The sequence below is a fragment of the Neoarius graeffei genome, chromosome 10 (assembly GCF_027579695.1).
Source record: "Neoarius graeffei isolate fNeoGra1 chromosome 10, fNeoGra1.pri, whole genome shotgun sequence".
Taxonomy (NCBI): domain Eukaryota; kingdom Metazoa; phylum Chordata; class Actinopteri; order Siluriformes; family Ariidae; genus Neoarius; species Neoarius graeffei.
The window spans coordinates 16,840,175-17,100,256 of NC_083578.1; the positions used below are offsets into that span (position 1 = coordinate 16,840,175).

Here is a 260,082-nt window from a genome sequence, read left to right on the forward strand (position 1 = left end):
ATCCAGAGCACAAAGACAAGCCAGTTGAGTTTTTCAGACAAAAACGCATAAACTGCCGTGCTCAACAGTCCCTATTTACTAAAGCTGCATCCGTGCCGGCAAATGCTCAACTCGCCTCATATAAAGTTGCCTAACGAGTGGCACAGTGTAAAAAGCCGCACACAATAGCGGAGGAATTAGTACTTCCCTGTGCTATGGACATGGTATCAACTATGCTTGATGACACTGCAGCCAGCAAACTAAGGGCTATTCGTCTGTCCAACACCACCATCGGCAGGCGCATTTATGACATGTCAAAGGACGTAGAGGAGCAGCTTAATGACAAAGTGCGTGACAGCCACTTTTCTCTTCAGATGGATGAAGCCACTGACAGTAACAAAGACTGTTTATTAATTACTTACGTCAGATTCATAGATGGAGATGACATGAGGGAGAAATTGCTTTTCTGCAAAAAAGTTACTGGCAGGGCCACAGCAGAACTGTTTAAAATAATTGACTCTTACTTGAAAGAGGCCAACCTGAAATGGGAGGACTGTGTGGGGATCTGCACTGACGGAGTGCAGGCTATGGCTGGGAAGCGGGCAGGGCTGCAAGCGCTCATCAAGCGCGTCTCCCCCAATGTGCAGTGGATGCACTGCATGATACCCCGCGAAGCACTGGCATCTAAACAGCTGAGTCTCGAGCTGAATGATGTAATGACCGACGTTATTGCCACTGTCAACTACATCAAAACACGACCTGTCAAAGCCTGGATTTTTTCGGTACTGTGCGAGGAAATGGGCTCCGACCACACAGCTGTTCTGTTTCACAGCGAGTGGCTGTCACGTGGGAAGGTGCTGTCCAGGGTCTTTGAACTGCGAGATGAAATCCGCATCTTTTTGAAGGAAGCGGGCAATAATCTTGCCCACAAATTTTACTGTAACAAGCATATTTAATAGTTATTCCATGAAATTGAGTCGTATATGATATGAGCTGATATCCGACGAGTAGGGTGACCAGATTTCCCTAGTCTGAAACCGGGACACTTTTGCGCGCGACCATGCTCGTGCACACACACCTTTTTTTTACGTAAACGTGACACTCAGAGAGGTGCTCTTATCATTTTGTTGAAGCTCACATTTATCAACATCTCACATGAAATAAAACAAACAGGCATGTTGTTATCTAGTAGCATAGTGGTATACAGATCAGTTAAATTATGGTCAGACAACAGATTTTGTAATGGCTGAGAATAGGCCAGGCTATGTCCATAGGCCAAATTTAAACTGATTTATTTCACCTGTTTGTGAGAACACCAAGAAGAATGCATATGCACATGTAGGCTATATCTCTAAAATTGTATGCACTATAGCATGAACTTAAAAAGTAGATATGTGACCTCAACATAGCCTAGGTCAGAATCAACCTTACTAACCATTCCCCACAACTGAATGAACAAAGCAAGAAGATGTGTACAAAAGTGAACACTTTAATGGAAGGTGCAACAAGCTGTTCAATATGGCCAAACTGTCAGAATGGTATGTTAAACAGAAACAAAAAAGAGACAAGTGATTTGAGAATATATACTACGGAAGCCGAGAGAGGCCCGTCATATAATCCTTTTTTTTATTCACCTTGTTATCCCGAGATAACGACATAATTAATTCAGGATCTCGAGAAAACAACACAACTAATTCGAGATCTCGAGAAAACAAAACCGTTATTCCGAGATCTCGAGAAAACAAAACAATTATTCCGAGATCTCGAGAAAACAAAACAATTATTTCGTGATCTCGAGAAAACAAAACAATTATTTCATGATCTCGAGTAAACAGCTGAGAAATGGTTCATTCAGGTGCGCCAAGAGACTTGTGATATGCTAACTTTGGGGCTATTTCTCATTCTGTATAGACGCAACTTTGGTCATTAGAATGTCTGGAATAATCGATCACCTAATAAGGCAATATTTTGGTCAGGGGTTGACACAGGGAGAGATTGCATTAAGTCTTTTAATAAGGGATAATTTCAAAATTAGTCCGCGGCACCTCCGCAGAAGACTGGCCCGGCTTCGTCTCTACCGACGGAGATACAGTGATCCAGCTGAGATCATGAAATAATTGTTTTGTTTTCTCGAAATCACGGAATAATTGTTTTGTTTTCTCGAGATCTCAAATTAGTTGTGTTGTTTTCTCGAGATCCTGAATTAATTATGTCGTTATCTCGGGATAACAAGGTGAATAAAAAAAGATTATATGAAGGGCCTCTCGCGGCTTCCGTAAATATACACTCAAACAAAACAGCAACACTTACAGTGTGTGCAGTAGGCTTTGTGCGCATTGTTCTGCACCTCTCGGAGGAAGGGGTGGGTGCCCTGTAAATCTTTGGAAAAGGTACATTTTCTTTGCGGCATAATTGCTGCGGCATTACTGCTGCTAGCTGCTAGACAAAGAACATTCACGCCAGTTAATGTTTATTTTATTGTTGCATGGCAACACGTTCTGTTGTCTGGAATAATGTGGCTAAATAAACACCCATGCCACAGGGCCAGGGGGCAGTAACCAGGAAAGTTTGCAATTCCTGTCAATTCATCAAAATAGTAAATGCAGACATTTATCCGCTAATGATTCCCACGCTGCTCAGTCGCAAACATCGCGAGTGGCGAAAACCAGGACATATCCGTGTCCCGACAGACTTTTGTCGGGACTCGGGACACACAACCCCAAATCGGGACTGTCCCAGTAAAACCGGGATGTCTGGTCACCCTACCGACGAGGTGTGTAGAGCCGAGTTGGCTGTAAGCCATGTACAATGAGATTGAGTGGAATAACTGTTTTATTCTATCCACATTCACTGGATTTTGAGAAACAGAGCATTTTTATTTTTATTTTTTGCAAATTCGATAAATTAAAAACTTCATACAAAATGTCTGACAAAATCATTTCTGCTTAGAATGTAAACAAACCAGTGAAATGTCAGTAGCAATTTGTGAAAAATGCTATAAGAATAACAATACTTGAAAAAAATAAAATATATACGTTCTTACCATCAAATACTTTAATTCCATATTTTGTTGCTTTTTTTTGTATTTTTTGGGGTTTTGTTTTCGAGTAGAGTTTTTATTTCATCCTTGGTTGGTTCAGCAACATGCTCTGCCATTTTTCTTTTTCTTCTTCTTTAGGTTTTTTTTTTGGTGGTTGGCAAACCAACTTAAAGGTGCATTACTGCCACCGACTGGGCTGGAGTGTGGAACAGGAGCTATTGGGGGGAATAAATACTATATTCTTTTAACTATTTCTGTTTTAGCCATTTTTAGTTTCAATACCCTGGAAATGAAAGTGTTTTCCCTTTCAGTACAGTCTTGTGATTTTACCAAATCCTGTCATGCCTCACGTTGCTCTTAGCAGCAGCAATAAACATGTTCACTTTGTCTTGTCACAACAACAGAAAATTCTCTCGAGAGTCACTCCAACTGCTGTTGTTGCCACAAAAAAAAAAAAGATTTCTTTTGGTAAATACAGTCTTATGATTGTCCAAATCCAGTCGAGTCTCTCACTGCTCTCAGCAGCATCTTGTTGAGCTCTGCATGACTCCTGACCCCTCGTGGCAAGAACAGTCCCATCATGCAAGTGGACGTGAATGGTAAACGAAAGCCTTTCCTCTCAGGCTGGTAAAAGTGGATGCTGAGCTTTTTGGGGAATCCCAACTCTGGAACCTCATCTGTCGCCATGATAAAAACAAGCAGGTCTTTGAAACGCAGCTCGGTTTCTTTGTCTGTGGAAATTTAAAAAAAGCACGGCTTATTGTTTTGAATCCGGTTTACACAATTACTCACAAGATTGGCTGTGAACAATGCACATGTGACAGGATGGAGCCAAAATGACCTCATGTCATATCCTTTCCTGCTTCCCGAAAACCTCTGGTTCTGGTACGAGTGCTGACATGGAAAAACATGAAGGAAATGAAAGATATGAAGAGAAGCCGTGGCTTAAAGGTTAGAGACGCAGCTTTGGGATCAAAAGGTCACCAGTTTGATTCCCTGGACCAGCAGGAATGGTTGAAGTGCCCTTGAGCAAAGCACTTAACCCCCTACTGGTCTCCAGGCTCCTCTGGGTATGTTGTACATTGCTCTGGATAAGAGTGTCTGCTAAATGTCATATGTTGAGAAGATGGTACTCACCCTCAATCATCTTTAGCACCAGCTCCCAATAGTAGATGGTTTCCTTTTCCTGCTCTCTCCTCTCAGTACCGTTCTCACTCCAGTTGATTTCAAACAGGGCCCTGAATGATGATCGCGATATCCGTTTGTTAGTTTTGGTAAAAATAGGCAGGAAATCAATCCAGTTGGATTTCACGGTGTCCCACAGCTTTCCACATGAGTTCAAGCCTTCGGTGAACTGGTTGATCATATTCAACACCCTAAAGATTGTAAATATGAAATAAAAAATATTAATAAGCATGACACTGATGTACAGTATCACTTTTTTTTTTTAAGTGTGTGGCAGTCTTGTGAAACCAGAGCTAGCATGATAAGAAATGCCTTTCTCTGGCATGGGTACATGCCAATCTGCATGCTCCTGAACACCGATTAGCTGACCTGCTCATCATGTAATCATCAAAGAATTTCATTTGCAAGAACATGAAATGGTTCGAGCTGGAGCTAAGCTGAGTGGAAATCCTTCAGGAAGTAGTCTGGAATTGGCTATGTGACATGAAGCAGAACATTTTCAGTGCTTCACCTGAGATAAATGTAGTGCCTCACGACGTAGGAGTAGATCTTTGGAATGTCTTGGATGCAAATGTTTGGTCCATAAATGCCTGGAAATCCACAATCACAGATCCAGTCTCCTAATTCTCTTTGCAGAGCGGACAGGTGTTCAGCTTTCGTGCAAGATAAGATCTGAGAAGATTGGACATATGAGTTTGGGAGGTTTTTAGATAAACATGGATAAAGGGACATATACATAGGTGAGGTTCTTGTTGATAAAAGCATACTTTTTGTGCTTTCTTTTGAACATCAGCATCTGGTATGAGGCACCAGTCAAAGTCTGTCAGCTCCATCTCTAAACCACACATGAGCTGGTAAAGATGAATGTCTAGAGCTTTGAGTCCTGGTCCTCCGTGAACTATAGACCAAGCGACCAGCTTCCCAGCTTGCTCGTATTTACGTTGCTGCAAAGCAGTCTGGTCATAAGTAAAGAACAAGTGTTTTGGGTTTCCCTCAAAAATACCCAGACTGCCTTGCACCTCAATCATCAGGAGCCTGAAAGGAATGCATGAGGACAAACAATTTAGTTCTCCGAAAATGAAAGGCAAAATCAAAGAACTTTGCAGCTTGTCAGTTTTTCTGCAAGTAGACAAAATTCACTTTCGTAATTTGGTCATTTTGGTCAATTCCCACCCACTACCTAACACTTTCCTTTCACACAACAGATACCAACTAAGGAGGATGAAGGTTGACATGTGCTTCCTCCGAAATGTGAAGATCTTTTTGAGCTGCTGCTCATGCTACATCACAGGGCACCATAACACACTTGGAGGAAGGCACTATCTGCCCTCTTCTACATACATGAGCTTACAGATGCCCACGAATAGCTAGTGCACTCTAGTTGTCAGGGGAGAGTAATGCCATCCTTACCACCAAGAGATTTCATTATGACCTACCTAAAAAACTCCCTTCTCGGGCCACCATTATCGAAAGCCTCCTCGCCAGCAAACTCAATATAAGGTATTTTAGTCCAGGAGAAGTTCCTGTTAGACAAAGCATCAAGCGCACTCTTCAGAAGCCTTTTCCTCCAGATGATCACATGTATCTCATGAGAGCTGAGATACTGCTGTTGAAATGCTCGCAGCAAAGAGGTCACATCCGTCTCATCCTAGTGGTAATGGAGTAAACACAAGACATGTGTTTTGTAAACTACCAATCAAAATCACGTCTGTGTTGGCTGCCATTAAGGTACTGTACAACACTGTAGGTCTATTGCTTATATATACACCATGTAGTGGTTTGGAAAAACCACTTATATGGTTACATTTTCATCTCATCTCATTATCTGTAGCCGCTTTATCCTGTTCTACAGGGTCGCAGGCAAGCTGGAGCCTATCCCAGCTGACTATGGGCGAAAGGCGTTTTGACATTTGCTATTATTCTATCCACATTCACTGGATATGAGCAATAGCACGCTTTGATTGGCTACTCTACTACTCAGATATCAGCTCATATACTGTACTGTGAGTAGAGAAAAACAAAATGGTGGCGCGTGTTGCTGAAGCAACCGAGGACGAAATAAAAACTCGACTTGAAAACAAAACCTCAAAAAATACAAAAAAAAAGCAACAAAATATGGATTGAAAGTATTTAACAGGAAGAATGTATCTTTTTTATTATCGCATTTTTCACAAATTGCTCCTGTCATTTCGGCGGTTTGTTTACATTCTAAGCAGAAATGATTTTGTCGGACGTTTTGTATCAAGTTTTTATTTATCGAATTTGCAAAAAAGAAAAAGAAAAATGCCCTGTTTCCCAAAATCCAGTGAATGTGGATAGAATAAAACAGTTATTCCACTCAATCTCGTCGTACATTGCTCATAGTCGACTTGGTGCTACGTGCTTCGTCTGCTATCAGCTCATGTACGACTCGATTTCATGGAATAACTGTTAATTATATATATAGTAGATTCTGCAAAGTACAGACTGTCCTCAGCTGAAATATGTTTGCATGTGTCTCAAACGAAAGTGAATATTTAACATTTTAAATCTTGTTTACCTGCAAAAGTTAAACAGGACAGCCAGGGTCTGAGTTCGAAATGCTCTGTTAAACTGGCTCCTGAGTAAACATGATCTTTGCAGAAAGATAACATGGACAAGATTTTAAAAATTGATTACCGTTGAGGACTGAAGCCGTGTCTTTAAACCTCTGCTGACTGCAGTTTTGTTGCGTGTAATCGGACCTGATCTTTGAGTAGATACTGGTGCATGTGTATGCGTTGGGGAGTGACTTGTTTCCCATGGTGGTGCTTCTCTGAAAACTGGTTTGAAAACCAAAATGATAAAAGATACAATCAATTAATCAATCAAATACTGCAGAAGTTTATAGCAAAAGTTCCTACAGCCTTATCAGAACAGATCCAACAGAAGAAGATTGCTGAAAATGGTATTAAACTTTGACATTAAGTGGATTTATTTACAAAAAGTATAACATTGCCTAAGTTTATGGGTAAGTAATCAACCCATGTGTCTAATTGGACATTTTGTCACATTTGAGTATAAATTTCACTGAGGTTTGAAAGCAAAGTTGAAGGATGAATGTGATTGTTTGTGGATGCCTTCTTCTACCTGATTTCAACTTTTTGAGTTGATGTATTTAGTTAATGTATTAAGTCATTTTATGATGACAGTATTAGTATTTTTATTTCCGCATATGAGGTGTATTGAATACTGCTGATCTTGTATGGAGATATACAGTGGTGCTTGAAAGTTTGTGAACCCTTTAGAATTTTCTATATTTCTGCATAAATATGACCTAAAACATCATCAGATTTTCACACAAGTCCTAAAACTAGATAAAGAGAACCCAGTTAAACAAACGAGACAACATATTATACTTGGTCATTTATTTATTCAGGAAAATGATCCAATATTACATATCTGTGAGTGGCAAAAGTATGTGAACCTCTAGGATTAGCAGTTAATTTGAAGGTGAAATTAGAGTCAGGTGTTTTCAGTCAATGGGATGACAATCAGGTGCGAGTGGTCACCCTGTTTTATTTAAAGAACAGGGATCTATCAAAGTCTGAGCTTCACAACACATGTTTGTGGAAGTGTATCATGGCACGAACAAAGGAGATTTCTGAGGACCTCAGAAAAAGCGTTGCTGATGCTCATCAGGCTGGAAAAAGTTATAAAACCATCTCTAAAGAGTTTGGACTCCACCAATCCACAGTCAGACAGATTGTGTACAAATGGAGGAAATTCAAGACCATTGTTACCCTCCCCAGGAGTGGTCGACCAACAAAGATCACTCCAAGAGCAAGGCGTGTAATAGTCGGTGAGGTCACAAAGGACCCCAGGGTAACTCCTAAGCAACTGAAGGCCTCTCTCACATTGGCTAATGTTAATGTTCATGAGTCCACCATCAGGAAAACACTGAACAACAAGGGTGTGCATGGCAGGGTTGCAAGGAGAAAGCCACTGCTCTCCAAAAAGAACATTGCTGCTCGTTTGCAGTTTGCTAAAGATCACGTGGACAAGCCAGAAGGCTATTGGAAAAATGTTTGGTGGATGGATGAGACCAAAATAGAACTTTTTGGTTTAAATGAGAAGCATTATGTTTGGAGAAAGGAAAACACTGCATTCCAGCATAAGAACCTTATCCCATCTGTGAAACATGATGGTGGTAGTATCATGGTTTGGGCCTGTTTTGCTGCATCTGGGCCAGGACGGCTTGCCATCATTGATGGAACAATGAATTCTGAATTATACCAGTGAATTCTAAAGGAAACTGTCAGGACATCTGTCCATGAACTGAATCTCAAGAGAAGGTGGGTCATGCAGCAAGACAATGACCCTAAGCACACAAGTCGTTCTACCAAAGAATGGTTAAAGAATAATAAAGTTAATATTTTGGAATGGCCAAGTCAAAGTCCTGACCTTAATCCAATCGAAATGTTGTGGAAGGACCTGAAGCGAGCAGTTCATGTGAGGAAACCCACCAACATCCCAGAGTTGAAGCTGTTCTGTACGGAGGAACGGGCTAAAATTCCTCCAAGCCGGTGTGCAGGACTGATCAACAGTTACCGCAAACGTTTAGTTGCAGTTATTGCTGCACAAGGGGGTCACACCAGATACTGAAAGCAAAGATTCACATACTTTTGCCACTCACAATATGTAATATTGGATCATTTTCCTGCATAAATAAATGACCAAATCTAATATTTTTGTCTCATTTGTTTAACTGGGTTCTCTTTATCTACTTTTAGGACGTGTGTGAAAATCTGATGATGTTTTAGGTCATATTTATGCAGAAATATAGAAAATTCAAAAGGGTTCACAAACTTTCAAGCACCACTGTAAATTGCAAAAGTATAACAGTGTGAGATTGGATCCTACAAGTATCCATCAAGTATAGATGGTTCCATTGCATGATAAATATGACCTCATTAGTTGAATCAAACATGTTGGAATTTCATGCAGAAATTTCTGGAAAATGTGTAATTGCATGAACGAAGCTTTACCTAACTTTGACCACAAGCTTTCATCCAAATCTTCACCTTAAAGCTAGACGGCCTTTCGATTTCATAAAATCGGTGAAACTTAGTTCTCTCTGAAATTTGGTCATTGTGATATATTTTTATTTCTGTAATATCTCACAAAATTTCAGGCCATTCTGTGGCTGGGAAGTTATTTAATTTGAGGGTATTGAGCAAATAATGTGCATGAAATCACTCGCTTCACGCAGTCAAGCAGACAGAGGAAGTCCGTATACGCATGCGCAGGTTTACGTACCTTCTTCTTCTTTTGGGTTTTACGGCAGCTGGCATCCACAGTGTTGCATTACTGCCATCTACAGGTTTACCTTTGACCATGCGCCAACAGTTACATCATTTTGTTGCTAAATAAACAGCTGATTACACAGAGGTGCTCGCTGACCGCTGATATTTATTAGTTTGGTCCTGCGTTTCCTTTCCTTCACAACATAACATCTTTTCTTCTCGCTTTCCATTACTGTAGTCGGTCTTTCATGTTTCATTCTCACACTCATGTCCTCCATTTTTCTTTCCTGTTTCAAATTTGTATCTCACAATGCCTTGCACGAATGGGGAAAGCCCACCACGTGATGCGTGACGTAGTATCTTGAATTGGGTCATGGTGAAGCAGGAAAAAATAGCTGAGAATTTAGGGCCATGTGGCCCTAAATTCGTTAATTTTTCTATTTAAAAAAAATAATAATAATAAAATTTGAAGTCTGTGATTCGAATTCAGTAGCTTTCAGTCCACTAAGGAAAAATAATTGAGTGTCTGGGAAAATTCTTTTTACGACCTACACTTGAAAAATCTGAAAGGCAGTCTAGCTTTAACCATTCGTACATTTTCATACAAATTTATATTTAGTGAAGATGGATATGACAACTGATAACCCTGAGACGGTTATGGTTTGACGGCAGCCTGTTGAGAACCTGCATAGGACACATCATCGCTGGAGTTGTCAGAACTGAAACTGACGTTTGTCTATCAGCAACTGCACACCCACCTGAGTCTGTGTTATCATCAGAGATGAGACTGAGGTTAAGAAGGTTGTCTTCAAGTGCTTGCTCTTTTATTTGTTTTGTGTCAGAGCAGGAAGTGCGACTCCCCTTCCTCGAACCTGTATCGTCATTCATAAACAAACAAACAGACAACAACTTATTAGTATTGTTGTTATTATTGCTATCATTACAAGTTTCATAAATATGGGATGAGACGAGAAACAGGCTTATTCTGAGTATTTGCACTACTTGCCCAAAAGATGCACTGTGCTCATGCTTCCACCAAAATCCAAGAAAACAAACAGTGGCTCATGGAGATTTATTCCTTCAGCTTTCATGTAATATTTTGTCTGATCGCTTGTCCGGATAATCACAGAAACCACATAGTTTATCCAGAACTCGATTTCTGCACCAGGCAGGCATAAGTCCTCAGGCAGAGGTACCACGCAGGCTCGTGGGCTGTTCCTCAGGTCCTGTCCAGCATTTTGCGGCGAGTCGTTTGTAAAGCCGATCCCAATAGCTCTGTTACTGTTACTTGACAAGAGCCCACTTTTGATTTGTATCCTGACCTTCTCGTTAACTTTTACTGGACGGCAAAGGAAAACGAGTTGGTCTGTTCGGGATGAGGTGTCCCTCGAGGCGAGAAACACTGTGTTTCCTTCCACGCTTGAAAGGAATTTCATCGGACCCAGGCAGCGACTGCCACAAATGCGACCATGTTTCTCTGGAAGGGAATTAATACAGAGCGTCAGAAACATACACAGAATTTGGGGTTATTATACTGAAGTATTGGGCGGCACGGTGGTGTAGTGGTTAGCGCTGTCGCCTCACAGCAAGAAGGTCCGGGTTCGAGCCCCGTGGCCGGCGAGGGCCTTTCTGTGCGGAGTTTGCATGTTCTCCCCGTGTCCGCGTGGGTTTCCTCCGGGTGCTCCGGTTTCCCCCACAGTCCAAAGACATGCAGGTTAGGTTAACTGGTGACTCTAAATTGACCGTAGGTGTGAATGTGAGTGTGAATGGTTGTCTGTGTCTATGTGTCAGCCCTGTGATGATCTGGTGACTTGTCCAGGGTGTACTCCGCCTTTCGCCCGTAGTCAGCTGGGATAGGCTCCAGCTTGCCTGCGACCCTGTAGAACAGGATAAAGCGGCTAGAGATAATGAGATGAGATACTGAAGTGTTAACACCTCAAATGTTTGATTAATAGTTTCATAGTTTCTTGACTTAACTCTTTGAGTGTTTAAGGAAAGTTTTGGTTAAATAATCATGCTAACAGTGACTACACGTCTTTACTAATGTTATTAGTCATATCAGTAGTTTGCTCTCTGTTGAGCAAGATTATTTCCTCTAAAGTGTTTTCAGGTAATCGTGCTCACTCACACTCATGATCTGGCATGTCACTGCAGTGATGTGATTGCTCTGATTTTCATTAGTCAGATTTCTAAGCAGTATTGATTTTGCCTTCTACTGGATTATTATAGAGGTTTTCTCCTCTCAACCATTCACACACACATTCACACCTATGGGCAATTTATGCCGCTTTTCCACTACAAACGCGGCTGAGCCGTGCCGTGCCGAGTCGAGCTGAGTCGGGCTGAGTGGGGCTGTTGGAGTTGCATTTCGACTACAACCGCGCTGAACCGTGCTGGCTGGAAGTGGGTGGACACATTGGGTGGAGTTAGCGAAAGTGGGTGGACGTCATGTGATGTCGTTAAGCAGCGCAAACAGTGACATCAGTGACAGTGGCGGAACAAGTCAGAGCCGGGCCGGGGGCGGGGCAAATGACCGGGCCCTTTATTAAAGCTTATCATAACATCATTTTAGGCTACAAAATGTCCGCAACTGCGGTGTTTACCAATTTCAACACTACCAGGTGCAACTATGTTATTTAGTACATCAAGTCCTTCAAACGAACATGTAACTCAGAAACAAAAAACATTAGGATACTGTACATGGCTCATAATAAAACATCAATAGCCTATACTGCGCACATTATTTGAAGGGCATACGAATGAGCGCTCAGAGGTTGCAACGGTGACAGGAAGAGTCAGAAATAAAAGGAGGGCGGTGCAAACCTCACTGAATGCACTGTGTTTACCAATTTCAACACTACGGGGTGCAACTATGTTATTTTGTACATTAAGTCCTTCAAACGAACATGTAACTCAGAAATAAAAAAACATTAGGCAACATACTGTACATGGCTCATAATAAAACATCAATAGCCTACTGCGCGCATTATTTGAAGGGCATACGACGAGCCTTGCGCTCCGCGAACTCGTCCACGATGCTCTGTATGTCACTGATTCAGTGATCTTTTAAGCGGTAGTCTCACGACCCGAATAGTAAACAATAAACATGGAGGACATGGAGTCGTTAGTGTTGCTGGTCTTGGTGCTGTGGCTTGTTGTCACCGACAACGCCAACAGATACTGGCAAGAGCGTATAGATGAGGCGAGGCGCATAAGGCTTCAGAAATTCTCGTAATTCGTAATTCTCCTTCTTCCGGGTTTACGGTGTTTACAGATCCCAGCGCGCTCGCGGGGCGTGTGTGGGCATGTGAGGACACTCCTCCTCACCAATCAGTGCACAGGGGAGTGTCTGCTCACGCCCCTAGCCTCACTCAGCACGGTTTGGCTCGCTTCAGCCCCACTCCAAAACGGTGCGAGTTTTAGGGGCTAAGCAGGGCTGAAACGAGCTGAGTCGTGCTGGTTTTTGGTAGTCGAAACGCGAGCCGTGTCGGGCTGAAGTGAGCTGAAGCGAGCTGAAGTGAGCTGAAAAAGGGTAGTGGAAAAGGGCCATTAGAATAAGCAGTTAACATGTCTTTAGGGGAAACCAGAGCACCCGGGGAAAACCCACACAGACACAGGGAGAACATGTAAACTCCATACAGAAAGGCCACCAAATAAAGTCAATATTTGATGTGAGACGACACTTTGCTTTAAAAAAAAAAAAGTCTTCTCAGGTCCAATGAGTGTAGTTTTATAAGGAAATGAGCTGTAGGTATTACTGAGTGTCTTACAGAACCAGCCACAGTTCTTCTGGACACTTTGACTGTCACACTCTCTTATTAATTTTGCACCAAAACCCAGTCGCCTTCATTATGTTTTCTTTTTTCATCTGAAAAGTGCTTTGTTGTAATGTAATATGCTGCTCAGATACTATATATATCTCATCTCATTATCTCTAGCCGCTTTATCCTGTTCTACAGGGTCGCAGGCAAGCTGGAGCCTATCCCAGCTGACTACGGGCGAAAGGCGGGGTACACCCTGGACAAGTCGCCAGGTCATCACAGGGCTGACACATAGACACAGACAACCATTCACACTCACATTCACACCTACGGTCAATTTAGAGTCACCAGTTAACCTAACCTGCATGTCTTTGGACTGTGGGGGAAACCGGAGCACCCGGAGGAAACCCACGCGGACACGGGGAGAACATGCAAACTCCACACAGAAAGGCCCTCACCGGCCACGGGACTCGAACCCGGACCTTCTTGCTGTGAGGCGACAGCGCTAACTGCTACACCACCGTGCCGCCATATATATATATAAAATATGTATGTATTTAGAGTATACTCACTCATTTCTTTTGTCCCCGTAAAATATTGGCAGTGTCACTCAAAGCTGATCATGCAGGACCATTTCACGAAAGAAAAGCTTAAGTTCTAGAAGTCTGTGTTCTCCATAAAAAAGTGGAGCGGCAAATAACCAGGTTCACATGTCTCTGACATTCATTCTTGACAAGAAAAAAAAAACGCGAAACAAAAGAGGCTGGGCCAAACCAATTAGCAAAACAGAATCCCTCAAAAATGAAGTCATCTACTTTCCTCAGATACTCCAAGATGTTCAGTTTACTAAGACGAAGTCGGGTAAATAGGTTTCTCTTTTATTGTTCAAGTTCCTCACCTGAGCAACTGGAGGAGGAAAATGAGCCTCAAATGGCATACGGTTTAAGACAAGTCCAAACAAGTAGCTGAACTTCTATTCAATCCTTTAATCACTGGCCCCAAAACTAGTCCAGCCTGCAGTGGTTTTGCAACACCAGGTTGCATAATGCAGCTCAAGCGACGATTAAGTTAAGAAAGAAGTTGATAGTGATGCCAAAAATATAAAAGATTATTTTTCTCGATCAAATACCAGCCAACTTGGGGTGATGGTATAACATCGAATAGTGAATATTCAACATATTGAACACATTAAACTTTGTTTTAAATATTTCAGAATTTGAAAACTTGTTTCCAATTAAATGGAACCAAAAAAAAAAAAATCCAGATTTTCAATGTGGTCTCAGACTTTTGGGTGCCAGTGTTACATATTCAGGGTCACAGTGAGCTCTTTTGTGGGGAATATGCAAGGAAGGTTCAATCTCAGCCTCTATGTTGTGAGTTTCATTTCTGGCAGTTGTCTTCTCATAATACTATGCATTTAGCTGAAACTGCCAACAAAGCCAATTAATCCTGGAGAAGCAGGTGCTTTCCACTGAGAGAAGAGTGGTGATTTAGCTCAGGAGGCATGCACGCCGAGGTTTTTACTGTTATTACTGTCTAACTAAACATTATGAACTTATGAACATGTTGGTATAACTACTAGAATGATGAGTATTGGGGAAAAATCAGAAAGCCTAAATTTGAAATAAAAAAGACTTTTTTTTCCTTACTTTTTTGTTGTTTCCTTAGAATTATTTTTGGGAGTCCCCTACTGGACTCTTGTTCATGGTCCTGGGGGCCTCACCCCACCAGGACAAGGAACTGTGTAACCTTGTTGAGGTGTGGCAGCTTGTTCCCACCTACGTAGTGTCTGCTTGGGCGGGGGCATGGGAGACCTGTAACCTTCGGGGGGGGGGGACAACATGAGGAAGGTACTAATTAGCAGTTCCGACACTTTTGGCATGTACATCATATGCAACATGTGGGTTCCCAAGCCCAGATAAACAAAGAGGGTTGCCATGACAGACCCTGCAAGCCGGTGGCGTAAAAAGCTTGCTGCACATGCAACACATGATCAGCCTCAAGAAGAAAGTGGAGGAGGAGGAACTGTTCCTTGACCGGCAGAAATGGAGATGTTTGAGTAAAAGGCCAATCAACTGACAAGCACTTAAGTGCTTACCTTGCGCAGGGTGAAAAAGGTGAGAAAGTCCCCTATTGAGGTATTTCACCTGACGTCACAGGGTCACGTCCGCCATTTTGAACGTCAAGCTACATACTAACGCTGCAGACAGAGAGGGAGAACCAGCTTGAAAAAAAACATGTTACAGACACCTAGAATAGATTAATTTGTCAGTAAGCACTCTATAAATAACCATGGTGTTTGCTTGTTGTGCTGTGGGCTGCCACAACAGACAGGGACAGCGTGCAGGACGCTCCTTTTACCGGTTTTTAGTGATGGGAATTTCGGCTCTTTTTCGGGAGCCGGCTCTTTTGGCTCTTCTTACTATAAGGAGCCGGCTCTTTCGGCTCCCAAACGGCTCCTGAGATTTTATTTTTGATTTAATTGTTGCAATTAACTAGTTAATTAATTACATTATTATTTATATTTTATCAATAGGATGTTTTCCTTTTTAGTTTTTGTAGCCATTGTAAAGCTTTGTAAAGTATAGCAGTGTAACAATGTTCTAGCTATAGAAATAAAACTTACTTACCAATTAATACATTATTTTCTCACAAACATAATGCAAAACTGTGTTATATTACCAATATAAAATACACAGCTGATTTTCCCCTCCTCAGGTGCCTCGCAGACTCCTCTCCCCTGCGCTCCACAGCTTTAAGCATTACACCAATTTTCGTATTTTCGCAGCTGTGAATGACATCAACCCCCCCAACCAAAAAAAGTAGGCGTACACCATGCTACTTTTTTTCCTTTGAATGGTAATAGACAACACAAAGACGCAATCGGACAGCAACTTTTTTTGTGAAAGTCTCTCTCTCTGAGGCACCTAAGGACAAAAAACTAATTCGGCTCCCACCGAAGAGCCGGCTCCCGTCGTTCACTTCAAAGAGCCGGCTCTTTGAACCGGATCGTTCGCGACCGACACATCACTACCGGTTTCCTACTGACCCAGACAAGAGGGCCAAATGGATTGCAGCTGTGAAGAGACAGGATTGGGAGCCAACAGAGTACTCCAGACTTTGCAGTGACCATTTCATTTCAGGTTAGTTTATCAGTTAACGCAATTTTGATAAAATATATAGCAAAAAGTAAATGGGTCAGTGTTTGTTAACCCATCTGAGCAGTGAAACAAGGCAGTGTTAATTTGTCTAGGGTTGCATGTAGCAGACATCAGACATAAAACGCAATAACAGAGGCTAGAAAGAAACGGGACACAGAAATAAATAAACAGGGCTCCATACCAAGGCTTGGTACAGTGTTTGTGATAAAAGACAGATCCAATTTAACACGAATCACAGCTTACTTTCTTGTTAAAATGTACAAAGGTCTCCACCATCTCATACCGCCTTGCACTGAAGGACTTAAGCGTGCCGTCCAAAATGGCTGCGTCACGTGACTTGGCCACGTGGGTGAAATACCTCAATAGACCCCTTGCACTGACATCACCCGAAACCGGAAGTAAACAAGCCCTGCGCCATATTGGAAGACCAACAAACTCGTGATTAGGGGGAAATAATGGCAGTGGTATGTGAACCCACGAGAATAAAGTGGAGTGGCAAACGACTTAAACAAATCTGAGCTGTTGTATTTATGATTTATTGCCCCAACAGTAGACTTGAAAGAAACCTGTGTGAGACTTGGCAAAAAACTGTGGACATAATGGATAAGTCTGTGCATGATCTGTGGACATGGCAGATTATTTCAAAATCCTGAAGCCTGCTGAAAGGAAGCAATATGTTGAGAAACTGACTCTGATTGATGGTTTTGTCCCTTGGCTGCGTTTATTACAGCTAGCCACTGACACATTTAGTGTATCTAATGACTAGGGTGTTTTCGTTAGAATTTCATGCACTTGGTTCATCAAACAACCTACAATGGTAAACTTTTGTGCTGTGTTAGGGTGTTCTAACAAAGCTGATGGGAAAGGTGAAAAGAAGTCTTTCTACAGAATACCAGCTGTGATTGAGACACAAGGGGAGCAAACCAAGGAGCTTTCTGCCAGGAGACAGCGAGAGTATTTAGCTGCTTTATGCAGAGCGGATCTGAATACTTCAAGTCTACAACAGTACAGAATATGTTCAGACCATTTTGTTACTGGTAAGTCACTAGGCTAGAGTGTTGTAGAACATTTTTTTAAATGTTTACTGAATAAAAACATCCTTAAATTTTATCACATTTATGTTATATATTTCATTTCTTTCTTTTGTTTTAATTTTCCTCCCTCCAACCCTCTTTGGATTTTAAATATAGTTTTTCCCCATGTCCAAATAATTCAAAGATATATAAATAAAAACAGGTAAGTAGTAAATTAAAAATAAATTCCATTTAATCTGCACTGAGTACGTATGTATGTATGTACTTGAGGTCTTCCAATATGGCACCCTAACAAAATCTCGCGGTACGGTGACATCACGCGGTAGCCCTCTATTGGACAAATGTCCCAGGGATGGACTTAGGGGAAGCATTTCTGGTGAGCACACGCAAACACAAACGCAGCATTTTTCTATCACTGTTCTTTATGGTTTTGCTTTTTTTTATCCACCATTATATATTGGACCTAATATAGCCGTACCAGTAGTCCATTTATAATTTTGGACACTATAAAGCTTGATAGCTTGATTTTGGTTTGTACTCTATTCCTGATCAATCCACCCAACACTCAATATTATAGCTGCTAGAAAGAAATAACGTTACCAAAAAGTTCGTAGATTATAAAATCAAAACAGTAGTTGGACTCAAGACTGCGAGTTGGCCTAGTGGTTAGTGTGTCTGCCTCTCGACTGGGAGATCGCAAGTTCTACTTGCAGTCGGGTCATACCAAAGACCATCATAAAAATGGTACCTACTGTTATCTGGCAAGGCATGCTGCAATACAGATGTGAGTAGGGAGTCAAACTCTTGTGGTTACCAGAGGACCAGCCTCCCACTGTAACCCTAGCGATATAATAAGTGAAAGGCCAAGGGCTACAGAAACAGAGACTGACGCCTCAAAGAGCTGGGTAGTACTGGGACAGGAGACTGCTTGGGAAGACCAGGTCCTGGTGTGGGAGGGACTTTGACTCAGACTCAAAGTTCATATAACATAACAGACAGAATTAACAGAAAGTGTAATAATTATAATTTCCAGTGAATTAATTCATTTCCATGGAACTGGAGATCCATTCATTTCCAGTGAAAGAATGAATGCAATTATCATACCAAAATTTGGTAGCAGCCATTATTCACCTTTTATTTGTGACTGTTATCTATTTTGCAAGGCATTTGATTTTCCTGTTTGCTGTCTGAAAGATCTGGTAGTGATCCTACATCCAACCTGAAATGACAGACCAAAGATTTGTTGGGTGCTTTCCAAAAACTGTAAGACATGTGAAAGGAAATATGAGGAATAAAAGACTGATTAGTTTTATGTATTATAAATCAGATAATTTCTATCACCCAGCACTGTGTGTAAAACAAGTCCAACTGCTTCTGTTTGTTAGATAAATACTTTTGGACCAGCTTCATGTGCCAGGTGTGTCAAGTCATGTCAACTCAAGTCAAGTAACAATCAGTCAAGTCAAAGTCAAGTACTTATCTCAACCACATATTATAAAGCACAGAGATAAAATAACATTCTCCTTGGACCAGATGGACAGCAGGACATTCAGACACATCAGCAGTACAGATAAATAAACAGGAGGTCACACCTTGTTAATATAAAAAGACTATGCTAAAATATATATTTAAAAAAAACCCTAACACTGTAGTAAAAAATAAATCCTGCAGAAAAAGACGATTATGTGTAGGACGACACATTGGGGGGGACACACGCTACATTGGAAATAAATAGCGTTACAGTGTTGTAAGCAATGTGGATCTGTGCAAATAAACAAAAAGTGCAGCATAGATATAAACTTTGAGTCAGAGCACAGCGTGGAGAATAGAGTCGAGGGTGAATGGGGCATCATGGTGTTCATTTACCAGACTGCTTGAGGAAAGAAACTATTGCAAAGTCTGGCAGATTCTGATTCTGAAGATTCTGATGCTGCAGAACCTTCTTTTGGATGGGAGGGTGGTGAACAGTGCATGGGAGAGATGGGACGAATCAGCCCCAGTGCTGGTGGCCTTGTGGATGTACCAGGAGGTGGATATTACATTACATTAATGGCATTGAGCAGACGCTTTTATCCAGAGCGATTTACATACCTAGAGCAGCCTGGGGAACAGTTGGGGGTTAGGTGCCTTGCTCAAGGGCACTTCAGGCCTTTCCTGCTGGTCCAGGGAAATTAACCAGTAACTGTTTGGTCCTAAAGCTGCTTAGGCCATTGCTTCCCCATGATAAGAGAGATAGGCACTGATGATCCTCTCCACTGTCCAGACAAATTTTTGGAGGGTTCTGCATTTGGAGGCAAGGCAGTTCCCATACCAGATGGTGATGCAGTTGGTCAGAATGCTCTCAATATTGCCTCTGTGGAAGGTTGAGAGGATGGTGCACCTTCTTCAGCCATCAGAGTAAGTGTAGGCACTGCTGGGCTCTCCTGGCCAGTGAGCTGTATTGGATAGGACCTTGGTGCTCTTCATGCACTCCAACATACCATCAATGATGCTGAGTGACCAGCACTGTGCCTTCCTTTGTCAACAATCAGCTCTTTGATCTTCCCAAGGTTAAGAGACAGACTCTTGTTTTTGCACTAGTCTGACAGATATTGCATCATTGCTGATGAGCCCCACCTACAGTGGTGTCGTCAGTGACCTTGATGATGTGGTTCGTACTGGAGCTGAAGGTGCAGTTGTGGGTCAGGAGTAAACAGCAGTGGACTCAGCACACACCCCAGTGCTCATCATGAGGGTGGTGGAGCTGGTGCTGCCGATCTGTACTGCCTGGGGCCTCTCAGTGAGGAAGTCCAGAATCCAGTTGCAGAGGAAGGTGCTGACCCCAAGCAGGGCAAGTTTTCCAATCACCTGCTGAGAGCTCTCATCTCATCTCATTGTCTCTAGCCACTTTATCCTGTTCTACAGGGTCGCAGGCAAGCTGGAGCCTATCCCAGCTGACTACGGGCGAAAGGCAGGGTACACCCTGGACAAGTCACCAGGTCATCACAGGGCTGACACATAGACACAGACAACCATTCACACTCACGGTCAATTTAGAACCACCAATTAGCCTAACCTGCATGTCTTTGGATTGTGGGGGAAACCGGAGCATCCGGAGGAAACCTACGCAGATACGGGGAGGACATGCAAACTCCACATGAAACAGAAAGGCCCTCGTTGGCCACGGTGCTCGAACCCAGACCTTCTTGCTGTGAGGTGACAGCGCTAACCACTACACCACCGTGCTGCCCCTGCTGAGCTTAAATTGATGAACAGCATTCATGCATAGGCATTGCATTGATCCAGGTTAGGTCAGGGCCAGGAGGAGTGGATGTGAGATTGCTTCATCTGTAGATCTGTTAGTGCAGCACTCAAACTGCATTGGGTCCAGTGTAGGGGGAGTTGGCGCTTGATGTGGCTCAGGACTAATCACTCAAACACTTCATGATGATTGATGTGAGTGATACTGGGGAGTAGTTATCGAGCTCTGGCACTGCAACCCTCTTCAGCACCAGTGTGATGGTGGTGGCCTTGAAGCACTGCCAGATGAAACCCTGGTGTTGATGTCCAGTCAGCTGGTCCACACAGGCTTTGAGATTTCACCCTGGTATGTTGTGGTATATGACCACTCTTCTTGGCAGAATTATCCATCCATCTATTATCCATAACCGCAGGGTCGCAGGCAAGCTGGAGCCTATCCCAGCTGACTATGTGCGAGAGGCGGGGTACACCCTGGACAAGTCACCAGATCATTGCAGGGCTGATACAGAGACAAACAACCATTCACACTCACATTCACACCTACGGTCAATTTAGAGCCACCAATTAACCTAACCTGCATGTCTTTGGACTGTGGGGGAAACCGGAGCACCTGGAGGAAACCCACGCAGACACAGGGAGAACATGCAAACTCCACACAGAAAGGGTGCCATTGGCCACTGGGCTCGAACCCAGAACCTTCTTTCTGTAAGGCGACAGTGCTAACCACTACACCACCGTGCCGCCCTTGGCAGAATTAATAGAGTTCAATTAATTTTTTGGGTTTTCTGGCACAGACCTGACTTTTAAGCCCGGCCCACATATTTTCAATCAGGTTGAATTCAGAACTTATATATCCACATATCAAAACCAACCTAATCTCAGCATTTCTATCAATCATATTTCAGTAGAAAAAAAATGCAGAAAAATACAGATTAATCTTTGAAATGAATCTTTGTCAAAATCTTCAGTGTATACTAGCAAATCAACAAATCTTTGTTCAGTTTGTTTATCCAGATGCATATTAGAAAATATGTTGTGCATATATATAATGCGAAACATGAAGAAATGATAAATGAATGAATCAAAGAAAGAATTGTGAAGTGGAAGGTGTTTACAGTCAGCTTACATCAGCCATCTAAGTGATTGGAAAAAAAGTGTCCTAGCATGCATATTTCAAAATGCATCTTATTAACCTCAAGGGAATGTATTTGGGTTAAATTATATGTAAATTGTCATAAGTTATTCATTAACCTTGATAACAAAAATCGATAAATGTATAAAAATTGTAATCTTCTCGGTAGAGTGGATGGAATATAAAACGGAGCTGTGAACGAAGGGTGAGGAATCTTGTACTATGATTCTTTATGAGGAATTTGGATGAAGGGTTTGATACAGAGAGTTAGTTTTTTATGCCTGACATTTGCTGTTAATTACAGTTGTAAATCTCTATACCTTTATACCTGAGACAAATTTAGTTATTTGGTTAATTTTGTGTCGACATGCGTCTTTATTTCTGGTAAATGATGATCAGGGATGAAGTACTGAAGTACATTTACTTTAACAACAACAATAACAGCAGCATACTGTGGTTCCAAACAACCTAATGATAGGAAAAATGAAAACTAGAATAAATATTCGTAACCCTTTTCCAAGATGAAGAAACCTATTCTTGACAAAGGGCATGATGAATAATTAGCAATGTTGCTTTCGGACAGGTGTGTAAATGCAGTCTGTATAAAGCATGCAACTGTATGAAGTTTACATAATGAATCAAGTACATGGGCGGCATGGTGGTGTAGTGGTTAGCGCTGTTGCCTCACAGCAAGACGGTCTGGGTTCGAGCCCCGTGGCCGGCGAGGGCCTTTCTGTGCGGAGTTTGCATGTTGTCCACGTGGGTTTCCTCCGGGTGCTCCGGTTTCCCCCACAGTCCAAAGACATGCAGGTTAGGTTACGGTAACTGGTGACTCTAAATTGACCGTAGGTGTGAATGTGAGTGTGAATGGTTGTCTGTGTCTATGTGTCAGCCCTGTGATGACCTGGCGACTTGTCCAGGGTGTACCCCGCCTTTCGCCCGTAGTCAGCTGGGATAGGCTCCAGCTTGCCTGCGACCCTGTAGAACAGGATAAAGCGGCTAGAGATAATGAGATGAATCAAGTACACACATTTTTATTATTTAGAGAGCCAGGCAAGGTGAACCACCTTCATAAAAATTTATATAGTGCTGGAGAACTGCATCAAACTTATCAAAGTTAGCACACAATGATGCTAAATACTGAATACCAGTAGTGGCGAGCAGCTGGAAAACTCATGCGAGCTCATTAAAGAAAAACAGCATAGCGAAGGTGTTCTTGAGTCGAATTTCATGTTTGGATAGTGTTATAACTGCTCTGTTAAACATTTGATTGGCCTAGTGGTACACAAGTGAGGCTAAAATGCTAACAGCATCATTCACGTAAACAAACTTTACTTCTCCTTATAAATGTCATTATAAATGGGGAACAAGTAAAAGAGGTTTAAAAAAACCCTTCTGTTGCTGCTGTTGTTGTTGTTGTACTTCAGCTACTTAAAGGTTCTGTCTACAAAGTTGAATTCTGGGTAAAATGTTCTATTTCTGTTGCTGTTGAAGTTTCGAGATGTTTCGCTGCTGCACACACACACCGTCTATCCTGTGTGTAAATGTTTTGCAGAGATAAAAAGCATCCCACATTTTACGATTTTGGAGATTGCCGAAGCAAATGAGCGACAATATCATGTGTGTTTGTTTGTTTGACCTACTTTTAACCAAAACAAGTTGGCATGGGTAAACATGGCAGACTCGGCTCTCCCGCCAGCGGAAAAGAAAACGAAAGCCTGCCTAGTGAGTGCAACTGCAAGATAGAGCAAGGTTAGATGATGACCTGTCATTTTTCCGGACAGATAACTAAATCATTCTAGCTAGTGCTTAGTTATCTTAGCCTTAGAATGCATGGGCTCGACTCCACAGTAGTGAGTATGGAGTTCAACACCTAATGTTTTGATCTTACAGAGAAAGAAACGAAAACACAAAAGCAGTAACAAAGAAAAGATATATTTGTCTTTTGTTTCATGGATCTATTCGTGAACGTCAACCACAAATTACATCCCTGCGACTCAAAACTCTCCAAGGTCGATGCAGAGTCACGATGTTTTCCGCACGTCGCCATCTTGGTGTGACAGAATTCCATAGTTATGCTGATTAGTTAAAGCTCCTCGCATTCGGTTGTTTCCGTAGGGCCGTACTGTTTACCTCAAGAGGTCGGAAAACAGTCCCAAAATGGAGAAAAGCGACCCTCAGGACATCAAAATAATCACATCTCGTCCTCATGATATCGTTCTTGTGAGACATGGGAAACTGCCATGCATCTTATAACCTTTTTTATTTCCTCATTTGCAAAATGCCATCAGCAGAATGTGGATATGAATGGAAGACTGTTCCTATCTCAGTCTGTCTTCACTGGGTCTCTGAAACATACACTCAGATTGTTGTACTTATTAATGATACTGGTGTCCCCTGCTGGCTGAAAACACTGTTGTGTGTATCGTCAGCGAGTTTGGGATACACACTTAGCAAAGTGCAAGGTGCTCTGCTTTTGTAATGTGAGTCATTTGAAGTCACTGTCTTAGTTTGGTAACTTTTAAAACTGGTAAGTAATTAAGTAAGTAAGTAAATAAATAAATAAATAAATAAGGTTCCAATACCCGGATAATGGATGGATGGATGGATGGATGGATGGATGGATGGATGGATGGATGGAGATTCCAGTACCTTATCTTAAAATACACATTTGTGAGAAAATCATGAAGTGGCTTTGCGTAAATATTAAATCACAAGATCTGGGTTTATGTTGTACTGAATTATTAAATCATAAATTATTACCCACATACAAAATACCACTTAATTTGTGTTTAAATGTGCATAAAATATGTTAAGTATTACATGAAACCTCACACAAGATAAATGGGGATGTTCTTGTCTGTCTGTCTGTCTGTCTGTCTGTCTGTCTGTCTGTCTATCTATCTATCTATCTATCTATCTATCTATCTATCTATCTATCTATCTATCGTTTTCATGGCAAACCCCAAGGAAAAAATGAAGCCGAAATGTCTGTGTTGTCCAACATGGCATATAGCAAAATAACAAGCTCAGTGTAAAAGCTGTTCCACCAATTCTCCATTAAGTCACTATTTGTAGCTCACAATTCTGCAATCAGAATAAAGCCGCCAACCATGACAGGTTCCTAAAGTGCCATCTCTTTCACTCTGATGTGTAACTGCTGCTCCACACACAGGGCAGGGAGGCCATCAAAAACTCACTTATTCCCACCCTGCCACTTCAAAAAGCCATTAATCTGCCACCAACCAATCCAGAGCTGCCGTCCGGCACGGCGACCAATCAGGCCGTCTGCACGCTGCGTCCTTGTCCAGTCGAGGCCCAGCAGACTAACGGTGGTCATCATTATCAAGAGAGTGCCACATCTGTGCAAGGTAGCTCGTCTTTATGACCCGAGAGCGAGGAGCTGACTTTGAGGGCATTTATCTACAGGGAGTAGGACTGGGTTAAAGGTGGCGAGACGCTTGGTGTTGACTTTGGAGTTGCAGCACAAAGTATGGAACAAAACAGGTGAAAGTTGAGGAGAAGATATTTTAAGACTTCAGCCAACTCAAATAATAACTTCAGAAAGCTCTTGGTCTCATTCAGATCCAAAGTGGATCAGGCCAAAGCTGGCCTTTCATGTGAGATCCCTCTGGGCATTAAATATTAAATATTCACTTTGGATCCATCATTATTGGACAAAGACAGAGGACACGCACTGGTTCCCATGGAGCCCAACCTGTCCGGGTCTTTCCTCTTCAACAATGGCTTGAACCAGTTCCCGACGGACATCAAGGCGCCCATGTGCCAATACTCTGTGCCCAACAGCTTCTACAAGCTCGGCCCTGGCAACCTGAATGCCCAGCTGCAGGCAGGCACGCCACACGGCATCAGTGACATCCTGAGTCGCTCTGTTGTAGGATCCCCGGCTAACACCGCACTCCTCTCGGGATATTCCAGTATGGGGGGTTTCAGTGGCACTGTGCCCACTCCAGGGGTGTATTATAACCGGGATTACACCCCAACGACTTTGGGTGCTTTCCCCAAACCTAGTGAGTGTCCAAGCATGAAGGGACGCACCAGCTGCTGGGTGGAGGGAGGCTACGACTGGAGAGGAGGAAGACAACAGTGCAGCAACAGTAAGAAAATTCAGTCATTCATTTTCTTCAGAAATCCAATAAGCAAAATTTATTCCTGTCTATTATTATTATTATTATTATTATTATTATAGATTGATATAAAACCTGATATAATATTAACTGTAATCATTACAAACAAATTCTCATCATCAGCTTTTCTTGATATGTGTAAGAAAGATTTAAAATGTACCAAACATAATAAATTATTTTTCAGAAAAGTACAATATATGTAATAAAATCTTCTTTATATTCTAATAAAGCTGTAAGAATTGCTGATATGAATATTCGTAACTTATACTAATATTTGAATGAAACAGTACATCTATATCTACAGTAATGTGTAACTGATTTGATCAAATAATTGTGGATAATATTAAATATTGCGATTAATTATAATTAATAAAGGTTTACATTTTGGACTTTGTATGAATTATGGTTTTTAGCAGTTAACTAAAATACACAATAAGAACAGAATATGTAAATTATTAGATGTCTTTATTTAGTGACGTACAAATACACTCCTTGGAAATAATTGAATTGAATTGAATTGAATTGAATTGAATTGAGTTTAAAGAATAAACCTGTATATAACAATAACAAAAGGTCCTAAAAGATAATTTAAGTTCTTTAAACTTGTTTTTTTTAACCTCATCGTAGACATGAACCCCTGGTTGACTCAGTGCAATACCTATTTCTAATTTATTCTTGATAACATCTAAATCTGTTAATTTAATAGCCATCCCGATAAAACATGACTTTTAATGTCAATGTATTTTTATTTTTATTTTATTTACAGTGCAGCATAATTTGTGTAGCTACACATTAGGAAATCTTTACAAAGAAGCCAAGTAAATCAAAAAAGCATATTTAAAAGAGTTAATCTGATCTGCTGTTTGTTTTTCAGTAGACAGTGGGCATCCTGGTGAGACGGCGGGAAGAAAGAAACACACGCGGCCAACGTTCAGCGGGCATCAGATCTTTGCCCTCGAGAAAACCTTCGAGCAGACCAAATACCTCGCAGGACCAGAGAGAGCAAGACTGGCGTACTCACTGGGCATGACCGAATCACAGGTCAAAGTAAGACGATACACTCTGATATGTGACCCCACAAGCACACACACACACACACACACACACACAGTTACACAAATTATATATATAACTAAATGTATGTTTAGGATAGAATAAAATAGAACAAAACATATTAGAAACAAAACAATAGAATAGAATACAGTAGAGTAGAATTTTAAAAGTATATTAAATAGAACAGGATTAAAAGGAGCAGTTTATAATGGACGAAAATTTAAAAGAGTCATTTACAACAAAACAGAACAAACAGATTAATGTGAGATTACAAAAGAATAGAATTTATTTGATTCTTTCTCAGAATAGAATACTTGTATTGATCAATTATATAATTAAAAATAATTAATAACATATATTAATAAATACTTCTATTCTAAGTAAGCATTTATAAGTAAATTATGAAACAGTCTATTGGCATAGAGTCGAATAGAAACTAAGAGAATAAAATAGATTATTTTACTGCAGGTTATTTTTAACTGTGATGACCTGGCGACTTGTCCAGGGTGTACCCCGCCTCTCGCCCATAGTCAGCTGGGATAGGCTCCAACTTGCCTGCGACCCTGTAGAATAGGATAAGCAGCTACTGATAATGGATGGATGGATTATTTTTTAAAAAATAATTTAAAAGTGTAGATTACAATAGAATAACAATAGAACAGAACAAAATATCATGGATTGCAATAGAATATATTTGAAATGTATATTAAGAGACACAGCTAAGGTATATTAAAACAGAATAGAAATTATCAGACTAGATTTACAGTAGATTATAATCAGAAAACAGCAACTTTGCAATAAAATGGAACTGAAAAAGATGGCAAAATGGAATGAAACAGAATAAAATAAAATTTAAAAGAGTAGCTAAAAGAATAGAATTTAAAAGAGTAGATTACAGACAGAACAAAATAGAACAGAACAGAATATCATCCAGTAGAATAGAATTTGAAATGTGTTTTAATTAATTAAAATAGAATAGAATAAATTATTAATTTATAATTGACTGAAATTAAAATGGCAAAATGCAATAGAAAAAATATATATAAATAGAATTGAATTGAATTAAGAGTGGTTTGCATTCAATTATAAAAAGAGCAAGTTGCTATAGAATGAACACAGAATAAAATTGAATTAAAGGGAATTATAATAGAAGAGAGGGGAATGGATTACAGTAGAATATAAATTATGAGTTATGTTAAAATAGAATTAAAAAGGAATGGAACAGAATAGACTGCAAAATAATTTTTAAAAACTTCTTAAGTAAATTAATAAAAAGTAGAATTGAATAGAATCAATAAATTAAAGTTTTAAAAAAGAGCAAATTGTTATAGAGTAGGATAGAACAGAATAGAATTGAATGAAAAGAGATTGCAATAGGACAGAGCAAAAATAGATTAGAGTAGAATAGTATTTTTAAATGTATCTACTAAAATAGAATTAAATGGAATTTTAAAAAGAGCTAGAAACAAAAGAAATAGAATTGAACAGAACAGACTACAGAATAATTAAAACATATGTTAGAATAGAATATGTATTTAAAGAGTATGCTCAAAGTCTCATCTCATTATCTCTAGCCGCTTTATCCTGTTCTACAGGGTCGCAGGCAAGCTGGAGCCTATCCCAGCTGACTATGGGCGAAAGGCGGGGTACACCCTGGACAAGTCGCCAGGTCATCACAGGGCTGACACATAGACACAGACAACCATTCACACTCACATTCACACCTACGGTCAATTTAGAGTCACCAGTTAACCTAACCTGCATGTCTTTGGACTGTGGGGGAAACCGGAGCACCCGGAGGAAACCCACGCGGACACGGGGAGAACATGCAAACTCCGCACAGAAAGGCCCTCGCCGGCCATGGGGCTCGAACCCGGACCTTCTTGCTGTGAGGCGACAGCGCTAACCACTACACCACCATGCTGCCCCCTGTATTAGAATTTAATTTTTAAAATGCATAAATTAAAATAGAATTATATAGAATGGAAAAGACTCAATAACAAAAGGAATAGGACTGAAAAGAACAGACTACAGAAGAATTAAAAAGTGTACTAGACTAGAATTTTTAGAATGTATCTATTAAAATAGAATGTAATAGAATTAAATAGTAAATAACAAAAGGAATAGGATTGGAAAAAACCCAAATAGATGATAGAAGAATTAAAAAAGTTTAATAGAATAGAATTTTTAAAATTTATCTATTAAAATAGAATTAAACACAAATAAAAAAGAGTAAATAACAAAGGTAATAGGATTTAACAGAACAAAATAGATTACAGAAGAATTAAAAAGTGTATTAGAATGGAATTTTTAAAATACATAAATTAAAATTGAATTAAATAGAATTAAAAAGAGTAAATAACAAAAGGAATAGGACTGAACAGAACAGACTACAGAAGAATTAAAAATGTACTAGAATAGAATAGAATTTTAAAAATGTATCTGTTAAAATAGAATTTAATAGAATTAAAGCACAAATAACAAAATGAATAGGATTAAAAACGGAATAGATGATAGAATTAAAAAGTGTAATAGAATAGAATTTTTTACAATCTATCTATTAAAATAGAATTAAATAGAATTTTAAAAAGAGTAAATAACAAAGGGAATAGGATTTAACAGAACAGAATAGACGACAGAAGAATTAAAAAGTGTACTCGAATAGAATAGAATCAGTTTTATTGTCAGTGGACAGATACAGGCTTCATTTTCAAGTTTCTGACACTTTTATACAGCATGAACTCAGAAATGTGTAGTCTATGAATGTAGAAAAGAAAGTACCTTGCACACACACACACACACACACACACACACACACACACACACACACACACACACACACACACACACAGAGCTATATGTGCGATCCTGGAGATCTGTGTGTCCCACTGTGTACTTACTGTATCCATTCTTTATGTGGTGGGAGTTGACCCTGTGCTGTGATGTCCATGCGTGTCCCCCTCAGGTGTGGTTCCAGAACCGACGCACTAAGTGGCGTAAGAAGAGCGCATCCGAGCCGAGCTCCACTCAGGCACCCCGGGTCGACAGGCAGGGTGCCTCAGACACCGAGCTCGAGGATGAGGAGTACAACAAGCCTCTCGACCCCGACTCGGACGACGAGAAGATCCGCCTGCTGCTGCGCAAACACCGCAGATCATTCTCAGTGCTACGCCTGGGGCCACATCATGTCTGACACCCACACACACACACACGTGTACATGACATAATGTTTACATGCTGAAAACTAAAACACACATGCACACATATATATATATATATATATATACAGTCTACACTAGACAAACCTTTTCACTTTGTCCAACTTGCAGCATCTCCAGATTATAGTTTCTACCCCACGTTTCTGTAAATAATTTCCAAAACTATCTTTATTTATTGAACTTGACACGTGAGAGAAATCCTTCCACACGACTTGGGTATGCTACCGTCAGCATTGTCGATGTTTAATAAATATATAATAGTGCAATAAAGTCTTGTTGTTGCAAGTGTTTATTGTGTCACAGAGATAAATACAGTCAGAGAGAAAAACTTTCACACTCTGCTTCATGCAATTACAGGAAATTAATCAATGATGGGTTGATGCGATTTGGCCTGGCGTGTAGGTTTCCTATAATAATAACAACAACAGCATGCTTATATTCTTTTTATATCAAAGCAATTAATGCATGATTACAAATGATGTATTTATACTTACGTTTAAGAACGTTCTGGAATGTTTAATGAAGTTTGATATGATGTAAGGACTTGTTTATTTAGCATTTATGGGAGTCTGCGCTGTAAAATGACAAGCTGTAGGTGGGGCTGGCTTAGCTTAGTCCTCTTCGTCCCTTGAGGGACATAAGGCATCGACGGCATGCTTCCATCTGGACCTGTCCTGGGCAACGTGTACCCCATATCAGAGCCACGTCTTTCAGCTTGGTTATCACGGTTCGCCGCCATGTCGTTTTGGGCCGACTTGGTTTACGGTTTCCAGGTGGTGTCCATCTTAGAGCAGTATATGGTTCTGGTCCAATCTGAGGACATGCCCAAGCCATTGTATACACCAGCACATAATCTCTAGCTGTTAGTCTTCTTATCAAGTTCTTTATTTGAGATCTTTCTAAGCCAGAAGATGCAACATATCCATTGTGGAAGACGTTGATCTTATTCATGTCATCTTTTATGACATGCCAGCATTCCGAGCCATAAAGGAGAACAGGTTTGACCTTGTTGCTGTTGTAGAGTCTGACCTTTGTTCTCAGGCTGTACTGCTTTGACTTCCAAATGGAAATGCTCCACGTGTTTTCCCAAGCCTTGCTCCGATGTCCTTTTGGGCTACATTGTCTTTGCTGGCAAGCTCGGTGAAGTCCTTTAGTCAAGTGGGTCACCATGGGGATTGGAATGACAGTTTATAGCTGCGATAACAGGAACGAACTTGCTATGCGGATGCTCCACAACAATAAACGTAACTATAAATGGAAATATGAAGTGTCGTTTATCAATCTATTCCATCCATCCATTATCCATAACTGCTTATCCTGTGCAGGGTCGTGGGCAAGCTGGAGCCTCTCCCAGCTGACTATGGGCAAGAGGCGGGGTATACCTTGGACAAGTCACCAAATCATCGCAGGGCTGACACATAGAGACAAACAACCATTCACATTCACACCTACAGTCAATTTTGAGCCACCAATCAGCCTAACCTGCATGTCTTTTGATTGTGGGGGAAACCGGAGCACCTGGAGGAAACCCATGCAGACATGGGGAGAACATGCAAACTCCACACAGAAAGGCCACCGTTGGCCACTGGGCTTGAGCCCAGAACCTTCTTGCTGTGAGGCGATAGCGCTAACCACTACACCACCATGCTGCCTGTTCATTAATCGATAAAATAAAATTGTAATCTTTGCACATTGCCATGGTAGAACTGAAACCACCTGATCTCATGCTCGGTCATATTTATTTATTCCTTATATATATACAGTACCGTGCAAAAGTCTTTGAAAATTTGCTGTGATTAATGTGATTGTTTTTATTTTTCATCTCGAAATGCTTGCTTGTTTTTAGGTTTCACTGGACAGCAAAGCCAAAACAAAACAAACAAAAACACACAATTTCCTTCTTCGGTCCTTATTTTCTATCCCTGATTTTAATTATTTTCGCCTTAAAGAAAAGTGCTCATGTTTAAAAGAGGTGGTCTAGTTGCGCTGAAAAAGCCCATCGCAGATACTCTGAATGAGAAGAACTTTCCCTGCGTAAACATTGACGTAACGAATTTGAATATGGGCCTCTGATTAAGATTTTACTTTACAGTACTGTGCAAAAGTCATATGCACATGCATGTAAAGAAATGCTGTAGACTCAAAATGGCTTAAAAATAATGAAATGAAATGGTTTATTAAAAATAATACTATAAACAGTAAGCAGTAAGCCATAATAAATGAAACAAAGTCAATGTTTGGTGTGAGACGAGTTGACCCTTTGCTTTAAAACAAACCAAAACCAAAAAAAAAATAGTAGTCTCATGTCCAATGAGTGCAGTTTTATGCGGAAATGATCTGTAGGTTTTACTGAGCGTCTTACAGAACCAGCCCCAGTTCTTCTGGACACTTTGACTGTCACACTCGCTTCTTCATTTTGCACCAAAACCCAGTAGCCTTCGTCGTGCTTTCTTTTTTCATCTGAAAAGTGCTTTCTTGGAGTGTAATGTAATATGCTACTCAGATACGAAAATATTTTTCTGTAGCATTTAATTTTGTGCTGGAAAATGGATGAACGTTTGGAACTTGAAAATGTTTTTGCAATGTTTTGACTTGATAATGTAGAAGTCTCATCTCATCTCATTATCTCTAGCCGCTTTATCCTGTTCTACAGGGTCGCAGGCAAGCTGGAGCCTATCCCAGCTGACTACGGGCGAAAGGCGGGGTACACCCTGGACAAGTCGCCGGGTCATCACAGGGCTGACACATAGACAGACAATCATTCACACTCACATTCACACCTACGGTCAATTTAGAGTCACCAGTTAACCTAACCTGCATGTCTTTGGACTGTGGGGGAAACCGGAGCACCCGGAGGAAACCCACGCGGACACGGGGAGAACATGCAAACTCCACACAGAAAGGCCCTCGCCGCCCATGGGGCTCGAACCCGGACCTTCTTGCTGTGAGGCGACAGCACTAACCACTACACCACCGTGCCGCCAATGAAGAAGTCATAAAATCAAAATCTATAACAAAGTTTGTATGGAAGGCGGCACGGTGGTGTAGTGGTTAGCGCTGTCGCCTCACAGCAAGAAGGTCCTGGGTTCGAGCCCCGGGGCCGGCGAGGGCCTTTCTGTGTGGAGTTTGCATGTTCTCCCCGTGTCCGCGTGGGTTTCCTCCGGGTGCTCCGGTTTCCCCCACAGTCCAAAGACATGCAGGTTAGGTTGACTGGTGACTCTAAATTGACCGTAGGTGTGAATGTGAGTGTGAATGGTTGTCTGTGTCTATGTGTCAGCCCTGTGATGACCTGGCGACTTGTCCAGGGTATACCCCGCCTTTCGCCCGTAGTCAGCTGGGATAGGCTCCAGCTTGCCTGTGACCCTGTAGAACAGGATAAAGCGGCTAGAGATAATGAGATGAGATGAGTTTGTATGGAAAAAAACAACAACAATAAGGCACTTCAGACTTTTGCACAGTATCGTATATTAGGTAGCAGCTGTAATTCCTCATCAGCTCAAGATGTTCTCGAGACTGACCTCCTATACTGACTGACTCCGATAATTCCTATCCTGTAGGTGTTTTGCTCAAATACACCATTTTCGTAATCATTCTTAACACTGAACTTTTTTTGTAAATTGACTGTAAATGTTTGAGTCTCCTTGAAATCTTTTCACAACACTTTTGGAGCAACGCTCAGAGTTGCTGAAGGGAACAAAGGAAGTTTTTTGTTACACGGTTAATATTGCACCATTGTCGGAAAGGATGTCAACGTGACGTGAAATAAAAAGCTGTATCTCTAAGTTGTGCAGTAACACCCTCTTACTGATAAGGCAACATAAAGCTATCTGTGTGCGTCGCACTAACACCTGCTGCAGTAATGCGGCGAGTAAACACATTATTCACAGCCGAGCGTTGGAAAACACGAGTGTGTATTAACATACCATTACAGGGGCTAAATATTAGCAACGTTGTTAATGTTATCGATGCTGTTGTTTATCTATTGACTGTTTTCAGCGTCTGAATTTGTCACTCAAATCCCATGACGACTCAAAGACAAACACAAAAAGGTTTTGTAAGGAAGCAACTGACTCTTGACATAGTTTACGGTCTTTTCTTGATAATTTTTGTTGATAACAAAAATTAGAAACTGCAGTGTGATATGTTGTAATATAAGCCAGCTGATAGGAAGCAACGTCAGAAACGATTAGGCCTGAAATATTATTATTTAATCACTTAAAAGTAGGACAGGAAGTAAATTCATTTTCAAACAGGGCTGTGAAATAGAAATGACAAAATCTGAGGAAACAATTTTAGCAGGGGGTCTGGGGGGAGCAGTCCCCCAGGAGCCGGGGGCCCACAGGGCCCCAGAAGCTGAACAGATTTTGTGTATATTGATAGATTTGAAGCATCTCCTGAAAGCAAATATTTTCTCAACCATGCTATTTAATTTGAACTGTTTATTATTATTATTATAAATTGAATATATAAATATGAACAAGATGGTCTACCTGGTAATCTATAGTTCAACAGCTTCAATTTCACCAATTCCACATGTTTTTTTCCTTTAACATGGTCAACCAAACGCGTTCTTCCACCAGAACCGTACTTCACATCCTGATGGCACAAGATGCAGTAAGCTTTCCCCGGTTCTTTTATCTTCTGTATGTGCTCATTGACTACCGACTTTAAACTCCAGCCATCGCCAATTCCATGGATTTTTGATGCCGTTTTCCTTGGCAAATGTTTTTGACATCGTCGGTCTCACCGTCCTCCCTCTGAACGATGTCCCTCCGTGACACGGACATACCGCGAAATTCTCCTTTTCAAAACCATTGATATCGAAAGTGTGTTTAAAGAGCACAAGATTCGTGCCGTGGTTTGTAAGCATGGCGCAAATGCCGTAAACTGGTCTGTCATTGTCGCAAAAGAAACCTACCCCCCCCCAATTTTTATTGCAAAATTAGATGATTTACTAAAATGATATTTTTGGCGGCCAAATTCGCGGAATTCCGCTGATCCGCGGATTTTTCACAGCCCTGTTCAAATCAGAAAAACATTGGTTTTCCCAATAGTCAACTGTCCGGGTTTTAAAAAGCCTCAGATACAGAAGTGAAGCCGGATGTGAATTTCTGTTGTTGGAGACCATCCACGACAAGGAGATGCTTTTCAACTCACCATGTTTGTACAGAGCTGTGATTCGAGTTACTGAGTTATTTGCCTTCGTGTTAGGTTGAACCAATCTCAATTTCAACAGGGCTTTTCTGATGGTTTTTGTTTTGCTCACCACTCAAGAGTGTTGTACTGAAAATCCCAGTATTTTCTTCAGTCATTTGTGAAATTGGGCGGCACGGTGGTGTAGTGGTTAGCACTGTCGCCTCACAGCGAGAAGGTCCAGGTTCGAGCCCCGTGGCCAGCAAGGGTCTTTCTGTGCGGAGTTTGCATGTTCTCCCCGTGTCCGCGTGGGTTTCCTCCGGGTGCTCCGGTTTCCCCCACAGTCCAAAGACATGCAGGTTAGGTTAACTGGTGACTCTAAATTGACCGTAGGTGTGAATGTGAGTGTGAATGGTTGTCTGTGTCTATGTGTCAGCCCTGTGATGACCTGGCGACTTGTCCAGGGTGTACCCCACCTTTCGCCTGTAGTCAGCTGGGATAGGCTCCAGCTTGCCTGCGACCCTGTAGAACAGGATAAAGCGGCTAGAGATGATGAGATTTGTGAAATCCTCAAACCAGGCAACATTCATGGAAGCATTAACTGAAGTTTGCAACCTTTTATAGGGCCTGAGCACCAGAGGTGCACGGCTTCCAGTGTCCACCAGAGGGCGCTGCACTGAGGTGCAAGGCCCTATTGTTTTCCTAAGGATTCTTCTTCATTTTCTTCAAGACTTGGCCATTTTTGAGGTGCTTCCCATGGGTGAAAACTCATGAAATTTGGTACACACATCAGTCCTGGCCACCACTACTCAGGGATAGAGCCTTGGCCCTGGGTGTGTCCAGGGGACTCCATAGCGCCCCCACAGCCATTGAGACTTTTACCCGGTATATAGTTTCACCTATCCATGTCAAATTTGGTAGGTGGGGGGGGCAAGATGAACAAAATTGTACTGTATATTGTATTAGCCATACTCAACAAGGAGTTATTTTTGGTTTTGTACGTTTTGACACGTGTTACCTTTTGACGTTCTCCTCCTTGATAGTTTATTGGATCCATGCCAAATTTGGTATACCAGAGGTGTTCAGGCCCTTCATCGCCTCTTGCGGCTATATTTTAAAACTTATCATTTTATGCATTGCACTCCTGCCACATTGTGGCCACGGCTGATTTTATGATTTTCAGATTAAAAAAGAAACCATAATGAAGGCTGCTGGGTTTTGGTGCAAAATTAAGAAGCGAGTGTGACAGTCAAAGTGTCCAGAAGAACTGTGGCTGGTTCTGTAAGATGCTCAGTAAAACCTACAGCTCATTTCCTTATCAAACTACACTCATTGGACCGGAGACTACTATATTTTTTTTTTAAAGCAAAGAGTCGTCTCACACCAAATACTGAATTTGCTTTATTTATTACAGCTTACTGATGACTGTTTATAGTATTATTTTTAATGTTGAAACATTTTAGTTCATTATTTTTAAGCCACTTTTGGTCCACAGCGTTTCTTTCCATATGCCTAAGACTTGTGCACAGTACTGCATATCACTTACGTATTTTTAAAATCCATTTAAAGGTTTATTACCTTGGTTTTTTTTTTTTAATTATCAAAAAATGGATTTTAATGACATTTTGAGGAAAGGTGGGCCATGGACCAAGGAACAATTGATTAGCTCCAGATATGTTTTCAATCAGGAGGAATGAAAGCGATCTCATGTCTGTATGTTCCATCTCATGGTCACTGAAGCAGAGGAAGACAGAAATCAAACTACTTGCAACATGTCGTCAAACTTCTAAGCAACAATGTCATGTTGGATGAGAGGGAAGTGCGGATTACTGCCAAGGATCGGGTTTTGTGGAAATCAAAAGTTAAAGCCGCCTCACGTTTCTCTACCACAAGATGAGACAGAGCCAACCAAGAAGGAGAAGAATGTATGTACACTACCATTCAAAAGTTTGGGGTCACTTTGAAATGTCCTTATTTTTGAAAGAAAAGCACTGTTCTTTTCAATGAAGATCACTTTAAACTAATCAGAAATCCACTCTATACATTGCTAATGTGGTAAATGACTATTCTAGCTGCAAATGTGTGGTTTTTGGTGCAATATCTCCATAGGTGTATAGAGGCCCATTTCCAGCAACTCTCACTCCAGTGTTCTAATGGTACAATGTGTTTGCTCATTGCCTCAGAAGGCTAATGGATGATTAGAAAACCCTTGTACAATCATGTTAGCACAGCTGAAAACAGTTGAGCTCTTTAGAGAAGCTATAAAACTGACCTTCCTTTGAGCAGATTGAGTTTCTGGAGCATCACATTTGTGGGGTCGATTAAATGCTCAAAATGGCCAGAAAAATGTCTTGACTATATTGTCTATTCATTTTACAACTTATGGTGGTAAATAAAAGTGTGACTTTTCATGGAAAACACAAAATTGTCTGGGTGACCCCAAACTTTTGAACGGTAGTGTAGATCCAGAAGTTTTTTGTCTTTTCCCAACATAACTCAAAAATTAGTGAACAGATTTGGATGAAATTTGGTGTGCAGCTTTGGTATGATCTTAGGTTCAAGTGATTTGATTTTAATGTTATGTGGCTTGGCAGAGGTGTACACTCTACCGAGTGCTCTTCTAGTTCCAACTGTATTTGGAATAAACAACAATGGACACATTTCATGATTTATAGATACACTTTATAGAGAATCAGATAACATACCATTTGAAAATTAAACATTCATTTTAGGTTTAATGCCAACAGCAACTTGACATTCAGCTGCTTAAGAGGTACAAATGCAGTCTATTAACCGCTTCTTGGTTTGTTTGTTTTTATCAGATAAATATGATAAACAGGAAATTCAAAGAGGAAAACAAAACCAAACAAACATGAGATATATTTATATATTTCTATGACACATTTGGCACAAGCTATCTGAGTCGTGAACAGAACCTCAATTTGGAACAACATTCTGTGATAATGCATGAGGCAAATTTAGCTGATTATCTGAAGGAATGAATAGAATCGTGAAGGTGAGATTTTTCCCAGCGCCGTCCCTCTATCGACAACGTTCCTCTCGGCAATCAGCGGAAAGCCGAAAGCTGCCAGAATCACAGTGCCATTAATCTCCTCGAGTGTGTTAATGACTACGACGAGCCAGGATTTAACTGGCTTTCCTCTTTTACATGCCGATGAACCGGACAAACTGCTCTCATCTGTCTGTCTGAACAAATACAATAAAATAAACCGAGAGAAAAAAAATCACTCGGATCCATTTCACCTCGAGCGTGATCAGTGTTCGTTTGAGAGCACATCCAGAGGAGTGTGGTTATAGCTTTAGACATCTTACGCAGAGTTAACAGGTTAACAGTTTTACGGTGTGAATAGTAGAGGTTATGAAATTCACATTAGAAGTGGAACACTTTAATTTTAAAGATAAAACAACGACAGCCATTATTAAATAGTTTGACTTGATAAAAGAGCTGTGCGAGGAGTTGTTTTTTTCTTTCTCTTTTTCATTTTCAGTTGGTATGTTTCGTCTTTAAGGAAAAGGTTTTAAAATATTATATTTCAAAGGATGTATCACACACACACACACACCAATAAGGCATAACATGACATTTCTTCTATCACTATCACCGTGTATAAATCATCAAAACCTGTGTATAACCGTAATCTCTAATTAAAATTAAAAAAAAAAAAAGACATTTTGAACAAATTTTCGAAAAACGCTACTGAAAAAGCAACAATATTTTTAGTGAACACCAAAATCAACTCTGTGTAAAATAATCCCTATCACACCCACAAATAAGTGCAAACATTAGCGGCTACATGAGCCCAAAGACTCCCAGCGACTATCGATGCCCCTTCCAACGTACAAAAGATATAAATTACGCTTTGCAAAGAAAAGAAAATAAAAATAAAATAAAAAGTAGTGTTTCAATCTCATCAGAAAATCACAAATGCTAAAAGAACATCAGTGCTTCTCGCTGAGCAACATCACAGCCTCGTATTGAACTTCAGCTTAGGGCAAAGCTCTCGAGAGCAATGCATTATGTCCAGCACCATCATGGATCAACTCCAACAAGTCCATTATTGACAAATGGGCCGGGCAATTTAACCCTCGCACGTAAATTATCGAAAAAAAAAAATCCTCAGGTTGAGGAGGGGGAGGGGGATGAGGAGGGGACGGGGGGTATTTAGATTACACGGATAGATCGATGAATCCTAGTCGAATTGGAATAATGGCCTGCTTGTCATATCTGTATCATTAGTTTTGTCCGCATGTTTGAATGGCGGTTAATGAATATTGATAATTAGTGGAGGGAATCGGTTTGGAAATCTTAAAACGTGATGCGACTCGTTGTGTGATTAGGCCACTGAAGAAACTTAAAATGCAGCTTTAATTAATTCAAATTCATTTCAAAACCAACAACAACAACAACCGCCACCCATTGTCCTGTTCATAATATAAACCGAGGATAAAGAAGCAAAACAACGTCAAATATAAAGGAATAAATGCAAAACTATTCACAGATCAATCTAATACAACTTAAGGCCCGGTCCCTCAATACCGATAACTATAACTATAACGATAAATAAATCAGTCCCCTGCAGTTTACGTGGTTGGTGCTCCCACCAGACCGATAACGATACCTAGAGCCCAGGCCTGGGTTTATCCGTATCGGTGAGATTTGCTTCTGGAGCCATTTTTCCAGGCCTGGACCTGATCCGATAAAACATCTGATCTGACCAATCAAGTAATTGTGACGTTGCTGAGCACATGCTGTTTTTCCCCAGGTATCTTTGTACATCCTTGTTGCATCATGAAGTAACAGAATGAGGAGGGGACGGGGGGTATTTAGATTACACGGATAGATCGATGAATCCTAGAATTTTTTTCTTCACGGAAAAAAAAAAAAATACAAAGCACGGATCTTTTATTCACGGACGTGATTATTTTCCGTGAAATATCAATAGTAATAATAAAGTAAACATATAAATGCAGGTAAGAGATTTTAATTCTGAACTTTGTCAGTCCAAACATCTAATTGTTTTAGACTTCTTAATGGTATGAAATCGGTAACCGATCTGTAATATAAGCCTTGGTCACAACCGGCCGTACGTGCTCCTACAGCCGGTCTACGTGCAAAAAACGCAAGAAACGCACAGAGGGCGTGCGTGTGACGTGCTGATTTTCGAGCCGTAGACTGGCCGCAGAGGTTCTTTGTCATGTCAAACAAACTCTACGGGCGCTTACGTTTTTTTCAGGTTGCAAGACAAACTTACGGCCAACGCGCGTCTTTCTCCACGAACAAAAAAAACGCAGCGATTTGGGAAACGCCAAAAATCGCACGGCCAAAAAATCGTATGTCCGGTTGTGACCTGGGCTATACTGAAACATCGGTGACCAATCTGTAAATTATTAGCATCCGTATTAAAATCCGTAACTGCTCCGTATTTTGTACACGTTTTTATTATATTTCCGTGATCTGTGACCTATCCGTATTATATCAACCGCTGGAGCGTGTACATGGGTCGTTTTGGAGTCCGAGCTGTACAGTATGACCCGGAATAATGTGCTGCTACTTGGGAAAAACTTCCATGACTATTCCGAAGTTGCATGCGTTTATTTAGCTGAGTGTCAGGACCAAGCGATATTATAGTCAGGGTTATAGTTATGGTGTTTCTGCTCCAGACTGGAACTAAATTCAGGAATAGGTATAGTCAGAGATGTAGGTGTTGTGGAACCGGGCCCTAAAGCTATGTTGCATGGTTGTGTTTCTTTAAAAGAATCCAGAAGGACACTGTTGGACACACAGCTTGCCTTGCTACCTGATTAAGAAATACAGACGTATAGAAAGGAAAAGGAAATCAGTCCATGCATGCTGGGAGCCGTTATAGCAGCATGACCATGAAGAAGCAATACAAGACTTGGTTATGAACTTGGCTTGGCTTATTATACTTAGCAGAAAACGATAACTAAGATCTCCTCACAGTAATAAAAGCGTCTGGTTTAGTTTTCGGATTGACTACATCCCTCACACACCCCACAACCGAAACAAACGTTACGGAATGTCCCTTCAGCTTTACAGCGTGTTGTATGTTCGCTGAAACCGAAGCTGTAATTAAAAGTCTGAGGGCTTGTCAGGCTTCGCTGCTTTGGGACAGATTTCCATATTTCACACAGCGCTGATAGCTTTCGAATTCGCCCCCGGAGGTCGCCGCGTACATATTCTATTGATCTCAGGATGTCTGACTTACAGCACCGCTGAGATATGGAGAAACTCGAGGGCCACAGCGGAAGCGGAAGCAACACCGAACACATACTACATAAAGGTTCAAAGGCTTAAAAAAAAAAAAACCCACACGCAAACAAGCGTAGATTTAAAATCAGAATGTGAGTGGGTGAATGCCAACTGAGCAGCCTGTGCAATCCAGCAGTGTATGATGTATAGTTGGATTTAGCTTTTACCGAGCATGCTAGTGATATAAAGTTTAAAAAATTTAGCTATTTCCTTATCATGCATTCCCAGACTATAGGTTTCAGTCAGAAGACTGCTGATAATATCTAAAACTACGGAAAAAAAAAAACCTTGAGAACTGTAAAACCAGAGAAATTGTACTAGGGTTTGTTTGCTTTTTTTTTTAAGAAATACGCCGTCCTTTTTGTGTGCGGTTTGAGGTCTACGAAGGTTGTGAGTTATTGTAGCAGAAGAACAGCCGTCTATAAACCCTCTTCGTCTTCACGGATGCATATCAGCAAACCTAGAGGACAAAGACAACGAAGAGATCAGAGGACGTACAGAGAAAGTTTTTGTTTTTCCACAGAACATCTTGAAGTTCAAAACGGTTCCCTTTTGAACCAGGAACCTTCTTTTATTTTCTAAGCTCGAACAATAAAACCTGACAGGGTGTGTTGTTATTACAGGAAACTAATCAATGACATGGTGGTGGGATGCGACCCAACACAAAGCGGAGTTATGTTTACCATCCCAAAGTTGATTGAATGTTGGTATTATTCCTCTTATACCACCTGATGATGTACTTCTGTACTGAAGACTCTCCCATGGTGGAAAACTGACTGATTCTTACAAAATACTGACACTGGAAACTCCTTCCATAAATGGGAAATAAACATCTCCTTACACATAACTTCAAATAAACAATTATTACCTCCGCCTACATCATTTTTGGTGTGGTTTGCTCATTTGTCCCTAAACAGGATTATAGAAAAACTGCAAGTCCAATTTTCATGAAACTTGGTGGAAAGGTGTAACATTGGTCAAGGAAGAACCAAGTACATTTTGGAGTGGTACTGACTTATGTTGCTAAGATTTTAAGACAAGGCATCTGGCCTTGTATGTACTTTCTGAGTGCCCTTCCAGTTACCTCCACCAAATGTGTTGGAGGAGGTGATGTTTTCACCTCCGTTTGTTTGTTTGTCTGTTCCCAATGTAACTCAAAAAGTAGTGAACGCATTTTGGTACTCAGTAAAGTGCCTACCTCTGCCAAGCCACATATTCAGATTTGCATCAAAATCTAGTCAATGGTTCCTTGACCCATGGCCCACCTTTCCTCCAAATTTCATCCAAATTCGTTCACTACTTTTTGAGTTACGTTGAGAACAAACAAACAGAGGTGAAAACATAACCTCAAAATCCATTTATTTCAACTCAGTTTGTTTGTTTGTTCCCAACATAACTCAAAAAGTAGTGAACGTATTTTGATGAAATTTAGTTATTAACAAAATGTTATTTCGACCGAAAGGCTGACCTTGCTGTTGACCTTGACCCGATTACCCCCAAAATTTGCCTTTGCAAGATGGCAGTAGGTACCATTTTTATGATGGTCTTTCATATGACCTGACTGCAAGTAGAACTCATGACTTCCCAGTCGAGAAGTGAACACGCTAACCACTAGGCCAACTCGCAGTTATCCTAAGGATATGGTGGCCAGAGAAGATTACCAATCAAGAGTTGCTGACAAGAACAAAAGAAACACCCATGGTAACCCAAATACAGTGAAGAAAATGGGGGTGGATTGGCCATACTCTATGGAAACCTAGGAACAACATCACAAGAAACGTTGACCTTTCAGATGGCCTGAACCCTTACCTTGACCCGATTACCCCCAAAATTTAATCAGGTAATACACGGACCATTGCCCAACTACCCTGAAAATTTGCAGTCAATCGGTGCAACCATTTAGATGCTAGATTGTTAACAGACAGACACACACAAACAAACCACACTGATTACAAAACCTCGCCCCGTTTACTCCGTCGCAGGCGAGGTAAACATAACCTCAAAATCCATTTATCATTCGGCTTAGATCATGAATCGCACTTGCCATAGAAGCCCCAAGTAAATGAGTTGTTACTATAGAAACGATAACATATTACAGCAAGCAAGTTGATATAAAACAGCAACTTGAATTACAACTGGAACTATTGTCAGAGCTGCTGTTCTAGAAAAATAATCATCTTCTGACCAATCAGAATCGAGGTGGGATAAAACCAAATAACAAGCTGTCTTTTCTTCACAACAAAGGTTTCCTTTGAAAAACAAAACAAAACAGACACACACGACTACTACAGCCAACAAACTCCAACAATGGCATTAGCCACCACAATGCGAGACCCGTTTAACCCTCTGACAGCCACAGTCTATAGAACACACATAAACCTGGCGGCAAAACAAAATCATGGCCATAAAAATGCCAATACAGGACAACAGGCCAGGATATATCCTCCCGCTAACCCTGCTAGCTGTAATTAATAAATGCTGGCGTTTTTATAGTGCCCTGCTCAGTGTTGGTAACACAGCAAACAGCGTAGAGGATTCAATAGCCATGGATCAGGGGAGGTAAAGAGACGGCTCTGTTTTTACTGTTTGACACAGAAGGAATCTCCGGGGGCCGACGCTCACTGGAAATGAATGTGAATGAGAGCACTGGAGTGGAAAATGGCTTCATGAGAAAGCAGGGAGCTGAACTCCAACGAACATCTGTCCAACGCTGTGAAAAAACACGGTGTGCAGAAAACTGCTCGTACATACGATGATGAAGAAAAGAAATTAATATTTCATTTTGGATTCAGGTATTGTAACCCTGCTTCAACAACACTGCAGAAATTGCAATACGACTACTACTACAAATAATAATAATAATAATAATAATAATAATAATAATAAAGCACCTTTTATGCAGAAACTCCTTTTATGCACAGTATTTTCACTGGGACTGTTTTAAAAAAAAAAAAGTGAAAGTCCAAGTGAAAATACTGTGCATAAAAGGAGTTTCTAAACACTTTAAGCAAAGTTATTTTCATTCCTTTACTTTCTTTTTATATTTTAAGCACTTTAAACCTGCTTATACAATATTGCATAAATAATGCTGATAATAATAATAATAATAATAATAATAATAATAAAACATTACAAGTGAAAATACTGTGTCTTAAAAAAAAGTCTGTAAACACTAATAAAAAAGCAAGGTTATTAATTTTTATTAATTTATTTTCTTTTTATATTTATTTTGTTGTATTTAAGTGTTTTAAACCTGCTTCTACAATATTGCACAAGTTATACTTTCATAATAATAATGATATTATTATTGTTATTATTATTATTGTTATTATTATTAATAATAATAATAATAATAATAATAATAATAATAATAATAATAATCTTGCTTTCTTATTAGTGTTTACAGACTTTTTTCCACAGTACTTTCAGTTGTAGTGTTTTAAAAATTATTATTATCATCATTATTATTATTATTATTATTATTATTATTATCCTTAGTAAATAAGAATTACAATAATTAGTAAATTAACAATTTACAATATATATTATTGATTTAATATATTAGTAATATATAAATTAATAATCATTAAAAAATAATAATATAATTGTGAAAAGATCAGAAAAAAATTATTATTAGTAGTATTAGTAGTATTGTGTATTTATTATAGTTATTATAATTTACTCATCATTGTAATTAGTTAATAATAATAATAATAATAATAATAATAATAATACAGTTGTTAATTTAATAACTATAATCAATTTAATTATTACTTACTAAGGCTAATAATAATTATTATTATCATCATTATTTACTTTTTTCTGATCTGTTCACAAGTCCGTTGTTCTCTTTAATTTTCACATACTACATTTGTAAAAAGCGAATGCGTTTTTAAGCAAACTACATTTAATTCGCATTTATTCCCAATATAAACAAATCAGCACACGGATGCTGATTTGTGTTCAGGTTGTGTGTCTGGGCTTAAACATCTTTCTCTTTCATATTTATAAACACCATTCACATTGAAACACGTTCACTTCAGCCTGTTACTGAAAAACTGAGAATGACTTGTGCATCACGTCTGCCATTTTTCACAGAAATATAATTTTAAATTAAAATGTCAGGGTCATTCAAGAACCTGAAAACACTTTTTTTTTTTTTTCCCCCTCAGCACTTTAGAGTATCACTACGTCTACTCTAAAGTGTACTCGGATCATTTATGAATTATTGTCTTAATGAATTTTGACATTTCACAAACTCGGAGTCGTAGCAGATGGTTCTGACAGATTAGTGCTGTCAAGATGATTAAAAATAGCATACCGCTGTTTGATTTATCTAGCAGAAACGGAGTGATTTACTTTCTAGAACTAAAATTAAATGAGATTGATTGATTGATTGATTGATTAATAAATAAATAAATAAATAAATAAATAAATAAATACAGAAGATTCCAGAAAAACAGAACTTTGTTTTAATTATAGGAAAAGGAAATGTAGCAGAGATTATAGGAACATGCAGAATTTTCCACCTATAACCATCGTAAACAACGAACACACAAAACTGTCTTGTAAGTGTTACAGGTCAAAACCCTATGTGATTTTTTTTTACCTGGGTTATAATTTTTAACCTAGTTCATAATTTCCAACGTAGGTAAAATTTTGGATTATCCAAGATTCTTAAAGGGGATTTTCCATTACTTATTACTTTCTTAACCCAACACCTTAACCACTAGACCAGCAACAATTATGATGGAAAGCATGATGTGTTTTGAATTTATTAATGAATTTAGTCTTATTACATCACCAAGTAGCTTAAAATACAAACTCTTCCCAAATCCTAACCCTAGATACAGTAAGTCTCCCGAATACAAGTAGCAAATTATGAACTGGGTTAAAAATTCTAACCTAGGTCGAAAAATTCCACCTGATAACATACAGCATAAACATACAATGTGTGTGATAAACCACTTACCCTTTAATGGGTCTGTATTCTGCATCACTGGATATTGGATTTCAGTGCAAAGAACAAGAAGACAGGCTAGAAAATAAACCGAAGAAAATTCTCGGAATGAAATAACAAAAAAAGTCACAAATTTTCAACTGATTGTATTGTATGTTCATGTTAAACATTCATGTCAAATATCAGCGATGTTGACGCTGATTCATGTCACTTCAAGCTAGACTGCCTTTCAGATTTTTCAAGTGCAAGTTATAAAAAGAATTTTCCCCAACACCCAGTTATTTTTGTTTAGTGGACCGAAAGCTACTGAATTCGAATCACCAACTTTCAATTTTATTCTTTTTTTTTTTTTTTAAATAGAACAATTAACAACTTTAGGGCCATGTGGCCCTAAATTCTCCACTATTTTTTCCTGCTTCACCATGACGCAATACAAGATACTACGTCATGCATCACGTGGTGGACTTTCCCTGTTTGCACAAGGCATTGTGGGATACAAATTTGAAACAGGAGAGGAAAATGGAGGACGTGAGTGTGAGAATGAAACATGAAAGACTGACGACAGTAACGGAAAGCGAGAAGAAAAGACATTGTTATATACGAAGGAAAGGAAACGCAAGACCAAACTAATAAATATCGGCGGTCAGCGAGCACCTCGGTGTGATCAGCTGTTCGTTTAATGACAGAATGATGGAACCGTCGGTGCACGCTCAAAGGTAAACCTGTAAATGGCAGTAATGCAACACTGTGGATGCCAGCTGCTGTAAAACCCAAAAGATGATAGAGGTAACCCTGCGCATGCGCACACAGACTTCCTCTGTCTGCTTGACTGCGTGAAGCGAGTGATTCCATGCACATTATTTGCTCGTGAATCCCCTCAAATTAAATAACTTCCCAGCCACAGAATGGTCTGATATTTTGTGAGAGATTACAGAAATAAACACTTCACAATGACCATATGTCAGAGAGAACTAAATTTCACCGATTTTATGAAATCGGAAGGCCGTCTAGCTTTAAGGCTTTCACAGTCCGTTCATTTCCTCTTGCATTACCTTGTGGTCTCCCATGCAAACCTTCTGGCCCAGCATGTTGTACACAACTTTACTGTCTCCGTTGTTTGTCTGTAAATAGATATAAAGAAAGAAAAATCAATCAAGCACACTAAAGTCCAAACTGTTGAGTCCACTACCAAGACCTGCTGGTTTTATTGAATCAGTAAACACAACCTACTGTCAGTTTTTTTTTTTCTTTTTTATCAGACATCTAATTTATTGGGCTTGTTTACCTGACATGTTTCGACGTACAACTTCCGTCTTCCTCAGAGTGTCACCGGATGTTAATTGGTGACGCATCTTTTATCAGCTGCTGTTTCTGAAGGCGTGGCCTTCCTGTCTGGTTTGACAGGTCGGTCACGCCTTCTACTGTCTGTTTGTCCCCTGCAAGATGGCACTCCAGGTGTGGGAGAGCATGTATGCTCCCTCATCCCGGTTGATGGTCCTCGGGCTTCGCTTACGGATCTCCATGGCCTCCCTGATCCAGCGCTGATGTTTGTTATCTTCTGTGCGGATGACTCTGGCATTCCCCCAGTCCATAATGTGATTTTCCCATTATCACATTATGGGAAAATCACATTATGGACTGGGGGAATGCCAGAGTCATCCGCACAGAAGATAACAAACATCAGCGCTGGATCAGGGAGGCCATGGAGATCCGTAAGCGAAGCCCGAGGACCATCAACCGGGATGAGGGAGCATACATGCTCTCCCACACCTGGAGTGCCATCTTGCAGGGGACAAACAGACAGTAGAAGGCGTGACCGACCTGTCAAACCAGACAGGAAGGCCACGCCTTCAGAAACAGCAGCTGATAAAAGATGCGTCACCAATTAACATCCGGTGACACTCTGAGGAAGACGGAAGTTGTACGTCGAAACATGTCAGGTAAACAAACCCAATAAATTAGATGTCTGATAAAAAAGAAAAAAAAAAAAAAAAAAAAACTAACTATATTTAATATAAGACATAATGAACGTAATCGAAAGACAACCTACTGTCAAGTCATTAGTTTTCTTTTGTTACAGACATGTTTCGACGGTGTAACTTCCGTCTTCATCAGAGGGTCACCCGGATGTTGGTGTGTGACGTGTTTTTGTAATCAGCTGATGTTACGGAGGTGTGCCCTCCCTGTCAACATTGACAGGTCGGTCGCACCTCCTACTGTCAGTGTTGCCCCCTCAGGACGGCGCTCCAGGTGTGGGAGAGCATGTATGCCCCCTCATCCCTGTTTATTGTTCTTGGGCTACGCTTTCTGATTTCTATTGACTCCTTAATCCAGCGGTGGTATCTGTTGTTCTCTTGTTGTATGATTTGAGCATTGTCCCAGTCCATTATATGATTTTCCCTTCTGCAGTGGTCTGTTATTGCTGATTTGAGGTTCTCTTGCGTGGCTTTATCTTTTTTTGCTCTTGTTTGTCTCTGTTCTGTTTCTTTTTCACATTCCTTTTTTCGTATGCTAAAACTCCTTCCTGTCCACATACCAAACTACGACAGCTACTAGTTCCCCCTAAGGACAAACTCGACCAACACAATAAATGCAATGTCATACCGGTATATGAAATACCATGCCAGTCATGCAATAAAACCTACATTGGGGAGACAGGAAGGAGTTTTAGCATACGAAAAACATACAACAAGAGAACAACAGATACCACCGTTGGATTAAGGAGTCAATGGAGCACTTGCATGTGACGTCACATCCGATCCAGACTGTAAACAGACGCCACCTTGTCGGTCAAACGCCATATTTCCGCCTTCTACTTCTACCTTTTCTTCTGGAAAACCCTACTATATACAATTCTACTACAACGTCAACTCCACTGAAAATCAATAAAACATAAGACGAGTGGAATCCTGTGTCCGAGCCCTTCCCTTTCAAGTGTGGGAAACCCATGATGCTCACATACACTTGACAGTAGGCTGCCACGGGACCCTGACAGGCGTGCAAAATGGATTGCTGCTATCAGGTATACCATATATACAGTAATAGTGATAGACTACTGATACTTGATCTAACTGATAATATAAAATATTCTACCATAATAGTGGATATAGTGGCGCATGATGGCGATGCTGCGGCTACAAGCTCTCCCTACCTGTGCACGTTTTTTATGTTTTTTGTGTGTATTTTTGCGTGTTGTTCGTCTGTACCAGACTTCAATATCTACTACAACCGTATGGACTTACTGGACATTGGTTTCCAGCAAAAAATGACGGTTTGTAGCGATTTCCGTCGCATGTAAAACATTCCGGATGAGATAGCGAGACCAGCGGGGTCTCAATACTTAAGTGACTTACCCGTCCAATGAGGATTGTTATTTTCTTGTTTACAAGATGCCACATCTGAGGGGGGCTGACAAATCCTGAATTTCTGTAAAGATAACTGTCCAGAGATTTATAAGCACGCAGTGCTTCACCACTGAACAGCGAGGGAAAGTTAATGAGGTAATTATACACGTCTGGGTATTCCACCTCTGGCAGTTCAATATCCACTGACACAGTCGTGAAAACTACATCCGGTAAGCCATAAGGGTCACTAATCTGTAGGTCGTTTATTTTAGACATGTATCTAGTTATCTGTTCATTACAAAAATGAGCCGTGTAGTCCGTCGGTTGAAATTGATCCATTTTGTACACGAGTGCAGCAGTATTCAGCTGTTTTTTTTTTACCGACAAGATGGCGGCTGATTACATTCCGGTCACGTGACTGCAAGAGGTCTATAGAAATCAGAAAGTGTAGCCCAAGAACAATAAACAGGGATGAGGGGGCATACATGCTCTCCCACACCTGGAGCGCCGTCCTGAGGGGGCAACACTGACAGTAGGAGGTGCGACCGACCTGTCAATGTTGACAGGGAGGGCACACCTCCGTAACATCAGCTGATTACAAAAACACATCACACACCAACATCCGGGTGACCCTCTGATGAAGACGGAAGTTACACCGTCGAAACATGTCGGGTAAAGGAAAAAAAAACTTTTACATGTCTGTAACAAAAGAAAACTAATGACTTGATTTAATAAGAAGACATAATGGACGTGACACATCTACAACATACTGTCGTTACAATACAAAAACTAATACTTTTGACAAATTGTACTTCCCAAACATATTCACTAATTTTAATAATTAATAGATGATTAGCAACTAATCTTAAAAAAAACACCAATGTTTTAGGTTTACCTACAGAGTCTGGTATGTTTAATCAATAAACCTGGCCAAGAAGCGCCCACTTCCACAAAAAAGAGGCAGTTTGACCGACATTGCAATTGGGCTCCCCCCCCCAATCCATAACCTGCATTTCATTTACTTTCTACAAACTGTTTCAAATAAAATTCTTGATTACCAGCATTTCCTCTCCTATTTTGATAAAATATCTACAGCTCCCATCAGGCTTGTAGTACTCAAGTCCAGGACTCATGACTCGACTCGGACTTGTGCATTAACTGCATTCAGACTCGTAAATTAGATACGAGGACTTGGATTTTTTCTTTATTTTTTGTAACATGCCATAATAATTTGGCACAAAATATTTATATCTGGGGCGGCACGGTGGTGTAGTGGTTAGCGCTGTCGCCTCACAGCAAGAAGGTCCTGGGTTCGAGCCCCGGGGCCGGCGAGGGCCTTTCTGTGTGGAGTTTGCATGTTCTCCCCGTGTCCGCGTGGGTTTCCTCCGGGTGCTCCGGTTTCCCCCACAGTCCAAAGACATGCAGGTTAGGTTAACTGGTGACTCTAAATTGACCGTAGGTGTGAATGTGAGTGTGAATGGTTGTCTGTGTCTATGTGTCAGCCCTGTGATGACCTGGCGACTTGTCCAGGGTGTACCCCGCCTTTCGCCCGTAGTCAGCTGGGATAGGCTCCAGCTTGCCTGCGACCCTGTAGAAGGATAAAGCGGCTAGAGATAATGAGATGAGATGAGATATTTATATCTACATTCATTTTTGTACTAATTTTGTGCAAGAGTGTCACACCTGTGCACCTTGGCGAGTGCATGAGCGGATTCTCACACACGCCGTAAACGACTCGTACCTGCACAGGATTAAGGCGCAATCAGTGTGCCGATATAAAAGCTGTCAAAACACACTTACTTTGCAAAGTATTGATGAGATGAGGACTTGAATCTTTTCTTTATTTTTTCATAACATGCCACCAAAATTTGGCAAAGATATTTATACTGCACCTACATTCACTTTTATACTAATTTCGTAGAAGAGTGTCACACCTGCATGCCTTGGCAAGTGCATCAGAGCCTCGGGCACATTCCAGACACCACATGCACCAAGCGGACTCTTGCGCCGGCTGTAAACAACTCGCACCTGCACAGGATTAAGGCGCAATCGGCGCACCTGTATAAAAACTGTGAAACCGCACTTACTTTGCAAAGTATTGAGTTGCGTTGCTGACACATTACCGAGCCTTATTTCCTTGTTTGGTTTCCTGATCCTTGATTTCCTGTCTCTCGTCTTTGGTTCTGCCGAGCCTACGATAGCCTGTTTGCTCGACCTATTGCCTGTTTCACAGTTTTACGATCTTGCCTGCCGTTCTGGATTGTTTGTTGACCCGTCTTCACTTGTATTAATAAACACACCTTCTGCACTTACATCCGTCTCCCAACCATCTCTGACAGAATACTTCACACTCCCTGACAAAGAGAAGCACATTCACCTGTTCATGTGTCATGTTCAGGAACAAACTAATGTTAATGGTGCTAAAACATAGTCTGGCTAACGCGACTTCAAAGCTCTGCGAGCATTTGGTCTGGCAAAGATATTAAGCCCAACCGTTTCCCAAAGTGCGTGGTTGACCCGCCTCCCTGAAATGCCTCAGTTTGCTACTGGTCGAAGCCAGAAAAGGCTGTGATGAAGCTTAAACCAATCACATCACTCTTTCCTCTGACGTATGTGACGCGACGGGGCTAACTGGTAGATTAAACTCTTACCGAAGCCGGTAGGGAGCAAGGCGAAAACGTCCTTCCTTTCAATAAATTCCTCCAGGGCTGCTCTTTGCTCCGTTTTCAATGAGAACTTGCTCCATGTTCGTAATGTTTCTAGTGAATGAAGCGCTTCCGGCATAGATTCTGTAAACAATTTATGGCTTCCGGTCGCAGTTCTACTACGTCACTGCCTTGAACACACCTCTACCCAGGGCCGTTGGAGATGCTCAAAGTTGATTGGCTCCCGATTTTTTCGGGAGCTTGGAAGAGCTGTAGATAGATTGCCTTGCCAGACTAAGCTCGCAACAGGCCCTCGTGTTGCGTCACACTTAGGATGGGCGGGCCCAGGCTAGCTAAAACAGCCGCCGTCAAATGGTGTGGTTGGAGTCTTGTTCTCAGACTCGACACTTTTTTAATGACTCGGACTTGAACACTGGGGACTCGAGACTAGACTTGGACTCGAGGTTTAGTGACTCAAATACAAAACTGGCTCCCATCTCTTAAGTAGGAACATTTCCATGATTTTTTTTTGTATCCAGCCAAACATTCACACTGGCAGAATTAGTTAAGAAACCAGAAAGGTTTAATTATATATGCTGACTACAGTATACGCTTTGCATGCTTTGACACATTAATTCATCAAAGTGGACCAACTTGGGTTAGGAGGGGGGTGGGTTTTCATTTTTGGTGTTTCTTTTTTAATTTATTTTTACAATTTTTTTGTCTGTTCTACACAAATGTAAAACTGGACATGATTATACTTGCTTTGAGTAATATATCTTGATTATGAGCTACATTTTTACCTCCGCCCACTTTGTTGGAGGAGGTTATGTTTTCGCCTCCATTTGTTTGCTTGTTTGACTGTTCCCAACATAACTCAAAAAGTAGTGAACAGTTTTTGATGAAACTCTGACGAAAGGTGAACCCTGGCCCAAGGAACTACTGCTTAGAGTTTGATGTGAATCCAGATATGTGTGCGGATCCAGGATTTTTTTTTTCCTTTTCCCAACATAACTCAAAAAGTAGTCTACGGATTTGGAGGAAATTTGGTGGACAGCTTTAGTATTATCTGAGGTTCAAGTGATTTGATTTTCATGTTGATAATATGTGGCTTGGCGGAGATATACACTCTACCGAGTTCCCTTCCAGTTTATCATATTATTTACAAGAGAAAGTGACAGAACCATAGTTTATAGTTGCTAAAACAAGTGAAGTAACTAATTTAATATATTTCCGGATGCTCCATAACATTCACTTTAAATGGGTAAAAAGTACGAAGTGTGGTTTGATAAATACAAAATTGCAATTGTTGGAAAGCTTTTGTAGGTTAAGTGGAATAAAACGCTTCCGTCCATGCCGTGATTGGAAAATAATCAATTTTGGAGTGATAACAGTAACTCTGATTTGCATCGGCTTGCTTATTTTCCTAGAACAGCACCCCAGCCAATCAGACTGCACCCTTCATGATTCTGAAGCTTGTGGCCAGAAAAGTGTGCAACAAGTATCAGACGCTCTTTGGATGGAGATCCTGAGACTATTTTTCAAACTGGCAGGTTAGATAAGATAAGCTTGCCCTCATTGAATCAACGGAAATTTCCTGTCACATGACCTGCCGCTAAGATGACCCTCGGCATGTGAATGTGGGGTTTTGTGCCGTTCCTAGAAATGTTGTTCATCGGTTCTGTCGATAAGGCGACGCCTACCCTGTATATGATGTTCCGTGCGCTGTGGGACATGAGGATGCGATCGCACCAGGATGGACACCGCGTGTTCATGTACTGCGTGGGTTTAGTGTAGTCTTCACTGTAGGGGTAACTGCAAAAGAACAATAAAACGACGTTTATATCAGCACGCACAATGTAAACGCAACACTCCTGACTTACATTCAACACAATTTCCTAAAAGACGTGAGTCACCTGGGAGGAAACAGAATCTTCTCTTCTGTGATGATGTCCTGGAAGGCTGCGCTCTCCCGGTCGTACTCCAGGAGCTGGAGGGGGTTCAGAAGAAGATGTGTTTACATCGAGAGAATAACCTTCAGGAAAATGACAGTTCATTCATCGGAGGCTACATGAAAGCCTCTTAAACCCTGGTGCGTTTTCCATCTTGGTGTGGTTCTTTAGTCACATGAAAATACAGCAAGTCAAACTTCCAAGTGAACTCGAGCGTGATTCAGTGATCTGACTCTGAATCAAACATGTCGTGTATGGATTCTGGGATACAGCCATGCAGAAATGCCACGTGTTCTGGAAATCTGTTCTAATGAATAAAATTTGATAAAATAAACCCTGTATGAAAATATTTAAAACTACTTATTTATATTTACATCAGAGGGGAACCGTCAGGACTTTCTCAAACATATCAGCATTTCAAATGTTATATTTAATTTTTCGTCTTATATTAAATTTAACGCCTCCCTGGGGAGGTGTTCCAGGCATGCCCCCCGGGAGGAGGCCCCGGGGAAGACCCAAGACACGCTGGAGGGACTATGTCTCTCGGCTGGCCTGGGAACGCCTCGGTGTTTTTCCCGAGGAGCTGGCCAAGGTGTCTGGGGAAAGGGAAGTTTGGGCTTCCATGCTCAGACTGCTGCCTCCGCGACCCGGCCCCGGATAAAGCGGATGAAGACGAGACAAGATATTTAATTTTTCATTCTTTCATAATTTCATGATTATTATTCCCTTCTGATTCTAATTTGGCCTCATTTTCTATCAAATGAAAGGGTTACTGTCCTGAAAACAGAGTTATCCAATGAGATTTTTTTTGTTTGTTGTCTCTACGCTGAGAAGAGTTTAGAGCTGCTCACTCATTGGTCAGGACTTCACTGCTGAGACAGAAGGCCATGCCAGTGTATGTTTATGTAGGAAGTGACAGATGAATTAACCAAATCAGATTTTGATTTATAGTGGGAGGGACCAAAAATTTTATCACCCTAGACCTTCTCGAACCCCAACACGAGCTTAACCGCGAGTCGGCACCATCAGCGCAGCAGTGAAGTCACCTTCCAGCCGGTGTACCGTTCATCAGTAGTGTTAGCAAATGCTAATAAAGCGGTCAAACCAGTGCTATCTATCGAGAGCAAGTAGCACAGGCAAGCGACCGAGAAATTAAGATTTCTGTCTCCAGACTCTTCTTCCATGCACACTCGGGACACTATTTTTCACTCATACTTAAGTATTCATTTCCTTATATAATTTACCGAGTTACTTTTAAAATTAACATCGACAGCTACACACAACGGAGCGACCTGGCAGCTTGCCGCTAATCCCTTACAAAATCCTTTACCGTGTTGCTTTTTTGGCTGAGCTCAAGTCTCTCCCAGCTCTAGTAGTAACAGTTTGCCACTGATTTATTATATCATTACCTAATTAAATTTTAGCCCCGACTCCATGTTGTCCATACTTGGGACACTTTTTTTTAAATTTCTACTTAGCAAAATCATAGCAAAAGGTCCATGTTTCTAGCCAATAAATGAGTTTTCCGAGACCAGTTTACATATCCATGTTTTGTTTTTGTTTTTTTGCTTTTTGATTCATTTTACTGGACACCAAACAGCAAACGAATCAAAAGAATCGATCCGAATCGTTCTGATTTAGATTCAGCAAAACGACTACAGGATTCTCCAGAAAATCTGAAATAGCCGGCTAAGAAAAGTAGTACGCGGCTAATGCTAATGCACTAGCATTAATGGGGGGTCTGGGGGCATGCCCCATCAGAAAATTTTGAAATTTACATGCCTTTTGGTGCACTCTCAGCTAATAAAATTACTAACATTTCCCTGTAAAATACTTGCAAAATATGTATGACATTTCCCTCCAGATGTGTGTGTGTGCTTGGCTTTCTCAGCTACCCTCTGTAGTATGCTTCTTGGCTCTGTAACATAACTACATCCGCTACGGTGTGGTCACGTGGTCCGGCTCAGCCAATCAGAGCTTGAGAATCAATCAACAAATATGCCATCGCTTCCGGTCATGACCCGAATCGAAGACAATTTCATGGTGGAATAATTGGATTTACAGCAAATTATGGGCGGCGGTGATGATATAAATTGCTTGAACATTGAAAGGCAAGAGTTTTTTTTTTTCCCGGGATCGAGTAGCCGGCACAGAGTCTGTGTAGGTGGAGAAAACCGCCGATCCCTGGACTCATAGGTGTGAAAGTGTCCATAACGTAATGTACGTGATTAAAAGTGGTTGCACAAAGATCATTTTTGTATATGAACGAGTGTCGGCTTGAGAAGCTCACCTCTCGTCCAGTGTCCTCTCGGAAGAGTTTGTGGTGCAGGTATAAAAACCGTTTAGTCTCGATTTGAAATAGGACCTGCTGTTGGGAGAGAGAGAGAGAGAGAGAGAGAGAGAGAGAGAGAGAGAGAGAGAGAGAGGGAGGGAGGGAGGGAGGGAGGGAGGGAGGGAGGGGAAGAAAAATGTGGTAAACAAGTGCAAGAAAGGGCAGTGGAAAAAAAAGAGGAAGGGGGGAAAAAAAAAAGGCAGGTTAACACCAGACACTTGAATTGAAGAACAAGACACTAAGTCCAACTGGTTTGACACGTAAAATTAATCACACCTCAACCCAAGCGATCTTAATGCAGACACGCATTTTCTCCGCTGGCGAAAAAGTCAATATTGTCTCCCGAGTCATAAATCTAACTGGACAGTGTTTAGCTGAACACAACAAGAGTCAATAAATCATCCGAGTCCAGCACAGGTAGTGTACAGAGCAGCAGGATGCCATCTTCTCTATGGTGCCCGTCTCATATCATAATAGCGCCAGGGTGACACTATGAATCACAAACCTTGTGCTCGTTGTCCTTCTCCTCGTAGATGATTCTCTCCACTTCGTTAGTGCTGTCCTTCATCTCCATCTGGACTTCTGCAGACGTGGAGAGGTCCTGAACACACAAAATATGCTTAACATGCCTTCATACCCCAATGCTGAAGTGACTACGAACAGTACGTGCTACGTCTTTGTCCAGATCAGATGCGAATCGTACCTGTACTAGACGTAGTGTATCAAGGCGGAAGTTAAAATCTCCGAACAGGAAGAACGGCAGTGGGCTGAAGTCATCAGATACCCTGCTTATCAAAAGACATCCAGCAGCTCAGTGTTACTGTATGTCGAAAATACATAAAAAATACTACAATTCCAGAATCCTGATCGTCTCAATGGGGTCCTGTATTACAGATGCTGCAGATGTTGTAATGTTCATAGTGATGGGCTGACCTGCTGATGACGTAACGGAGAGCCTGCTGTCGATATGTGGAGTACACCGAGGGACTGGAGTTGCAGGCTACGACGTTTGAAGCGTCGTGAAAAAGGTGCACGTTCACCAAGTCCACGCCCCTACACACACACACACAGAAATAATAAATGCAGGCATGAGTGCATTAACTTTAACATTAATATGCAATGCATTTACAGCATTCAATCACTCATCCTTAGTAACTGCCTGGGTCCGGTTGTTCAAAACACGGTTATTTTAACGCCGGCTTAACCTGTAACCATCCGTTAAAATTTTAACCTGCCGTTAGTTAACCAGCCGTTAAAAAAATCGTTTCTTGAAGCCAATTTAACCATACCGTAAGCAAACCAATTGCTTTAGCCCTAACCGGTTGGTTATGACGTCACACTGTATAAAACCCTTCCTTAAAGGAGAACTCAAGGCAAATTTTTTATTATCAAAATTCTATTTCTCTCAATTTATTAAATATCGGAATGCATTTTTGATGGCTATTTTGTCACTGCTAAAGCAAGTTATGAGTGTTTGAAATATGCTCTGTAATATATCAGTCCGTATGTCAAAGCAACGGCCGTAAACGAGATTCGTTGAGACCTGTGCGAGACGTCGTAGGACGGAAGTAAAACGTACAGCGGAAATCAAAGTGACCGACATCTGCCAACGTTGTCAAAAGACGCGCGCGCCCTCTTTCGAATGCTGACGTAATCAAGCTGGAAGTTTTGTTTGTTTTGATAGCAATCAAGAAAGTTTGAAAAAAGTAGGCAGTAATCGTCATTTAAACTCGTTTTCCTGCAATATTTCATTTGGAAAACGGTTTTCAAAATGGCGGCGCTGACACTTCACGTTTCGAAGTTTTGCACAAGTCTTGTGAAGATCGCGCGGATAAGCGACGCCTGCCATGGACCAAACGAACTAAATTCAACATGGCTAAAAACCGAATGGGCCGATAAGTATAATATTTAATTGCAATTAGTTGCCAATACGAGTCATGATATAAGATTACTAAAACCAAAAACGTAATTGAATAACACGTTAATTAAGAAATAAAGCAAGTTTAAAAATGACTTCAGTTCCCCTTCAATTCGCTGTCGTCACAAGGCCTGATTGGACTTGGACACAAGGGCATTTCGTTAACTTCATTAACCACTCGACTAACAGTTCCTTTCTCGATGCTCACTGTGTCGGCGATGACTTGAAAAAAACTGCCGCTTGCGTAAAATCTAATCTAATCTTTTTTTCCGTTTCCATTTCAGAGTACACCGTGTGCATTCTGGCTGCTGCTTCTCACCAGAGCTTTTTATTTTTTTTTCTCTTTTTTGTGTTTGTGCAGTTTGATGTTTGTTTTTTGAGTGTTTTGTCCGCCGGTTACGGTGCAGCTCCGGACCCAGTTTTGGGCGTCGGTTCCCTCCAGGCCTTGGTTCGCCATTGGTGATGATGCCTGTGCTCCTCGCTATGGACTGCAGTGAGCTCATTGCTCTCTTGAACATCGTCGTTGTCCAGCGCTCTCTGCGGAGGTGCTTTTGTGCATGGCGCGGTGTTCTGAGTGAAGGTTCTGGGTTCAAGCCAAGTATCCAATGGGGGCCTTTCTGTGTGGAGTTTGCATGTTCTCCCCATGTCTGTGTGGGTTTCCTCCGGGTGCTCTGGTTTCCCCCACAGTCCAAAGACATGCGGTTAGGTTAACTGGCTACCTTATAAATGGCCCATAGGTGTAAATGTGTGTGTGTGTGTGTGTGTGTGTAAATGGTTGTTTGTCTGGGGAAACTGCGACAGCAAGCTTGCAAGCGGGCGGTGGATGAAGTGTGCTCAAGATAGACGCAGCCAACTGACCTACACGGTGTTGACAACATCTAGATAGATATTGACAACCTGGAACTGAAATGAACTTAATTGCGAGTACACAAAACAAGCCATAATATCCAAATGGAGGGAGAAAAAACAAAACAAAAAACCACAATATATAGTTTGCAAATTTCTTTTTACAAATAAATAAAGTCCACGATGCAACACTCCAAAATGTCGAAAGGTTCAAGGGGGGTGAATACTTTTGCAAACCACTGTACATCTTTCCAAGTAGTAGATACATATAGTATTAAATGAAGGAAAAGTACAGCTTAGTCCCTTTTTTCCCTAGAAAAGTGTACTCTGAATGCGCTTACTCAACAGACAGGAAGAATAACGCATGTTCTGCGTCATTCGAGTTTCTCAGTTCCTATTTATTCATCCTCGTAATAATTTTGAAATCTTTTCAAATGTTTATCACGTACTCCCTTTTTTCCCCTTCACGGCATCATGTCTGCACCCGTCACATTGCTTGGCGTGTCATGACTCACCTACATAGGTGTGTTTCAACTTTTGTGTGTGTGTGTGTGTTGTCCAATATGCCAGTTATAAGTCATTAGCTATCAAGAGGGCGTGTCTAGTTGTGTGTGTGCACATGAGTGTGTACACATGAGTGTGTACTCAGTCTCTCCATCAGTCCTGTCACTCTCACTGGCTGCTATATCTCAGGAGGGAGAATCTGCATGTGCACGTGTGTGTGTGTGTGTGTGTGTGTGTGTGTGTGTGTGTGTGTGTGTGTGTGTGTGTGTGTGAGTGCAGCCAGGGTAACTCAGCTCATTTATCATTTCACCCTCATACACACTTCCTACACACCTGCTGCCATGACGGCTCTATTAACGCCAGTCTGATATGAATGCCAGTCTGATATGAACGCCAATCATACTTGCTGACAAGCTGCACACACGGCTTTTGTTTCCAGGGTGGATGTAAGTGAGGGGACACGGAAATACACACACACTCTTGACACAACAGCACAAAGAAAACAGAGAGCCCTTCGAGGACAAGACGCAGGAGACTGTACAGGAAAGACAGCATTTGTGTATGCGCGCGCGCGTGTGTGTGTGTGTGTGTGTGTGTGTGCGTTCATGTTGACATACTGGTTGTGAATCATCCACCGTGTCCTCATGTATCCTTTTCTTGACCACTTTCTCTGAAAAAAAAAAAAAAATCAACATTGTTATTCCGAGCTTGGAACGAAGTGCTGCTCTGGTAACAATGCGCATTTCAGCAAAAACATGGGCGTGCCGCGTTGTATTTGTGTGTGAGAGTGTGAGATTAAGGCAAATTTTCTTGCGCAATATCGTCTGGATTAGAAAACTGACTCACTGACTGAGCGTGTGAGGAGGCCTGGGAAAACGTGACAAGTCTACTACTGCGCTGCAAACGGACTCGAACGGAATTGAAACGTTTCGATTTTGCATGCTAGCATTTGAAAATCTGGCTGCCATCAAAAGTGAAAAATCGCCTCAATGAGGCTGGAGCTCATACCAACCACTGTTGCTGTGTGCGAGTTTGAAATCTGATCACTCCTGTCGGAGGAGTAGCGATTTTCGTGAAATTGCACGTGACCCCTTTGTAGCCTCATCCATGGCAGGTGGCGCCACCTGGTGAACAAGTCTTGTTGGAATATGCCTTTAGAGTCTTCTGGGTGAGTTTCAGTGAAATCATCCAAGCAGTTTACGAAGAGTAGCGTTTAATGTGACGAGTCACCCAAAAATTTCAGATGCCCATAAAATGTTAAATATGACAGGGGGCGCCACCATCTTGACAACTTTTAAACATACCAACCTGAGGAACATTCCATATGAGGTTGATCGAAATCTGATCACTCCTGTAGGAGGAGTAGCGATTTTCGTAAAATTGTATATGACCTCTGTGTAGCCTCATCCATGGCAGGTGGCGCCACCTGGTGAACAGCTCTTGTCGGAATATGTCTTTCGAGTCTTCTGGGTGAGTTTCACTGAAACATCCTAGCAGTTTACGAAGAGCAGTGCTTAATGTGACGAATCACCCAAAAATTTCAGACGCCCATAAAATCATAAATATGACAGGTGGCGCCACCATCTTGACAAGTTTTATGCACAGCCACCCGGGGAACACTGGATGTGTGTTTCATCAAAATCCAATCAATCCTGTAGGAGTAGCAGAGATTTTCGTGAAATTGCATAAGACCCCTGTGTAGCCGCATCCATGATAGATGGCGCCACCTGGTGAACAACTCTCGTTGGAATATGACTTTAGAGTCTTCTGGGTGAGTTTCAGTGAAAACATCCTAGCAGTTTACGAAGAGTAGCATCATTCTTGGCGGACATTTTGACAGTCGGTATCTGTTGATACGGTATTCTTGCAGAGAAGAACGATCAGTGCCGAGTTTCCCAAAAGCATCGTAGCACAAAGATCATCGTTAAACGGTAGCGCGAGCAGCACAATGAACACTCTGTCTCCTAGTTAAGATGCTCTTGCGTTAAGAGGCTTTTGGGAAACCCACCCCCAAAACTGGTTGGAAGTGATGAGAGGGCTGTCTCAGGTATCTCAAATAATCACTCTTTACAACCGTGATGAGCAGAAAAGCATCTCAGAACATATAATGTGTCAGTGATGATGATGATGGTGACTCCTTGCAATCTAAAGCCAAAGAATCATCTCGGTCACAGTGCAGGTTTTCCCAGACCACCACACACACACACACTCAATAAAATTTATTTGCCTGCTTCTCACTCACTCTCCTATTAGTCCATTTTTGGTCTCATGCCTTCATGTTCATTTTATCTGCCTTTATGTTCCCCATGAGTCCATTCCAAACTCACATCTGGCCAAAAGTTCCTCTGGAATTTCTCCTTCTGCACTGTCGTGACCCCGTACAGTGAACCCGCATACTTGTTGCGTCCCGACACCACTCTGAACTCCTTTGCTAGGAGAAAAAAAAAAAAAAGAGGCAGGGTGAGTAAACGAGCAACACAGAAAGAGCAAGACAAGCAAACACAAAATCAATGCTCTAATCTTAACCTCGCTTCCCTACGGCATGCGCGGAGATTCATAAGGCACGAATTTGATGGGGAACTGAATTGAGCAGCACCCAGAGCTTTATGGCTCTTCTATGAGGCTATTAGGCTTCTTCTTTAAGGCTTATTCACAGGACGGCGTGACGGGAATGTGCACGCAGGAAAACGAGACTCGAGAGCGGCAAAAGCAAATGAGAATCTGAATTTCACAGCGTTTTGTCGCGCGCTTCCAGACTGAGTGATTAGAAAAGGATCATGGCCTAATGGAAATAAGCGGTTGGTGTTTACGACGGTTGGACGTTTGAACATAGAAAAATCATCGCGCCGTGCTTGAACGAATTACACGCAGGTTTAAGGTGGAAGATAATTCAACTTTTAATCAGGACTTTATACTTGCGTTGATACGGTTTTCTAAAATTCAAAAGGAAAATGGCCGGGGAAAAAAAAAAAAAAAATGTTAGAAGGGAATCGAATACATGTTTATATTCCATGGAAAAAGTGTCCTGTGTGGATAATAATTTCCAAAAACAGCATGCCCTGGCGGCATGGTGGTGTAGTGGTTAGCGCTGTTGCCTCACAGCAAGAAGGTCCTGGGTTCGAGCCCCGGGGCCGGCGAGGGCCTTTCTGTGCGGAGTTTGCATGTTCTCCCCGTGTCCGCGTGGGTTTCCTCCGGGTGCTCCGGTTTCCCCCACAGTCCAAAGACATGCAGGTTAGGTTAACTGGTGACTCTAAATTGACCGTAGGTGTGAATGTGAGTGTGAATGGTTGTCTGTGTCTATGTATCAGCCCTGTGATGACCTGGCGACTTGTCCAGGGTGTATCCCGCCTTTCGCCCGTAGTCAGCTGGGATAGGCTCCAGCTTGCCTGCGACCCTGTAGAAGGATAAAGCGGCTAGAGATAATGAGATGAATGAGATGAGCATGCCCTGGCTTTTTTATTCCTTAAAGCTAGGATAAGTAATTTTTTTGAAGCACTTTTTGTTATATTTCTTTAAATTCATTTGAAAGAAATGATTGGATGGTCGATCACTCGATGCACTCATTGGACTTCACGGGAGTATTCCACAGGGCTAGGCAGACATATTGCTAAAGCTAGCTAGCAAGTCGATAGCTGCGAGTACGAACAATAGCCATGTCTGTGGTTTACGTTCATTACGATAATGTTAGGTGATTTCTTACAGGTGTATTCAACATAATTGTGTTGGATAGGACAACAATGCTCTATATTCCACTCCCCACCCCACCCAGTTCCCTCTCTTTCTCTCTCTCTCTATCATGGACCCATCCTCCAGCAGTAGTCAGGCAGTGCGCGTTCATGTGTTTTGAAGGAGTGGATTTTGCAGCGAGGGCTGAAGGGAAGGGATGGGCTTTATCATTGGATAATTTCAAAAACTAGCTTACTCTAACTGGTTTCTCCAAAATAACCTCCCCTAGCTTTAAATACAACCCCGATTCCAAAAAAGTTGGGACAAAGTACAAGTTGTAAATAAAAACGGAATGCAATGATGTGGAAGTTTCAAAATTCCATATTTTATTCAGAATAGAACATAGATGACATATTAAATGTTTAAACTGAGAAAATGCATCATTTAAAGAGAAAAATTAGGTGATTTTAAATTTCATGACAACAACACATCTCAAAAAAGTTGGGGCAAGGCCATGTTTACCACTGTGAGACATCCCCTTTTCTCTTTACAACAGTCTGTAAACGTCTGGGGACTGAGGAGACAAGTTGCTCAAGTTTAGGGATAGGAATGTTAACCCATTCTTGTCTAATGTAGGATTCTACTTGCTCAACTGTCTTAGGTCTTTTTTGTCGTATCTTCCATTTTATGATGCGCCAAATGTTTTCTATGGGTGAAAGATCTGGACTGCAGGCTGGCCAGTTCAGTACCCGGACCCTTCTTCTACGCAGCCATGATGCTGTAATTGATGCAGTATGTGGTTCGGCATTGTCATGTTGGAAAATGCAAGGTCTCCCCTGAAAGAGACGTCGTCTGGATGGGAGCATATGTTGCTCTAGAACCTGGATATACCTTTCAGCATTGATGGGGTCTTTCCAGATGTGTAAGCTGCCCATGCCACACGCACTAATACAACCCCATACCATCAGAGATGCAGGCTTCTGAACTGAGTGCTGATAACAACTCGGGTCGTCCTTCTCCTCTTTAGTCCGAATGACACGGCGTCCCTGATTTCCATAAAGAACTTCAAATTTTGATTCGTCTGACCACAGAACAGTTTTCCACTTTGCCACAGTCCATTTTAAATGAGCCTTGGCCCAGAGAAGACGTCTGCGCTTCTGGATCATGTTTAGATACGGCTTCTTCTTTGAACTATAGAGTTTTAGCTGGCAACGGCGGATGGCACAGTGAATTGTGTTCACAGATAATGTTCTCTGGAAACATTCCTGAGCCCATTTTGTGATTTCCAATACAGAAGCATGCCTGTATGTGATGCAGTGCCGTCTAAGGGCCCGAAGATCACGGGCACCCAGTATGGTTTTCCGGCCTTGACCCTTACGCACAGAGATTCTTCCAGATTCTCTGAGTCTTTTGATGATATTATGCACTGTAGATGATATGTTCAAACTCTTTGCAATTTTACACTGTCAAACTCACTCCTTTCTGATATTGCGCCACTATTTGTCGGTGCAGAATTAGGGGGATTGGTGATCCTCTTCCCATCTTTACTTCTGAGAGCCGCTGCCACTCCAAGATGCTCTTTTTATACCCAGTCATGTTAATGACCTATTGCCAATTGACTTAATGAGTTGCAATTTGGTCCTCCAGCTGTTCCTTTTTTGCACCTTTAACTTTTCCAGCCTCTTATTGCCCCTGTCCCAACTTTTTTGAGATGTGTTGCTGTCATGAAATTTCAAATGAGCCAATATTTGGCATGAAATTTCAACATGTCTCACTTTCGACATTTGATATGTTGTCTGTGTTCTATTGTGAATACAATGTCAGTTTTTGAGATTTGTAAATTATTGCATTCCGTTTTTATTTACAATTTGTACTTTGTCCCAACTTTTTTGGAATCGGGGTTGTAACATCGAAAATTACTTCCTTTAGATAAAGTGAAAGTGCAAATACAATTTATCGCAATCACGTAATTGACACAATGAAGCTCAAATAAGCACCAACATATGAAAATGATAAAACGGGAGGATTGCCGAACCCTCCAATCTAAAAGCTTTTGTATTTGGCTGTATTAGCTCAAAGATAAAGAGCTGCAGGATACAGAAGGGCTTTGTCTGAAGTGTTACAGGTTCTGCTGAATGTTTGCACTCATGAATAGCATGAATGGAAGAAGCATGTTAAATTGCTTAACGCCAGGTTTGGTTTCATACGCTTTATCTGCACTTTATGGCGCGATAGCAATACAAGGCAATATGTTAGGTTTCGGGTGGATCAGGACCTCCCTGAAGGTGTTTGGAAAACAATGTGAATGGAAAACAAACGGAGGAATTCTTTTGTTCATCTGTGCTATGTTTGTGCCGTAAATATAATACTTTTATTAGAGAAACTGGGAAAGGTTTGAGAAGCTCAGCAGCACATAAATGTCCATGCTGCTCAAATAGTCTCATTTGTTTGCGTGCTGTAGTCTCATTTGTTTGCGTGCTGTTTATCCTGTCAAGTTTTTCTGAAGATATCGAACAGTTATTCCACAAAATCTGGTCGTACATGGCTTATAGCCGACAAGCCATGTACGACCAAATTTAGTGGAATAACTGTTTTATTCTATCCACATTCACTGGATTTTGAGAAACAGAGCATTTTTATTTTTTGCAAATTCGATAAATAAAAACTTTATACAAAACATCCGACAAAATCATTTCCACTTATAATGTAAACAAACCGGCGAAATGGCAGTAGCAATTTGTGAAAAATGCGATAATAATAATTTTTGAAAAATAAAAAAAGATACGGGGCAGCACGGTGGTGTAGTGGTTAGTGCTGTCGCCTCACAGCAAGAAGGTCCGGATTCGAGCCCCGTGGCCGGTGATGGCCTTTCTGTGCGGAGTTTGCATGTTCTCCCCGTGTCCGCGTGGGTTTCCTCCGGGTGCTCCGGTTTCCCCCACAGTCCAAAGACATGCAGGTTAGGTTAACTGGTGACTCTAAATTGACCGTAGGTGTGAATGTGAGTGTGAATGGTTGTCTGTGTCTATGTGTCAGCCCTGTGATGACCTGGCGACTTGTCCAGGGTGTATCCCGCCTTTCGCCCGTAGTCAGCTGGGATTGGCTCCAGCTTGCCTGCGACCCTGTAGAACAGGATAAAGCGGCTAGAGATAATGAGATGAGATGAGATGAAAAAAAGATACGTTCTTGCCAGCAAATACATTAATTCTATATTTTGTTGCTTTTTTCTTTCGTATTTTTTTGGGTTTTCTTCTTCTTCAGGGTTTTTTTTTTGGCAGTTGGCAAACCAACTTAAAGGTGAATTACTGCCATTAACTGGGCTGGAGTGTGGAACAGACGACATTGGAATAAAAACAAACAAACAAAAAAAAATGTTATTTTAGTTATTTCTGTTTCTTTTAAATACCTGATAATTTTTTGGGGTTTTGTTTTCGAGTAGTTTTTATTTCGTCCTCGGTTGGTTCAGAAACATGCTCCGCCATTTTGTTTTTCTCTACTCACAATACAGTACACGAGCTGATAGCCTAGAAGGAGAGTAGCCAATCAGAGCGCACGATTGCTCATATCCAGTGAATGTGGATAGAATAATATTAGATTATTGTACTGAGCAGTTGAAATGCCCTATAGTTCATATTTAATGTCAGTTTCAGTGATTCAGAGCTGTTTGGTGGAGGAACTGGTTCAACAAACAAACAACAAAAACATTCACTGGATATGAGCAATCGTGCGCTCTGATTGGCAACTCTACTACTAGGCTATCAGCTCATATACTGTGAATAGAGAAAAAAAAATGTTGGCGCGTGTTGCTGAACCAGCTGAAGATGAAATAAAAACTCTACTTGAAAACAAAACCCCAAAAAATACAAAAAAAAAAAGCAACAAAATATGGAATGAAAGTATTTGATGGTAAGAACGTATCTTTTTTTTCAAGAATTATCGCATTTTTCACAAATTGCTCCTGTCATTTCGCTGGTTTGTTTACATTCTAAGTGGAAATTATTTCGTTGGACGTTTTGTATAAAGTTTTTATTTATCGAATTTGCAAAAAAAATTAAAATAAAAATGCTCCGTTTCTCAAAATCCAGTGAATGTGGATCGAATAAAACAGTTATTCCACTCAATCTGGTCGTACATGGTTTATATTTCGTGGAATAACTGTTAATTAACAGGGCTGACCGTGAGCTGATGAATTCAAACCCAGTTTTGTAAGAAGTCAGCTGTGTGATGTTGATGTCTTACCACTGAAATCGTATTGCTGGATGTTCTCCAGAGATTTGTGGATGAAGTACATGCTCCCGAGGGCCTGTGGACACACACCGAGAGAGCAAGATGGCTTCATTAGCATGTAGTATGCTGTTTAATACGGACAACTGCAGCTAGAATGCAATATATTTGGAAGGATTTATACGTTTTGCCATCGTTTTATTCTGTGAAAAACCCAAAACATTAAAAAAAAAAAAAAACTCATACACAAGGACACAGCTGTATGTAGGTGCATATAAATATGTGCCCCCTTGCACCCAATCATATTCTCAGAAGTGCCGGAGTCGTGAGCAGGTTTAATGTACTCGCTCATCAATCGCGTCCCGCTGAGATCAATACAGACAGAAAATTAAAACAATCACACAGTGATTAAACACGCAAGCCACAGTGCAGGCTGAAGAAAAATCACCTGCCGTTCTGGGCCACTTCGCGCTCCAACAACACCGACACCAACACCTGACAAGCCCTTAAACACCCACACCCACACCGAGCTCCACTGAGGCTGACAAGACATCCCCAGGAGGAGGGAATAAATCTTGTGAGTAAAGCGATGCTTGTTTAATATGACGGTGCTGCTGAGGCAGGGCCGCACTGGGAGAGTTGATCCAGAGACAGGAAGCTGGGAGAATCACAGAAATAAATGCTTTTTTAACTTGGCTCCAATTTTTTTCCATTTTTCAGATTGCATACTGTATGCATGCAGATGAGAGTGGTTTTGCTTTGGTTTTCCATCCAGACCCAAACTAATTCAACACCTTAAGCGTGATATTTATCTCGATCATAAAGGATATTTGGTCACATAATCAGAACAACGAAAGCTAGCTTATTGGATGTTTTAAGCAAGGCAATTTCAAACACAATATACGCTCACTAGCCACTTTAATAGGAACTTGTTCTTGATTCTATGATTCCTATTTTTGGCTGGCAGGAGTGGAATCCAATGTGCTCTTCTGCTGTTGCATCTTCTGTTGAGATGCTTTTCTGCTCACCACGGTTGTAAAGAGTTGCTATGAGTTACTCTATCTTTCCTGGCAAAAAAAAACTCGAACCAATCTGGCCATTTTCCTCTGACCTCTCTTATCAACAAGGCATTTGTTTCCACCCACAGAACTGTGTTGTTTTTTTTGCACCATTCTGTGCAAAGACTGCTGTGTGTGCAAACCCCAGGAGATCTAGTCTGACTAACGCGACTTCAAAGCTCTGCGAGCATTTGGTCTGGCAAAGATATTAAGCCCAACCATTTCCCAAAGGCGTGGTTGACCCGCCTTCCTGAAATGCCTCAGTTTGCTACTGGTCGAAGCCAGAAAAGGCTGTGACGAAGCTTAAACCAATCACATCACTCTTTCCTCTGACGTATGTGACGCGACGGAAACTGCTTGAGTAACAGGAAGAAGATAAATACCTCCAGGGCTGCTCTTTGCTCCGTTTTCAATGAGAACTTCCCGTTGAATGCTTTCAATACAGCATCTACCGCTGTGTCAAAGGCTTGCCGCTGCTCCATGTTCGTAATGTTTCTAGTGAATGAAGCGCTTCCGGCACAGATTCTGTAAACAATCTATGGCTTCCGGTCGCAGTTCTACTACGTCACTGCCTTGAACACGCCTCTACCCAGGGCCGTTGGAGATGCTCAAAGTTGATTGGCTCCCGATTTTTCGGGAGCTTGGAAGAGCTGGAGATAGCTTGCCTTGCCAGACTAAGCTCGCAACAGGCCCTCGTGTTGCGTCACACTTAGGATGGGCGGGCCCAGGCTACAGGAGATCAGCAGTTTCTGAAATACTCAAACCAGTCCATCTGGCTCAAACCAACACCCATGCCACAGTGATAGAAAGTCACACTTTTCCCATTCTGATGTTTGAACACTGTGAACATTAACTGAAGCTCTTGATTTGTATCTACATGATTTTATGCATCGTGCTGCTGTCAAGGGATCGGCTGATTAGAGAACTGCATCAAACAGCAGCAGGTGGATGTACGTATGGGTGTTCCTAAGAAAGCATACTTGCCAACTTTTCAAAATTCTCATGGGGGAGAAAAGTGCGTGAACGACATTTTCAATTGGACGAGGGTATGATGCGCGGTTGAAACGATAAAAACAGTGGATCCCAATTAATTGCAAACCATTTGAAATTTATACAGTGAAAGAGTTTTTGAATTGTTGATATTGTTCTATCAATTACTATAGGTTATGGGATTCATGTATCAGGCATGAGAGAGCTCAGAGTGAAAAATCTGAAATAATACTCGTCTTGAATTTTAATATAATAACAATGAAAGGGAAATCTTAAATCAGATTTTTAGCTGAAAAATCTCATGCCTGAATATTGTCTACATACAGAGACCCACAGAAAATAACAAGCGATGCTTTAGAAGAATGTTTATCATTTCTTAAAATAGTCACAGTGAATGAAAGTATTATTGGATTGCATCAAATGTGTTTTCCTTCTGTAAGCTCATGTAAAAATACAGAGAACTATTATATCATATATAAATTAAATAAAATTTTAATAAGATTTAACCAGGGCAGCACGGTGGTGTAGTGGTTAGCGCTGTCGCCTCACAGCAAGAAGGTCCGGGTTCGAGCCCCGTGGCCGGCGAGGGCCTTTCTGTGTGGAGTTTGCATGTTCTCCCCGTGTCCGCGTGGGTTTCCTCCGGGTGCTCCGGTTTCCCCCACAGTCCAAAGACGTGCAGGTTAGGTTAACTGGTGACTCTAAATTGACCGTAGGTGTGAATGTGAGTGTGAATGGTTGTCTGTGTCTATGTGTCAGCCCTGTGATGACCTGGCGACTTGTCCAGGGTGTACCCCGCCTTTCGCCCGTAGTCAGCTGGGATAGGCTCCAGCTTGCCTGCGACCCTGTAGAACAAGATAAAGCGGCTAGAGATAATGAGATGAGATTTAACCAAAATAGTAACAACTCAATTAAATAAATACTTCACTGTCTTAGTCCTACTAAAATGCATCTCTCTCACTAAACACTTTCCAACAGAATTTTTAAAAAGCACTAGAAATCCTATCAAAATCCTGTCGGAATGCATCAAAGGAATTTGCTCATTTGCAAACTTTGACTGAAAGTTTTCAAACAAAATTTAAAAAACGGCACTATAAATACAACCATACTATCAAAATATACTCCGCAAAGAAATTCACTCGAATGCAAAATTTTAGTCCGACCAAAATACACTCACTAGTAATCTTTCACTTAAAACCTCAAAACTCGATCAAAATCAATCACTTTCCAGATAATTCACTTGTAAACTTTCACTTAAAACTTTCAAACATAAATTCAAAATAGCACTAAGACACGACCACACTATTCAAATACACTCACCAAACAATTTCTCTGTCATGCAAAATTTCACTAAACACTTTAGAAGTTGTACAGTTTGTTTCTGAAATGGTACGGAAGACTAGTTAAATTTCACACTCGAATGTCCATTATATTCTGATTTAAGGTATATCTTTACCTTAAGATGTGTAACTGGCTGGTCGAACATTTGCTTATCCATGGAAATTCATTCTCCCATGCAACCTGGTATTTGCATTCATATTTTTGCCGTGTGGTATTGGGTTTAGTGGCCATGATGAATGACTGCTTGTAAAAAATGTCGGACAGCCTGGGTGAATCCGACATTACGGAAGTGACTGTCGTTCTGTTTGTTGATTGGTTAAAAATCAGTTGACGTCAGCAGTGTTTCTCATATGATTCTGATTGGACATAATCGGGAGTATTTTTAACTTGGCGGTAAGGATTTCCCAAAACCGGGAGATTATCCAGTTTTTAACAAATACAATCGGGAGGCGGAGGCTAAAATCGGAAGCCTCCCGCCAAAATCAGGAGGGTTGGCAAGTATGAATAAAGTGGCCACTGAGAGAGTGTATATATAAATAAATGTTCAAATGTAACTAGAACTGAAGCACATTCTGTTAGTGGTTGTGTCCATGGTGTGGTTTTTATTCTTCAACAAAAAGTTTGCGCTTTCCATGCTTCTCACACGTCACATGACAAACTGAGGTCTCATTCACTTCGAGAAACAGAATGCAGGAAATCCGAGTCAGGAAATGACTGTTTATAATGTAAAGGAGAACAGGAAATGAAAAATAAATAAATAAAAATAAAAAAAATGTTCAGGACAGAGACATGAGTACTTGCTGGTTGATTATGCTGTATGTCAGAGCTCCGGTGTGCAGGTGTTTTGGACTCCTGGCTTGAGACAGGAGCTGGATTTGTCTGAATTTTGAATTTCAAAAGAGTGAGTTTCAGGCAAAGCTTTACTTCAGTGGAACTGTAGCACCAAACCAAGCCTTTATTCGACCTTTAAAGCCTTCAAGTAGTTGTAGGATACATCAGCGACAGAGTTTAATGTGTCTCATCTCATCCCATTATCTGTAGCTGCTTTATCCTGTTCTACAGGGTCGCAGGCAAGCTGGAGCCTATCCCAGCTGACTACGGGCGAAAGGCGGGGTACACCCTGGACAAGTCGCCAGGTCATCACAGGGCTGACACATAGACACAGACAACCATTCACACTCACATTCACACCTACAGTCAATTTAGAGTCACCAGTTAACCTAACCTGCATGTCTTTGGACTGTGGGGGAAACCGGAGCACCCGGAGGAAACCCACGCGGACATGGGGAGAACATGCAAACTCCGCACAGAAAGGCCCTCGCCGGCCACGGGGCTCGAACCCGGACCTTCTTGCTGTGAGGCGACAGCGCTAACCACTACACCACCGTGCCGCCCCAGTTTAATGTGTATTATGCATAAATATCGTTAGGCTACACATACACACACGGTTGTCTCACTATCCTTATGAGGACCTTCCATTGACATAATTATTATTGTAGTTAATTAATGCTGTGCCTGCACCTAAACCTAACCTCAGTAATGAAAAGGAAACTTTTTGGCTTTTTTTTATAACTTTTTTTTTGTTTAAAAAAAACAACAACACAACAGCAACTTATTTGTGGGGACCATCCAAATGCCCCCACAAAGTCTAAATTGTCAGATTTTACTATCCTTGTGGGGACATTTGGTCCTCAGTAGTATATAAAAAACACACACGTTTGTCTAACTAACGTTATGAGGACCTTGTATTGACATAATTATTATTGCAGGTAATTAATGCTGTGTCTGCACCTAAACGTAACCCTAACCTCAGTAATGAAAAGGAAACTTTTTGGCTGGCTGTCTATCTATCTATCATTTAAAAAACACAACAGCAATTTCCTTGTGAGGACCACCCAAATGTCCCCACAAAGTCAAAATTGTCAGATTTTACCATCCTTGTGGGAACATTTGGTCTTCAGTAGTATATAAAAAACAAACACACACGTTTGTCTCACTAACGTTATGAAGAGCTTCCACTGACAATTATTATTGCAGGTAATTAATGCTGTGTCTGCACTAGAGATGGGACTTGATAAGAATTTAGCAATTCCGATTCTCATCTCATCATCTCTAGCCGCTTTATCCTTCTACAGGGTCGCAGGCAAGCTGGAGCCTATCCCAGCTGACTACGGGCGAGAGGCGGGGTACACCCTGGACAAGTCGCCAGGTCATCACAGGGCTGATACATAGACACAGACAACCATTCATACCTACGGTCAATTTAGAGTCACCAGTTAACCTAACCTGCATGTCTTTGGACTGTGGGGGAAACCGGAGCACCCGGAGGAAACCCACACGGACACGGGGAGAACATGCAAACTCCACACAGAAAGGCCCTCGCCGGCCCCAGGGCTCGAACCCAGGACCTTCTTGCTGTGAGGCGACAGCGCTAACCACTACACCACCGTGCCGCCCCAATTCCGATTCCATTATCGATATCACTTATCGATTCCTTATCGATTCTCTTATCAATTCTCATTGGGTTAGGAAATAAAATATAGTAGAAATGGGTTTGTTTACATTAAGTCTTTAATGTAAAGTATATCAAAATTAGAATAAAATTAAAACTGGCATGAAAAAATAAGAATTTACAATAACAATTTTTGTGCAGAAAAATTAGCATGACAGAGTGTGTCTGTGATTCATACACTGCTTTGGTTTTGAGGACTTTTTCCTTATTCTGACCTTCCCTGATATAGTGCAATGTTACAGTGAGGTAATGGTCTTGAGTAAAACTTGTCCAACCATCAGCTGCGATGGCTGCCTTTGTGACTTGTTTCAGGTCTGAGATCAGATTGCCCTTTTCAACCCCATACCAAGCAGGGATTTGTTAAACTGTCTCTGCTTGGGGGATGGTATTTTGAGTTCAGAGTCTTTGTCATCTCCCTACAGAGAATATGTAATGGGAATGAATGAAACAGAACTGTACTGGTTAAAATAACAACATGCAATTAACAATTCTAATTTCAAAAAGTTGCCTATCTATTCATTTGAGCCATGCCAGATGATATGCAGGAAATTATCCTACCGAAATTCAGGGGCTTCCACCGTGGCAAAGGGGTGCAAACCTTTCACCACAAATCTAGTCACTGCTCGGTGACATTCATTTATTTTCACCTCGGTCATTTTTACTCTTCTGTGCCTCGATGAAAGGGGTAGCTAATGGTGTGCGAGAGCTAGACTCTGAGCCAGTCAGACTCTGGCAGTCCTCGTCAACTAAGGCCAAGTTTACATTAGACTGTATCTGTCTCGTTTTCTTCGCGGATGCACTGTCCGTTCACATTAAAACGCCGGGAAACAGGAATCCGCCAGAACCTATGTATTCAATCCAGATCGTGTCTGGTCCGGTGCTGTGTAAACATTGAGAATACGCGGATACACTGTGCTGAGCTCTAGCTGACGTCGTCATTGGACAACGTCACTGTGACATCCACCTTCCTAATTCGCTGGCGTTGGGATCACACACACAGCGGCTCAGTCCCGAATCACTGCTCGTGCGCTTCACTCGCGCGCTCTGTGAGCTACGCAGGGCCGGAGTGCGCACCCTCCAGACGGCACTCGCTGTTCAGGGCGGAGTGATTTGGAGCGCAGGAGGAAGCGCTGAGCTGCACTGAGGTTTATTTACACATTTCAACCTCCTTCAGGCGCTTAAACTCAGTGAGAACATGAACATCACAGCCAGGTGTGTTTATTTGCTGGAGAAGGTGTTCACTTGCCATCCTTCCACTTGCAAGTGGTGAGTGACTTGTGCATGCCCGATATGCACTGGGATCATGTGACGTGCCGTCTAATTAGTCATGTGATTAGCGTATCCGTGTATTGGTGTTGCTGTATGCACGCGAATCGTGTATGGCGTTGCTGTGTGTACGCGAATCGTTTTAAAAACGTTAATCTGATGATCCGCTGATTCGAAATAATGTAAACAGGGCCTAAATGGTGATAGGAGATAGAGGTTATTCACACAGTATAGTGACAGCAGGTTGACACAGCGAAATGGTGCTAACATTAACACAATCTACAGGACCAGGAGAGTTTAACGTTACCTGCAACATTTAAGACGGAGGACGCTGTGCTGAAAGCTCCGCTTTGAGAATCTAAGCAGCGTATCAAACATTGCAAGATTCATGCAAATTAACTGCATGCTGCGTATTCAAATGTTTGAGCATGTTGGAGGTATTTCCCCCTTTTATTGTAATTGAAGCTTTGCACGTGTTGCAAGTGGCCCTACTATCATCTTTCCTAGTGAAATATAACCACGCTTTAGAGCACTTCTGCCTCGATGCCATGTTGGATACTTCTGAACCAAATACGGTGCGTGTGTATGATGTCATCATAATGTGTCCTCACGTCAATGGAACTGATAAGGGAATCGTTAGGCAAGCAGACTAACAATTCCAAGGAATTGAACTACTGGGAACCGGTTCTCTACAATTCTCGATTCCCATCCCTAGTCTGCACCTAACCCTAACCTCAGTAATGAAAAGGAAACTTTTTATCTATCTATCTATCTATCTATCTATCTATCTATCTATCTATCTATCTATCTAGTTTAAAAAAAATACAACAGCAATTTCCTTGTGAGGACCACCCAAACGTACCCACAAGGTTGAACTTGTCAGATTTTACTATCCTTGTGGGGACATTTGGTCCTTAGTAGTATATAAAAACAACACACACACACACACACACACACACACACACACACACACACACACACACTTGTCTCACTATCCTTGTGAGGACATTCCATTGACATAAATATTATTGTAGTTAATTAATGCTGCGCCTGCACCTAAACCTAACCTTAACCTCAGTAATGAAAAGGAAACTTTTGGCTCATTCATACAACCCCGATTCCAAAAAAGTTGGGACAAAGTACAATTTGTAAATAAAAACGGAATGCAATAATTTACAAATCTCAAAAACTGATATTGTATTCACAACAGAACACAGACAACATATCAAATGTCGAAAGTGAGACATTTTGAAATTTCATGCCAAATATTGGCTCATTTGAAATTTCATGACAGCAACACATCTCAAAAAAGTTGGGACAGGGGCAATAAGAGGCTGGAAAAGTTAAAGGTACAAAAAAGGAACAGCTGGAGGACCAAATTGCAACTCATTAGGTCAATTGGCAATAGGTCATTAACATGACTGGGTATAAAAAGAGCATCTTGGAGTGGCAGCGGCTCTCAGAAGTAAAGATGGGAAGAGGATCACCAATCCCCCTAATTCTGCGCCGACAAATAGTGGAGCAATATCAGAAAGGAGTTCGACAGTGTAAAATTGCAAAGAGTTTGAACATATCATCATCTACAGTGCATAATATCATCAAAAGATTCAGAGTATCTGGAAGAATCTCTGTGCGTAAGGGTCAAGGCCGGAAAACCATACTGGGTGCCCGTGATCTTCGGGCCCTTAGACGGCACTGCATCACATACAGGCATGCTTCTGTATTGGAAATCACAAAATGGGCTCAGGAATATTTCCAGAGAACATTATCTGTGAACACAATTCACCGTGCCATCCGCCGTTGCCAGCTAAAACTCTATAGTTCAAAGAAGAAGCCGTATCTCAACATGATCCAGAAGCGCAGACGTCTTCTCTGGGCCAAGGCTCATTTAAAATGGACTGTGGCAAAGTGGAAAACTGTTCTGTGGTCAGACGAATCAAAATTTGAAGTTCTTTATGGAAATCAGGGACACCGTGTCATTCGGACTAAAGAGGAGAAGGACGACCCGAGTTGTTATCAGCGCTCAGTTCAGAAGCCTGCATCTCTGATGGTATGGGGTTGCATTAGTGCGTGTGGCATGGGCAGCTTACACATCTGGAAAGACACCATCAATGCTGAAAGGTATATCCAGGTTCTAGAGCAACATATGCTCCCATCCAGACGACGTCTCTTTCAGGGAAGACCTTGCATTTTCCAACATGACAATGCCAAACCACATACTGCATCAATTACAGCATCATGGCTGCGTAGAAGAAGGGTCCGGGTACTGAACTGGCCAGCCTGCAGTCCAGATCTTTCACCCATAGAAAACATTTGGCGCATCATAAAACAGAAGATACGACAAAAAAAAAGACCTAAGACAGTTGAGCAACTAGAATCCTACATTAGACAAGAATGGGTTAACATTCCTATCCCTAAACTTGAGCAACTTGTCTCCTCAGTCCCCAGACGTTTACAGACTGTTGTAAAGAGAAAAGGGGATGTCTCACAGTGGTAAACATGGCCTCGCCCCAACTTTTTTGAGATGTGGTGTTGTCATGAAATTTAAAAATCACCTCATTTTTCTCTTTAAATGATACATTTTCTCAGTTTAAACATTTGATATGTCATCTACGTTCTATTCTGAATAAAATATGGAATTTTGAAACTTCCACATCATTGCATTCCGTTTTTATTTACAATTTGTACTTTGTCCCAACTTTTTTGGAATCGGGGTTGTACATACATATATCTATTTATTTATTGTTTAAAAAAAAAACAAAAAAAACAGCAATTTCCTTGTGAGGACCACCCAAATGTCCCTACAAGGTCGAAATTGTCAGATTTTACTATCCTTGTGGGGACATTTGGTCCTCAATGGTATATACAAAAATAAAAATAAAAAAATAACGCACGCAGAGTCGCTGTGTCCCCATTCCACACAGCTCTGCATTCTCATTTCTCTCACGTCACCTCTATTGATTTGTTATCAGTTTTCCAGAGGTTGTAGATCATCGCTTTCTTGGGCAGTAGCGCGTGTGTGTGTGTGTGTGTGTGTGTGTGTGTGTGAGTGTGAGAGAGAGAGAGAGAGAGAGAGAGAGAGAGAGAGAGAATGTGAGAAGTCTGCAGCAGTACAAATTGTGTTTTGATAAAAAAAAAATCACTTGTAAGTCAATAATTTTTTATTAAATGCTGCACTGAGCTGACTGATGAAGATGGTGTTGAGACTGTGCACAGGAGCTCGTTTTTGGGGTGTGTGTGTGTGTGTGTGTGTGTGTGTGTGTGTGTGTGTGTGTGTGTGTGTGTGTGTGTGTGCGCATGCATATATGTATATGCACCTACAGTTCCAGTCACACAGCTACTCGTTCATAGGTTTGTCTGTATTTGGACTATTTTCTACATTGTAGAACAACACTGAAGACATCAAAACTGTGAAATAACATCTGGAACATCTATAGAATTATGCAGTAAACTAAAAAAAAAGTTTCATATTTTAGATTCTTCAAAGTATCCAGTGTTTACCTTGATGACGCTTTGCACACTATTGGCATTATCTTAACCAGCTTCATGAGGTCGTCACCTGGAATGCTTTTCAGTTAACATCTGTGCCTTGTCAAAAGTTAATTAGTGGACGAGTTTCTTGCCTTCGTTATGCGTTCGAGATCAAACAGTAAATAGTAAATAATAATAAAACCACTGTAAATATTCCTCATCGGTATTATATCAAGAACGGCTCAACGAAGTAAACATTTTTTGGTGGAAGAGAGAGAAAACGTCTGTGTGTTTGTGCGTTTTCATTCGTGTGTGTGTGGGATAAGTGTGTGGTTAAGGGGTAACAAACACAGCCACAGCTGTTCATCACTCCCCCCTGAAGTTTATTTATCATGGCCAGTCTGAAGATGCTGATCAATAGTTTTAATCTGGACTTAAACGTATTGACTCAGCCTGCTGCCTGGCCACTCCCACACATTAACCCAGTCCATCAGTGCCCGGGACAAACGCAAGCCCACCCACACACACACACGAAAGGTCTATCAGTCCTCACCTGGGTGGGTTTCGGGTTAATATCCTGCCACTCTCTGGAATGTCAGGTTTTCTGCTCCTAAAACGATCCAGCAGTCCCTGTCAATGCTTTAATGCTGAAAACTTTGTTTACCTTTCTCTCAAAACATCAACCAAAATCTAGTATAAAGCCAGAGATGCCAAGATTGACAAATGAAAAAGATTAGTGTCTCCGAGTGCAACGAGGCTTCCTATTAGACCGGGGGACTAGGGGCTGCCAAGGCTCCCATAAACCGAATTTCAGAGAAGATCAGAGATGCAATCTAGACAATTTTGAGCTACTTTTTGAGGAAAATACAGTGGTGCTTGAAAGTTTGTGAACCCTTTAGAATTGTCTATATTTCTGCATAAATATGACCTAAAACATCATCAGGTTTTCACACACATCCTAAAAGTAGATAAAGAGAACCCAGGTAAACAAATGAGACAAAAATATTATACTTGGTCATTTATTCATTCAGGAAAATGATCCAATATTACATATCTGTGAGTGGCAAAAGTATGTGAATCTTTGCTTTCAGTACCTGGTGTGACCCCCTTGTGCAGCAATAACTGCAACTCAACATTTCCGGTAACTGTTGATCAGTCCTGCACACCGGCTTGGAGGAATTTTAGCCCATTCCTCCATACAGAACAGCTTCAACTCTGGGATGTTGGTGGGTTTCCTCACATGAACTGCTCGCTTCAGGTCCTTCCATAACATTTCGATTGGATTAAGGTCAGGACTTTGACTTGGCCATTCCAAAACATTCACTTTATTCTTCTTTAACCATTCATTGGTAGAACGACTTGTGTGCTTAGGGTCGTTGTCTTGCTGCATGACCCACCTTCTCTTGAGATTCAGTTCATGGACAGATGTCCTGACATTTTGCTTTAGAATTCGCTGGTATAATTCAGAATTCATTGTTCCATCAATGATGGCAAGCTGTCCTGGCCCAGATGCAGCAAAACAGGCCCAAACCATGATACTACCACCATCATGCTTCACAGATGGGATAAGGTTCTTATGCTGGAATGCAGTGTTTTCCTTTCACCAAACATAACCCTTCTTATTTAAACCAAAAAGTTCTATTTTGGTCTCATCTGTCCACAAAACATTTTTCCAATAGCCTTCTGGCTTGTCCACGTGATCTTTAAGCAAACTGCAGACGTGCAGCAATGTTCTTTTTGGAGAGCAGTGGCTTTCTCCTTGCAACCCTGCCATGCACACCATTGTTGTTCAGTGTTCTCCTGATGGTGGACTCATGAACATTAACATTAGCCAATGTGAGAGAGGCCTTCAGTTGCTTAGAAGTTACCCTGGGGTCCTTTGTGACCTCACCGACTATTACACACCTTGCTCTTGGAGTGATCTTTGTTGGTCGACCACTCCTGGGGAGGGTAACAATGGTCTTGAATTTCCTCCATTTGTACACAATCTGTCTGACTGTGGATTGGTGGAGTCCAAACTCTTTAGAGATGGTTTTGTAACCTTTTCCAGCCTGATGAGCATCAACAACGCTTTTTCTGAGGTCCTCAGAAATCTCCTTTGTTCGTGCCATGATACACTTCCACAAACATGTGTTGTGAAGATCAGACTTTGATAGATCCCTGTTCTTTAAATAAAACAGGGTGCCCATTCATACCTGATTGTCATCCCATTGACTGATTGAAAACACCTGACTCTAATTTCACCTTCAAATTAACTGCTAATCCTAGAGGTTCACATACTTTTGCCACTCACAGATATGTAATATAAATGACCAAGTATAATATTTTTGTCTCATTTGTTTAACTGGGTTCTCTTTATCTACTTTTAGGACTTGTGTGAAAACCTGATGATGTTTTAGGTCATATTTAGGCAGAAATATAGAAAATTCTAAAGGGTTCACAAACTTTCAAGCACCACTGTAAATGCAGGGTTTACTGTACAGTATAAGCTTAATTATCCAAACTCTCTGGGGGAAAAAGTCTGGCTAACTAAGAGGATGTTCAGATAAAAGGGGTTCAGATAACCGAGTTTGTCCTGTAATACAGTGAGTGCGTTTACATGCACATAGAGAAAATCGAATTTCTGCCGTAGCTCGACTGAAATCGAAGTTCTAAATGCCATGGATACACCTTAGCTCGGCTGAAATTGAACCGAACTGGATTTCTCGTAATCGAGCTACACGACCTAGATTATGCGATTTTTGCCGAGTTACTTAGTGCATGTAAACCCTATCGAGCTACGTAGTCGAGCTACTTACTTCAGCACTGACCCTTCCGGAAGTGACGAGACCACAAGCGGGAAACACATCAGCCTCGGTCGAAAAAAAAAAAAAAAAACAGCCTCGGTCGGCATGCTTATACAGACTTCTCGTGCAGTGGGGGGTAAAAAATGCACTGCTATGTGTTCCATATGTAGAAGAACTATCAAGGAGACGACCTCGAACTTCAATCGTCATTTGGCAAGGCTGCACTAAAATGATTTGCTTCTCTATACTTTTACATTGTTCAATACTCTAATACAGAACACGTTTTACAGAATTCAAACAAACGTGGTTTTGTATCTAGTTGCATAGGAAAACAAAACGCTTTACGTGACATTTAAACCACAGGTCGGAAAATTGGATATTCACTTCAAAGCAGGTGACTAGTGCAGTGTCTGAAATCACTCACTACTCACTGCATCGTGGACTGTATAGCGAGTTCGCCATTTTGTCGTGCTCTCCGAATGTATAGACCCTTTTCAGTCACGTGACCTTCGTAAACGCGACCGCCATTTTGGACATGTAGTGGACTTCGGCTCTAATCAGTTTGAATGCGAGGAAGGCTACAAACGAAAAACATAAAAGAAAAAAGGAGCGAGATGCAGAAAACACCTTCACTATCCAGCGACGTAGGGCATTTACAGGGCGAGCAGAGGGAGAGGTATTTGCAAAAATTGAGGTTAGCAGGCTTAGAGAACGACGTTTACCTGCTTCCACCAGGATTGTTCACTGACGTACGGAAGTACACGAAGCCCTCGTCTTTACCTGACTTCGACCCACATGATCTGTATACCTATGTCGTTAAAAACCTATCGCCATACACATACACACCAACGTCCGAGGTTCCGGAGCGCGCTCCGGCTTGCTCCCGGAGTGCTCCGGCCGAGGTTACGGAGCGCACTCCGGCTTGCTCCAGCCGAGGTTACGGAGCACGCTCCGACTTGCTCCAGGAGTGCTCCAGCCGAGGTTACGGAGCGCGCTCCGGCTTGCTCCAGGAGTGCTCCGGCCGAGGTTACGGAGCGTGCTGCTTAATTTGAGGGGAACCTCGGCCAGAGTGTGCTCCGGAACCTCGGCTGGAGCACTCCGGGAGCAAGCCGGTGCGCGCTGCTTTATTTGAGGGGAACCTCGGCCGGAGCACTCCGGGAGCAAGCCGGCGCGCGCTGCTTTATTTGAGGGGAACCTCGGCCGGAGCACTCCGGGAGCAAGCCGGCGCGCGCTGCTTTATTTGAGGGGAACCTCGGCCGGAGCACTCCGGGAGCAAGCCGGCGCGCGCTGCTTAATTTGAGGGGAACCTCGGCCGGATCATAATTACAGTAAACTAGTAAATACAGTAAAGGAAAAACTTGAGACTGAAAGGTTTGAACAGTCATCCAAATGACTGAACGTAAACATTGCTACAGTAACATACCAGCTACTTGTTGACATTAGCTAGTCAACAATAGCTACTACAGAAGAACAAAGAGGTTACAATGGGTTATTTTAACCTATTTGGTTACACACTCGCCGCCACAGAATGTTAACAGCAATGTAATGCCTTTTCTGGCTAATTTTATTCGTCTTACCTCCAACAAAGTGGTCACTACACAAGCGTTGGTATGCTGATGGCTGCCAATCTTTCCTGTTAATGGCCGCTATCCATCTTCTCCGTCGGGATCCGATAAAATGATAACCCTTGCCTTGTTTGTTGATGGTTACTACATCCAGGTGCACAACAATATAGTGGCATGATGGAAGTCTTGCTGAAAGTAAAAACTTTCTTTGCTGCCGTTCCTCAATGTTGGCTGTGGTAAACTACTGGTAGTACATGTCCAAAATGGCCGCCGCGTTTGTCGTGACGTCACGTGAAAAGGGTCCATAGTGAGAATTATTATTACACCCTATCTAGTGGACTCATGGTATCCCACCTTAGCCGCCACTTTATTAAGAACACTTCTGTTCGTACATACAAACACTCTTCTTGTGAACATGGAACTGATAACTTTGTTTACACTCTTGAATAGCTCTTCTTCATGACGACAACCGGAAGTGTACCAACACGATGGGGCGTGTAGCGCCACCTGTGGCTCGGGTGCACAATGTACCTCACACAATAGCTCGATTTCCTTGTGTGCATGTAGGATTGGATTTCTCTGGCACCCCTGCTGGGACCCTTAGCTCGATTACCGACAGCAGCTCGATTTGGATGTGCATGTAAACGTACTGACTGTTTCAGTAGTTTCATCCAGGCTTGTAGTACTCGAGTCTGACTCGTGCCCTAATTTTAAGGCCTCGTGACTTGACTTGAGCACTGATGACTTGGACGTGGACTCAGACTCGTGCATTAACTGCATTCGGACTCGTAAACTGGAGACGAGGATGCACATTCACAAGAGAATGCACGTTCACCTGTTCATACGTCATGTTCAGGAACAAGCTAACGTTAACGGCGCTAAAATGCCTGGAGAGAACGTCCCTAAGATTGGCCGCTTTGCTTATACAGACTTCTCGTGCAGTGGGGGAAAAAAAAAAATGCACTGCTATGTGTTCCATATGTAGAAGAACTATCGAGGAGACGACCTCAAACTTCAATCGTCATTTGGCAAGACTGCACTAAAACGATTTGCTTCTCTATACTTTTACATCGTTCAATACTCTTTAATACAGAACACGTTTTACAGAATTCAAACAAACGTGGTTTTGTATCTAGTTGCGTAGGAAAACAAAACGCTTTACGTGACATTTAAACCACAGGTCGGAAAATTGGATATTCGCATCAAAGCAGGTGACTAGTGCAGTGTCTGAAATCACTCACTACTCACTGCATCGTGGATTGTATAGCGAGTTCGCCATTTTGTCGTGCTCTCCGAATGTATAGTGAGAATTATTATTACACCCTATCTAGTGGACTCATAGTATCCCACAATGCATTGTGAAAAGTAGTGTACAACCGATGCTCACTAACGAAGCAATATATCCCATCATGCACTGCAGTCGCAAATGGCACCAATATTGTAGTATGTTGGGGGTGAATGGACGGAGGAAGGAACACATTATAAACGGACATTCGAGTGCAATTAAAAATAGTAAGAGAACAGAAAATAAGCTAAAATAAAACAAAGACATAAAACACAAGAATAAAAGTTACAGTGCAGAGCGAGGAATTAATCAAAAGCCTCAAATTTGATTGAATAAAACGCAGCGGCAAAGAAGAAAGAAAGTATTCAGCCCTGATTTAAAAGAACTGAAAGATGCAGCAGACACAAAGTATGTTGTCTTTATTAATATAGGAAATACGCTCAGTATAACATGGATTTATTATTTTGAAAACCCACCAGCCGACTGATCTGGCATGTTTTAATCGTGCCACAGTAATGACGTAAATAACGGCGCGGCGAAGTAGTGTCCAAAAGCATTGTCAGGTTAGTTTTTGTAAAACCAGAAAGTGACTTTCAAGTGGCGGAAAACGTCCCAACTCTTCCAAAGCTCTGACGCTCCTTCCGAAAACGTGCACAAATGTTTTGCTCCATATTAATAAGTATGCTTTTCTGTTTAAAAATAAACATGACATTTAATGTTGAGATTATATCCAGTGTTCATGATACAAACCCCTGTGAATGAGCTGTACAGAAACGGTAACATAAAGCGATACAGTATTTATTTAAAAAATCACTTTCTGGTTAGGCGGCACGGTGGTGTAGTGGTTAGCGCTGTCGCCTCACAGCAAGAAGGTCCGGGTTCGAGCCCCGTGGCCGGCGAGGGCCTTTCTGTGCGGAGTTTGCATGTTCTTCCCGTGTCCGCGTGGGCTTCCTCCACAGTCCAAAGACATGCAGGTTAGGTTAACTGGTGACTCTAAGGCTACGTTTACATTACGTCGAATCAGCGGATCATCAGATTAACGTTCTTAAAATGATTCGCGTTTACACTAAAACCGTTAGCCGTGCACACAGCAACACCAATACGCGGATACGCTCGGCTCCGCAGGCATCCTGCGCTCCAAATCACTCCACCCTGAACAGCGAGTGCCCTCTGGAGGGTGCGCACTCCGGCCCTGCGCAGCTCACAGAGTGCGCGAGTGAAGTGAACAAGCCACGATTCGGGACTGAGCCGCTGTGTGTGTGATCCCAGCGCATATCACTTATTACTTGCAAGTGGAAGGATGGCAAGCCTAAAGACAATCATAACTACACAATGGGCAGTATTTGCATCAGTATTTGCAGTATTTTCATACTTTTATACTCTTTAATGAAAGGTGATACAAGGCGGAAGTCCGCGCCGTTTTTCAGCAGTCGCGTCACATGACCAACGCCAGCGAATCAGGAAGGTGGATGTCACAGTGACGTTGTCCAATGAGACGCCAGCTAGAGCTCAGCACAGCGTATTCGCGTATTCTGAATGTTTACACAGCACCGGAGCTGATACGATCTAGATTGAATACGTGGACGCTGGCGGATTCCCGTTTCCCCGCTTTTCCAGGGGGGTTAATGTAAACGGACAGTGCATCCGCGAAGAAAACGAGACAGATACGGTCTAGTGTAAACGTAGCCTAAATTGACCGTAGGTGTGAATGTGAGTGTGAATGGTTGTCTGTGTCTATGTGTCAGCCCTGTGATGACCTGGCGACTTGTCCAGGGTGTACCCTGCCTTTCGCCTGTAGTCAGCTGGGATAGGCTCCAGCTTGCCTGCGACCCTGTAGAACAGGATAAAGCGGCTAGAGATAATGAGATGAGACTTTCTGGTTAATTAGATTTGAGAATTTAACAGTGGTTTATATATAAAAAATGCATGCAACTTAGGAATAGTCATGGAAGGTTCTCCCCCCCAAGTAGCAGCACATTACTCCGGGTCGTACTGTACAGCTTGGACTTCAAAACAACCCATGTACACACTCCGGCGGTTGAGATACACTACCGTTCAAAAGTTTGGGGTCACTTTGAAATGTCCTTATTTTTGAAAGAAAAGCACTGTTCTTTTCAATGAAGATCACTTTAAACTAATCAGAAATCCACTCTATACATTGCTAATGTGGTAAATGACTATTCTAGCTGCAAATGTCTGGTTTTTGGTGCAATATCTCCATAGGTGTATAGAGGCCCATTTCCAGCAACTCTCACTCCAGTGTTCTAATGGTACAATGTGTTTGCTCATTGCCTCAGAAGGCTAATGGATGATTAGAAAACCCTTGTACAATCATGTTAGCACAGCTGAAAACAGTTGAGCTCTTTAGAGAAGCTATAAAACTGACCTTCCTTTGAGCAGATTGAGTTTCTGGAGCATCACATTTGTGGGGTCGATTAAATGCTCAAAATGGCCAGAAAAATGTCTTGACTATATTTTCTATTCATTTTACAACTTATGGTGGGAAATAAAAGTGTGACTTTTCATGGAAAACACAAAATTGTCTGGGTGACCCCAAACTTTTGAACGGTAGTGTAATACGGATAGGTTACGGGCTGCCCTGTGATGACCTGGCGACTTGTCCAGGGTGTACCCCGCCTTTCGCCCGTAGTCAGATGGGATAGGCTCCAGCTTGCCTGCGACCCTGTAGAACAGGATAAAGCGGCTAGAGATAATGAGATGAGATGAGATGAGGTCACGGACTACGGATCACGAAAATATAATAAAAAAGGATCATGGACGCTAATGATTTACGGATTGTTCACGGACGTTTACAGATTGGTTACTGATTACAGATTGGTTACCGATTTCATCTGGAAGTTTCATTAAGAAGTCTAAAACAATGAAATGTTTGGACTGCCGAAGTTCATAATTAAAATCTCTTGCCTGCATTTATATGTTTACTTTATTAATTTACTATTGATTTTTTTTTTCATTTTACCACTATATAGTTCTCTATATAGAATTCCCTAGATAGTGAGTAGGGAATGAGTGAGTGATTTCGGACACAGCATAAGAAATGTCACATGTATCGACATCAGGGTGCATCAGTTGCCCCCTAAAAATGAAAAGCTCCTCCGATCATGATGCGTTTTTGTTTTTCTGTTCCTTTTGGTAAGAAAACACACTGGGTGAAATATTTTGACAAAATTCAAAAGTTTAATGGTGGCACCAGGAGCTCAAAGTTATGGAAAAAGCTGCTATTTTATGACTTTTATGACAAAATTTCGATCACTTTTCATGAAACATTATGGCACCTTATAGAGTATACCAAATATCTTAGATACACATTTTTAGTCCATATTCTAAATATATTATCAAGCACAGTTTGAGTTTTAGCTGTTCATTGAATCATTGTTCAACTACTTTTAAACAATACAAATGTATTATGAATCACATTAATGCTTCTCAATCCCTTGCAAAGGTTCTTAACATGATCTCTGGGTCACAAGAAATCAATAAATGGAGTCCAACATTGTGATTCAAACCTTACACGAAAACATAAGCGTTTTTGGCAAAAAATGAACCTCATGGTGCCACCATTAGACTTTTGAATATGGTCAAAAAATTTTACAGGATGTCTTTATTGGTGAAAAGGAACACCCAAACAAAAACGCATCAGATTTTATGAAAGTGAGGGCAACTGATGCAGCCTGATCGACATTTATGAATTCGGAGGAAGCTCGGACATGAGAAGGAATCCGATCCATAGCTGGCAGCTGTAGGATTTGAACTCGCAACCTTTAATCGTTAGTACGGACAAGAGAGAGAGAGAGAGAGAGAGAGAGAAAGAAAGAAAGAAAGAAAGAAAGAAAGAAAGAAAGAAAGAAAGAAAGAAAGAAAGAAAGAAAGAAAGAAAGAAAGAAAGAAAGAAAGAAAGAAAGAAAGAAAGAAAGAAAGAAAGAAAGAGCCCACTATGTGTGCATTCTGTCAATCACACACTGTAGGGTCAGTCACTGAAAGGCATACGGACCTTTCAGCTTTACATACGTGTGTGTGTGTGTGGCTGAAATCCTCAGATTCTGCAGCCGGGTATGAGAGAGTATGAGAGAATGCAGACCCTCTGGAAATGTTTAACCTGTCAAAACGGGACTTATCCATTACACCTCTGTGTCTAAATCAATCACTCCGTCAGCTAGGTTTTCCAGAACGGTTAATAAATAAACACCTCCAGCTCATCTGATTAGGAAACCTGGCGTTCAAACAGATTAAAACGGGACATAGATGTATGCATGTCAATTTTCTTTTTCTTTAATTCTTTTCTAAGGAAAACAGTGAAACTTACCCCTATGTTCTAATTGTTTTTATTGTATATAAAAATGTTCAAAAAATGGCCCAGGCACACAATGTTATGATTATGGATGGATATTTTGGGGGTTTTCTCTGCTAGAAATGCCTTTATTTGGGTTTGAATTGTTTACCTATTTTAGTTTTTGCAAAGGAAACTACTGTGTAAAGAAAAAAAGAAATGAGAAATGGAAGGATAATATCCTGTATTGTATGTGACCTGATGGCTAAATAAAGAGAAAATTACAAAAAAAAAAAAAAAAACAGGACATAGAGATAACAGATACACACAGTATTATTATTATTAATATTATTATACAATACAGGTGTGCTGTTATTATTATTATAATATCATCACACGTATTTCAAAGCCTGATTGTAGATAAATAAACAAAGCAAGAACAGGCAACGTACATTATTTCTCACCACTACACTTTTCTATTTCTAACCCTGGACTGTTGGAGCAGTGCGCCACCTAGTGGTCTTAAGCCTAAGGGCCCGGTCCCACAACACTGAGAACTATATCTATAACTTGTACATCTCTGACTATCCCTCTGCCGGAATTTAGTTCCAGTCTGGAGCAGAAACACCATAACTATAACCCCGACTATAATATCGCTTGGTCCTGACACTCAGCTAAATAAGCGCATGCAACTTCGGAATAGTCATGGAAGTTTTTCCCAAGTAGCAGCACATTATTCCAGGTCATACTGTACAGCTCGGACTCCAAAACGACCCATGTACACGCTCCGGCGGTTGATATAATATGGATAGGTCACAGATTACGGATCACGGAAATATCATAAAAAAGGATACAAAATACAGAGCGGTTACGGATTTTAATATGGATGCTAATAATTTACGGATTGTTCACGGACGTTTCAGTATATTACAGGTTGGTTACCGATTTCATCAGGAAGTTTCATTAAGAAGTCTAAAACAATGAAATGTTTGGACTGCCGAAGTTCGTAATTAAAATCTCTTACCTGCATTTTTATGTTTACTTTATTCATTTCTGATTGAGATGTCATTGAAAATAATCACATATTTATCACATGAATAAAAGATCCCTGATTTGTATTATTTTTTTTATTTTCCGTGAATCCATATTCCGTGACTTCATGATGCAACAAGGATGTACAAAGATACCTGGGGAAAAACAGCATGTGCTCAGCAACGTCACATGTAAACAATTACCTGATTGGTCAGATCAGATGTTTTATCGGATCAGGTCCAGGCCTGGAAAAATGGCTCCAGAAGCAAATCTCACCGATACGGATAAACCCAGGCCTGGGCTCTCTGTATTGTTATTGGTCTGGTGGGAGCACCAACCACATAAACTGCAGGGAATCGATTTATTTATAGCTATTGTGATTGTTATAGTTATCGGTATTGTGGAACCGGGCTTTAACAGAACAGGTATTGCAACCAAATCTGCATCCAAACAGTGCTCACCGTGAAGTTATCTTCGGTCTTGAAGTCGCTGTCTACGTAGACGCACACTCGGTCGAAGTCGGCCATCTCCGAGCTGGACTCGATAGTCCTGGAATAGAAGGGGGGAAAAAAAATAATAAAACAGAGTGGAAATAAACATCATTTAACAGCCTATAAATAAATAAAGACCAAGCAAACAAGCAAGACCAAGCACAAAAAGAAAGACCAAGCAAACAAGCAAGACAAAGAAAGAAAGAAAGAAAGAAAGAAAGAAAGAAAGAAAGAAAGAAAGAAAGAAAGAAAGTCCAAGAAAGAAAGAAAAAAGAAAGTCCAAGAAAGAAAGAAAGTCCAAGCAAACAAGCAAGACCAAGAAAGAAAGAAAGTCCAAGAAAGAAAGAAAGACCAAGAAAGAAAAAAAGAGAAAGACCAAGAAAGAAAGACCAAGCAAACAAGCAAGACCAAGAAAGAAAGAAAGAAGGAAAAAGAAAGTCCAAGAAAGAAAGACCAAGAAAGAAAAAGAAAGAAAGACCAAGAAAGAAAGACCAAGCAAACAAGCAAGACCAAGCACAAAAAGAAAGACAAAGCAAGCAAGAAAGAACGACAAACTGTGAGAGCCACTATGAAATATTTCTGGTCGTGAGAACACCAAGAGTTCATGACTTTAAATGGAAACACGTCTGAACAACATCATTTATATTGTATTTATATCATAAATTGCAGGTCGTGGACAAGTTCACGTGTCTTGGAAGTGCTATCAACATACATTGCTCATGAAATACATGAAAACTCTAGCCGTGCGAAGAAAGCAACAGATGCATTGCTGCTTTGAGGGACTGAGTGTGGTCCCAGCGCAGGTTCAGAAAGAGCACAAAGATCTCTGTTTATAACGCATGTGTTCTAACTTGTCTGCTCTATTCTTGTGAAACGTGGATGACATACCGAAGACATCTAGATGTTCTTGAAAAATTCCATCAGCGTTGCTTAAGGTCGATTCTCAGAATTCACTGGACATCATACACGCCTGACACAGCCGTGCTTGAAAAGGCTAATTCATTTAGCATAGAAGCACATATTCATCGTCACAGGCTTCGTTCATGCCTAGTAGCAAGCAAAATTGATGACAATGAGTGGGAAGCAATCGCTTGTGGCCGTGGAAAATGGAGCCAAACAATCAGCAACGGTTGCAAGCCTTTCCATGAGAATTCAGTGAGGTGGGCACAAGTCAAACGAGCCGCAAGAAAAGGAGAATTCGTCGATCCGTCAGTCAACCAATTCATATGTGACCAGTGTGGCAGAATCTGCCTCTCTACACCTGGCCTCCTTAGCCGCATCGGTAGAGCAGTGCCAAATTACGATCAATACATGCTGCAGGTTGATCTGACTTGTCACGTTTGCCAGAAGGTCTGTAAAAACCATTCCGGACTAACACGCCATATGAAAACGCACGTGCAACCGCAACAAAAGGCTACAGTTAATTCGGGACCTGTGCACACCGATTACATTTGCTGACTTTGCAACAAGCTCTGTAAATCTCTGGCTGTCTTCCTATAACGATTAATTTTAGAATGATTCGGTCAGCGATGGTCATACTCGTTTAACGAGTCGACAGCCATCATATATATAGATTTAGGCACTGCCTAAAAGCGGAGCTCCCATCTGTTTCTGGGTTGTAGAATTTTCTTATATCATAGCCAGTCTCTTTTGTTTTATTTCTTTACTGGCTAGCACTGGCCACTAGGTGGTGTTTATGAGTGGTAATTACTAACACTGGCCACTAGGCGGTGTGTATGACTGGTAATTACTAACACTGGCCACTAGGCGGCGTGTATGACTGGTAATTACTAACACTGGCCACTAGGCAGTGTGTATGACTGGTAATTACTAACACTGGCCACTAGGCAGTGTGTATGACTGGTAATTACTAACACTGGCCACTAGGCGGCGTGTATGACTGGTAATTACTAACACTTGCCACTAGGCGGCGTGTATGACTGGTAATTACTAACACTGGCCACGAAGCGGTGTGTATGACTGGTAATTACTAACACTGGCCATGAGGCGGTGTGTATGACTGGTAATTACTAACACTGGCCGCTAGGCGGTGTGTATGACTGGTAATTACTAACACTGGCCGCTAGGCGGTGTGTATGACTGGTAATTACTAACACTGGCCACTAGGCGGTGTGTATGACTGGTAATTACTAACACTGGCCACGAGGCGGTGTGTATGAGTGGTAATTACTAACACTGGCCGCTAGGCGGTGTGTATGACTGGTAATTACTAACACTGGCCACTAGGCGGTGTGTATGACTGGTAATTACTAACACTGGCCACGAGGCGGTGTGTATGAGTGGTAATTACTAACACTGGCCACTAGGCGGTGTGTATAATTGGTAATTACTAACACTGGCCACGAGGCGGTGTGTATGACTGGTAATTACTAACACTGGCCACGAGGCGGTGTGTATGACTGGTAATTACTAACACTGGCCACTAGGCGGTGTGTATGACTGGTAATTACTAACACGGGCCACTAGGCGGTGTGTATGACTGGTAATTACTAACACTGGCCTCTAGGCGGTGTGTATGACTGGTAATTACTAACACTGGCCACTAGGCGGTGTGTATGACTGGTAATTACTAACACTGGCCACTAGGCGGTGTGTATGACTGGTAATTACTAACACTGGCCACTAGGCGGTGTGTATGACTGGTAATTACTAACACTGGCCGCTAGGCGGTGTGTATGACTGGTAATTACTAACACTGGCCGCTAGGCGGTGTGTATGACTGGTAATTACTAACACTGGCCTCTAGGCGGTGTGTATGACTGGTAATTACTAACACTGGCCGCTAGGCGGTGTGTATGACTGGTAATTACTAACACTGGCCACTAGGCGGTGTGTATGACTGGTAATTACTAACACTGGCCACGAGGCGGTGTGTATGAGTGGTAATTACTAACACTGGCCACTAGGCGGTGTGTATAACTGGTAATTACTAACACCGGCCACTAGGCGGTGTGTATGACTGGTAATTACTAACACTGGCCACGAGGCGGTGTGTATGAGTGGTAATTACTAACACGGGCCACTAGGCGGTGTGTATGACTGGTAATTACTAACACTGGCCTCTAGGCAGTGTGTATGACTGGTAATTACTAACACTGGCCACGAGGCGGTGTGTATGAGTGGTAATTACTAACACGGGCCACTAGGCGGTGTGTATGACTGGTAATTACTAACACTGGCCACTAGGCGGTGTGTATGACTGGTAATTACTAACACTGGCCACTAGGCGGCGTGTATGACTGGTAATTACTAACACTGGCCACTAGGCGGTGTGTATGACTGGTAATTACTAACACTGGCCGCTAGGCGGTGTGTATGACTGGTAATTACTAACACTGGCCGCTAGGCGGTGTGTATGACTGGTAATTACTAACACTGGCCGCTAGGCGGTGTGTATGACTGGTAATTACTAACACTGGCCGCTAGGCGGTGTGTATGACTGGTAATTACTAACACTGGCCGCTAGGCGGTGTGTATGACTGGTAATTACTAACACTGGCCTCTAGGCGGTGTGTATGACTGGTAATTACTAACACTGGCCACTAGGCGGTGTGTATGACTGGTAATTACTAACACTGGCCACTAGGCGGTGTGTATGAGTGGTGGTACACGTACACAGACAAACCACAAAAAAAAATCGACTCGATGTGTTTAACGTTTTTTTCTTAGGTATGGTGCTCCGCTGGGAGCTCCGCTATAAACCGCTGTTAAATTCTCAAATCTAATTAACCAGAAAGTGATTTTTAAATAAATACTGTATCACTTTATGTTACTGTTTCTGTACAGCTCATTCACAGGGGTTTGTATCGTGAACGCTGGATATAATCTCAAGATTAAGGCCCACTTTACACGGGGACGGTATAAAACAAAAACGCAAAAGTCCGTTTTCGTTCTCACTTTTTTCCGCGTCTACACGACCGTTTTCAAGGAGGAAATCTGCGTCTATACGGTGACGCATAAATGTCTCCGCTATGTCTGCACGCATGCGCAACGTCTTCTGTCTTGTCTGATCTGCACATCTGCGCCGCTGTTCTGTCAAGTTATCCTACCAAGCCTACTACACAAGCACGAAATCCAGGAGGGTAGGAAAATTTAACAGTAGTTTTGTCCCACCGATCAGCTGGGCTGATAGAAAATCGGTGAGAATTTCACGCATTTGCCGATTTTTATGTTTTGTGCGTATTGGTCGAGTCTTTGGCCGAGTCAAATAATTTGTAATGACTTGTTTTGAATAATAAAACGGTCTGTATGCGAACTTGCTAGGATAACTTTACAGAACACCGGTCCGGCTGAGGTACTGTAGTGCTCGAGGGAGGAGCAGGAGCAAACCGAAACTCTTTTAATCTGCCTTTATTAAGTAACACTCACTCTTGTTTCGGTGAAGAAGAGAAAAGGCAGTGTCCATCTCAGCAAAATAAACCCGTTCGGCTGCTAGTTTTGTTTTCAGTCTCGGGTTTATGGTTTCACGAGCGGCTTGAATAGGCGGCGCGCGAAACTTGGCGACACCAAACTGAGGAGCTCCAGCTGGGCGGGTGAGCAGGAAAACACATCTACTGCATTAAAACACAGAGCAGCTTGAAGGTCCGTTGGATCGATGTAATCAGACATGCTCTTACTTTTTTACTTACTTTCTTACTTCCCGGGCTGGCATGTACAGTATATGACGTATGTATGACGTAAACGCGTACCCGACGTGAGCAGATCCGAGCAGAGTTTGGCGTATTGGGTAGTTTAGACGGATATGCAACGGGGGCTGTTTTTAACTTATCCACTCTGGAAGGCGTTTTCAATTTTTCCGTTTTTCAGCCTCGGAAACGCCGTCCTCGTGTAAACGAAAGGCACTTCTGATAAAATATTTAGTCGTTTTTACCCGACAGCGTCCTCGTGTAAACGGGCCCTAAATGTCGTGTTTATTTTTAAAAAGAAAAATATTAAATATGGACCAAAACACTTGTGTGCATTTTTGGAAGAAGTATCCGGAGTCAGAGCTTTGGAAGAGTCGGGAAGTTTCCCACCACTTGAAAAGTCACTTTCTGGTTTTACAATAAATAAGATGAAAAGCTGCAGGGTTTTTGGTTGGGTTTTGTGCTTGTTTTATTAGCGATGTTGTGCTCAAGCTAGGTCTCGGTCTTGTCATGGAATCGAACACATTTTTACTTGGTCTCAGGATTTTATGTCAACACCGGTCAAGACCACAACTGGAGGATTTCACTAGATTGCTTATGCGTTGTCTGATTTATTTGTTAACCTCGTTACCGTGATCGGATGTAAAATTTTCTGCTTCAAATGCGACCAATAACGTGACTCATTGCTAATTTGAAATTTTTCTTCCTGTTAACGGCCGTCGCCCCTCCCCCACCCCCTTCATACACCCACTGGTCTGGTCCTGGTCTTGACTCGGTCTCGCCCAGCCCTGGTCTCGGTCTTAACTCGATCTCAACCCTTCAAAGTCTTGGTCTTGTCATGACTTGGTCTCGGTTGAAGTGGGCTTGACTACAACACTGTCTTATTAACTTCAATAGAACGAAAATCAAGACTATGGTGACGGAATGACTGTTTATAGCTGAATAATGCAAGTCATTAAAGGAACTAATTTGTTTTAATGGGGCTCCACAAGATTAAAGGTAACTATAAAGGGTTCAAAAGTAGGACGATGCATTCATTAATGACTCATCTCATCTCATTATCTCTAGCCGCTTTATCCTGTTCTACAGGGTCGCAGGCAAGCTGGAGCCTAAAAAAAAATTGCACTCAATTGTTGGCGAATTGCTGTTGTGTATGAGGAATAAACCACTTCAGGACATGTTTTTATTTAACAATTATTTGCCGGAGATGAAGTGAATATCGGTGAATAATAACCGGGATGAAGTTGAGATTATTTAACAGTTATTCCACGAAATGGAGTCGTACATGAGCTGATAGCTGACGAGGCATGTAGCACCGAGTCGGCTATAAGCCATGTACGATGAGATTGAGTGGAATAACTGTTTTATTCTATCCACATTCACTGGATTTTAAGAAACAGAGCATTTTTATTTTTAGCAAATTCGATAAATAAAAATTTTATACAAAATAATTTCCGATTAGAACGTAAACAAACCGGCGAAATGACAGGAGCAATTTGTGAAAAATGCTATAATAATAATAATCCTTGAAAAATAAAAACCGATACGTTCTTACCATCAAATACTTTAATTCCATATTTTGTTGCTTTTTTGTATTTTTTGGGGTTTTGTTTTCGAGTAGAGTTTTCATTTCGTCCTTGGTTGGTTCAGCCATAGACATATAAACATAGACGCCGCCTTCTGTGTAGAATCATACGTCATCCTCGCCGCCATATTGGATGGGGCAAAGTGGAGATTCTTCAACCGTCTCTGGTATAGCGTCTAGACAGTAGCCGAGAATAAAGATGCCTCATTCATGTGCTGCGTTTAACTGTACCAACAGGTTTACCGTCCAAACGAGATCACATGGGATTACCTTTCACAGGTGAGACTGGAAAAATACTTTTCATTGTAATTGGTCATTATAACGTAATTTTACGAACAGATTTTTCTGACTTTGTGGCTAATATGAAGGATTTTGACAGAACAGGTCAGACAGTCAGGATCAGAGAGGGAGCTGTTCCTTCAGTCTTCAGTTTCCCAGCTCGTCTCCACCGGGTAGGCGTATAGTTATAAGCAGTGAGAATTAGATAATACAGTGCCACACTATGATGAACGTTTTTGAGCGTATGATGAATGTTTTTAACCTTTCTGAATGTGAAGGAATCAGTGATGTATTTTGTTTTGGTATGACGTTAGAACCTGGCCGAACTCAGTTTGGCGGTCATTCAGCTCACTTTATTCAACGAGAGTAGGTCTGTGTGGTGACTCAATAAATAAAACAGTAAATTTTTATTTTCATTCACTAGTTCCAGTTTTTCCACTATTTCCATCATTTATCATATTCAGTCTTGTAGGTTGGTTACTGTGGCCTCAGGTTTTGGTAGCTTGCTACGGTATGCTGACTGATTAGCTTACCTGAGCTATCTATCTCGTATCTGTCGCTAGTTTGCAGTGTACAGGGTATTTCGCACACTATTTATAACCATCGCATTAAAAGTTATACGTGTTTGTTTTGATGCCTGTTTGTTTCCCAAATATATACGTGTGTGCCTTAAAGGAACAGTCCACCGTACTTCCATAATGAAATATGCTCTTATCTGAATTGAGACGAGCTGCTCCGTACCTCTCCGAGCTTTGCGCGACCTCCCAGTCAGTCAGACGCAGTCAGACGCGCTGTCACTCCTGTTAGCAATGTAGCTAGGCTCAGCATGGCCAATGGTATTTTTTGGGGCTGTAGTTAGATGTGACCAAACTCTTCCGCGTTTTTCCTGTTTACATAGGTTTATATGACCAGTGATATGAAACAAGTTCAGTTACACAAATTGAAACGTGGCAATTTTCTATGCTATGGAAAGTCCGCACTATAATGACAGGCGTACTAACACCTTCTGCGCGCTTCGGCAGCGCATTGATATCTGAGCTCCGTATCAATGCGCTGCCGAAGCGCACAGAAGGTGTTAGTACGCCTGTCATTATAGTGCGGACTTTCCATAGCATAGAAAATCGCTACGTTTCAATTTGTGTAACTGAACTTGTTTCATATCACTGGTCATATAAACCTATGTAAACAGGAAAAACGCGGAAGAGTTTGGTCGCATCTAACTACAGCCCCAAAAAATTTCATTGGCCATGCTGAGCCTAGCTACATTGCTAACAGGAGTGACAGCGCGTCTGACTGCGTCTGACTGCCTGGGAGGTCGCGCAAAGCTCGGAGAGGTACGGAGCAGCTCGTCTCAATTCAGATAAGAGCATATTTCATTATGGAAGTACGGTGGACTGTTCCTTTAATGGGTGAATAAAAGGCATTGAGTTAAATATTATTGTAGAAAGGGGCTTTACGAAGTTCAGTCCATTTACTTGCATTGGTTTACGGGGAAGATTTGCCACATCAAATATGGCGGACACTCTGACGTATCCCAGCAACGGGGCCACCAGCTCAATGTGGCGTCTATGTTTATATGTCTATGGGTTCAGCAACATGCTCCGCCATTTTTCTTCTTCTTTAGGGTTTTTTTTGGTGGTTGGCAAACCAACTTAAAGGTGCATTACTGCCACCGACTGGGCTGGAGTGTGGAACAGGAGCTATTGGGGGGAATAAATACTATATTCTTTTAACTATTTATGTTCCTTTTAAATACTTGATGCATCTGACTTGATGCACTCCGCCATTTTGTTTTTTCTCTACTCATGGTATATGAGCTGATAGCCTAGTTGTAGAGTAGCCAATCAGAGCACACGATTGCTCATATCCAGTGAACATGGATTGAATAAAGCTTGTTATCTATGGAGTGCCATTGCTGGGAAGCAAGCGTATTTTCCAAAGAGTTAATATCACTAACCAGGGTTGCCAGGTTGAAGCAAAATTTAATACCACCATCAAATACTTTCATTCCATATTTTGTTGCTTTTTTTTATTTTTTGGGGGTTTTGTTTTCGAGTAGAGTTTTTATTCCATCCTTGGTTGGTTTAACAACACGCTCCACCATTTTGTTTTTCTCTACACATGGCATTCTTGGGTTTCAGGTCACGTGACTTTTCTTAGCGATTTCACTTCCGGTAAAACAGCTGGTGGTCAAGCAAACCAAAATGGCTACCGGAGTGCAAACAACTAGCAATAATTTATCAGATGGATATACAAACCTTTCACCAAGTGATCACTGCAAACTTGAGCATGCTTCGACTAAACTCCCTTCGATTTCACTGAGAGGTTCAAGAGCCACCTTTCTCGACGTCTTTTTGTGAAATCCTGTGTTCGTTCACCGTTTATTAGTTCACAGGGAACCCTGAAGAAACTTTTATCAGTTTCACGGTTTGATCGATTCGAACAACCTAAAACAACGTAAGGCATTTTTCATGTGAGCAATGCACCTTCTCCGTACAAACGCTTTGTCAACTGAGCTTTGGTAGACCACCAGCTAAAGTTTTGAATAATTAATGAGGCGGATGTGATGTCACGTGAAACCCAAGAATATGAGCTGATAGCCTAGTAGTAGAGCAGCCAATCAGAGCACGCGATTGCTCAGATCCAGTGAATGTGACTAGAATATTCACTGAGCTTGAGATGGATAATTGTTTTAGTATAAATACACAGGTGATTATTAAATATTTATTGCTTATCTATGCCAACTCACATGAAATACTTTTGTTTTGAAATCGATAAAATAAATCACAACTCCACCTTACCTTTGAACAGTTTTAAACCAAGCTTCGTAGCATCTTTAGCGCTTTTAGGAACAGCATTTTCTTTCAGCGTTTGTAATTCTTCTTCACTTACGGTGACAGAGCGATTGGTCGCCATTTTACCGAGTCGTTCGAGGTGATGATCGAGAAATAGTATGAATTTCTCGACCAATCAATCAGTGCACGCGCTTTTCTATAATCATCCCCGTATTTATACTAAAGGAAATTATTCCATGGCTCATTTGAATACTTGATTCTGCTTCAGTCTGTTGCTATGATCTGTTTGATTTAAATCAAACATTTAAATACATTTTCAATCAATATTTTGTGTCAAATTATCGATTTCTTTCGCAAGAAGCCGTGTGATAAATGGGATAATGTTACACTGAGCTGTCATAATCATGAAATAAACCCTATTACTGGGCAATAACTGTGTATTATCCCTTACTTGACTTCAGGGTGATAACAGGCCACAATAGTTGATGATTTTCCTACAGCAGGACGCCCGGTCCTGTTTCATTCCCTCCAAAAAGCCTTCAGTTTATAAGCTAGGAATGCATATGAACTGTAAACTGCACTACAAATGAATATTTTCATTATTAATCACTGGACACTTTTGTCTGCATTTTTATTTCATGGTCTTTTTATTACAACCCCGATTCCAAAAAAGTTGGGACAAAGTACAAATTGTAAATAAATATGGAATGCAATAATTTACAAAATCTCAAAAACTGATATTGTATTCACAATAGAACACAGACAACATATCAAATGTCGAAAGTGAGACATTTTGAAATTTCATGCCAAATATTGGCTCATTTGAAATTTCATGACAGCAACACATCTCAAAAAAGTTGGGACAGGGGCAATAAGAGGCTGGAAAAGTTAAAGGTACAAAAAAGGAACAGCTGGAGGACCAAATTGCAACTCATTAGGTCAATTGGCAATAGGTCATTAACATGACTGGGTATAAAAAGAGCATCTTGGAGTGGCAGCGGCTCTCAGAAGTAAAGATGGGAAGAGGATCACCAATCCCCCCAATTCTGCGCCGACAAATAGTGGAGCAATATCAGAAAGGAGTTCGACAGTGTAAAATTGCAAAGAGTTTGAACATATCATCATCTACAGTGCATAATATCATCAAGAGATTCAGAGAATCTGGAAGAATCTCTGTGTGTAAGGGTCAAGGCCGGAAAACCATACTGGGTGCCCGTGATCTTCGGGCCCTTAGACGGCACTGCATCACATACAGGCATGCTTCTGTATTGGAAATCACAAAATGGGCTCAGGAATATTTCCAGAGAACATTATCTGTGAACACAATTCACCATGCCATCCGCCGTTGCCAGCTAAAACTCTATAGTTCAAAGAAGAAGCCGTATCTAAACATGATCCAGAAGCGCAGACGTCTTCTCTGGGCCAAGGCTCATTTAAAATGGACTGTGGCAAAGTGGAAAACTGTTCTGCGGTCAGACGAATCAAAATGTGAAGTTCTTTATGGAAATCAGGGACACCGTGTCATTCGGACTAAAGAGGAGAAGGACAACCCAAGTTGTTATCAGCGCTCAGTTCAGAAGCCTGCATCTCTGATGGTATGGGGTTGCATTAGTGCGTGTGGCATGGGCAGCTTACACATCTGGAAAGACACCATCAATGCTGAAAGGTATATCCAGGTTCTAGAGCAACATATGCTCCCATCCAGACGACGTCTCTTTCAGGGAAGACCTTGCATTTTCCAACATGACAATGCCAAACCACATACTGCATCAATTACAGCATCATGGCTGCGTAGAAGAAGGGTCCGGGTACTAAACTGGCCAACCTGCAGTCCAGATCTTTCACCCATAGAAAACATTTGGCGCATCATAAAACGGAAGATACGACAAAAAAAGACCTAAGACAGTTGAGCAACTAGAATCCTACATTAGACAAGAATGGGTTAACATTCCTATCCCTAAACTTGAGCAACTTGTCTCCTCAGTCCCCAGACGTTTACAGACTGTTGTAAAGAGAAAAGGGGATGTCTCACAGTGGGAAACATGGCCTTGTCCCAACTTTTTTGAGATGTGTTGTTGTCATGAAATTTAAAATCACCTAATTTTTCTCTTTAAATGATACATTTTCTCAGTTTAAACATTTGATATGTCATCTATGTTCTATTCTGAATAAAATATGGAATTTTGAAACTTCCACATCATTGCATTCCGTTTTTATTTACAATTTGTACTTTGTCACAACTTTTTTGGAATCGGGGTTGTATATATATTTTTTAACCTACCAGAAGAAGTTTTCAGCGTAAGCCATGTTGGCCTTGTAGTCCTTCCCCCCGACCTCCTGAAAGTGCAGGGCGATGAAGCGGGGCTTGTACGTGTCCACAGCCTGCTCACATAAACATACAGATCATACATACTATTCTTCATCTTCCTGTTTGGCAGAGCATCACTGAGGATGAAGCATCAGTGATCAGTGGTGAATGAAACAGCAGAGAAAACATATGTTGCTGGAATGTGAGTGCTGCTGAACTCACCGTGAAGAACTCCCGCAGCCAGTCGTTCTGGATCTCACCCAGCTGTGGACCAGAGCATCGTTCTGGTGTCAGTGTCACAGTGATTCATCTTAAAGAACATTATTCAGTAACGACAGTGAAACTGAAAGGAAGGCGAAGCTTCAAATCATTTATTAGGTTGTAAATAAAATCAATATAACTGAGTATACTGTGAGGTTCAGTTCCACTTAGCTGCATTCAGCCTGCTTTGTGTGGGTTGCTATTGTGGTTATTTGTGGCGTTATCGGTTTATCCTATTAAATATCTCACACTAGTTTCAGTTCTGCTGGTGGAAACTTAGTCATGCAGCCACCTGATCACAGATCATTGCTCAGCTCTGAACTTGATCTGAATTCTGCCTCACTTTCCAAAATCAAAGTTACTTTAGGAAAAATGTTAAATACAAGACAAAGCTGTATTTTAAGAAATGCAATAATAATAATAATCTCATCTCATCTCATCATCTCTAGCCGCTTTATCCTGTTCTACAGGGTCGCAGGCAAGCTGGAGCCTATCCCAGCTGACTACGGGCGAGAGGCGGGGTACACCCTGGACAAGTCGCCAGGTCATCACAGGGCTGACACATAGACACAGACAACCATTCACACTCACATTCACACCTACGGTCAATTTAGAGTCACCAGTTAACCTAACCTGCATGTCTTTGGCCTGTGGGGGAAACCGGAGCACCCGGAGGAAACCCACGCGGACACGGGGAGAACATGCAAACTCCACACAGAAAGGCCCTCGCCGGCCATGGGGCTCGAACCTGGACCTTCTTGCTGTGAGGCGACAGCGCTAACCACTACACCACCGTGCCGCCCAATAATAATAATAATAATATAGGAAGTTAAAACAGCAAGGTGCCAATATTTTTTGCTTTACAAGATAATCCCATCAGCAAGTTGTGTACAGTGGTATGCAAAAGTTTGGGCACCCTGGTCAAAATTGCTGTTACTGTGAAGCAAGTTGAAGATGAAATGATCTCCAAAAGGCATAAACTTAAAGATGACTCTTTCCCTTTATATTTTAAGCAAAAACAATTTATTTTCATCTTTTACGTTTTCAAAATGACAAAAAAGGAAAAGGGCCCGAAGCAAAAAAGTTTGGGCACCCTGCATGGTTAATACCTAGTAACACCCTCTTTGGCAAGTATCACAGCTTGTAAACACTTTTTGTAGCCAGCTAATAATCTTTCAGTTCTTACCTGGGGGATTTTCACACATTCATCCTTGCAAAAGGCTTCCAGTTCTACAAGTTTCTTGGGCTGTCTTGCGTGCACTGCTCTTTTGAGATCTATCCACAGATTTTCAATGATGTTTAGGTCAGGGGACTGTGAGGGCCAGGGCAAAACCTTCAGCTTGGGCCTCTTGAGGTATTCCATTGTAGAGTTTGAGGTGTGTTTTGGATCATCGTCTTATTGTAGGACCCATCCTCTTTTTAACTTCAACATTTTTACAGATGGTGTGATGTTTGCTTCCAGAATTTGCTGGTATTTATTCGAATCCATGCTTCCCTCGACCAATGAAATGTTCCCTGCGCCACTGGCTGCAACACAACCCCAAAGCATGATCGATCCACACCCATGCTTCAGAGTTGGAGAGGTGTTCTTTTCCTGGAATTTGGCCCCCTTTTTTCTCCAAACATACCTTTGCACATTGTGGCCAAAAAGTTCTATTTTGATTTCATCAGTCCACAGGACTTGTTTCCAGAATGCATCAGGCTTATTTAGATGTTCATTTGCAAACTTCAGACGCTGAATTTTGTGGCTTGGATGCAGGAAAAGTTTTCTTCTAATGACTCTTCCATGAAGGTCATATTTGTTCAGGTGTCGCTGCATAGTAGAACAGTGCACCACCACTCCAGGGTCTGCTAAATCTTTCTGAAGGTCTTTTGCAGTCAAACAGGGGTTTTTATTTGCCTTTCTAGCAATCCAACGAGCAGTTCTTTCAGAAAGTTTTCTTCATCTTCCAGACCTCAGCTTGATCTCCGCTGTTTCTGTTAACTGCCATTTCTTGATAACATTACGATCTGAGGAAACAGCTACCTGAAAACACTTGTGAGCATCAATTATTTTATTATTCAGAACGCTAGGGAGTTGCTTAGAGGAGCCCATGGCTGTTGATTTTAGGGACAAGTTTGAGGAGTCAGAGAATTTATACAGCTTTGAAATCTGCATCATCTGACCTTTCCTAACGAAGAATTTGAACAAGCCACAGCTCAATAAGCTAATTAAGGTCTGGAACCTTGGTAAAAGTTACCTGAGAACTCAAATGTATTGGGGTGCCCAAACTTTCGCATGGTGTTCCTTTTCTTTTTTCACTCTCCAATTGTACAAAACAAAAATAATACACAAACCTTGCAAAAAACGCTAAAAAGAAATGTGTCGTCTTTACCTTTATGCCTTTTGGTGATCAGTTCATCTTCTGCTCACTTAGCTATTCACAGTAACAGACATTTTTCAGTAAGGGTGCCCAAACTTTTGCATGCCACTGTAGCTAGCTAAGCAGCTGACTAAAGTTATTGAGTAATTATATACATTAATACAACATAATAAATTATAAATAAAACTCTTATTAACTGTAATTTTATATTGAGTCACTGAAGATTATAAATATTATCATCACTATTATTGTTGTTTATTATTCTTACTATATTATTGTTGCTATATTATTTTTTCTGTTGCTATATTTGTTATATTATTGTTTTTGCTGTTATATTGCTCGTTATTGTTTAATTATTATTATATATTATTTATTATTAATTATTTTTATTATTCATTATTAGTTATTGTTGTATTGTTATACTATTATTGTTGTTACTATTACTATATATTTTTGTTGTTATATTGTTATTGTTTTATTTATTATATATGATTATAAATTATTTACTTATTATTCTTGTTATACTATTGTTATACTATTATTGCTGTTGTTACTATTGCTATATTATTATTATTATTATTATTGTTACTGTTGTATTGTTATACTATTGTCATATTATTTTGTTGTTATATTGTTATTGTTTTCTTTATTATATATGATTTATTATAAAATTATTTATTATTATTCTTGTTATTGTTATACTATTGCTGTTGTTGCTATATTATTATTATTATTATTATTATTATTACTACTATACTGTTATTGCTATTATTGTTGTTGTCATTGTTATTGTGAATGATGATGATGATGATGATGAATATATACTAGCCTCTGACTTCATTAACCAAGAACCCAGATCCAGTACTTCACTCTTTCAAACACTTTCAGTATTCAGTTCATTCAAAGGAATCCTGCACTCGGAGGAAGCTCAGCACCCTGTGATTAAACAAAGGGAGCTTCAACAAAAGAGCCGCAGATCACCTGAAGCCTGCAGAAACGTGACTCAACGGGCATGTCGAAGAACACACGAGACTCGAGCAGGAAAAAAAAATCAGCGTGGTCCATGGTATATGAGGAAGAACGTGTGTGAAGCTTAACTTAAAAATCCAAGAGCCTGCTGGCATACATCAAAGCAGACGCTCTCAGCTCATGTTCTCAGGTTACATATCTAACACACCAGTCATTGCTAGACCGGTCTTTAAGACCAAAAACGTGTAAACCAGTTTCTGAATACGCACGTAATTTGAGAAAATGAGTTCCCAGGAACTGCTGACGAGGGTGAAATTCTTTCGACACTGAAGAGGAATAAATAGGTGACAGAAATGGTGGGAGGAAGATGTGTATACTGTTTATGAATGCGTGATTCCTTAGATTTAAAATTAGTTTCATTTCGAGTCACAAAATGTTTAAAGGAACAGTCCACCGTATTTCCATAATGAAATATGCTCTTATCTGAATTGAGACGAGCTGCTCCGTACCTCTCCGAGCTTTGCGCGACCTCCCAGTCAGTCAGACGCAGTCAGACGCGCTGTCACTCCTGTTAGCAATGTAGCTAGGCTCAGTATGGTCAATGGTATTTTTTGGGGCTGTAGTTAGATGCGACCAAACTCTTCTGCGTTTTTCCTGTTTACATAGGTTTATATGACCAGTGATATGAAACAAGTTCAGTTACACAAATTGAAACGTGGCGATTTTCTATGCTATGGAAAGTCCGCACTATAATGACAGGTGTACTAACACCTTCTGCGCGCTTCGACAGCGCATTGATATCTGAGCTCCGTATCAATGTGCTGCCGAAGCGCGCAGAAGGTGTTAGTACGCCTGTCATTATAGTGCGGACTTTCCATAGCATAGAAAATCGCTACGTTTCAATTTGTGTAACTGAACTTGTTTCATATCACTGGTCATATAAACAGGAAAAACGCGGAAGAGTTTGGTCGCATCTAACTACAGCCCCAAAAAATACCATTGGCCATACTGAGCCTAGCTACATTGCTAACAGGAGTGACAGCGCGTCTGACTGCGTCTGACTGACTGGGAGGTCGCGCAAAGCTCGGATAGGTACGGAGCAGCTCGTCTCAATTCAGATAAGAGCATATTTCATTATGGAAGTACGGTGGACTGTTCCTTTAACAGGGCCATGGTAGCTCAGGGGATACAGTCAGCTTGCTTCAGAATTACTGGCACCCTTGGTAAAGATATTTACAAAAAAAAAAAAAGGCAGTGTGGATAATTTGCTTAATCTCATGCTAAAACAAAGAAATCTAACCTTTAAGTAAAGAAAATTTATTTGGAAGGAAACATAAAACCTTTATCAAAAACATTTTTTAAGGTTCACCTGCATATACCTTAGAAACTCTCGCCCATGGAACTGATCATCCATGACTTCCTGTTTGACTGCAATAAAAAAATATGATGCGATTCAGAAGCCAAATATCCCTAGTCAGTCATCAACATGGGGGAAGATTAGATTAGATTCGGGAATCTATAAATTAAATGAGAACACACACACACACACACACACACACAGTCTTATTATAAATAGCTAAACGAATGAAAATGCCCATATCTATCGTTCGGGCAAGACTTAAGAAGTTTAAAACAAGCACAGCTGTAATCAACCAACCTCCACGGATCAAGGTTGGAGATTTGCAGAAGCATTTTGTGGACACAAAATCTGTAACTCTAGTAAGACACTATCGCTCCATGCCAACTCTTCTGGAAAAAGTGCCAGAAGACAAAGCTTTTCTTTCCATCTAACCACAAAGATAAGAGCGTTCTGGTCAGCTTAGAACTTTCTAGCAACAAACACTCAAGGTGGGTTTGGTGTAAAAACAAAGAATGGATATAGAGAAAAGAATTAAATCACCACTGTTCAGGATGGTGGAGGCGGTAAGTATGTTGTGGGGATGTTTTCTCCAAAGGCCATTACTAAGATCCAAGAGATCATATACTCAAAGTTCTACTTCGGCCCACCGTATTATCCCTCACTGGGCTTTGTATAAATCATTTGCATGCATGTGAGTCAGCGTTGGTGTGTTGCGTGGGCAAACCCTGTATACCACTCAGCAAGGACAATAAAACCACCTTCCCTGAATTTCACCAGAGCACCGTCCTGTTTTCTAGCTGCAGCAATTACCTCAGATCGCTCACAAGTGAAGCAATTTCCTCACTTCATTATGGAACATCATTAAGGGTAAGTCATTAAAAGGCAATTCCCTACAAGAAGAGTTACACAAACCTAAAATTCAGCACATTTTTTCATTTCATATCATAGTCTGAAATCATGGTCTTCAAGGTCTTTCGATTCCTTCATGGCGTCCAGGGACTGCGATGACCAACTGGTGCAGAATGTTGAGGGCGTTTCCCAGAGACAAGTTCAAGCAGCTCACACATTACATCAATGAAGTACTATCGTCTACGCAACCCAAGTTCCTCCAAGCGGAAATCTGAGATCATCTAGCGATATGCAGAGAGCAGCTCTCAAGAACACCAAGAATTTTGAAGCCACACAAATGAGGGTTATCTTGGTCAAGGCAAGCTCAGGAAGTGCAAGAAAATTAGGAACAAGATCAGCAGAAGGGAAGAAACTGCAAAAGGCTGCTTCAGGGTTCTTCAGAAAATCTGAAGTAGCCGGCTTAAAAAAAAAAAAAAAAGGAGTTGGTGGCTGTGGAATTTGCGGCAGCGTGCCAAAGGCACACTAGTGCTAGGGGGGTCTGGGGCAATCATACCTGTCAACCTTGGAAAAAAATTTTGAGTAGCAACTTATCGTGGCGGTGCGGCACAGCACGGCGCGAGGTCAGGCACATTTGCTGATCAGTATTGATTGTTCACATGCTCACTCATTACAATGTATTACTAAGCACAGAGTTCCCACTCACCACCATATCTAGTTATTCAACATACAAGTAGACTACGAAGAAAACAAGAACTCATCTCATCTCATCTCATTATCTCTAGCCGCTTTATCCTTCTACAGGGTCGCAGGCAAGCTGGAGCCTATCCCAGCTGACTACGGGCGAAAGGCGGGGTACACCCTGGACAAGTCACCAGGTCATCACAGGGCTGACACATAGACACAGACAACCATTCACACTCACATTCACACCTACGGTCAATTTAGAGTCACCAGTTAACCTAACCTGCATGTCTTTGGACTGTGGGGGAAACCGGAGCACCCGGAGGAAACCCACGTGGACACGGGGAGAACATGCAAACTCCGCACAGAAAGGCCCTCGCCGGCCACGGGGCTCGAACCCAGACCTTCTTGCTGTGAGGCGACAGCGCTAACCACTACACCACCGTGCCGCCCAAAACAAGAACTCTTTTAATGAAAAGGCATGAGTATATTTCCAATGCTTTCACCAAGACATTTGGCACAAGGCAACTGTGCCTGAAAAATATGTCCCTTATACAGACCTTAAACTTAAAGATAAGGGATAAATGTACTGCCTTCAGATAAGGCGGAACACTGTGCTTTGAACTATGACATTAGGACAGTTGTCCTTGCTTTATTCACAATACCCTTGCCCTGCCCATTTACCTTCGAAACGGTGTTTAGCATCGTCCTCCCTTGTAAAACCAGTCACAGTATGAAGATCGACCGAGAGGGATGAAAATCAATTTTGTTACTTTCGTTTTGACGGCTCCTCGGCTCTCCGCTTAGCCTCATAGCCTAGGCCTATTTGAAGAGTTTAAAACTAGCGCTGTGATTGGTCGAAGTCTTCTTTTTTCTACAGGTTGCTGGTCAATGCGGTTACACCCATAGACGAGTTGCCTAGTGCGCGAATGCACGGACAGTTGAACCGGAATATTAAAGATCTTTGAACTCAAAGCCATCAATGGCTTTTTGCGCATTTTGAAGTGTTAAATCGTAGCAGCGTAGTTTGATGTCTAAATGCATATCTGCTACGCAAAATGCGTAAAGGTTGGCAGGTCTGGGCAATACTTTCAAAATATGTATGAAATTTCCCTCCAGATGTATGCATACTTGGCTTTCTCAGTTACCCTCTGTAGTACGCTGCCTGGCTCTGTAACATAACTACATACGCTACAGCATGGTCACGTGGTCCAGCTCAGGCAATCAGAGAGCAAGAATCAATCAACAAATATGGCGTTGTTTCCAGTCATGACCCGAAGACAATTTCGAGGTGGAATAATTGAATTTGCAGCAAATTATGGGCAGCGGAGACGATATAAAATCGCTTGAACATTGAAAGGCAAATTGTTTTTTTTCTGGGATCGAGTAGCCAGTGTAGACCATCTGTGTAGGTGGAGAAAACCGCTGGTCACCGGCAATAGTGGACATCCCTGCTGCTTGGAGTCGCTTTTTAGGACAAATCATGCAAACGAAAAAAAATGACTCAATAGGTAAACAGCTTCATGCCATATATATATATATATATATATATATATATATAGAGAGAGAGAGAGAGAGAGAGAGAGAGAGAGTGATTCCACGCTTATGGGTACTGAAATGGGGACATGAACTTATTTTTAAAAATTCACCTAAAACCATTTATTTTTTTACCATCAGGTCACAAAACATGTAATCTTTAATGAATGATATGTTAAAAGATAATTTTAATTTTCTGAGATGTAATAAAAACATATTTATATGCCAAAGTCAGAACGTAACAGAAGTGTTGTGGAAATATATATTCTCAATTTTAACAATGTAGAATTACTTTTTGAAACATAGGAAGGTGATGTTTTAGCAAATATAATTAATAAACATGTGTAGTAGAATAAACATACACATTCTTTCAATAAGATTAACATGGTATATAGCTAGATTGTAATTAATTTGTAACAGACGCGAGATGGACAATCGTAACAGAAGTAATGTAACAGACATCATTTTGGAACTCATAGGCTTGACTTTGGCATATAAATATGTTTTTATTACATCTCAGAAAATTAAAGTTATCTTTTAACACATCATTCATTAAAGATTACATGTTTTGTGACCTGATGGTAAAAAAAGAAATGGTTTTAGGTGAATAAGTTCATGTCCCCATTTCAGTACCCATAAGCGTGGAATCACTCATATATATATATATATATATATATATATATATACACACACACACACACACACACACACACACACACATATATATATATATAAGTCTTAGGCCCCCTATTTTTTTTTCTTTCATACAAACTTTGTTATAGATTTCTATTTTATGACTTCTACATTATTGAGTCAAAACTTTACAAAAACATTTTTGAGTTCCAAATGTTAGTGTTTTTCCAGCACAAAATTAAATGTTACAGAAAAAAAGTTTGTATCTGAGCAGCATATTACATTACAAGAGAGCAGTTTTAAGATGAAAAAAGGAAACATAATGAAGGCTGCTGGGTTTTGGTGCAAAATGAAGAAGCGAGTGTGACAGTCAAAGTGTCCACAAGAACTGTGGCTGGTTCTGTAAGACGCTCAGTAAAACCTACAGCTCATTTCCGCATAAAACTGCACTCATTGGACCTGAGACTATTTTTTTTTAAGCAAAGGGTCAACTCGTCTCACACCAAATATCGACTTTGTTTCATTTATTATGGATTACTGATTACTGTTTACAGTATTTTTTTAATGTTGAAACATTCCATTTCATCATTTTTTACCAAACACCTCCAAAGGGATACACACAAAACTAAAAATAACTAACTTCTTGTTGAGTATTGCTAAAACAAACAATGTACATTACAATTTTGTTCATCTTGGGGCACCACACACACCTATCAAATTTGACACGGATAGGTGAAACTATATATCGGGCAAACGTCTCAATGACGTGGGGGTGCTATGGAGTCCCTCAGACATACTCAGGGCCAAGGCTCTATCCGTGAGTAGTGGTGGCCAGGACTGATGTGTGTACCAAATTTCATGAGTTTTCCCCCATGGGAAGCACCTCAAAAATGGCCAAGTCTTGAAGAAAAAGAAGAAGGATAATAATAAGAATCCTTAAGCAACCAAGCAACCACCTAGCAGCGCCCTAATCAGTATGCTCTTGATATTAGGCCATCCTTAAAAAAAATCCGTTTCCTGTCCACCGGGTGAGCAAAAAAATTTTCAGTCGGGAGGGAAGGATTTTTTTTTTTAATATATGGATGGATAAGAAATCGCAATGCTGTGTTTGCTTTTTCTTTCAGTACTTTTTTATTACAAAAGCAGACACATTTAATAAAATATGACAGTTTAATCAACTGAAACTTGTACAAAAACTTTAAGTTAGCATTTTAAAATTTGCAAAACTTTTACAAAGGTACTTAAAATGTCCGACACACAGACTTTTTGTAGTTCTAAATCGAGCGTTAGGCCTAGCTCGGATGAAATTACACTATTAAAATGATCACTGAATGATTTGGTTTTCTGAATCTTTACTATTTTGTTGTTCGCTAGAATACCATTTTGCGATTTCACACTTAAGCAAACGTTTGAAAACTCTGGATCTCCTTCCTTCACGGTGGCTGCCATTTTTTTGTGCCGCACGGCGCATGCGCAGAGCTGATTCAGTTCAGAGTGCGCGCGCACTCGGCGGAGGCAGTAGTGTGTCGGGGCTGTCGGAGGGAACGGAAGCAGAGATGACGCTTATTTTGTCTCCGGTAAACCAGTCTTCTCTCGTTCAATTACGTGCTGGCATCAAAAGACACCGTTGGTTGTAAATGAAACCAAACTGAGTGGTTGGAGTGTATTTTCATACACAAATGGAGAAATGTTCGCTGAGTGTTTAATTGTGTAGCCCCACTGCAGACCGCTGTCGTTGTTAATTCATAGCATGCTCAGCTGCGTGAATGTGTCATGCACCGAAAATAAGAGATTTACAAGCCAGGAACGCCTCATGATGCAATACGCAAGAAAAGAAAGAAGATTTACTGCCATTTTACTTTGTATTTGAGTAAAGTGAATAAATAAATGGTCTGTGGAAAATACATTTAATCCTGGGAACTGAGTGCACAGGAGTTTATTTTGTGTTTACCCCCCCCCGCGAATGCGTAAATGTCAAGTTCGATTTTAGATTTACGAACCCGAATAAAATGTCGAAAAACCGGCGTTAAAAAAAAAATTTTCAACTGCACACACGGCACTCACCCGGAAACAGAACATTTTTTAATAATGGCCTTAACTTCAGATATGAAACAAAACAAACTAGTCAAAGGGTTGTGTACAGAAGCATTCTCCCATGTTATTCTGTCTAAAAGCAGTCACGAAGCAAATCTTTTCACTCAGTGGAAAAGCAGCAAGGCCAATGGAAACTTCCTTCATGTGCTGTCTCAGGAGACTTCCCCAGATTTATTCCACATCATTTCCACTCGCTGATCCAAATAGCTGATATTTTCAGAGGTTACAGAGTTTAAATGTATTTAACATGTCCTTGGATTCTGGCCAAACAGGACACGTTTGTGAGAGAAACCAAGGCATTAATGAGTAACAATAAGTACAAAGATGGAGAAGGATGTCCTGGCAAGTGCTTGATGGTTTCAGGTGGAAGACGGATTATTGATTTCACAACAGCACGCAATGCAAAGTGTCCCGAACCAGTGTTGTAGTCGAGTCACGAAACCTCGAGTCCCCAGTGTTCAAGTCCAAGTCATTAAAAAAAAAATTCGAGTCTTTTGATCCGAGTCGAGTCCGAGAACAAAACTCCAACCACACCATTTGACGGTGGCTGTTTTAGCACCATTAACATTAGTTTGTTCCTGAACATGACGTGTGAACAGGTGAATGTGCTTCTCTTTGTCAGGGAGTGTGAAGTATTCTGTCAGAGATGGTTGGGAGACGGATGTAAGTGCAGAAGGTGTGTTTATTGATACAAGTGAAGATGGGTCAACAATCCAGAACAGCAGGCAAGATCGTAAAACTGTGAAACAGGTAATAGGTTGAGCAAACAGGCTATCATAGACTCAGCAGAACCAAAGACAAGAAACAAGAAATCAGGGATCAGGAAACCAAACAAGGAAATAAGGCTCGGTAATGTGTCAGCAATGCAACTCAATACTTCGCAAAGTAAGTGCGTTTTCATAGTTTTTATATAGGTGCGTCGATTGTGCCTTAATCCTGTGCAGGTGCGAGTTGTTTACGGCCGGCGCAAGAGTCCACTTGGTGCACGTGGTGTCTGGAATGTGCCCGAGGCTCTGATGCACTTGCCAAGGCATGCAGGTGTGACACTCTTGCACGAAATTAGTATAAAAGTGAATGTAGGTACAGTATAAATATCTTTGCCAAACTTTGATGGCATGTTACAAAAAAATAAAGAAAAGATTCAAGTCCTCATCTCCAATTTACGAGTCCGAATGCAGGTAATGCACGAATCCGAGTCATCAGCGTTCAAGTCAAGTCACGAGTCCTTAAAATTGGGGCACGAGTTGGACTCGAGTCCAAACCATAAACACCCTTTACACATCCACTGAGCAGCACAAGCTGGAAATACAAAAAGTTTGACGCAACAACTGATCTCTACTGAAACACGCACACAAACAAAAACCGCTTTTTGTTTTGACGTTATCAGTTCTCCATCCTTCGGTATTGCAACAAGACCATATGTTCTGCTGCAATCATGTTACACCTAAATACAGTATTTCATCACTTTTCTGCACAAAGACGAAGACAGAAGATAAAACCTCGGGTTTCTCAGACCTCTTGTCATATCTGTTAACCGTCGACATGAATGCAAGAAGTAGCACCATTTTTGGAAGTTTTTTTTTCTTCCATAGTCAGTACATTAGTGCTGACTGACCTACTACAAAAAAAAGAAAAGAAAAGTCAAAGGGAGAGGAAGAAATGGTTCTGAGGAAAGATATTCATCTGTTTATGGTCACAATGGGCCCAAACATGCACTCTCTGTGCCAAATATGGCCACTGAATGTGTTGGCTTGATGCGTTGCCAAATTTCCACTGTTGTACAAGCAGATATAACAAAGGTGACGTCCTGACCAAACTCTAAACACAACAACTTGGATGTTTAAAAGTGTGTAATCTCAAGCTGAGAACCAACATTTTTTTTTTAACCAAAAGAGCGCTTCGAATGAACTTGTTTCTCAATGTATAACCATGTGCAATAGTTGACCTTAAAGCTGTAGTCAGTCATTCATTTTGGAGAACACTGAAACCCTCCTAACACCAAGTGCACAAAACACCTGCATGCTAGTGTGACAGGTAAACAGAGACAAGTAAATACAGATCCCTGCTTTTCTAATTGACTGGACGTTGGTGGTCCACAGAAACCAGAACGTCTCAACTGAACAGACACGCAGTACTGCGCAAAAGTCTTACTCACCCTATTTTTTCTTTCATACAATCTCATCTCATTATCTCTAGCCGCTTTATCCTGTTCTACAGAGTCGCAGGCAAGCTGGAGCCTATCCCAGCTGACTACTGGCGAAAGGCGGGGTACACCCTGGACAAGTCGCCAGGTCATCACAGGGCTGACACATAGACACAGACAACCATTCACACTCACATTCACACCTACAGTCAATTTAGAGTCACCAGTTAACCTAACCTGCATGTCTTTGGACTGTGGGGGAAACCGGAGCACCCGGAGGAAACCCACGCGGACACGGGGAGAACATGCAAACTCCACACAGAAAGGCCCTCGCCGGCCACGGGGCTCGAACCCGGACCTTCTTGCTGTGAGGCGACAGCGCTAACTACTACACCGCCGTGCTGCCCCAAGTAAAATACTAACCATGAATATTATTTATGAAGGGGTCTGTGGCAAAATACTACCTCGGCATGGTGGTGTAGTGGTTAGCACTGTCTTGCGCCTGGGTTCGAACTCAGCAGCCGGCGAGGGCCTTTCTTTGTGGAAACCTCATGTCTGCGTGGATTTCCTCTGGGTGCTCCGGTTTCCCCCAATTTGGCTGTAATGAAAGCCTGCAGCTACACCGGCCCTTTGCGGATAGGATTGAAGACCCCTGCCCTAAAGGCTACCAAAACTTCAATATATATTCATCATGCATAGTTACAAGAGAAAAACATACCAACAGACATCGAAAAACTGGAAAAGAGACATGTCGGAGACGTAAAACTTCCGCGCTAGTGACTGACTGACGGTTTGTGCACAAACATGACCGTGAAGTTTGCTTCATTAAAAGCAGAAGATTTAAAGAGAAAGACGCGCTGAACATCTGAAAGGCTACCAAAACTTCCTTGGATATTCTTCATGCATATTTACAAGAGAAAAACATATCAATGGACATCGAAAAACTGGAAAAGAGAGCAATAGCGGAAATCTTGTCAAAGTTCTACTTGGAGGTGAGGAAAAGTAACGGAGACTTTTACAAGGAGGACTTCACTCATGGACTTCACTCAGCAAAGCCGTTTTGTTTTGAACAACTGCAGTGTAACAATTAACTACGACCAAAAGTAACTGTGAACTTGAACCGTCCACCTGTATATAGCTTGTATATAAGCTGGGTTGTTGTTGTTCAGGCTTTTTGGACTTGTACCATTTTTATTGTTAGAACTTTGACTTTGTACATTGGATTGACAGAACACTGAATTACACTCGATCAGAATCAGCATTCAATATCGGTAAGTTACACCGCTGTTCTTAAAGCATACACTACTGTTCACAAGTTTGGGGTCACCCAGACAATTTTGTGTTTTCCATGAAAAGTCACACTTTTATTTACCACCATAAGTTGTAAAATGAATAGAAAATATAGTCAAGACATTTTTCTGGCCATTTTGAGCATTTAATCGACCCCACAAATGTGATGCTCCAGAAACTCAATCTGCTCAAAGGAAGGTCAGTTTTATAGCTTCTCTAAAGAGCTCAACTGTTTTCAGCTGTGCTAACATGATTGTACAAGGGTTTTCTAATCATCCATTAGCCTTCTGAGGCAATGAGCAAACACATTGTACCATTAGAACACTGGAGTGAGAGTTGCTGGAAATGGGCCTCTATACACCTATGGAGATATTGCACCAAAAACCACACATTTGCAGCTAGAATAGTCATTTACCACATTAGCAATGTATAGAGTGGATTTCTGATTAGTTTAAAGTGATCTTCATTGAAAAGAACAGTGCTTTTCTTTCAAAAATAAGGACATTTCAAAGTGACCCCAAACTTTTGAACGGTAGTGTATACGCAGAGCCATGGCCTCACTTTTGTTTATAAATGCCTTGAGACCTCAAGAATGGCACAGGAATAGCTTTAAGCATTAACAATAAATCTAATATAGTAATTTTTACGATTAAAGTGATTCATATAGGTAGCAGTCTGAGTGAATGACCTTGACATCCATGACGTCACAGCAGGAAGTCTATCGGTCTCGTCGCCATTTCCGCTACACTAAAACACAGAGCTGACTGCAACTCCGATCCTCCATTTTGAGCTAATTTATCGCCATGCCACGTAGATGTGTTGCTGGCCGGTACAGCAACATGACAGAAGGTGGATTTATGTTGCATTCATGGCCCAAGAATGTTCAACCTGCAAAGATTTCGACGCGTTTTGCGAGAAGTTCACGGGCACATTGGGCGCCTACGAAGTGGTCTCTCCTCTGCTCTGCACATTTTACTGAAGACTCGTACGAAACCTCTGATCTGTTGAGGAGCGTTGGCTATAAGCCCGTATTGAAAGAGGGTGCAGTACCAACAATTAAAGGAAAAGAAAACTACAAGAAAAGGAAAGATTTTGTTTTTTTAAAGGAAAGTGAGTTCAGTTGCACCAGTCCTCCTGGAGTGAGCCAAGGGTTGTTGCTAAAACCCGGGACGGAACGGGACGTGACATATCGCTCAGGTAGTGACCTCCCCGTGGCTGTTGCTAAAACCGATGACATTCCGTTTCATCCCGGGTTTTAGTAATTGCAGTAATGGCAGAATACACAGTATGACGAAAAGAGTGAATGAGTGGAGCAGCCGTCTGATTTCTGCTCTGGATATCGCTGCCATCTCGTCCTTACGTGGAAGAAGCGAATGAAAGGAGAACTAAACAAACAACTGAAAGTCAGATTGTTTCAAAAACAATCGGCCACAAGATCAGCCTTCAAGAAGCGAGAACAGACGGGTAAGCTCCGACTCTCATTTGGATAAAAAAACAACTCGTTGTTGACCTGCATTTAGATTAATACATGTAACTTGTATTGTGTGTTTAAGATTATTTAATTTGCTTCAGAATGTGATTGTCTCGGTTCATCTGATTATTTAATTAGCCTTTTATGTTTTATCAGTGAAAATGCATGCATGTACATGTATGTTGCATAAATTATAACACCTATCAGAGAGCACGATTTGATGGAAACCGGACCGCGGAAAAAAAAATTGTATTCCCATTCATGCAGCATAGAAGAGTCAAGGATGGAGATACTATCCACTCAGAAATTTATTTAAAAATAAAGGCTCTGCGTATCTGCTTTAACTTTTTGTAAAATCTATAATTGTTCCATCAACTGTGTATGTATAATAATAATAATAATAATAATAATAATAGCCCTGCGAAAACCTGGTGACTTGTCCATAGTCAGCTGCGATAGGCTCCAGCTTGCCTGCGACCCTGTAGGACAGGATAAGCGGCTACAGATAATAATAATATTGCAGCACGGTGGTGTAGTGGTTAGCACTGTCGCCTCACAGCAAGAAGGTCCTGGGTTTGAGCCCAGCGGCCCACGAGGGCCTTTCTGTGCGAAGTTTGCATGTTCTCCCCGTGTAGGTTTCCTCCACAGTCCAAAGACATGCAGGTTAGGCTAACTGGTGGCTCTAAGTTGACTGTAGGTGTGAATGTGTGTGAGTGTGAATGGTTGTTTGTCTCTGTCAGTGCGTTTACAAAATCGAGCTACTGTCGGTAATCGAGCTAAGGGTCCTAGCAGGGGTGCCAGAGAAATCCAATCCTACATGCACACAAGGAAATCGAGCTATTGTGTGAGGTACATTGTGCACCCGAGCCACAGGTGGCACTACACGCCCCATCGTGTTGGTACACTTCCGGTTGTCGTCATGAAGAGCTATTCAAGAGTATAAACAAAGTTATCAGTTCCGTGTTCACAAGAAGAACGACGACATTCGTTCTCCTTGTTCCTCCTGACCTCTTCTGCTGCTCGCTACTACTACTGTTGTCATGCCGACCAAGGCTGTTGTGTTTCCCGCTTGTGGTCTCGTCACTCGTCACTTCCGGAAGGGGCAGTGCTGAAGTAAGTAGCTCGACTACGTAGCTCGATAGGGTTTACATGCACTAAGTAGCTCGGCTACAATCGCATAATCTAGGTCGCGTAGCTCGACTATGAGAAATCCAGTTCGGTTCGATTTCAGCCGAGCTAAGGCGTTTCCATGGCATTTAGAACTTCGATTTCAGTCGAGCTACGGCAGAAATTCGATTTTCTCTATGTGCATGTAAACGCACTGAGTGTGTCAGCCCTGCGATAACCTGGCGACTTGTCCAGGGTGTACCCCGCCTCACACCCATAGTCAGCTGGGATAGGCTCCAGCTTGCCTGTGACCCTGTAGGACAGGATAAGCGGCTACAAATAATGGATGGATTGATAATAATATTGGCTGGATTTTTTTTCATGGTATATCAGATATATTCCATTCAGCTACTCATCTTTGACTTGTTCAATATCATGCTAGCTGAATGGAATATACCTGATATACCACTCAAATTTTATTGAAATATTTCCTTTCCAATATGGAAAGAAAGCACAACTTTATTCATCACACACTTGTGAAATTTCCTCTCTGAATTTAACCCATCTGAAGCAGTGAACACACACATGTGAGCAATGAGCGCACACACATACCCAGAGCAGTGGGCAGCCATGCTAACAGCGCCAGGGGAGCAGGTGGGAGTTAGGTGCCTCACTCAAGGGTACCTCAACCCAAGGCATGTCCAAAAAAATATTAGCATGTTTTTGGACTGTGGGGGAAACCGGAGCACCCAGAGGAAATCCACGCAGACATGGGGTTTCCACAAAGAAAGGCCCTCACTGGCTGCTGGGTTCAAACCCAGGCGCAAGACAGTGCTAACCACTACACCACCATGCCGAGATAGTATTTTGCCACAGACCCCTTCATAAATAATATTCATGGTTAGTATGTTACTTGGGGCGGCACGGCGGTGTAGTAGTTAGCGCTGTCGCCTCACAGCAAGAAGGTCCGGGTTCGAGCCCCGTGGCCGGCGAGGGCCTTTCTGTGTGGAGTTTGCATGTTCTCCCCGTGTCCGCATGGGTTTCCTCCGGGTGCTCTGGTTTCCCCCACAGTCCAAAGACATGCAGGTTAGGTTAACTGGTGACTCTAAATTGACCGTAGGTGTGAATGTGAGTGTGAATGGTTCTCTATTACCCCTTTTCCACCAAATCAGTTCCAGGGCTGGTTCGGGGCCAGTGCTGGTGCTGGTTCACAACTCGTTCAACTTGCGAGCCAGCTGAGAACCAATTTGCCTTTCCATAGCTCGCAGTACCACGTCATTACGTCGCTGTATACGTCAGTTACGTCGCTACGTTTGCTTAAACCTTGGCGCGAAAATCGAAGCAAAAACAACATGGAAGAAGCAGCAGCAGCGGCAACAACAACAACAATAATAATAATAATGGATGACTTCGGGTTTGTACAGCTGCTGCTTCTCATCGCTTAAAAATGGCGATCTTCTGCGGTCTTATTGTTGTTGGTCTTAACAACTCTGCCCCCCCACGCTGACGTAAGCGGTTCTTTCCACTGGCCCAGCAGAGAGTTAGCCTGGGAAATCCCATGCTGCTTTGCACAATCGTTCCGATCTGAAAAGACAGCATGGAAACTATGGTCTAAAGGCTCGCCTGAGTTAGGGAGCCAATCAGAGAGTGGGGAGGGGTGGAAAGACGGTGACGCGTACTACTCGACAAACGGAAGCTTGTAGTTTATTTGGGACTGTTTACGGATCAGATTTAACATGGCGGCGAGCGATACGAACCAAACTTTCGATCAAGCTTTAGACACTGTTCTGAATAGTTTAGAGCGAAAGTTTGTTTTAAAAAAAAGAACAGCGTTTGGCGTTTCAGTCTTTCTTCGCCTCTTCGTCGCTCTAACTACGTCACCGGGTACAACTGCCATGATTGGCCATGGGCTACGTATACGCCAAATGATAGACATTCGCAACGTCCAATAAACGGCCGTTGACAATCGTAAACCACACCTCCCCTACGAGAAATTCAATAGGCAGATTCCAGACCATATTTCACTTGTGATATGGTCTGGTGTTAACCAGACTAGCAGAGAGTTGGTGCTAGCCTGGAACCGTTTTTTCTGGCCCCAAAGCCAGTTTTTTGTCAGTGGAAACAGAAAACCCGGTTCCAAACTAAGCACTGGCCCCGAACCAGCCCTGGAACTGCTTTGGTGGAAAAGGGGCATGCGTCTATATGTGTCAGCCCTGTGATGACCTGGCGACTTGTCCAGGGTGTACCCCGCCTTTCGCCCGTAGTCAGCTGGGATAGGCTCCTGCGACCCTGTAGAACAGGATAAAGCGGCTAGAGATAATGAAATGAGTATTTTACTTCAGTTATCTGTAAGGCTGAACAACTTGTGGCTTGATGTTATTTACTGTCTGTCAGTGTTTGTGGACATTTTCGCGCCACTGCCTTTTAAACATGACACAACAAGCTGACGACTTCCTGATTTATTTGAATGCACAGCATCAGGTTACCTCCCAACATCTCATTCCACCAAACCTACAGTATATTAACCAGGTTGTTCAGTATTTACACAGACTACTGCTATATAGTGCAGTAGGAAGAATTTGAATGATACCAGCCAGACTTCTCTTTCTTTCTCTCTCTTAAAAAGAGTTTTAACTCTATTTACACAGAATTTATTTTTTTAAACGTCGCCTAGGTCGACTTCCTGTTTCATTTGAACACAAACACAACACAGCGGCTGATGATAGGATAAAGTAGCTGCTGGTTTCCTGTCGCGACGCTCGCGATGAACTCTCACAGCCAATCCGGTCAGAGCGCGCTTCGAGGCGGCGACAGAGCACTACTCTAGCCCGAGGATTCAAAAAAGCTCCATGAGGCCTAAGCGAGTTTTGAGTGGCTGCGCAGAAAAAGCGCATACTCCAGGCAGGACTGAACAGCATGTCAAAAAAAAAAAAAAAAGTACACTATTATAAACTCGTGTACTATTTTGAGACACTACTAGGCTGGTAGTATGATATTATTTTTATTCGTAGACTAATAGTATATTGACTATAAAATTTTTTAAGCTAAGCTATACACTTAGTCTGTTAACTGCGCAAACCGAGCAGTTAATGTTGTGAACCTGAATTACAGCATAGTCAGGTGGGTTTTGTTTTCATTTGTTTTCTATCACACGATGCTCATTAACATCTTTGCGTTATAGAAGGTGCAATCATGCTTATTTTCAAGATGTCGACTTTTCGCTTTCAGTCACAGCAGTGAAAAGCTCCATGCTGTGTGTCCTTGTCTCATAATGATCTATTAACAACCATGAAGCAAGACATCAGCTGAGATTCTTGCATACTTACATTGTCAAATAACGAGCCTACATTTGCAGTGACCAGTAAAACATCCGTGAGCGTCTCCATCATGATCCAGCTCCAGGTAAACCAGTCCGGGATAGAACAGAAAAAGTCTTCTCAGGTAAAAATTTTCAGGTGCTTTTCAGAAAGGAAAAAGAAAAGCAGTTCAGAGTAAACTAGGCTGCTCGATCTTCTCTTCAGTCCAGTTCATATCGACAGACATGCCTCATGTTGTGTATGAATGGTGCTCCGGGTTAACTCAAGAACATTTTTCACTTTCTTTCTGTCTTTCTTTCTTCCTTCAAGTCTTCAGATCCACTTGACACAGCGACGGTTGGACTTCTCCTCCAGCGTTCATCTTGTCTTACTGTCATTACTGCAGCTTCTTCCAGCACTGCTGCATCACACCGAGCGCCTTTCTCACCACTCAAACATCTGTAAGACACGCCCACTACAGTGCTGTCTAGTGTTTAACCCCGCCCCTAAACGTAATGCATGCACAAAAAGTTTACAAGCCACGCCCATCGTGCGGCATGCAAAAGCTTTTAGTCCCTGCCTACGAACTACCAAGAGTCTTTAGCCACGCCCACTGAGTTCAATGCACTGTAAGTACTGGCCAGCTTGAGAACATCTACAAGAGTTTACATGCATTATTTATAAATAATGCAAGAATTAGGCTTGTTTTACAATCAGGGTACGTGTAAGATTTTATTCCTTTGTAAGGATAAATAATTGTAAGCATTTATTCTTGACCAAGAAGGCAGTAATTTATTTTGTGACAAAATTGTAAGGATTTATTCGTAATATTGTTCTGTTCTGTTCTATTTTACTATTTCAGCTAGAAGGCATTGAATTCTTCTGTCTCCTGTGTAACTTGACCAAGTTACTGTGTGACCAACACTACGTTCAGACTGCAACCTGAAACGACCCATATCCGATTTGTTGTGAAATCCGATTTTTTTTGTTAGGCCGTTCACATTACCAATTATATGAGACTTGTATGCGATCTCCAATATGAACGGAAAACGATCCAAAAGTGTCCCGCATGCGCAAATTGACACGTAATAAGCACATCTACGTAATACATAAACAAAAAAAAAAGCGCACTCTTCAAGTTTGCAAGTAAAGCATGGAGATGAGGCGAGACCTGGCGATGTGGTTTTTGTGGCGGCGGCGGAACTCGCACAATAATCTGATTAATGTGGGCAGCAGACTAATGAGACGGAAGGTGTCAAATTACTGGAACAATCTTATAATCTTGTAATACAGGATGATTTAACATCCAAGTCCCTACCAAATCCACCATTAGCTTGATCAATTCTATAAAAGTCTATTTAAATTCTGAAAACTGTACAAATGTTGTTGTTTTCCACCAAAGAGGCGGGATTAGCCAACGCAGAATAGTGACGTTTGTCTCTTGTTGATGACGTGTAGGTCGCATGAATGCGACCTGTCCGGTCAGACTGCAGTCGCATGTGAAAATAACGGATATGCATCGGAATTAGGACCACATATCCAAGCGGGGCGGCATGGTGGTGTAGTGGTTAGCGCTGTCGCCTCACAGTAAGAAGGTCCGGGTTCGAGCCCCGTGGCCGGCGAGGGCCTTTCTGTGCGGAGTTTGCATGTTCTCCCCGTGTCCGCGTGGGTTTCCTCCGGGTGCTCCGGTTTCCCCCACAGTCCAAAGACATGCAGGTTAGGCTAACTGGCGACTCTAAATTGACCGTAGGTGTGAATGGTTGTCTGTGTCTATGTGTCAGCCCTGTGATGACCTGGCGACTTGTCCAGGGTGTACCCCGCCTTTCGCCCGTAGTCAGCTGGGATAGGCTCCAGCTTGCCTGCAAGCCTGTAGAACAGGATAAAGCGGCTAGAGATAATGAGATGAGATGAGATATCCAAGCGGCCTGGGTCGCATGTGAAAAAATCGGATCTGTGTCATTCAGATTGTCAATAACAAATCGGATACAGGTCGCATATGGGCAAAAAAATCGGATATGGGTCGTTTCAGGGTGCAGTCTGAACGTAGTCTAAGCTAGACACATTGCTCGAGACGTAATATTGATATCTTTTGGAACATTCTATCAGAATATATTGCCCTGTGCTATCTCTGACCTAAGGTTGTGCGTAAATGTTGATATCTGTTAGAACATCTGCTAATATGAAATGTATACAGGATATATTTTCACTCACACACATACATATTGATGGAATTAAGATGTGTTTTGCTCAGTCCAAGGTTTACTGACCTACGTCATCATACCATCACACCATAGTCTGACATCCTACGACCCACACACACCCACAGCTGCATATCCAACGTGTATTTGGGATTAAAAGTTAGATTTAAAGCCATGATTCAAGTTACTTTTATAGCTACACGTGATTTAGGATTGTTAGATTTAACCAGTCTCTTCAGTGTTGAATTTGAAATTGAAATGATTGAATGTTAGATTTAATGTTAGATTTAAAGCTGCATTAAGTGATTCATGTTAGTTTTATAGTTTTATAGATTTATATTAGCCTTATTGCTGCACAAGGTGTTAAGACTTTATGATTTTAATATTTTAGAGCTTTTTAAGATCCTTTATTATTTTAGACTATTACATATACTATAACAGTGATTTTAAACTATTCCTGTGTAACCTGACCTTCGTCCAGTGGAGAGGACACTTCTTTGTTAGACTAAACATAGTCTTTGTTTAAAATTGTCATGATTGATCCAAGGTTTCACTCACATACACACGTATAAAACCCCTGTATACTCTCGTCTCAGGGGGGACTCGCGAATAAAGATTGCAAACTAAGGATTGTGGGGTTCCTTTCTTTTTTCTGCGACTCACCCCCAGACGTCTGGGTGACACGAGGGGACTGATCTTGAGATGGTGAGGGCCAGAAAAAAAAAAACCTAACAGTACGCAAGCTAAAAATCACATTTAACACTTATTATCTTCAATATCAAAAGGCTTGACTAAATAAACTCGGTTGTTTATTGTAGCCCTGTGATGGCTCTATTTACCATGCAAAAAAAAAAAATGTGGTGATAACGTTATTTTTGGTGAATGTATGGCAATATATGTCATATTTAGCAAAATTACTCGTGTCATTTAGAAAAAGTGCTTTTTTGACCACAGGTAGCTCCAAAAGGGATGCACTTAAATCATTCTTTATACCATAAAACAAATATTTGGTTCCATATCATTGGAAACATAGTTAAGTTTTAATGTTGAATGGCAGTAAGTTTTCAGACTATTTTGACCAAATTAGTATGTAATTGTGTCAAAAAATGTCCTCTCCGAGACAGCTAATTTTTCAATATAAAATAACATATCTAAAATGATTATTTTCATCCTAAAATGTGGTCAAGATATTGGGACATAAATATTAGAGACAACTAACACAAAGCTTACAGCCTTATATTTAAAAGCACTATGGAAGTAGTGGATTCTGAATTGTCAAAAAAAATGTCCTCTCCGAGAATCACTTCATTTGTTTCTCCCAGCCCTGCTTAAAGCTACACTTAATCTTCTTTATCTTATAGCAGATTACACAAAACTACCATACACATATGTCAAAAAATTACCTGAAATCTGTTCTTTAACCTGTCCTTCACTTAAAAACTGGTACAAGAACCAGTTTGAATTTTGGACCCCTGTGACACAAACTTTGGACCCTGATTGTAAAATAACCCATAGTGCATTACATTAATGGCAGACACACTTCTCCAGAGCAGCCTGGAGGTTAGGTGCTTTGCTCAAGGGCACATCAGCTATTCTTGCTGTTCCAGGGAATCGAACCAGTAACCTTTTGGGCTCAAAACTGCTTCTCTAACCATTAGGCCAGCCTTTCTCAACTGGGGTGCCGTCAAAAAATTATATCTTCTAACACTGAAATAAATCAAATGAATTAAAATTCCAAAAAACGATAGTTACACTAATGCAGATCATCGCCGCCTCATGCACCATCAAAATTTGTCTCATGGCCCCCTTTCCCATGTCACAACGTCACTGCCGGGGTCAGCATATGGTCAACGTGACTGCGTATATTTTATATGGGGGTGCCGTGAGAATTTGCATACTTCTGAAGGGTGCCGTGACTGAAAAAAGGTTGAGAAATGCTGCATTAGGCCATGGCTTCCTCCTTTACTGGCCTTTAGGGTGGCACGGTGGTGTAGTGGTTAGCACGGTCACCTCACAGCAAGAAGGTTCTGGGTTCGAACCCAGCAGCCGGCGAGGACCTTTCTGTGTGGAGTTTGCATGTTCTCCCCGTGTCTGTGTGGGTTTCCTGCAGGTGCTCTGGTTTCCCCCACAGTCCAAAGACATGCGGTTAGGTTAACGTGGAGCGGCCTTGGGCTGAGGTGTCCTTGAGCAAGGTACAGTACTTAACCCCTGGGTGCTCTAGTGTGGCTGCCCACTACTGCGTGTGTGTGTATTCACTGCTTCAGATGGGTTAAATGCAGAGGATGAATTTCACTGTGCTTGAAATGTGCATGTGACAAATAAAGGTTTCTTCTACTCGCTTGCTTGCTTCCTTCCTTCCTGATCGGAGGTCAAGAATTGTCAGGAACGTTCCCAAGAAACCTCCTACTTTTCTATATCAGAAAACGTTCTGACTGACTGTTACAAAGCACCGACACTGGAGGCTCCTTGCATAAATGTTAAAATAAAGACTCGTAACAGAAAATTGCATCATATTACCAGAGTTATAGTTACATGACTCCGATTTAAGACGCAGTTCATGGCACTTCAGCCATTCCTGCTGGTCCAAGGAATCAAATTAGTAACCTTTTGGTCCTAAATCAAAGTCCTTCCCACACCATGTGGCACCGATCTCCGTAGCTCTCAGCCTCTCGCCTATTCCATAGCTAGGGTTACAGTGGGGGGCTGGTCCTCTGGTAACCACAAGAGTTTGACTTCCCACTCGCATCTGTATTGCAGTGTGCCTTGCCAGAAGGTACCATTTTTATGATGGTCTCTGATATGACCCAACCATGAGTAGAACTCAGTCTCCCGATTGAGAGGCGGACACGCTAACTACTAGGCCAACTGGTGGTTTATTTTTTTGTCCTAAAGCTGCTTCTCTAACCATTAGGGCCATGGCTTCCCCCATGAAAACCAACCGTATTAACCAACTGTAAAATAGTAAGGAATACCAAACATCAGAATAAAAATACAGCCTAGGATATACAAAGCTATTGTTCATTTGGCCAGTGCTGTTTCCCTAAAACAAAAAAAAAAAACAAAAAAGGTGAGGGGGATAACCTGGATATTTAGGGAAAGGCCAATGGCTCACAAGATTTGGTAGCCATGTGCGAAACTCATATTTTCATTCGATCAGGCCGGATATCATCTTTCTAATTATCGTTTCACTTTCCCATATTACGGTCTTTTGCATTTCGTTGCAGAGTTTTTCTGTGACATTTTCTTCATCAAGCAGTTCTTTAATATCATCTTTCGGTTGTTTTGTTCCTCCTCCTAAACGCCCTATTATCACAGGGATTATTTTAACTTTAAATTGTTCTTGTCTTTCTTGTAATTCGAAACACAGCTGTTGGTATTTTCCTATCATTTCATTTTGTTTTTCGTTCTTGCTGGATTCGTTCAGACACACCATATCTACGATTTATGTCGCTTTCTTTTCTGTATCCTCTAGCGTCAAATCTGGTTGTCTTCAGAACATTATTATTATTATTATTATTATTATTATGCTTCATCTTAGGATCATGGAATTTCTGGAATATCATGGAATTTTAAAAAGTCAATTCCAGACATGGAATATCAGGGAATTTTCTTTCAGCATGTTTAAATTTTAGTTGCCATGTATCAAAATGTAATATTTTCCATGCACTCTTTTTCTTTATCACGTTATTTCACTCAGCGCCTTTACATGCACACTAATAGTCCACTATTATTCCGAACATGACAGTATTTGGAATTTGATTCGGGTAATGTAAACAGCGTATTCCTTTTGGATATTCCAAATCGTGCCTTATTCCTAATTTAGCATTTTCCGATTAAGACTTGTGGGATATGGCATGGTGGTGCAAGTGGTTAGCACTGTCACCTCACAGCAAGAGGGTTCTGGGTTTGCAGCCAACGGGGGCCTTTCTGTGTGGAGTTTGCATGTTCTCCCATGTCTGCGTGGGTTTCCTCCGGGTGCTCCAGTTTCCCCCAAAGACATGCAGTTAGGTTAACATGGGACAGCCTTGGGCTGAAGTACCCAAGAGCGGTGGCACGCACATATGCAGCGGCTTTACTCTCCTATGACGAACCAAATTTCATTGTGCAGGGATAATAAAAGCATTCTATTCTATTCAGGTGGTAGAAGTAGTAATATGGTTATCATTTGTTCTTTCTTCTGTATGTTTTATCCTTTACTTTTTAGATGTTGCCCTAGTTGGACAGGAAAGGGTGTACTCCGGATAGAGGTTGGTGGATGTGTAGACTAATTATTGATGTATGATGACTTCTCCACCCCAGACGAGGTTGTCTCAGGACATTTAAATAAACAATACAGGAATTTTTTACTCTTACACATTCATTCGTTCTCGAAGTGTATGATATATCTGTTAAATTCAAACATATTTATCATGTGATTTGAAATGTTTGGTATCATTTTTGAACTATTTTATATTTTTTCCAGTCTGTATTTTCGGTCCTATGATGAGTTATGGAAAGATACAGAAACATGTTTTTGTAATAGATGTATTTGATGGAGCTGTAATAATGGCAATTGCAATGTTATAGACTTTACACAGGTGTGTATTATGTTAATGTTATAGGCTTACTATTACAAGTTATTATTCACACTTACATTATAAACCTGTCACATTAAAGCCCCTTTGATTTGGTTTGATGATTTTGAGCCATAGTTATACATTTCTCTGCATGAATAACGTTTTGAACTGAATTTATCTCATCAGCTCTTCAGCAAAGCCTAGTGTGTAGATATGACCAGGCTGTGTATGTTGTCAGGCTGCGACAAAAGAGAAAATCAAATGCATATATTCATACGGTAATTTGCTTTGGCGGTTTTCCAGGAATATCTTGCGCTTGGCACAACAGGGGGTAAAATGCTGAATCATGGAAATGAACTCAGGCTAATGTTCTCACCCCTGAGCAACGTCGAGTTTATTGCAGCTCTGCTCAGTTTCATGTTCTCCACAATTCCCTTTTTTTAAATGGAAGCTGAAAATTCATACTCCCATTCATGCATTTGTTCATTTAAACATTCGCTTAAACATTTTTGTTTGTGCTACTTTCATTATATCTGTAGGACACGCCAGCCTGATATACAGAATATAATGTAAAATCTTCATGTAACATCTTTGTACTCGTAAAATTGCAGCAAGGATTGATCACATCATTCATTGGCTGTCAAAGATATATTAAAAGGTAGAGACGAGATTGAAATAATCATCTAACTAAATCCAGATGTTAAACAGACTCCATTTTTTACAATCCCGATAAAGACATACAATACTGTATAAGGCATAAATACACATATGTTATTTACCAGCTGGGAGGGCCGTATCGTGAAATACCGTAACCGAGGTCTTGAAAGTACTGAGCGAGGCCCTCTGGGCCGAGGTCAGTATTCAAGGCAGAGGTCACGGTATTTCACGATACGGACCGACCTTAAAGGAACAGTCCACCGTACTTCCATAATGAAATATGCTCTTATCTGAATTGAGACGAGCTGCTCCGTACTTCTCCGAGCTTTGCGCGACCTCCCAGTCAGTCAGACGCAGTCAGACGCGCTGTCACTCCTGTTAGCAATGTAGCTAGGCTCAGTATGGCCAATGGTATTTTTTGGGGCTGTAGTTAGATGCGACCAAACTCTTCCCCGTTTTTCCTGTTTACATAGGTTTATATGACCAGTGATATGAAACAAGTTCAGTTACACAAATTGAAACGTAGCAATTTTCTATGCTATGGAAAGTCCGCACTATAATGACAGGCGTACTAACACCTTCTGCGCGCTTCGGCAGTGCATTGATATCTGAGCTCCGTATCAATGCGCTGCCGAAGCGCGCAGAAGGTGTTAGTACGCCTGTCATTATAGTGTGGACTTTCCATAGCATAGAAAATCACTACGTTTCAATTTGTGTAACTGAACTTGTTGCATATAACTGGTCATATAAACCTATGTAAACAGGAAAAACACGGAAAAGTTTGGTCGCATCTAACTACAGCCCCCAAAAATACCATTGGCCATACTGAGCCTAGCTACATTGCTAACAGGAGTGACAGCGCGTCTGACTGCGTCTGACTGACTGGGAGGTCGCGCAAAGCTCGGAGAAGTACGGAGCAGCTCGTCTCAATTCAGATAAGAGCATATTTCATTATGGAAGTACGGTGGACTGTTCCTTTAAGCTGGTAAATAATATATTTATTTTTTTCTTTACCAAATTCTAACAGAAAACGAGAGCGCCTGAAAGGGAAAACCGAGCCGAGGCGCCATTTTGATTCCTCATTCACGGCTGTAATGCAAATGGCTTCCTCCTTGGTATACAAGTGCACTTCCATGGCAGGAAAAAAAAACCTACGCCTATGTAGTCCCGTATTTATACAAAATTGAGTCATTCAGGATTCAGTCATGTTTTTGCTCGGCGTTAGCAAGTTACAGGTTTTTAGCTTTCTCCTGAAATGTTTTCTTTTATTTCTTCTTCCTCAGGGTAGTAAAACTCGCTTTCGCTGTGAACACTGTCGTTATCGCTATCCATGCTGTAAAATTAATGCTATTCTCCTGAGAAATGCGAAAATAAATGTTGACAAAAATTGCTACCATGTTTGTTGTTGTTGTGAATGAGCGAGTCGCCAGAGGTCCGTAACTGGGGTCCATATCGTAGGATACGGACCCGCTCGCCAGCCAATCAGAGCGCAGGATTTGATGGAAACCGGACCGCGAAAAAAAATAAAAGCATTCATTTTATTTAGTAAAACGTCTCCACAGAGAAAACTTTATCACAATCAGACATGTTTTTTTTAATAATGTTTTATATGGAACAGCTGCCATTCAGGTCCCTGTGAATGAACCGTTTACGTTAATATAAACCTTGCAGATTGGTGATACCGTCCAAGCTGCAGTTATAGAAAAAAAAAAACAACTTCTGATTAGAATCAGAAATCAAGAATCGAACAGTGTTGTAATTTTGAGATTAAACATACAACAGACTCGAGTAAACGTTGCCATTTCTTTATTGACTCATTTTATCTACAGACATGACAGAAGCAATGTTTTTTTTAACAGAAGGACAAATGGGCGGGAGAGATTTAACAGCCGACCTGATGAGAGAAGGCTTTAACCTGGTAGCAGTCAAATCACTGGCAGCACTGATGCAAATAATCCAGTCGACCCAAAAAACACACTCAGCCACAATCAGCATATTGGACACTGGTTCAATTCCAATAGACAGCCAACATGTACATCCTATACTTCCTTTCTGGATTTGGTCTTCAACTTAATCTCCAAGGTTGAAAGAAAGCATGTGAGGTGTATTTGCAAGTGTTTCGTCTGTCGTCTGTTACGATTACGCATGTTTTCAATGGACACAAATATTCTTAAAATCAGCCTGCCTCAAAGAATCACTAGATCTCTCCACATGGTGCTTCACTGAGATCTTCCGTCTGCTGTCCTCTTCATAAAGCTGAACTCGACACCGGTTCATGTAATTGAGGCTTCGCTTAGCCGATATATACACTCACTGGCCACTTTATTAGGAATATCCACCTGTTGATTTATGCAATTATCGAATCAGCCAATCCCTTGACAGCAGCACGGTGCATAAAATCATGCAGATACAAATCAAGAGCTTCAGTTTATTAATGTTCACTTCAAACATCCATCCATTATCTGGAGCCGCTTATCCTGTGCAGGGTCTCAGGCAAACTGGAGCCTATCCCAGCTGACTATGGGTGAGAGGCGGGGTACACCCTGGACAAGCTGCCAGATCATCGCAGGGCTGACACACAGAGAGACAAACAACCATTCACACTCACATTCACACCTACGGCCAATTTAGAGCCACCAATTAGCCTAACCTGCACGTCTTTGGACTGTGGGGGAAACCGGAGCCTAGACAATCCAGATTAGCTAAACTTCAGCGGTGCTAGCTACTGAGCTGGACCACTGGGTGACTCTTGCATAGCTTCCTATTGGCCATATTGTGCAGTACCTGGGATGTAGAAGCCATTACATTTTGCAGTACATAATGCACTTTACAATGATGAGGAAACGTCATCACAGGGCTGACACAGAGACAAACAACCATTCACACTCACATTCACACCTATGGTAAATTTAGAGCCACCAGTTAGCCTAACCTGCATGTCTTTGGACTGTGGGGGAAACCGGAGCACCCGGAGGAAACCCACGCGGACACGGGGAGAACATGCAAACTCCACACAGAAAGGCCCTCGTCGGCCGTTGGGCTCAAACCCAGGACCTTCTTGCTGTGAGGCGACAGTGCTAACCACTACACCACCCTGCTTCAAACATCAGGACGGGAAAAATTGTGATCTCTGTGAGTGGCACGGGTGTTGGTTTGAGCCAGATGAGTATTTCAGAAAGCCAGATAAGTATTTCAGGTTTGAGTATTTCAGAAACTGCTGATCTCCTGGGGTTGTCAAGTCAAGTTTATTTGTATAGCGCTTTTAACAATAAACAAACATTGTCGGGCGGCACGGTGGTGTAGTGGTTAGCGCTGTCGCCTCACAGCAAGAAGGTCCGGGTTCGAGCCCCGTGGCCGGCGAGGGCCTTTCTGTGCGGAGTTTGCATGTTCTCCCCGTGTCCGCGTGGGTTTCCTCCGGGTGCTCCGATTTCCCCCACAGTCCAAAGACATGCAGGTTAGGTTAACTGGTGACTCTAAATTGACCATAGATGTGAGTGTGAATGGTTGTCTATGTGTCAGCCCTGTGATGACCTGGCGACTTGTCCAGGGTGTACCCCGCCTTTTGCCCGTAGTCAGCTGGGATAGGCTCCAGCTTGCCTGCGACCCTGTAGAACAGGATAAAGCGGCTAGAGATAATGAGATGAGATGAGAGACAAACATTGTCACAAAGCAGCTTTACAGAATTTGAACGATTTCAAATATGAGCTAATTTTATCCCCAATCTATCCCCAACGAGCATGCCTGTGGTGACGGTGGCAAGGAAAAACTCCCTCAGACGACACGAGGAAGAAACCTCGAGAGGAACCAGACTCAAAAGGGAACCCATCCCCATCCGGGCAACAACAGACAACATGACTATAACATTAACTGTCCTAACAAAGTCAGCTTCGTTGATGCTATAAACCCCCCCACCAATGGAAACCCGAGTGCAAAACCGTTCACGACAACCGCAGTCCCAAAGTCAGCAAGTCAACTGCAGTCCCCAGCCACAAAAACACCACTGCAAGAGTCCAGAGCGTCCTCCAGGCGCGACCCCCAACTGTCCACATGGGGCTGCCCTCCACAGGAGCAATGCAATTGTGTTTTCACATACAACAATCTCTAGAGTTTATACAGAACGGTGCAAAAAACAAAAAAAAACACTGAGTAAGCGAGTGAGTGACAGTTCTGTGGGTGGAAACAAACTCCTGGTTGATAAGAGAGGTCAGAGGAAAATGGCCAGATTGGTTCGAGCTTTTTTTGCCAGGAAGGATATAGCAACTCATAACAACCGTGGTGAGCAGAAAAGCATCTCAGCATGCAACAGCAGAAGAGCACACTGGGTTCAACTCCTGCCAGCCAAGAACAGGAATCTTAGAATCAAGAACAAGTTACTATTAAAGTGGCCGGTGAGTGTAAATATGTGCAGGCGTCTATATCATAGAAAACAATAACACTGGTTCAACAGGAATGTTGAACATTTGGCATGGTTTAGCTCTAAGCTAGATATAATGAGATGTAGAATAATATCTGGAGTCATTAGCTGAAGCGCCTACATGTGCGAGTTCATGGCATCTCCGAGGACGTGGTCAGGGCTTTCGGACTGGTTTTAAAGCTGCACTCGTACTCTATGTAATACACTGATTTGAGACAGGACGTGTGCTGTGCCTCCTTGAACTTGCTGCCGAGCTCATTTTTGATAGCGTACAATCCTACCCACTGCATCTGTACTGTACGTGTACAGTAATTACCACAGAGAAATGTTTGATGTTTCGGAAAACTTAACTATCAGCTTGATCCAGCTGAAATAGTATGAAAAAGATGTAAGAGAAAGTTGTACCTCAGCTGGTTTTATGTCCCATTTTAAACAGTGGAGCACGACAGTAATAAGTAAATCCAGGTACTTATGCTGGATTTGAGGCAAAGTTCCAACCTGTAATTCCCACCTACAACCAGTAATATCTACAGAAAACTCATCAACTTGAGGTAGACTTCTCAACTCCAGTTCAACATGGCCGCTCACTGTGTGTATAAAAGATTTTAGATTAGTTTATACAGTGGTGCTTAAAAGTTTGTGAACCCTTTAGAATTTTCTATATTTCTGCATAAATATGACCTAAAACATCAGATTTTCACACAAGTCCTAAAAGTAGATTAAGAGAACCCAGTTAAACAAATGAGACAAAAATATTATACTTGGTAATTTATTTATTGAGCAAAATGATCCAATATTACATATCTGTGAGTGGCAAAAGTATGTGAACCTCTAGGATTAGCAGTTAATTTGAAGGTGAAATTAGTCAGGTGTTTTCAATCAATGGGATGACAATCAGGTGTGAGTGGGCACCCTGTTTTATTTAAGGAACAGGGATCTATCAAAGTCTGATCTTCACAACACATGTTTGTGGAAGTGTATCATGGCACGAACAAAGGAGATTTCTGAGGACCTCAGAAAAAGCGTTGTTGATGCTCATCAGCCTGGAAAAGGTCACAAAACCATCTCTAAAGAGTTTGGACTCCACCAATCCACAGTCAGACAGATTGTGTACAAATGGAGGAAATTCAAGACCATTGTTACCCTCCCCAGGAGTGGTCGACCAACAAAGATCACTCCAAGAGCAAGGCATGTAATAGTCGGCGAGGTCGCAAAGGACCCCAGGGTAACTTGTAAGCAACTGAAGGCCTCTCTCACATTGGCTAATGTTAATGTTCATGAGTCCACCATCAGGAGAACACTGAACAACAATGGTGTGCATGGCAGGGTTACAAGGAGAAAGCCACTGCTCTCCAAAAAGAACATTGCTGCTCATCTGCAGTTTGCTAAAGATCACGTGGACAAGCCAGAAGGCTATTGGAAAAATGTTTTGTGGATGGATAAGACCAAAATAGAACTTTTTGGTTTAAATGAGAAGCATTATGTTTGGAGAAAGGAAAACACTGCATTCCAGCAAAAGAACCTTATCCCATCTGTGAAACATGGTGGTGGTAGTATCATGGTTTGGGCTTGTTTTGCTGCATCTGGGCTAGGACTGCTTGACATCATTGATGGAACAATGAATTCTGAATTATACCAGCAAATTCTAAAGGAAAATGTCAGGACATCTGTCCATGAACTGAATCTCAAGAGAAGGTGGGTCATGTAGCAAGACAGCGACCCACAGCACACAAGTCGTTCTACCAAAGAATGGTTAAAGAAGAATAAAGTCAATGTTTTAGAATGGCCAAGTCAATGTCCTGACCTTAATCCATTCAAAATGTTGTGGAAGGACCTGAAGCGAGCAGTTCATGTGAGGAAACCCACCAACATCCCTGAGTTGAAGCTGTTCTGTATGGAGGAATGGGCTAAAATTCCTCCAAGCCGGTGTGCAGGACTGATCAACAGTTACCAGAAACATTTAGTTGCAGTTATTGCTGCATAAGGGGGTCACACCAGATACAGAAAGCAAAGGTTCACATACTTTTGCCACTCACAGATATGTAATATTGGATCATTTTCCTCAATAAATAAATGACCAACTATAATATTTTTGTCTCATTTGTTTAACTGGGTTCTCTTTATCTACTTTTAGGACTTGTGTGAAAATCTGATGATGTTTTAGGTCATATTTATGCAGAAATATAGAGAATTCTAAAGGGTTCACAAACTTTCAAGCACCACTGTAGCTATATTGGCTTTAGATCAGTTAATACTGTATACGGACACATTACTTGGTCAAATCTATAATCACTGACCAAACTAACCACTGTTTTGAGAAGATAATCATCAACATTAGAGTTATCTCTAACAATACCCGGCTAGCTTGTTGCTACTAGCCGCGACTCACTAATGCTACTTGCTACCTGCTGTTGTTGCTGTGCTACAATTTCTATCCAAAATTATTTAACTGTAACTGTAAACGTGCAACTAAAGTAGCTTTTTGCGAGCTTTACATGCTCTGACAGCGCAAATAAAAGACTCATGGAGATGTCCATGTTTTGATTTTTCGACACGGGAAACGACATTATTACAGTTTGCAAATTACCACTTCCAAGGCACCACGAATTACGTGAAAGCATTATACATTCTCAAAGTATTTCTAGTGCCATCAGGCAGTAATTAAGGCACTTTTCGTTTCGGTTTGACCGACACAAGGCTAGTGTGAGCTACACATTCCTTTTCCTGAAAAAGCAGAGAGTTAAAGTCATATTCAGATGCGTGTTGAGGACACATAGTGAGACGTTAATGTAGATATTTAAAACTCAGACATAACTACAGACTCGAGTGCTACTCAGACAGTTAGGGAGTCAGGACACAATATTAAAAGAAAGAAAGAAAATGCGCAAAAAATAGCATGTGCTGGATCAAGTGCTATTTTATAAACTGAATAATGTTGTTTGAAAAGTTGCCGTGATTAGCGCGATCGTTTTTATTTTCTGTCTTAAAATGGTCTCATTTTTATGTTTCATTGGACAGCAAAGCAAAAACAAAAAACGGAGCAAAAATGCAATTTCCTTCTTCAGTCCATATTTTCTATCCCGGATTTTAATTTTTTTTCGCCTTAAAGAGAAGCACTCGTGTTTAGATGTGATGGAAAATCCCCTTCGCAGACACTCTGAATGCGAATAACTTTCTCTGAGTAAACACTGATGTAACAAATCTGAATATGGCAGGGATGAGAGTGCATGTTGAGAAAAAAATCTGAAAAGTAGCAGGGGGTCTGGGGGCCGCAGGACCCCAGTGGGGTCCAGGGGCAACACCCTGTTGGGGGACCAGGGGGTGAAATCCCCGGAAGCTGATGGATTTTAGCAATTTAAACACCCAAAAACCATTAATTTTAGCAATGAAATATATGTATTTCTCTAGAAGTTAATATCCCAATTCAACATGCCATCAACTGAAACTTTTGTATCATGACAAGTGTTCTTTCTTAAATATCATATCCCACCTTGTTTGAATTTTTCAGCATGTTCAGTGCAACCTTTTAGGTTTTGTAACAATATACCCATAAATGAAATGTTTCAAACAAAAAGTTTTGACTTATACCTGCTGGTGAGATACCCTGTCTGATATCAGCACGACCGGCTTCACGGACGAAGTCGTTGAAGCTGAGCCTGTGGTGGTGATCGCAGCAGTACCCATCGCCAGCGGGTTGCTTGTGCCAGGCTCCGGGGGTGTAGTTGAACTTGAAGTATGCTTAAAAGCACTTGATATAGAGTAATTGCTCTTTAGCAAAAAAGTTTTCTTATGGTGTTTCACTTATCCGGCATGACTCTGTAGAGCCTTTAATCCTCTTGATCTGTAAAATATTACATCGTCGCACACCGTACAAAGAGCTTTACCGGGAACATCGAGTTTTTCACGAATTCACCGATGGTTACCGACACCGATCTATGCTTGCTATCTACCGGGGCTAGTGTAACTTTATTATCCAACCAGTCCCATCTGAACTTATTCTTCACACTCGCATCTATTTCACGCACCTTAGCCTCATCTCGCTTGTCAATTGTATTCGGCATTTTGATGTTTAAACATATTACGAACACAATAACTATCGAAATGTACAACACAAGCAAATTTGTTGGCTTCTGATAAAGATTTTACTTTACGTACATGGAAATTTACAGCCGATATGTAGATGTGGAGTGATTCTTGTCCACTGTAAGTCCTCTTAAGCTACAGATGCAATAGATAGAGATTAGGTTGAAAAATGTTGAGTTTTCATTACAAAATGATGGAGATCAAACATACTGTATGCAGTGCAACTAATAGCCTTGATGTTTAAATTCAGCTCGGCTATTATTATTATGGAATTATATTTTTGACTTTGACATAAGCATGTGCATTTTTTCACTCAGATGTTTTAGGAAACGTCAGGTCAAATACAGCAATGTGCAAAAGTCTTGGCACCCTTTGTTTGTTTGTTTGTTTGTTTCATACAAACTTTGTTATAGATTTCAATTTTATAACTTCTACATTATCGAGTCCAAACATTACAAAAACATTTTTGAGTTCCAATTGTTCGTGTTTTTCCAGCACAAAATTAAATGTTGCAGAAAAAAAAAAAGTTTGTATCTGAGCAGCATATTACACTACAAGAGGGCACTTTTCAGATTAAAAAAAGAAAACATAATGAAGGCTGCTGGGTTTTAGTGCAAAATGAAGAAGCGAGTCTGACAGTCAAAGTGTCTAGAAGAACTGTGGCTGGTTCTGTAAGACGCTCAGTAAAACCTACAGATCATTTCCGCATAAAACTGCACTCATTGGACCTGAGACTACTATTTTTTTTTTTAAACAAAGGGTCGTCTCAGTATTGTAGTCAAGTCAATAAACCTCGAGTCCGAATCCAGTTTCGAGTCCCCAGTTTTCAAGTCCAAGTCACTAAAGAAAATTTCAAGTCGAGTCGGAGAACAAGACTCCAGTTGCAACATTTGACGGTAGCTGTTGCTGCCTTTATGTGAAAGCATCTCTGCTACTGTGTTGGACTAACGTTACTGCTCGACTGCCCCATTTTAGTTAATAGGCTACAGATAAAAAGCTTGTTCATTGCTCAGCAAGCCCCGCCCACTATCAACAGGGCAAATAACATGAGAGAGGGTTAACACTAGCTAGTTCATCGCTCAGCAAGCAAGCCCCGCTATCAACAGAGCAAAGAACATAGCGTGTCACTTCCTTCTCTGGGTGGAGTCTCGCCAAATGACGAGTGAAGTTCGAGGTTGTCCCCGTCGTCTCCTCGATAGTTCTTCTACATATGGAACACACACCAGTGCATTTTTTTTCCCACTGCACGAGAAGTCTGTATAAGCAAAGCGAACAATCCTAGGGGCTTCTCTCCAGGCATTTTAGCACCATTAACGTTAGTTTGTTCCTGAACATGATGTATGAACAGGTGAATGTGCATTCTCTTGCATGAAATTAGTATATAAATTAATGTAGATACAAATATCTTATGGCAGATTATTATGGCATGTTACAAAAACTAAAGAAAAAATCCAAGTCCTCGTCTCTAATTTATGAGTCCGAATTAGAGCCCTGGACTCCCACGGGACCCGACGCAAAGCAGTGCGGCGCGGGGCAAATTTTGAAACCTCATTGCGGGCGTGGGCGGGAGGGGGAGTGCACAATGCGGGAGCGGGCGGGAGAGGTGATAAGCTGCAGTACCGCTAACTAAAAACGTGTTTAAAATAAAATTTATAAATTATTAATTTATGTCTATCATATATAATTTGTGCTGGATATTTTATTTGGCATTGATAAAAACATTTTAAGATGCCTACATTTGCGGATGTGGTCTAATCTCGCGTACGTTTCCAATTCCTTTCCGCTCTTCCGTGTTTGAGATCTCCAATCATGGCAGAAGATCAGAGCTCCTCTAGTGAAGCTCACAGTGCTTCAGAAGTAAGTGCTGCTTTAAAAAGACGTACATTGCTTGAAACGCACCCCTGAACATAAGCTGTAGATATTTATGCTCAAATCCACTCAAAGTAGGGGGCGGGGCACCATCACGCTGTGTCTTTAAATTATATTAATTTCTTATAGGCCTACTTGTATTTCCTAGAATGTAAATGTGAGGAGTGACATATAAGCTATGTCCAATGTACAATATTCTTAATATCCACTGTAGATTTTGGTAGGTGTGTTGGGTATCTCTGTAAAGCCTCAGCTGCGCATGCCTCCTGGCAACACGCACCCTCGCTACGTGCGCTAGGTGAAGGATCGGTCAGTGGAGAGCTCAGCTAAGCTCAGCATGTTTAATTCCCCAAGCCAATGACAAGAACTTTCGTGAGAAATAACGCGAACGTCTGCATCATGCGGGATTTGCGGACGGGAGTGGGACAAAATATGGCAGGCGCGGGCGGGAGCGGGACTGAAAATCATAATTCTTTGCGGGAGCAGGCGGAAGCGGGACTGCACAATGCGGGAGCGGGACTGAAAATTCTGTCCCGCGCAGACCTCTAGTCCGAATGCAGTTAATGCACAAATCCGAGTCACCAGTGCTCAAGTCCAAGTCAAGTCACGAGTCCTTAAAATTAGGGCATGAGTCAGACTCGAGTACTACAAGCCTGGGTCATCTCACATCAAATACTGACTTTGTTTCATTTATCGTGGCTTACTATTTATAATATTATTTTAATGTTGAAACATTTCATTTCATTATTTTTAAGCCATTTTTGGTCTACAGCAGGGGTCTTCAATCCTATCCGCAAAGGGCCGGTGTAGCTGCAGGCTTTCATTACAGCCAAATTGGAGGCTCACTTGATTGTTGACTGGAGACGAGGGTGAAATGATTAAACAAGTGAAATCAGGTGTAGCTCCTGCTTGGTTGGAATGAAAGCCTGCAGCCACACTGGCCCTTTGTGGATAGGATTGAAGACCCCTGGTCTACAGCATTTCTTTGCATGTGCCTAAGACTTTGCACAGTACTGTATGTGCCATATTTTTGCAGTACATTGACCATATTCCTGCAGTAAGCACCAAACACAAATGGATCTTTAAAGCATTACGAATGACATTATAACCGGGAATGCTGAACACTTGTATGCTTACGTTGCTTGAATTCTGTGACTCACTTTTTGTGCATTATCTGTCAGACAGATTCACTTTGCATGTACGAACAACAAGGTCTTCAACCTGCTGTTTCTTTTGGTACTATCTCAAGGGTTCTGACATGGAAATGTGCTTACTGGGGTAGATAATGCTAAAATGAAGACATGGTTCCAGGCGTGCCATGGGAACGAGAACGTAATAACAGTATTCACAAAAATGTTCTTGAACCAAGAATAATGGTTAAGTAAGGAATAAAACACAACAGGGCTTACTGTTATGACGGGGGGGGGGGGGGGGGGGGGGGACTATCCTGCAATGACGTAGTGTTAAACTTTTTCCTAACACAGCACATCCTGATATGTTTTATTCATCTTATAGCACAGCAATTTGCTGATCATTACAATACAATGCTTCGAGTTAAGTTTAACGTTGAATAATATCCGCAAGTTATGTTATAGCAACAATACAGCAGCTACAGTATGAACGTTAATTCTCTCACCAGCCTTTGTTGTTGTTTTTTTCTTTCACTTGTCGTTAATAAGCCAAACACACAGCTCGCTGTGTTACCGAGAAACGGCAAAGTCCTCTGTCCTGAAGACTTTCCCATGGTGGAAAAATGTCCTGGCTGTTCCTAGAGACCCCTTCCATAAATATTAAACACCACCTTACAGAAAATGTTACCAGATGAACTGTTAAACAACAAAAAAGATTTTTTTATGTTTCTGATGTACGATGTAGCGCGTCCATTGTAGAAATCCCTATGAACGAGTTGTTACTATAGAAACGATAACGTATTAAATCAAGCACACTGATATACTGTAAACCCGCCGTAAGGTCTGTCAGAGTTGCTGTTGTAGAAAATGAAACAGCACCTTCGGATCAATCAAGGGTGGGTTTCCCAAAAGCCTCTTAACACTAAGAGCATCTTAACTAGGAGAGAAAGTGTTCATTGTGCTGCTCGCTCTACCATTTAATGATGATCTTTGTGCTGCAATGCTTTTGGGAAACTCAGGCCAGAATTGAGAATTTAGCAGCACTGTGGTATAAATTGCATTATTCTATCCACGTTCACTGGATATGAGCAATCACACGGTCTGATTGGCTACTCTACTACTAGGCTATCAGCTCATATCCCGTAAGTAGAGAAAAACAAAATGGCGGAGCGTGTTACTGAACCAACCGAGGACGAAATAAAAACTCTACTCGAAAACAAAACCCCAAAATGATCAGGTATTTAAAAGAAACAGAAATAACTAAAAGAATATAGTTCAGTCCCCCCCCCCCAATATCTTCTGTTCCACACTCCAGCCCAGTCAGTGGCAGTAATGCACCTTTAAGTTGGTTTGCCAACCACCAAAAAAAAAACCTGAAGAAGAAAATAACCCCAAAAAAATACACAAAAAAGCAACAAAACATGAAATGAAAGTATCTGATGGTAAGAACGTATCTTTTTTATTTTTCAAGAATTATTATTTTCACATTTTTCACAAATTGCTCCTGTCATTTCGCTGGTTTGTTTACATTCTAAGTGGAACTGATTTTGTCAGACGTTTTGTATAAAAGTTTTTATTTATCGAATTTGCAAAAAATAAAAATACTCTGTTTCTCAAAATCCAGTGAATGTGGATAGAATAAAACAGTTATTCCACTCAATCTCGCCGCACATAGCCGATGAGGCCATCAGCTCATGTATGACTCGATTTCGTGGAATAACTGTGAATTATTATAACGTACTAGCTAATTTGCCTTAGCTATAATTAAGGACCTATTTGAGTTTGGTTTTTTTCCTGTAAACATGTACAGGACAGATATAGTCACACAGCAGAGATAAAGGGAAAAAAAACTGATTATAACATAAGATTAATAATAATAATAATAATAATAATAATAATAATAATAATAATAATGGATTCACAAAGCTTAAAACAACAACAATATCCAACATCCTGCTGTTACACTGTTGTTTTCGAGAGTGTTGATAGCCACCAGTTTGTCTTCGAGAATGTGCGCTTAGAGACCGTACAAAGTGGCCATGGTATTAAATTACTCCGCAACATCATGCTGTGTTTGGTGGCTCAAACATAATAAGTGAAGGAACTGACGACTGAAAATCAATCCATTCTACCACCAGCAGATGCAAGATGTGGCTCATGACACAATCCTGATGTTTTTTTTAAGATTCAGAGATTCAATTTCTTTCCTGTCCAGTCACCTCAGTCAGCTTTCATTCCTCATGAGCGACTGCGGTCTTCGTGAGTTCCCACCAAAATCATGCTGTACAGTTTCTGTTGCTCTTCTTTAAAGGACTCTTTCACTTTGCTGCGTTTTAAGCCTCCGTCCCTAAAGACAAACACATGGTGCAGTGGAGTAAATAAAAATAAATAAAATAAAAATCAGTTCAGATATTCAGGACACAGGTGTCAGTAACACGCAACTGAAAAAGTGGATATGATAGCTGGGAAAACACAAAATTGCAGAATATTTCTTTGTCAAATCGTCTGAAGAACCATCTCATGCGAGTGTTTTTTTTTAATATTTAAATTTTTTTTTTTAATTATGCCCTGCTGGCCGAAAGGCCTGAAGTTGGGATTATGTCGTGGCGATTTCCGTCCGTCCATCCGTCCCGGGAAGGGTACTCACCTTTTGAAATCAACTTCTCTCACAATTTTTGGAGGAATTTCACGAAACTTGGCCGGATTCTTTGTTATATGGCAGTAATACGCATATTGTAATTTCGTTAAATTTGGTCACATTTTACCAGAGTTACAGCCCTTAATTAACAAAATTATAATTCAACAATTTCATGAGAGTGTGTTTTCCTTCTGAAATCAACTCCTCTCACAATTTTTGGAGGAATTTCACCAAACTTGGCAAAAAGCATTGTTATATGTCGGTAGTACGCATATTGTAATTTTGTTCAATTCAGTCGCATTTTACCAGAGTCGTAGCCCTTGATTAACATCCTTGTACTTTCACAATTTCATGAAGGTATGCTTGCCTTCTGACATCAACTCCTCTCACAATTGTTGGACGAATTTCTCAAAGCTTGGCTAAAGGCCTTGTTATATGACGGTAATACGTATATTGCAATTTAATTTCGTTTGTGAAAATTTTACCAGAGTTTTGACCCTTGATTAAATAATTTGCACTTTGACAATTTCATGAGGGTGTACGTTCTTCTGAAATCAACTCCTCTCACGATTTGTGGAGGAATTTCACGAAACTTGGCAAAAGGCTTTGTTATATGACAGTTATACGCATATTGAAATTTCGTTTAATTTGGGCAGATTTTACCAGAGTTATGCCCTTGATTATTAACAAACTTGTACTTTGGCAATTTCATCAAGCTGTGCTTGCTTTCTGAAATCAACTTCCCTCACAATTTTTACCCCCCCCCGCTGGCCAAAAGGCCTGAAGTTGGGATTATGTCGTGGCGATATCCGTCTGTCCGTCCGTCCCGGGAAGGGTACTCACCTTCTGAAATCAACTCCTCTGTGGAGGAATTTCACAAAACTTGACAGGATTCTTTGTTATATGTCGGTAATACGCATATTGCAATTTCGTTCAATTCGGTCACATTTTACCAGAGTTATGGTATGGTTGCCAGCGGGGGATATTGTGGTCTCAGAGCACTCTTGTTCATGTTACATTACAGGCATTTAGTAGACGCTCTTATCCAGAGCGATGTACAACATACCCAGAGCAGCCTGGGGAGCAGTTGGAGGTTAGGTGCCTTACTCAAGGGCACTTCAGCCATTCCTGCTGGTCCAGGGAATCGAACCGGCAGCCTTTTGGTCCCAAAGCCGCTTCTCTAAACATTAGGCCATGACTTCCCCATGTGTTTCCATTACTTGTTTTTTAGTTCCAGAACAGACACCTTTCTGTTTTAGCCAGCATTAACTTTTTAATAAACACTCTTCCTGTACTTAGACCCGTCTACTGCCGCATACGTGACAGAATACTTCACAAAGTCTCTGTGAAAACAGCGTGCTAATTGTGCTCAAATCAGGGTTTTTGGCCTCTCCTTTCGACACTGAGTCCTGCTGAATGTTTTTTCCCCTTCTATGTTTGAAATTTCTCTTGTTTTTTCCCCGATGATGAATTACTTTTGGTAAATTAAAAAAAACTTGATGTCTTTTGTTCCATTCAAAATAATTTGCACATCCAAAAATGCAGCAAAATCTTCCCATACTGATCATGAACAACTAACTCGGCTGAATGAAGCACTACAAGCATGCCCCGTCATGGCGCCCTAGTTACTGTTGCTATGGGGTCACGTGGCAGTGCAAAGCCTCTATTAAAAACCTGTGGGATGACTTGAACAGGGCTGTGCACTCAGGATCGCCTCATAATCTGACAGACCGGGAGCACTTCTGCAAGGACGAGTGGAACACATTTGCCATATAAAGACATGCTAAGTTGGTAGGCTGAGTGCTGCATTACAAGCTCACGGTACTTTAACGAAGTATTAGTTAAGGAGTGTTGACAATTGTGCAACCAGGCTGTTGTATGTTTTTTCCCCAGAAAACGCTCTGTTTGTTTTTACTTGAATTTTATCAGTTGCTATATCACAATAAAAGTGGAAAAACATCTGACATGATTTACCTTGGTCACAAACACATGTAGTTTTAACCAGGGTATGTAAAAAAGTTTCTTTTTAATGTCACATCTATAAGTCTGATACAGTGTCTTGCAAAAGTATTCATCCCCCTTGGTGTTTGTCATGTTTTGTTACATTACAAGCTGGAATTAAAATGGATTTTTGGAGGGTTAGCACCATTTGATTTACACAACATGCCTACCACTTTAAAGAGAATTTTGCATACTTTATTCATCAAATGCACACTTCAAGCACAGTGAAATTCATCCTCTGCATTTAACCCATCTGAAGCAGTGAACATACAGACACTCAGAGCAGTGGGCAGCCACACCAGAGCACCCAGGGAGCAGGTACCTTGCTCAAGGGCACCTCAGCCCAAGGCCGCCCCACATCAACCTAACTGCATGTCTTTGAATTGTGGGGGAAACCGGAGCACCCAGAGGAAACCCACGCAGACACGAGAACATGCAAACTCCACACAGAAAGGCCCCCGCCAGCCGCTGGGTTTGAACCCGGAACCTTCTTGCTGTGAGGCAACCGTGCTAACCACTACACCACCGTGCCGCCCCAGGTGCACATTGTTGTTTTATTGTGACACAAACAATAAGATGGAAAAAAAAAACCAGCAATCTGGAGTGTGCATAGGTACTCACCCCCTTTTGTATGAAACCCCTAAATAAGAGCTGGTCCAACCAGTTCACTTCATAAGTCACATAATTAGTTGATTAAGATCCACCTGTGTGCAATCAAAGTGTCACATGATCTGTCACATGATCTGTCACATGATGTCTGTATAAACCAACCTGTTCTGGAAGGACCCTGACTCTGCAACACGACTAAGCAAGCAACATGAAAACCAAGGAGCCTCCAAACAGGTTAGAGACAAAGTTGTGGAGAAGTATAGATCAGGGTTGGGTTATAAAAAATATCCCAAACTTTGAATATCCCACGGAGCACCATTAAATCCATTATAGCAAAATGGAAAGAATATGGTACCACTGCAAACCTGACAAGAGAAGGCCACCCACCAAAACTTACAGACTGGGCAAGGAGGGCATTAATCAGAGATGCAACAAAGACACCAAAGAAAACACTGAAGGAGCTGCAAAGATCCACAGCGGAGATGGGAGTATCTGTCCATACGACTACTTTAAGCCGTACACTCCACAGAGCGGGGCTTTATGGAAGAGTGGCCAGAAAAAGAGTCATTGCTTAAGGAAACACGTTTGGAGTTTGCCCAACAGCATATGGCAGACTCCCCAAACACATGGAAGAAGATTCTCTGGTCAAATGAGACTAAAATTGATCTTTTTGGCCATCATGGGAAACGCCATGTGTGGCACAAACCCAACACCCTGAGAACACCATTCCTACAGTGAAGCATGGTGGTGGCAGCATCATGCTGTGGGGATGTTTTTCATCTGCAGGGACAGGAAAGCTGGTCAGGACTGAAGGAAAGATGGATGGCACTAAATACAGGGCAATTCTGGAGGAAAACCTGTTTGAGTCAGCCAGAGGTTTGAGACTGGGATGAAGGTTCACGTTCCAGCAGGACAATGACCCTAAAGCTACACTGGAGTGGTATAAAAGGAAACATTTAAATGTCTTGGAATGGCCTAATCAAAGCCCTCAATCCAATTGAGAATCTGTGGCGTAACTTGAAGATTGCTGTACACCAACACAACCCATCTAACTTGAAGGAGTTGGAGCAGTTTTGCCTTGAGGAATGGGCAAAAATCCCAGTGGCTAGATATGCTAAGCTAATAGAGACATACCCCAAGAGACTTGCAGCTGTAACTGCAGCAAAAGGTGACTCTACAAAGTATTGACTGGGGGGGTGAATACCTATGCACACTCCAGATTTCTGTTTTTCATCTTAATTATTGTTTGTGCCACAATAAAACAACAATTTGCACCTTTAAAGTGGTAGGCATGTTGTGTAAATCAAATGGTGCAAACCCTCCAAAAATCCATTTTAATTCCAGCTGGTAATGCGACAAAACAGGACAAACACCAAGGGCGAATGAATACTTTTGCAAGACACTATAAATCACTATGTGTTTGAAACATGTAAATTAATACAGTACGAGGTTGAGTTGTTGTTTTTTTCTTTTCTTTTTTTTTTTAAAATTAGTCTGTATTATCCTCAACAAGTTAAATCTCATACGCCAACTGACTCACTGATTTGATGCTTGTCTCTGGTGTGAGATATTTTGTTAGTCAATGTGTGTGTGCAGATGTGACATCTGTCATGTTGCAGTTGTCTTATTGGACATTTCCACAAAATGTCAGTTTCAGCTTTAAGACGAATAGAGTTTGTTTTTGGGATCGTTAACAAATCAACCACAGTCACAAAACAATCGTGATATCCGGGTGTGTTTTGGTCAGACGTATAGATTTCTGAAGCTAATGCTTACTTACCATAGTAGGTCCACAAGGCCACCCTGTCTGGCAATAGCTGCTTTAACCCGATTAGCGAACTGCACAGCGTCCTCGTCTTCCTGTTAACACAAACCCAAAAGGCGAGCTGAAAACATTTGCGCCGTTTATAAGGTGTCAAGTGTTCAGGCTCGTTTGTGTGACAGTTTGAAAGAGAAAGAGAGGACTTCCATCTGCAAGCGTCTGTCATAATCAAACCTTTTCCTGTTATTGCCAGTTCAGTCAGGGTGACTGGAGTTCACACACACACACACACACACACACACACACACACACACACTACTGTAGGACTATATTTTCCACTGAATTACTACTTTTGCAGAAAATTGCCACTACTTCTCTACTCCTATCCTTCACCTCACCTCCAAACACTGACATTAATTTTAGTTTTACTGAAACAAAAACCAGGTGGGCGGCACGGTGGTGTAGTGGTTAGCGCTGTCGCCTCACAGCAAGAAGGTCCTGGGTTCGAGCCCCAGGGCCGGCGAGGGCCTTTCTGTGTGGAGTTTGCATGTTCTCCCCGTGTCCGCGTGGGTTTCCTCCGGGTGCTCCGGTTTCCCCCACAGTCCAAAGACATGCAGGTTAGGTTAACTGGTGACTCTAAATTGACCGTAGGTGTGAATGAGAGTGTGAATGGTTGTCTGTGTCTATGTGTCAGCCCTGTGATGACCTGGCGACTTGTCCAGGGTGTACCCCGCCTTTCACCCGTAGTCAGCTGGGATAGGCTCCAGCTTGCCTGCGACCCTGTAGAAGGATAAAGCGGCCAGAGATAATGAGATGAGATGAGAAAAACCAGGTCTGTGTGTAAAAAAAAAAACCAGAACGCCAAGGACCAGAGCATTTTTTAACATAGTTACTGGGAGACCAAATGGTCTCCCAGTGGCCAGATTTGGTCTCCTAGTCAATGCCAAACCAGCTTCACTGGGAGACCAAATTTTAAACCAAGTTATGTTAGATTGATGCTGAAAGGTAAAACTGAAATGGGATTATGGGAGATGCTTGAATTGCTGGTTCAAATTCATAAGACTGTTTTCTTTGGATTGGAATGTTTAAGAAATATTGAAGTTGGGTTGTCAAGACTGTTCCAATTTCCAAATTATAGACTAAATATACAGTTATTTTATACTATGTTTCACACTGAGCAATAAAATTGAAGATTTTCTTATTTTTCACTGTTTCTTAAAGGTCCCATGGCATGGTGGTTTGTTGATGCTTTAAACGGGCTCGTGGAGGCTTCTGGATGTTATATCCGCAGCCTTTCTCGAAATGAACCCTCGGCACATACTGTAAATATAGCCTCCTGGGAGAAAGCCCCATTTCAGCGCTTTTCCCAGTGTGTCGTTTTGCTAATGAGAAGCAGGAGGCGGGGAAGGGTAGAGGGTGGGGGCGGGCCATGGGGGGAGGGGGAGGGGCTTGACCAAGCTGCGCACACACACTCGCTGCTATCAGTGCCTGTAGCCACGCTGCTAAGACAAAACCCCGTTCTCCCTTGGACTCCTTTCGTAAACTCAACGTGACAGAGAACAGAGAGTGAGAGTGTTCGGAGTGGTAGTTTACGAACGTATAATACCCTAGGCTTGAACACGCACTCCATAACCAAAGAGGATAGAAGCAGCAACTACAGCAACATAGCGCTTATCCAACAGAAGACATGCATTGCGGAGCAATAGTCAAACATAAGCTCATAAGTTACAGTCAATTTCCAGACTAAACTCAGTTTAACAGAGCATGCTGCATGCTCTTTAGTTTTGTAGCGCAGAGTACCTGGCTAACTGCAGGAAGCGGTTAGCTGCACAGCTAATGTAGCCATTGCTAGGCTAACGCACCGATTTTAAAACACGGCAAAACGACCAGTTATACACTTACTTGTTCGGTGTTTGCTGCTGATGCAGCAGGGATGCTTGGTACGGACCCAGGCTTCAGTGACAGTTGATGTGCAAAACCTGCCCTGTACTGTCCCAAGTTGTGGAAACATTCCTCAGGAAAATGCTTCCAACAAACATACACCGTCTTAGGTAGACTCGACGGCGTATTATTGAAGTAAATAAAATTAAGCCACTGCGTCTTCAGGGGCTCTCCCGTCGGCAGTAAAAACAGACTCCTTTCTGTGTTGTCACATCCATGTACAGCACAATTTCCATGTTTCGCTCGCTTAGGTGATGCCACGCTGTTGTGTCCTCTATGGTCTCCTCACTACAACTGGGCGGGGCAATCCATACAGTGGGTAGGAATCCAGAGGGGGGGCGTGGGGATCATCTCCCTTGCTGACGTAGTAAAGGGAAGAGCTTATCAACGCGCCGTTTTGACGCGCCATTCTCAAATGTTGGGCATAGTTTGGTTTACACATTATGAAATTTCTAGCCACTGGGGTGACTTAAGAAGGTCAGAGGAACTCATTTTAACGTTAAAAAACCTCAGAAAGTGAAATTTTCATGCCATGGGACCTTTAAAATACATAATATTATGAAAGTTGATAAAACAATACCTTAAACTCATAGTGTAATTCTAGTATTTTACCATACTTATGATGAAGTTATGGTAACTTGGCACTGCATTAACTATGTTGATATTATGCTGGCTGAAACGAGGATTCGTAATGCGGCAATTTGCATCACAGAATATGCCGCAGCGGTGCAGCCGCATGGACTCTGGGGCCTGTGATTGTATTGCCCAGACCAGTTGGTCTCCTAGTGGAAAATCCTTAAAAAATGCTCTGCCAAGGACGTAGTCACTCATCTGGCCTGCCATCAAAACAACCATGCCTACCAAAACATCAGGCAGAACTGAAATGTGACAATGTGACAGAGGACCAATCTCCACGGCAAATTGTTCACAACAGGAAAATCAACAAAGGACTAAATTTTGTTCCCAGAGCAAAGATCTACCCAAAACATTGATCAGAACTGAAATCGGATGAGAAATCAGAGAGGAAATAAAATTCCAGTGAGAGGCCTGGGATATTCATTAATTTGGCCTAATTACTAACTCAGCAAAAAATTTGTCAAAACAGTGACCAAGTTTTGTGCGGAATGATGAGTTCTTTCAAACAAAACAGTCGGAACGGAAATCCGTGGAGAACTGACGGAGGAGATACAATTTAACTGAATTGTGGACGACGGACGGACGCCACGGCAACAACTCATCAGCCTTATGGCCAGATGACCTAAACACACTGTATATAAAGGAAAACACGAACACATCCACATTTTCAATTGACTGCCAGCAAATGTCCTCACAACGCCAAACCCGTCATGGTTTCAGATGTGTTTCTATAAACAGAGAACAGCATAGACACTCACACTAAACTCTGATCCTTTTTTTCAGGTCAAAGTCATTTGTTCATTGTTCTTAATAAAGAACAACCCTTTAAAAAAGACCATGGAAATAAATGCACATGCACATTATGGGCCATCAAGTTCATTTTTCAAATTCCTAATTAGGTTTATACCACAGCACTGTGGAATTCTCGAATCTGAAGGTCAAATGGTCAGAAGGTGACCTTTCGACATTTTCTCAAACAGCAGCTCTGACATTTTTACACTAGCTTATATTAACTCTACTGCGATCTGGCCTAGTGGTTAGTGTGTCCGCCGCTCGATCGTGAGATCGTGAGTTGTGGTTGGGTCATACCAAAGACCATTATAAAAATGGTATCTACTGTTGTCTGGCAAGGCACGCTGCAAGTTACCAGTCCTCTCGCGGTTACTAGAGGACTAGCCACCCACTGTAACCCTAGCTGCATGGCCGGGGGTTACGGAAATGGAAATTGGCGCCACCCAATGCGCCTTAAGGGCCTGGTTAGTACTAGGACGGGAGACTGCCTGGGAAGACCAGGTCCTGGCATGGGAAGGACTTTAGACTTAGACTTTTATATTAGCTGGATGACCATGATTTTGTGGATGACATTGCTCTGCTGTCACACACCTACAAACAGATGCAAGACAAGGTAGATCTACTGGATGGATATGCCACATCAGCATCAGTATCAACAAAACCAAGGTGCTGATAGGTAACACCAACAGAGAGCCAGTGAAGATAAAGGGGAACATCAGAGAGGAAGTCAAGGATTTCACCTACCTTGGCAGCATCATAGACAGCACAGGAGGAACAGAAAAGGACACAAGAGCCAGAATGGGAAAAGCCAGGACAGCCTTTGTATTGCTGGGTAGCGTGTGGAAGGCACGCAACATCTCGACCTCCACAAAACTGCAGATCTTCAACTCAAACATAAAATCAGTTTTGTTGTACAAGGCAGAAACTTGGTGAACAATGAAAACGCTCCTAAAGAAGAGCCAGGCTTTTGTCAACAGATGCCTACATAGGATCCTAAGGATATCAAGTCAAAGTCCCTCCCACACCAGGATCTGGTCTTCCCAGGCAGTCTACTGTCCCAGTACTACCCAGCTCTTTTAGCCCTTAGTCTCTCACCTATTATATAGCTAGGTGGGGGGCTAGTCCTCTGGTAACCACAAGAGTTTGGCTTCCTACTCACATCTGTATCACAGCGTGCCTTGCCAGATGGCAGTAGGTACCATTTTTACGATGGTCTTTGGTATGACCCACCCGCAAGTAGAACTCATGACCTTCCGGTCGAGAGGTGGACACACTAACTACTAGGCCAACTCATGGTTATCCTAAGGATATGGTGGAAGAGATTATCAATCAAGAGTTGCTGACAAGAACAAAAGAAACACCCATGGTAACCCAAATACAGTGAAGAAAATGGGGTGGATTGGCCATACCCTATGGAAACCTAGGACCAACATCACAAGACAGGCATTACAGTGGAACCCCAAGGGAAAAGAAAGGGAGGTTGCCCCTGGAATACCTGGAGACGTAACACAACAGCAGAGATCCAGACAGCTGGCTACACCTAGAAGCAGTTGGAGAAAGAAGCACAGAACAAGACAGAGTGGGGGAAGATTGTCAGTGGTCTATGGTCCTCTTTGGAACCACAGGCTTAAGCAAGCAAGTTATATTAACATCCTTGCTTGGTGGTTGCTCCCTATAAAAGAATATAAATAATGCAATCAATCATTGACATGATGTTTTCCGGTAGGAGACATTTTTATATTGCAAGGAGTCTCCACTATCAGCATTTTATACCAAAATTGAAAGTTTTCCGACATGTCGAAGTCACTAAGACAGTGTTGGGTTTGTGGTTTCTCAGTAGCATAACATCCACTGACAAGTTTTTTTTTTTTTTTTGTCTTATGAACTTTAAGAGAGAGTAAAAAAAAAAAAAAAAGGAAGTGGTTAAGGGTTGAGGGAACGACTGTTCAAAGCTACTGTAATGTAAGTAATAACTTTGTCTTGGAGATGTTCCACAACATGAAAAGCACCTAGAAATGGATTAAATGTGTGACATGTTGTCCATCCATTATCCGTAACCGCTTATCCTGTGCAGGGTCGCAGGCAAGCTGGGGCCTATCCCAGCTGACTATGGGTGAGAGGCGGGGTACACTCTGGACAAGTCGCCAGATCATCGCAGGGCTGACACATAGAGACAAACAACCATTCACATTCACACCTACGGTCAATTTAGAGCCACCAATTAGCCTAATCTGCATGATTTTGAGCACCTGAAGGAAACCCACACAGACACAGGGAGAACATGCAAATTCCACACAGAAAGGCCCCCCATCAGTCGTTGGGCTTGAATCCAGAACCTTCTTGCTGTGAGGTGACAGTGCTAACCACTACACCACCGTGCCGCCTGTGATGTGTTGTTCATGAATAAATTAAGATCATGTTAAAGCTGGCAGATTAGGTGGGGATGACAACGTCAGGCCACATCATACCAACTTGTTATTGATTATTCTCCTATAACAGCACACCCGAGCACATGAATGAAATAAATAAATACTAACAAGCCAATAATTAATTTGCGCAAGCAACAGTAGTGCAAATTGTTACTCTCACTCAAGATCTTTGGACTTTCTTCCTCTTCTTCTTCTTATTATCCTAACATTTTTTGGGGATGTGATTTTTCCCTCAGGTTTTAACCAATCAGCACCAAATTTCACATGAAGAATACGTCTGGGCTGAATTACATTGATATGACTTTTGGTGCTGATCTGGATCACCAAACCAGAATGATCCATGAAAAACAGGCTTTTTTCATTCACTTATAACTCTGTCAATTTTCATGATTTTTTCAAAAAAAATTTTTTTTTAATTTTGTTCAGGACAGCAGGGCGCAACTTTTCCTTGACCATCAATTGACAAAGGTCAGCTAGCGCAAATTAGTGTGACTGTAGTCACAGTTTCTATCTACAGTTAGGTCCATATATATTTGGACACTGACACAAATTTTCTTTTTTTACCTGTTTACTGAAACATATTCAAGTTATAGTTATATAATGGACATGGACAAAGTCCAGACTTTCAGCTTTCATTTGAGGGTATCCACATTAAAACTGGATGAAGGGTTTAGGAGTTTCAGCTCCTTAACATGTGCCACCCTGTTTTTAAAGGGACCAAAAGTAATTGGACAATTGACTCAAAGGCTATTTCATGGGCAGGTGTGGGCAATTCCTTCGTTATGTCATTCTCAATTAAGCAGATAAAAGGCCTGGAGTTGATTTGAGGTGTGGTGCTTGCATTTGGAAGATTTTGCTGTGAAGAAAACATGCGGTCAAAGGAGCTCTCCATGCAGGTGAAACAAGCCATCCTTAAGCTGCGAAAACAGAAAAAAAAACATCCGAGAAATTGCTACGATATTAGGAGTGGCAAAATCTACAGTTTGGTACATCCTGAGAAAGAAAGACAGCACTGGTGAACTCATCAATGCAAAAAGACCTGGACGCCCACAGAAGACAACAGTGGTGGATGATCGCAGAATAATTTCCATGGTGAAGAGAAACCCTTTCACAACAGCCAACCAAGTGAACAACACTCTCCAGGAGGTAGGTGTATCAATATCCAAATCTACCATAAAGAGAAGACTGCATGAAAGTAAATACAGAGGGTTCACTGCACGGTGCAAGCCACTCATAAGCCTCAAGAATAAAAAGGCTAGATTGGACTTTGCTAAAAAACATCTAAACAAGCCAGCACAGTTCTGGAAGAACATTCTTTGGACAAATGAAACCAAGATCAACCTCTACCAGAATGATGGCAAGAAAAAAGTATGGTGAAGGCATGGTACAGCTCATGATCCAAAGCATACCATATCATCTGTAAAACACGGCGGAAGCAGTGTGATGGCTTGGGCATGCATGGCTGCCAGTGGCACTGGGTCACTAGTGTTTATTGATGATGTGACACAGGACAGAAGCAGCCGGAGGAATTCTGAGGTATTCAGAGACATACTGTGTGCTCAAATCCAGCCAAATGCAGCCAAACTGACTGGTCGGCGTTTCATAATACAGATGGACAATGACCCAAAACATAAAGCCAAAGCAACCCAGGAGTTTATTAAAGCAAAGAAGTGAAATATTCTTGAATGGCCAAGTCAGTCACCTGATCTCAACCCAATTGAGCATGCATTTGACTTGTTAAAGACTAAACTTCAGACAGAAAGGCCCACAAACAAACAGCAACTGAAAACCGCTGCAGTAAAGGCCTGGCAGAGCATTAAAAAGGAGGAAACACAGCGTCTGGTGATGTCCATGAGTTCAAGACTTCAGGCAGTCATTGCCAACAAAGGGTTTTCAAACAAGTATTAGAAATGAACATTTTATTTACAATTATTTAATTTGTCCAATTACTTTTGAGCCCCTGAAATGAAGGGATTGTGTTTAAAAAATGCTTTAGTTCCTCACATTTTTATGCAATCATTTTGTTCAACCCACTGAATTAAAGCTGAAAGTCTGAACTTCAACTGCATCTGAATTGTTTTGTTCAAAATTCATTGTGGTAATGTACAGAACCAAAATTAGAAAAATGTTGTCTCTGTCCAAATATTTATGGACCTAACTGTAGTTTTATACCGAGTTCATATCATGTAAACTATACAAAAAGAAAATTGTGTAAAGAAGTCATAATAATAGATTCCAATTACATTACTGATGTCAAAGCTTTTGTACACAGTAATCTTTTTTCTTCTTTTTGTTATTCAATTTGGTAACATAAGAACCACGTGCCACCTTCAACTTACTAATCCTGAAAGACTTAATATTAACTATACTTGCTGACTACACAGCATTGAACTCAAATAGTGCACTATAATGCTGCTTTCAAGACACCTTGGAAGTTGTTGTTTGTTAGTGTGTAAAATGGTTCTGGTTGGACAAAACGGTTGGATCTTGTAATTCAATTTTTTTTCTTTATTTTCCTTAATTAAGAGACACTTCATGTCTTAAAGTAATGATGGCTGTCGTTTCTCTTTAATTAGTTGTTCGGTTCTTGACATAATATGGATTACTACAGTTGTCGAAGAGGACTATTTACTGTATTTTTATTATTTACTGTTTGATCTCAAACGCATTGAGAAGGAAAGAAACTCGTCCACGAATTAACTTTTGACGAGGCACCTGTTAATTGAAAAGCATTCCAGGTGACTACCTCATGAAGCTGGTTAAGATAATGCCAACAGTGTGCAAAGCATCAAGATAAACGGTGGCTACTTTGAAGAATCTAAATTATGAAACATTTTGTTGTTTTTTGAACACTTTTTTTGTTTACCACATAATTAACAATTATTCCATGAAATTGAGTCGTACATGAGCTAGTAGCCGAGGTGTGTAGCACTGATTTGGCTATAAGCCATGTACGATGAGATTGAGTGGAATAACTGTTTTATTCTATCCACATTCACTGGATTTTTGAGAAACAGAGCATTTTTATTTGTATTTTTTGCAAATTCAATAAATATAAACTTTATACAAAACATCCAACAAAATTATTTCTGCTTAGAATGTAAACAAACCGGCGAAATGACAGGAGTACATTTGTAAAAAATGCTATAATAATAATTCTCGAAAAATAAAAACAGATATGTTCTTACCATCAAATACTTTCATTCCATATTTTGTTACTTTTTTTGTATTTTTGGAGGTTTTGTTTTCAAGTAGAGTTTTTATTTCGTCCTCGGTTGGTTCAGCAAAATGCTCCACCATTTTGTTTTTCTCTACTCACGGTATATTAAGCTGATATCCTTGTAGTAGAGTAGCCAATCGGAGCGCATGATTGCTCATATCCAGTGAATATGGATAGAATAATTCCATACATGTTCCATATGTTACTTCATAGTTTTGATGTCTTCAGTGTTGTTCTACAATGTAGAAAATGGTCCAGGACAGAAAAACCTATGAATGAGTAGGGTAGGGGTGTACAAACTTTTGACTGGTATTGTAAATAATTATCATTAAATCTTCTCAGTCACATTCATACTACACATTGACACACCACCAACTTGGAAAGTCAGGGCTCATAGAAAAATTCCATTTCACCTCATAATTATGATTTTCTGACAGGACTTGAAGGCAGGGGGCGGCACGGTGGTGTAGTGGTTAGCGCTGTCGCCTCACAGCAAGAAGGTCCTGGGTTCGAGCCCCGGGGCCGGCGAGGGCCTTTCTGTGCGGAGTTTGCATGTTCTCCCCGTGTCCGCGTGGGTTTCCTCCGGGTGCTCCGGTTTCCCCCACAGTCCAAAGACATGCAGGTTAGGTTAACTGGTGACTCTAAATTGACCGTAGGTGTGAGTGTGAATGGTTGTCTGTGTCTATGTGTCAGCCCTGTGATGACCTGGCGACTTGTCCAGGGTGTACCCCGCCTTTCGCCCGTAGTCAGCTGGGATAGGCTCCAGCTTGCCTGCGACCCTGTAGAAGGATAAAACGGCTAGAGATGATGAGATGAGACTTGAAGGCAGCATAAGTCCTATAGATAGAACAAATATGGAACTAAAGTATGCCATAAATGACAAGAACTTTATTTATGGTTTCCTATTTCCACACAAAGGAACACAAGGAGCATTTGGAAAATCACCAGCCAAAGATGAAAGCTGAATCCGCGGAGGTTTTTCCATCAGGACTCTCAGATGACATTCAAAGTGAAGCCCTTTCATGACCCAGTGATTTGGCTGGTGTGGCTATATATAATTTGTTTATGTTTCCTATGCGCCGAGTTGAAGATGTATTAGCACCAGTAGACACATTTGCATTGTTTCCATGCAAAGCTGGACCTCAGTTTCCAACATGTGGTAGAAGGAGTCGGGCTCAAAGCTCTGATTTGAGTACCAGAAGCATTGATGCAAAGAATGGGCTTGCTATGCAAGTTAGTACGTCCTGAATCGGAGTGTGTTGTTGCTCACCTGTCGGCTCATGGGGGGGAGGTACCACACGCTGCATACAATGGCCCAGCTGCTCATCATGTGGAGGAGGTAATTCACCATGCCGAACTTGCTGCTGTTCCAGAAGGCGTCCCCAAAGCGAGGGTCATACTGCACAAAGCAATATCGGATAATAACTTGGAAAGTATTATTGTTATTGATGTGTAAAGACAGTGCGCATATTTAGTCGGGTTTTCCCGCATCTGCAAGCTATAGAGATACAAACCTTGATGGCCACTGGGTAGATTGTTGAAGCAATTTCAAAGCTTCCCTTCTTAAACATCATCACAGACGTGTTATTGATGCAGGTACCTATAAACAAAGTTCAACAAATGCAGCTGAATCGCACCAAACAGCAAAAATCCCATACGAAGCTCATATAAAGATGTCCTGAGAATGTAACAGTGGTTCACACATGCCAGGTTCTAATTCTGCAAATTCATAAACTCACCTTCGGGAAAGATGAGGATTGGGAGTTTGCTTTTGTCCTCGACATGATCACTCAACCTGTAATGAAATTGTATCGATTTATATTAAAACTATACATACACACTCAAAACATGTCCAGCCATCTGTTTTCATGCACATTTTAGGTCGCGTCTATTTAGTATAACCCTTTGATAATAGAGAAGACGGTATTTCGGTACCATGGATAAAGTAGCAGAACACAGCAATGTCTTAAAAGAGCTGTGGATAGCTATTCTCAGCAATGGCATGGTTCTGTCTCATAGTTTAAAACGGCACTGTGAACAAAAAGAGATAAATGAGTGTGGGATTTGAACCTGGCAGAGGTGCAGTTGTATTCTATGAGCTAACATTAGCATGATTCACAAATCTATGGTAATCAGATTTGCTGCAGAGAATTTCGAAGAACACTTTAGCTTTACGTAAATGCAAAAGCAATAAACCCACTTTAGTCACTCGGGCACTGTGGCACTGCGATACTGTGGCACTCTGGCACTGAGGCTCTCAGGTACTCTGGCATTCTGATACAAAGGTTCTGTTGCTCTTTGGATCTGAGACACTAAGGCACTCTGACACAGGTATTGAGGCAGTCTGTGTCTGAGGTAATGTGTCACTGAGGCATTTTTGCACAGTGGCAGTGAGGTACTGTAGCACTGAGGTACAGTTCTACTCTGACATTGTGGCAGTGAGGTACTCTAGCACTGAGGTACAGTGCTACTCTGGCACTGTGGCAGTGAGGCATTGTAGCACTGAGGTACAGCAGTACTCTGGCACTAGCAGTGAGGTACTGTAGCACTGAGGTACAGTGGGATTCTGGCACAGTGGTAGTGAGGTATTGTAGCACTGAGGTACAATGGTATTCTGACACTGTGGAAGTGAGGTACTGTGGTTCTCTGGCACTGTGCCAGTGAAGTACTGTAGCGCTGAGGTACAGAGGCATTCTGACACCGTAGAAGTGAGGTATTGTAGCACTGAGGTACAGTGGTACACTGGCAGTGAGGTACTGTAGCACTGAGGTACCATGGTACTCTGGCACAAAGGTATAGTGGTTGTCTGGCACTGTGGCAGTGAGGTACTTTGGCACTGAGGCACTAAGGTACTGTTGGACTGAAGTACAGCGACACTGTTGCACTAAGGCACTCCGGTGCTATGGCACTTTGGTTCTGAGGCACTGTCAAACTGAGACAATGAGGCATCCTTGCACTGTGGCACTAAAGTAGTATGGCACTCTGGCACTCAGTTAATGTGGCACTGAGGCACTCTTGCACTAAGGCCCTGTTGCACTGTGACACTGACGTGCTTTTGCACTGTGACACTGAGGTACTGTGGCACTCTGGCACTGCCACAGTCTGGCACTCAGGTATGGTGTCACTTTGGAACTGTGGTTCTGCCGCACTGCGGTACTATGGTAATGAGGCACTGTGGCACTGAGACATTGTAGCACTAAGACAATAAGACGCCCTTGCACTGTGGCACTCGGGTAATGTGGCACTGAGACAGTGACGTGCTCCTGCACTGTGACACTGTGGGACTGTGGCACTGAGGTATGGTGTCACTCTGGAACTGTGACAATTTGTCACTAAAGCACTCTGGGACTGTGGGACTAGGGTACTGTTGGACTGAGGCACTGTGTCACTCTGTGCACTGAGGAAATCTGACACTCACATACAATGGCACTGAGCTAGGGTGTCACTCTGGCACTATGGCACTGATGCAATCTGGCACTGAGGTTGACATTCAGGTACGTACTCACACACCAAGAAATTCAAGTACTTGGGAATTTTGTAGGACTTGTTTCGCTCCAGTGTGAGAGAGGGAGATAAGAGGTAAAGTCTTTATTGTCACTGTCACTTTTCCAAAGGTACAACGAAATTGAAGGTGCTGTTGACTCATTATGAGTTATAGAAAGAAAAAAAAGAGGGGAAAGAAAAAAAGGGGAGAACAAATAAAGTATAAAAATAAATAGTAAAGTATACAGAGTTGCACTGGTAAAACGGTATCAACAGAATCTCATCTCATTATCTCTAGCCGCTTTATCCTGTTCTACAGGGTCGCAGGCAAGCTGGAGCCTATCCCAGCTGACTACGGGCGAAAGGCGGGGTACACCCTGGACAAGTCGCCAGGTCATCACAGGGCTGACACATAGGCCAAGTTTACATTAGACCATATCTGTCTCGTTTTCTTCGCGGATGCACTGTCTGTTTACATTAAAACGCCTGGAAACGCCGGGAAACGGGAATCCGCCAGGGTTCACGTATTCAATCCAGATTGTGTCTGGTCCGGTGCTGTGTAAACATTGAGAATACGGGGATACGCTGTGCTGAGCTCTAGCTGGCGTCGTCATTGGACAACGTCACTGTGACATCCACCTTCCTGATTCGCTGGCGTTGGTCATGTGACGCGACTGCTGAAAAACGGCGCGGACTTCCGCCTTGTATCACCTTTCATTAAAGAGTATAAAAGTATGAAAATACTGCAAATACTGATGCAAATACTGCCCATTGTGTAGTTATGATTGTCTTTAGGCTTGCCATCCTTCCACTTGCAAGTGGTAAGTGACGCGCATGCCCGATATGCACTGAGATCACACACACAGCGGCTCAGTCCCGAATCACAGCTTGTGCACTTCACTCGCGCGCTCTGTGAGCTGCGCAGGGCCGGAGTGCGCACCCTCCAGAGGGCACTCGCTGTTCAGGGCGGAGTGATTTGGAGCGCAGGATGCCTGCGGAGCCGAGCGTATCCGTGTATTGGCGTTGCTGTGTGCACGCGAATCGTGTATTGGCGTTGCTGTGTGCACGCTAATCGTTTTAAAAACTTTAATCTGATGATCCGCTGATACGGCCTAATGTAAACCCCACCATAGACACAGACAACCATTCACACCTACGGTCAATTTAGAGCCACCAGTTAACCTAACCTGCATGTCTTTGGACTGGGGGAAACCGGAGCACCCGGAGGAAACCCACGCGGACACGGGGAGAACATGCAAACTCCGCACAGAAAGGCCCTCGCCGGCCACGGGGCTCGAACCTGGACCTTCTTGCTGTGAGGCAACAGCGCTAACCACTACACCACCGTGCCACCCATAGCACAAATTGCACATTGGCCAAGAATAGTTCTATTGCACATTTGAGTTTAAAGCTTTGGAATAAAAACTGTTTTTAGGCGGTTTGTCCTGGTTTTCATTGCTCTGTATCTCTTGCCTGATGGCAAAAGCTGGAAGAGACAATGACCGGGGTGTGAAGAGTCTTTTGAAATGTCCATTGCTTTCCTGCGGCATCTGGAGGTGTAAATCTGTTCCAGGGTAGGGAGGGGGCAGCCTATTGTTTTCTCTGCTGCCCTAACGACCCTGTGGAGCGCCTTCCTCTCTTCTGAGGATGTGCAGCTGCTGGACCATACACACAGTCCGTACGTGAGCACACGCTCTATGGAGCAGTGATAGAAGGCCCGGAGCAGATTTTGGGGGAGGCAGTTCTTTCTGAGGATTCTCAGAAAGTACAGTCTCTGCTGCGCCTTCTTCAGCAGCTCCTTGGTGTTGGCACTCCAGGTTAGGTCGTTCTCCAGCTCAATGCCGAGAAACCTGAACACCGGGACCCTCTCCACATAGGCCCCATTGATGATGAGTGGCTGGATGTCAGCTTTGTTTTTCCTAAAGTCAATAACCAGCTCCTTTGTTTTGGTGGTATTGAGGAGCATATTATTGACTTTGCACCACTCTGACAGCCGCTCCACCTCGTCCCTGTATGCTAGCTCCGGACCTCCTTTGTCGGCTCTGGGGCTTTTGCACGTTTAAATAAACGTTTAAAATAAATAAATAGTTTATTTAAACAAGGATACAGTGACCTGTATCCTTGTTTAAATAAACGATTGCGAAGACAGTGGCACAGTGTCGGACTGTCAGAATATCAGTGCACCCCTGTGCCAAATTTCCACATTATTGCCACATTGCCCCAATGACTCACAATGTCTCAGTGTAGAAGAGCCTCATTGCCACGGTGTCACTGTATCTCAATGTAAGAGTACCTCAGGGTCCAAGTGCCTGAGTGATTTAGTGCCACAGTGCCAGAGAGCCATAGTAGCAGAGTTTCACTTTCACTACAAGACTGTTGTTAAAGCAGAATGCTTTCCATGTTTGAATAAGAATATCCATCCATTATCTGTAGCCGCTTATCCTGTGCAAGGTTGCAGGCAAGCTGGAGCCTATCCCAGCTGAATATGGGCGAGAGGCGGGGTACACCTTGGGCAAGTCGCCAGGTCATCGCAGTTGAATAAGCATATGCTTCACTTATTCCACTGAATGTTCCAACGTGAACACACTGTTTGCTCTACTGCACTATGGAGGCAGCAGTTGTGTTGCAGTATTACCTTTCGGCCACAAGATGGCGGTCTTTGACTTCAGAGCGTTCAAACCAGATGTGTGGACAAGCCCTCACCATAGACCTCTGAATGACTCCCATCAGACCTCCATGGATCTGTCCTACCTAAGACACAGAGACTACTGTATTATTACATCTGGGAATTGCACCATTAAAAAACTTGTGCATGCAAATAGGCATATATGCACCACACACACGCACCACACACAGACTCTTACCATTGCGTAACAGCCGTCACTAGCTAGTATGAGGACATCAATGGGTGACGTGTGGTTGGCAACACAGATTCCTCCGTTCTTAGGCTTATTCTCACTGAATGATGTCCACACACACACACACACACACACACACACACACACACACACACACACAGAAAACCCATTGAGGACATCAAGATTTGAGCAAATGATTTTAAGACTGCAATGCCGCTCTAATGTGTCTCTAACTATATTCTATAAATAAAAAGCCGTCTGCTGAACATGGTGTCTGGCAGAGACAGCTCAGGAGAATTCCTCTCATAGCTTGTATGCTAGCACAAGTTGCTAAACAGTTGCTAAACAAGTTGCTAAACATCTTTGCGACACAGCTGGTCAGTTCTACCAGATAGCTTCATAGCTCTGTTACTACATGTATCAACAATAAAGCTTTTATTGTCAGATTGCATGTGTATTGCAAGAAAGATTACAATAATGATGGGTGGCTATAATATAATAATAGCTGTGCATAATTAAAATTAAAAGGTACAATACGGAGTTTCTTATTTGCACTAGCAACGCTGGCGCAAATTGTTACTCAGGATCTTTCTACTTTATTTTTCTTATTATTATTGTTGCTGTTGTTGTTCTTCTAACATTTTTAGGATGCTATTTCTCCCTCAATTTTCAACAAATCATCACCAACTTTCACATGAAGAATACCTCTGGGCTGATTTAAGTTGCTATGACTTTTGGTGCTGATCTGGATCATGGAACTGGCCTGATCCATGAAAGACGGGATTTTTTTCAATCACTTATTTCTCCTTCAGTTTTCAACAAATCATCACCAACTTTCACATGAAGAATACCTCTGGGCTGAATTAAGTTGCTATGACTTTTGGTGCTGATCTGGATCACTGAACCAGAACGAACTATGTAAAACAGGCTTTTTTCCCCCCTCACTAAGCATCATTCTCTATCTCTTACCGTTCTGGATCCATAGGGTACGGTGACCAGACATCCCAGTTTGTAAGAGCTAGCACAAATCACTGTGGCTTTAGTCACAATATCTATCTATTTGTTGTTGTTGTTGTTGTTACAGATTAAATAGTTTATTGATCAAATAATTTAATCAAATCAAAAGTATGCCATGATGCAAATCTGATATGCCTGATGAGCTGCTGATGATCCTGTCAACCTCACACCTCAATTTTAGGCATGAACAAAGTCCAGCAAGATGGTGACAGGCAGGAGCCCCAGCCAATCAGGAAAGAAAGATCATAAGAGATTGTGAGAGATTGGGTGGGCAATCTGGGCAAAAGATCCCATGACGATCTTTCAGGATAGAATCACGATCCATGATCGGAATCACAATTCTCCCCACAGATATAGCTGGATTCATGTGATCACATGATTAGTTGTGCATACGGTTTCCTGTATACAAAACCTGTCACTTTAACTCAAGGCTAAAACCCAACTCGTATGTCTCTGCATCCTGTTTTTGCTCTGAATTTATTCTGAAAGCTCTGACCGGAAGTGATTTGTATTTCCGCTGCGTTGACACTTCAAGGATGTTGGTCCACTTGCCGCTATTCTTTGTCAGTCGTGCTGTGTTCTGTTTACACACCTCAAAATGCATAGAGTGTCTACTGAGCATCATCCTAAAATTGTATCACAACCAATCACACCATTGCTTAGTTCATGTGGAGTAAGAAATTTGGACAGTGCTGTTATTACCTCCCCAAGGAGATTATGTTTTTGGTGCGGTTTGCTTGCTTGTTTATCTAGCTATAAGCAGGATTGTGCAAAACCAACCGACCCGATTTCCATGAAACTTGGTGGAAGGGTTTAGCATGGGCCAAGGAAGAACCCATTCAATTCTCAAGCAGATCTGAGTCACATGAATTGAGTTTCACTTTTGCTAACTTTGCAAGATTGGCCTTGGTGGAGGTCTGTGCTCTCCAAGTGCTATTTCAGTTTATTTATTTGTACAATTCCTTTGAAAAGCAGATCACATGCCAAACTAAAATCATCCATGATATAAATAAGAATGCCAGATCGCCTACCCCTTTGGGAGAGTAAAATGAAAAACAGGAACAAGAGAACAGATGCGATACTACATTATGAAAGGAAAAAGGATTCAGGATTGATGGAGTAAGAATTTTTTAATTGCTCTCTAGTTGGTGGCAAGATAGTAAATGATAAATGATGCGCTAGCCCACTGCGAGCTGGCCTAGTGGTTAGCATGTCTGCTTCTTGACTGGGAGCTCATGAGTTCTGCTCGTGGGCAGGTCATACCAAAGACCATCATAAAAATGGTAGCTACTGCCATCTGGCGAGGCATGCTGCAATAGAGATGTGAGTAGGGAGTCAAACTCTCATGGTTACCAGAGGACCAGCCACCCACTGTAACCCTAGCTATATAATCGGTGAGAGGCCGAGGGTTACTAAGACTGAGATCGGCGCTGCCAAATGCGCCTCAAAAGACTGGTTAGTACTGGGATGGGAGACTGCCTGGGAAGACCAGGTCCTGGTGCAGGAGGGACTTTGATTTGATGAGCTAGCCCACTGGTTAGTACTGGGATGGGAGACTGCCTGGGAAGACCAGGTCCTGGTACAGGAGGGACTTTGATTTGATGAACTAGCCCATTCACTATAATCAGCTAGTGATTATCTTTTTTACACCAGCTCTTTTTATTTGACCAAATCCTGACGAAGTCTGGGACAATTCTGCATGTCTGATACTCTACCAATAAATATTCCAGCATCTATGACTATCATGTTGCTAGTAAGAAACTTGAATGCATTTTCACGTTGGGGTGTGTTAACTGTTGACTGGTTGCTGAGCCAGCGAGGCGATATCTAGGGAGCCATCTGACAGTTACTTCCTCAGAAAAGCACAGATAAAAGGAAATCAATAATTCAGAGACCTGGAATCTGATTCAAGTCAGTAACGCCAAACAGAGACATCCACTGCTGCGTGGACACTAATTCAATCCCAGCTGCACTGAATCAATTTAATTAAAACAAAACACTGACCAAATTAGATCAGACATAGAGACTATGCAGAAGTGTCACGGCTCAAGCTGAACAAGTGATTACACAGGATAAAACTAGAAAAGAAATGCTTGTGAAAAGATTTGTTCCAATGTGCATTAAATATACAACCCCGATTCCAAAAAAGTTGGGACAAAGTATAAATTGTAAATAAAAATGGAATGTAATGATGTGGAAGTTTCAAAATTCCATATTTTATTCAGAATAGAACATAGATGACATATCAAATGTTTAAACTGAGAAAATGTATCATTTAAAGAGAAAAATTGGGTGATTTTAAATTTCATGACAACAACACATCTCAAAAAAGTTGGGACAAGGCCATGTTTACCACTGTGAGACATCCCCTTTTCTCTTTACAACAGTCTGTAAACGTCTGGGGACTGAGGAGACAAGTTGCTCAAGTTTAGGGATAGGAATGTTAACCCATTCTTGTCTAATGTAGGATTCTAGTTGCTCAACTGTCTTAGGTCTTTTTTGTCGTATCTTCCGTTTTATGACGCGCCAAATGTTTTCTATGGGTGAAAGATCTGGACTGCAGGCTGGCCAGTTCAGTACCCGGACCCTTCTTCTACGCAGCCATGATGCTGTAATTGATGCAGTATGTGGTTTGGCATTGTCATGTTGGAAAATGCAAGGTCTTCCCTGAAAGAGACGTCGTCTGGATGGGAGCATATGTTGCTCTAGAACCTGGATATACCTTTCAGCATTGATGGTGTCTTTCCAGATGTGTAAGCTGCCCATGCCACATGCACTAATGCAACCCGATACCATCAGAGATGCAGGCTTCTGAACTGAGCGCTGATGACAACTTGGGTCGTCCTTCTCCTCTTTAGTCCGAATGACACGGCGTCCTTGATTTCCATAAAGAACTTCAAATTTTGATTCGTCTGACCACAGAACAGTTTTCCACTTTGCCACAGTCCATTTTAAATGAGCCTTGGCCCAGAGAAGACGTCTGCGTTTCTGGATCATGTTTAGATACAGCTTCTTCTTTGAACTATAGAGTTTTAGCTGGCAACGGCGGATGGCACGGTGAATTGTGTTCACAGATAATGTTCTCTGGAAATATTCCTGAGCCCATTTTGTGATTTCCAATACGGAAGCATGCCTGTATGTGATGCAGTGCCGTCTAAGGGCCCGAAGATCACGGGCACCCAGTATGGTTTTCCGGCCTTGACCCTTACGCTCAGAGATTCTTCCAGATTCTCTGAATCTTTTGATGATATTATGCACTGTAGGTGATATGTTCAAACTCTTTGCAATTTTACACTGTCGAACTCCTTTCTGATATTGCTCCACTATTTGTGGGTGCAGAATTTGGGGGATTGGTGATCCTCTTCCCATCTTTACTTCTGAGAGCCGCTGCCACTCCAAGATGCTCTTTTTATACCCAGTCATGTTAATGACCTATTGCCAATTGACCTAATGAGTTGCAGTTTGGTCTTCCAGCTGTTCCTTTTTTGTACCTTTAACTTTTCCAGCCTCTTATTGCCCCCGTCCCAACTTTTTTGAGATGTATTGCTGTCATGAAATTTCAAATGAGCCAATATTTGGCATGAAATTTCAAAATGTCTCACTTTCGACATTTGATATGTTGTCTATGTTCTCTTGTGAATACAATATCAGTTTTTGAGATTTGTAAATTATTGCATTCCATTTTTATTTACAATTTGTACTTTGTCACAACTTTTTTGGAATCGGGGTTGTATTGTAAACACCTTAAAAAGACTTGATGTGTGTGTCTTACCTGTGATGGTAAGTAATGATTGCGGTAAGTGCTCTCACACAAACCCGGTAACACATCAAATGCACTTTTTCACTGAGAAAATTCTTCATCCTACGTAAACACACAGAAATGTTAGACCTATTGTTAATGAACAATCCTTTGTTGAGGAAATAAAGCACGGAAACACCTCGTCATGTCTCATTACTTCATTTTTGATCATGATAAACCGACTACTTGTATTAGAATACATTATTACATTTTATTCTTACCTCCCATTGGGCAGAAATCCGACTAAGGTGGTGAGGACAACCAACAGAGTCACGCCTGTGATGGCGAGTGTCAATCTGAAAAGCCACATAATCGCATATAAACATTCAATAATCATATTCCAAATACAGTATATGTACAACATTAAAAAATATATATTACAAAGAACTTAAGATGTCAGCTTTAACAAGCTTTTTAGAATTCCCTGATAATATATATGGAAAACATCAGTGAGCTCTTAAAAGATCCCTGATTATCTATATCCATAATTATCTAAAAGTCAACAGGGTGTGCTGTTTTTAAAAAATAATCAATGATGCGGTAATGCGTTCCCCAATTTCCTGTAACATCACCCACGTGCAATGAACCGGTGCTACAGGTGCTCTAGCCCCTGCCCCTTTTCTGTTTGCTGTCCAAAGTGCCCTTTTCATAGGGACTGTTTTGTTGTTGTTTTTTTTTTTTAATATTTGTAAAAGATAAGTTAGCTCCAACATCAATATTCTCTACAATTTGACAATAATATATGAAATTATAGATTTATAAAATAACGTTTTTCTATGTAAATGCGGGCATCAATCCGTGACGTCATGCATTCAGTGAACCTCCGTGCAGAAAGCGCATGCAGGCGGTTGACAGTGGGAGACAGTGCGAGGAACGGCATGGTGAGGTCACACTGAAAGTCTCCTTTCATTTCTTATCTGAACATGCAATATTGTGCAGCTTAGAACACAACAGTAAATGCGTAGGGTTGTTTATCATTTAATGAAGCCGCCTAGGCTATATTTAAACCGTTTGCTCCATCCATTTCATTAACGTGGCAGATTCGGAAACTTTAGTTTGAACGACGGCGTTAATAACATATTCTAGCAGCTTCGAAAACTTAAGGCTGAATGACGACGTCCACAACATATTCTATCAAGACACACAGAATGTTTAGTTGCAATTGAAATTTAGTTTTGAATAAAGTTAACTTGTGTGAAAAATTTGTTCCAAGTGCCCTTTTTTGAATGTTGAGCCCCTGCCCCTCCAAAGGTCTTTGCACGGCCCTGTGTAACATCGTATCCTGAAGTGTTTTATTCATCTTCCTGGATATCACCACTTACATTTGTCAACAAATCAACATTTTTAAAATGAATTAACAACTGAATGAATGAATGAATGAATGAATGAATGACATGATAATTTATATCCATTTATAGTGACATATAAAGTTGTAGAACATCCGCAAAACAAGTTAACTCTTACATTATAGTAGCTATGAACAGCTGTCCCCTCACCAACCTCTCTCTTTTTTTTACCTTTGACTGTTACATCTGGTACAGATGTACAGAAAGTGAAAGAAAGTGGTACAGAAAACGTCACCATATTTAAATAAGAACGTCAATGACGGCATAGCTCACTCCAGCCCTGTCTAGTCCAGAAGAAACGATCTAAAGTGGGCCACCTTGTGCAGTTCTACTCTCAGCCAGTCCATATTTATCAGAAAGAATCCAAAACGGCAAGGAATTGACCGAGAAGAAACTATTTTTGTTGAACTGCTCATTAAGCCTTAATTAGTCCATAACTTCATTAATAATTGTAATGAAGCAAATCTGGGTAGAAGTTATATGCATCCTAGGTACCCCTACCTTCATGCCAGAAAGAATCAAAATCGGTGAAGAATTGAGGGAGAAGAAGCGATTTGTGTGGAAACTGCTCGTTAGGGCTTAATTACTCCATATCTTCATTATTAATTGCAATTATGCAAATTTGGGTAGAAGTCATATGCACCCCAGGCAGACCTACCTTCCTGCCAAAAAGAATAAAAATCAGTGAAGAATTGAGAGACAAGAAGCGATTTTCGTGAAATGTGGACAACGCCAGACGGACGACGGACAACAAATGATGGCATTAAACTCATCACCTGTCATTTAACAGTAAATTTAGATATGGACCTCCATCCATTATCTGTAGCCACTTATCCTGTGCAGCGTCACAGGCAAGCTGGAGCCTATCCCAGCTGACTATGGGCGAGAGGTGGGGTACACCCTGGACAAGTCGCCAGATCATTGCAGGGCTGACACATAGAGACAAACAACCATTCACACTCACATTCACACCTACGGTCAATTTAGAGTCACCAGTTAACCTAACCTGCATGTCTTTGGACTGTGGGGGAAACCGGAGCACCTGGAGGAAACCTACGCAGACACAGGGAGAACATGCAAACTCCACACAGAAAGGCCCTCGTGGGCCGCTGGGAACCTTCTTGCTGTGAGGCGATAGTGCTAACCACTACACCATGGTGCCATCCTAGATATGAACCTGCGTCTACTAATATAAGCCTGCTGCTACACTGTATGTTATTATAGGTGATACTAGCAAATATCTGTCTGTCTAGTTAGCTGTTAGCTCATAGTAATCTAGTTAACACTTGCTACAGGTAGACAAGGACATAATTTAAGTTATTTATGTAGCCAAAGTTGTTAAAATATACCAAAAATGAATTGTTCATTACTAACAATAACTATGTTCGCCAGCTAGTTTAGCACACCTGTCCTGTAGTACTCAGTAACTGATAGCTACAGGCCAGATGTGCTAAACTAGCTGGCTAACATAGTGATTACACTTACACTTTTTTATAAGTATGTCTTTTTTAAAACTAACCTGTTAGGTTAATATATTATAATTTCCCATCACCCTGCTCATCAGCAGCTAAACACATAGTCACGATACTTTACACACAGAAACCCAGCAGTGTCCTGACTCATCTTATAACAGGGTGCAGTGGTTAGCACTGTGGGTTTCCTCCCACTTCAAAGACATGCAGATTCAGTAAAAATTGTTGAATTTGTGTGTCTGCTAAATGTCTGTAATGTAATTCTGTAATAACTTAGAACAAGATTGGTCCAAAACTTCTGAACCGAAGCACACACTTAATGATCCCCAAATTAGCTTTTATTTCCAGAACACAAAAAAAGTGTTCATTTGGAACTGCGTAAAAGAAAAACAGACCCAAAGACTTCTCGAAAGAATCCAAATCAAACTTCCAGGAGGAACTCGAGCACAGGGGTTGTTTAAAACTCAATTACATTACAGGCAAGATGCTCTTATCCAGAGCAACATACAACATACCCAGAGAAGCCTGAGGAGCAGTCAGGGGTTAGGTACCTTGCTCAAGGGCACTTCAACCATTCCTGCTGGTCCAGGGACTTGAACCAGTGACCTTTTAGTCCCAAAGCTGCGTCTCTAACCATTAGGCCATAGCTTCCCTCATTATTAGCTCCTAATATGGGCTTTTTTAAGCACATAATACCCAAGTGAAGTGAAGAATCTCATTATATATAAAAAGAGATACAAAAGACACTCCAGCTACTAGAGTGCATATTAGCGTATGTGGGTTAAGGTCATGGCCCAGGCAGCTTCTAATCTCACCAAAGCCACACACGACTCTGAGGAGTGGCAGAATTAGCCTGGAGTTAAATTCATCAAAGTGCAACTGGCTCCATAGGGGCTACTGAGGTTTCACTTCAGCTATGTGTTCCATTCTGACCTGGGGATGATTATGAACCGAGTTATTCGTCTTTTTTTGCTTGTTTGGTTTAGTAGTGTCCCCAAATTGTAGGCTACTTGTGGCCAGCTATAAGTTTGACCCTTTAATAAAGTTGATTGATTGATTGATTGATTGATTGATTGATTTAATACTGAGTAAAGGAGAATAAAACTGAAATAAAAAGTATTGGGAATATTTAAATGTATAATGGGATGACAATAAACTGAATCCACAGGACCTAAAATAGACAAAAGTACATCTGTCCTTGAACATCTGGTCAAGTGAAAATGTGACAACAACTTTATGAAAATGACAGAAAGCAGTTGAGTTGATTGAGCTGAGAGAAGGGACACGTGAACCATGTATGATTTGAATATTCCACCATGAGAGCCAAAGAGATTTAAAACCAACATGTGATGGATGTATTTAGTGATAAATATATTTAGTGACCATGTAAATGATTGACACACAATAGCAGAAGTTCATCAGAATTGTGCTGCCTACTCAGACTACTCTCCTGAAAAACACAACACATGCTTCCTCAGGGTGGAACGTCACTACATAATATACTGTTCTGTGACACTGTGCCTTGTAGAAATAGCCAAGAGCAGCTGTGTTCTAATATTTATACCATCTAATCCAATTAGTATTACACTGTTTGAATACCAAAAGCTGCAGCTTAGCCGAGATCAGCAGATGACTCTCCAACAAATGTCACACTCCGAGCTTAGGCCTCCCATCTTTCAGCTCCAGTCTCATGAATAAGACTGAGGATTTTACTAATTATTGTTTTTTTAAAATATATGTCAGCCTTTTTAATAGCAAGGCCCCAAATATTCATTTTGTTCACAATAAATATTATTTCCATCCTCATTTTTCTGTACTGTGAACCGAACTGAATCTTCAGTTTAGGATATACAGTATTTACAAGCCACATTTACTTCCAGCTGCCTTTGGTATTGTCGTTGTTGGTGGTTTTATGTTGTTGTTGTCATTATTGTTGTTGTAGCAGTTTCTGTTGTTTATTATTATTTTTGTTGGTGTTATTATTATCCATCCATCCATTATCTGTAGCTGCTTATCCTGTCCTACAGGGTCGCAGGCAAGCTGGAGCCTATCCCAGCTGACTACGGGTGAAAGGCGGGGTACACCCTGGACAAGTCGCCAGGTCATCACAGGGCTGACACATAGACACAGACAACCATTCACACCTACGGTCAATTTAGAGTCACCAGTTAACCTAACCTGTATGTCTTTGGACTGTGGGGGAAACCGGAGCACCCGGAGAAAACCCACGCGGACACGGGGAGAACATGCAAACTCCACACAGAAAGGCCCTCACCGGCCACGGGGCTCGAACCCGGACTTTCTTGCTGTGAGGCGACAGTGCTAACCACTACACGATTGTGCTGCCCCATGATATTGTTGTTGTTATTATTATTAACATTGTTGTCATTACTGTTATGTCTATTGTTTACCATTTTTGTTGATGGTTGTTGCTGTTATTATTACTGTTTGATATTTTTGTTTTTGATTATTATTATTATTATTGCTGCCATTATTATTGCTATGTCTTTTGTTTATTATTGTTTTTGTTGATTGTTGGTGGTTGTGGGTTTTTTTTTTGCCATTGCTGTTGTTTTTTATTGTTTTTGTTGATTGTTGTTGTTGTTGATGTTACTACTACTGTTTTTGTTGATTGTTATTGTTATTTTTGTTGTCATTACTATTATTTCTATTGTTTATTATTGTTTTTGTTGATTGTTGTTGTTGGTTGTATTATTCTTGTTATTGTCATTACTGTTGTTATTTTTGTTGTCATTACTGTTGTTTTTTAATAATTTTTTGCTGATTGTTGTTGGTGGTTGTGTTATTATTGTTGTTATTATTGTTGTGATTGTCATTACTGTTATTTTTGTTGTCGTTTCTGTTGTTTTTTTATTATTTTTGATTGTTATTACTACTGTTTTTGTTATGTTGTTGCTTCTATAATAATAATAATAAGGGCGGCATGGTGGTGTAGTGGTTAGCGCTGTTGCCTCACAGCAAGAAGGTCCGGGTTCGAGCCCCGTGGCCGACGAGGGCCTTTCTGTGCGGAGTTTGCATGTTCTCCCCGTGTCTGCGTGGGTTTCCTCCGGGCGCTCCGGTTTCCCCCACAGTCCAAAGACATGCAGGTTAGGCTAATTGGTGACTCTAAATTGACCGTAGGTGTGAATATGAGTGTGAATGGTTGTCTGTGTCTATGTGTCAGCCCTATGATGACCTGGCGACTTGTCCAGGGTGTACCCCGCCTTTCGCCCATAGTCAGCTGGGATAGGCTCCAGCTTGCCTGCGACCCTGTAGAACAGGATAAAGTGGCTACAGATAATGAGATGAGATGTTTTTGTTTTAATTGTTGATGATGTTGTTGTTGATGTTGTTGGTGGCAGTGTTTCCAATCTCCTGTTCTAGCCCTTCTCCTTCTATTGTGCATTTTTACAATAGTGGTTCCTTCCTCCATATCCCTCCTTTCCCCTCCCCAACCCTGTACTAGTACACATGATCCAGCAAAATCAGAACCCCTAGAGTAGCTGAATCAGACGTCCCACCATCTCTCTCTCTCCCCCCATCACCTGAGAGGCAGCAAGATGCAGTAGCGGATGATCAGTCCGAGCCCCCAGAGTGCTGTGAGTCGTGTGCTGATGTGTCTGAAGTTGTAGTTGCTGCGCGTCAACAGGTTCCAGGACTCAAGCTCCTCGGCTGTGAAGCGCTTGGTCACTTCGTCATCCACGATGCTCTCGACACCACGCCGGCAGAAATAGAAAATATCTGACACAGCAAACTCTGAGGAGGAAGGGGAGGAGCCTGTGGGGGAGGAAGAGGGGCCATTCAGGTCGCGGCTGCTGCCAACACGGCGAATTTCTTTAAGCTCCTCCTCCAGAGAAGTGGGCTCTTTGGCTATAATACCTGAAAAAGAAAACATTTTTCTTTACATATTTTAAATGTTTTATCAGAATGGAGGAGAAGGAAGTTTCTTTTCATCCAAGCCGTTTTGACTTTTGATAGTCTTCAATTTTGCATAAGTGAGTTCCTGAAGCGGAGTTTAAGTCAACATTATGTCAGCAAGTCCTAATAAAGTTGATGGTAGTGCTGTTATTCGGAAAGAAGCAGCTTTCAGTTCTACTATAACCCTACAGTCATGATGGATTTGCGTACAGTATATTAAGCCCACAGTGGTGAGTAAATATCAGCTCATATGTCTGGAAGTGAACAGACAGCAAACGTCACTAAAGAGCCAACACCAAAAGAAACCGTGCGCGTGCACACACAAAACTTAGGCAAACAGATTAACACGCACGCCTATGAAGAGAGGACACAAAGACAACTAAGAACAGCTAAAGACCCACCAAAGACACACACGGCAAACTCACCGTTTGTATAGGGTTTATACAGAAGATGATTCTTCTCCTTGGCCCCTCTCTCGATCCGCATTGTGGCCCACTGAAAAACACATCAATCAGGTCTTTAAACTACTGTTGTTTGCAAAAGTATCAGCACCTTTAAATGCATTTTTCCGAACAGTTCAGTGAACAAAACTCTTGAACAATAATTAGATTAAAGTACAATTCATTGTAATGAATAAAAAAAAAAAATGTGCTTGGACCATCTTTAAACCTTTATGATTATCAGGATTATCAAACACAGCTGACACATAATGGTCGTGGAGTTCTGTTTTACAAAAGTACACAGAAAATGTCTAATTGAAGTGTCTCATCTCATCTCATTATCTCTAGCTGCTTTATCCTTCTACAGGGTCGCAGGCAAGCTGGAGCCTATCCCAGCTGGCTACGGGCGAAAGGCGGGGTACACCCTGGACAAGTCGCCAGGTCATCACAGGGCTGACACATAGACACAGACAACCATTCACACTCATATTCACACCTACGGTCAATTTAGAGTCACCAGTTAACCTAACCTGCATGTCTTTGGACTGTGGGGGAAACCGGAGCACCCGGAGGAAACCCACACAGACACGGGGAGAACATGCAAACTCCACACAGAAAGGCCCTCGCCGGCCATGGGGCTCAAACCCGGACCTTCTTGCTGTGAGGCGACAGCGCTAACCACTACACCACCGTGCCGCCCTAACTGAAGTGTCTAAATATGAATTATGAATTAAACCTTGACCAATTGTAACCCTTTGGCAGAGGTAGGCAGATTTTCATTTAAAACAGTCCATGATGCCATATATTCTAACAAGATTCCCTGGGCATTTGTAGGGAAAACACCACAGATTTTTGACCCAGCTTAACAGTAGGGGTTAGGTTGTATACTTAAATAATATTGGCTGGCTTTGAGTGGTATATCAGATATGTTCCATTCAGCTAGCATGATAGTGAGCGAGTTGAAGAGGAGTATATATCTTGGATTAGTGACCATCGGTTATACACTACTTTTCACGATGCATTGTGGGATACATTGAGTCCACTATATAGGGTGTAATAATTCTCACTAGACATTTGGACAGCGGCGGCATGGTGGTGTAGTGGTTAGCGTTGTCGCCTCACAGCAAGAAGGTCCGGGTTCGAGCCCCGTGGCCGGCGAGGGCCTTTCTGTGCGGAGTTTGCATGTTCTCCCCATGTCCGCGTTGGTTTCCTCCGGGTGCTCCGGTTTCCCCCACAGTCCAAAGACATGCAGGTTAGGTTAACTGGTGACTCTAAATTGACTGTAGGTGTGAATGTGAGTGTGAATGGTTGTCTGTGTCTATGTGTCAGCCCTGTGATGACCTGGCGACTTGTCCAAGGTGTACCCCGCCTTTCACCCGTAGTCAGCTGGGATAGGCTCCAGCCTGCCTGCAACCCTGTAGAACAGGATAAAGCGTCTAGAGATGATGAGATGAGACATTTGGACAGTCCACTATATAGTGAGTAGTGAGTGATTTCAGACACAGGGATATCTATCTATGTATCTATCCAGCCATCCATTTATGTATGTATGTATGAACACACCAGCCACTTTATTAGGAACACCCATCCACCTGCTGTTTGATGCAGTTCTCTAATCAGCCAACCCCTTGACAGCAGCACGATGCATAAAATCATGCAGGTACAAATCAAGAGCTTCAATTAATGTTCACTTATTCAAACATCAGAATGGGAAAAACTGATCTCAAAGTGTGACTTTCTTTCACTGTGGCATGGGTGTTGATTTGAGCCAGATGGACTGGTTTGAATATTTCAGAAACTGCTGATCTCCTGGGGTTTTCACACACACACAACAGTCTCTACACCGAATGGTGTGAAAAACAAAAAAACATCGAGTGAGTGACAGTTCTGTGGGTGGAAACAAACACCTTGTTGATAACAGAGGTCAGAGGGAAATGGCCAGATTGGTTTGAGCTGCCAGGAAGGACATAGCAACTCATAGCAACTCTTTACAACCGTGGTGAGCAGAAAAGCATCTCAGCATGCAACAGCAGAAGACCACATTGGGTTCCACTCCTGCAGCCAAGAATAGGAATCTTAGAATCAAGAACAAGTTACTATTAAAGTGGCCGGTGTTATATATACACAGAGAGAGAGAGAGAGAGAGAGAGAGACACTGCTGTATTTCAGTAGTGTAATTCTAGACATGGTGTTCAAAGGGACAGTGATTATAAAAGCTGGTCACAGAGAGACACAGACTTTACCCTGTAAGGCAAGAAGAATGAATCATGTTATGAAAGAGTTGCTTTTCTTCCTTTTTTCTCTGTACAAATCGAATTGTTTTGTTCCAAACATCTTGGTTTGATGTTGCTCTTTGCCAGACAGGACAGACGGAAAAAGACTTGCACAATCATTTGCATAAAGGCAGGAGTTCATGCGCAACAGTCTGAAAAAAGTGGGTGTATAGTGTGTGTGTGTGCTTCAGAGAGAGAGAAATACTGGGCCTGTTAAAATAATCAGCAGCCTTAGGGGAGAGGCCTCTCTTTCCCATTCCTGTTCCACTCATTCGTTCCTTCTGTGTTTTCTGTTTCTTTTTTACATTTCACTTTCCATCTGTGCAAAAGAGCTGACTTTCTTGCATTTTATTAAAAGAAGTGACCCTATTATAGCCTGCTTACTCTAAACTAGCACCAATTAGTCCCGGGCTGGCAGGTAGCGTCTCTCAATTACCCCTTTTCCACCAAATCAGTTCCAGGGCTGGTTCGGGGCCAGTGCTGGTTCACAACTCGTTCAACTTGCGAGCCAGCTGAGAACCAGTTTGCTTTTCCATAGCTTGTGGTGCTAAGGGGAGCCACGTCATTACGTCGCTGTATACGTCAGTTATGTCGCTGCGTTTGCATAAACCTTGGTACGAATATCGGAGCAACAACAACACGGAGAAGAAGAAGAAGCAGCAACAACAACAACGGATGACTTTGCATTTGTACAGCTGCGGCTTCTCATCGCTTAAAAATGGCGACCTTTCGCAGTCTTGCGATTGTTGTTGGTCTTAACAACTCCGCCCCCCTGCTGACGTAAGCGGTTCTTTCCTCTGGCCCAGCAAAGAGCTGGTGCTAGCCTGGAACCAGTTTTTCTGGCCCCAGAGCCAGTTCTTTGTCAGTGGAAACAGAAAACCCGGTTCCAAACTAAGCACTGGCCCCGAACCAGCCCTGGAACTGATTTGGTGGAAAAGGGGTGAATGTCAACTTAAAGTAATGTTTTGGCAAATTTACATATTATCCCCAGTCAACCAAGACATGTTTGGTCTCTATGGTTGGCTCCTTTAGTTTTACACTAAAATAATGAAGATAATGTCGTTAACAAGTGAAGTCACCCAAAATATTTCCCATAAATGCAGGCCTAAATCTGCAAAGGTTTTAAATGACTATTTCTCTGTGACAGAAAAATGCTATTGCGACCTTCCTGTAAAAGAACATTTCATAATATGGGGTTGTACTGTCTGTCTGTCAACATATCTTGGCCTCCAAGTGGTGCAACACGAATGTATTTGCCATGTTGTCTGGAGATTGCAAGCTTCAATCCTGATGGTGCCATGACCTAGATTCCTAGAGAGCAAAACTGGCCATGCTCTCTGGGTGATCAGGATGGTATTACTCTCACCCCTGTAAATCAAAAGGAGACTAACCATTCGAGGGCATCTGTGATTTCATGTATGTGTAAGAGGGCAGATCACGCTTTCCTCAGTGTGTTGAATCAGCAGCAGTTCAAAAAGATGTGTTGGTATTTTTACATGTCTCAGCAAATTAGCACACTAGCTAAAACCCACAAGAGTGGATAAAAAGACACTGATCGTGCAAGAAGAGAGCGCCAATTACACAATCCTGTGAAATGTCACAAAGTTTGAAATATAAAAACCCACCAACACGTCTCATTAGTCACTAGCTAACTATCAGGAGTTCTCTAGCTCATTTCGAGAGAATTTAATACTGGGTAACAATGAGTACCATAATGAGGATGAACTTAATGACTAATATAAATATATTTATAGATATCCTTTATTTGACACCCCATGCCATGCACCAAAAACAACACCACGACAGTGTGGCTCTGCTGGGTGCCTGGTGGACAGCAGTGAACCAGCACTTTCACTTAACATCATTACTATATAGTTACGACTAAATATCAAACTTGATATGTTAAACCCTTGTCTGGTTACATCTCTCAGATCCACGTGTGTTTGGGTGCACGCACAGTGCCATTAGGACTAATAACCATGCACCTGTTCCTGATTAGAGAGCAATCATAGCGCAAAATATACGCTCTGAACCCTGCATCTAACATTATCAAGCCTTGTATTTTGTATTGTTTTTCTGGTTTTGACCGTTTGTGTTTTTGGACTTCAGGGATTGTATTGCCTCTGATATCCTGTCTGTGCCTTGCTTGACCACTGCCTGTTTTTCGACTGTACCTTTGCTTACATTTTGGATCAGTTTGCTAGCGTGCCTTCAATAAAACTCTTCCTGTGATTACATCCCTTACAGGATAGAAAATGTCAACTGTCCAACAAGTTAGTGGACTAGTAAAACTGATTAAACTAGTTTTATATGAAACTGTCGTGAATATTTTCTGTAAAATGTGTTTGTAAATAATCTGTTATTTTTTTAAATGTAAAATAAAAATAAGTGCTGGATAAAAACCCATCTATCTTTTGTAAATAAAGATACAAAGTTAATTGTCCGGTGGTCAAGTGTTTATGAGATAGGTTGCCTTACACTTACGATCAGGTTTCCTGTGGTGGTACATGTCCGTCATTTGTACATACATTTGTACCAGTGGTGAACCGTTACTATTAGAGCTGGGACTTGAGCTCAGCCAAAACTTAGCCAGACACCAAAAAAGCAACCGGGCAAAGGATTTTGCAAGGGATTAGCAGCAGACTGCCAGGCAGCTCCGTTGTGTGTAGTGTAACTCAGTAAATTACACAGGGAAATGAATATTTCAGTCTGAGTGAAAAATACTGTAGCGAGAAGCCCGGAGACAGAAATCTTAGTTTCTTGGTCATTAGCCTGTGCTACTTGCTCTCGATAACACTGGCTTGACCGCTTTATTAGCATTCGCTAACACTACTGATGAACGCTACACCGGCTGGAAGGTGACTTCACTGCTGTGCTGACAGTGCTGACTCACAGTTAAGCTTGCATTGGCCTTCGAGAAGGCCGAGGGTGATAAATTTTTGGTCCCTCCCACTATAAATCAGAATCCAATTGGTTAATTCATCTGTCACTTCCTACATAAACATACACTGCCATGGCCTCTTGCCCCGGCAATGAAGTCCTAACTAATGAGTGAGCCAGCACTAAACTCTTCTCAGCCTAGAGACAACAAACACACAAAAAAAAACCTCATTGGATAACTCGATTCTCATGGTTTCAGGACAGTAACCCTTTCATTTCTGAAGCAAATTTGATAGAAAATGAAGCCAAATTAGAACTAGAAGAGATTATAATGAAATTATGAAAGAAATTAAAGAATGAAAGAAATTAAAGATAGCATTTGAAATGCTGATATGTTTGGGCCTTCTCTGAAGGACTAGAAGGCCCTGATGGTTCCCCTCTGGTTTGAATGGTCAAAACCCATCAAAAATCAGGTCAATATATTACCATCTTCTCTTAAGAAGAAGCTTGTATTGTAGTAGCACAGTAGCTTGTTCAAAATGTACAAATATGCAATTATTCAGGTCGATGCACTACCATATTCTCATACTCTCCGCTATCATTCTCACGATAGAGTACATACCAAATTGGAATCTATTTTGGTTTCATTTGCATTCAAAATTAACAGAATTACAACTGACCCCACTCTCCCCTTCAATCACAGCCTGTGGTCGTTTCATAGATTTCTCAGCACTCACCTCAAACACCTTGAGCAGGGTGTTCATGTAAAGCCGCCGGATGCCGAAGGACAGGCCGAATATAGCCGGCACGATGATGAACACCAGCAACAGAGTGAACCACACGGTGAAGGAGATGCCCAGCAACATGCATAGCAAGTTATTAAAAGGAGACACAAACGGACCCATTCCTGCAACTTGGCTCAAAACCCCTTCTTTAAAAAGGGAGAAATAAAAAAAAAAATCAAACAATCTAGGGCAGTTCAGGGTGTAGGTCTTGAGACCATGTTCATTCTAAAATGCGAGATTTAGTGTCAAATATAGAATAACTGTGTCCTCTTCTCTAACTACGTCGTCTCAGCTTCTCTTGCACCAAAAATAGCCTCCAAATTCCACAAGGGGCTTGTCTTGTAATCAAAAGCTATTGTTTTGTGCAAATTCAATCATATTGAACTCTTTCCAGTGTGTATCAGTTCACGCAATAAGAAGTCATTCATTATTTGTTTATAGCAGCAGAACGTCAGGAAAATTGTAAGTTGGCCACAAAATAAAGCCAAGAGCAGCTTCTTGTCTGGTCCTTTCTTCGACCTGGAAATGAAGGAAAATACATCTATTTAGAATTTATCAGATTACACACTACATTCATATAACTCACTGAATGACAGCACCTCAGTCAAATGTAGTGAATGAATAATGCAATTCTTGGGTTTCAGTCACGTGACTTTTCTTATTGATTTCACTTACGGTAAAACAGCTGGTGGTCTAGCAAACCAAAACAGCTGCCATAGTGCAAACAACTAGCGATAACTTATCAGAGTACGCTCGTAATCTAGAAGCCACTGCTGGCTTTAGATATATTCAGAAGATTGCTATGTGGGCGGCACGGTGGTGTAGTGGTTAGCGCTACACATGTTCTCATATACATGTTCTCCCCGTGTCCGCGTGGGTTTCCTCCGGGTGCTCCGGTTTCCCCCACAGTCCAAAGACATGCAGGTTAGGTTAACTGGTGACTCTAAATTGAGCGTAGGTGTGAATGTGAGCGTGAATGGTTGTCTATGTGTCAGCCCTGTGATGACCTGGCGACTTGTCCAGGGTGTACCCTGCCTTTCACCCGTAGTCAGCTGGGATAGGCTCCAGCTTGCCTGCGACCCTGTAGAACAGGATAAAGCAGCTAGAGATAATGAGATGAGATGAGATTGCTATGTGCAATGGAATCGACCCCTACAGTCTGGGAAAGAAGAATTTGTCATACGATCACGAAAAACGACCCTTCAGTCGAGTTCCCCAACATCTCGAACTATCTGGTGTTGCAGACGTCCTTCTACACCACAAAACAGATGAAAGCGTGGAAGAGTATGGAGGCTTACAACTTTTTTGTATGTGGCTGGGTAAAGGACCTCGGTTATCAAGTCGCTGCCAAATGAATCCTGTATTGTTTTTGCCCGTGTAAGTATGGGTTTTTTTTAAGGTTTTTGTTCACGTCTTTACAACGAAGCGCTGCAAGTTGAAGTGTAAACAAACAACAGTTTGCTTGATTCTCACTTGTGTTAGCTCTTATGTCTCAGATAAATCATTCACAAAGATCATCAGAAACCCCTTTAAAGACCTGGATCTTAGTTAAACAAGACGGAGAAGTGATCACGGCACATTGTAACTGGGTAAGAATTTTGTCGCGATCTTCATGCATATGGACTTTGTGAGGAGTGAGGAGTAAACAAAGAAACAGCTGGGGACTTTAGCGCTTCATGACTAAAAAAAGTACAGTAAAATAACGACACATAGCAAGAAAAGTACTTGGAAAACACTAAGGACATAGCTGAGAGGGAGATACAAACCTTTCACCAAGTGATCACTGTAAACTCGAGCATGCTTCGACTCGGCTCCCTTCGATTTCAGTGAGAGGTTCAAAAGTCACCTTTCTCGACGTCTTTTTGTGAAATCCTGTGTTCGTTCACCGTTTTTTATTAGTTCACGGCGAACCCTGAAGAAACTTTTATCAGTTTCACAGTTTGGTCAATTTGAACAACCTAAAACAACGCAAGCGTAAGGCATTTTTCATGCGAGCAATGCACCTTCTCCATACAAATGCTTTGTCAACTGAGCTTTGGTAGACCACCAGCTAAAGTTTTGAATAACTAATGAGGCGGATGTGACGTAACGTGAAACCCAAGAATACGTACAATTTGCTCAATACATAATCATTGTATTTATTCAGGATTACTTCCTGAACTTTCTGAACAACCAGTTGGACAGAATAAAATCCAATTTGTTTTAGTCTTATGAAAAACATCTCATGACATTCAAACACAAGCTTCCAATGATATCCTTCATTTTTAGTTGGTTGATGAACTGCATCTTGCTAACATATGGCTATTCACGAAGCATGCATGTCATCTAAGAGGGGTGACTGATAAGTTTTGAGCCTCCAGGAAATTATAGCCAGTAGAAATCTTTTAATGCTTTATTTTTTCAACATAATCTCTCTTCAAGTCAACACACTTCTTCCATTGGTGGTGGAGCACCTGGATCCTGCTGGAGTAGAAGTCCTGACTTTGGGTCCTGAGGTGGGAGTCAGGTGGAAGTCAGAGGGTGTGAGGTCTGGTGAGTATGCTGGATGCAGGATGAGTTGGAAGCCACAGTCACACATTTTTGCCATCACCACAACTGAGGTGTGGGCCGGAGCATTGTCCTGATGGAACAAGAATCCTCTGGTCAGCATTCCTGGCCTCTTCTTCTTGATGTTCTCACACAGATGCGTCAGCAGGTCGGCGTAGTATTGTCCAATGATGGTGTGGCCCTTTTGGAGATAATCTACCAGCTACATGCCTCGTGTATCCCAGAAAATGGATGCCATGACCTTTCCACCAGAGACCGTGACCTTGGCCTTCTTTGGGGTGGGAAAGGAGAGGTGCTTCTACCACTTTGACTGCTGTTTGGTCTCAGGCTGATAGTGATGAACCCAGGACTCGTCTATGGTAACAAATTGAGACAGGAAATTTTCCGGATCAGCTTCAAAGAGTTCCAAATTGTTGGTGGACAGGGTGCACTGTGTGCACTTCTGTTTCTGGGTCAGGAGATGTGGCACCCAGCGAGCTCACACCTTCGACAAGGCAAGCTCATTCCTCAGAATGTTGTCGGCTCACTCCTGGGACATGCCCAAACTTTCTGCTGTTTGACAAGATGACAGTTGCCAATTCTCCATAACCATCCCGAGGACAAGGTCAAGGTTCTCTGGTGTGGTCACAGTCAACAGCTTCCCTGACCTTGGATCATCTTCAAGGCTCTCCCTGCCATGCTTGAATTGTCTGACCCAATGTTTGACTGAGGCATATGAAGAAGTGTGTTCACCATATCCTCATGGATCTCAGATGGAGTCATGTCTTTCAACTGAAGATACCTGATCACAGACCGATACTCAGTTTCTCCATTTTCATGATACCGGTCAAATGCGTTCACTTTGAGAGCTTGCAAAAAGGAAATGAAAAGTGTTAGGATCAAGAAACTTGGTTAGCACAAAAATGTTATTTGGCAAATTACCTAGACTAAATTTAAATTTGCCTGTCTCACTGTTTTCTGAGTGAGGCTCAAAACTTAGTCACCCCTCGTATTGGGAGGGGTTTTGGTATTCAAATGTAGCTTGGGGAGATGGATGCATTTACGTTTGTATAATGTGGCTTAAATACATCTAAAACCACGTCCTGAAGTGGTTTGAGTAATTGGAAACTGTTGCAAATGCATCTTGGGTGCACTGATACTTTCATTTTTATACCAAAAACCCCCATCCAGATATAACCCTGATAGTAAAGACACAAGAAACAACTTGTAAACAGGGTTTATCTCAAGCAAAACTGTTTTCGGTAAATGCATGTCAATGTCAGTATACTTGCTCCAAATGTCACTGCTTTGTCATAACACTTTTAAACAAAAGTTTGCAAATCAGCATGGCAATTTCTCATTTTCACAATGACGTGGAAGCATATAATTATTCACATAACATCCAGCTTTCCAATACACAGCCACACTTTGGGAAATGGAACCTCGAGGCTGGAATCATACCAAATTTTCTTGGTTGAGCTACATTGGGGTACATTTGGGTGGCAATGGAGGAAACCATGAACCAAAGTGAAAATAGACCAGCATGTCGATCAAAGAGGTTAAACCTAAAAAAAGGTAACAAAATAAGTCTTGGACACCACTGAAACTCAGATGCAAATTCTAGTCGTTCCTTTAATGTTACTGATTAGGAAGAAACTTCAAGGGGTAAGTGAAGACTGTGGGGGAAGTGAGAGGGTTAATTTCCCAGTGGCTCAGGGGAATCAGAACAAGGATCTGTTCGAGTGAGTTTCCTCCCACAGTCCAGGAGTGGGAGAAGATTTGCTGCACTAATATAAATCTGACATGAGCGCAGCTGATGTGTAATTCTGTTACAGAGGTTATATTGTGAATCACAGACTGCTGCGTATGGACACACGAACAACTATGCATTGTCTAACCAGCAAAACTGAGGCAACTGTCCCACATAAATGATGCATTCTCAGTTTTTCGTTAGCTGGTTGTCATGAACTCACCAGTGATACCAACTTATTGACTTTGCCATTGGATTTGCTAACATTTTAGACCCCTTTAGCAACTTTATTTCAAAAAAGAGCCTAGCAGCAAATTTAGTGGGTTTTTAAGCATACATTAGTGATCATCATGCAGTCCATATGGCTCTCTAATTCACATGACAGCTGCTTGTTAAACAAGTTCAGACATCAGGTTCAGATGAGTCACCATCAAAATCCTGATGTAATTATGGTTATATTAACGTTATAGGCGGTACGGTGGTGTAGTGGTTAGCACTATTGCCTCACAGCAAGAAGGTTCTGGGTTTGAGCCCAGTGGCTGACGGGGGCCTTTCTGTGTGGAGTTTGCATGTTCTCCCTGTGTCTGCATGGGTTTCCTCCGGGTGCTCCGGTTTCCCCCACAGTTCAAAGATATGCAGGTTAGGCTAATTGGTGGCTCTAAACTGTTGTTTGTCTCTATGTGTCAGCCCTGCGATGACCTGGTGACTTGTCCAGGGTGTACCCTGCCTCTCACCCATAGTCAGCTGGGATAGGCTCCAGCTTGCCTGTGACCCTGTACAGGATAAACGGCTACAGATAATGAATGGATGGATGGACATTATAGTTTCCAATGACCAATTACTTATCACCATTATTCCTAGCAGCCAATCAATGATCATCATTGTTGTCAATGACCAATCACTCATCACCATTGTTCTCAATGACCAATCACCATTGTTCTCAATGACCAATCACTCACCAAAAGTTTTCCCAACAACTAATCATGATCATAATTGCCCTGCCAAACACTAATCGCAATTGTTCCCGATGACCAATCACTGGTCACCATTGCTCCCGATGACCAATCACTGGTCACCATTGCTCCCAATGACCAATCACTGGACACCATTGCTCCCAATGACCAATCACTGGTCACCATTGCTCCCAATGACCAATCACTGGTCACCATTGCTCCCAATGACCAATCACTGATCAACACTGTTCTCAAGGACCAATCACTGATCATAATTGCTCTCAAAGACCAATCACTGACCATTATGTTTCCTAACAACCAATCACTGATCACCATTTTCCCAACCAATCTCTGTTCACCATTGTTCCCAATGACCAATCACTGTTCACCATTGTTTTCAATGACCAATCACTCATCATCACTGTTCTGAATGACCAATCACTGATCACCATTTTCCCCAGCAACCAATCATTCATCACTGTTGTTCCCAATGACCTATCACTGATCAGCATGGTTACCAATGATTACATTTTGTAATTAAATAAAGAGTTAGTTTGTGGTGCCATGGCCAAAGATTATTGTCTTTCTATAAGACACAAGCTATTAAATTATTATTATTATTATTATTATTATTATTATTATTAATAACGATTATACTATAGTACTGTTGAATTCACAAATCTGATTGCTCAGAAAGTGAATATAAAACCTCTACAAACAAAACAGCAGCTTTGACAGTAGTACCAGGGTGTGACTCAAACTAGATGTCTAGCCTATACACAGAATACTTGTATGTTTATGTTAATTATATATATTTTTTGTCTTTTAATATGTTATTGTTTCAAACATGGATGTTATTTTTTATGTTTGGCATTTATTTAACATGGAAGGAGTTTTTGTAACCAGTTCAGTGCTTTGTAACCATCAAGAGTTTCTGATTTGTTTTTTTGAAAACAAGCTGCATTTTGTATCAGATTAGCCTCAAGAAAAAATAAGTCAGAGAGGCTGATAAGGGAAAGACCATTGATAACTATAGCTGCTATAACGTAAGCGATAACATAAGCGATAACTGGAATGAACTTGTCTGGAGGACTTTCCCCAACGAAAAATTTAATTATTATGAAATATCATTGAATAATTTCTTATAAGCTGCTGCCAAATTATTTTTTATTTTGATGAAACTTCATGCAACACATTTTAGAGATGCAAATAATCATGAGAATTTATGCAGATTAGTCCCCGACATGAACTGGGTACTTTTAGGGACTTTTTGCATTAAGGCATTAAAGGGAACCCACCCTCTACATGAGGAGCTGATCAGCCACAGGAGCACGTTCAGTAAACGGCTGATTCTTTCACGCTGCACAACTGAGAGACCCAGGAAATCATTCCTACCTGTTGCTGTCAAGCTGTACAATGCCACTGTATAACTGTGGTACACTTCTTACCATGTATCCTTAACTCAGGTGCAATATACACTACCGTTCAAAAGTTTGGGGTCACCCAGACAATTTTGTGTTTTACATGAAAATTCACACTTTTATTTACCACCGTAAGTTGTAAAACGAATAGAAAATATAGTCAAGACATTTTTCTGGCCATTTTGAGCATTTAATCGACCCCACAAATGTGATGCTCCAGAAACTCAATCTGCTCAAAGGAAGGTCAGTTTTATAGCTTCTCTAAAGAGCTAAACTGTTTTCAGCTGTGCTAACATGATTGTACAAGGGTTTTCTAATCATCCATTAGCCTTCTGAGGCAATGAGCAAACACATTGTACCATTAGAACACTGGAGTGATAGTTGCTGGAAATGGGCCTCTATACACCTATGGAGATATTGCACCAAAAACCAGACATTTGCAGCTAGAATAGTCATTTACCACATTAGCAATGTATAGAGTGGATTTCTGATTAGTTTAAAGTGATCTTCATTGAAAAGAACAGTGCTTTTCTTTCAAAAATAAGGACATTTCAAAGTGACCCCAAACTTTTGAACGGTAGTGTATGTATATAGGACTCATTTGCCGCTTTTCCACTACCAACGCGGCTGAGTTGGGCTGAGCCGTGCCGTGCTGAGTTGGGCTGAATCGAGCTGAGTGGGGCTGTTGGAGTTGCATTTCGACTACAACTGCGCTGAACCGTGCTGGCTGGAAGTGGGTGGACACATTGGGTGGAGTTAGCGAAAGTGGGTGGACGTCACGTGATGTCATTAGGCGGCGCAAACAGTGACATCAGTGATCTTTTAAGCAGTAGTCTCACGACCCGGATAGTAAACAATAAACATGGAGTCGTTAGTGTTGCTGGTCTTGGTGCTGTGGCTTGTTGTCACTGACAACGGCAACAGATACTGGCAAGAGCGTATAGATGAGGCGAGGTGCATAAGGCTTCAGAAATTCTCGTAATTCGTAATTATTCTTCCAGGTTTACGGTGTTTACAGATCCCAGCGTGCTCGCGGGGCGTGTGTGGGCATGTGAAGACACTCCTCCTCACCAATCAGTGCACAGGGGAGTGTCTCCTCACGCCCCTAGCCCCACTCGGCTCGGTTTGGCTCGCTTCAGCCCCACTCCAAAACCGTGCGAGTTTTGGGTGCTAAGCAGGGCTGAAGCGAGCTGAGTTGTGCTGCTCTAAGGTAGTCGAAACGCGAGCCGTGTCTGGCTGAAGTGAGCTGAAAAAGGGTAGTGGAAAAGGGCCAATTGTATACAAAATCACTTCATTTTGCTTTTACTTAAGTTCTCATTCTCATTATCTCTAGCCGCTTTATCCTTCTACAGGGTCGCAGGCAAGCTGGAGCCTATCCCAGCTGACTACGGGCGAAAGGCGGGGTACACCCTGGACAAGTCGCCAGGTCATCACAGGGCTGACACATAGACACAGACAACCATTCACACTCACATTCACACCTACGGTCAATTTAGAGTCACCAGTTAACCTAACCTGCATGTCTTTGGACTGTGGGGGAAACCGGAGCACCCGGAGGAAACCCACGCGGACACGGGGAGAACATGCAAACTCCACACAGAAAGGCCCTCGCCGGCCCCGGGGCTCGAACCCAGGACCTTCTTGCTGTGAGGCGACAGCGCTAACCACTACACCACCGTGCCGCCCTTTACTTAAGTTATTGAACTTATTTAAATGTATTTTATTTTTATTTATGCTTTTTTAAAGACTATTTTAGCTTCTAGTTTTAGACATGTTTACTTCTTCCTTGATTCAGAAGCTTGGTTGCAAATTTTGAATTTCCCTCCAGGGATTAAAAAGTAATTCTGATTCTGATAATACTGTACTTTCCCATACGAAAAAGAACAGTAAAGAACTTATAAGAATTTACCACTGTCTTAGTAGTAAATCCTTATAAATATAAGGATAAATCCTTATAAGGATTTATAAATAAATATATATGCCATGTATGATTTACTCCTGAAAGTGGCCCATTTTGCATTTTCCTCATACAAATTTATGAAAATCTAGTATGTATGAAGTGAACATTGTGCATGGTTTTTACAGATAATGTGTATGATGAATTACACCATCTTTGTATGCTTCATGTAATGTTTGTAGTTTTAAATTATATTTTACAGTTTAAAATGTATATGCCTTTTATATAAAAGGCATATACATTTTAAACTCATCTCCTCTAGCCACTTTATCCTGTTCTACAGGGTCGCAGGCGAGCTGGAGCCTATCCCAGCTGACTACAGGCGAAAGGCAGGGTACACCCTGGACAAGTTGCCAGGTCATCACAGGGCTGACACATAGACACAGACAACCATTCACACTCACACCTACGGTCAATTTAGAGTCACCAGTTAACCTAACCTGCATGTCTTTGGACTGTGGGGGAAACCGGAGCACCCGGAGGAAACCCACGCGGACAACATGCAAACTCCACACAGAAAGGCCCTCGCCGGCCCCGGGGCTCGAACCCAGGACCTTCTTGCTGTGAGGCGACAGCGCTAACCACTACACCACCGTGCCGCCCCAGGAGTAAATCATACATGGCATATATATTTATTTATAAATCCTTATAAGGATTTATCCTTATATTTCTAAGGATTTACTACTAAGATAGTGGTAAACTCTTATAAGTTCTTTACTGTTCTTTTTCGTATGGGTTGGTATACATGTCATTGGACTATTTATTTATTTATTTCAGGTGAATGATGTCAGTTTTGTTTTTGTTTTTTGTTTAGCCAAACTTCGGTTTAAGGAGTTGTTTACTTTGAAAATGCTGCTCATTAATTATTTATATAATTTGATGACCCTAAAGATCAGCAGCTGCTTGAGTGTCAGATTTCCAAAACCAGTTCAGAAACAAATCTCCAAGAAAAAAAAAGAATATGTCCTTATATATTACAATATTCCTCTTAGATTATTATTACAGTTAATCAGATTTCTGCAGTGTATGTGACTCAAATGTCATCAAAATACAGTAGTCTCTGGCTAGATTTAGTGTTATAATGCGTTATGTACTCACCCCGGGGTTTTAAACACGACTCAACAGCATGTCAAATGGCTGTCGCACAGCTTTGTCCACGTCCCTCGAGTTTATTCTGCCGGACATGACTGTCACCGGCTCCACTCAGAACATCGGCTGGGGTTTTGTTTTATTATTATTCCCAACCGTATTGAGATAAGCACCTCCTCCTGTATCACGATTGGCTAGTAGTACTTGGCGTCCTGCAGTAGGATTGGATAACAATAAAACCGTCCAATCAGAATAGTCCAGCGTGTAGGCGGGATGTCTAAGGAGAATTTTAGTGTTATATTGCTCTCTAGTGTTAAAGATTGTAACTGTCAGACTATTCCTGGCCATTGTTTTCTTTCTTTCTTTCTTTTTTTGGGGGGTCCTTGTTTTTTTATTGATAGGAAATTGAAGATTAATTACAAGAAAAGCAGCTTTTCATATCCAAATGTTCCACACAAGGATATTTAACAGTCATTCCACGAAATCAAGTCGTACATGAGCTGCACGGTGGTGTGGTGGTTAGCGCTGTCGCCTCACAGCAAGAACATCCGGGTTCGAGCCCCGTGGCCAGCGAGGGCCTCTCTGTGCGGAGTTTGCATGTTCTCCCCGTGCCCGCGTGGGTTTCCTCCGGGTGCTCCGGTTTCCCCCACAATCCAAAGACATGCAGGTTACGTTAACTGGTGACTCTAAATTGACCGTAGGTGTGATGACCTGGCGACTTGTCCAGGGTGTACCCCGCCTTTCGCCCGTAGTCAGCTGGGATAGGCTCCAGCTTGCCTCCGACCCTGTAGAACAGGATAAAGCGGCTAGAGATAATGAGAGACGAGACATGAGCTGATAGCTGACGTAGCACTGAGCTGGCTATAAGCTGTACGGTGAGATTCTCTCTCATTATCTCTAGCCACTTTATCCTGTTCTATAGGATAGCTGGAGCCTATCCCAGCTGACTACGGGCGAAAGGGGGGGTACACCCTGGACAAGTCGCCAGGTCATCACAGGGCTGACACATAGACACAGACAACCATTCACACCTATGGTCAATTTAGAGTCACCAGTTAACCTAACCTGCATGTCTTTGGACTGTAGGGGAAACCGGAGCACCCGGAGGAAACCCATGCGGACACGGGGAGAACATGCAAACTCCGCACAGAAAGGCCCTCGTCGGCGACAGGGCTCGAACCCGGACCTTCTTTTTGCAAATTCGATGAATAAAAACTTTATTATTACATTCTACAGAAGCACCATTCTAACCAGCTGCATCTCTGTGTGGTGTGGAGGCTGCAGTGCCTCTGATTGGAAGAATGTGAGGAAAGTGATGAGGACAGCGGAGAAAATCATTGGGACTTCTCTTCCCTCCATTCAGGACATTGCACCAAGGCGCTGCATGTCTCGAGCCAGAACCATCATCAGTGACCCCTCACTATGGACTGTTCTCCCCTCTGGCTTCTGGAAAGAGGTTCTGCAGCATTAGGTGCAGGACCATCAGGTTCTGTAACAGCTTTTCCCCCCAGGTCACCAGACTGCTGAACTCCAAACCCAAACTCTAAACTTCTGTTTATAACTTGAACATTCCAAATTCCACAGGTCACTTTATACTATTGCACTTTATAATATTTTTGCTGCTGCATAATTTAATTTAATACACTTCATATTTATTTCTGTGCTGAGCCAAATTGCAACGAAATTTCGTTCGGTGTACACTTGTTGCATACTGAATGACAATAAAGGTTGTCTAAGTCTTTTACAAAACATCCGACAAAATCATTTCCACTTAGAATGTAAACAAACTGGCGAAATGACAGTAGCAGTTTGTGGAAAATGCGATAATAATAGTTCTTGAAAAAAAAAGATATGTTCTTACCATCAAATACTTTCATTCCATATTCTGTTGCTTTTCTGCATTTTTTTGGGGGGGGGGTTCGAGTCGAGTTTTTATTTTGCCCTCAGTTGGTTCAGCAACAAGCTCCACCATTTTGTTTTTCTCTACTCATGGCATATGAGCTGATAGCCTAGTAGTAGAGTAGCCAATCAGAGTGAGTGCTCATAACCAGTGAATGTGGATAAAATAATTGTTAAATAAACTCACTGGCCCTGGCCACTTTAGTCAGAGCTTTATCTTAACTCTAAGATTCCTGTTCTTGGCTGTAGGAGTGGAACCCAATGTGCTCTTCTGCTGTTGCATGCTGAGATGCTTTTCTGCTCACCACGGTTGTAAAAAGTTACTATGAGTTGCTATACAGTAGCCTTCCTGGCAGCTCGAACCAATTTGGCCATTTTCCTCTGACCTCTCTTATCAACAAGGCATTTCCATCCATAGAACTGTCGCTCAGTCAATGTTTTTTTTTTTTTTTTCACATCATTCTGTGTAAACTCTCGAGACTTTTGTGTGTGAAAACCCCCAGGAGATCAGCAGTTTCTGAAATCCTCAAACCAGTCTATCTGGCTCAAACCCACACCCATGCCACAGTGAAAGTCACACTTTGAGATCACAATTTTTTCCCATTCTGATGTTTGAAGTGAACATTAACTGAAGCTCTTGATTTGTATCTGCATGATTTTATACATTGTGCTGCTGTCAAGGGATTGACTGATTAGATAACTGCATAAAACTGCAGGTGGATGGGTGTGCCTAATAAAGCGGCCGGTGAGTGTATCCGACCTTGTTATTTGGTTCCTGAACAATTACAAAATCTTTTTCCAATCTTCAACTGTCCAGTTTCTGGCGAATCTAAATTGACCGTAGGTGTGAATGTGAGTGTGAATGGTTGTCTGTGTCTATGTGTCAGCCCTGTGATGACCTGGCAACTTGTCCAGGGTGTACCCCGCCTTTCGCCCGTAGTCAGCTGGGATAGGCTCCAGCTTGCCTGCGACCCTGTAGAACAGGATAAAGCAGCTAGAGATAATGAGATGATGATGAACTGTCCAGTTTCAGTAATCCTGTGCCCACTTTAGTCTCAGATTCCTGTTCTTGGCTGACAGGATTGAAACCCTTTGTGGTCTTTTGCTGAGCTGTCTCAAGGTTTGGTGTGTTGTGCATTCTGAGATGCTTTTCTGCTCATCATGGTTGTACAGAGTGATTATCTCAAGGAAATTGAATCAAGTTTGAATAATACAGGGGTGAGGTGCTTGTTAAAGATACGCATCCCTGTATTTTTCAAACTTAGTAACACATTCAGACAAAGACTAGTACACCCCAAAGACCGTACACCACAAACCCAGAGAAGCAACCTGGTGTATGCTGTCCAATGCAGCGAGGAATGCTCGGACCTGTACTTTGGTGAGACCAAACAACCACTAAACAAACATATGGCCCAACGCAGGAGGGCCAACTCTTCAGGCCAAGGCTCTGCTGTCTATTTACACCTAAAGGAGAAGGCTGTGGTTGCTAAAGAAGGCAACTGGACTTGCTTGAAATTCTGGAAGACATTTCACCTCTCATCCAAAAGGCTTCTTCAGTTCTGTCTGACTAGTGGGGAGTTCTAGGTATTTATTCTCTAGTGCAACCTTTCTCAACCAGGGTGCTGCGGCACCCTGGGGTGTCGTCTGGCTTCGTTAGGAGTGCCGTCAAAAAATTATATATTCTAACATTGAAAGAAATAAAATGAATTAAAATTCCAAAAAATGATAGTTACACTAATGCAGATCATCGCCGCCTCATGCATCATCAAAATTTGTCTCACGGCCCCCTTTCCCGTGTCACAACGTCACTGCCGGGGTCAGCGTATGGTCAGCGTGGCTGCGTATATTTTATATGGGGGTGCTTTGAGAATTTGCATACTTCTGAAGGGCGCCGTGACTGAAGAAAGGTTGAGAAATGCTGCTCTAGTGGATCAAAAGCAACCCTAAGGAGAGTCTTTGAGGTCACCTGGGTCATTGAGTCATCCTGTAGGTGTAGGTCCCTGGGGGCCGGGTGTGAACGGTGTTAGCAGCCTAGAGGGTCATTAGGGTGATCTGTGGGTTGTTGGTTCTCTCTGCCATCATATGAATCATTGAAGTCAGCTGAGTGTTGGTGTGGATGTGTATTCATTCTTCTGGGAAGAGTGCCAAGGACTGGACTACAGGAGAAGGCACACTCCTTTGAGGACAGCTATGTACACATTTTGGACAGGGAAGAGACATGATTTGAAAGAGGTGTAAAGGAAGTCATCTATGTGAAATTGGAAAAACCATCCCTCAGCAGAGGAGGTCTGCGATACCACCTATCTCCCACTTACAATGCTGTCCTTTCATCCCTACCCAGGAGATTTCACACCTTCACCTCCAAGAACAATGGTTGTTCACAAATGGCCTCATGTGACTCCAGGAACTCTAACGACCCCAAACGTCTGTTGGTACAACAGAATGGAGCACTAACGAAGTTGACTCCAAAGACTTTATCACATCCTGGAGCACTAAAGAAACATTGACATCGATGGCCTTGAGAATGACTCCACAGAGGTTAAAGCCCTCCGGGGATAAATAAAGTAATTCTGATTCTGATTCTGATTAAATACCTGGGTACTCACACAAGTTGGTCAGACTAGCCCAGTTTAGTCATTCAAGTGAACTGATGAAGCCTCTCAGATAAGAGGTGAAACATCTTTAAAGACTTAAAAACCAAGTCCAGTTGTGTTCGATTCAATTTCCTTGAAATAACCATGACCTGGATGAATGAGAATATTCACAGACGTAAACTATGATTATTTGACTTTCTGTAGCCTTCCTGTCATTTTGGGCTTATTCATTAATTATCAATAAATGTATATATACAAATTTAGGGCAGCGCAGTGGTTAGCACTGTCACCTCGCAGCAATCAGGTTCCAGGTTCAAACCTGCTGGTCAATCGGGCATTTCTGTGGAGTTTCCATGTTCTCCTCATGCCCTCCCACAGCCCAAAGACATGCAGATTAGGCTATTTCAAATTGCCCATGATAGATTGGCAATTTGTCCAGGGTGTACCCCACCTCTCATCCAATGTCAGCTGGGATTGGCTAAAGCCCATCCACATCTCATAGATATACAGATTTATAGAGAGATTTAAATTAGCCTTAATATGCAATAATCTACAGTATAGCAGGCTATATACTGTAGATCAAATCATACTTTTAGAAAGCAACTGTAAGGAATACAAATATCTGAAAGAAAAAGTAAATTTCATAAAAGTATTCTTTTTTTATTAATTGACTATTATTATTATTATTATTATTATTATTATTATTATTATGGGATGGGATCCAGCTTGCCTGCGACCCTGTAGAACAGGATAAAGCATCTAGAGATAATGAGATTATTATTATTATTATTATTATTATTATTATTATTATTGTTGTTGTTGTTATGTTAAATTTCATAATGAATTATTATTATTATTATTATTATTATTATTATTATTATTACCAACATCGCTCATTTCTTTTCATTTACTTCAAAATTTATTTAATCTTGAAATTTAAGCCTTTAACATTCCTGGTAATTAAACTTAATTTATGACATCAAGGACAAACCACAGTCCAGGAGATGGTGCTCTTGTTTTACAGACTAATATTAATTAACTCCTTCTTAATTTAACCCTTAAATCCACTTGTCTGAGACACCGGCAAAATTTAATTATAAATTGGAATTTGCTAATGAAAAATGCAAAAAATAATCTTGTTTTGATGCCAGCTATCTGACAGTTATTTACCGAAAACACATTAAGCCTCCAGGGTGTTTACATCTGCATTTCTAATCATGGTGGCTTCCAGGCAAGTATTTAGTCCATATAATATCTCATCTCATCTCATTATCTCTAGCCGCTTTATCCTGTTCTACAGGGTCGCAGGCAAGCTGGAGCCTATCCCAGCTGACTACGGGTGAAAGGCGGGGTACACCCTGGACAAGTCGCCAGGTCATCACAGGGCTGTCCATATAATATTTAGTCTTTAAATTGTGCTGATGGAAAAAGGGAACAACATTTTGTGGAATATGAAATATGAAATATTGGAATGGAATATGAAACCATGTCTACAGTTCAATCTTCTCACCTCCTGATTTACTGTTTGTATTATTACAACTGGTTTGGTTCTACTCATGGGCTAAACAAACCAAAATCCCAAATGTAATGTTGTAACAACTCAAGTACAGCTGACCTACACAATGAAAGTGCTAGAACCTTCCTATGATGTGACCTGAGTTCAGCTTTCCCTACTAGATCCTCGCTTCCAGGCACTAAGAGACAAATTCAAGAACTGCTCTTGGATTAGCATTAAAGGGCATATTCTGGACCAATTTCATTTTTTTTTTATATGAAAGTATGTCCCTTTACACACTCATCCAGAAGGGTAATTTTGCACAAGGCCATCTGTCTACAGCAGAAAAAAATAAAATAACAAAACGCGTCTGGAAAAATCCCAAGGTAGTCTGGAGCCAGATTCGTGACATTACCTACGGAAGCCCCAGCAGGCTGCGAGAGCTTTGCATGGTTTCAGTGCACAGCCTGTGTAGACCAAGCGCTCCCATTTCTCTCTCATTGTCCGGTCTTTTGAAAAACGATGAGTACTAATCCCATCAAGATTGGTGTTGCTACACCCTCCTACGATACATCTGTTAACCATTTTAATAATTATGCGATAACGTTGAAGAAATTTGCAGGTCGTTTTCTCATAAACAAACCAGCGCTGACGTAGGATTCAGAGGGAGGCGTCCCGCACGCGACGTCACAAAAATCAATGTTTCCCGGGAAATCCAAATGCCAAGTTTTTTCAGAGGCGGACCAATTCGTCTCAAATGGCTTGATTTCAACTGAATTTTTCTGGTATTGCGCAAGGTAAAAAAAATTGCAGAGAATGCAGAATGTTACAGATATTTGACCAAAGTTTAGGCAAGGCAAGGCAAGGCAAGTTTATTTATATAGCACATTTCATACACAGTGGCAGTTCAATGTGCTTTACAGAAGTAAAAGCAAAACAGTAAACAATAGAAAATAAAATTACATAAAATAAATGGGGAAGAAAATTAATAAGAATTAAACAATAGTAGAAATAAAATAATAAAATGAGATAAAAGTTCAATTTAAAAAAACAGCAGAATAAAATAGAATAAAAGTTAAGTAAAATTTAAAACATGGAGAGACTGTAAAAGTAAAGAGTTTAAAACATGTAGAGATGGCAATATTAATAATTTAACAGAAAGCATCTGAAAACAGCTTGGTCTTTAGTCTAGATTTGAAGCTGCCAACAGTAGGAGCATTTTTGATGTCCTCTGGCAGTTGGTTCCATAGCTGCACTGCATAGTAGCTAAAAGCTGCTTCACCACACTTTGTTTTAACAACAGGTTTTAACAGTAAATTTTTCTGCTGCGATCTGGTAGATCTGATTGGGTTAGGCCGCTGCAACATATCAGAGAGGTAATTGGGCCCTGTACCATTTAGAGATTTGTACACCAGCAGCAATGCTTTAAAGTCAATTCTGTAGCTTACTGGAAGCCAGTGAAGGGACCTTAGAATTGGAGTAATGTGCTCTGTTCTTTTTGTTCGTGTGAGAACCCTAGCTGCTGCATTTTGAACCAGCTGAAGTCGTTTGACGGTTTTTTTTGGCAGGCCTGTGAAAAGGCCATTGCAGTAATCAACCCTACTAGAGATGAAGGCATGTATAAGTTTTTCCAGATCATTTTTTGACATAAGTCCTCTTAGTTTGGAAATGTTTTTTAGGTGATAAAATGCAGAGTGATTGCTTTCATATGCCTCTCAAAGTTTAGCTCGCTGTCAGTGAAAACACCAAGATTTTTAACCATTTCTTTTGTTTTAATCCCCTTTGTGTCAAGAATAGTGGTAATCCTGAGTCTTTCATCTTTTTTCCAAATAGAATTACTTCTGTTTTATCTGTGTTCAGCTGAAGAAAATTTTGTGACATCCAGTTGTTGATTTGATCGATACACTGGTAGAGACATTCAAGGGGGGCATAATCATTAGGTGATAGAGCAAGATAAATTTGGGTATCATCTGCATAGCAGTGATATAAAATTGAATTGTTCTTGATAATTTGCCCAAGTGGGAGCATATAAAGGTTGAATAGTGTTGGTAACTCGCCAGCGCCCCCTATAACGATCCCACAATTTCCTTGCGCGCTCCACCCGGATGTGACGTGAAGTGGAACTGCTTTAACTGTATCGAGAGCGCCTCGATTCGCTCTCTCATGTTCTGACTACTGGAGTGGTCGGACGGACTGTAGGCACGCTCGCCTACAGTGTTGAGACTAACCGCTATTGTCTGAGAACAGCCTGTTCAAATTAGTTTCGGCCGAACTTTTGAACGACCCGCTAAGTTTCAGCGATATAGTGGTTTTGATTCTAAACCTTTGCAAAGTTTAACTACAGTTAAGTAGTTTTCCACGCTAAGAGGCATTTGCGGACAGCTTCGCTCCTCTCAGCCTTTTCCTCGTCGACGCATCACCGGAGGTTTCTCCTGAAGCACCGTGGGCCAGCTAGGCCTTCATCTCCCTGCTTCGTTAGCCGCGGTTGGACGCAGCGCGCCGCTAACCTCCTCTCCTCGGACCGCGACCCTCAGCGCGGACATCGGAGAAAGAACTTCCATCGCATTGAGTAGGCACTTGGGCAAATTTTTAATTTGTAGCTTATTCAGATGGTTGTTAGGGTCATGTTTAAGCTTTGAGCTATTTAGCATACCCGCTCAGACACGGAAGGTGTTTGTTTGTTTTTATTGTTTGTTTTGGTTCTGTTTTTTTTTTTTCTTTGAACTTGTTAGACAGGGTATCTTGCATGATATCTTTCCTTAACTCCATTGCTAGCTTCCCTATCTGATTAGCAGCGCAGCGACAAGTTTGTTATTTTAAGCTCCGAGGCTAGACCGCTACAAGGCCTAGTTCTCTCCATCCAACACATATACACACTCTCTCACACTCTCTCTCTCTCTCTCGCGTTGAGTTCTTTGCCTAGATAGTCTGTTGGAAATTGTTAAGTGCAGTGTTTGGATCCAGCTGTAGCGTGGTCAGATTCTCCTTAGCAACTTATTGCTAGCTACCTCAGGGTGATACGCTAGCTGGTAGGCTTGTGTTCTCGACTAGGCCTGCAGGCGCCATCTTTCCGACGCCATTTTGATACCTTCCTCATTGAGTTACCTGTGATACGACACCTAGGCACTGACCGCCATTTTGTTTAAGCATTGCCAGAGTGGCTAGTCATTAGCATCTGCCCACAGATACCTACACAAAGCACACATTAGCCACAGAGCTAATCCTTTGTTCTATTTAGCTAACATTCCTTTGTTTTAGCTAACATTCCTTTGTTTTAGCTAACGACAAGCTAGGTCACACACACACACCCACCTCCACACACACGCACACAAGGGATTCTTTTCTTTTTTCTTCTATCTCTTTCTCTCTCTCTTTCCCTCAAATTTATAGTCCAGGTGTAATTGTTCCATTGTTTTGTCTTGTTATTACCTTTGCTGACATTGAATGTATTTTGAGTTTATTATTATTAGTGAGTAGTAGACAAATAAAAGCTAATTAAAATTAATTGCATTTTACTTGTTCCTGTTGTTTATTCACAAGGTCAACTATTTAGAACTCCTTTTTCCTTCAGAATTTAGCTTTTGTATACAACTGGGTTTCCCATCTAATACAGAGCTACCATTAATCTTGAATGTAACCATTCACGGTGAGTATTAAGATTAATAATTTAAGATTTTATGAGACTGATCTTTATTTATAAATTGATTAATTTAATTATCAATTATTACATAATTTATAATTTAATTAATCCCAATTCAACCTACATTAAAGTGGTGCCCCGTGTGAGGAATAGTTTAATGACCTTGTGAATTTCTCAACAATAACTTGTAAACTGCTGTATACCCAAAATCAACTGCCAAGGTATAACACAGATGACTTTAATGGTGAATCATTAACAGTGTGTTAATCACAGAACTGAAATTCAGCTGCCAACCACAGTTAGCTGATAAACTGGTTTAATTGATTAGTACCTTAGAGTAATATCTAATCCAAGTACTTAAGTAATATTATTAATAATCATTATTATTAACTAATTATTAATTAAGCTAATTAATACAAGTGAAACATTAGTGAAAACAAAGTAGCTAAGAAACCACATCAATTATTTAGCAACTTGGATTAAATTAAATTCTAACCTAATCAACACCTAGTATTAATTTCCTTTAAGTTAATTAATACATTTCGAACAAAATGTCGCGTTCCCCATCAAGGGAGTCAGAAGGGCCCCTCCTCTCTCTCTTCGACGTTGTAGGCGATTTAGGCCAAGTCCCGGAGGATAGGAGAAATTACTTCTGTGATCTGGACCAAAAGGCTCGCTTTGATGAAATACACATAGCCGTTAGGGAACTTAAGGAGCGTACTATGACTCTCCCAGAAGGGCTACCAAAATTGTTCATGATCTACTATAAGGAAATGGAACATGTGTGTATGACCCTCGAACAAGAGAAAAGAACACTAAAACGACAACTGGCCGAAGCTCAAAGGAGAGCAGAAAGCGCGGAGAGTAGCCTCGTGGGCCTGAGAGCCACACAAGATGAACTAAAGCGCGAAATAGAATACCTCAGGGAAGAAGTGACGCAAGCACGTCGCTCAGATGAGGGATCGGCCAAACCCTCCCAAGAACAGAGTTCCGCTCTGGAGGAGGAAGAACCTGAGCTTAGAACGGTAGATCAGACACCGCACTCAAGCTCAACTCGCGTGAAAGTCGCGCGATCGCCACCTCGTGGCGCTGGGAGTTTTTACTTTACTCCCCACTACACCCCCTCGCGCTTCAATATCGCTGCAGCCTCTAGCCCGCAGAAAACGCCGCGCTACGTACCCTCAGACTCCTCTGACGGAGAGGCCGCCTACAAGCCGAAACGCAGACATAGGCGATATGAGAGCAGCTCAAATAGCGAAGACAGCGAGGACCCCTACGGGTCAAAATCAAAACGCCTCGTCGCAGAACGCAAAACTAGGATCCGCCAAATCGACGCCCTTGCGAAAGACATAGAGCGTTTTGAGCCGGAAAATCATAGACACCGAAGCGTTAATGATTATTTCCGGGAAATCGAGCGTAGCCTCCTGGACCTGCCAGAGGCTACGTTGCATGAAAAGGCCAGACTAGTCTGGAAAACTTTAGGTAGTGGCGTACGAGCATTCGTTGAGACCTTACCGCAGTCAGTCCTCGACAACTACAAGAAAATACGTAAGTACTTGAAAGAGGAATACTCGTTGTACGAGGATGAGACTGCTGCGACGATGGGTGCTATTCTGATCAGACAGAAACGAAGCGAACACCCTCGCGAGTACTACCGTCGGCTCCGTGCAGCGTACTTTCAGGGCAGAAGCGAGCCCGGGCTAGAGGAAGATCGCAACTTCAAGTCCCTCTTCCTCCATAACCTTCACCCGTGCATCCGTAACCAAGTAACACTCGCGTGTCGCCAGCGCCCCCATACTATGAGAGAAATGCGTCGCACCGCACAACTAACGTGGGAGACGTTCGTCCGACCCACAGACCGCCACGAGGACGATCCCAGAGTCCTCAGCCTATATGAGCAGGAAGATCAGTCCTTAGGCCTAGAAGGGGGTGAAGCCCCAAACCGCGGGCCCCCTTGGGCGAACCCAAACCCCGGCCACCAGACGTTGAGTCAACCCAAAGGTAACTGGAAAGTTCGACAAGCTGGAGCCAAGGGGGAACAGGGCCCCAACGCCAAAGGGCAAGGTAACCGCAAACCTGGCAGTCACGGCCCTAAATCTCAGAATAGCGGACAGTCAAGGCCCCATCGCAACTCCTCTCGAAGGGAGCGGAGCCCTAAGCTAGCTACCGCTAAACAAGCCAACCAAGAGCCACTTGGGATGGCAGAACTGAGGGCTGAATTAGCACGGATTAAACAAGCCAACCAAGAGCCGCTTGGGATGGCAGAATTGAGGACCGAATTAGCACGGGTTAAACAACTGCTGAGCAATAAGAACAGGAAGGGTAAGCCGAGCAAGGACAGGGACGAACCGTCAGCATGACTAGGCCGGGACCCATCCCCACCACCACCGCGTGTCTACCTCGTGGGGTGGGGAAAGGACCCCTGCCCAATAGGCAGCGATGAGTTGAAACCACCCCCTCCGTTAGTGAAGCCTGACCCGCAGGATGCACCCCTGACGCAGTTTCTTGGAGATTTGGTTAGGAAAGGCAACGCCAAGCGTATCTATACCCCAGTGGTGGTAGAAGGCAACGTTTCCCTCCAAGCTCTCTTGGATACCGGGTCAGAAATCACCCTGATGTGTTCCAAAGTCTTCGCAGAGGTTTCTGATGCGCGGCGCGCGCAAGGTAGACCCATCAGAACCGAACGTTGTGACGTCAACTTGGTTAGCTTCACCCAGAATCAAGCCCCAGTAACAACCATTGCATGGTTAGAACTCACCTTCCAGGGCATGTCCATCACTCACCCCACTTACATCTGCTCTGTTGGTGTAGAACCGTTCCTCATTGGCCAAGACCTACTAGATAGGCTAGCGCCCCTCATTGACTGTCGTCGTGGGCAACTGTGGGCCCAGGTCGCGTCCCCACAGACCCCAGATCCTCGTCGTCACGATCGAGCCTGTTGCGATGAAGTTAGGGTGGAGGCTACTCCACCGATAGCTGAGTCAGGGCAGGTCCCCGAGAACCTCGAGACCACTCCGCTCCACCCTGAGCCGAGTCAAGACGCACCAAACTCAACCGACACTCCTCTCAACCGCAACGCGCTTGATGGCCACCCGTCTTTCCTTTGCTTTCTTGGCGAATCTGCCCCAACCAGGTACTACCCCTGGATATCTGGCAACATTATTGTCAACGGCGTCACGGCACCTGGCGTCAGGTTAGCGCTTTGGTCAGAGAAGTCAGCCATCAGCCAAACGTGGTTCGACATAGTGCGTCAGAGCACTCCTTCCCCTGTCTTTGTGCAGAAGAGCCACCGGCTACTGTCAGCCGAACAACCCCAGAGCCCCATCAAAGCCACAGGCGTCTGCGCCGTGTCGCTCGCCATCGGTCAGAGAGAATTCCTTCATTTCTTGAGTGTCGTCCCCGGACTTCCTGACCCACTGGTCATTGGGGCAGACATCTTGGTCAGACTGGGAGCCCAACTGGACCTAGTCAACCGGGTCATCTGGACCCAAGCCGACGCTGCTAAGCACCCGTTCCAAGCTGACCCGGAACAAATGCGGTCAGGACAAACGATTCCCCAAGCCTGCCATGTCGCTAGCGAATTTGACATTGTCATTCCCGCTAGGACTGCTGGTTCCCCTCTTAAGCTGGTCATCATGAAAGACCAACAGTTTCGTAGCTCCCAGGCGTTCTTCCAGCCTCTCAGATTCTTCATGGAGCTCGATTTAGCCGTGTGTGGGACTCCGCTGCTTGAAGTGAGTCATCGTTCCGCTTACCTCCTGGTTCAAAACTCCACGCGGGACGCCATCACGATCCCCGCCCGTCGGCCTTTAGGCCTTCTGATAGACCAGGCATTCCATGACTTTGAACTCACCATTCCAGTCATCGGTGAGCTGCCAACGCCGGACACTCATTCCGATCCAGTGGAACCTCCCTGGATCACTCTTCCTTTCCACATGATCCACGTCGAACCTCACGACATGCTTCGCGACGAGCGCATAGTCATGACCAGAACTGACACCCCGAAACACATGCTGGTGTATGCTCTTGCCACGCAATCGAGCAACGACACCCCTGCAACTGAGGTCGTTGATTCAGCTCTAGGTGAACCGTACCCAGGCTTTGAACGAGAAGTTCAACAACAGCTGGTGAAAGCTGACAGCCTGACCACGGACGCCCAGAGACGACAGCTCCGTGAACTGTTCTACGACTTCAAGGCGATCTGGGCGCGAGATTCCAATGACTGCGGAGTCACGGACATCCACACCGTCCGAATCCCAACAGATCCGAACGCTCCACCGACGTTCGTGCGGCAATACAAAATCCCGTTAGCCGCATACGACTCAATACAAGAAACACTGGACACTCTGCTGGAAAAGCAGATCATTCGTGAGTGTAACTCGACTTACAACTCCCCCTTGTGGCCGGTGCTGAAACCGAACGGCAAGTGGCGTCTCACCATTGACTATAGGCAGCTGAACAAGCAAGTGCCCTTGTCAAGATGGCCCATGATCCATCTGGATCAAGAACTTGCCAAGGTGAAGGGTGCAAAGTTCTTCTCCACCGCCGACGTGGCGAGTGGATTCTGGACCATGCGCGTGGATCCAGCTGACCAGCACAAGCTGGCCTTTTCCTTTGGGAACCGCCAGCTAACTTTCAACCGATGTCCGTTCGGCTACGCGAACTCCCCCGCTGAATTCAACATCTTCTTGCATAAGGCAATGAGCGATGCCGCAGCTCGTGGCAACTTGATCTATGTCGATGACATCCTCATTAGGTCACAGACTTTTGATGCACACCTCGAAGAGATACGCCATGTTCTGTCTCAGCTGTCCAGAGCAGGAGCGAAGCTCTCTGTCACCAAAGGGCAGTGGTGTCGCACCAAAGTTGAATACGTTGGACTGTGCGTCGGGCCAGATGGCATTGAACCCCAGTCAGGGAGGGTGCGGGCTATCCAAGACATCAAAGCCCCATCCAACGTACCCGAACTCAGGAGCTTCTTAGGGGTCTGCAACTACTCCCGACAGTTCATTGAGGACTACGCGGACATAGCACGACCGCTCACCGAGCTCCTCCGGAAGGATAAACCCTTCCAGTGGAGTGACCCTCAAGAACTCGCGTTCAAGAGCATGAAGCAGAAGCTCTGCTCCGCTCCCTGCCTCGCGTATCCCGACAAAGACAAACCGTTCTTCTTGGAGGCTAGTTTCTCCACCCACTGCCTGAGCGCTGCACTGTCACAGCAGCATGACAAAGATCGCCGTGTCGTAGCATACGCCAGTCGGCCCCTCAGTGCTGTGGAGTTTAAATTTTCAGACTGCGAAAAAGCCCTGCTGGCCACGGTCTGGGCCGTTGAACACTTTCGCAGTTACATTGGTGGCCAGAAGGTGGTGATAGAGACCAATCATCAACCGGTCTCGTTCTTGAACAGCCAGAGGCTGAGAGAGGGAAGAGTTTCGAACAGTCGCATCGCAGCTTGGATGATGGCACTACAGGGCTACGACGTCGAGGTGAAGTACGCCCAGAACCACAAGATGGCGCTTGGCCGAGGCCTGGCGGAATGCCAGCATTGCGACTGCGAGAATAGTCCGGATCAAACCGAACTAACAACCGTACCTGCTCTCCCCTCCGACCACCACTACTATGACGAGAACGTCTGCAAAGACCTCCCCACCGCTTACATAGATGGATGCTCATTCCATCATGAACGCAAAGTCCAAGCCGGTGTCGGTATCGTATGGGCGAACGGCCCTATACAAGGGAAATACCAACATCGACTCGGGGCTAAGACTAGCCAATATGCGGAGGTAGCAGCCGTGCTCATCGTCCTGCAACAAGCTGCCCGTGAGAACATCAAGCGGTTAGTCCTCTGCTCTGATTCAAATTATGCCAGGCATAGCTTCGTCTCACACTTTCCCTCGTGGAAGGTGCGGGACATGAAAAACGCAAGGGGCAAGGAAGTGAAACACTCCGAACTCTTCCTAGCATGCGATCGACTCGTAACCGAACAGGGAATGTGCGTCTATTGGAAGAAGGTGAAGGGACATTCTCAAGTCCCAGGACCTGACAAAGTCGGTAACGATGAGGCAGATGGCCTCGCCAAAGCGGGAGCCGTGGACGGCCCCCTTTGGGAATTCCAGCCGTCATGGCTTCCCGAGACGCCACGCCATAACGTAACCGCGATTACTCGCCGACAGGCTAGAGCAGGTCAAACTGACGCAGTACCCCAAGCAGGAACCGTGCAACTCGGCCGACTGCCCCAGGACGCCGACCTGGTGTCTATGCAGGAAAGGGATCCCATGATCCACCAAATCCGTAAGTTCCTTGCGGACCCCGTGGCGTCCCCAATTTCCCCACAAGAGTTGCAACAGTCCCGAGACTTAAACCACCTTCACAATCTCAAAAACGGCTTAAAACTCGAGAAAGGACTCCTGGTGTACACACCACGCAACCAGGGACCTCCCCGGTGGGTCGTGCCCACAGATCATAGGGGGGTCATGTTGCAGTACGCTCACGACAGCCCGTGCGGGGGCCATAGGAACGCTCAGGCGACCTACCAGACACTCCAACAGATTGTCTATTGGCCCTTCATGATTCAGGACGTTACCGAGTATGTTAAAGGGTGCTTGATTTGCTGCCAATTCCGACCAGCCCAACCGTTGAACCGCGCCCCACTGCAAAGCAAAGGCATCTCATTCCCCTGGTCTAATCTCCAGATAGACTGGGTCGGACCGGTGCCGAAATCAGCTCGAGGTAATAAGTATCTCCTGACCGTCACTTGCGCGTTCACGAAGTGGGTGGAATGCTTGCCCGCCCCAAACGAAACCGCAGAGACCACCGCTCTCCTTCTTATGAACCATGTGTTCAGCCGTTGGGGCTTGCCCCTATCCATTGATTCCGACCGAGGTACTCATTTCACCGCAGAGGTCATGAGAGTGTTGTGGGAGATGCTCGGAGTCGAGGCAAAATTCCACATCGCGTATCATCCTCAGTCTTCCGGTCAGGTCGAACGCGCCAACCAAACCATCGTGAGCATGCTTCGCAAGTATGTGAGTCACCATGGCAAAGATTGGGACATCAAACTCCCTCTGGTGCTGATGGCCATTCGGTCCACTCCTCACCGCACCACCGGAGTCACCCCGTTCGAAATGATGACTGGCCGTGAAATGGTTCTTCCCTTACACCTCCTCTACCGACCAGAGGACCTAAGCGTTGCCACTGCGTACACCGCACACCAGTACGTCACCGACTTGCAACGCCACTTGCAGGCCACGTTTGCGTGGGCCCAGGAACACCTCGAAAAGAGTGCGAAAGGACAGAAAGCTTACTACGACAGAAAGGCGACACACCGTGAGTACGAAGTAGGCGACAGAGTCCTATACTTCAATTTCACCAAACCGGTAGGAGTAGCCAGAAAATTCTTACCCCGTTGGTCCGGCCCTTTCGAAATCGTCGGTAAACTGTCCCCCGTCGCCTACCGCATCAAAACTTCGAAGCCCAGCCAGGCGCCTTCGTATAGATGGGTCCATAGCAACCAAATAAAGCTTTTTGAGCAGTCCACACTCCATAGGGGGGTGGACAAACAATAAGTTATAGCCTGCCCAACTTAGTTGCATGCCTCTCAATCCATAAGCGTGCATCTATAAGTAACCACCCTCGTTACCACTCAAATCGGAATAACAAACTCCTGTATGTTGCAGAATGGCCCCTCTCTGGATCCTCGGCATCTTCCTAGTCCTGCAGACCACATTGGCCGGTAACATAGTGGAACCAGGTCCGCCGAGTGGCATTGTTCTCCAAGATGCCCCAGGACTGCTCCTCACCAATTGCCGCGTCCATACCCAGCGCGTGTACACCCGCCTCGATCCTTGGGACGTGTACCGTAAGCATTTTAGATCGCCCACACAAACAAACCTCGAAACCGGGCCTGACTCCGAGATTGGGTCCAACATCGAACACGCCAAGCGTACCACAGTTCACATGCTCGAACAGTTACAGAAGTTCATAGTCACTGAGGAGGAACTCAGCGGCAAAACACGCCCTAAACGGTTCCTCGGAGGACTACTTACTGCTGCATCCGCCATTGGCTCTCTGTTCTCAATGGGCCTCTCTGCCGTTAACACCGTTAGCCTAACCGCGGTCAAACGAGAAATGAACATTCTTAAGGAAGAAATGCCAGAAATCCAGGGTAGACTACTAACTCAACAGGAGGAGCTGCAGGGCCTAGGCAAAACCCTGCAGGGAACCATACTAACCGTTAACATGCATTCTACATTAATCAAGAACACAGTACATGCCGTAGACAGGCTAGCGACAATCATGAGAAGCGAAGTCAAGTACGTCCGAGTAATCCGAGACCTAATGCAGGACCTGATGAGAGAAGTAAGTAGCTCTCTCAGCACCCTGAGTGGAGGTAAAATCCCACCATATTTGATACCCCTCAGCATGGTTGACAGCATACTCCGATCTACTACCACGACTAACGTTTACTCATCACAGATTCATCTGGCTTATAGTCTTGGCAGTGCTATCCCCATTTTTGTGAACCCTCAAAACCTAGAAATAGGCTTCATCCTCAATCTCCCTGTTATTGAACGGCAAAACATATACAGAATCAAATCTGTCCTTAATGTAGGTTTCTGGAACAACGACGTACACGTACGTTTGCAGACACCTTCCACCATAGCCTATCACGATGACAACCCCTCTATCTACCTCGTCCCTAACTTAGACATGTGCACCTCTACCAAAGATATCCACTGGGTCTGCCCCAGCAATCCCTTTATCCGAGACACCACAGACCGTCTCTGTGGATTGATAAAAGTCCCCGATCAGAAGTGTGCAGGCAAATTGTCTATTAAAGATGAAGGAATAGGAACTAGAGTAGAAAGAGCTGGTAATCGGTGGCTAATCAACACTCCCCAAACTGAGATTCTGGTATCATATGATCAACATAACACTGCCACTAGAATGAAGATCCCTAACGAAACCTCTCTCCTAAGTGTCCCACTAGGAGCCACTGTTCACGTGGGTGACATCACCCTCCATCACCTTAGCGCTGACCAGTATGAGACCGAGATAGAAATGCCCGATGCCTTCCCAGGTCACGAACTTGAGATAAACTCCACCCTCCAAGCACAACTACTGCTGGAAGGGACCAAAACCGTGCAATTCGATCTTAAGCCCACTGGCATCGCTACCACTTTCTTGAATAACCGCGCAAACCCTTCGTCCGATCAAGGATCTTTAATAAGCCGAATTGCGCTGGGATTTCTAGCTAGCGGTTGGGTTATCACAGTCTTCATAGCCATCACTCTACACAGGTACATACTGACACTACACCGCAAACTGGACAAAACGATCTACGCACCTGAGAAATTAGATCGTGGCATTGTCCGATTCTCCATCAGGCCTAAGGCCTCCACTAACTTTCTTGAAGAGTAGGCTTGCTAACACGCTAACTAACCCCTCTTTTCCATTTTCCTTTATGGAGTTTTGATTATTTTTGTTTGCTGTGTGAAATATTGTATGTAGAAGGTAGTTAAGTAGCCATAGTGTAATTGTTTTCATGTCCAAGTGCCTATGCTTTCATGCCCAAGTGCCTATGCATCTTATGGACTGTATGAAATGAATTGAACTGTTGAACTGTGTCTGAAAGACTTTTCACAGAAAGGACCCTTGGAACTACCTCATTGTGGAACTACCTCATTGTGGAACTACCTCATTGTGGATTACTAGGGACCGTGGGCCGCAGACTAAACACCATGTGCCCATAGGGTATCACTCCTTTCAGCGCCTATGGCCAAGGGGGGAATGTTGGTAACTCGCCAGCGCCCCCTATAACGATCCCACAATTTCCTTGCGCGCTCCACCCGGATGTGACGTGAAGTGGAACTGCTTTAACTGTATCGAGAGCGCCTCGATTCGCTCTCTCATGTTCTGACTACTGGAGTGGTCGGACGGACTGTAGGCACGCTCGCCTACAGTGTTGAGACTAACCGCTATTGTCTGAGAACAGCCTGTTCAAATTAGTTTCGGCCGAACTTTTGAACGACCCGCTAAGTTTCAGCGATATAGTGGTTTTGATTCTAAACCTTTGCAAAGTTTAACTACAGTTAAGTAGTTTTCCACGCTAAGAGGCATTTGCGGACAGCTTCGCTCCTCTCAGCCTTTTCCTCGTCGACGCATCACCGGAGGTTTCTCCTGAAGCACCGTGGGCCAGCTAGGCCTTCATCTCCCTGCTTCGTTAGCCGCGGTTGGACGCAGCGCGCCGCTAACCTCCTCTCCTCGGACCGCGACCCTCAGCGCGGACATCGGAGAAAGAACTTCCATCGCATTGAGTAGGCACTTGGGCAAATTTTTAATTTGTAGCTTATTCAGATGGTTGTTAGGGTCATGTTTAAGCTTTGAGCTATTTAGCATACCCGCTCAGACACGGAAGGTGTTTGTTTGTTTTTATTGTTTGTTTTGGTTCTGTTTTTTTTTTTTCTTTGAACTTGTTAGACAGGGTATCTTGCATGATATCTTTCCTTAACTCCATTGCTAGCTTCCCTATCTGATTAGCAGCGCAGCGACAAGTTTGTTATTTTAAGCTCCGAGGCTAGACCGCTACAAGGCCTAGTTCTCTCCATCCAACACATATACACACTCTCTCACACTCTCTCTCTCTCTCTCGCGTTGAGTTCTTTGCCTAGATAGTCTGTTGGAAATTGTTAAGTGCAGTGTTTGGATCCAGCTGTAGCGTGGTCAGATTCTCCTTAGCAACTTATTGCTAGCTACCTCAGGGTGATACGCTAGCTGGTAGGCTTGTGTTCTCGACTAGGCCTGCAGGCGCCATCTTTCCGACGCCATTTTGATACCTTCCTCATTGAGTTACCTGTGATACGACACCTAGGCACTGACCGCCATTTTGTTTAAGCATTGCCAGAGTGGCTAGTCATTAGCATCTGCCCACAGATACCTACACAAAGCACACATTAGCCACAGAGCTAATCCTTTGTTCTATTTAGCTAACATTCCTTTGTTTTAGCTAACATTCCTTTGTTTTAGCTAACGACAAGCTAGGTCACACACACACACCCACCTCCACACACACGCACACAAGGGATTCTTTTCTTTTTTCTTCTATCTCTTTCTCTCTCTCTTTCCCTCAAATTTATAGTCCAGGTGTAATTGTTCCATTGTTTTGTCTTGTTATTACCTTTGCTGACATTGAATGTATTTTGAGTTTATTATTATTAGTGAGTAGTAGACAAATAAAAGCTAATTAAAATTAATTGCATTTTACTTGTTCCTGTTGTTTATTCACAAGGTCAACTATTTAGAACTCCTTTTTCCTTCAGAATTTAGCTTTTGTATACAACTGGGTTTCCCATCTAATACAGAGCTACCATTAATCTTGAATGTAACCATTCACGGTGAGTATTAAGATTAATAATTTAAGATTTTATGAGACTGATCTTTATTTATAAATTGATTAATTTAATTATCAATTATTACATAATTTATAATTTAATTAATCCCAATTCAACCTACAATAGTAATGGTCCAAGAATCGACCCCTGGGGGACACCACAGGTCAAGGACATTGACGCTGAGGTACAATTTCCCATGGTGACAAAGAAGCTTCTATCTTTTAAGTATGATTTTAACCAATTGATAACTTTACCAGTCAACCCAACCCAATGTTCAAGTCGATATAGCAGTATGTTGTGATCAACAGTATCAAAAGCTGCACTGAGGTCCAGTAATACCAGGACCGATGTTTTGCCTGCATCAGTATTAAGACGTATGTCATTTATAACTTTAATCAGCGCTGTTTCAGTGCTATGATTGGCACGAAATCCTGATTGAAAGTTATCAGAACAGCTGTTTGATATCAAGAAGGCAGTTAATTGATTGAAGACAATTTTTTCAAGGATTTTCCCGATGAATGGTAGATTTGATATTGTCCTGTAGTTATTTAATACTGAAGCATCCAGATTATTCTTTTTAAGTAGGGGCTTTACAACGGCTTTTTTCAAGGACACAGGAACAATGCCAGTCTCTAGGGATGTATTTATGATTTGAAGCACATCTGTAATTATAAGATGTAGAACAGACTTAAAAAAGTTGGTGGGCAGAATGTCCAATTCAGATGTTGAGGAACTGAGATTTTGTACAGTTTTTTTCAAGAGTCTCATAATCAATTAAACAAAATTCTGACATTGTGTTGAAGTTATGTCTGTGTCACTGGTGATTGCAGTTTAATATAAAATAGGAGTTTAATATAAAATAGGAGAATTACATTGATCTTGCTCCTGAATTTACCTGTGATATGCACTTTAAATCCTATAGCTCGGGGTTCAAGCTCAACAGATGATGCTTATACTAGGACCATAAGCTCTTTGAAGGTCATGAATGAGGTCAGTGCTGGCATTTAACAAGGTGAGTCAAAGAACCAGACGGTTAAATCACTTTTGATGTCACTCAGATGTCTGTCTGATCTGAGATCAGGTTTATTTTTTCCCCATAATAACCTAGTTTTGCCATGTAGTAGGAGAAAACTGGTCTGTGACCTGTTCTTAATGGAGATAGATTAAAAAAAAGGTGCAAAGTCGACAGAGGAGGCAGGATTTTGGTGGGGATATCTTACCATGATTGGCTGTGATGGATCTAACACTGAGGAGTGTTCAGGGTTCCCAGAATATAAATGCATCCACAGTAACCCATAGTGTGTTCCAATGAAGAGAATCTCCACTTGCTTATAAAAGTCCTTCAGAGAGGTAAGACGCAAAGATTAATACTTTATATTTATACAAATTTGAATGAACAGTGGCGGCACGGTGGGGTAGTGGTTAGCGCTGTCGCCTCACAGCAAGAAGGTCCTGGGTTCGAGCCCCGGGGCCGGCGAGGGCCTTTCTGTGTGGAGTTTGCATGTTCTCCCCGTGTCCGCGTGGGTTTCCTCCGGGTGCTCCGGTTTCCCCCACAGTCCAAAGACATGCAGGTTAGGTTAACTGGTGACTCTAAATTGACCGTAGGTGTGAATGTGAGTGTGAATGGTTGTCTGTGTCTATGTGTCAGCCCTGTGATGACCTGGCGACTTGTCCAGGGTGTACCCCGCCTTTCGCCCGTAGTCAGCTGGGATAGGCTCCAGCTTGCCTGCGACCCTGTAGAAGGATAAAGCGGCTAGAGATAATGAGATGAGAATGAGATAATGAGATGAATGAACAGTGGTGGAGGTGGAATAACGTGATGGAATAATATGTAATTTCATACTTGAAACTTTGTAAGAAAATATTCTAATGTTAAGCTCATTCCTAACCAAATTCCTAACCACTTTCAACCTTTACATTGTTTTGACATGACTTATGGATATTGTTACAAATTTGCAAGTGTAAGACCATATTGGAAAACCATATGTATATTATAGCAGCATATGATGTTGCAAAAGGACATCATTCCAGCTAGTATTTTAGTCATCCAGATAATTCTAAATGTTTAACAAACCAATCCAAGCCAAGTGGATTAATATTGGACATGTTTTGCTACTATTCCATGGGTTGTTTGTGAAGGTTCTCAGTCATCCAGGTCACAGTAAAACCGTAGGTTCTAAAGAAATTGCTTGAAATTCTTGAAGACGTTTCACCTCTCATCTGAAAGGCTTCTTCAGTTCTGTCTGAGTAGTGGGGAACAGTGCTGGGAATAACGGCGTTAGAGTATAACGGCGTTACTAACGGAGCCACATTTTGGGTAACAGAATAATTACTTAGTTACTTAATCCATATTTGTATCGCCGTTACCGTTACTCGGGAAGTAACGTGATGCGTTACAATTTGATAAGGGCGCCTTGACAACATGAGCATTGGCAACACGGTACCGCAATATATAATAATAATTATGTACCAATATGGCTTTTACATTCTCCCATTCACCCTTTGAATGCAAGAGAACAAATCGTGATTTGCTAAGATGTTCTAGGTGGGTGGAGTCGATTGTGTTTTCCCGCTACGCACACACACACGCACACAGAGATGGGGAAGAGACAATGGCAGCACCAAGCCGCAAAGTCGCATTTTCGAACTGGAAACACCGGCATAATTTCACGCTGGTTGAAGTCAAAGGCAATAATGTTTATGTCCAATGCAAACTGTGCCCTGGAAACAAAGTTCTGTAAATGCGTTAGTAACTGCGTTACTTCACTAGAAAAGAACAGTTATCCTCGTTTATCTGTAAGCAAAAAAAAAAAAGTAACGCAATAAATACTTTTCCTGGTAAAAAGTTACTTTTCTAGTGAAGTAACGCAGTTACTAATGCAATTACTTTTTTGGAGAAGTAACTAGTACTTGTAACTAATTACTTTTTCAAAGTAATGTGCCCAGCACTGGTGGGGAATTCCATGTATTTATCCTCTAATGGATCAAAAGCAACCCTACAGAGAGTCGTTGAGGTCACATGGGTTGTTGAGTCATCCTGTAGATGTAGGTCAAAGGGCCGGGTGTGAATGGTGTTAGCAGCCTCTCTCTCTGCCATCATGTGAGTCATTAAAGTCAGCTGAGTTTTGGTGTGGATGTGTATTCAGTTTTCTGGGAAGTGTGCCAAGGACTGCATTGTAGATGGCTGATAAGTGATATCTCAGACCATCTCCTCTGTTCAGTGATGGTTGTTCCAGGTTGACCAAGATGGCTTCTTTTACTCCTCTTTCAAACCACCGGTCTTCTCTCACTAAAATATGTACATTGAAGTCCTGAAACGAGTGTCAACAAAGGACATATAAATACCTAGAACTCCCCACTAGTCAGACAGAACTGAAGAAGCCTTTCAGATGAGAGGTGAAACGTCTTCAAGAATTTCAAGTAAGTTCAGTTGCCTTCTTTAGCACCTATGGCATTCCATGGGTTTCATCAGTGCCTAAAATCTCATTAAGTAGTTTGTTTACCTTTTTAAGGTAGAAACAATGTGGATCCTTCGAAAAGTCCAAGAGAGTGCCGAGAGCTTTCCAATGGAGATAAGCCGACTTGTGGGTAAAAACTCTGACGAGATCTCAGCCAAAGCAAACCTTCTCAACAAACTCCACAACAATATCCTGACACCAGACAAAATTCCTGACTTCTTCTTGCCTCCCAGGTTGAGCAGACGCTCTGTAGTTGCAGTGGAGGGCATTGTTCCACAGTGCCTCGATGACCCTGGAGTCAACTGCAGTCAGACCTCTCAGCCAAAATCTGACACAACTAGTACAATTTTGAAGACAGATAAAAACAAGGGCACCAGGATGGCCATGAGGGGCCAGATAAAGCCAATTCCGTTTTCACTTAAAAACTACGAGCCTGATTTGTTCGAGAGTCCAAACACTCGACGCAAGGAGTCATTGTTTCACTCTGCACTTTCCAGCTACACACTTGAGCGGGTAACCAACAGGGTGGTGCCAAAACTGCCCTCCATAGCACTACTGAAAGTGGGCAGCATGGAGAGTGACACCAGTTCTTCTGCTGACTCGTCCCCTCACAGCTCACCACCTCCAATCAGGAGCAAACATAAGACCATTTCCATGGCACATTCACCATCAAAAGAATCTCTTCACAAAGATGATTTAATGGGCTCCAAAAGCACAGAGGACAAGATCAAATTCACAAGAGATAGACATGTTACTCAGGCTACTTCCTCAACTTTAGCCCCGCCTCTTCAATTCCCACTGGACATGCTACATTGTCAGGAACGCCTCCATAGTGAGCATGTCCTTCTCCTCCCACAGAGGGGCTGCATTCGTCTCTCTGCCTCTCATTCCAACATGGATGGAGATCTATGCACCGTTCGAATTCGGGTAGTCTCTGTGGAGGACCTGCGTGAACCCGGTGACCTTCGACCACTGCACTGTGGTCTCACCTTGAGCCTGAGTCCAGGCAAGCTGCAGCGGCAGCACAGTGCTATCATCAAGAACTGCCGCAACCCTGTGTTTAATGAGGACTTCTTCTTCACAGAACCAGAAGGAATAGATCAAGGGCTGAGGAACTTTGCTGTCAGGGTGAAGGTGCTGGAGAAGAACTTTGCTCTGGGAAGGGCTGCAGTACTCGGGGTTATCATCAAGCCACTCACTGAGCTACTAGCATTGTAAAATCATTACTAAAAATGAACTCTTCTCCCATGAAACACTATGTGATTGATTTGATTTTGATGGTCAGATAATTTTGACCTGAGAGTAGAATGCTGAAATAAAAAGTGTCTTTTGTTTTTGTTTTTTTGTTTTTTTAAATGACCAACGAGACCAACTAGGGTCCTGGTACAGATCCTGAGCTTGGGTTATTATCTATGACAAGTCAAGTCAAGTTTATTTCTATCACGCTTTTAACAATAGACATTGTTGCAAAGCAGCTTTACAGAAAATTACAGACTTTAAACATGAGCTAATTTTATCCCTAATTTATCCCTGATGAGCAAGCCTGAGGCGACGGTGGTAAGGAAAAACTCCCTCAGACAACATGAGAAAGAAACCTTGAGAGGAACCAGACTCAAGAGGGAACCCATCCTCATTTGGGTGATAACAGATAGCGTGATTATAAATAACTCACTTCTATAACTATGTCCTATAGAGTCACAAAGTATAACTGTGTAACCAGGAAATTCATTATACGTTTAGCATGAAGTCTGTTTTGTTGAAGTTATAAACTGTTCATTGATGGAAACTTGAGTGCAAACTATTCATGACAACTGCAGTCCTAAAGTTAGCAAGTCAATTGTAGTCCTCAGACATACCAAAACTGTAAGTGTCTGGAGCCATCTTCCGACTGTCCATATGGGGCCAACCTCCACAGCAGCAATATGATGAGACTCCAGCCAGACGAAGGGCATCAGGATGGACCTGCCTCTGTCATGTGGGTTTCCTCCTGGTTCCCCAGTTTTCTCCCACCTTCCGAAAAAATTCTGGTAGGTGGATTGCTAAATTGGCCCTAGCTTTGAATGAATGTGTGAATATATGTGCATATTGCCCTGTGATGGACTGGCGTCTATCCAGGGTGTATTCCCACCTTGTATCCAGAATTCCGGGGATAGACTCCAGAACCACATCACCCTGACCAGGATAAAGCACTTACTGAAGAGGAATGATGAATAAATGTATTAATTCATTAATATTTGCTATCAAAAGAATCATGAATTTGATTGAATATAAATATTGTTTATAATGTAATACTAGGGGCGGCATGGTGGTGTAGTGGTTAGCGCTGTCGCCTCACAGCAAGAAGGTCTGGGTTCGAGCCCTGTGTTATTATACTAATAACAGAAATGAGGATAAATTATACAGTATATGGTATTTTGAAATAAACCTCACATAAGACAATGTTAATCAGATTTATAATAGAGAAAGTGAATTACCATGTGAAACCTTTAGTTGTAATTGATAGAACTGATAGTTTCTTGACACTGTTCTTGTTGCAATGTATTTAAACATATAGCAAGAGAATTCAAGTATGTTGCATTATTGTGTAGTGAGATGTCTAATGTATAATGTATTAGAGCATGTACAAAAGTATGGATATGATGTCTGGCTTTGCATTTAATTGCAAAGCATCAAAATGAGAAATGTGTATATCAGGTTGCATGATCTTTTAAGGAGAAAGCAGACTCATTTTCAAAAGTAGAATATTTATGTACATATACGTAGCTGTTTATGAATGTTTTGAATGTCACAGTGTGCTTTTGGAGAGACTACACACATAAACTCCTCAGGCGTATATATATAATTTTTTTTCACTGGATATGAGCAATCATGCGCTCTGATTGGCTACTCTACTACAAGGCTATCAGCTCATATACCGTGAATAGAGAAAAACAAAATGGTGTAGCATGTTGCTGAACCAACCGAGGACGAAATAAAAACTCGACTCACTCGAAAACAAAACCCCAAAGAATACAAAAAAGCAACAAAATATGGAATGAAAGTATTTGATGGTAAGAGCGTATCTTTTTTTTTATTGATCAAGAATTATTATTATTATTATTATTATTATTATTATTATTATTATTATTATTATTATAGCATTTTTCACAAATTGCTACTGTCATTTCTCCGGTTCATTTACATTCTAAGTGGAAATGATTTTGTCGGATATTCTGTATAAAGTTTTTATTTATTGAATTTGCAAAAAATAGATATAAAAATGCTCTGTTTCTCAAAATCCAGTGAATGTGGATAGAATAAAACAGTTATTCCACTCAATCTTGTCGTACATGGCTTACAAGTACAATTCAATTTCGTGGAATAACTGTAAATTATATATATATATATAAATGTGATGTGATTGAACACATAATTTGTGTACATTGAAAAAGTGTGTATTTTGTTGTTTTGAAGTATAGTACATTAAAACACAAATCTGCATGATGACGTGTCCTTCATAGATTCATGCATTATAAAAATCCCACCAATATGGATAAACTAAAAATGAGTGTAGTTTAATATTGCTTATTGTTTATGACATACTCCATGGTAGAAATGTTTTACATGGGTAAAATTGTATCTTTTATAATATAATTTGAACAAAACATTCTATTTCTGTAGCTTGAAGTTAAAGTGAAGTTGACACAAGAGGGCAAGCATGAGCTTTCTGTGTTCGTTGCACTAAACAACACCATTATGAGTCACTGAGTCTAATGGTAAAAGAATTAGTAGTCTGGAATTATACTGTTTAATCAAAGATAATCATAATTAACATATCTAGGATATAAACAGTGTCTCCCACTCTCCCACCACATCTACCAATATATATACACATACATACACACACACATGCGTACACACACACACACACACACACACAAGTGTACCACTTATGCACAAACACTGCAGGAGGTGGCACACATCTGGTTGAGGGCAGCACTGAGCAAGAATACAGACTGTCTTAATTAGTGCAATAAAACCCCAAGTGCTCGCTCTAATGGAGAGATGAATGTGCAGAGGAAGCTGCAAGGGACCTTTCTGTTAACCGCTGTCAAATAGGCAATTATCACAAAATGAGTCGTGTGTGCACCTTCAAACGCTCAGTCCCAGTGTCCATGAAAGACGAGCATGGCACAAATGTGTGCAAACACATATACCAATAAATGATGACTCAATTTCCTTGTTAGTCACAAATCCAGATTTGATGGGTGTGGTTATTATCGAAAGATCCACCACTATCACTTTGGACAATCTTCCAATAAAGAAATGCAAATGATAACTGTCTCAATATTCTGACCTTAGGTCTAAAAGACATGGTTTGTACCTCTGAAGGAGATTGTGAAACTACTAACAAGAACCTTGCCAGAAAGGTACTCATTACTTTACGTGAATAATTCATAAAAAGCAATCACAAAAAGTAGCCTAATCTGTCATAATCGACTATATTGAATGTCATTAAAGTACAAGTTGTGGAAGTACAAGACCTTGTTCAGCGGACAGAATGAAGACTAATTCATTAGCCAAAAGTGCATAGAGTGAGAATTATTGTAACCTCATCTATTGTCCAGGTGACCTCTCTTCATCTTCAGCTAATGCAGGCTGGATGAGGTTTTTATTGGTGCTGGCTCAGCCAGTGGTAAAGTCGGCAGGCAAGAGACACATGCCCTGGAATGGAGCTCACCAATGAAAGGAGAGGTCTACGGGCCTTTGCTGAGATCAACCAGCTGCTGGCTGGAGAGAGAACGGCTGCTGTGCATGAATCACACGGCGGTTCTTGGTTTATCTGTAATATCACACTACAGGTTTAAGGAAAACAAAATAAGAAGGTAACATTTGAAATGTTCAGCATTAGGGCATTTAAAGCTAGATGGCCTTTCGATTTCATAAAATCGGTGAAATTTAGTTCCCTCTGAAATTTGGTCATTGTGATATATGTTTATTTCTGCAATATCTTGCAAAATATCAGGCCATTCTGTAGCTGGGAAGTTACTTAATTTGAAGGGATTCCCAAGCAAATAATGTGCATGAAATCGCTCGCTTCGCCCAGTCAAGCAGACAGAGGAAGTCCGTGTGCGCATGCGCAGGTTTACCTTCTTCTTCTTCTTTTGGGTTTTACGGCAGCTGGCATCCACAGTCAGTGCGTTTACATGCACATCCAAATCGAGCTACTCTCGGTAATCGAGCTAAGGGTCCCAGCAGGGGTGCCAGAGAAATCCAATCCTACATGCACACAAGGAAATCGAGCTATTGTGTGAGGTACATTGTGCACCCGAGCCACAGGTGGCACTACATGCCCCATCGTGTTGGTACACTTCCGGTTGTCGTCATGAAGAAGAGCTATTCAAGAGTATAAACAAAGTTATCAGTTCCGTGTTCACAAGAAGAACGACGACGAGGACAGCAACATATATATATATATATATATTCATATTCAACTCCTTAAGCTGAATGAGCATGAACTCTATCTCCTCATTGCTCCAGAAGTGCACGTTTCTACTACTGTTGTCATGCCGACCGAGGCTGTTGTGTTTCCCACTTGTGGTCTCGTCACTCGTCACTTCCGGAAGGGGCAGTGCTGAAGTAAGTAGCTCGACTACATAGCTCGATAGGGTTTACATGCACTAAGTAGCTCAGCTACAATTGCATAATCTAGGTCGCGTAGCTCGATTTCGAGAAATCCAGTTTGATTCGATTTCAGCCGAGCTAAGGTGTTTCCATGGCATTTAGAACTTCAATTTCAGTCGAGCTACGGCAGAAATTCGATTTTCTCTACGTGCATGTAAACGCACTGTTGCATTACTGCCATCTACAGGTTTACCTTTGACCGTGTACTGACAGTTACATCATTCTGTCGCTAAATGAACAGCTGATCACACCGAGGTGCTTGCTGACCACTGATATTTATTAGTTTGGTCCTGCGTTTCTTTTCCTTTGCAACATAGTCTTTTCTTCTCTCTTTCCATTACTGTAGTCAGTGTTTCATGTTTCATTCGTGTCCTCCATTCTTCTCTCCTGTTTCAAACTTGTATCCCACAATGCCTTGTGCAAACGGGGAAAGCCCACCATGTGATGCATGATGTAGTATCTTGAATTGGGTCATGGTGAAGGAGGAAAAAATAGCAGAGAATTTAGGGCCACGTGGCCCTAAATTCGTTAATTGTTCTATTTTTAAAAACCTAATAAAATTGGAAGTCTGTGATTTGAATTCATTAACTTTCATTCCACTAAACAAAAATAATTGGGTGTCAAGGGGTGGGGTATATTAGGCAGCAAGAGAACAGTCAGTCATTGAAGTTGCTGTGTTGGAAGCAGGAAAAATGGGCAACTGTAAAGATCTGAGTGACACCTTTCTGTTTTAGCCAGCATTAACTTTTTCAGCAGTTTGTGCTACAGTAGCTCTTCTGTGGGATTGGACCATATGGGCTAGCCTTCATGCCACATGCGAATCAATGAGCCTTCGACACCCATGATCCTGTCACCAGTTCACCAGTTGTCCTTCTTTGGACAACTTTTGGTATGTACTAACCACTGCATACCAGGAACACCCTACTAGATGTGCCATTTTGGAGACGCTCAGACCCAGTCATCTAGCAATCACAATTTGGCCCTTGTCAAAGTCGCTCAGATTCTTACACTCGGCTATTTTTCCTGCTTCCAACACATCAGATAGCATGCAAAACTAGGAAGGGAAGAACTAGGAGACTAGAAACAGTGTCTAGAGTTTACATAGAATGGCGAGAAAACAAAAAAAAAATCAAACAAAATAAAAAACAGTAGCTGATGAGAGAGGGCAAAGTGACAAAGAAAAGCTCACTCAAATAACCACTCTTTACACCTGTGGTGAGCAGAAAAGTATCTCAGAATGCTCAGTATGCAGAACCATGAAGGTGGATGAGCTTCACGACAGAAGACCATGTTGGGTTCCACTCCTATCAGCCAAGAACAGGAATCTGAGGCTACAGTGGGCACGGGCTCATCAAAATTGGACAGCTGAAGATTGGAAAATGACCAGGTTTACACATAAAGACCTTGTGTTTTCTGTGGACCTTTGGACAGTTTTAAAGATGAAAACTAAGAAGTAATGACGAACCAGATTAATTTTCTAGGAAGTTTACAAAGGAGTTTACTTGGGGCAAAATGTTTTCCATGCACAAATTTCTGTATTTTATTTCAAATTTCAACAGTGCAATGGTTCAAACCCATGGTACATTCAGTGATACTGATTTGGACTATCAAAGCTTTAACTGAGTTTCAGAGCTGTAAATTCTCCCAGAGTGTTATGAATCTGACTTCACTGTAAGTTCCCAAATAGGAAAGGTTACATGGTAAACAGTTGGTTAAACTAAGTTAGGTATACATTGTAGAACAAACATAATAAATCTACAGTGGTGCTTGAAAGTTTGTGAACCCTTGAGAATTTTCTATATTCCTGCATAAATATGGCCTAAAACTTCATCAGATTTTCACACAAGTCCTAAAAATAGATAAACAGAACCCAGTTAAACAAATGAGACAAAAATATTATACTTGATCATTTATTTATTGAGGAAAATGATCCAATATTACATATCTGTGAGTGGCAAAAGTATGTGAACTTTTGCTTTCAGTATCTGGTGTGACCCCCTTGTGCAGCAATAACTGCAACTAAACGTTTCCAGTAACTGTTGATCAGTCCTGCACACCAGCTGGGAGGAATTTTAGCCCATTTCTCTCTACAGAACAGCTTCAACTCTGGGATGTTGGTGGGTTTCCTCACATGAACTGCTCGCTTCAGGTCCTTCCACAACATTTCGATTGGATTAAGGTCAGGACTTTGACTTGGCCATTCCAAAACATTAACTTTATTTTTCTTTAACCATTCTTTGGTAGAACGACTTGTGTGCTTAGGGTCGTTGTCTTGCTGCATGAGCCACCTTCTCTTGAGATTCAGTTCATGGACAGATGTCCTGACATTTTCCTTTAGAATTCGCTGGTATAATTCAGAATTCATTGTTCCATCAATGATGGCAAGCCGTCCTGGCCCAGATGCAGCAAAACAGGCCCAAACCATGATACTACCACCACCATGTTTCACAGATGGGATAAGGTTCTTATGCTGGAATGCAGTGTTTTCCTTTCTCCAAACATAATGCTTCTCATTTAAACCAAAAAGTTCTATTTTGGTCTCATCCATACACAAAACATTTTTCCAATAGCCTGGCTTGTCCACGTGATCTTTAGCAAACTGCAGACAAACAGCAATGTTCTTTTTGGAGAGCAGTGGCTTTCTCCTTGCAACCCTGCCATGCACACCATTGTTGTTCAGTGTTCTCCTGATGGTGGACTCATGAACATTAACATTAGCCAATGTGAGAGAGGTCTTCAGTTGCTTAGAAGTTACCCTGGGGTCCTTTGTGACCTCGTCGACTATTACACACCTTGCTCTTGGAGTGATCTTTGTTGGTCGACCACTCCTGGGGAGGGTAACTATGGTCTTGAATTTCCTCCATTTGTACCACATCTGTCTTACTGTGGATTGGTGGAGTCCAAACTCTTTAGAGATGGTTTTATAACCTTTTCCAGCCTGATGAGCATCAACAATGCTTTTTCTGAGGTCCTCAGAAATCTCCTTTGTTCGTGCCATGATACACTTCCACAAACATGTGTTGTGAAGATCAGACTTTGATAGATCCCTGTTCTTTAAATAAAACAGGGTGCCCACTCACACCTGATTGTCATCCCATTGATTGAAAACACCTGACTCTAATTTCACCTTCAAATTAACTGCTAATCCTAGAGGTTCACATACTTTGCCACTCACAGATATGTAATATTGGATCATTTTTCTCAATAAATAAATGACCAAGTATAATATTTTTGTCTCATTTGTTTAACTGGGTTCTCTTTATCTACTTTTAGGACTTGTGTGAAAATCTGATGATGTTTTAGGTCATATTTATGCAGAAATGTAGAAGATTCTAAAGGGTTCACAAACTTTCAAGCACCACTGTACACTCACCAACAACTTTATTAGGAACACCCATCCACCTGCTGCTGTTTGATGCAGTTCTCTAATCAGCCAATCCACTGACTGATGCAGCACAATACATAAAATCATGCAGATACAAATCAAGAGCTTCAGTTAGTATTCACAATGTTCAAACATCAGAATGGGAAAAATTGTGATCTCAAAGTGTGACTTACTTTCGCTGTGGCATGGGTGTTGGTTTGAGCCAGATGGACTGGTTTGAGTATTTCTGATCTCCTGGGGTTTTCACACACAACAGTCTTGAGAGTTTACACAGACAGAATGGTGCGAAAAACAAAAAACATTGAGTGACCAACAGCTGTGTGGGTGGAAATAAATGCCTTGTTGATAAGAGAGGGTCAGAGGGAAATGGCCAGATTGGTTTGAACTGCCAGGAAGGATATAGCAACTCATAGCAACTCTTTACAACCGTGGTGAGCAGAAAAGCATCTCAGCATGCAACAGCAGAAGACCACATTGGATTCAACTCCTGCCAGCCAAGAACAGGAATCTTAGAATCAAGAACAAGTTACTATTAAAGTGGCCAGTGGTGAGTGTAGATAACTGACTAACTGGCCATGTGCTTGATGTGAAAATAGCTTTAAAAAAAAAGTAAGTACTCCTCATACTCTAGAATGTTTATTTCAGGAGTACAGAGGCTCAATCCCACACTACATTCAAAGATATTGATTTAGAGAGTTGATTTACACCAAGGCTTCAACTTCCATCACAAGGAGCTTTAGCAGTTGTTTGTTATTATAGATTTTCTCCACAAAGTGTGTTAATACTCTTATGCTCACTGTAATACAAAAATGAGATAAGTATTTGTCTCTGGTTCCAGGCCGTACTACATCACTGCATCCGGCTCTCCAAGCACAGCTTTAACCATCGGCGCAAGCCTAATTTCTGAAAGCAGTCGAATTAAACAATGAATCTATCAGTGCAATTATGTGTTTTAAGCAATTAAGATAATATCTGTTGCAATATTACCAGTCTGCACCAAATTTACTGCCTGGCTGACGGAATATAATGCTGTACTAAGTTGCTGCGCTGTTCCTGATGATGAGGAACCTAATGAATTAAGCTGCTCATTATGAACGAAGGGTCTTTCTGATCATTAAGACAAGCGTGTCGAATGTGTCACCTCCGCCCTGTCAAAGTCGGCGTAATTGAAAATAATATCTCATATCCGATTCATCCTGTCAACAGTCGTCAGAGCACCAACTTCACCATGACCTTATCTCAATTCATCATCATTTTCAGATAATTAATATTGAAAAGATTTTCGATGCAAAAAATGGAAAGGAGAAATGTTGTTCAGCGTTGATCACCCACACTGTCAGGTCATGAGACTTTTCCAATTTGAGCACATATTTGATTTTGAAAAGATGCTTCTTCTGCTACATGCATTTGTTCATTGAGTAGATACTGTATCATGTGTATTAATTTGGATATCAAGTATGACAGGTCATAGATAGATAGATAGATAGATAGATAGATAGATAGATAGATAGATAGATAGATAGATAGATAGATAGATAGCAGGTTCATCCTCATCAATATTGACTAAGCTGGACACTGTGGGTGTAGTTTTCACTTCACTCGGCCACTTGTGCATCTAAATTATTTGTTCAGCGGGCAGGTTTGGTACACTCCTGGTGTGATTGTGTGTGTATGTGTGAGTGTGCATGTGTGTGTGTGAGGGTGCGTGTGTAGGTGTACAAGTGTGCCTTTGCCATGCTAAACAGTCACACTCTCAATGGCTTCCAGACTGGCAGCTTTTGTGTTCTGAAGAGGACCAGCTTGTGGACTTCAAAGCTGAAATTATGTCAAGACGAAGGAGACAAAACGACTTTATCAAACAGCAGCTTTTGAAGTCATGGAGGTGCTCAACCTTGTGGTCCTGGGTCCTCACTAGCAGTCATCAACTAGCCGGTGAACACACACACACACACACACACACGCAATCTTGTGATCTTTAAAAGAAGGTCACTTCACTCCTTACCTGCAGTAAGGTTGTGTTACTCTGGTTAAATGGTACTGAAAAATATTGTTATTCCTGCACATAGACCTAACCAGAATTTTTTTTATTTTATTTAAAAAATGTGTCTGAATCCCATTCCATGCCCAACAACAGAGATTTTATTGACGTATTTATAATACGTAGGTCTGAAATGCCAGGTCAACATGTATTTATGTTTATATATGATCTTTGCAACACTTTAGAAATTCATAAAATGTCCCACAACTTGACCATGGTTAAGGTTAAGGTTAAAGTTTGAGTTAGATATTTACACTTTTTTTCTGAAATGGAATAAAATCCAACATTTTGTTAACAGTCACACACCTGGTCACCTGGTTACAAATCAAATCCCCAAACCACATGACACATGGATCACTGGTTAAACTGCACTTTTCATTTTCATCTCCATGAAAAACGTTGCTTGCAATTATCATTTGCTGCTGTCCTTGTCTCTGTCCATGTTGTTGTATATTGTGTATTGCGTAATTGTCTATTGCGTTGTTTGTTTTTGTTGGTTCTGTCGCTGTCCTGGACTTGTGAACAGTGAATAGTGATGCTGTATCTGTCCCTAATTAGTGTAGTGTTGTATGTGTGGATTTGTATCCCATTCTGTTTTATGTCATCTACCTCGGGACTACAGATGAAAATGAGCAATTATGCTAACTCCGGCATATTTACATTACGTGTTATATATATTGTTCATGAATGTGCACTGTCCCTATCAAATCAACCAATAAATAAATAAATAAATTGACAAACGTGTACAGTTCAAAGACTTGAACGTGAACTCGAGGAAATCGGAACGACATTAAGAACAGCTGTGCTTAAAAACATGCTAATTTACCAAGCACTATAGTGAGTGGAATGAGGAACTTGCAATAATTCTCTAAAATATGAAAAATAAGTGTATAAATGTTATTTTGTTTAACATTTGGATTAAACCACATTAGCTACGCATTGGAGGTCAAACTTAATGACGCTGACTAGCTTGGTAAGAATAATGTGCTAGTCTGACAGCTAACTAAAACAATGAATTAGCTAAAATTGCTATTCCTAATACTATTAGCTTTGCTGTTTGATAAATTTCATCTAAAAGAAAAATATTTGCTTGGAGTAATATAAGTAAGTGAATGCTTGTTTACTTTTTCCAGAATAATTTGGGGTTGTTGGTTTGTTTGTTTTTTATCAGCTTGGCTAAGTGTTTTTATTAGCACACATCCTGGTTTTTGTTGTTGTTGTTGTTTTTTGCTAATTAACATTATTTTAAGTAGACCTACTGCTTTGCAGTGTCTGGAGTGACTGATAAACAGTCCTCCGAGAAGTTTCTATGTCGACAATGAATATGCTTTATCGATTGTGCTAAACCAACATTAAAAATCTTAGTGAAAGGATAAACAGAAAATGACAAGTCATTTTATGAAGCCATAATGTAGTGTTTGTAGATCTAGTGGATTGTAGCACTTGCACCAAACCTTGTACTGTATTTGCATCAACCTTTTTAATATTTACCCCCCACCCCCAACACCACTCCCACCCCCTTCCATTCTTTCCACTACTGTCTTGCACTTGTTTCTGGTCCACTTGTGAGAATGAAAACGCGAAGTCTTGCCGCATTTCTGTCACTGTCAGCTCCTTTAACAGCTCTGCCCTTGACTAGGATTCTGCCTCACTTGCTTTGGAGAAATGTAACTGCTCATAGATTTAAATGATTGTCGAAAGGGCTGGTGACCAGAAAGAGATCATATTTAGCAGAGAAATGTTAAAGCATGATGGACAATTAAGCAATTTCTCTTTATGAAAAGCAAAAAGAATAGGATTAGAATTAAATGAGGAGCAACAGGTCTTCCTGATCTGATCTTCCACCTCAACAAAGGTGATCTGAAAGCTGTTGAAACAGCACTATTGAGAAAATGTAATTATTTAAGTTAATGTGTAAAGATAAATTTACTACTACTATCTACTACTACTACTACTACTACTAATAATAATAATAATAATAAAGAACTGCCATACCTACATGCTATTGTTGAAATTTTTATTTTCCATTAAAATATAATTCGATTACCTTTTATCGAAGGATAAATAAATTTATCCCACAAAAATCTATGTCTTTAACTATCCTTAAAAAGGCATTCTCAGACATCTGAATTCATTCTGTTTTGATTTCTGATTTAAGAGCAGCACATATTAAAATATTCAGTACACAAAAATGAGGAATGATCGCACCCAGACTATGGGGTAAAAGACAAAAAAAGGAAAGGAGTCAACATTAAATCAAATTAGATTTATTTTAGAAAAAGGTGTCATTATAAATATTTTAGGGGGATACTGATATCCCCAAAACATCTCATTTGACTTCCTTATCTAGTCCAGTGTTCACCACAATAAATCATTCAATATACTACAAATATACCATTCCCCATATATTAGGCGATTCAATTTAGCTGTGGAATTAAGGCTGTTTGTAGGAAGAAAATCATATTTTAAAATGAGTAAGGACCTCGTTAAAATAGTCCTCACATATTTCTAAGCACACCATAACAGTTAGCATTTCTGTACATAAAACATTTCAGCATCTTTCCTTCTTCTTTTTTTTTTAAACAGCAATTTCACATTTCAACTTTGGGTTTCATTTAATGACAGCATTTCTTCCCAACACAGTGCATTCCAGAAGAGCGTCTTTACAAAGGCAATCATGCATGCCAGGCATGCTATAATGTGTACAAATATTATTCAATATGCGTTATATTGATTTGACTTTATACAATTTGGTAGCACAGATTTACAGAATACAAAAGTCATTTATACAGTCAACAGGGAGTCAAAAGAAAAGCAGAGTCAAGTGATACAGCCTAAATCAGGCTCCTTCAATTTATAAATGATACAAAAAAAAAATTCTCGGAAAACATCGATAGTGTTTAATCATGATTGTTACTACATATATAGAGCCTACCTGCAAACAGCCTACCTAAGTTTTGCGAGAGAAGTGCAATATGCAAATGAAACAGGATGTATTTATACAGGAGAGAGAGAGAGAGAGAGAGAGAGAGAGAGAGAGAGAGAGAGAGAGAGAGAGAGAGAGATACAATGCCGTTATCAGCACCTAAGAAGCATCTAAGTTCACGATTAAAGAAAGCAAAATGTCACACTCCATGAGATCTTTATCAGTCCCTTGTTGTTACTTGGATGGATGGAATAGTGTCCAAAGCATGCAGCAGTACGTACCCCCACATCACGACACTCTTACAGTATCAATTTCATTTCAGGACTGAAGCAAAGAGGGATGAAGAGCTCCAGTTTTGTCCTCCATCAGATCTGTTGCTTCTCTGTCCATCCGGCTGCAGAGCTGAGCCGACCCTGGTGCCAGGCCTGTCAGAGACGGCACAGCACCCAGTGTTGGTGTGGGCTTAATGGGAACAGGCACAGCAGGCATGTTAGGGCTTCCTGCATGGTGGTACAGCCCCTTGACCGCCACCCCAAACGGTGGGTACTCAGATGAGACAGGGGTTGATTCAGAGAGCACACCTACATGTGGCCACACCGAGTTGACCACACTAGGTACTGAGTAGCCCAGATGATGCATGACAGAAGCAATGGGCAGCCCGCCGGCCATCACCCCCTTGTAGTCTCGTCCGATCAGGCTCTCAATTGCAAATGGGTGTTTGAAGCCTCCGCTCTGCCCACTCCCCAATGCGTAGTTCTGGAAGTGGGACAGGCGCCCTACCGTGCCCAGGTAATCAGGGTGCCCCATACTAAGCTTGTTTGCATGCTGGTGTGCATGATGTGGGTGATGATGCTGGGCGTGAGGGTGGTACGGGTGAAGGATGGGGGTACTCTTGCAGGCGGCATGCTCCATCCGGAGCACCTTGAAGCGCTTGCGACGGCGCAGGAAGCTGCCGTTCTCGAACATGTCGCCACAGTCCGGGTGCAGTGCCCAGAAACTGCCCTTGCCAGGCTGGTCGGGGCGTCGTGGGATCTTGATGAAGCAGTCGTTGAAGGAGAGGTTGTGGCGGAGCGAGTTCTGCCAGCGCTGAGTGTTCTCGCGGTAGTATGGGAAGCGGTCCATGATGAATTTGTAGATGTCGCTCAGGGGGAGCATCTTCTCTGAGGAGTTCTGGATGGCCATGGCAGTCAGAGAGATGTACGAGTAAGGAGGTTTCTGGTCACTGTACGAGTTCTTGCCTGGCCGAGGCATGGCTTTGAGTAGTGTTGTGGTTCTTTTCAGAATATCTGAGCTCAGCAATGTGAGTGTAATTTCTCTAATCTGAGAAATCTTCCCAGTAGAAAAAAAGGACATCCATGATCAGGTCCAGTGCTTGGATATGTCTGGCCTGGGTTTTTTTTTTTGCTCCTAAATCTATTTGTGGTTGCAATCAGAATCAAAATGAGATCAAGCAAGGTGTAAAATTAAAAAAATAATAATAATAATAAACAAATACATTCAGTCAGACTAATTCTTAAGCGGCGTGTTAAAAGCGAAGGAAAAGATGACGCACACGGTCGCTGTATGAAAGACTTTGAAAAGTTACCTTGTGCGCCATGGGTTCGCGTCCTGTGTGCCAGCGTGCCAAGTGACGGAGCCGCAGTGACGCGCGCCGAGCTGCAGCTTCACCACAGCCCGACTTTTATGCGCTCGTCGCTCCACGACCCTTTTCGTAAGAATATTGGAGGTTCCGACCCCCTGAGAGTCAAGGGGGGGAATAGAGGGAGGAACCAAATTTATATGCACTTATAGGCAACTTCATCTGTGCCAATCAGAGGGCGTTATTAAGCGCGCCGGCAAATCACAAGTCTAATAATGTTAATGCGCCTCGGGTTCAATCATGGCGTGAATAATATAACTAAACACTATTTTTTTCTTTTTTATTTGACAAAACACAGGCCTATACATTACTATGTATAACATTACTCACACTGCTTGAAATATCCATAGCAGAAGGCTGTCAGACTGTAATATATAATAATAATAATAATAATAATAATAATAATAATAATAATAATAATAATAAAGACTTGTATAATTTCTTTTAAACAACTAAATGAATCATGTATTCATTTACTTGAGCTATATGAGCTGTCTGGTAAAATGAGCATGATGTCGAAACCCAGTTTCCATTTCCATTTTAAAAAAAAAGTAAATGTAGCTTACATACAGAGATCAACATTCCTATCTTATCTTATCTTATCTTATCTTATCTTATCTTATCTTATTATAGCCTATTAACTGAATACAGGTGGGGGGAATAAAAAAAAATCAATATTAAGTGTTTTCTGTATGTTTGGAGTCATATCAATAAAAAATTGAGCAAGTATGACGTGCAAAAAAAACAAACAAGTGGAATTGAATTCCAAAGCAATAAATAAAAATAATATTGCGCAATAAAATGAGCAGTTAATCAGATTAGCCTCAATTATGTCAGTGAAATAATGGAGGTGCCTATAAAGTTTCTCAGTCAGTCGTTAAACTAGTGCCAGGGGCCAAGTGAAATGGATTAAACACCACAGTGGACCTGTAGGCTAAGAAATTCTTCTTCATCTCCTGTGTAGTCCTAGAACAGAACTAATAGTACTTAGTACTAAGAGGAGGAGGAGGAGTAATAATAGTAGGAGCCCAAAAAGGTGATTTTTTAAAAATTTTGTGCTCACAAGTTATTTGTGCGCACAGGATCAAAATATCACCTTTAGGGGCCCTGTTCATTTAGGGGCTCTAGGGCATGTATATACATTTAGTAGTACATTCCCTTATAATACATAATTTGAGAAAAAATCTTTAAAAAAAAAAAAAAACCTCTACAAGTCACAAGCGCGGGCATGTGTGCGCGTCCCCGCTTCCCCTGGTTAATTCACCTGCCCATGAATTTAACACAAAGATTTAAAGACTTGTTGGTTCTCTTCCAGCATCCTATATTGTCAATTTGTACAAGTGTAATAATAATAATAATAATAATAATAAGAAGAAGAACAGTCTTGTGAGCCCTGGTGCCGGTAAACAGCATCATAACAAAAGAGCCGGCGCACTTCGGACCTGCAGCGGCGCGTCCCCGCGGCGCGTCCCCGCGGGTCTGGGAATACATTACATTAATTAGGCCTTCCGTGATTTACCTTCCTGAGAGAAAAGTCCAAACGATAGGCTATAATTAAAAAGCGCACCGTTTAGATTATGTGATGAATATTCAAAGTGGTGTCAATTAATTCCAGGAGATCTCCCTCATTATGGTCCTGAAAGGGTTTTAGTCCTTTAGCAGCTTAAAGGGTCATCAGGTGAACAATGAGATCAACACCTACTGTCAACATGTTCCCTTTAGACACCTAAAATCTTTTTGCACATGTTAACCAGACCCTGTGATTATGGATAAGAGAAGTTTTCAAAGGGTGTGTGGGGTGTGTCTGTTTTAAGAGACCCACTATATATCCATCCCGAAGATATGATGGTTCTTCAGTTCCTTTGCCTGGATCAACATGCTTTGATTTCCAAGCAAAGCTCTCCAACACCTGGTCTCAAATCCGATCAACATTTTTTTTTTTTTTGCATCCGTTTGTCACTCTAAAAATCTTCAACTCTTATGCCGAGTTATTATTTCATCCACTCTCAAAAAATAACCTTTCAAACTTTGCTCTTAAAGGTCATTATGGTCCAGTGGCTTCAATGTTCACTAGATCCCCATTTTGAAGTGATGGTTAAAAATAATGAAGGTTATACATATAGAAACCTTCTTGTACCTTTCTTTCTTTTTTTTTACTTATAAAAGTTTCCTTAGACACATTTTCATTAGAAAGATACATATTAAAAAGGTACATCAAATATGGAGCACCACCACAGCCACAACGAAAGTGTGGTTTAGTACGTCTGTGAAGGTTCTCAGTCAAATATGGAGCACCACCACAACCACAACGAAAGTGTGGTTTAGTACGTCTGTGAAGGTTCTCAGTCATCCAGGTCATTGTAAACCGTCAGTGCTAAAGAAGGCAACTGGGCTTGCTTGAAATTCTTGAAGACGTTTCACCTCTCATCTGAAAGAGTGAGGAAAGGAAAGAACTGAAGAAGCCTTTCGGATGAGAGATGAAACGTCTTCAAGAATTTCAAGCATGTCCAGTTGCCTTCTTCAGCACTGACGGTTTATGGTTTAGTACCCTTTTTTCTAAGAGTTACTTGGTTTACACAGATCAACTCATTATTGTTTCCCTTGCTATCCAAAACAGACAGTATTTATGCAAGTTTTTATTGAATACACTCTAAAAAAAAAAGACACTAAATTGTATAATTCCTTATTTTTGCCACCATCAAGAGTACACATTTTGTTGCTTGAATATGTGTCTTTTACTTCGAAAGGTGCAGAGTGTACCTTTAAAGTTTTACTCGAAAAACTAATTATGGTCCAGTTGTGTGCTTTGAATCTGCTTCAGTCCACTGCACTGTAAAAAATAGAATTACGCTTTGTTCAAGTAATTCCATATTCACAATTGAATGGACAAGAAAATATGAATAATTATTAATGAACAGAAAAATCCACATCAAACTGATAGGGTGCACCTCAATGATGTGTAAATATACAATAGTGAATAATCTGAATTGAAAATACATAATTGCCACAGGTGTTTATTCAGCGCATGATCTTAATGACCAAGACACTGTGAAGGACAGCCCCATGAGGACAGTTGAGGGTTATACCTGGAGGATGCTCTGGACTCTTACAGTAATGCTTTTATGGCTGAGGACTACAGTTGTCTTGCTAACTTTAGGACTGCAGTTATCATGAACAGTTTTGCACTCAATTTTCCATCAATGAAGAGTTATAACATCAACGAAACTGTCCTCATGTTAAAACTGTTAATATTATAGTCAGGCTGTCTGTTGTTGCCCAAATGAGGATGGGTTCCCTTTTGAGTCTGGTTCCTCTCGAGGTTTCTTCCTCATGTCGTCTGAGGGACTTTTTCCTTGCCACCGTCGCCACAGGCTCGCTCATTGGGGATAGATTAGGGATAAAATTAGCTCATGTTTTAAGTCGTTCAAATTCTGTAAAGCTGCTTTGCGACAATGTTTATTGTTAAAAGCGCTATACAAATAAACTTGACTTGACTTGACTTGATGGGGTTTCCTCTCCCAAATGCAAGGGCTGGGCAATGTGGTTCCCTCTCCGGTTGAAGTTGTGCAGGCCCATGTTCTGAACCAGCCAGTGTGTATTTAGGCTGTGCAGGGTCATGTTCTAAGTCAGTCTGCATCTTAACAGTTAGAAGGGCCATGTCCCCCCTTAAACATGAATATTTTGACATGGATGTAGCTTGTGTTTCAGAGCAGCTAGATTAGAATGACAAGACGCCCCAATTACAAGTGCACTTATTATTGCACTGTAGCTTGGCCTGTGAAACCAAATTCAAGTACTGAAGGGCCATGTTTTGATTAAAGAAATGAAACCCCATGTAGCCTATTCATGCTTAAAAAGACGGAAAATAGATTGAACTCAGGGGGCATGCGCTGTAATTATACAAATACTTGATTTTGTTCAAAAGTGCTTATTGAAATAAAGTTTTTAAAAAAGTGTGAAGTTTATTGTACATTATTGAAGTTTTGTAATTGTGTAGAACAATGAAAAAAGGCATGTATAGTTTAATGATAAATTGTGATAACCTCAATTGCCTTTTTGTACTACTGTGAATGCAAAAAGAGAAATCTATGTTGGCAGAATGAGGAATTGAAAATTGACTTAATTAAGAATTCTTAATAAAGATAACAGTGTTATCATAGTTTGGATTATCATGGGCACATCGTTGGCAAAACATAAAATTCTTAATGCAGACGGTTGCCTTGAAATTTCAAATATTCTCAACTATTCTTTTTTTACAGTGTGCTTTATGTCCACATTTACAGGACAAAGATGAATACAAAAGGTACAAAACATCAGCAGCACAAAAAGACACAGTTGAATACCCTTGATTCTGAGAGTGCATCGATGTATAATGTTTTATTCATGTTTCTGACACTTTCAGAAAATAAAGTATGTAAAATATAAAATACAGTACCTTTAGACGTACAATGGCTTGTCACTATACTGCTTGGGAACATATATGGACCTTTTTGGCCCTAAAAAGGTACACATGTTCACCTTGAGGTCTAATAATGAGCCCTAAGGGGTACGTTAGTGCAGATTGTACCTTGGGACACAGAAACAGACTCCTGCTGTAGCTCTATTTCTGAGATCGTCACTGAAGATGCTTTTGTTTCTTGTCCATTTCCATTGTCCACATCAGACAGAAACTATGTCTCAAGTGACATTTATGCACCGTAGTCAAATTCTTACTCCAGCAAATGATGCTACGGTATATCAAGAAAGCTGAAATTATGGTTTTAGTGAAATGATCCAAATAACCTTTTTTTCTTTCTTTTTTTTACAGTAGATGATTTTGACTATACATAACTAATTAATATGAGCAAATATAATACCACTAAAAGACCCAGGTGATGTGTCTCATCTCATCTCATTATCTCTAGCCGCTTTATCCTTCTACAGGGTCGCAGGCAAGCTGGAGCCTATCCCAGCTGACTACGGGCAAAAGGCAGGGTACACCCTGGACAAGTCGCCAGGTCATCACAGGGCTGACACATAGACAACCATTCACATCTATGGTCAATTTAGAGTCACCAGTTAACCTAACCTGCATGTCTTTGGACTGTGGGGGAAACCGGAGCAAACCCACACGGAGAACATGCAAACTCCACACAGAAAGGCCCTCGCCGGCCCCAGGGCTCGAACCCAGGACCTTCTTGCTGTGAGGCGACAGCGCTAACCACTACACCACCATGCCGCCCAGGTGATGTGTATACAGGAAAACAAATAAAGTGTGGACATTTTGGGTGTTAAGTGTCCCAACATACACGACAGACTTGAAAATAAGGACTCGTTGCTGATAATGGACACCAGTGTACAATGTGTACAATTAATAAGAACATTACACAAGCTAAGTAATCTCATATAGCAGTGAATTCCAAGCAAATGTCTACACAATGTGCAATTTGAACATTTTCTATGAACTATGAAAGTTTATTTGAATTGAACAAATCCCTTGTTTTAAGATTCGGCTGTGTTAAGCTTCTTGAGACTCCTAAAGTAGGTCATATCTTTAGATATATCGATGCTACTGTGATGACCTGGCGACTTGTCCAGGGTGTACCCCGCCTTTCGCCCGTAGTCAGCTGAGATAGGCTCCAGCTTGCCTGCGACCCTGTAGAACAGGATAAAGCGGCTAAAGATAATGAGATGAGATGAGATATCGATGCTATTAGCAGATTAGTTTTGCTAACTTCATTCTCCAGACTAAATACTGCAATAGTACACAATTATATGTGTGTCCATAAATATACGGTCACTCCAATCAAAACTGGAACAAATTTTGGAGTGTATTGTTTGTTATCTGTAACAGCAACCTCCATGTTACATTTATTTACAGTGATCGCGCTTGCCATTCTAATGGTACTAGGACCATGACTGTAAGCTCTATATGTTTTGGAACTATGACGGCCATGGCATCATACTTTCTTTAGTCAGAGCTACAAGACTAACAATGCTAAATAGTAGTAGTACTAAGAGTAGAAACTTGACCACCGGTTAGCATGAAGCTGAAATCTGTAATCGAGATATCTTTCATAGACTTCCATTCATTCATTAACCACTTTATCATGGTGCATAGATCTGAAACCTATCCCAGGAACACTGGGCATGATGTCGGAATAGACCCTGGATGGGAATGCCATTCTATCACACACACTTTTACACACACCCATTCGCAACTGGGGTGAATTTAGAGTATCCAGTGCACCTACTGGCAAGTTTTTGGGAGGGTGAAGGAAACCACAGAAGAAAACCATATTGACACACAGTAACTCAAGCTCAGGATCGACCTGGTGATTCTGGAGCAGTGAAGTTTGAGTATGTTACCTCATCAGAAATCAATCTGTTCACAAATATTTAAATACCAGGCTTGTAGTACTCGAGTCCAGGACTCAGACTTGAGTCCGACTCATACCCTAATTTTAAGGACTCATGACTTGACTTGGACTTGAGCACTGGTGACTCGGACTCGTGCATTAACTGCATTCGGACTCGTAAATTGGAGATGAGGACTTGGATTTTTTCTTTATTTTTTGTAACATGCCATAATAATCTGGCATAAGATATTTATATCTACATTAATTTTTATACTAATTTTGTGGGGCGGCACGGTGGTGTAGTGGTTAGCACTGTCGCCTCACAGCAAGAAGGTCCGGGTTCGAGCTCCGTGGCCGGAGAGGGCCTTTCTGTGCGGAGTTTGCATGTTCTCCCCGTGTCCATGTGGGTTTCCTCCGGGTGCTCCGGTTTCCCCCACAGTCCAAAGACATGCAGGTTAGGTTGACTGGTGACTCTAAATTGACCGTAGGTGTGAATGTGAGTGTGAATGGTTGTCTGTGTCTATGTGTCAGCCCTGTGATGACCTGGCAACTTGTCCAGGGTGTACCCCGCCTTTCACCCGTAGTCAGCTGGGATAGGCTCCAGCTTGCCTGCGACCCTGTAGAACAGGATAAAGCAGCTAGAGATGATGAGATGAGATGAGACTAATTTTGTGCAAGAGAATGCACATTCACCTGTTCATACGTCATGTTCAGGAACAAACTAACGTTAATGGCGCTAAAAGGCCTGGAGAGAAGCCCCTAGGATTGGCCGCTTTACTTATACAGACTTCTTGTGCAGTGGGAAAAAATGCACTGCTATGTGTTCCATATGTAGAAGAACTATCGAGGAGATGACGGGGTCAACCTCGAACTTCAATCGTCATTTGGCAAGACTCCACCCAGAGAAGGAAGTGACACGCTATGTTCATTGCTTTGTTGATAGCGGGGCTTGCTGAGTGAGGAACTAGCTAGTGTTAACCCTCTCTCATGTTATTTGCCCTGTTGATAGTGGGTGGGGCTTACTGAGCGATGAACAAGCTTTTTATCTGTAGCCTGTTAGCTAAAATGGGGCAGTCGAGCAGTAATGTTAGTCCAACGCAGTAGCAGAGACGCTTTCACATAAAGGCAGCAACAGCCAGCGTCAAATGGTGCAGTTGGAGTCTTGTTCTCAGACTCAACTCAAAATTTTCTTTAATGACTTGGACTTGAACACTGGGGACTCAAGATTGGACTCAAACTCGAGGTTTAGTGGCTCGACCACAACACTGTTAAATACACACTTGCTCATTTTGAAAAAGTGTTTATTATTGGTTATGAAATAAATGTATTAAATGCACTTTTCCCTTATGCTAACTGGTAGTCATGGGTTTCCATTAATTGTTGGCTACCAGTGCAAAACCAAGCAGCACAATTTGGACAGCAAACATATGGCTCGGAGGCGAGTGGGGAATTTGTGTGAACGTGATGTTTCCCTGAACAACTCCTTGAACATGTTGTGGGAGTGTCATACTTAATACTGTGGGCTCGAAGTAATTATTTCTCACTGAACATGATCCTTTTATTATTGCCGCGAGAAACCTCACAGACTAAACATAGCCTAATTTAAAAAAAAAAAAAAAAAACAGCCACCTTGGTACCTCGGTTGTGCTGTCCCTCGACAGATGAGGAGTGTAAAACACGCATTTGAGGCATCTCATCACTGACACACACCGCATGTTGACGTGTCACGGTGAGGCCCGGCGAGGCTGACGCAGGCATGTGCCTCTGTGAGGTTGTTGTTGTTGTTGTCGTTGTCATTTTTTTTTTTTTAGATCAATATTAAACCTTCTTCCCCACAAAGCGCCGTGTTAAGTAGACACCACGCTGCTGATACGCATAAAGAAATTAATTAGATGGTTTCCCCCCTTCTCTCTCCCTCTCTTCCCCCCCATTCAACTCCTGGACAAATAACTACTTGTAAAGCGCACCTTCTGGGCATATCGAGCATATGCTTGGAATTATCCTTAATGGACTAATTACATAAATTACTCGTTAATTTTACAGCACATCAATTATAAAAGATATATCAATTAATTTTGCATAAATTAAAGGGCTGAACGTGGCAAAAAAAAAGAAAGTGGGAGATGAGCGCGCGAGGAGGGGGGTCTGTTCTGGGGCCGCGAGGCGAAGTGCGTGTGTGTGTGTGTGCTTGCATTTGTGTGTGTGTAGGGGGTGTTCATCTGTTTGTTCCAAAGATGCTAATAATTATTTTTGCAGCTCTGGGCAAAAGACTGCAGCTCTCATTTTGGAATAGGACGTGAAGAAAAGCGCAATCAGAGAGACAATAATAATGGCAGAGACCCCTCAGTAAGTGATCACAAGGCATTTAAATCAATTAGAGTGGTCCTATTGGGAAATGGAGTTCACAGCCACTTCATGATTTATCGATACCGATTAACATCGTGATCACTTTTCACTTTACTCCTCCACGAGGATATGGAGAAACATGATCAAGTTTTAACCCCGTGTTAAAAGGCCATGAATCTTTTATCCATTCTGAAAGGCCATTTTTAAGACATAATGCTTCCTGACATCACTTACTGAATTTTAACATCAACACTAACCAATGAATGCAAAGAATATCGCACAGATTGGATTAGATTAGATTGGATTGGATTTCCACTATACATTAGGCTATAATTATAATCCTATGGAAGCTTGAATAAGAAAATATTATGCAGATTTTCTCTGGCAGTTGCTGGATATTAGCTCACAATTCTGAGATAAATCTGCATATCATCAACTTATGCATTTTATTCTCATACTTGTGAGATACTCTGACTTTGTGTTTCTGCTTATTAATCTCAATCTTAATCCCTTCTCTTAATGAAGCCACATCAACACGGCAGGCGTGCTATATCCTATATCAGCTCCCACTGAAAAGAATACATCGGGTTAGGTTATATTGTGTGGAAGCCCAATAATTATGATTTAATATCGCATAATAATGACTTATAATGAGATATTAAGTCATAATCTTGAGAAAGCGTTCTCTTTTTTTTTATCTCTATAATCTGTGACTTCATTTTTTTTTTTCAAGTGATGGAAACAGGCTTCCCTAATATTGCGACTGAGTGACACTGACTCACAATTTTGAGGAAAAAAAATTCAAAGTTGTATGAAATTCCCATTTTTACAAGACAAAAACCGTCGCAATGAGGGATATTAATTCACAGTTGTGAGATTAAAAAGTTGAGCAATATTAACTCACAATTTAGTTATTACTTGTGATATTGTAATATTAACTCGCAATTGTGAGATTGAAAAGTATGAGATTTTTTCTTGCAGTTGTTTTTTTTCACCTCACAATTGCAAGTTAATATAATATCACTCACACAGTTGTGACTTTACATCTTGTAATGTAAGATTGTCTCATACGTGATTTTCCAAGATTTTCCATATGATCCCTATATTTGAGAAATGCATGAGTGCCTATAAAATATTCGTTCAATAAGTTTGTGTGATAAATTCTGTTTCTACAGCAGGGAGTATGATGTTAGTGGACAGCTGTAGGTTTTTCACAGCCAAGTCCATCCCTTGTGTGCCCCCTGGTCTATGTGTTTAAAGCAGGCAAACACATTCATTCATCTCTACCTGTCAGCACCAAGCCACTCACACAGAACCACACACACACACACAGAGAGAGAGAGAGAGAGCGTGTCAGAAGACTGTTGCCATGTATAAAAACAAGCAGATTGAAACACACACACACACACACAAAGTCATGATTATAGCAAAAATCCATTAATATATTTCAGGCGAATATTATTACATACATTCACTATAACTCTATTTAGAATTCACACACATACTTGTACTTCTATCTTTGTGGGGACACACATTGATTTAATGCCTTCCCGAGCCCATTACCCAAACCTTAACCATCACAACTAAAAGCCTAACCCTTACCCTAAACTGAACCTAATTCTAACCTGAACCCTAAAACTAATTTTTAACCCTCAAACAGCCTTTTGAAGAAGTGAGGGCCAGCCAAAATGTCCTCACTTCCCAAAAATGTCCAAACTCTACTGGTTAAAAACATGTTCCGGTCGTCAATATGTAGCAAAGTACACACACACACACACACACACACACACACACACACACACACACACACACACACACACACACACACACACATTTTTCTCACTATCCTTATGAGGACCATCCGTTAACCATTATTATTGCAGTCAATTAATGCTGTGCCTTGTGCCTGCACCTAAACCTAACCCTAACCTCAGTAATAATGAAAAGGAAACTTTTTGGCTCTTTTTTTTTAACACAACAACAGCAGTTTCCTTGTGGGGACCATCCAGATGTCCCCACAAAGTCAAAATTGTCAGATTTTACTATCTTTGTGGGGACATTTGGTCCTCAGTAGTATATAAACACACATGCGCACACGCACACAGAGTCTGGCTCACTAACCTTATGAGGACCTTCCACTGACAATTATTAATGCAGCTAATTAATGCTGTACTACACTTAAATATAACCCTAACTTTAACTTCAGTTACTAAAAGGAAACCTTTTAGGGGTTTTGTTTTAATATGTTAAAGCAGATGCTTTTTTTTTTTTTTTTCAAATGTCCCCACAAGTTCAAAACTGTCAGATGCTCCTAACCTTGTGGGGACATTTGGTCCCCACTAAGATATAAAAACATGCCCACTGCAATGTGTGTGTGTGTGCACACACACACACAGCTTCTCTCTTCTTTTCCCTCCCCTGGTGGGAGATTAGTGAATCGTGCAGTTGGCTGAGTTCCAGTCTGTCTCTCCCCATTACCACCCCCCCAATCGCCCCTAAGGGGCACCAGTAGCCCTTATCTACTACAACTCATTCTCTACAGTTGCAGCTTATGTACCGCATCTCTGCCTCTTCACTTACTCCATCCCTAACATCATCATATTATCGAAGGCCCTGCAGAGTGACTCTGAACATGTCCAGCAAGTGCAGCATGAACATTTAGGGTCTGTGTGTTATAACCAGAATCTACTGACATCTCCCATGACAAGTTGTAATTAAGGGACATCATTGTCCAATATCATTCTTTTATAAAATATTAGAAATAGACTCACTGGCCACTTTATTAGAAACACTTGCACACCTGCTGCTTCGTGCAATTATCCACTTAGCCTACTGTGTAATGCATAAAATCATGCAGATGCAGGTGAAGTGCTTCCCATGTGATCTCAGCAACTTGGTTGGTGCCAGACTGACTGCTTTGAATAATTCAGAACCTCAGAACAGTCTCAAGTTAACACAGGATGGTGTTTAAAAAAAAAAAAGATCCAGGCAGTTCTGAAGGCCTGAAGATTGGACTGCTTTAAACCGATCCAAATAATCACTCTTTACAACCGTGGTGTATAGAAAAGCATCTCAAAACACATGACACAACTATAAAACAATGAGGTGGATGGGCTACAGCAGCTGAAGACCATATCTGGGTCCACTCCTGTTCACGACAGTGCGCACAGGCTCACCGAAATTGGACAGCTGAAGACTGGAGGTCAACTGTGGTCCCCATAATATTATATTAGTTTTACTTTTATTTTTTTAATATCCTATGACTTCAAAAGTGGATGTAGTTCAGGTGTACAGAAAATATTTTGGGTGATATATTTAAATAATATTGGCTGGTGTTGACTGGCATATCAGATATATTCCATTCAGCTAGCATGATATTGAACAAGTTGAAGACGAGTAGCTGAATGGAATATATATGATATACAACGAAAGCAAGCCAGCCATTATTATTATTATTATTATACATACACATTCCTTTTGAGTGTTCAATGCGTCTTTCTGTTTCAAAATTCTCTCAAAATCTGTATTTAATAAAGCAAACCTGGCGGCCATGTTTGTTTACAAATTGTCACAGTCGCTCGCTAGTGCAGAAGTTTTACGCCTTCGACATGTGACGTCATGTTGTCTTGACAACCATGCAATATCATAAACCATATTCAATGCTCATTCTCCATTGGCTAGAGTGGTGTAATAAACATAGGATAAGCGATATGCTAATAATATTGCATGCTATCAAACCAAATGAATGAAACCCGCTAGAAGGGAATAGAACACATGGTTTCATTCCATCGAAAAAGTGTTCTGTATGTATAATAATGAACATTAGTTCTCATTCTCTCTAGCCGCTTTATCCTGTTCTACAGGGTCACAGGCAAGCCGGAGCCTATCCCAGCTGACTACGGGCGAAAGGCGGGGTACACCCTGGACAAGTCGCCAGGTCATCACAGGGCTGACACACAGACACAAACAACCATTCACACTCACGCTCAATTTAGAGTCACCAGTTAACCTAACCTGCATGTCTTTGGACTGTGGGGGAAACCAGAGCACCCGGAGGAAACCCACGCAGACAACATGCAAACTCCGCACAGAAAGGCCCTCGTCGGCCACGGGGCTCGAACCCGGACCTTCTTGCTGTGAGGCGACAGCGCTAACCACTACACCACCATGCTGCCCTGAACATTATTTGTTAGACAAATTAGGTTCATACTTCAAACTCAATACTAAATGTCAGCAAGATCTTTACATGACGAACACCAGAAAATGTTTTGAGTAATTGACTATGCATGGGGTTAAATGAAAAATTGTGTGCTTTTAGACAAAGGAACAATAAATTCAGATATAGAATCAATATATTGATTTTGCTTATGCTTATAATATCTTTTGTTTTCTTTTTCCCTCCTTTTTTCCATTTTTAGCCTATATTATACAGTCATGTGTGTCAGAAAGATCTTTATTTTCAAAAATAAGGGTACCAAACCATGCTTTTCCTTGTTGCTGGAGTGGTACTATCAAAGGGACATGTTTTGTATCTTCTGTATATATTCTCTGAAAATGTAAAAAAAAATCTACATATATTTATATATAAAAGGAGAGTTTATCAATCATGTCACAAGTGTTGAAATGCTTCGTCCTGATTGTCGTGTAACCAAACAGTTAAAGGGCCGAAGAACTGTCAAATCTCGATTTGCCAAATGGCTACTGCACCATGAACCACGTTTTCCAAAGATGACACAGATTTATACATCATCAAATCTTAAAACCCTTTCTTAATGTTTTCACTGCTACCAGCTTCACCCAACAGTAGCTAAATGAAGGATCAGGATGCATGATTAATAGGTTATATTTGCTTTAATGCTCACCAATGTTTTCCAAGTTTTCTTTCCGCAAGAATATCAAGCACATGCTGATGAAAACAACAGAAAAAAATAATAATAAAGCACTTGGGCTAAGAGTTCAAAATCTTCAAACCCCCTGCGCTACGAAACTGTCTCTCCCTAGCTATGAGGCGTCAAGTATCGGAGCCGCCGAGACGATCTTCTCAATGGCCTCTCGGATGGCTCCGGCTCACAGCTCACCCTGTGCCAAAACTCTTAATGCGCTCGCCGACTCACTGCTTCGGATTTTCATAAAAGTCGTTTTCGTTGCCCTTGCTGCCCAGTGTGCGATACCGAGGCTATGTGTAAAATAAATGATGTATATAGCTGTAGGGGGAAATCCGACCTCCCCCGGCACTACCTTGGTGTCCAAGGAACATTGAACATTAGATCCTCGTTTAGTGAATAAATAAGCATTCAGCTGAATGGCGGTGTTAGCCACGGACTTTGGTGCATATTTTACCAGAAAAGGAGTTAAGCCATTAGGGAGTTAATATCAAATAAATCTCCACTGGTCGGGCAGGCAGAGAGGGACCGGCGGCTCTGCAGCGCCCTGTTGGGTTACTAATGACCTGCGCAGGCTTCAAATGAAGCTGTTATATGCATGTCATTTGCAGTATGTATATATTTATATATTATCTTCTAATTGTGTTTGAGAAGAGAACAAAGCCACGGCCACAGCATTTACGATAAGGGCCTTAAACGCTTTGTAGAGGACAAAATAAACTTGTTTCAATTAGTATGTGATGGCCTGACTGAGAGGGTGTGTGTGTGTGTGTGTGTGTGTGTGTGTGTGTGTGTGTGTGTGTGTGTGTGTGCATATACAGATGAAAAGGATTGACGCACAAAAGTCCAAAGATGTATTGCCTTGTGGTCTTTGTGTTAGGGTTCAACACATCACTTTATAAAAATATAACTCCGTTAATAAATTCCTCATCCAGTTCTTTTTCAATATTGCTGCATTACTAGCAGACTTGCAATTATGTAGTAGTCTATTTTGTTAAAAAATGAGGCAGGAAAGAAATGATCTGGATCCAATTTGTTAATTTTTTCCCCCCTCAGTATTATAAATTGTTTATATTTGTTCCACTATTAACTTAAACTCCCCGTTTATTATTCAGTTATTCATCTTGGAGCATATTAACTACTACATATGAATAATTCAGTAACTACAGTGAAACTAATAGACCTTTCCTACATATGTACTTACGGGAAAGAGGAATGCAAATCCGGACCCATATACACACTTAAGATTTTCTCAAATGTGCTGATGATTGGAAAACGGCAGAACAGAGTGTCATGTTAAACATCCTCTCAAAGATGATACTTTTTTACCGAACACCATATGGCTTTTGGGATATTTTGCCAAGTTTTGCCAAAGGGGTTACTGGTGAATGGTGTGGAAAGTGATTAAACTTATGGTTACTCGGTGGTTATTAAGGGTGAATGGGTGAGCAAATGGCACATAAATGTCATTAAACCCACAATGTGGCTGTTTTATTCTATATTCTGAACGTTACTCACAAATTCCACCAGATTCTCCTGATCGAGCAACAAGGACAAATATAGGCCGAAGATTCCTAAAATTAATGCAATGCAGTGTTTAAGTATAATTTGCTATCATTTTAATATAAAGTCTATTGTGACTTTCGAATCAAATTTTCTCCACTCCTAAAAGTCGTTTATTGTATGCGTCCATTTAGCTTAAGTAGGTACTAACATTTACCGAAAGTAAATACCGTTCAGTCGTCTTTAACACTGCAAGTTTAAGAGGACTTTCCCCTTAAATGTTCTCGAGGCTAATTAAAACTTCGGGGGGAAGGGAAAAAAATCCACCGAGTTCTCAGCAGAGCTTCAGAGCCATCTGGAGTTCTTGCATTCTTTCTCCTTCCTTCACTTTCTCCATCTTTCTCGCTGCTGGCGCAATTAAATACACACAAGAGACACTGCTTAGTAAACAGCGTTACACATTCTGTTTGAATTAGCCTCCCATTCTCCAGCAACAACTGAAATATCCATACAGACGAGCGTTCAGATTAATCTTGGTCTGACATGCCACTCACTTCTGACAGCTACTAGAGCGTCGTTGTAAACTGTGGTGCTAACTCCGCTTCAGTGTTCGCATTGTTTGTATTCACTCTGTACACAGAGCTATTTTCTGTCAGGGGGTTAAAAACGTTCATTTTACATCAGTAAAATCATTTAGCCAGAAACTACACATGTTATAAATGTTAGCATGGTTGAAACATTGAATATCTAACGTTAACTTAAAAGTAAAGTTCATTTCTGACAGTGATAGCCTGACTTGTTCAGGCTAATACAGTGTCATAACTTGAATTTGCCTTCATGTTTACATTTATAACAAGTGTAGTTTCTGGCAAAAATGATTTTATTGATGTGAAAGGAATGTTTTTAATCCCCTGATAGAAAATATCTCTGTGTACAGAGTGAATACAAACAGTGCTGACTCCGCTTCAGTGTTAGCATTGTTTGTATTTACTCTGTACACAGAGATATTTTCTGTCAGGGGATTAAAAACATTCCTTTCACATCAATAAAATCATTTAGCCAGAAACTACACGTTATAAATGTTAGCATGGTTGAAACATTGAATATCTAACGAACATTATCCTAAAAGTAATTTCTGACAGTGACAACCCGACTTGTTCAAGCTAACACGGTGTCATAACCTGAATTTATCTTTGTGTTTACGCTACACAGGTTAGCATGACACACAACTGCCAACATGTCACGCACGCAAAAAACAACAACAAAAAAACAACCCTGCAAGTTGGCATCTATATTTATGATGTGAAAGATAAATGTACGAAAAGAATCCAAAGGGAAATGATAGATATCATAGTTTGAGAGAGATTGTGCGGTTTGTAGCTAACCATGGTCCAGTAATTAGCATGTGCAGACGCTACGTTGGTTAGCAGTCCTCGTGCTGAGGAGTTGATGAACTGTGCCAGAGATAAAAGCCTGGAGCCACACACAAATAAATCTGTCATTTCACACGTTATCATATTCATGAGTGTGTGTGTGTGTGTGTGTGTGTGTGTGTGTGTGTGTGTGTGTGTGTGTGTGTGTGTGAGACTGCAGATGTTACAATAGTTGTGCGTCTCTAAAATGTGTTTGGGAAGCGATCGACAGCTTTTTTAGACCAGAAGTTTTTTTTTTCTTCTCTCAGGGAGCGAGAGTACATGCTGCTAGTGTTTTTGCCATTTGGGCGAAAACGAGCGGAGAGCTAACGATGTTTGTCGTGTGACTCCGAGCCGCCTGTTTGTTTATGCTAGGCCAGTTCTGCCCAGCGTCGCCTGTAAATAATTACCCACCCTAATTATGGCCTGGAGTTAGCGAGTGTGCTAAATGCTTTTCTGATGAGCACTGCCCTGAGTTAGCAGGTGCTGGGCCTGCCCTCCTAGGGACTCAGATTGAAGAGGGAGGGGGGGGCCCTCATCCCTGTCTAGCTTTACCTCCTTCCCTCATGTCCCACAGGCTGAACGGGTTGTGTATGCGTTTGCACCCCCCAAAGAAGAATACCCCCCAAAGAATAATGTGTTTTACGCAGGGGGTGGGTGGGGGGGTAACTCTCCACACAGGGAGTAGGAGGGTGTTACTCTGTGTGCAGCTGGCCCCTAATGCGAGATCCATTACACTGCCCTAAAAATGGCCTCGTTTTTCGAGAACTTGGTCATTAAGATGTGTCTTGCTGACAAAAATCAAACTCAAGTGTTCAAACTCCGAATAAAAGCCTGTAAGCTCCTTGGATCATTTTGGTAAAGTTTTATAGTGATAATAGCTGCTGCCTACTGGGTCCTTCTTTAATCTGATTTCTGACGATTTTATACATTAAAGGCTCAACCAGGTACTCGGGAAAGGCTGAGCTTTTCACAACATCCCAAATAAAGAAGCTGAATAAAACATCATCTACTCGTCGACTTTACCATAGGTCTGCATCTTTGTTGAAAAAGACTGCACATGGGGCCAGCTTGCGTGGCCTCGTCTCTGCATGTTATTTGGTAGCATGTCGTACCATCAAACTTTTACCCCCCATGATCGTTCCCAGTCTGTCTCCAAAAACTTGCGCAGACTTGCATTATGTCAGCTCGCGCTTTGCCACCCCATTTGCTGTAGCCGTACCGCTGTGAGCGCAGACAGACTTATCAATCAAACGCGGCTTGATGGATTCTTCAGAACGACGGAGCAATCGCCTCAGAAGAGCCGAGGAGTCTCGGAGCGTTTTGTTTTTTTCCTTTTTTTCTTTGACATAAGGGTATGCAAAGAGTGTAAATGGATGAACGGTTGATTGATTCTCGCCAGCGAAGCTGTCGACAGCAGGAAATGTGTTTTTGCATTGACTGTGTTTGCCTGGGAATTTGCTCGGGACATGAGTTATCGCGCGCGAGTTTGGACCTTAAGGCGATTCCACATTAATGTGTATAATGATGACAGGTCGGAGGAGCCGAGATCCGCTGTTTAACAGCCGTTACCTGTGGAGAGACAGAGAGAAAGAGGAGAAAATACTAAAAGGCTGGGAATATATTAAAAAAGATGGGCACATTGGCTAAACTAAGGAGACAGGAGTGTGTAAAAGATATAAATAACCTGGCTGGGTTAAAGACGAAATAGCATCACGATTTGCTATTGAAGAGACAGCATTTGACAAACCAACAACACTGAGTGTAGCCTTTATTGGAGCTGTTTGCTCATACAGTGCTTTAACTTAAAACATATCAATCAAAGTGAGGATGTCGAGTTGTAAACCATACACAAGTAAATCACACCCACTAACCCTAAAATAATAAGTGTAACTATGGTCGAAGAAAACACTTCTTTGGCTGCCCTTACTGAAAAATCCAGATTAGTCTGGCCAACTATCAGGTCCTGCTAAAACATAGCTAATAAGTTCAAGCTAATAAGTGTTGCTAGAAAGGAAACCGTTTCTGAATTACCGCTACTAATGCTACATCATAGACAAGTTGTTCTTGCTGAACCAACACAACAGTAAGGCAATTAGAAAACTCTCAAATGTTTTATTGATCAAAATCTATGTGTAGGAAAAGTCAAAAGCAAAGAAATGTATCGCCACAACCACTAAAAAAGCATTACAGCACAAATGTCTTCACTAAATAGTAAACGAGTATCACACGCCGCACTCAGGCCCACTTTTCTCTATCAAGCCTAATGGAGGTTACGTAATTGTGTCCTCAAAATACATCTATTTTCAATGGTCAGCAAATTTATGATTCATGTTTAAACGTTTCTACATTTTAAAAAATAGACTGTAAAGAGCAGTAAACAGTGAGAAATTAAACAAAGTCAGTATTTGGTCTGAGTTGACCCTTTGCTTTAAAAAAAAAATAGTAGTTTCAGGTCCAATGAGTGCAGTTTTATAAGGAAATGAGCTGTAGGTTTTACTGAGCGTCTTACAGAACCAGCCACAGTTCTTCTGGACACTTTGACTGTCACACTCGCTTCTTAATTTTGCACCAAAACCCAGCAGCCTTCATTATGTTTTCTTTTTTCATCTGAAAAGTGCTCTCTTGTAATGTAATATGCTGCTCGGATACAAACTTTTTTTCTGGAATATTTCATTTTGTGCTGGAAAATGAACGAACGCTTGGAACCCTAAAATGTTTTTGTACCGACTCGATAATGTAGAAATCATAAAATCGAAATTGATAAAGTTTGTATGAAAAAAATAGCATGTCTAAGACTTTTGCACAGTATTATATATACATTTCCAGTGCCAGTCAAAAGTTTGTACACCCCTACTCATTCTGTATTTGGACTATTTTCTACATTGTAGAACAATATTGAAGACATCAAAACGATGAAATAACATCTGGAATTATGTGGTAAACAAAAAAAAGTGTTAAGAAAAATAAAATGTTTCATAAGTGTCCAGCCTTTACCTTCATGACACTGTTGGCTTTATCTTAACCAGCTTCATAAGGTAGTCCCTTGGAATGTTTTTCAATTAACAGGTATACCTCGTCAAAAGTTAATGAGTGGACGAGTTTCTTGCCTTCTTAATGCATTTGAGATCAAACAGTAAACAATAAATAATAAAAAATACCTTATAATAGTAAATAGCCCTATTCAACACACCACAGCTGTAGTAATCCATATTATGTCAAGAACCGCTCAGTTCATCATTACTTCAAGACATGAAGTGTCTTTTAATTAATAAAAATATGCATAACCCTATGACATTTTGGAAAGACAATAATATATGACAGTGAAGTAAAAAATGAATATTCTAAGCTTTTTTGTTTCAATTTAAAATGAGTCAGTGATTAGATGGACTGATTCTTCCAGTTTATATGCTGTACAGTACTTTCTGCTCTAAAGAACCTTCATGTGAAAATGTTATGGTGAGATCATAATATTGAATACTATCCATTTTTTCATAACTGTAATTATAATACGCAATATGACTGCATACTAATTTCCCTGTCAAGTTCACTCTTCTTATCTTCACCAAATGCTTCACATTCTCATCCTGTCTCGTGTGGTTTCTCTGCCCACAAAACACAGACAGACCAGGAAACTCATAGATTTTAAAAAGTAATCAGTAAAGAAATAAACGAACATGTTTTTAGTAGTATGTGTACTTTTGTATATTTTCAAATTGCAGAGCAACTGTATTGAAAAATAATTTTCACTCTTCTGTTTATTTAAAAAAAGTACCAAGTTCCAGTGTCATCCAAGATACATTATTATTATTATTATTATTATTATTCACTAAGCTTTCATTACTGGCCTCGCCTAGCTTCAGATCCTGGTAGTGAACTCTAATTTATATTTAAAGGTTAACCAATGATTCAGCAAAGAAACTGACTGCACCCAGTTATTTCCCATGTTACCTACAGGCACTTTACCTTAAAGCTGTGCTCATTCCAGCCATTTCCAAGCCTTCAGCCAGTGGGTGGCAGTACAAGCCCTTTGTTTCTAAATTGTCAAGTTGTCTGAGTGAAATGCCTTGGCAAGACTGAAATTATGGCCTGCATTGATGATATTGTATCTCGGTTTATTTCTACCTATTTGTCCTTAATAAACCCATTAAAGAGAATAATAATATGCCAATAAGCTTTACAATACAAATACAACTTTAACATTGTTTTAAGGCTAGGATAAAAGAAACACACACACACATTCTAATGTCTTATTCAACACACAGCACTATGAAAAGTCTTGGACACATGTAAAGAAATGCTGGAGACCAAAAATGGCTTTAAAATGATTAAATTAAATGTTTCAACATTAAAAAAAATACCATAAACAGTAATCAGTAAGCTATAATAAATGAAACAAAGTCAATATTTGGTCTGAGACGACCCTTTGGTTAAAAAAATGTAAACAACAACAACAACAACAATAATAATAATAATAATAATAATAATAATAATAATAATAATAATAATCATCATCATCATCATCTCAGGTCCAATGAGTGCAGTTTTATGCGGAAATGAGCTGTAGGTTTTACTGAGCAACTTCCAGAACCAGCCACAGTTCTTCTGGACACTTGGACTGTCACTCTCGCTTCTTCATTTTGCACCGAAACCCAGCAGCCTTCATTATGTTTTCTTTTTTTCATCTGAAATAGAATAGAATTGAATAGAATAGATCTTTATTGTCCACCAAGGTGGAAAATTATCTTTGGCTCACCATCACATATAACATGCAAACAATACACATTTCAGCAACACGACTTGACAAACAGCAGCACAGACAACAAACACAGAGGGTTGTACAAAATAGAATAAAGTAAAAAAGACAAATTGCAGTTATCAGTGTCTGTGGATCACTCACTTTATTGAGTTAAGAATGTTAATGGAATTTGGAATAAAAGATTTTTTAAATACACTTTTAGCCAGAGGGGCCCTATAGCGCCTCCCAGACTTCAGAAGCTCAAAATGGCTAAAGAAGGATGGAAACAGTCTGCCACTATTCTTGTAGGTTTCCTCCTCAGCCTTTCAGTGTAGAGGTTAGCTAGATGTTTTTGATATTTTGCTTGCCATTCACACAATCCTATTTTTAATTTATTTTTGCACTTACAACCAGGGCTTTGAACCGGAATTTTTTCGTATTGGTTCGTTCCGAACAGAAACGGAATTTTAACGTTTCCGGTTTTGGGTTCCACCATTAAATAGACGTTCCCGAACCGGTTAGAACAAAAAAAAAATTTCGTTCCCGGAACGGTTAATTACGTTCCCTGTCAGCTGTTTAACAAATGGCTATAAAATTATGTCTCTGTCTCATCCAGCTTAAGCCAAATGTAGGCTAATTCTATTACAACCTTCATTAAATAAGACAAGAAATAATTCAAAACAATTATTATTTAAAATGTTGGCGATTTGGATTCTCAGTATGTCTTCCCATCTACACAAACAGCAAAAGTGCCAAAAATGAAAGAGAATTAGTTTAGTGTGTTACCAAAGGCTAGTCAGGCCCTATAGAGGGCTACCGCATGACGTCACCGCGCCGCGAGATTTTGTTAGGTGCCATATTGGAAGACCAAGTACACATCTATGCAAGTACATACATACATAAAACAAACTACACCTGAAATGTAGCCAGGGCCGGTTCTGCCCTAATCTGGACCCGGGTGCAACATCGCGCAACACCCCCCCCCCCCCCCCCCCCCCCCAAAAAAAAAAAAAAAAAACAGTCTAAATCAGGACAACCATCACATAACTATAACTATAAACACTTTATATCAACTATTTTAACTAAATGGGCTATAATAAATAAGCCTGCAGGCAGCCACGGCGGGCTGCCTCAGAAAAGTAACCATTTGTCCTACCTTAAAACTCGTTTTGCATTTTCTGCCTCCTTTTTTGTATTTTCGACCCTCCGTTTATTTTCTTTCCTTTTCTGAAAACCTGATTTGTGTCCAGACATTTTGTTCTGCTACCAACGAACTAACTTGTCAGGTCTCGGCTCTCGAGCCCGCGATGATTCCCGTGGGAAGGGCAACAACTGATACATTTTTACAAACAGCCAATAGGGAGGTTGCAACGTTCAGGCTCTTCTTTGCTCAGACACTCAGTAATGCACTTACTCACTAGTAGTCCACCTTCCCGCTCTCTCCATTCAATCAGCGAACGTCACACAGGAAGTGAACCCCAGCGGGTCATAGAAACTTGCGCAGGAGAAGAATGACTATTTGTAGGCTACAGAAACTTTGAGGAACAAAATAAAAACCGGTATTAACCGGTTACCATTATTTTTAATAAGTGTTTCTGTTCCGGAACATAAAAAATAATAAAGTTTCTGGTTTCGTTTCTGTTCCATGTGAAATAGAAAAAGTTCCTGGTTTTTGTTTTCGTTCCTTGAACTGGTTCAAAGCCCTGCTTACAACTTAAGTGTCTGAACCAAGCAGGGAGATGGAATGTTAAGATACTCTCAGCATGTGTTGTGTACACAAGCTCTAAAATCTGAGAGCTAACACCAAAACAGCTCAATCTTCTGAGAAGGTTGAGTCTCTGAGAACACTTCTTAAAAATATAATCTGTGTTCTCAGTGAAACACAGCTGACAGTCAAGAAATGTGCCAAGATATTTAAAAGTTTGCACAGTTTCAACACACTGACCATTGAGTGAGACTGGCTCTGTTGTCAGGCCTTGCTTCTTACAGAAGAGTAGCTCCTTTGTTTTTCTCATCTCATCTCATTATCTCTAGCCGCTTTATCCTGTTCTACAGGGTCGCAGGCAAGCTGGAGCCTATCCCAGCTGACTACGGGCGAAAGGCGGGGTACACCCTGGACAAGTCGCCAGGTCATCACAGGGCTGACACATAGACACAGACAACCATTCACACTCACATTCACACCTACGGTCAATTTAGAGTCACCAGTTAACCTAACCTGCATGTCTTTGGACTGTGGGGGAAACCGGAGCACCCGGAGGAAACCCACGCGGACACAGGGAGAACATGCAAATTCCGCACAGAAAGGCCCTCGCCAGCCACAGGGCTCGAACCCGGACCTTCTTGCTGTGAGGCGACAGCGCTAACCACTACACCACCGTGCCGCCTCCTTTGTTTTTGTCACATTTATTTCTAATTAGCCGTTGTTCCACCATGCTTCCAGGGCCTTCACATGGGCAAAGTAGGTGACCTCACCAGAGGGATCATTTTTCTGAAACAGGCCAACTAAAGTGCCCTCTTATGTCATATGATACTCAGATACAAACTTCAAGCTTATTTTTTTCTGTAACATTTTTGTACTGACTCGATAATGTAGAAATCATAAAATAGAAATCTATAACAAAGTTTGTGTGGGAAAAAAATAAGGTTTTTAAGAGTTTTGCACAGTACTGTAAGTCTAAAATTGTGAAATTAAAAAAACAAGATATAGATACACTGGCATGATGACGATCAAGTGTATCCACACACTCACACGATCACGCTTTTAAATAAATTATAAGCGTAAAATGGCATGTTTTAATTTAACCATCATTGCAAGAGCACAAACAGGATTTTTTTAATTAAACCGCCTTAAAGTTATTTAACATTTACTTGCTTGAAATAAGATATACTCAACTCCAGAACATTTAAAATCCTAACCATAATGCTATACACACAGACCAAATTAGCAATTAAACTGCAACTGATTTCATTTTTTCCCTAATTTCCCAAAAACTCATAAAACTCGCATTTTGCCCCCTCGCATAAAACTTCAAAGCAAACATTTCTGCATGTACCATTCTCCTTCAAACATAAATTAATCACTGTAGATACTTTTTCTCGACTTTTCTAAACACACACGGGGGTCCCATTACATAGCAGTCAATCTTCAAGAGACAAAATGTTAAAAAAGAAAAAAAAAACAACAGCAAAGGAAGAGAAACCCATTCTCTGGAGACAAACAAAACCATTAATTAAAACAAGCTCTCAAGCATCAATCTCTCTGCCTGTCACAAAATTATCATAATCTGAGAATGTTGGGAGTCTGCAGAGTAAACAGTTAATTTAGGGAGCATTAATCAAAAAGTGGGTCTCTCTCTACCCCTCTCTGTGCTTTGACACTTGCACTTCTTCATCCAGCCGCATTCTTTACATCCAATGTGGGCAACTTTTCCATCCGGGATCAATTTTGAAGTCCAGCTGCATGCAAAACGTTCTAATCTTACAGAGAAACGCACAAAGGGATACAGCGCAGGGGTGAGGTTTGAATCTTTCTTACATTATTCATTATTCAACTCCTTGTCAATAGGGAATATTCATTTAGCATAAAATTACTAGTCTAGCTGTGCTTTATAGGTGTTTGTGTTTGGGAGTGACGGTGAAATATACAGTACTGTGAAAATTTCTTAGGCTTTTTTTTTTAGTACAAAGTTTATTATAGATTTTTTTATTATTATTTTAGGACTTCTGCATTATGAAGTCAGTACAAAACCATTAAAACATTAGTTTTGACAGAAAAATGTTTGTACGTCAGGAAAAAAAAAGTGGCATTGTATGTACAGACCAAAAAAAAAAAAATCAAAGCTACTGGGTTTTGCTGCAAAAAATAAGAAGGGAGTGTGACAGTCAACGTCTCCAGAAGAACAGTGGTTGGTTCTTGAAGATACTCCAGAAAACTGCACACATTGTCCCTGAGACTATTTTTTAAAGCAAAGTGTTTATTACTGCTTTTTTTTTAAACAGAATTTTTCAATGTAGAAACATTTAATTTCATGATTTGAGCATGATCAGCATTTCTTTGCATGTGCGTAAGACTTTTGAGACCTTACTATGTACAGTAGTATGATGGAACAGGAAACAGGAAGAGTTGAACGACTATGAATGAAGCAACATGTAGAAACACTCTTACAACTAACACACTTACAAACCCCAGGTATTACAACAGTTCTCTCTTCTATTAGACTACTTATTAATTAATTTCTCTGGTCCTTGGTTAAATATTGTATCATACAACATTTAGCGGTGGCACGGTGGTGTAGTGGTTAGCACTGTCGCCTCACAGCAAGAAGGTCTGGGTTCGAGCCCCGTGGCCGGCGAGGGCCTTTCTGTGCGGAGTTTGCATGTTCTCCCCGTGTTCGCGTGGGTTTCCTCCGGGTGCTCCGGTTTCCCCCACAGTCCAAAGACATGCAGGTTAGGTTAACTGGTGACTCTAAATTGACCGTAGGTGTGAATGTGAGTGTGAATGGTTGTCTGTGTCTATGTGTCAGCCCTGACCTGGCGACTTGTCCAGGGTGTACCCCGCCTTTCGCCCGTAGTCAGCTGGGATAGGCTCCAGCTTGCCTGCGACCCTGTAGAACAGGATAAAGCGGCTACAGATAATGAGATGAGATGAGACAATATTTAGCAAACAACAGTGTGTGTGTGTGTGTGTGTGTGTGAAGAGATGATAATTACCGGTATAACTTCCTGAACCAGTTCATTTGAAAGAAAACAAAAGGTTATGACTATTAATTTATAGCTTAGCACTATAACACAAGGATGTGAGTTGATATATTTAAATAATGTTAGCTAGTGTTGAGTGATATATCAGATAGATTCCATTCAGGTAGCATGATATTGAACAAGTCGAAGACGGAGTTCAATATCATGCTAGCTGAATGGAATATATCCGATATACCACAAAATTAGCCAGCTAATATTATTATTATTATTATTATTATTATTATTATACATAGCCCATTCTATAATTCCGGGTACATTTCAAGCGTCGACTCTGTTCAAAGCATTTTTTAACATAGTTACTGGGAGACAAAATGGTCTCCCAGTGGCCAGATTTGGTCTCCTAGTCAATGCCAAACCAGCTTCACTGGGAGACCAAATTTTAAACCAAGTTATGTCTTATCATTTGGTTCAATCAGTTGGAATTAATTAACCAAGTACCATGTAAGTATACAAGGAAAACGAAGATCTAAGATATACACACAAGATCATGTTGGTTGAGAGAAACAAAACTAAAATTTGGTTACTGAGATGGCTGATGTCAAAATCCGATGTCATTACTGTGTAACTTTGAGTGTCTTTGACATAACATTTGTGTTTGGTAATTGCTCTTGATAGCTGTGTAGTCACTGTAGTGCAGGGGTGCCAGGGTGAAATTGGTCAGGGGGCCAGATTGTTTTCAAGTGGGACCTCAGGGGGCCGCATTACCGGCGTGACAAGACCAAACACTAAACAAATAGACATACTATTTGATATCATTTATGAATATAAATATTATTTATAAATGTTTGTTTTTTTAAATAATAAAAAAAACAACAAAATGGACAAGGACACATAAAAACACAACTAAACTGTAAATTACTTTGATCAGATTTATTGACAACTTGCACATAAAACCATGTCAATACACAGGCCTAATTAGGCCAATTAAAAAAGATGGCCCTAAGTAGCCCTAAAGAAGTCAAAAGATGTGCCAAGGTTAAGTACTCCACCAACAGGCCAAGTGACTAAATATTCACTAGAACTTAATAATAAAAAGACATAAATAACAGATGGTACATTAACTTAAACAACTCCCACAAACTCCCACTCCCACAAACATACCCTCCCAATCATTACTTCACAGCACTATGTTACATGGGCAGACAAGCCAGCTACATTTTACATGTCGAAGCCAGAAGCCTTTTATTTTTCACCAGCTTGTCCACATTGGGGGACAGGCTCTGGGCCGTGGCTATTTTCATGACATCATTGAGATGTCCATGTGTCATACGATTGCGCATTTTCGATTTACTAATATTCATAACTGAAAATGCCTGCTCACATAAATATGTTGTCCTAAACATACAGAGTATTTTACCTGCAAATGCAGTGATAGTCGGGTACTCAGGTGGCAACGATTGGTAGAATGATTCAATACCAACAGATTTGTACATGTCCTTCAACCGCGTGCAGCATTGCAAGTCTATCAGTTCCATTTGCATCGCCTCGGGGACCTCAGAAGCATCCGTGGTGAATGGAGAGCCAAAAAATGCAAAGTCCTTTTCCAGTTCAGTGAAAACCGTGAATCGATTGGCAAACTCGTGCATGAGACCGGAAAGCAAGTTTGCATACTTGTCCATGCTCTGATGACTGACAGACAGAGATTTCAAACAGGGGAAGTGGGCTGCATTGCGCTGACAGAGCTGTGCCTTCCATAACGCAAGTTTACGTTGAAACGCACAGACACCGTCGTATTATACTCGGTAACGAGTTTGTTGCGACCTTGCATATTAACATTCAATAAGTTCAGGTGTTCGGTAATGTCCACTAAAAAGGCAAGGTCCCTGGTCCATTCGGTGTCATCCAATTCCTCCACAGGCTTCCCTTTAGCCTGCATGAACTCGGCTATCTCTTTGCGCAATTTGTAGAACCGTTTGAGCACTGCGCCTCGGCTCAACCAACGCACATCGGTGTGATAGGGAAGGCCCTGGTGGATGTCATTTTCAGATAAAAATGCATCGAATTGCCGGTGGTTGAGCCCTCTCGCTCTGATAAAATTGACAGTGGCAATATAATTTAAAATTTAAACAGTCTGTGGCGCGAATTGGACCGATGCAAATGGCAGGGCCATCAGGCAAATCTCCGCCTCTGACGTCAATGCGATCGGCAGTGAAAGACAGGTAATTGTTCTGTAATAATTGTTCGATGGGGTGCGGCAGACATTGATGACTCTCTGCCAGCCGAACGATTAGAGGGCCATCAGCAAGGGGGCCGGATTAGATGTTCATTCGGGCCGGATCCGGCCCGCGGGCCGCCACCATGGCACCGTGTTTGTCTGTATGGTGATTGGTGAACCACTTTGCATCACAGAATATGCCGTAGCGGTGCAGCTGCATGGACTCTGGGGCCTGTGATTGTATTGCCCAGACCAGTTGGTCTCCTAGTGGAAAATCCTTAAAAAATGCTCTGACTCTGTTAGTAATCATCAACTCTGTTGCTGTTAAACCAGGCAATCCATGACCAGAACTGATAACAGAGTTGGCAGTTTTCCACCATTTTACGGTATGTCTTAACTCCACATGCTAACCTCAACCTAGCTACCATGCGGCATGTATAGAAACAGAATTTTATGGATTTTAATCTTTTTTTGTTTTAATGAATGAGAGATTCACTCCGATATCACCATAACAGATTTGACTAATAATTCATCTTTGACTAATAAATAATGAGAGAAGAAACAGAGCATACCTCACTGCCTTTCTGAAGTTTCCTGCCAGAAGTGACATCTCTCAGTGCAGGTGTCATGCGCATTATTAAAAGTATTTGTGGATTTTATGCGCTTTTATAACAGAGTTCACAGAGTTGACAAGAACATTGGAATGGGTAAAAAAAAAAAAAAAAGACTGAAATTTCACATAATACAGAAAATAGACTTTCTATACAATTGATTTCAGAACAGTTAATAGAATAAGCCCCAAAAAACAGATTGTTAGACTGAATCACTTAATGTTTATTCAAGCTGAATGTGTGAATCAGGAGTCGAAGATAGCCAATAACGTGGGGGGGAGGAGTGGGAGTCATTTAGTTAATGTTTTATGGATAAATTGGATCCAAACTGTTCATTAAGCATTGCTGTTGGTGAAAGTTTGTCATAATGTTCATTATTGTTCAAAACTGATTCCATAAAGGCGGCACGGTCGTGTAGTGGTTAGCGCTGTCGCCTCACAGCAAGAAGGTCCGGGTTCGAGCCCCGTGGCCGGCGAGGGCCTTTCTGTGCGGAGTTTGCATGTTCTCCCCGTGTCCGCGTGGGTTTCCT

The 260,082-nt window shown here is 41.7% G+C and overlaps 6 protein-coding genes across 12 annotated transcripts; 2 read left to right on the forward strand and 4 right to left on the reverse strand.

The window, feature by feature from the left end:
* Positions 1 to 1,452: 1,452 nt before the first annotated feature.
* Positions 1,453 to 14,178, reverse strand: LOC132892886 (G2/M phase-specific E3 ubiquitin-protein ligase-like). The gene is made up of 9 exons (XM_060931371.1): positions 13,802 to 14,178; positions 10,475 to 10,945; positions 10,227 to 10,340; positions 6,863 to 7,005; positions 5,641 to 5,852; positions 4,972 to 5,239; positions 4,716 to 4,876; positions 4,157 to 4,395; positions 1,453 to 3,750 (listed from the first exon to the last, which is right to left on the reverse strand). Exons 1-9 carry the CDS (start codon positions 13,803 to 13,805, stop codon positions 3,500 to 3,502), a joined length of 1,863 nt encoding a protein of 620 aa, XP_060787354.1. The 5' UTR covers positions 13,806 to 14,178; the 3' UTR covers positions 1,453 to 3,499.
* An 11,204-nt stretch (positions 14,179 to 25,382) lies between these two features.
* Positions 25,383 to 30,473, forward strand: nkx6.3 (NK6 homeobox 3). Of its 3 annotated transcripts, none has more exons than XM_060930707.1 (3): positions 25,383 to 25,956; positions 26,822 to 26,991; positions 29,963 to 30,473. In XM_060930707.1, exons 1-3 carry the CDS (start codon positions 25,503 to 25,505, stop codon positions 30,188 to 30,190), a joined length of 852 nt encoding a protein of 283 aa, XP_060786690.1. In that variant the 5' UTR covers positions 25,383 to 25,502; the 3' UTR covers positions 30,191 to 30,473. The 3 variants fall into 3 exon arrangements, with proteins under 3 accessions (XP_060786690.1, XP_060786692.1, XP_060786693.1); XM_060930709.1 differs by having other exon boundaries at positions 25,383 to 25,914; positions 26,819 to 26,991; XM_060930710.1 differs by having other exon boundaries at positions 25,383 to 25,914.
* A 7,535-nt stretch (positions 30,474 to 38,008) lies between these two features.
* Positions 38,009 to 122,231, reverse strand: inpp5l (inositol polyphosphate-5-phosphatase L). 2 transcript variants are annotated; one of them, XM_060931373.1, is made up of 16 exons: positions 121,807 to 122,231; positions 101,946 to 101,987; positions 101,697 to 101,797; positions 90,081 to 90,168; positions 68,044 to 68,107; positions 62,469 to 62,572; positions 60,759 to 60,811; positions 57,807 to 57,926; positions 57,577 to 57,658; positions 57,379 to 57,474; positions 56,832 to 56,906; positions 54,506 to 54,579; positions 54,293 to 54,404; positions 47,653 to 47,721; positions 46,613 to 46,678; positions 38,009 to 42,100 (listed from the first exon to the last, which is right to left on the reverse strand). In XM_060931373.1, the coding sequence occupies exons 1-15, from the start codon at positions 121,867 to 121,869 to the stop codon at positions 46,637 to 46,639; spliced, it is 1,185 nt and encodes a 394-aa protein (XP_060787356.1). In that variant the 5' UTR covers positions 121,870 to 122,231; the 3' UTR covers positions 38,009 to 42,100; positions 46,613 to 46,636. The 2 variants fall into 2 exon arrangements, with proteins under 2 accessions (XP_060787356.1, XP_060787355.1); XM_060931372.1 differs by having other exon boundaries at positions 56,832 to 56,909.
* Positions 122,232 to 141,005: 18,774 nt separating this feature from the next.
* LOC132892888 (glycerol-3-phosphate acyltransferase 4-like) lies at positions 141,006 to 190,799 on the reverse strand. 4 transcript variants are annotated; one of them, XM_060931374.1, is made up of 13 exons: positions 190,688 to 190,799; positions 180,935 to 181,501; positions 175,030 to 175,099; positions 174,232 to 174,565; positions 168,090 to 168,164; positions 167,842 to 167,931; positions 163,059 to 163,152; positions 162,830 to 162,945; positions 158,451 to 158,506; positions 158,226 to 158,311; positions 157,982 to 158,110; positions 147,712 to 147,791; positions 141,006 to 143,030 (listed from the first exon to the last, which is right to left on the reverse strand). In XM_060931374.1, the coding sequence occupies exons 2-13, from the start codon at positions 181,100 to 181,102 to the stop codon at positions 142,922 to 142,924; spliced, it is 1,407 nt and encodes a 468-aa protein (XP_060787357.1). In that variant the 5' UTR covers positions 181,103 to 181,501; positions 190,688 to 190,799; the 3' UTR covers positions 141,006 to 142,921. The 4 variants fall into 4 exon arrangements, with proteins under 4 accessions (XP_060787357.1, XP_060787359.1, XP_060787358.1 ...); XM_060931377.1 differs by lacking the exon at positions 141,006 to 143,030 and adding an exon at positions 152,558 to 152,602 and having other exon boundaries at positions 147,729 to 147,791; XM_060931376.1 differs by lacking the exon at positions 180,935 to 181,501.
* Positions 190,800 to 215,217: 24,418 nt separating this feature from the next.
* Positions 215,218 to 216,372, forward strand: LOC132892436 (C2 calcium-dependent domain-containing protein 4C). The gene has a single exon (XM_060930711.1). It carries the CDS (start codon positions 215,218 to 215,220, stop codon positions 216,370 to 216,372), a length of 1,155 nt encoding a protein of 384 aa, XP_060786694.1.
* Positions 216,373 to 229,485: 13,113 nt separating this feature from the next.
* Positions 229,486 to 230,418, reverse strand: foxb2 (forkhead box B2). The gene has a single exon (XM_060930712.1). The coding sequence runs from the start codon at positions 230,416 to 230,418 to the stop codon at positions 229,486 to 229,488; it is 933 nt and encodes a 310-aa protein (XP_060786695.1).
* Positions 230,419 to 260,082: the final 29,664 nt, after the last annotated feature.

Bases quoted from the DNA above. Each gene is read 5' to 3' on its own strand.
- LOC132892886 (XM_060931371.1), bottom strand. The intron at 7,006-10,226 runs GTGGGTGTGCAG...TTTTCAAACCAG, and splicing joins TGATGATAACACAGACTCAG to TTTTCAGAGAAGCACCACCA. The intron at 5,853-6,862 runs GTAATCAATTTT...CATTACCACTAG, and splicing joins CACGGCTTCAGTCCTCAACG to GATGAGACGGATGTGACCTC.
- nkx6.3 (XM_060930707.1), top strand. From the start codon at position 25,503: ATGGAGCCCAACCTGTCCGGGTCTTTCCTCTTCAACAATGGCTTGAAC. The intron at 25,957-26,821 runs GCAAAATTTATT...GTTTTTCAGTAG, and splicing joins TTTCTTCAGAAATCCAATAA to ACAGTGGGCATCCTGGTGAG. The intron at 26,992-29,962 runs GTAAGACGATAC...TGTCCCCCTCAG, and splicing joins TGACCGAATCACAGGTCAAA to GTGTGGTTCCAGAACCGACG.
- inpp5l (XM_060931372.1), bottom strand. From the start codon at position 121,869: ATGATGGAGACGCTCACGGATGTTTTACTGGTCACTGCAAATGTAGGC. The intron at 101,988-121,806 runs GTAAGTATGCAA...TCTGGTCCACAG, and splicing joins TAGGCTCGTTATTTGACAAT to CTGGGTGAGATCCAGAACGA. The intron at 47,722-54,292 runs GTAGGCGTCGCC...ATCTATTTACAG, and splicing joins CACGGAACATCATATACAGG to ACAAACAACGGAGACAGTAA.
- LOC132892888 (XM_060931374.1), bottom strand. From the start codon at position 181,102: ATGGGTCCGTTTGTGTCTCCTTTTAATAACTTGCTATGCATGTTGCTG. The intron at 168,165-174,231 runs GTGATGGGGGGA...GTGGCTTTTCAG, and splicing joins TGCATCTTGCTGCCTCTCAG to ATTGACACTCGCCATCACAG. The intron at 143,031-147,711 runs GTAAGTAAGCAT...GTTTGTCTTTAG, and splicing joins GGCCTTGTGGACCTACTATG to GGACGGAGGCTTAAAACGCA.
- LOC132892436 (XM_060930711.1), top strand. From the start codon at position 215,218: ATGTGGATCCTTCGAAAAGTCCAAGAGAGTGCCGAGAGCTTTCCAATG.
- foxb2 (XM_060930712.1), bottom strand. From the start codon at position 230,418: ATGCCTCGGCCAGGCAAGAACTCGTACAGTGACCAGAAACCTCCTTAC.